A 288358-nucleotide genomic window follows, 5' to 3' on the forward strand; every position below is an offset into this window, starting at 1 on the left:
ACCAGTGTGTTCTCTTGACAAAACTCTGTTAGCCTTTGCCCTGCTTCATTTTGCACACCAAGGCTAAACTTGCTTGTTACTCCAGGTATCTCTTGACTTCCTACTTTTGCATTCCAATCCACTATGATGAAAAGGACATTTTTTAATGGTGTTAGTTCTAGAAGGTCTTGTAGGTCTTCATAAACCCGTTCTGCTTCAGTTTCTTGAATGTTAGCAGTTGGGGCATAGAGTTGAATTACTGTGATATTGAATGATTTGCCTTGTAAATGAACTGAGATCATTCTGTCCATTTTGAAATCGCACCCAAATTTTTGAAATTGCATTCTGGATTCTTTGTTGACTGTGAGAGATGCTCCAGTTCTTCCAAGTGATTCTTGTGCACAGTAGTAGATGTAAGGGTCATCTGAATTAAATTCTCCCAATCCTATCCATTTATTTCAAGATTCCTAAGACATTGGTGTTCACTCTTGCCATCTCCTGTTTGACCACATCCAATTCATGGACCTGACATTCCAGGTTCCTATGCAATATTGTTCTTTACAACATAGGATTTTACTTTCACCACCAGACACATTCACAGCTGAGCATTATTTCAGCTTTGGCTTATCTGCTTCATTCTTTCTGGAGCTATTAGTAATTGCCCTCTGCTGTTCCCAGTAACGTATCAGACACCTTCTGATCTGGGGGCTCATCTTCCAGTGTCATATCTTTTTGATTTTCCACATTGTTCATTGTGTTCTCATGGCAAGAATGCTGGAGTGATTTGCCATTGAAAATCCTGCAGTGGACCACTTTTTGTCAGAACTCTTCAGTATGACCCATCCATCTTGGGAGAACTGGCATGGCATGGCTCATAAATTCATTGAATTACACAAGCATGGACTATTCTGCAAGTCTTGTCTTCTGTTTGGGGAAATTATGTCTATTTCCTATTTATAACATTCTTATTAGAGATTATAAAAATACTATTTCTTGGTGCCCTAAGGAAGAACAGTTATATTTGGGTGGTGTTACTCTCTTAAAGTAGTCAGCAAATCATTTCTTCTGAGTTTGGGCTGTGGACAAAAGATTCTTTTCCATAGGCCCTCATAACACTGAAAGTCCCTTGGTCTGCAAGGAAATCAAACCAGTCAGTTTTATAGGAAATCAACCCTGAATACTCACTGGAAGGACTGATGCTGAAGCCAAAGCTCCAATACTGTGGCCACCTGAGGCAAAGAGTCGAATCACTGGAAAGAATCCTAATGCTGGGAAAGATTGAAGGCAAAAGGAGAAGGGGCAGCAAGGATGAGACGGTTAGATAGCATCCCTGACTTAAAGGATGTGAATTTGAGTTAACTCCAAGAGATAGTGAAACACAAAGGAGCATGGCGTGCTGAAGCCCAGCCGGTCGCAAAGGGTTGGACATGATTTATCTACTCTACAATGACAACATAATACTGATGATAAATCTTAACTTATTTTAGAACTTGAAACAACCAATCAAAAAAGCAGTAAAAGGCTAAGACCCGATATACATACTATCTAATTATTGTTGTTCAGTTGCTAAGTCCTGTATGACTCTTTGGGACCCCATGGACCATAGCCTACCAGGCTTCTCTGTCCATGGGATTCTCCCGGCATGAATATAGGAATGTGTTGCCATTTCCTTCTCCAGGGGATCTTCCTGACTCAGGGATTGAACCCGTGTCTCCTGCACTGGCAGGCAGATTCTTTACCACGGAGCCCCAGGGAGGCCTAAATTTAACTCTAAAATTAACTCACTAGATATTAATACCACCAAATTGTACACATAAATGGTAAATTTTATATTATGTACTATAATTTTAAAAGTTAAAAATATGGTTTGTTTAAAAAAGAAAAATCTTTTGATTGTTTATTCCTCCTAAAATTCTAAGTTTTTGGCTTTTCTGGTGGCTCAGTGGTAAAGAATCTGCCTGCCAATGTGGGAGACATGGGTTCAATCCCTAGTTGGGGAAGATCACACATGCCACAGAGCAACTAATAACTGTACACCACAGTTATTACTGTGTACAGTAATAATGTACAATTATTTAGCCTGTGCTCTCGAGCCTAGGAACTGCAACTCCTTAGCCCACGCACTGCATTTGCTGAAGTCTGAGCACTCTAGAGTCAGTGTTCTGCAAGAGAAGCCACAGCAATGAGAAGCCTATGCACCGTCAACTAGAGAATAGTCCCTTTCTCCACAACTAGAGAAAAGCCCGCACAGCAACAAAGACCCGGAACAGTCAAAAATTAATTGATTAATTAATAAAACAAATTCTGAGTTTTAGTTCTGAGCCAGTTGTTTGTGGAAATAATTACTTAATGAGGAGCTGAGTGAAGGAAGAGACATCTCTGATCCAAATTTTCTAAAACAAATGGGTTAGATGAGGTCAGAATAAGGCAGGCCTTGAGAATTGGTTAGTGTTATCTTAGGAATGTGTTTAAATAAAACAAGTTTGGTCCTCAAGCCATCTTATTTTTGAGGTCTTTATTACCGTTATGGAGAGAGATTAAACAAATGACCAAGTGAAAAGAGGAGACAGGTGATAATTAAGAGCGGAACAAAATTAATTTTTAAACATTCAGAAGCCTTGAGTATAGTGATTGCTTTGCTATGACTGAGTGTATGAGGACTATTAATTTGTTTAAAAAAGAGAAAGAAAAGTTGTTGGCACATCAAAGAATTAAGCAAAATAATCCCTGATGATATGTTCAAACTATGGTTAGGATAACTCTCAAATAAACTAAGATGTTCCTACCCCTGTAGAGAATGGTGTTTTTCAAGAGACCAGATAGCATCAGGATTGTATTCAATAAATTTTTTTTCTTTTCGATTAACCTTCTAATGCTGACCAAATTCAAGTATCCTTATACAGTGCAAGCTAACATGTTACATTTCTTTACCACAAAATGTATGCCATAGGGAATTAATTCAGTTAAATTCACACTTCAGTTCAGTTCAGTTCAGTTCAGTAGCTCAGTCGTGTCCGACTTTCCGCGACCCCATGAATCACAGCACACCAGGCCTCCCTGTCTATCACCAACTCCCGGAGTTTACTCAAACTCATGTCCAGAGTCGGTGATGCCATCCAGCCATCTCATTCTCGGTCGTCCCCTTCTCCTCCCGCCCCCAACCTTTCCCAGCATCAGAGTCTTTTCCAGTGAGTCAACTCGTCGCATGAGGTGGCCAAAATATTGCAGTTTCAGCTTTAGCATCAGTCCCTCCAGTGAACACCCAGGATTGATCTCCTTTAGAATGGACTGGTTGGATCTCCTTGCAGTCCAAGGGACTCTCAAGAGTCTTCTCCAACACCACAGTTCAAAAGCATCAATTCTTCGGTGATCAGCTTTCTTCACAGTCCAACTCTCACATCCATACATGACCACTGGAAAAACCATAGCCTTGACTAGACGGACCTTTGTTGGCAAAGTAATGTCTCTGCTTTTTATTATTTTTTTTTTGGTAATTAATTTATTTTTTATTGGAGGCAAATTATTTTACAATATTATATTGGTTGGTTTTGCCATACATTGACATGAATTCGCCCCGGGTTTACATAACTTCCCCCTCCTGAACCCCCCTCCCACATCCATCCTCCCTCTATCCTCCCTCTGGGTCATCCCCACATGCCAGCCCCGAGCATCCTATAACATGCATCGACCCTGAACTAGTGATTCGTTTCACATATGACAACATACGTGTTTCAATGCCATTCTCCCAAATCATCCCACCCTCACCCTCTCCCACAGAGTCCCAAAGACTGTTCTATACATCTGTGTCTCTTTTGCTGTCTCGTATATGCTTTTTAATATACTATCAAGGTTGGTCATAACTTTCCTTCCAAGGAGTAAGCGTCTTTTAATTTCATGGCTGCAATCAGCATCCGCAGTGATTTTGGAGCCCAAAAAAATGAAGTCTGACACTGTTTCCACTGTTTTTCCATCTATTTCCCATGAAGTGATGGGACCAGAAGCCATGATCCTTGTTTTCTGAATGTTGAGCTTCAAGCCAACCTTTTCACTCTCCTCTTTCACTTTCATCAAGAGGCTTTTGAGTTCCTCTTTACTTTCTGCCATAAGGGTAGTGTCATCAGCATATCTGAGGTTATTGATATTTCTCCCAGCAATCTTGATTCCAGCTTGTGCTTTTTCCAGCCCAGTATAAGTTAAATAAGCAAGGTGACAATATACAGCCTTGACGTACTCCTTTTCCTATTTGGAACCAGTCTGTTGTTCCATGTACAGTTCTGACTGTTGCTTCCTGACCTGCATGCAGGTTTCTCAAGAGGCAGGTCAGGTATTTAGGTACTATGTAATAGCCTGTGATACCTCTCTAAGTGGTTCTTCAATGCCAGTCTCATGCTCCTTCTTTCCATTCATTGCTCTGTGCCAGAAACAACCTTTTCCTCTTGCTTGGTCTCAGTGAAATACCAAGCAAGACATCATTGATTAAAAACTGAAAGTGATAAGAAACTACCAACTGTCAGATCATTGTAAAAGGAGCAGGTCTGTTTCCTTAGGGGGAAAAAAGGCAGAAAACAAGGCTCCACATCTAATAGAATTATTTATAGCAATATTTTCTTCCCCATTTTGTAGAAAATAAAAGATATGAAAAATCCACAAGGTTCTGCTTTTGTTTTGCATTTTAATAATGTACTGGCTGAAGATCTGAAGACAGAGATAAAAGGCTTTAAGGTTCTAGGTAATAAAGACTTCTTCTGGATTTCTTTCCACTTACTTTCCCTTCACAGAACTACCTTATGAGATTATCTTTGACAAAGGAGGCAAGAATATAAAATGGAGAAAAGACAGTCTCTTTAACAAGTGGTGCTGGGAAAACTGGTCAGCCACTTGTAAAAGAATAAAACTAGAACACTTCCTAACACCATACACAAAAATAAACTCAAAATGGATTAGAGAGCTAAACGTAAGACCAGAAACTATAAAACTCCTAGAGGAAAACATAGGCAAAACACTCTCTGACATAAATCACAGCAGGATCCTCCATGACCCACCTCCCAGAATATTGGAAATAAAAGCAAAAATAAACAAATGGGACCTAATTAAAATCAAAAGCTTCTGCACAGCAAAGGAAACTATAAGTAAGGTGAAAAGACAGCCTTCAGAATGGGAGAAAATAATAGCAAATGAAGCAAATGATAAAGGATTAATCTCCAAAATATACAAGCAGCTCCTGAAGCTCAATTCCAGAAAAATAAATGACCCAATCAAAAAATGGGCCAAAGAACTAAACAGACATTTCTCCAAAGAAGACATAAAGATGGCTAACAAACACATGAAAAAATGCTCAACATCCCTCATAATCAGAGAGATGCAAATCAAAACCACAATGAGATACCATTTCACACCAGTCAGAATGGCTGCTATCCAAAAGTCTACATGCAATAAATGCTGGAGAGGATGTGGAGAGAAAAAAACCCTCTTACACTGTTGGTGGGAATGCAAACTAGTACAGCCACTATGGAGAACAGTGTGGAGATTCCTCAAAAAACTGGAAATAGAACTGCCATATGATCCAGCAATCGCACTCCTGGGCATACACACCGAGGAAACCAGAACTGAAAGAGACACATGTACTCCAATGTTCATTGCAGCACTGTTTATAATAGCCAGGACATGGAAGCAACCTAGATGTCCATCTGCAGACGAATGGATAAGAAAGCTTTGGTACATATACACAATGGAGTATTATTCAGCCATTAAAAAGAATGCATTTGAATCAGTTCTAATGAGGTGGATGAAATTGGAGCCTATTATACAGAGTGAAGTAAGCCAGAAAGAAAAACACCAATACAGTATACTAACGCATATATATGGAATTTAGAAAGATGCAAATGATAACCTTGTATACGAGACAGCAAAAGAGTCACAGATGTATAGAACAGTCTTTGGGACTCTGTGGGAGAGGGTGAGGGTGGGATGATTTGGGAGAATGGCATTGAAACACGTATGTTGTCAAATGTGAAACGAATCACTAGTTCAGGGTCGATGCATGTTATAGGATGCTCGGGGCTGGCATGAGGGAATGACCCAGAGGGAGGATAAGGGAGGAGGGAGGTGGGAGGGGGGTTCAGGAGGGGGAAGTTATGTAAACCCAGGGCGAATTCATGTCAATGTATGGCAAAACCAACCAATATAATTTTGTAAAATAATTTGCCTCCAATAAAAAATAAATTAATTACCAAAAAAAAAAAAAAGAACTACCAGATGAGAGGTCTTGGCTATATGCATCAGCTCTAGCAAAGCTGCTCTTCAGGGGAAACTTCCCACTGGAGCTTCCACCTCTCCTTTCATCATCCCTCCTTTGTTGGTAGGGTATGTGTTGGCACAGCCTTTTGAAAATAGTCTTAAAATTTTAAATACACATACTTCTTGATCTTAACATTGCATGAATACTTCTGTAGGATTGATTTTTGAGACAGGGGAAAGCAGCCCCTGACATCCAGGAACTGACCTTATACAGGGAGGCCTTGATGGAGCTGATTGCTTACCTGGCACCCACACCTGGAAGGAGGTATTCTTCTGTTGGACATTTTTAAAATCTCAAAGAACACTAACACTGCCCAAAGTCACTTGGTGACTGTGATGGAGTGAGACTAAAGCAAAACAAAACAAAAAAGATAGCTTCCTAGAGTCTTACCCAAAATTGCCCAACCACAACCCAAATTCTATGTGTTCAAATACCCTCTTGGGTATTGCATCATGGAGAACCATGATGCATTATCTCCCTTATTGCAACAAGCAATAAACCCAAATTACTTTCTGTGGGTCTTCGGTGGAAGGGCAGAAACAGCTCTTTGAGAAAGAATATTGCTTACAGCAATATTTGTAATTGCAAAAATTGGATCCAACCTATTCAGAAATATGAAAATGATTCGACATGTTATAAATACATCCATTTTATGAAATAGGCCTTGAATAAGTTGGATGCATAGTTATTGGAATGGGGAAAAGAATGTCTTAAGCTGTGCTGTTATTTTGGAGGAAAAGGGGAAGCAAGTTAAATAAAATCACAAAAAAATAGGATACTGTTCTATGTTTAAGAAAAAATCTGTGTGTATGGTGTATATACAGAAAAAGTTCTGAAAGAATGCACATCAAACTCTTAACAGTACCTTGAGGAAGAGGTAAAAAGAAATTTTCATATTTCATGTTATGTACATCTATATTGTTTTAATTCTGACAAAGTTCTATAATTTTTAGAAAGGACTATAATCTTTATTTTTTTAGAAGTTAAATAAGCAGGGTGACAATATACAACCTTGACGTACTCCTTTTCCTATTTGGAGCCAGTCTGTTGTTCCATGTCCAGTTCTGACTGTTGCTTCCTGACCTGCATACAGGTTAGGTAAGTTTATTCCTAGGCATTTTATTATTTTTGATGTGATGGTAAATATGATTGCTTCCTTAATTCCTCTTTCAGATCTTTTGTTCAGTTCAGTTCAGTTCAGTCACTCAGTCGTGTCCGACTCTCTGTGACCCCAGGAATCACAGCACGCCAGGCCTCCCTGTCCATCACCAACTCCCAGAGTTCACTCAAACTTATGTCCACAGAGTTGGTGATGCCATCCAGCCATCTCATTCTCTGTCGTCCCCTTCTCCTCCCGCCCCCAACCTTTCCCAGCATCAGAATCTTTTCCAGTGAGTCAACTCGTCGCATGAGGTGGCCAAAGTATTGCAGTTTCAGCTTCATCATCAGTCCTTCCAATGAACACCCAGGATTGATCTCCTTTAGAATGGACTGGTTGGATCTCCTTGCAGTCCAAGGGACTCTCAAGAGTCTTCTCCAACACCACAGTTCAAAAGCATCGATTCTTCGGTGCTCAGCTTTCTTCACAGTCCAACTCTCACATCCATACATGACCACGGGAAAAACCATAGCCTTGACTAGATGGACCTTTGTTGGCAAAGTAATGTCTCTGAATGCAGCAGGTTTCTGTTTATTAATTTTGTATCCTGCAAGTTTACCAAATAAATTGATAATCTAATAGTTTTCCGGTAGCATCTTTAGGATTTTCTCTTTTGTGTGTGTGAGTTAAGTTTTATTTGGGGCAAAATGAGGACTGCAGCCCGGGAGGCAGCATCTCAGATATCTCTGAGATACTGCTCCAAAGTGGCAGTGGGGGAAAGACAATATATAAAGTTTTGGTTCAATACCATGAAGCATTCATTTTACAAAAGGCTTCTTGTTGATCGTGAAGATCTGATATCACCATGAAGGGATTTAGTGCTTCTCTAGATATGAGGAGATGCAAGGATTAAGATAATAAAATCTGTTCCTAAAAACATCCAACTATCTAAAGACCTGTCCCCCCAGATTCCCTGGAGCACAGAATGCCTCACTCCACCCTGGATTCCCTCCAGGGTTGTTGAAGGTCAACAGCTATAGCAGCATGGGGTTCAATCTCCGTAGAGCCAGATGGCAAACACCTTTGTTGTTCAGTTGTTTGTTCTTGGTAAGTGTCAATTTGCGGCCCCTTTGTGGTCATAAATCTGACCATACCTTGGGGGGCATTTCATGACCATTTTGTCCCGTGTTGCTGGGAAGGCGCGTTCCCAGTTCTAAAGAAGGTTTTTGTTGATAAGACACTCAATGTGCTATTAGTGGACTAGGTCTTAATAGTCAAAGATCTCTGGACACCTGTCTTCTAGTTATGGTCCAAGAAAGTATTCCCTCTCATTGCATCTTTTCATACCTAGAGCTACACTGTTACAATCATTGATCATATATCAAGCTATACATTTGATTAACTGCTTCAAGTCTAGTCATCATTTTCATTGGAGGCTCAGTCATACACTTGGTAATACAGGAAATAATGTGAAACAAGCAAAATACAAACGGTATGCTGCTGCTGCTGCTAAGTCGCTTCACTCGTGTCCGACTCTGTGCAACCCCATAGAAGACAGCCCACCAGGCTCCCCTGTCCCCAGGATTCTCCAGGCAAGAATACTGGAGCGGATTGCCATTTCCTTCTCCAATGTATGAAAGTGAAAAGTGAAAGTGAAGTCACTCAGTTGTGTCCAAATCTTAGCAACTCCATGGACTGCAGCCTACTGGGCTCCTCCATCCATGGGATTTTCCAGGCAAGAGTACTAGAGTGGGTTGCCATTGCCTTCTCCGACAAACGGTATAGTGGAATTAAAAGTAAATATTTTAGCCATGAGCCTCCCACACTAGTTTTTTTTAAAAGATCATCAAGACTAGGGAATGGGTCACTTTAAGCAGAAATCTGATTTTTCATGTGGTTCAAATGTGTGACATTAAAGGATTTCAGTTCAGTTCAGTTCAGTCGCTCAGTCGTGTCCGACTCTCCGCGACCCCATGAATCACAGCACGCCAGGCCTCCCTGTCCATCACCAACTCCCGGAGTACACTCAAACTCATGTCCACAGAGTCGGTGATGCCATCCAGCCATCTCATTCTCCGTCGTCCCCTTCTCCTCCCGCCCCCAACCTTTCCCAGCATCAGAGTCTTTTCCAGTGAGTCAACTCGTCGCATGAGGTGGCCAAAGTATTGCAGCTTCAGCTTTATCATCAGTCCCTCCAATGAACATCCAGGATTGATCTCCTCTAGAATGGACTGGTTGGATCTCCTTGCAGTATAAGGGACTCTCAAGAGTCTTCTCCAACACCACAGTTCAAAAGCATCGATTCTTCGGCGATCAGCTTTCTTCACAGTCCAACTCTCACATCCATACATGACCACGGGAAAAACCATAGCCTTGACTAGACGGACCTTGGTCGGCAAAGTAATGTCTCTGCTTTTTAATATACTATCAAGGTTGGTCATAACTTTCCTTCCAAGGAGCAAGCGTCTTTTAATTTCATGGCTGCAATCAGCATCTGCAGTGATTTTGGAGCCCAAAAAAATAAAGTCTGACACTGTTTCCACTGTTTTTCCATCTATTTCCCATGAAGTGATGGGACCAGATGCCATGATCTTTGTTTTCTGAATGTTGAGCTTCAAGCCAACCTTTTCACTCTCCTCTTTCACTTTCCTCAAGAGGCTTTTGAGTTCCTCTTCACTTTCTGCCATAAGGGTAGTGTCATCTGCATATCTGAGGTTATTGATATTTCTCCCGGCAATCTTGATTCCAGCTTGTGCTTCTTCCAGCCCAGCGTTCCTCATGATGTACTCTGCATATAAGTTAAATAAGCAAGGTGACAATATACAACCTTGACGTACACCTTTTCCTATTTGGAACCAGTTTGTTGTTCCATGTCCAGTTCTAACTGTTGCTTCCTGACCTGCATACAGGTTTCTCAAGAGGCAGGTCAGGTGGTCTGGGATTCCCATCTCTTTCAGAATTCTCCACAGTTTATTGTGATGCACACAGTCAAAGGCTTTGGCATAGTCAATGAAGCAGAAATAGATGTTTTTCTGAAACTCTCTTGCTTTCTCCATGATCCAGCGGATGTTGGCAATTTGATCTCTGGTGCCTCTGCCTTTTCTAAAACCTGCTTGAACATCTGGGAGTTCACGGTTTACATACTGCTGAAGCCTGGCTTGGAGAATTTTGAGCATGACTTTGCTAGCGTGTGAGATGAGTGCAATTGTGTGGTAGTTTGAGCATTCTTTGGCATTGCCTTTCTTTGGGATTGGAATGAAGACTGACCTTTTCCAGTCCTGTGGCCACTGCTGAGTTTTCCAAATCTGCTGGCATATTGAGTGCAGCACTTTCACAGCATCATCTTTCAAGACTTGAAATAGCTCAACTGGAATTCCATCACCACCACTAGCTTTGTTCGTAGTGATGCTTTCTAAGGCCCACTTGACTTCACATTCCAAGATGTCTGGCTCTAGGTCAGTGATCATGTTATCGTGACTATCTTGGTCATGAAGATCTTTTTTGTACAGTTCTTCTGTGTATTCCTGCCATCTCTTCTTAATATCTTCTGCTTCTGTTAGGTCCATACCATTTCTGTCCTCTATCGAGCCCATCTTTGCATGAAATGTTCCCTTGGAATCTCTAATTTTCTTGAAGAGGTCTCTTGTTTTTCCTATTCTGTTGTTTTCCTCTATTTCTTTGCATTGATCACTGACGAAGTCTTTCTTATCTCTCCTTGCTATTCTTTGGAACTCTGCGTTCAGATGCTTATATCTTTCCTTTCCTCCTTTGCTTTTCGCTTCTCTTCTTTTCACAGCTATTTGTAAGGCCTCCTCAGACAGCCATTTCGCTCTTTTGCATTTCTTTTCCATGGGGATGGTCTTGGTCCCTGTCTCCTGTACAATGTCACGAACCTCCGTCCAGAGTTCATCAGGCACTCTATCTATCAGATCTAGTCCCTTAAATCTATTTCTCACTTCCACTGTATAATCATAAGGGATTTGATTGAGGTCATATCTGAATGGTCTAGTGGTTTTCCCTACTTTCTTCAATTTCAGTCTGAATTTGGCAATAAGGAGTTCATGATCTGAGCCACAGTCAGCTCCTGGTCTTGTTTTCACTAACTGTATACAGCTTCTCCATCTTTGGTTGCAAAGAATATAGTCAATCTGATTTCGGTGTTGACCATCTGGTGATGTCCATGTGTAGAGTCTTCTCTTGTGTTGTTGGAAGAGGGTGTTTGCTATCACCAGTGCATTCTCTTGACAAAACTCTATTAGCCTTTGCCCTGCTTCATTCCGTGCTCCAAGGCCAAATTTGCCTGTTACTCCAGGTGTTTCTTGACTTCCTACTTTTGCATTCCAGTCCCCTATAATGAAAAGGACATCTTTTTTGCGTGTTAGTTCTAAAAGGTCTTGTAGGTCTTCATAGAACCGGTTAACTTCGGCTTCTTCAGCATTACTGGTTGGGGCATAGGCCTGGATTACTGTAATATTGAATGGTTTGCCTTGGAAATGAACAGAAATCATTCTGTCGTTTTTAAGACTGCATCCAAGTACTGCATTTTGGACTCTTTTGTTGACCATGATGGCTACTCCATTTCTTCTAAGGGACCCCTGCCCACAGTAGTAGATATAATGGTCATCCGAGTTAAATTCACCCATTCCAGTCCATTTTAATTCACTGATTCCTAGAATGTCGACGTTCACTCTTGCCATCTCCTGTTTGACCACTTCCAGTTTGCCTTGATTCATTCCAGGTTCCTATGCAATATTGCTCTTTACAGCACCGGACCTTGCTTCTATCACTGGTCACATCCACAACTGGGTATTGGTTTTGCTTTTGCTCCATCCCTTCATTCTTTCTGGAGTTATTTCTCCACTGATCTCCAGTAGCATACTGGGCACCTACCAACCTGGGGAATTCCTCATTCAGTATCCTATCATTTTGCCCTTTGTTACTGTTCATGGGGTTCTCAAGGCAAGTATACTGAAGTGGTTTGCCATTCCCTTCTCCAGTGGACCACATTCGGCTGTGGTCCATGTGATCAGATCGGCTAGTTTCCTGTGATTATGATTTCAGTGTGTCTGCCCTCTGGTGCCCCCTAGCAATACCTACCGTCTTATTTGGGTTTCTCTTACCTTGGGCGTGGAAAATCTCTTCACAGCCGCTCCAGCAAAGTGCAGCCGCTGTACCTTACCTTGGACGAGGGGTATCTCCTCAAGGTCGCCCCTCCTGACCTTGAACGCGGAGTAGCTCCTCTCGGCCCTCCTGCGCCGGCGCTGCCACCGCCTGTTGGACGTGGGGTAGCTCCTCTCGGCCGCCGGCCCTGGCCTCAGGCGTGGGGTAGCTCCTCACGGCCGCACCTCTTTGCGTGGTTCGTTGCGCCGGGGCCGGCGTCCTTCGCGTCGCGTCTGGGCCCAGATATGAAAATATAGCATTCAGTTTGAATTATTTTGCAGATATCTCCCTAAGATGATGTAAGGTGTCAAGGGCCTTGCAGTTGTGTAGCAATGCCTTTCTCTTCATAGAGATCTCAGAATTCAATAGGCTAATAACCCAATTACTATCATTTAAAGTTTATGAAAGTTGCTAAGGCTTAGATATGGTCAATTACATCCTCCAACCCCACTGAAGGCACATGCACACACACACTCACGAGCTGCTAAATGGTCATACCAGTAGAATGCAGATCTTTGACCCATTGGGATCATACCAATTGTAGATTGGTTAAGATTACCTCTAATTCATCAACATGTATGACCTTAAATTCATGGGAATCCCAGGCTACATCTTCATATCAACCCCTGTAGATGTGAAGGCCATAAATTAGTGCCACAAATCCACTGAGTTCCATACCAATCACTCTCTCTAAGGTTAATAATAGACATAGTTCATAAAGCACCCAGCCTCATCTCATAATTACCAGGTTGATCATTTTATGTTTAAAATCATTACATCTGCAAACAGTGACAGTTCTTCTTTTCTAGTTTGGACTCCTTCTATTTCTTTTTCTTCTCTGATTGTCATGGCTTCCAAAGCTATATTGAATATAACTGGCAAGAGAAAGGACTGTAATTTTTTTAAAATTGCCTTCTCAATAAACAAATGCCATATGATCATATATATGATATGTGTATGTGTATTATGTATGCTAAGAAGGTGATAGATATACTTTTGTCTGCATCTGCTATTTTATATACATCACAGAAAACATCCAGATCAACTGCTATAGGCCTTCCTCATTATTTATAATAGCTACATAACATTTCATAATAAAGATGCTCAGAATTTATTCATCCATTCTTATACTGATAGACATTTCTTTTATGTACTTTTTGGGTCACTATTATATATTTTATGTATATTTGAGCTGCTATGTATATCTCCTTGAATGGATAGTGAGTTTTCCCCTATGGCATAGGGAAGGGATTTAAGGGCTGAAGGGCCAGGGTTCTTCTCAATTTTGATATATATTGATAGAGTGTTCCTCAAAGTAATTTATATTTCTACTATCAGATAGAATATTTTTTCCCCTGAATCCCTGTCACCAGTAGATATCACCTCTCTGTAAATTATGCCAAATATATATATAATAATGACCTATTTTTACATTATTTTGAATTTCCTTTCATAAAAGTAGTTGGCCATTTGTTTATTAGAACATTTGAATTTACGTTTTGATGAACTGCCTCCAATAGCCTTTGTTTTTCCATTTTTAATTGTTTTGTTAATAACTTATGAGTTCTTTGTATATTGTAATTAAATCTTTAATTTGAAATTTTAAAGAATATTTTCTCTCCTATTTACTTTGGGTTTGATATTTTTCTATTTTAAGATATTTAAAATGGTTAAGTGTGTATTACTTTTCTCTAGAGGTTTATCTTGATTAAAATGTTACCTCTAATACCTCAGCATGTACTCTAAGTTTTCTTCGAAAATTTGTATTGTTCTCACATTCACGTTTTAATTCCACCTGGAATTATGTTCTGCTTTTTACAAAAGTTAAAGGATGATTCCATTTTCTTCCAAATACATAACCTATGCTGCCACTTATTTAAAATGTACTCTTCCCCCAACCAATTGATAAACCATCTTTGATATATTTGAGTGCCCCACATATACTGGTAAACAACCCTCCTGCCAATGTAGGAGACATAAGGGAAGCAGATTTGATCCCTGGGTTGGGAAGATTCCCTGGAGTAGGAAATAGCAATCCACTGCAATAGTCTTGCCTGGAGAACCCCATGGACACAGGAACCTGGCCGGCTACTGTAACCATAGGATTATAAAGAGTCCAGCTCGACTAAAGCAACTTAACACATGCATATATACTAGGATCTCTATTCTGACTCACTTTTCTGATTTACTGCATTCTCTACAACCCTGAAATCAAGCTGAATTACAATTGTGATGTGTATTATCACTAATGTTAATTTTTAGGTTCTCACCATTTAAAGTGGTATTTGTTATTTTGTACAATCTTTACTGTATTTAAGTACAATTCCTTCATTTTTATGATGAAAGAATATCCTTTGAGCCTTTTATACAGTTTTAATTTGTAGGAAGCTACAAATCACAATTTGGACCAGGAATCTTGCACAAAAAAAAAAAATCAAATAAACCTTTTGTTTATTCAGAAGCTTTGCTATAAATAGCCTTTCTCTAACCTGAAAAGGAAAATAGATAGTTACAAGTTTATGAACTTGGAAATAATGCATTGTCTGAGTAATCAGGCTAAAATCATGGTCCCAAATAAGACGAAATTTGATTATGCTGTGTTCACGATCATGAATTATAGATTTCTTGTGTTGTGTTTCCTGACACCAGGATCAATTACATAATTTGTGGGGCCAAGAGCAAAATGAAAATGTGGGATCCTTTACTCAAAATACAGGAAAAATGTACCATTAAGTGTAATAAATACTGAAAGTTTTCCTTTTTCTCACAGTCTCTTCTTTGACCTTTCATGCCCTCTGGGGATGGCTATACTTCTGAGCAAGTGTAGACTCTCAAATGCACCCAAGGACTGGGCTATGACTTGCCCCACAGGAAAATCCACCTGCAGCCAAGCTCCCTAGCCACTCTCAGAAATATATGTTGAAGAAATTTCCTCACATATGCCCAGAAATTCTATTGCAAAGGATATTTTTCTCTGAAACCTTTTTTCTCCAATTTTTGAAATTACGAATAGTAAGTTAATGTTCCTTCTCTCTCTCTCTCAACCTACAATATTTTATTGATCAACCAACCACATCAAACTATAAAAGACATATTTCTCATAACTCATATATTTCTTAGGAGCAATAAGCTTCAAATTATCTCAAATCATGCTTTCAAATACATGCTAAACCCTTAGCAGTTTCACCGTTTTGCTTACAGTAGTTTCAGAAGCCACTCATTTGTCACCACTCACCTAGCACAGTATTTCACCAGCTGAAGACAAATGAGTTAAGTGGAAATTTAGGAAGTTGCTACAAATAGTTGTATGTGCTTTCTTTGTACTTTGTTGATCTGTCTTAGAGTTTTAAATACTTATTCTTTTTCCTTAGGATGGTCATCTTTTGACCAAGAAGAGAAGTAAAACTATTCTGTAATTACACTAGTAACTCCTGACAAGAAATTGGTAGGAAATTTTGCTTATATAGTTATATGATGCTCAAATTAATCTGATTCTAAATTTTAAAATAAAAAAGACACTATCAGTTATAACAACTCTGTCATCACCTACATATACACTTAATAGCTTTAAAATATACTAGTTTTATTTCCTATTGAATTTCTTGCTGGCAGATCCTTAATATTTCTCTGTACATCTATTTACTGTTGCTCTTTGTTTATGACACTATGAGATTATATATTATGATTTTGGAAGTGCAACTATGGCTGAAAATTCCCATGTACTGCTAGGGACACATTTCAAAATGAACATGGTATAGCCTACTTCACAGAGTTAAGTCTCCACCCACAATTTCCCTGAATCGTGTATCAGCTAATCAGCACACATGAGCTTATAAATACATGAACAGTTTTATCTTCAATGACTTTAAACATTTAATTTAATGATAATTGTTTATTGTGGTAATTTTGGAAAATAAAGACAATTATAAAGAATTTACAATAGTCATCTGTAAGCCTACCGGTAACTTTACATTTCCATGTATATCTTCATAAATATATATGTACAGCCCACCAAAATCGAGATAATATTATACATCTGATTTTTGCAGACTACTTTCCATACTGAATATATCTTACAAAACTTTTAAATGTACTGGTGCTTTGCATATCTTTAAATTTGACTCCTACATAGGTATAATAGTACCTATATTAGCATCCCATGCCTAGAATAATGAATGTGTTTCTTAAAGATATAGAAATTGCTCCTTAAATTTTGCTTTCTATTTCCTCTTTTAAGTAACTGATAAGAATTAGTACACTAGTGGCTTAAACTTATAATAAATGTGGGTTTTAAAAGGTGAAAGTCTTCTTAGTTGCTTTTCAATAATTCAACTCTAATATTAACAAAGTTGAGTCCTTAAAGAAGCTGGCTTGAGCTACTGTATACAAAAGCTTGTTTTATTTTTCAAAGGCATATTTAGCTATGTAATTCTAAGTGCTGAAAAGTATTTAAGACCACCACAGTATGTAAAAGTTTAAAAAGTGCCATTCATAAATATCAATAGATACTATTTCTGTGTGTCTAATTTACTCAAATAATTCCATTTACAAAGGATATTTAGAAATTAACCCATAAACCCATTAAGGAGCTGAGTTACATGCTTCTTTTCAACCTCAGCCCCTAACACACAAAGTTTGTTTATTGCTACCACTGCTGCTTCTTGATAAAATTGATAGGAAAATTATATTGATTTCTGCTTCATTTTATTGCTCCTTAATAACTTGGGAAAGTTAATGTATATTCGAGTTATTATCTCCAAAATAGAGTTCAACAAATATTGAGTAATAGAACAAAATATCTAGGTCTTAGCCCTTGGTAGGATTGTTGGAAAGACTTTAAAAATTGAGCTGTACAGATTGAATTGAAATAAGCAATCTTGTGTGCCCAGGCCACAAAAATCTTACAATGGATGACTCACGTTCCCTTATTACCCTGACCTATATTTTCTTTCTTACATGCTAAATAATGTCCTCAGTCCTTTGCTCTTTACAGAGTAAAGTTGCTACTGGTCTTAATGAGAAAACATCCTGCATTCTCATTAACAACCTATATTCTTTATGATTGGACGCATCTGCTATAGAGTACCAATATATTCCTGATCTTAAAATTATTTATTAGTTTTGGTTAATAGGCAAAACACATATGACCTGAATAATATCCTTGGACCCTAGCTCCTGGGGTCCTTCAGCATTTAATTGTTGATTGGTGGAGTTATCAGAGGTCACCGTCTGTAAGTCTTCAGCAAATGGGGTTACTAAAGGTAATCAACTGCTATTGAAGTTCTTCCTTGCTGACTTCTTCCTCCCTTCTTGCTAATGATGAAAAGAAGGCTAAACAATGTAGCAAAGTGAAAATTCAATGGCAAAAGAGAATATATAAAGTTTTGTGAGACTTCTGAGAGCTCAGCATGATGCGCTACATCATATTTACCACAATTCCATTGTACAACATGAGGTCAGTAGGTTTCCTTGGCTTCTGTAAATCAGACTAGTTAGTCTTTACTAGTTTGTCACTGTGCTTTCATAAAGCCTAAGGCTATGTGAGTGGAGGGTCTCCAGCAGTAATATCATGGTGTTTCTTCTTCTCTTATCTTAAATTTCTACATTTTTGAATTAAGAATACATGAGCTTGTGACATTTCCTGCAGGCTAGTGTGTGGTCTGCCACAGCAGATTCAGACTGTGGAATCTGCACCAAGGTAGAGCTGGAGACAGAAGGAAAATACAGAGGGAGGAAAAGGAGAACCAAAAGAATGATCTGAACTCCGCAAATGTAAACTATCTCTGTATATTACTGCCTTGCGCATTTTAGATTCCAAATCAATGATTTACTGTGAAGTGTTTTCATTGACTAATTGAAATTTAGTTCTTTGTTTTTGGCAGTGAATTGTAAGCCTTGAAGATAGTTTGTGTCTAGTTTTCTCAGTTTTGGAAACTCTCTCAATATAACTGTTTTGTTCTCTTACCCCACTCTGGCTTCCATCAGCATCTCCTTGTATATGAAGCATCTGCAATATTCTATATTTTACTGTTCTAATAATTCTAAGATTACACATATTGTTAATTCACCATCTCTTTTCATTTTGCATGAATCCAGTTAAGCTCCTTAAAGATCTCAGATATGTGTAAATTAGAGTGGCCACCCTAAAAGTATCAGTAAAATCAGGCTGCTGCTACTCCAGCCCTCTCAGTCTACTTGAAATGCCCTAGGATGCACAAGGGTATTGAAAAATACCAACCCTAGAGAACAGGATTTATCACCCCTGTCAAGTAACACTCACACTGATGAATTCTGACATTCACCTCAATATAAGTCAGAGTCCACTTATTATTTAATTAGCCAATTCTATGTATCTTTTGCCATTCAGTTTGGCAACATAGGTAGCCTCCCTCTTTTCTTGTATTGTGGTGTAATCTAACATGAATTAAATAGGAATTTAAAATGGAGAGTTCAGTCTTCAAAGTCATATATTCTTTGACCTGGAGCTTGGTATCCTGTGGATGATATGAGTTTCTCTGAAGAACTAAACCTTGTTGTAACAGTGTAAAGTCTTGTGTGGCATTTTTTTAAATGCAAATTCTTGACATCAAATTGAGAATTCTTTCTAGAAATGGGTAGCTTAGGAGTATTTAATGGTTCATGTGTGTATCTGAAATATTATTGTTGCTATTTAAGTAGTTTTGGCTTGAGTATTTAAGAACTGAACCACTCATTCAGCCTCTGTGGGAATAATTTGGCCTCAGAAATTGAAAGTGCTTTGAACTCCACATCTTGCATAGTTGAGGAATTCATATATCCAAGTCTAGATGGAAAGTGTATAACCCTTAATATCACCAACTCCTTGCTCTGAAAACTTCCCTTATTTAAAAAAGGAGCCCCTGAAAATCTCAGTTTCTAGAAGTGCTTGTATGAGGTAGTAGATAGCAGCTGTCTTGTTAAACTATTAACCTGCCCTGCATTTGTCGTTGTTGCTCAGTTGCTAAGTCAAGTCCAGCTCTTTGCGACCTCTTGGACTATAGCACACCAGGCTTCTCTGTCCTTCACTATCTCCCAGGATTTGCTCAAATTCATGTCCATTGAGTCAGTGATGCTATCTAACCATTTCATCCTCTACCACTCTGCTTCATTTAACTTCAATATTTCCCATCATCAGGATCTTTTCCAATCAGTCAGCTCTTCACATCAGGTGGCCAAAGTATTGGAGCTTCAGCATTAGTCCATCCAATGACTCTTCAGAGTTCATTTCCTTTAGGATTGACTGGTTTGACCTCCTTGCAACCCAAGAGACTCTCAAGAGTCTTCTCCTGCACCACAGTTTGAAAGCATCAGTTCTTCAGTGCTCAGCCTTCTTTATGGTCCAACTTTTCATACTGTTCATGGGATTCTTGGAGCAAGAATACTGGCGTGGTTTGCCATTTGCTCCTCCAGTAGATGACATTTTGTCAGAATTCTTAACTATGACCTGTCTGTCTCAGATGGCCTGGCAGGGCATGGCCTGTTGCTTCATTGAGTTATGCAAACCCGTTCTCCTTGACAAGGCTGTGATCCATGAAAGGGGCCCACACTACATTATCCTAATAGAAATAGACCTTTCTTTGTGGAATTTTTCCTTCCCTAATCCCTCTTGGTTGTCCCAGAACACTGGCTTTGAGTGCCCTGCTTCATGCATCAAACTTGCACTTGTCGTCTGTGTTACATATGGTAATATACACGTTTCAATGCTATTCTCTCAAATCATCCCACCCTCACCTTCTCCCACAGAGTCCAAAAGTCTGTTCTTTACATCTGTGTCTCTTTTGCTGTCTTGCCTATGGAGTCATCATTACCATCTTTCTAAATTCCATGTATATGCGTTAATATACTGTATTGGTGGTTCTCTTGCTGACTTTCTTCACTCTGTGTAATAGGCTCTAGTTTCATCCACCTCATTAGAACTGACTCAAATGTGTTCTTTTTTTATAGCTGAGTAACATTCCATTGTGTATATGTACCACAACTTCCTTATGCATTCGTCCGCCAGTGGACATCTAGGTTGCTTCCATGTCCTAGCTATTGTAAACAGTGCTGCCATGAATGTTGGGGTATATGTGTCTCTTTCAATTCTGGTTTCCTGGGTGTGTTTGCCCAATAGTGGGATTTCTGGGTCATAATTCCAGCTTTTTAAGGAATCTCCACACTGTTCTCCATAGTGGCTGTCCTAGTTTACATTCCCATCAACAGTGGAAGAGGGTTCCCTTTTCTCCACACCCTCTCCAGCATTTATTGTTTTTAACCACTGGTCTACCAGGAAAGGCCTAGAATACTACTTTTTAGAAACCAGATGCAGGCTCTCACCAAACACAGAACCAGAAAATGCAGGCACCTTAACCTAAGACTTCCAGCCTCCAGAACTGTGAGAAATATATATCTGCTGTTTATAAGACTCCTCTGTCCATGCGATTTTCTAGGCAAGAGTACTGGAGTGGCTTGCCATTGCCTTCTAAGACACTCAGTCTGTGGTATTTTTTTTTTTTTTTTAGTGACCTGAATGAACCAATTCATTGAACTAATTGCCAACGTCTGCTGGATCATGGAGAAAGCAAGAGAGTTCCAGAAAAAATCTATTTCTGCTTCATTGACTATGCCAAAGCCTTTGACTGTGTGGATCACAATAAACTGTGGAACACTCTGAAAGAGATGGGAATCCCAGACCACCTGACCTGCCTCTTGAGAAACCTGTATTCAGGTCAGGAAGTAACAGTCAGAACTGTACATGGAACAACAGACTGGTTCCAGGTAGGAAAAGGAGTACATCAAGGTTGTATATTGTCACCCTGCTTATTTAACTTCTATGCGGAGTACATCATGAGGAACGCTGGGCTGGAAGAAGCACAAGCTGGAATCAAGATTGCTGGGAGAAATATCAATAACCTCGGATATGCAGATGACACCACCCTTATGGCAGAAAGTGAAGAGGAACTCAAAAGCCTTTTGAGGAAAGTGAAAGAGGAGAGAGAAAAGGTTGGCTTGAAGCTCAACATTCAGAAAACAAAGATCATGGCATCTGGTCCCATCACTTCATGGGAAACAGGTGGGAAAACAGTGGAAACAGTGTCAGACTTTATTTTGGGGGGCTCCAAAATCACTGCGGATGCTGATTGCAGCCATGAAATTAAAAGACGCTTACTCCTTGGAAGGAAAGCTATGACTAACCTAGATAGTATATTAAAAAGCAGAGACATTACTTTGCCAACCAAGGTCCATCTAGTCAAGGCTATGGTTTTTCCCGTGGTCATGTATGGATGTGAGAGTTGGACTGTGAAGAAACCTGATCGCCGAAGAATTGATGCTTTTGAATTGTGGTGCTGGAGAAGACTCTTGAGAGTCCCTTGGACTGCAAGGAGAGCCAACCAGTCCATTCTAAAGGAGATCAATCCTGCGTGTTCATTGGGAGGACTGATGCTAAAGCTGAAACTCCAATATTTTGGCCACCTCATGCAACGAGTTGACTCACTGGAAAAGACTCTGATGCTGGGAATGATTGGGGGTAGGAGAAGAAGGGGATGACAGAGAATGAGATGTTTGGATGGCATCACCGACTCTGTGGACATGAGTTTGAGTGAACTCCAGGAGTTGGTGATGGACAGGGAGGCCTGGCATGCTGTGATTCATGGAGTGGAAAAGAGTCGGACACGACTGAGTCACTGAACTGAACTGAACTGAATGAACTAGGAAACATTGTATCCCATTGGTTAGCATTGACCTATAGATTTAGTCCAATCAGAAACCCCTACCCCAGGCTTTTGTTAAAAATTGACAAGACTCATATAAAATTCATACTGAAATGCAAAGATAGCCAGAAGATATTTTTTAGAAGAACAATGTTTTTCAGAAGAACTTATACTATCTGGTTTCAAGACTTATTACAATGCAACAGTAATAAATACAATGTAATATTTCACGTAAGGATAGACAAATCAAGGGAACAAAATAGAGTACAAAAATTGACCCACATTATATAACCTCAGTTAATTTTCTACAAGGCATGAAAGGAATTCAAGGAGGAAAAGATCATCTTTTCAACGAATGATGTTGGAATGACTAGACAGCTATATAGAGAAAAATGAATTTTGATCCTCATCTCATGTGATACATAACAATAGTTTGAAATAGACCATAGTACTAAATATGAACTCTAAATAATGATGCAACTTATGAAAGAAAACATAGGGACAAAATCTTTGCAACTTTAATGTTGTTGAAAATTTCTTGGAAAATAAGTACAAACCAAAAGTATAAAAGTCCAAGAAAAGGTACATTGGACATTATCAACATTTAAACTTCTGCTCAGTGATAGACACCAGTGAAAAATAAAATACTAACCACAAACAAAGAGAAAAATATTTGTGATAAGTGTATCAGATTAAGGACTATATCCAGAATATAAGAAGAACTCTTAAATTCAAAAAAAAGAGCATAAGCAATCTAGTTAAATCTGGTTAAATTTGGCAAATATTTTAACAGAAATTTTATTTAAAAAATTAATAGCAAATGAGGAAATAGAAAGATGCTCTTGATCATTATTAAAATGTAAATTAAAACTATGGTGAGATATATAGCACAAGTCCATTAGAATAGGTAAAATAATTTTAAACTAATCATATCAATACTAAGTATCAGCAAGAATATGGAATAGGAATTCTTATACATTGTTGGTGGGAATGTACAATGGTATAATCACTGTAGGAAACACTTTGGGCAGTTTCTTATAAAGCTAAACATCCATTGACCATCTGACCCAGCAATTCCATCCTTAGGCATTCACCCATTTAAGCAAGTCCACACAAAGATTTGTTTATGACGTTTCATAGATTTATTCATGATAGCGTTGCCAAAACTTGGCCTCTATAATGTTCAGTTCAGTTCAGTGACTCAGTCGTGTCTGACTCTTTGCGACCTCATGAATCACAGCACGCCAGGCCTCCCTGTCCATCACCAACTCACGGAGTTCACTCAAACTCATGTCCATCGAGTCGGTGATGCCATCCAGCCATCTCATTCTCTGTTGTCCCCTTCTCCTCCTGCCCCCAAACCCTCCCAGCATCAGAGTCTTTTCCAGTGAGTCAGCTCTTCACCTGAGGTGGCCAAAGTATTGGAGCTTCAGCTTCAGCATCAGTCCTTCCAATGAACACCCAGGACTGATTTCCTTTAGCATGGACTGGTTGGATCTCCTTGCAGTCTGGCACCAAATTGAACCTTGGAGACAGTTTTTGATAAAGCAGAAAAGGACTAGATTTTATTGCTTTGCCAAGCAAAGGGGGCCACAGGAGGCTAATGCCCTCAAGACTGTGTGCCCATGTCGTGAAGCTGGTAGGACATGATAGTTTGATAATAATGGTCCAAGGAGCAGGGTGTGACCAGTTGTGGACATTGTTCTGATTGGTTGCTTGTAAAGTAATAATAATAATTGGGAATATTTCCAATAATAATTGGGAATCAGCATCATCAACCTCCTAGTTTCAACCAGTCTAGGGTCTATTACGTTCTTGAGATCAGCAGTTTTCATCTGGTGCTGTTCTTCTTCCTGTTAAAACAACAGGAATGTGTGTCAATTCTTTATATCTCTCAGGGAAGTGTGGGTTCCATGATTCTGCTGTGTGACAGATTTATATTCTAATTTATTCCCCAGCCCAATAGCTATTCTTTGTTTCTGCATATTCATATTTCCCAATTATTAACTCTTGAGTCAGCCTTTTCCTTCAAAGACAAGGCCACATAAGCTTGTACACAGTTTCCATAGCACCAGGTTAGAACAACCCACTGTCCATTTCCAGGTAAATGAATAAATACTGATATCCATACAACAGGATACTCTTTAGCAGTAACAAGGAGTGATGTCTGATATATTCAACAACTGAATAAATATCAAAAACATTATGCTGAATGAAAGACTTTAGATACAAAAGAATATAAACCTTTTGATTCATTTATATGAACCTAAAAAAATTTACTTTATCATGATAAAAAGATCACTGGTGGAGCTAGGTAGGAGGGGATGGACAAACTAGGGGAGAATACAAGGGAATTTTTGAGGGATATTGGAAATGTTCTGTATCTTACTGTGGTGCTTACATGGGTGCACATGTTTATCAAAACCCACTGAACTCTTCACTTAAAATGAATGCATTTATTGTATATAAATTACAGTTCAATGAAGTTCAGGACTTTTTGATCTCTATGTTTGTAAGCCTGAGTCTTCTTTGTTATATTTACTAGTTTGTTGTGTTTTTTTAGATTCTACATAAAAATCATGTAGTATTTGTCTTTCTTTCTCTGACTTATTTCACTTAGCATAATACCTTCCAAGTCCATTCCTGTTGCTGTAAATGACAAATTTTCATTCTTTTTAATGGCTGAGTTACATTCCATTCCATATTCTGTACCTACTTTGTTCATTCATCTATTAATGGACACTTAGATTTCTTCTGTATTTTCTAACTTTGGGTTTTATTTTTCTTTTTCTGGTTCCTTAAGGTATGAAGTTAGTTTCTTTGAGGTTTCTTTTGTTTCCTGAGGTAGGCTTGTATTGTTATAAACTTCCCTCTTGGAATTGCTTTTGCAGCTTCCATGGATTTTGGATCTTTATGCTCTTATTTTCATTTGTCCCCAAGAATTTTTAAATTTCTTTTTAGTCTCTTCAGTAATCCATTTGTTGTTTAGCACCATATTGTTTAGCTCTGTGTGTTTTTGTTTTTTGCATTGCTTTTTCTTGTAATTGACTTCAAGTCTCTTAGACTTGTCATCAGAAAAGATAGTCTCTGGCGATACCACCCTGAACGCCCCTGATATCATCTGATCTCAGAAGCTAAGCAGTGTTGGGCCTGGTTAGTACTTGGATGGGAGAAAAGATGATTTCAGTTTTCTTACATTTAGTGAGACTTGTTTTGTTGTCTAACATGTAATATATCCTGGAAAATATTCCATGTGCATGTGAGATGAATGTGTGCTGTACTTCTTTTTGACAGAATGGTCTATAAATGTGCATCAAACCTGTTTGGTCTAATGTGTTCTTTGAGGCCAGTGTTTCCTTGTTGGCTTTCTGTTCCGATGATTTGCCCATTGGTTTAGTGGGTGTTAAAGTCCCTCACTGTTGTTGCGTTGCTGTCAGCTTCTCCCTTTGTGTCTGTTAATACTGGCTTTATGTATTTAGGTGCTCTTATATTGCATGCATATATATTTACAGTTTTATGTTTTCTTCTTGTATTGATCATTGATTGTTAGGTAATATACTTCTTTATCTTTTATTACAGTCTTGGTGTTAAAGTTATTTTTTCTAACATAAGTATTGCTACCCTGGCTGTCTTTTCATTTCCATTTGGATGGAATACCTTTTCCATCCACCACTTTCAGTCCGTGTGTATTTTTAGATCTGAAGTGAGTCTCTAGTGGGCATCATATATATGGATCATATTTTTGTATTCATTCAGCCACTCTATGACTTCTTTTTCAATTTTAAAGCTATCTCTGCTTATTAACTCACCAGATTACAGAAATAATCATAATAGATATATTAGTTCATCCTTCTAATAAGCCTGTTGATCTGATCTTCCCTGTTGCCAGTATCTCTACCTTCTACAAAATGAGTGGTCTTTTTCTTCATTCCATTTCATGGAGAATACAATTCGAAGGTCCAGAGAAAGTTGTTTGCTTCTTTGAAATGTTTTCCAACAGTATAGATCTCATGAATCAGATCCTCCTTGTAGATAATGCCATATTTGCCACAGATTGAGCAATCAGCTTGTTATATGTCAGGGCAAATTGCTTCTTGCTGATTTTGCCCTAACCATGCTTGTAGATAAATTCATTTACTGACTTCAGGCTTGAGTACTCCTGTACAGTGTATAGTTCCACAATTCTCAGCATGTTAATTGAAGCCTTGTTGACCAACCAGTCCATCCTAAAGGAGATCAGTCCTGGGTGTTCATTGGAAGGACTGATGCTAAAGCTGAAACTCCAATACTTTGGCCACCTCATGTGAAGAGTTGATTCATTGGCAAAGACCCTTATACTGGGGGGGATTGGGGGCCAGAGGAGAAGGGGACGACAGAGGATGAGATGGCTGGATGGCATCACCAACTCAGTGCACGTGAGTTTGGGTGAACTCTGGGAGTTGGTGATGGACAGAGAGGCCTGGCGTGCTGTGATTCAAGGGGTTGCAAAGAGTCGGACATGACTGAGCGACTGAACTGAACTGAACTGACTTTGCAGAGGTGCCATTGAAGATCCTATGGAGGCAAAGAAGCTGCAACACTTTTTAAACCTTGGGCTCACACCATTGATACCTCTTATCCTGATGATTTTAAATGAAGATTTGGGTTCTGTGGGTACGTAAAAGTTGCTGCTTTTTCTTATCATCCTAGCCATTCAAATTTCAGTTCTATACATCTGCTTGTACTCCATGTGACAGGGCTTAGCTGTTTCATAGGTATGAGTCCTCCTTGCCTTTCAAAGCATCTTTTGGGCAAGCTTCTTTCTCAGGTGCTTAATCTCAAACTCTGTGAAATTCTTTCACTTTTTCTTAAGGGTTTCTGGCACAATAGGAACCTTCTTTTTCTTCTATTTTGCATCCTCCATGGTTCCAGCTGGGAAGAGTACCCAATGACTTTTCATTGGAGTGTCTAGTCCATTTACATTTGAAGTAATTATTAATAGGTGTGTACTTATTGCCAATTGATAATTGTTTGGGGGTTGTTTTATAGTTCCTTTTTGTTCCTTCTTTTGTTCTTTTCCTTTATGATTAGATTACTAGTTTATTTTTAGATTTTCTTCGTGTGTGTGTATGTGCGTGTGTGTATCTATTATAGATATGGGGTTTGTAGTTACCATAAGGTTTATATATATAGGAATCTTTCTATGTATACAAATGCATTTAAGTTGATTTTCTCTTAATTTCAAATGCATTTCAACAAGCCTGCATTCTTACTCCTCTCTCCCCATGATTGCTCCTTCTGACATCATATTTTATACATTTTTCTTTTGTAAATCCCACAACTACTTATTGTGGCTATGTACAATTTTACTAGTTTTGTCTTTTAACCTTCCTGCTAACTTTATATGTTGTTGATTTACTACATTTACTGTGTATTTGCCTTTATTAGTGAGCTTTTCCTTTTTGTAATTTTCACATTTCTAATTGTATCCTTCCCTTTTTCACTTATTTAAGTCCCTGTAATTTTTCTTGTAAAGCTGATTTCGTGGTGTTGAACTTTTAGATTTTGCTTGTCTGTAAAACTTTTTGATCTCTCCATCAGATCTGATGAAAGCCTTGCCTCGTAGAGTATTCTTGGTTATAGATTTTCCCCTTTCATTGCTTTAAATATATTGTGCCATCCACTGTACATGGAACAACAGACTGGTTCCAAATAGGAAAAGGAGTACGTCAAGGCTGTATATTGTCACCTTGCTTATTTAACTTATATGCAGAGTACATCATGAGGAACACTGGGCTGGAAGAAGCACAAGCTGGAATCAAGATTGCTGGGAGAAATATCAATCACCTCAGATATGCAGATGACACTACCCTTATGGCAGAAAGTGAAGAGGAACTCAAAAGCCTCTTGATGAAAGTGAAAGAGGAGAGTGAAAAGGTTGGCTTGAAGCTCAACATTCAGAAAACAAAGATCATGGCATCTGGTCCCATCACTTCCTGGGAAATAGATGGGAAAACGGTGGAAACAGTGTCAGACTTTATTTTTTTGGGCTCCAAAATCACAGCAGATGCTGATTGCAGCCATGAAATTAAAAGACGCTTACTCCTTGGAAGGAAAGTTATGACCAACCTAGACAGCATGTTAAAAAGCAGAGACATTACTTTTCCAACCAAGGTCCGTCTAGTCAAGGCTATGGTTTTTCCCGTGGTCATGTATGGATGTGAGAGTTGGACTGTGAAGAAAGCTGATCGCTGAAGAATTGATGCTTTTGAACTGTGGTGTTGGAGAAGACTCTTGAGAGTCCCTTGTACTGCAAGGAGATCCAACCAGTCCATTCTAAAGGAGATCAATCCTGGGTGTTATTGGAAGGACTGATGCTAAAGCTGAAACTCCAATACTTTGGCCACCTCATGCGATGAGTTGACTCACTGGAAAGGACTCTGATGTTGGGAAAGGTTGGGAGCGGGAGGAGAAGGGGACGACAGAGAATGAGATGGCTGGATGGCATCACCGACTCTGTGGACATGAGTTTGAGTGAACTCCGGGAGTTGGTGATGGACAGGGAGGCCTGGTGTGCTGTGATTCATGGGGTCGTGGAGAGTTGGACACGACTGAGCGACTGAACTGAACTTCTAGCCCACGAAGTTTCTGCTGAAAAGTCAGATTATAGCTTATGGGAATTCCCTTGTCTGTAATTCGTTGCTTTTCCCTTGCTGTTTTAATATCCTCTTTATATTCAACCTTTGCCACTTTAATTACAGTGTGTCTTGGCTTGACCCTCTTTGGGTTGATACTGTTTGGGACTCTGTGCTTCCTAGATCTGGATATCTGTTTTGTTCTCAAGTTAAGGAAGTTTTGAGCTATTATGTTCAAATGTATTCTCTGCTCCTTTCTCTCTTTTCTTTTTCTGGGATCCCTATATTGTGAATGTTAATATGTTTGATGTCTCAGAGATTTCTTAAACTGTCCTAATGTTTTTCTTATGTTCAACTTCAGTGATTTCTACTCCTCTGCCTTTTGGCTTATTGATCCATTCTCATTCCTCTGTATCTTCTAATATATGTTGATTCCTCCTAGTGTATTTTTTTCACTTCAATTTTGTATTCATCAGCTCTGTTTATTTCTTCTTTGTCTTCTAACTCTTGTTAAACTTCTTGTTGCATTCATCTATTCTTCTTTCAAGTCTCTGCTAATCTTTATGATCATTACCATCTCAACTTCATGTAGTTCTGAGGATTTGTCTTATTCCTTCCTTTGAAATATGTTCTTCTGTCATCTCTTTTTGCCTAATTTGCTGTATCTATTCCTTTGTATCTCATAGGTTGACTATATCCCCCAACTTGGAGAAGTGGCCTTTTTAGGAGACATCCTAAGCATCTTAGCAGGAGAAGGCAATGGCAAGCCACTCCAGTACTATTGCCTGGAAAATCCCATGGATGGAGGAGCCTGGTAGGCTGCAGTCCGTGGGGTTGCTATGGGTTGGACACAACTGAGCGACTTCACTTTCACTTTTCATTTTCACACATTGGAGAAGGAAATGGCAACCCACTCCAGTGTTCTTGCCTGGAGAATCCCAGGGACGGGGGAGCCTGGTAGGCTTCCGTCTATGGGGTCACACAGAGTCGGACACGACTGAAGTGACTTAGCAGCAGCAAGCATCTTAGCAGTGCATTCCCCTCTGGTCTTCTGAGCTATATTCTGTAGTGGTCTCCCCTATTTTGGACTCTGTGGTCCTTCTGTTGTGGCAGGTTGACTACTGTTGGCAGTCTAGTGGGGATGGCTGACCCCTGGTCCAGTTGGTTGCCAGGCTCTGCCTTGTGTGGAAACTACTGGCCAGTGGTTGACAGGGCTGTGTCATGAGATTACTGGATATGGGACCCTGGGGATCCCAGGGCTGGCTCTGGCCCACTGGTACGCATCAACAGATTCTGGGATGGGTAGTTGTAAGGTCAAGATTCCCAGTCAGTTCCTAGTGTCAGCCTGCTGATACATGGGTTCAATTGCTAATATGACTGGCTGCAGGTCCTAGGATGTCCCAAAGCTGGTACTGTCCCACTGGTGAGTAGGGCTGGATCCCAGGCAGTTGGTCAAAGGGTCCAAGGTATCTTGGAGCTGGTGTTGGCCTACTGTTTGGTGGGACCAAGACCCATAGCATCCTGGAGCTGCTACAAACTTGCTGGTGGGCTGGCTGGGTCCTGACAAGGCAGGTTGAAGAGCTGTGGTGGTCCTGGGGTTGATGTCTACCTGCTGATGGGTGGTGTCAGCGCCCACAAGATCCTAGAGCTGGTACCTGACCTTCAGTGGGTGAAGTCAAGTCCAGGTACTCTACCAGCCCCACAGCAGGCAGAGCTGGATCCTAGGGTCTCTGACTTTAGACCCTGAGGCTCCTCGAGCTGGTGTTGACTCTCTTGTGGGTGAGGTCTTTTCCTGACACAGCTGACTACAGGGTCCAGAGTGCCCAGAAGCTGGTGCCAGCCTGCTGGTGATTGAGGCTAAATCCTGGGATGGCTGACTGAGTGTCCAAGTTGTCTCAGAGTTGGTGTTGGCCTGATGGTGGGCAGGACTGGAGCCCAAGTGGTCCCAGGGTTGATGCCATCCTGCCCATGGATGGGCTGAGTCCTGTCATGGCAGGCTGTGGGATTGCAGTGGTCCCGGGGCTGGTATCTACCTGCTGGTTCATGGAGCTGGGGCCCAGGGCATTCCAGAGCTAATTCCTGCCCACTGGTGGGTGGGCTGATCCTGAGGCTAGTGCCAGCTCACTTGTGGGTACAGCAAGGGAGTGGAGAGTCCTAGGGGTGGTGACTGCCCACTGTGCACAAAGCTGGGTCCTAAGGTCTCTGGATGAAGTGCCCTGGGGTCCCTGGGGCTAGTGCCAGTGCCTGGGTATGTGCTGCTGGTCCTGCACCCCCTGGTGGACAGGGCCATTCCTAGGGCAGCTATGGGCTCAGAGGGGTTAAGTCAGAAGGCCTGCTGGTGAATGGGGCTGTGTTTTTGCCCAGCTAACTCCTTGGGTTGAGCATCCAAGTACTGCTGATGCCAACAAGCTGGTGGGCAGAGTTGGGTCCTAGTAGTAATACCCGCATCTCATACTGCTCCTGCATTGCAGGTGGGTTCTTTACCACTGGTACCACCCAGGAAGCCGGTAAGAAGCTAGAGGGAGGATTCCAAGATGTGACTTATCAGCACCAGTGTCCACATGCCAGAACAAGCTGCTGCCAGTTTCATGTCCCCACGTGCCTATAAAATGATTTGGCCTCACTTTGTGGTTTGAGTCCCCCTTTTGATATAGCAACAATGTTAAGATAGAGTCAAGTTTTAAGGATGCAAAACAAAAAAACTAAGAAACAACTTAAATGGTACTTCATAAACCTATGGCAAGCCACTCCAGTACTCTTGCCTGGAAAATCCCATGGATGGAGGAGCCTGGTGGGCTGCAGTCCGTGGGGTCGCTAAGGGTCGGACACGACTGAGCGACTTCACTTTCACTTTTCACTTTCACTCATTGGAGAAGGAAATGGCAACCCACTCCAGTGTTCTTGCCTGGAGAGTCCCAGGGATGGGGGAGCCTGGTGGGCTTCCATCTATGGGGTCACACAGAGTCGGACACGACTGAAGTGACTTAGCAACAACTACAACAAGAAGTTGATGGGTATTTGCAGAATAATTCTGTTTTAAAGAAAAAGGAAGAAGCTCTTTCCAGAGTTCAAGTCTGCTGATGCGTATTTATAAAAGAAAAGTTGCTTTTGTAGATAGTAGTCTGGGAAATAATTTCCTGGCAATCAAGTGCTATAACCCATGTACCAGACAGACTATCTTTGTCAAAGAATGAAAATTCTATCTATAAGACAAATTATTATAACTATTGTCTTTTTGTCCACAAGAGAAAATAAAGTTATAGAACTTCAAGTCATAAATACATGGATCATAGCTTATGGGCTTTGTAACATTTTATCAACTGTAAAAGAAATCTAGTGAAGCTAAACGTGTGCATTTTTTGGTTACTCTTTTATACTGTCCTCAAACTATTATTTGTCAGTAGCCAAACAAAACTATTCATGCTAACCAAAGGTGAGGAAGTTCAACTTGTTTATCAAGAGAGAAATATTTTATTGCTATGTTTTCCACGCTGAAGTCAACTGATAAGCTTTAAAAGAGGAAATCCACTCATGCTAAGAATATGATAGAAATTATCTTCAGGCTTACACTTCCTTCTTGGTAGAGGTATAGAGAAGAAAAATTTCAAAATGCATTTTTTTTTGCATTATGCTAGATTTTGCGTGTCTATAACAAATAAAGAAAAGCCAAAAACTGTTGATGGATTAAAACAAAAAGCATGTGTCCCTGTCATTTTTATTTAGCTATAGGTCTACTACCCTGACAAGTCTAATCTGAACTATAATCATAACTTTGCCCCAACCCACCATGTATCTTTGGGGGAGTCACTTCATATCTCTGTGGCTTACATGTATATCTGACAAGATGAAGGAAAAAAGTAGACAGTAAATAAAGGTCTTCTTAAAAGCAGATCTTTAAAGTTAAGTTCTGATGGTTTCTGATTCCACATTCATACTCATGAATATCCTGGACATTATAAATGGCTCCAACTTAGGATCCATCTAACTGTCTTCACCTTAATGGACGCCCATTTCCTATTTGATTTTTCCTTTCTACCCTCTCCCTTTCAGTATGGCATTGAAAGATGCTTATCTCGGCAGTAGAAATCACTCTTCCTTCTCTTTCATAGTCTCCACTATCTGTTAAACTAGCAAAAAGGCCAAATGGCTTCTGATTCCTGATCTACATTTATTCTTATGACTGCTTGTATACGTCCTCCTCTTTCTAAAGTTTCAGATTTAACAGGAATACTTGGTAGTAGGTACAAAAACTTAGTGGTGGCTTTATTCTAACAGTGATATAACAATTATTTACCCATGTAGAAGGAAAAGGCAGTTAAGTTTCTACCAATATCATAAGCAAAAGTCCAGTACTGAAGAAATAAAAATAAGTGTGAAGGGTAAACATTTTTAGAGAAAATATATTTATGACATCATAGAAAGGATTTCTTAATTAATCCATAATAAGATATATTCATTAAGCAAGAAGTTTGGGAGAAAAATATGACCTCATGATAGGGACGAATTTTTTAAGCAATGCACAAAAAATAATAATTATAAATTATAAGAAGAGACTGCTAACTGTAACTGCATTAAAATTAAGAGTTTCTGTTCCTAAAAATACGTATGAAGGAAACAAAAATATACTACACTGAAATATTTTCAGCAAAGAGACATTTTGTTTGAAAATGATTAGGAACTAGGTACCGAAAAACTCATAAATAAAAAGAAGACAAAAGAAGATTCAGTAGAAAACTAGGCTACAAAAAATAAAGCAGATATTTCATAGAGGAGAAAATATGCATAGCTTATAAACACAGCAAAAGAGTTTCATAACAATTATTAGTTGTTAGGAAAATGTAAATTACAAATAATTTGCTATCATTTAACATTATCATTAGCATAAATTTACAAATCTGACAGCATCATGTATTGGCCACAATACAAATCATCAAGGAATCTTAGACACTTGGTGTGAACATAAAAGTAATATAAGAAATCAGTAGGAAAATTCTAAATAATATAAGCAATTGCTAAGAAAATTGTCTGTAACTCTGCTATAGATAACATAAAAGCATAATATCAGCTATAAAATAATAATATAAAGCCAAAGTTTACTGGAAAACATTTTTTACTGATAATATCGAATTATAATTCATATTATTTAAACTAAGATTCTTTCCCATTTGCTGCAAATAAATTACTTTCCTTTTTTTCTAGCTAAACCTTAATGTGGTAAAACTTTTTCCATGCAGAACAAGATCTTTGAAAAATGTATAGACATATATCAGCAGTTCCAGATCAGATTTTTTCCTGTGTTCCTGCAAGAGTCTTGCCTTTGTTAGCATTTTCTCTACCTAAACACCTTCTTTTTCTTAAGACTCAATTCATTCCATTCATCAAGGCCCAGCTCAAATCTACTTAAATCTACTGCTGGAAAGTGGCTCTGCCTCCTTTCCTGACAATACCAGCTCCTACCCTTGAAGCTGATTTCCAGTCTTCAGTTCAGTTCAGTCACTTAGTCATGTCTGACTCTTTGAGACCCCGTTGACTGTGGCCCACCAGGCCTCCCTCTCCATCACCAACTCCCGGAGTTTACCCAAACTCATGTCCATTGAGTCTGTGATGCCATCCATCCATCTCATCCTCCATCGTCCCCTTCTCCTCCCACCTTCGATCTTTCCCAGCATCAGGGTCTTTTCAAATGAGTCAGTTCTTTGCATCAGGTGGCCAAAGTATTGGAGTTTCAGCTTCAACATCAGTCCTTCCAATTAACACTCAGGACTGATATCCTTTAGGATGGACTGGTTGGATCTCCTTGCAATCCAAGGGACTCTCAAGAGTCTTCTCCAACATCACAGTTCAAAAGCATCAATTGTTTGGCGCTCAGCTTTCTTCACAGTCCAACTCTCACATCCATACATGACTACTGGAAAAACCATAGCCCTGACTAGACGGACCTTTGTTGGCAAAGTAATGTCTCTGCTTTTTAATATGCTGTCTAGGTTTGTCAAAGCTTTTCTTCCAAGGAGAAAGCATCTTTTAATTTCAGGACTGCAGTCACCATCTGCAGTGATTTTGGAGCCCTCCCCAAAAATAAAGTCAGCCACGGTTTCCACTGTTTCCCCATCTATTTGCCATGAAGTGATGGGACTGGATGCCAAGATCTTAGTTTTCTGAACGTTGAGCTTTAAGCCAACTTTTTCACTCTCCTCTTTCACTTTCATCAAGAGGCTCTTTAAGTTCTTCTTCGCTTTCTGCCATAAGGGTGGTGTCATCTGCATATCTGAGGTTATTGATCTTTCTCCAGTCTTCAGAGCTCTCAAAATTCTTAGGTCTCCTCTATAATTATTTATGGTCTTTTTTCCACCCACTACATTATAAATCCTTAAATGTAGAATTCACATTTGATTTGTTTTTGAGTTCCTACTTCCTCTAAGAAAAGCAATTTGTTTATAGTGGGAGTTCTAAAAAATACTGATTGACTCAGTAAATGAAGCAAATGAGGTTATAAAGGTAACATACCACCAATTATTGCTGTTTGTTTTTGTATCTCACAAGACACTTTCACCCCTGTACATGTAGAAATCTAGTTCTTCTATTAGTCTGATCCATTTTATAATAGATAATTTTTCACTTGAATTCACAAATTGGTTATTATTAATCATTGACAATTTGGATTTGTTCAAGTAGTCTAATGAGAATAAGTTCTCAGAAATCGTGTTCAACCATTAATAGAATTAATAAATGGTAGATAGGGGAATTGCCAAATGAAACACTTGTCTCAAACTTTTTTGAAAATAGAAAGCTTATAAATGAGTTTGTGAGCTCACATAATAGTTCCTTATTTATTCCAGATATCTTTGTACTTATGATATCCTTGGAAATTATTAAAAATTTGCTTGTGATTCCTGCTAGCTGGTCTTTCTGAAAGTGATATCTAAATATTACAGCAAACAGGGAGAAAAAGGCATTTTCTTGACTCAGCCAGTTGGCAGAGCTAAACCATTCATACCCTTTCTTTCTCTGTTTTTTCTCTGTAATATCATTCAGAAAAAGCAAATATCTCTCTATAATTGAGGAGATTGGAATGAAACCTCCTCTAAAAAATCTTAATGGTTTCCTCAGTTTGGTCACTCAGTCCATAGTGTATATTTACATCCCCCAGATTTTGGTTATAAAGAAATTCAGCAAAAAGCTAGTTTCTGCAAGATATTCCCAATTCTGCTATTCTAACTCAACAACCTGACATACTAAATCTGCAAAGAATTTTTTTCCAAGAATATCTTATGGGATTAACAGAATTAGCTAAATTTACCACTGCTTTCTAGTCACTGAAATTATATTATCATCAACTTAATTAAGATCTCTGGGAAGAACCTTGGAAAAGTTCTTATGATTATTGATTTAAACACTTTTTCAGGAGTACCTATTAATGAATCCTGAAAACATTGCCAATTTATTAACTTTTCCAGATAGCTCAAGAAATACTTTTTTTTCCCACTTATTTTACTTAAATCTTACCTATAGGGTCAGCATTTTAACTTTTAAGAAACTTAAAGAAACTCAAATGCCTTTTGTGACATCTGATGTTCTAGACCTGTGCTGTCCCACATGGAAACCACCAGCCACATGTGGCTGTTAAACACTAGAAATATGGCTGGGCCAAACTGAGATGTACACAAATGTAAAATACAAGTCAGATGTTGAAGACTGAGTTTGAAAAATCCAGTGTAAGACCTCACTAGTAATTCTTATGTTAGTGACAAATGGAAATGATATTTTAGATATTTGCTTAAGATACTATTAACATTAATTTCATCTGTTCTTCCTTTTTATAAAAGCAGCTATTAGAAAATTTAAAAATTTCATCTGTAGCTTGTGTTTGTAACTCAGATTATATTTCTATTAGATAGCCTTGTCCTATCAGTTCAGTTCAGTCTCTCAGTCGTGTCCGACTCTCCGCGACCCCATGAATCACAGCACGCCAGGCCTCCCTGTCCATCACCAACTCCCGGAGTACACTCAAACTCATGTCCACAGAGTCGGTGATGCCATCCAGCCATCTCATTCTCCGTCGTCCCCTTCTCCTCCCGCCCCCAACCTTTCCCAGCATCAGAGTCTTTTCCAGTGAGTCAACTCGTCGCATGAGGTGGCCAAAGTATTGCAGTTTCAGCTTTAGCATCAGTTCCTCCAATGAACATCCAGGATTGATCTCCTTTAGAATGAACTGGTTGGATCTCCTTGCAGTGTAAGGGACTCTCAAGAGTCTTCTCCAACACCACAGTTCAAAAGCATCAATTCTTCGGTGATCAGCCTTCTTCACAGTCCAACTCTCACATCCATACATGACCACGGGAAAAACCATTGCCTTGACTAGATGGACCTTGGTTGGCAAAGTAATGTCTCTGCTTTTTAATATACTATCAAGGTTGGTCATAACTTTCCTTCCAAGGAGCAAGCGTCTTTTAATTTCATGGCTGCAATCAGCATCTGCAGTGATTTTGGAGCCCAAAAAAACAAAGTCTGACACTGTTTCCACTGTTTTTCCATCTATTTCCCATGAAGTGATGGGACCAGATGCCATGATCTTTGTTTTCTGAATGTTGAGCTTCAAGCCAACCTTTTCACTCTCCTCTTTCACTTTCATCAAGAGACTTTTGAGTTCCTCTTCACTTTCTGCCATAAGGGTAGTGTCATCTGCATATCTGAGGTTATTGATATTTCTCCCAGCAATCTTGATTCCAGCTTGTGCTTCTTCCAGCCCAGTGTTCCTCATGATGTACTCTGCATATAAGTTAAATAAGCAAGGTGACAATATACAACCTTGATGTACACCTTTTCCTATTTGGAACCAGTCTGTTGTTCCATGTCCAGTTCTAACTGTTGCTTCCTGACCTGCATACAGGTTTCTCAAGAGGCAGGTCAGGTGGTCTGGTATTCCCATCTCTTTCAGAATGTTCCACAGTTTATTGTGATCCACACAGTCAAAGGCTTTGGCATAGTCAATCAAGCAGAAATAGATGTTTTTCTGAAACCCTCTTGCTTTCTCCATGATCCAGCGGATGTTGGCAATTTGATCTCTGGTGCCTCTGCCTTTTCTAAAACCTGCTTGAACATCTGGGAGTTCACGGTTTACATATTGCTGAAGCCTGGCTTGTAAAGTAGCTAGTAAAGTCATGCTCAAAATTCTCCAAGCCTTGTCCTATACTTTTACCCAATTTAGCTCAATGAATTTTTGTTCAGGAATATATAACTATTCATTACTTTAGAGTTCATCAGTTTTAAGTCAGAAAAGAAAATAATGGGTAGTGACCTATTTTTCAAAGTTGGGTCAGTGTTTGAGAGATAGTATTTTAAAAAGTGGTCATTTCTTTCATCAATAGTTAGTTGTCTTCAGATACAATGACAGCTTTTTGACTTTAGGCTGTGTGTAATTGTCAGATATCAAAATTATACCTGGTTGTGTGGGATGAGATATATATGTGTGTGCATGTGTGTGAAGTGATCAGCAAATACAGAGAGCATTCTTTAATGCACCATTCTTCCCACTTAATAAATATTTAATCAGCAGTAACTAACAATCACATCAGAATGATAATACACTCACGTCAAACCATCAATAAAATAAGTGCAAAATTCAGAGAAGAGCAAAAACTTCTTAAAAAAGCACTATGAAGAACTAGAATGAAGTTATTAACTTAGAGTAACTTCTTTGCCTTTATTATCATTATATCACTTCATCTACAGATTGTTTTTGGCCACTGTGTAGGGAGGATAATTTTGAAATGTAAGAGATATAATGAGAGTTTTCTTATAATTTTTTAAAGATCTGGTCTTTTTGCAAATTCTTTGCTTGCATAATTATCTACTATATCTACAGCTTTTTTATAGCACCACTGACTTCAGAATTTGGTATACTTTTGAGGAGAAAACTATCTCAGCTTCATGTCATGAAAAGTACAAAAGCAACAATACACTTATAGGAAGGAGATACTTTTTACAAGGTGTCTATTAACATAGAAAAGTATATGGCACTCGTCAGACTTACAAATTCTTTTTAGAGTGTGTTGATTTGCTGCAATTCCATCCACTAGAAGTGATTCAGAATCAGATACTTAGCATTCAGATCCTCTGTGTTATTTAAACCAGAGGAAGAGACAGGAGTAATGGATAAGTATTGTGGCTCCCCTTGCATGGTTATTGTTGCTAGGGAAACCACTTCCTTCTGATTCTTGTGTTCAGCCTGTCCATCCCACTATCTGGCATCATTGTCTCTCAAGAAGGGCAACATCACAGCATGGCATAAGAACAGGAAACAAAAAAGACAAAAACCAGTACATTATCCTGTTACATACAAACGTTTCTCAGAAAATCTACATGATAGTGACTTCTGGGAAATGAAAAACAGAATCGGTCCTCTAAAACTGCTCTATGCACATGTGCTAGTTACTACAAGGTACCACATTCACACAAGTATGCAAAAACACCAATTTCCAAGCCACACTTGTGATTGCAGAAGAGAGTATCATGTGTCGAGCCCGGACAGGACAGGGCTTGGCAGATCAGAGGCCCAAGACCTGTGAGTCAAGATGGTGCCCTGTGATCTTTCTGAGAGGCAGAGTCCCTGGCAGGCAGTGTGATCAGTGAAAGGGCTTTTATGGGAGTAGATTTTGAAAACCAGTGCAAGAAAGACTGAGATTCTTTGGGTCCTGGGGTCAGGTTAAGTTATGAAACAAGCCAGCTAGCCAAACAGGAGCATCAGGAGTAAATAAAAAGAAAGCTGATATATGCCTGTAAAAGAACCATAAGTCACAAAGGTAACTGTTCTAACAAATCCGATATTGGCTTCCTCTTGGACTTCTTAGCAACACAGTCAAACTGGTTCTAGGAAACAAACATAAATCAAAACTGTAAATCGATAATACACAGTAACTGCTTTGAATGAACAGTTAAAAGCACAGTTACACTATTGCCTGTGTGATATAAGACATCAAACAATCAATTCCTCTACTGCATTTTGTTTTACTCTGGTTTTCTAGCATTTATTGCTGTGTTCTATAAACATCTGTTACATTGAATTGAATGTATAAAATTGAGTATGGTAGAGAGTAAGCAAAGTATACCAAATTCTGAAGTCAGTGGTGCTATAAAAAAGCTGTAGATATAGTAGATAATTATGCAAGTAACTCTACTACAAGATTACACCTCCTCCAAGAAAAAACTAATCTGAAAGAACCATAAAAGCCTAAAGTTGCTTATGGGGACCAGATGTAGTCATGGGTACATCTTGGAAAAAGACACTATTTAGAGTTCAGTCAGCTTCCTTTATTCTTTTATAAACCTGGAACTTCATCTCATATGCAGGTCCTGCCTTATAACATATATATAATTGTGTCTTCTTGAGTGGTAATAGAGGGTTGTCCTTGAACGTTGCTGCTATACAGAGGACCTTATAAGACCTCCACAGAGAACCATACTAACTTAAAAGGTTGATTTTCTTAGGCTCTCAAGAGTGACATTCTATGTAAACCGATACCCACAAAATGTAATAGTAACCTATCAAATATATGAAAACAGAAGCAAGTTGTCTCCAAATCTCTGTCAGCCCAATCAGAACAAAAATTAATCCATCAGCTTCTCAACTGCTCTTATAGGCAGTCTCACAAAATAGATGCCCTCAAATTTCCCCCTGTGCTGGTGCTGTGCTGCTGCTGCTGCTAAGTCACTTCAGTCGTGTCCGACTCTGTGCGACCCCATAAACAGCAGCCCACCAGGCTCCTCTGTCCACGGGATTCTCCAGGCAAGAACATAGGAGTGGGTTGCCATTTCCTTCTCCAATGCATGCATGGATGCTAAGTCACTTCAGTCGTGTCTGACTCTATGCAACCCCATGAACAGCAGTGCACCAGGCTCCTCTGTCCACAGGATTCTCCGGGCAAGAGTACTGGAGTGGGTTGCCATTTCCTTCTCCCCTCCCCCTGTAGACATCTCCAAATTGTCTGCTGGAACTCCCTTTTTACGTTTTTATCATCATCTTTGAAATTTTTAGATTTTTTTTCTATTTTTTTAAAATTTACTTTAATTGGAGGCTAATTACTTTACAATATTTTATTGGTTTTGCAATACATTGACATGAATCCGCCACAGATGTACATGTGTTCCCCATCTTGAAGCCCTCTCCCACCTCCCTCCTCATCCCATCCCTCTGGGTCATCCTAGTGCACCAGCCCCGAGCATCCTGTATCATGCATCGAACCTGGACTGGCGATTCGTTTCACATATGATAATATACATGTTTCAGTGCCATTCTCCCAAATCATCCCTCTCTCACAGAGTCCAAAAGACTGTTCTATACATCTGTGTATCTTTTGCTATCTCGGATACAAGGTTATCATTACCATCTTTCTAAATTCCATATATATGCATTATTATACTGTATTGGTGTTTTTCTTTCTGGCTTACTTCACTCTGTATAATAGGCTCCAGTTTCATCCAGATCATTAGAATTGATTCAAATGTATTATTTTTAATGGCTGAGTAATACTCCATTGTGTATATGTACCACAGCTTTCTTATCCATTCATCTGCTGATGGACATCTAGGTTGCTTCCATGTCCTGGCTATTATAAACAGTACTGCGATGAACACTGGATTTATCTCTGGGCTTTCTGTTTTGTTCCACTGATCTATATTTCTGTCTTTGTGCCAGTACCATACTGTCTTGATGACTGTGGCTTTGTAGTAGAGCCTGAACTCTGGCAGGTTGATTCCTCCAGTTCCATTCTTCTTTCTCAAGATTGCTTTGGCTATTTGAGGTTTTTTGTATTTCCATACAAATTATGAAATTATTTGTTCTAGCTCTGTGAAAAATACTGTTGGTAGCTTGCTAGGGATTGCATTGAATTTATGGATTGCTTTTAGTAGTATACTCATTTTCACTATATTGATTCTTCCGATCCATGAACATGGTATATTTCTCCATCTATTAGTGTCCTCTTTGATTGCTTTCACCAGTGTTTTATAGTTTTCTATATATAGGTCTTTTGTTTCTTTAGGTAGATATATTCCTAAGTATTTTATTCTTTTCATTGCAACGGTGAATGGAATTGTTTCCTTAATTTCTCTTTCTATTTTCTCATTATTAGTGTATAGGAATGCAAGGGATTTCTGTGTTGATTTTATATCCTGAAACTTTACTATATTCATTGATTAGCTCTAGTAATTTTCTGGTGGAGTCTTTAGGGTTTTCTATGTAGAGGGTCATGTCATCTGCAAACAGTGAGAGTTTTGCTTCTTCTTTTCCAATTTGGATTCCTTTTATTTCTTTTTCTTCTCTGATTGCTGTGGCCAAACCTTAAAAACTATGTTGAATAGTAGTGGTGAGAGTGGGCACCCTTGTCTTGTTCCTGACTTTAGGGGAAATGCTTTCAATTCTTCACCATTGAGGATAATGTTTGCTGTGGGTTTGTCATATAGCTTTTATTATGTTGAGGTATGTTCCTTCTATTCCTGCTTTCTGACGGGTTTTATCATAAATAGATGTTGAATTTTGTCAAAGGCTTTCTCTGCATCTATTGAGATAATCATATGGTTTTTATTTTTCAATTTGTTAATGTGGTGTATCACATTGATTGATTTGCAGATATTGAAGAATCCTTGAATCTCTGGGATAAAGCCCACTTTGTCATGATGTATGATCTTTTTAATGTGTTGTTGGATTCTGATTGCTAGAATTTTGTTAAGGATTTTTGCATCTATGTTCATCAGTGATATTGGCCTGTAGTTTTCTTTTTTTGTGGCATCTTTGTCAGGTTTTGGTATTAGGGTGATGCAGGCCTCATAGAATGAGTTTGGAAGTTTACCTTCCTCTGCAATTTTCTGGAAGAGTTTGAGTAGGATAGGTGTTAGCTCTTCTCTAAATTTTTGGTAGAATTCAGCTGTGAAGCCGTCCGAACCTGGGCTTTTGTTTGCTGGAAGATTTCTGATTACAGTTTCAATTTCCGTGCTTGTGATGGGTCTATTAAGATTTTCTATTTCTTCCTGGTTCAGTTTTGGAAAGTTGTACTTTTCTAAGAATTTGTCCATTTCTTCCAAGTTGTCCATTTTATTGGCATATAATTGCTGATAGTAGTCTCTTGTGATATTTTGTATTTCTGTGTTGTCTGTTGTGATCTCTCGATTTTCATTTCTAATTTTGTTGATTTGATTTTTCTCCCTTTGTTTCTTGATGAGTCGGCTAGTAGTTTGTCAGAACCAGCTTTTGGCTTTTTTGATTTTTGCTATGGTCTCTTTTGTTTCTTTTGCATTTATTTCTGCCCTAATTTTTAAGATTTCCTTCCTTCTACTAACTCTGGGGTTCTTCATTTCTTCCTTTTCTAGTTGCTTTAGGTGTAGAGTTAGGTTATTTATTTGACTTTTTTCTTGTTTCTTGAGGTATGCCTGTATTGCTATGAACCTTCCCCTTAACACTGCTTTTACAGTGTCCCAGAGGTTTTGGGTTGTGTTTTCATTTTCATTCGTTTCTATGCATATTTTTATTTCCTTTTTTATTTATTCTATGATTTTTTGGTTATTCAGCAGCGTGTTGTTCAGCCTCCATATGTTGGAATCTTTAATAGTTTTTCTTTTGTAATTGAGATCTAATCTTACTGCATTGTGGTCAGAAAAGATGCTTGCAATGATTTCAGTTTTTTTTTTTAAGTTACCAACACTAGATTTATGGCCTAGGATGTGATCTATCCTGGAGAAGCTTCCGTGTGCACTTGAGAAAAAGGTGAAATTCATTGTTTTGGGGTGAAATGTCCTATAGATATCAATAGGTCTAACTGGTCTATTGTATCATTAAACTTTGTGTTTCTTTGTTAATTTTCTTTTTAGTTGATCTATCCATAGGCATGAGTGGGGTATTAAAGTCTCCCACTTTTATTATGCTATTGTTAATTTCCCCTTTCATACTTGTTAGCATTTGTCTTACATATTGCAGTGCTCCTATGTTGGGTGCATATATATTTATAATTGTTATATCTTCTTCTTGGATTGATCCTTTGATCATTATGTAGTGTCCTTCTTTGTCTCTTTTCACAGCCTTTGTTTTAAAGTCTATTTTATCTGATATGAGTATTGTTACTCCTGCTTTCTTTTGGTCCTTATTTGAGTGGAATATCTTTTTCCAGCCCTTCACTTTCAGTCTGTATGTGTCCCTCATTTTGAGGAGGGTCTCTTGTAGACAACATATATGGGGGTCTTGTTTTTGTATCCATTCAGCCAGCCTTTGTCTTTTGGTTGGGGCATTCAGCCCATTTACATTTAAGGTAATTATTGATAAGTACGATCCCGTAGCCATTTTCTTTATTGTTTTGGGTTCGAGTTTATACACCCTTTCTGTGTTTGCTGTCTAGAGAAGATCCTTTAGCATTTGTTGGAGAGCTGGTTTGGTAATGCTGAATTCTCTCAGCTTTTGCTTGTCTGTAAAGCTTTTGATTTCTCCTTCATATTTGAATGAGATCCTTGCTGGGTACACTAATATGGGCTGTAGGTTACTTTCTTTCATCACTTTAAGTATGCCCTGCCATTCCCTCCTGGCCTGAAGAGTTTCTATTGAAAGTTAAGCTGCTATCCTTATGGGAATCCCCTTGTGTGTTATTTATTGTTTTCTCTTGCTGCTTTTAATATTTTTTCTTTGTGTTTGATCTTTGTTAATTTGATTAATATGTGTCTTGGAGTATTTCGCCTTGGGTTTATCCTGTTTGGGACTCTCTGGGTTTCTTGGACTTGGGTGATTATTTCCTTCCCCATTTTAGGGAAGTTTTCAACTATTATCTCCTCAAGTATCTTCTCATGGTCTTTCTTTTTGTCTTCTTCTTTTGGGACTCCTGTGATTCATATGTTGGGGTGTTTAACATTGTCCCAGAGGTCTCTAAGATTGTCCTAATTTCTTTTAATTCGTTTTTCTTTTTTCTCTCTGTTTCATTTATTTTTACCATTCTATCTTCTACCTCACTTATCTTATTTTCTGCCTCCATTATTCTACTGTTGGGTCCCTCCAGAGTGTTTTTGATCTCATTTATTCCACTATTCTGTCCTTTATCGATCCCATCTCTGCATGAAATGTTCCCTTGGACTCTCTAATTTTCTTGAAGAGATCTCTTGTTTTTCCTATTCTGTTGTTTTCTTCTATTTCTTTGCATTGATCGCTGAGGAAGGCTTTCTTATCTCTCCTTGCTATTCTATAGAACTCTGCATTCAGATGCTTATATCTTTCCTTTTCTCCTTTGTTTTTCGCATCTTTTCTTTTCACAGCTATTTGTAAGGCCTCCTCAGACAGCCATTTTGCTTTTTTGCATTTTTTTTCCATGGGGATGGTCTTGGTCCCTGTCTCCTGTACCTTGTCATGAACCTCCGTCCAGAGTTCATCAGGCACTCTATCTATCAGATCTAGTCCCTTAAATCTATTTCTCACTTCCACTGTATAATCATAAGGGATTGGATTTAGGTCATATCTGAGTGGTCTAGTGGTTTTCCCTACTTTCTTCAATTTCAGTCTGAATTTGGCAATAAGGAGTTCATGATCTGAGCCACAGTCAGCTCCTGGTCTTGTTTTTGCTAACTGTATACAGCTTCTCCATCTTTGGCTGCAAAGAATATAATCAGTCTGATTTCGGTGTTGACCATCTGGTGATGTCCATGTGTAGAGTCTTCTCTTGTGTTGTTGGAAGAGGGTGTTTGCTATGACCAGTGCGTTCTCTTGACAAAACTCTATTAGCCTTTGCCCTGCTTCATTCCGTGCTCCGAGGCCAAATTTGCCTGTTACTCCAGGTGTTTCGTGACTTCCTACTTTTGCATTCCAGTCCCCTATAATGAAAAAGACATCTTTTTTGGGTGTTATTTCTAAAAAGTCTTGTAGGTCTTCATAGAACCGGTTAACTTCGGCTTCTTCAGCATTACTAGTTGGAGCATAGGCTTGGATTACTGTAATATTGAATGGTTTGCCTTGGAAACGAACAGAAATCATTCTGTCGTGTTTAAGATTGCATCCAAGTACTGCATTTCGGATTCTTTTGTTGACCATGATGGCTACTCCATTTCTTCTAAGGGATTCCTGCCCACAGTAGTAGATATAATGGTCATCTGAGTTAAATTCACCCATTCCATTCCATTTTAGTTCACTGATTCCTAGAATGTCTACGTTCACTCTTGTCATCTCCTATTTGACCACTTTCAATTTGCCTTGATTCATAAGCACAAGCTGGAATCAAGATTGCCGGGAAAAATATCAATAACCTCAGATATGCAGATGACACTACCCTTATGGCAGAAAGTGAAGAGGAACTCAAAAGCCTCTTGAGGAAAGTGAAAGAGGAGAGTGAAAAGGTTGGCTTGAAGCTCAACATTCAGAAAACAAAGATCATGGAATCTGGTCCCATCACTTCATGGGAAATAGATGGAAAAACAGTGGAAACAGTGTCAGACTTTGTTTTTTTGGGCTCCAAAATCACTGCAGATGCTGATTGCAGCCATGAAATTAAAAGACGCTTACTCCTTGGAAGGAAAGTTATGACCAACCTAGATAATATATTAAAAAGCAGAGACATTACTTTGCCAACAAAGGTCCATCTAGTCAAGGCTATGGTTTTTCCCGTGGTCATGTATGGATGTGAGAGTTGGACTGTGAAGAAGGCTGATGGACAAAGAATTGATGCTTTTGAACTGTGGTGTTGGAGAAGACTCTTGAGAGTCCCTTGGACTGCAAGGAGACCCAACCAGTCCATTCGAAAGGAGATCAATCCTGGATGTTCATTGGGAGGACTGCTGCTAAAGCTGAAACTGCAATACTTTGGCCACCTCATGCGACGAGTTGACTCACTGGAAAAGACTCTGATGCTGGGAAGGATTGGGGGCGGGAGGAGACGGGGACGACAGAGAATGAGATGGCTGGATGGCATCACCGACTCGAGGGACATGAGTTTGAGTGAACTCCGGGAGTTGGTGATGAACAGGGAGGCCTGGCGTGCTGTGATTCATGGGGTCGCAAAAAGTCGGACACGATTGAGTGACTGAACTGAACTGAACTGAGTCCATTATTCATTTTATGTGGACTCTTTTTTATTTCTCCCAGGTCCTTGTTAAACCTTTCTTGCATCTTCTCAATCCTTGTCTCCAGACTATTTGTCTGTAACTCCATTTTGTTTTCAAGATTTTGGATCATTTTCACTATCATTATTCAGAATTCTTTGTCAGGTAGGTTCCCTATCTCTTCCTCTTTTGTTTGGGTTGGGGGCCTTTATCCTGTTCCTTTACCTGCTGGGTATTTCTCTGCCTCTTCATCTTGCTTATATTGCTGTGTTTGGGGTGGCCTTTCGTCTTCTGGCAGTTCGTGGAGTTCTCTTTACTGTGGAGTTTCCTCACTGTGGGTGGGGTTAGGTGGGTGACTTGTCAAGGTTTTCTGGTTAGGGAAGCTTGTGTTGGTGTTCTGGTGGGTGGAGCTGGATTTCTTCTTTCTGGAGTGCAATGAAGTGTCCAGTAATGAGTTATGAGATGTCAGTGGGTTTGGAGTGACTTTGGGCAGCCTGTATATTGAAGCTCAGGGCTATGTTCCTGTGTTGCTGGAGAATTTGTGTGGTATGTCTTGCTCTGGAACTTGTTGGCCCTTGGGTGGTGCTTGTTTTCCATGTAGGTGTGGAGGCGTTTGATGAGCTCCTTTCAATTAATGTTCCCTAAAGTCAGGAGTTCTCTGGTGTTCTCAGGATTTGGACTTAAGCCTCCTGCCTCTGGTTTTCAGTCTTATTCTTACAGTAGCCTCAAGACTTCTTCTGTCACTTCCAATGCCATTCCCTCTGTTTTAGCTTCTTCTGTTTGCTGGTCTCTTCAGTGTCTGATTTCTGCCCTGACACAAGGGGGCGGTGGTGGACACTTTTTTAGGCTCCCTTGTTCAATCGTGCTGTGGGGAGGGAGGAACACTGCAAACAAATATCACTGGCATGTGTGGGGAGTGTTTGCAGTGTCTAGGCCACACTGGGTTTGCCCCCGCTCATGGCCTGTGTGCTTTCCCAGTCTATACTGCTTAGGCTGTAGGTTGCTCTGCTGGGAACTGTCTGAGGTGGGCCCTGGGTTGTATGCACTTCCCAGGTCTAAGCCACTCAGGTTCAGGTTCTTGGGTACTCCACAAAGGCGCAGACTCGGTTGGGCCTGCATTTTGTGCCCTTCCCCAGTCTGAGCAGTTCAAGTCACCAGGTGTTTGGCGAGCATGGTCGCTGCAACTTATCACCTCCCCCGTCCCTGTTGCTCAGTTTTCTGGTTGTACAATGGACGCACCTTCTCAGGCGGATGTCGACCGTCCAGAATCCCAAGAAGTCTTGGTTAGCAATGAAGCCTGCTTGCAGTTTGGTAGATGATGCCTCTTTGGGGCCACAATTGCCCCCTTCTGGCTCTGGCTGCCCTCCCCAGTGGGGAATGGGCTGGTCCGCAGCTGGCTAGCTCTGCTCAGTCCTTTGTTCTGTGAGCAGGCCTGGTGGTGTCTTAGGTTAGGCCTCTTTGCCTTTTAACGGGGTAGCTATCCTATAGTCTGCTTTGCTATCTCAAGTTATCTCCCTCAGATTGCCCTCAGGGCATTCAGGCCCGGTCCTTACTCTAAGCAATGCCCCCGCTTGCTAGTGGCGGATGCAGGCATCTGTGCTGCTTCTCCGCTGGGAGTTATCGTTGGGCACGTAATCTGTGGGTTTTAATTATTTATCTTTCCTCCCAATTATGTTGCCCTCTGAGGTTCCAAGGCTCACCACAGACTCGCCAGTGAGAGGGTTTCCTGGTGTTTGGAAACTTCTCTCTTTTTTTAGGACTCCCTTCCTGGGACGGATCTCAGTCCCTTCCTCTTTTTGTCTCTCTTTTTATCTTATATATTTTTTCCTACCTCCTTTCAAAGACAATGGGCTGCTTTTCTGGGTGCCTGATGTCCTCTGTCAGCATTCAAAAGTTGTTTTGTGGAACTTACTCAGCGTTCAAATGTTCTTTTGATGAATTTGTGAGGGAGAAAGTGGTCTCCCCATCCTATTCCTCCACCATCTTAGGACCCGAGAATTTTAGATATACTTGAGGTCTTTGAGAGGGAAATTCAAATTTATTTTAAAAGATTTTGAACAAGAAAATAATAAATTGCTATTGACCATATTAATTTAATTCCATTTTTTTCTAGATAAAGATTGTCTTCCCAGTAACCTAATACTAAATACAGGAATCCTTTCCTGAAAATCTGAAAGTTCAACTCAGTTCAGTAGCTCAGTCATGTCCAACTCTTTGTAACCCCATGGACTGCAGCACACCAGGCCTCCCTGTCCATCACCAACTCCCGGAGTCTACCCAAACCCATTTCCATTGAGTCAGTGATGCCATCCAACCATCTCATCCTCTCTCGTCCCCTTCTCCTCCCACCTTCAATCTCTCCCAGCATCAGGGTCTTTTCAAATGAGTCAGCTCTTCACATCAGGTGGCCAAAATATTGGATTTTCAACTTCAACATCAGTCTTTCCAATGAATATTCAGGACTGATTTCCTTAGGATGGACTGGTTGGATCTCCTTGCAATCCAAGGACTCTCAAAAGTCTTCTCCAACACCACAGTTCAAAAGCATCATTTCTTCAGCGCTCAGCTTTCTTTATAGTCCAACTCTCACATTGATACGTGACTACTGGAAAAACCATAATCTTAACTAGACAGACCTGTTGGTAAAGTAATGTTTCTGCTTTTTAATATGCTATCTAGTTTGGTCATAACTGAAAAATTAATTGCAAATGTAATACATACCCAGTTCCCATGTAATGTAGGAGCTACTTAATCATGCATGCCAATAGAGAGAAAGAAAAAGAGGCAGGCAACATTCAGAACTGTCTGTCTAAATCTGACCAGCTCCCCAAAATGTAGCTTTAATCTTTTTAATAAACAGTCCAAAAGAGAGAGCCATATGCAATACAAGCTACAAAACTGTCTGCCTTTATTTTAATCCATAACCTGATGCAAGGGTACACATAATATTCTTAATATGAGTATAACCTTATCATTTTATTGTTAGTCACAAACCACAAATCAAATTAAGGGACTTAGTTCTGATAACCAACCATCATAAGGCATCAACTCTGTGCCTGACCAGTCAGGGCACTGACAGTTGCAAATGGTTGCATTACCTTTGTGGTTGATTTGATCGGTTCAAATGTCAGTTACCAAAGAATAGAAGCAGCAGAGCTAATCAGAGAGATTGCATTTTTGATTTGACAGTTTATATAACCTCCAATGGGACAGGAATTTATGTATGAAATTTGTACCCTTTCTTTCACCATCTCATGCTCCACCCAAGTCCCTAGTGAGAATCCATTGGGGCATATCCCATTTAACTTCTCTTGCTCCCTACTCTCTGAGCGAAACACATCTAAATCCACTCGGTCAACTCTCAAGGGAAACGGTAAAAGACAAACTACCTTTCACAGAAGGCTGACAATGGTGAGGAGGTGGTGAAATGTCTGGTGGTGAAATGCCTGCTCCACGTGGGAAAGCAGTAGGGTGGACAATAAATTCAGGGAGCATGAGAGGCTGGAGGACAGAAGGGATGTGTAAAAAGATTGGAATCCCCATTTAAGATGTTCTTAACATGCTTACACCAATGCAAGGCTAGACACTTTGCATCCCAGTTTTCCAAGCATTACACATAACCATAAATATCTAGGATATTCAGATCATAAATTTCTTTATATGAAATTTCTCAAACCCAGTGCTTCCTTTCGGGGGGAAAGGATAAAGAAAATCACACAATGGTTTCATAACTTAGAAGACACTGTACTAGCAGCATGTGTGACAGTCAAGTGTACCTCCTATCCTGGTAGACTAGAAGCCTGTGTATTGTGTCTAAAATTATCCTTGCTCATCCAAGTCACAGCCTGGGCAACAGCGGCAGATACCTGACATGAGAGTTCCCTCTAGCCTCTCCTTGCCTTTTACACTTTTCTTTCTCTCCAAGAAGCCCAGAGCCACATTTTAATAAGTGACCTTCAACTAGCTGAATAATTTCTTCAGTACATGGGCACATTCAAAAGCCTTGGAGGATTTAGTGGTAATAAGTAGTCCTAGCAAATATACAGTCTTATGAAGCCTTTGAAGTCTCTAAAAACTTCCCTTAAATAGCCTCAATAGAAGGTTCGGGCTAGATGATTTACACAGCCCCTTGCAAAGCAGAAATCCTACAATTTGGGATCGGCAGAACCAGCTGGATATTACAGCTTACTGCAGCTAATATGGCTTTTCCATCTTTAAGAATATTTTTGGATCCAAAACAGGCTGCCTGAGTTGTTCTGCTATTAACTATTAATTAATGTTCAGTCTGCATTGATCTAGTAACAAAACCAAAGGCAAAGATTTGTATTCTCATCCCTTTAGTTTAGAGAATGAGCTGATAAAAAATTTTCCATTAATTGCAATTAGGAAACATTGTACAAGTACCTTAAAGGCGAAGGTATTTTCTTGTGACTCTGGATTAACTGTCATTTAGAAGATTCAGGGTATTTTTCTTTCAACAAGCTCCTTTCCTTTACTTCTAACTCATACATTCCACATATATTTCTGTAACTTTATAAACAAGCATGAAAATAATATAACAAAATGGTCATAGTATTTTGTTTTTCAGTTAGGGATGAAAAATAGAGAAATCATCTCCAGTTGGTCGGTGAATCAGATTTCTAATCATATGTGCTCTGAATATCAGTTTTTGAAGTCTTAAGGACCTTTTATACTAATTTCTGCTTTTTAAAATAGTAATTGCATATTTAGTCATGTATGGTGTCTCTGGCATGATTTTTGGAGAAATAAAATTTTAAAGCACAGTCATAAACAATGGATACATAAATAGAGAATCATCATCAACAGAAAGCATAGGAATTAAAAGAAAATTAAACTATAAAAATTAATTCACTGAATAATTGATTTATGAATGGCAAAATTGACTGATCAAATGTACCAAAAACTTGTTTCAATAAATACTTTTAAAATATATTTAATGAAAACAAATACTGTATCAATCATTTTTCCTTTAACATTTATAGAGGAGTTACAATGTCAGACACTGTTTTAAATTCTTTGTATAAACTTATATACTATTCATACCAATCATATAAGTTATATTTTATTATTTTCACCATTTATTTTAGAGAAGAAAACAGAGGCACAATCCTGTTGAATAAGTTTCCCAAGGTTACACACCCAAAGCTGTAGAGTTTGACCCACTATGCCATTCTGGGTCATAAAATGACATTCACAGAAATTATATTGTGTTCATTTAAGAATGTATTCAACATATCAAAATATAGGAGATTAAAATCAGTTGTTTTTCTTTGATTTCAAAAGTCTGAACATTTTAAAATATACTACTAGGAAGCATGTACCCATTGACTAAAATTTAAAGGGAACACAATCATATTTACTGAATATATTTAAGAAGGATATTCCCTCAAAGAAATCGTCACTTGCACTGTACTGTATTCATTAGAAGGGAGACACTAAATAAGAAGAGGAATTAAGCTCCACCTCTTGAAGGCAGAATCATAGAATTTGTTGACATAATTTAAAACCACCACAGAAAAAAATTTAGTCAGTAGAAAATCTTAAATATAGATTATATCTTCTGAGGATTTCATGAGCTGGAGCAAAGAATACCATAGGTTAGATATCCTGTGAACATTTCATTGAGAGTAGGGGTTTTCTTTTTAAATATTTTCTTTTAAAAAAGAGGTAAATATTCAGTTCATTCCTTGCTGAAATATTTAGTTCATCTCCTTGTAGTCCAAGGGACTCTCAAGAGTCTCCTCCAACACCACAGTTCAAAAGCATCAATTCTTCAGCACTCAGCTTTCTTTATAGTCCAACTCTCACATCCATACATAACCACTGGAAAAACAATAGCTTTGACTAGATGGACCTTTGTTGGCAAAGTAATGTCTCTGCTTTTTAATATACTGTCTAGGTTGGTCATAGTTTTCTTCCAAGGGGCAAGCGGCCTTTAATTTCATGGCTGCGGTCATCATCTGCAGTGATTTTGGAGCCCCCCAAAGTAAAGTCTGCTACTGTTTCAACTGTTTCCCCATCTATTTGCCATGAAGTGATGGGACCAGATGCCATGATCCAGCGGCTGTGCAGCACTAGAGTGGCAGTGTGTGGTGCTGGAGTGACTGTCAGGAGATACCCTACGTCCAAAGGCAAAGAAGAAGCCCCAGCAAGACAGTAAGAGTGGCGAAATCACGTTTAGAATCAAACCCCATAACCTGCCAGAGACTCTCAGAAGGCTTAAACAAACCTTGTGTGCACAAGGACCCAGAGATCCCACAGAGACTGGGGCAAAGCTGTGTGTGAGTGTCTCCTGTGGGGTACGGATCAGCAGTGGCCTGCCGCAGGGGCAGGGGCTCTGGGTGCAGCAGGCTTGGGTATGGCATAAGCCCTCTTGGAGGAGGTGGCCATTAACCACACCAGAGAGCTGCCAGACCTTACACAGGACTGGGAAACAGACTCTTGGAGGGCACAAACAGAAGCTTGTGTGTACCAGGACCCAGAAGAAATGAGCAGTGATCCCACAGGAGACTGAGCCAGACTTGCCCGTGAGTGTCCAGGAGTCTCGGGCGGAGGCGTGGGTTGGTGGTGGCCTGCTGCAGGACTGGGGGCACTGAGTGCAGCAGTGCGTGCATGGGACCTTTGGAATGAGATCACCATTATCTACATGACCTCCACCGCAGTTTAAAGTGAGAGTGAATTCACTCAGTCCTGTCTGACTCTTTGTGATCGCATGGACTACAGCCCATCAGGCTTCTCCGTCCATGGGATTTTCCAGGCAAGAATACTGGAGTGGGTTTCCATTTCCTTTTCCAGGAGATCTTCCTGACCCAGGGATTGAACCCGAGTCTCCCGCATCATAGGCAGAAGCTTTACCATCTGAGCCACCAGGGAAGTCCACCATAGTTTGGCCCCACTTAAATAGGAAAAGGAGTACATCAAGGCTGTATATTGTCACCTTGCTTATTTAACTTATATGCAGAGTACATCATGAGGAACGCTGGGCTGGAAGAAGCACAAGCTGGAATCAAGATTGCTGGGAGAAATATCAATCACCTCAGATATGCAGATGACACTACCCTTATGGCAGAAAGTGAAGAGGAACTAAAAAGCCTCTCGATGAAAGTGAAAGAGGAGAGTGAAAAGGTTGTCTTGAAGCTCAACATTCAGAAAACAAAGATCATGGCATCTGGTCCCATCACTTCATGGGAAATAGATGGAAAAACACTGGAAACAGTGTCAGACTTTATTTTTGGGGGCTCCAAAATCACTGCAGATGCTGATTGCAGCCATGAAATTAAAAGACGCTTACTCCTTGGAAGGAAAGTTATGACCAACCTAGATAGCATATTAAAAAGCAGAGACATTACTTTGCCAACCAAGGTCCATCTAGTCAAGGCTATGGTTTTTCCAGTGGTCATGTATGGATGTGAGAGTTGGACTGTGAAGAAAGCTGAGCGCCGAAGAATTGATGTTTTTGAACTGTGGTGCTGGAGAAGACTCTTGAGAGTCCCTTGGACTGCAAGGAGATCCAACCAGTCCATTCTAAAGGAGATCAATCCTGGGTGTTCATTGGAAGTACTGATGCTAAAGCTGAAACTGCAATACTTTGACTCACTGGAAAAGACTCTGATGCTGGGAAAGGTTGGGGGCGGGAGGAGAAGGGGACGACAGAGAATGAGATGGCTGGATGGCATCACCGACTCTGTGGACATGAGTTTGAGTGTACTCCGGGAGTTGGTGATGGACAGGGAGGCCTGGCGTGCTGTGATTCATGGGGTCGCGGAGAGTCGGACACGACTGAGCGACTGAACTGAGCTGAACTGAATAGCAGGGAGGGAACATAGCCCCACCCATCAACAGAAACTTGGATTAAAGATTTACTGAGCATGGCCCAGCCAACAGAAGGAGACCCAATTTCCCCCTCAGTTAGTCTCTCCCATCAGGAAGCTTCCATAAGCCTCTTATCCTTCTCCATCAGAGGGCAGACAGACTGAGAACCACAATCACAGAAAACTAACCAATCTGATCACATGGACCACAGCCTTGTCAAACTCAGTGAAACTATGAGCAATGCCACGTAGGGACACCCAAGACAGGTGGGTCATGGTGGAGAGTTTGACAAAATGTGAACCACTGGTGAATGCAAGTTCAGTTGAGAACCCCATGAACAGTATGAAAAGGCAAAAAGATAGGACACTGAAAGATGAACTCCCCAGGTTGGTAGGTGCCCAATATACTACTGGAGAACAGTGGAGAAATAACTCCAGAAAGAATGAAGAAATGGAGCCAAAGCAAAAACAAAACCCAGTTATGGGTGTGACTGGTGATGGAAGTAAAGTCCGATGCTGTAAAGAGCAATATTGCATAGGAACCTGGAATGTTAGGTCCATGAATCTGCTTTCTTTATAGTCCAGCTCTCACATCCATACATGACTACTGGAAAAACCATAGCCTTGACTAGATGGACCTTTGTTGGCAAAGTAATGTCTCTGCTTTTTAATATGCTGTCTAGGTTGATCATAATTTTCCTTCCAAGGAGCAAGCATCTTTTAATTTCATGGCTGCAATCACCATCCACAGTGATTTTGGAGCCCAGAAAAATAAAGTCTGACACTGTTTCCACTGTTTCCCCATATATTCGCCTTGAACTGATCGGACAAGATGCCATGAACTTAGTTTTCTTAATGCTGAGCTTTAAGCCAACTTTTTCACTCACCTCTTTCACTTTCATCAAGAGGTTCTTTAGTTCTTCTTCACTTTCTGCCATAAGGGTGGTGTCATCTGCATATTTGAGGTTATTTATATTTCTCCCAGCAATCTTGATTCCAGCTTCTGCTTCCTCCAGCCCAGCATTTCTCATGATGTACTCTGCATATAAGTTAAATAAGCAGGGTGACAATAAAAAGCTTTGACATACTCCTTTTCCTATTTGGAACCAGTCTGTTGTTCCATGTCCAGTTCTAACTGTTGCTTCCTGACCTGTATACAGGTTTCTCAAGAGACAGGTCAGGTGGTCTGGTATTCCCATCTCTTTCTGAATTTTCCACAGTTTATTGTGATCGACACAGTCAAAGGCTTTGGCATAGTCAATAAAACAGGAATAGTTGTATTTCTGGAACTCTCTTGCTTTTTCAAAGATCCAGCAGATGTTGGCAATTTGATCTCTGGTTCCTCTGTATTTTCTATAGGTGTAGAAACAGACTTATTTGCTCTTGAGAATGATTTGAATAAAATACATAAATGTATCAGTCAAACCTCTTATTTGCCACTTTGACACTTCAGAACATGATTTTAATCTTCCACCTTTCACCAAAATGCAGTCATTCTTTAATAAATATTTCTCCATATATTGTCTCACATTTAGTTTTCTTGATAGGGTATCTTATCCACATGGATGTCTCCAGCCAGCACTAGACAACCAGGAATGTGTGACACTTAGATCTCCCTTGAAGAAACAGCCTCTCGTTTGGTAGGAGGGCTAGTAGGTGAGAGGGTCGAGCTGTAGATCTGTCAAAACTCAGCACAGTATTTGAGCTACGGCCATGCTTTTCATGGGAAGCACCCAGCATGTGACAAGGGCCTTCTGCCCTACGGAGGGACTTTTCTAATGTCAATCTTTGATCTCGGGCTCATCCTTGAGTTCAGGACTTTGTCATCCTAAAGCCATCACTATCCAATTCTGTCTCTATCCTGCCTGGTGTCACGTCAACATCATGATGTGAAAGCGTTCCATAGCCATTATTTTTTTTCACTCTTTTACCTTATCAACTCTCCTCAATCCTGATAAATCTTTTCCACTTGTAACTCCAAATCAGCATCTGATTCTCAAAGAAGCCAAAATAATATACCAGATAACTCACAAAGTTACAGTTCCTTGAATTTCCAAACCTATAAATGTATACAGTTACTAAGTCATCTCCCAGATGTCTCAAAGACACTTTAAATGGAACCTGAACTCATGATTTTCTCCTAAATTTTTTCTGTTCTGATGTTCTGTATCAGTGGGTAGTCCTAGCATCCATTTGGTCCTGCCAGCCAGAAACCTGGGCTCTGTCCTTGACATTTCGTCTTTCAGGTCCCAATTCATCATCAACTCGTGTTGGTCTTACTTCCTAAATATACTCTTCCTTCTATTTCTCTCTAGCTCCATCAGAGTAGTCTTGGTCTAGAATACCATCATCTCTTGATTTTATTCTACTAGTCTCCAAAAACTAGTAGACTAGAGTCACCAACCAATCCATCATTCTTCATACTACAGCCAAAATTATTTTCCAAACACAAATTTGATCATGTCTCCATCTAGCCTAAAATGCTTCTGTTGGTTCCCATTGCCCTTGTAATAAAGACAAAAGTCTTTAAGACAACAAGTCCCTGTGCTCAAGCTCCAGCCTCATTTCCTATTCCCTTTACCACACCATATTATAACTCCATGATGGCAAATACTGTGCCTATTTTCTTTATCATTTTATCTGAGTCTGCTTGAACACCTGACACATATCTGGTGCTCAATATATAATTATTTAATGCATAATTAAATGACTAAGTGAATATATGAATCAATCAAATGAATCTATTCATAATCCACTGGACACACTTTGTGGTTTTCTGTTGTGGAACTCTGTCTCAGAGTTGCCTATCTAAATCTTATCCAACTTGTAATTCTCAGATCAAATGTCAACTCAATCACACAGGCTTCCTTGACTTATCTAGGTGAAAATACTTGTCTTATTATAAAATCCTGTATTCTTTTTGTGTGTGCGGTGTGCTCAGTCACTCGGTTGTGTCCAGCTCTTTGTGATCCCATGGACTGTAGCCCCCAGGCTCCTCTATCCATGGAATTTCCAGGGAAGAATATTAGAGAGGGTTGTCATTTCCAGTGCTAGGGGATATTCCTGACGCAGGGATCAAACCCACATCTCCTGCATACCCCACATTGGCAGGCGGATTCTTGACCCTGAGCCACCTAGAAAGCCCATTCTTCTTCTATATTACAATTAATATGTAATCATCTGATTAAATATATTTAATATACTAATAGAACCAGTTAAACTGCACATTCTTTGAAGGAAAGTGTTGAGTTTATGCTCATAAGTATTCTGCACATCACCTAACATACACATATGTGTATAAGTGTATGGGCTTTACTTGATTGAATGATTTGATTGACTGATCTGGCAATATCTGGATGATTTTTCCTGCCACTCGAGCAACTGTTGTGATATTAGAAAGAGTGGATGAGGCTAATAAAAATGTGATGGCCCAGTAAAAATGTTGGTTAGGCAATATATCTCTTGAATCTATCTTTAAGTATCAAGAATAGAAGACTCATTTGGCCTATAAATTTTTGTTGGTTTTCTAAAGCTCAAATGTCATAAAAGTCTACTTCATAGCTACAAAATGTGCTGTGGCTGTATGTTTTTAAGAATTGCCTAGGCTTTATACTAAAGAAGGTTTCCAAAAGAATAATATGTGTACCATTGAGGACAGAAAAGTTGATTATAGCTGCTGTAGAGACAGGCTGTTTAAAAATCTTTAATTGTGGGAGTTCTCTGGCAGTTCAGTGATTAGGACTTGGCACTTTCACTGCTGTGGCCCAAGTACAATCCCTGGATGGGGAACTAGGGTGCCACAAGCCAGGTGATACAGTCAGAAAATAAATCTTTAATTGTTAATGAATATATTTGAATGTACATTAGAAAAAATAAACTATCACATCAAAATCATAATAGTCATAGTTAATATTGCTTCGGATAGGGCTGAAAAACAAGCATTTCCATTTTAAAAATTATAATTTAAAAATATTATAATGTGATATGTCCACAAACATGACTAAAGGTTCAGTTCAGTTCAGTTCAGTCACTCAGTCATGTCCGACTCTTTGCGACCCCATGAATTACAACACACCAGGCCTCCCTGTCCATCACCAACTCCCGGAGTTCACTCAAACTCATGTCCATCGAGTAGGTGATGCCACCCAGCCATCTCATTCTCTGTCGTCCCCGTCTCCTCCCACCCCCAATCCCTCCTAGCATCAGACTCTTTTCCAGTGAGTCAACTCATCGCATGAGGTGTCCAAAGTATTGCAGTTTCAGCTTTAGCATCAGTCCTTCCAATGAACACCCAGGATAAAGGTTAAGAGACCTTATTTCAGAGATTTAAAATGTATTGAACACTACCTAGGTTTTTACTACTTTTTTTTTTTACTATGTTTTACTCCTAGGTTTTTAATAATATGAGATTAATAACTGGCTTTGTGAGCTTTCATTCTTTTGTCAAATATTTATGAAGCATTATGTTTAAAGCTCTAGATTCAAAACTAGAGAAATAATGTAATTAACGTAATTAAAAAAGTTTCTTCCCTCAAAGAGCTCACAACCCCAAAGGGTAGGGACCATAGAAAAATATATAGAATCCCAGTGTAAATGCCCTAGTAGAAAGACATCTATTGAAGGGTCAATTGTAAAAGGGTACAAAGGTAGGTGTGATCAGCTCTGCTTAGTAAAGTGTGTGTTAAAAAGGGGGATAAATAGAAGAGCTACATTTGGGAGGCTGGGTAGAAGCTCACTGGTCAAAAAAAAATGAGATCAGGTCATTTCAGGTGAAAACAGCAGTCTGTCAAGTCAGAGGGACATCTTTGACTAGAATAATTCCAAACGATTGGAGCCTGGGGGGCAGCACAGTAGGGGCTGGAACTGAGACAAAAGAGGCAGGTAAAAGCCTAGTATCTCATGCTAAGGAGTTGCTTGTATACCTTACAGGGGACTGAGGGTCAATACATAGAATAGATCAGTGTTTTATTTAAAAAGAAATAACAGCAGAGGAATTTTACCTGTTTATGAATTTCAATGCAAGAAGTTTGAAAAATACTTTTCCTGAAAAGATTCTCTTAGGAGAAGAAGATTTCTCCAAAACACCCAAAAGTAAGATTTGAAGAAGAGATGCAAACTGAGTTGAGATAAAGGGGAACTTAAACTACCAGTCAGAGAAGGCAGTGGCAACCCACTCCAGTACTCTTGCCTGGAAACTCACATTGACAGAGGAACCTGGTAGGCTGCAGCCCATGGGGTCGCACGGAGTCGGACACGACTGAGCGACTTCACTTTCACTTTTCACTTTCATGCATTGGAGAAGGAAACGGCAACCCACTCCAGTGTTCTTGCCTGGAGAATCCCAGGGACGGGGGAGCCTGGTGGGCTGCCGTCTGTGGGGTCGCACAGAGTCGGACACAACTGAAGCGACTTAGCAGCAAACTACCAGGGGGGAATATATCATCCATCTCTATGGCTTCAATCTCCAGTCCTGAGATCTCATAGGAGTTCTTTCAATTTCTTTAGAATACCAACTTATAAAGGTAGAAGGCATAATAAGAATTTTTAAAATCATCATTTTTTTTACCAATATCATTGTAATAGTTGATTGAGGTGAGAATTGACAATGAGACCTAAAACCATCAGGCAAAAGGTTGTTTGGAAACAAGATGTTGGTCCAGTCTCAAAGTGTCACCCTGCTTATCAAGTTATCACAAAGTAAAAATGGTACATTTCATTGTAGAAATCCTCAATTAAGAGATCAAAGCTAGTATCACCAATAATAGAGCAAGCAACATAGCATGCTCTCAGATAGGGAAATAGTATTCCTGCCAAAAACATTTAATCTAATCTAATCATGAATATGACCATATAAATCCAAGTTGAAAGGTAAACCAAATTTCATGAACATCAGTGACAGGCTGGAGAACTGTTCTAGATTAAAGGAGGAAAAAGGAGGCAAGGCAAATTAATATGAGATCTGACTAGATCCTGGTTTGAAAAAAAAAAGGCTATAAAGGATTTATTTGAGATAAGTGGACAGTTTTGAATATGGACTATATATCAGAAAATGATGTATCATTGGTAAATTTCCTGAGTGTGATCATTGTGTTGTGCTTATATAGAAAAAAATGTCCTATTTTTCGAGCTACATGAGGAAACATTTGGAGGTAAAATTTCATAATTTGAGACTAAGTTATTCTCAAATGTTTCAAGAGTAAAAAAAAATATATATATTAATACTTATTTAGAGAGATAAAGCAAACCTCACAAGGGAATATGGATGTCAATTTACTATTCAAGTGAAAATTATATAGGCTTGACGTATTTTATTTCAAAATAAAGCGTTGGCAAAAAAAATTGATGACTGAGTCCCACCTCCAGAATTTTTTATTTAATTAGTTGGGGTGAAGCCTGAAGAATTTTGAAGATCACTAGATAATACTTAAGTTGAAAACCACCGCAATAGTTCAAAAATATTATTTTACAAATGTGGGGGGATGGGGATTACAATTCCTTGAGCCTAGCAGTTCTTGGGTTCTGACCACATACTACTTTTATAAGTATTTAACATATATTAACTGGCTACATTAATTAACAGCACAGAGAATAGGCATGAATAGATACTTGATTTGGGTGTGTTATTAATTTTTACAAGATATATCTGTGAGTGATTTACTTTGCACCAGAAACCCAAACCATTCTATCCCATAAATAAGATCAAACCATTTAAAAGAGGGTCTGCCCAGAATATGTAAGTATCCAAGACAAAGACTTAAAACTTACGTAAAAAACACTCAAAATTATATGCAGTCATGATATATTATCAGTAAAAGGGCAAGAGTTTTTCACACAACAATATATTAATGCAAGAGAAGAGATGATAAAATATGTACACAGTTATTCCAAACACTGAGAGAGTGACAGAAATATAAATCTCTGAAATCAGTAACTTTGTAAAAGAAAATCAACCTTTATGTCTGACCTTCACCCAGAGTAAAAGAGTTAAGGTGAGAATCTTAAGTTCAGTTATTACTTTCTGTTATGTTTTTAAAAGATTTAATAGATGATATCAAATGAATTTCATATCTCTCTGGCCAAGTATAAAATTTAGATTTCATTTGCCCCTGATTTCAGAAATTTGTGTTACTTGCTGTGAGAAAATTAGACATCATCTGGAGCTCTAATTGCATCTCTTTTTTTTTCCCCCTGACATTTGTCAGCTTGCTTGTCAATTCCTTGCTCTTTCCATGATTTTGCATGTCAAAAATTAAATTAAAAGCAATATTTCTATATAAGGGAAGTTCACATGAAAAATAGAAAATACTATTCAGTATAGCAGATTCAGTCTCTGAGTTTTTATAGTCTCAAATGACATTACTTCTTTATTGTTATTTTAGTAATTAAGTTTATCGTTTAAGAGAAGTTTATCCTTTACTAAAATGCAAATAATTGGTTCCACCTCTTTACTACCTTTATGTTGAGTTACATACCTAAATTTAGTATCAAGTTTAGTACTTACCTTCTACTGTTAAATATACAGAGTTTTTAGCTTCCAATATCCCTAAAAAGCAAAATTTTTTGGCTATTACTTCAAGCATTATCCCCATAAGTGCATTAGCCAAAGCACTTTAGTTCTACAGTTGTTAACTAGAAAAAAATGAAACCTCTTATCCTACTTCTTGCCTCTTTACTGCATCTATGCCCTGCCCCTGCCCAAAAGCAGAGAGAATTGGTGCATTATGTAAGAGCAATAATGTCTGTGTTTTGATTTTGTCATACACAGCTAAGGAAGCAGCCATAAAAAACATATGAATCAGTCATTTACTAATATCTAGTATCTTTAGGAGACACAATTTGGAAATGGGAGCCAAATGAAAATGAGTGGTAAATGAAAAGAATTAATGCCAAGGAAAATTTTGTATAATGGGGAAAATTATACAGAAGGAAATCAGTTCTCTCCTCTTATGAATTTAGCCTTTTATATCCATGAACATTAATATTTGTCTTTGGACAGGGGTATGTACATGTGTGAATGAGTGTGTGTTTGTGTGTGTGTGATTTGATAGCTACTCACTGTGCATGAAGATGCCCATCTACAATAACACTATTTAGGAGACTCTTAGAGACAAAGCTCAGACCTTTCCATGACATGTGGAGTGTAAATGCCAAATTGGAACTTCAGCTCCCATGGAATTATTCTAACTCATACTTAGAAGAATATACTTCTGGAAATGAAGGAAATAGATTCTGAAGTAAAACTAACCCTTGTAGATAATATATAGAGTTTCTAACAGTGATTGGAGAGATTGTCAAGGAAAAACTCTTAAAAACCTGGAGATAGAATAAGGTTGGGAATTGGGATACCTTCCTAAGAGGACCCTCAAGAAAGGTAGAAATTCATAGGTGCTTTCCCTTTGGACTAAGGGAACGCCATATCTAACTTATTCATTTACAATTCTTTCTCTATTACTTTTAGTTTTTGTTAACCATTTAATAAATTGAGATTGACTTAAGCACTTTGGTTGTGATGTAGAAGGAAGGAAAAAATAGGGTCATAAAGACAATTGACCTGCACTACTTTTCCCACAAACATCTTCTCCAGAGGACTTTGTCAAGTAGCATCATTTTCCTGAGGGGACCTAAGGTGCATTAACATGGTACAAAACAAGTCAAAGTCAAGTCTTGCATCTGTTTTTTCTAATGTACATCACTGCCTGCCATGCCTCTTCTTTTTATATACTACATTAGATATCAGGAAAAAATTTTTTAGTTTTTACTGGAGTATAGTTGATTTACAATATCACTAATTATTATAGTAGTGAAAAAACAAAATGTTTTAAAACTGAAATTTTATCATCAAAAAGAGAAAGGGAAAAAAAGAACTAGAAAAAAATAGTGTAGAATGTTGAACCTTTGTTCCCAGAACTTACTGACCTTACTTCTGTCCCAACCTTCTGCTGATTAACATGGGCTGTCCTAAAACCACAGAATCTTGGAGAGTTTGATATCAAAGAAGTCAAGGGATCGAGTCATTTCAAGAGAATGTGACATTGTTTTCATTGGGGAAGTTCTGTTGAAAAAAATACATGTTGATGTGAGTACAAACATATTTCAAACACATGACTTGACCATAACCCACAATTAGTAAATTAAGTAAGAGTCTGCTCAGTTTTATCAACTCCAGAATTCTTGCTGTATCCCATCATGCTGTACCACCCCCCAACTGTGTAAAGTTGGCCTGCACACCTAGGAGATCATCATGAACATGTCAGCTCCCTAGGGTCTTGTGCAGTGATGAGAAACAGTGCTGGAACCCTGAGCGCAGGTTGTGAGAGCATCACTTTTGAAAATGTAGAGTAGAGTTCTGCTTATCAATGACAAACCCTATACTGATACTAATACTCTGTGTGTGTGTGTAGAATTAAGAAAGGGACATGGGGACATGCACCAAGATCCTCCTACCTGCAACCCTGAGAAGCTGTGAGATTTAGGTAGTTAGTACACGACTGGCAGGAGGATCAACTGTGTTCATTGCGTTGACATACAGATCAGAATGTTAAGTAACAGTAAAATTCTTAATGCAGGGTATAGATTTCTTGTCATATATCATGTTTAATAGATGTATTTAATATTCACTATTGAATATTAAAACTGTATTCCCTTGAAGCAGTAGAGGCATCAAGAAACAAAGAAAAATGACATGTTATCTTCTTTGACGTAGTGAACATTGAAAAAGACTCAGAATAAATACTAACTTACTCATGACAGGTATACCTGGGGAAAGCAAGTGCTAGTTAGCAAAAGAGCATGAGCATCAAATGAGGAGTCCAGCAAGTCCAATTCTGTTCATGACTGTGACACCAAACATATAACCTTGGATAACCTTAAGTCACTTTCCTTAGTTTCCTCATCTGTCAAAAGTAGCTGTCATATGCCCTAGATTTATTGTGAGGAGCAAATAAAATAATAGATATAATCACAGCAAAGTGTTATAAAAATAGGTTAGTCTAATGGTCTAATGAAATAATACACCTCTAATAGCCAAATTCCACTCATTAACCACAAAATTAGTTTAATAATTAGCAACTACAAATCACTTGAATCCTCCATGTAAAATTTTAAAAAGCACAAATATTAAATATGAAAAAACATTGGATCTTCCTCAGTGGCTCAGGGGTAAAGAATCTGCATGCAATTCAGGAGATGTAGGAGATGCAGTTCGATGTTTGGATCGGGAAGATCCCCTGGAGGAGGAAATGGCAACACAGTCCAGTATTCTTGCCTGGGAAATCCCATGGACAGAGGAGCTTGGTGGGCTACATGGTGTCACGAAGAGTCGGACATGACTGAGCACCAGAGCAAAGGAAACACTGGAGCACTGACAGTGCTCTCTGAGCTCAAATCATGAACCACAGGGTTTCAGTACCCATTTCTCCACTTTGAGGAACACTCTAGCCCTCTTCCCAAGAGGTAAAGTCAACCAAATGCCCCGAGGACCTCTGGGACTCACACTGATGGAGTTGTTCTGCACCCCAAAGTTGGTCCCTGTTTTAGGAGGATGGACTGGCGAGGAATGACTCCCAGTGGTCAACATATTCATTTTCCAGGATTAAGTGAGATTGGGTTTCCAGAATGGCAGTTACAAACAGCAGATGTTGGTTGGGCTACCAAGGATCCCTGGCAAATCATGGACTTGAGCTATGTGTGTGGACTTGTGAATGAACTCCCACCCACCTCTGTTCTAACCACAGTGCCACCTCTGGTCTAGCATCCAAAGGTGTCCATTACCCTACGCACCTCTGGCCACTGGCCGCTAGTGAGTCACCTGTTCCCTCTGCAGCCTCCATGCTGAATGTCTGACACATCTCTGGGTGTGGCTACACACATATGTCCAAGGATTTAGTTGAATATCACTCTTGCCTTTGATCCATGTGGTCATGCCGTGCACTTCTTTTTTCTTATTTTTTTATTGGGGTGTAGTTGATTCTTGCCAACATCTGCTGGGTCATCAAGAAAGCAAGAGAGTTCCAGAAAAATATCAATTTCTGCTTTATTGACTATGCCAAAGCCTTTGACTGTGTGGATCACAACAAACTGGAAAATTCTTAAAGAGATGGGAATACCAGACCACCTGACCTGCCTCCTGAGAAATCTGTATGCAGGTCAGGAAGCAACAGTTAGAACTGGACATGGAACAACAGACTGGTTCCAAATAGGAAAAAGCTGTATATTGTCACTCTGCTTATTTAACTTATATGCAGAGTACATCATGAGAAATGCTGGGCTTGATGAAGCACAAACTGGAATCAAGATTGCCGGGAGAAATATCAATATCCTGAGATATGCAGATGACACCACCCTTATGGCAGAAAGTGAAGAAGTACTAAAGAACCTCTTGATGAAAGTCGAAGAGGAGAGTGAAAGTGTTGACTTGAAGCTCAACTTTCAGAAAACTAAGATCATGGCATCTGGTCCCATCACTTCATGGCAAATAGATAGGGAAATAGTGGGAACAGTGGCTGACTTTATTTTGGGGGGCTCCAAAATCACAGTGGATGGTGATTGCAGCCATGAAATTAAAAGATGCTTACTCCTTGGAAGGAAAGTTATGACCAATCTAGACAGCATATTAAAAAGCAAGAGACATTACTTTGCCAACAAAGGTCCATCTAGTCAAGGCTATGGCTATTCCAGTAGTCACGTATGGATGTGAGAGTTGAACTATAAAGAAAGCTGAGCTCCGAAGAATTGATGCTTTTGAAATGTGGTGTTGGAGTAGACTCGTGAGAGTCCCTTGGACTGCAAGGAGATCCAACCAGTCCATCCTAAAGGAGATCAGTCCTTAGTGTTCATTGGAAAGACTGATGTTGAAGCTGAAACTCCAATCCTTTGGCCACCAACAATTGACTCATTGGAAAAGACCCCGATGCTGGGAAAGATTGAAGGCGGGAGGACAAGGGGACGACAGAGGATGAGATGGTTGGATGGCATCACCAACTCGATGGACATGAGATTGGGTAAACTCCGGGAGTTGGTGATGGACAAGGAGGCCTGGCATGCTGCAGTCCATGGGGTCGCAAACAGTTGGACACGACTGAGCGACTGAACTGAATTGAATAGTTGATTTACAGTGTTGTTAGTTTCAGGTGTTTGGCAAAGTGAGTAAGCTAAAAATATGCATATACCCACTCTTTTTTAGATTCTTTTCCCATATAGGCCATTAGAGAGTTGAGTTAGTTTCTTTGCTATACAGTAGGTCCTTGCTAGTTAACTGTTTTCAATACAGTAGTGTATGTCAATGCCAATCTTCCAATTTATCCCTCCCCTACTTTACCGCCTGGTAACCACACCCTCTCCAGTATTTACTATTTGTAGATTTTTTTGATGATGGATGCCATATTCTTCTGAATTGAAGTTCCTTGCACAAATTAGCCTGCTCTTTTGCTTTCCCCTCTCCCCAAGTCCCTTACCTATTCTCTGATGGCTGTGTATGGAGGCAGTCATGAGTCATTGTGTAACCAGAATTTAAAAAATGGTATTAGAGAAGGCAGAGGCAAGATCTATATTTTTCAATATTAGCAGGTTTCAAAGAGCTATGACCCATGAGTAATAATAATATTAATATCTTTTTTCCCAATGAGAGATGTGAAATTAGCTATTAATGAAGCATTTGACAGTACAGAACTTGAAGAGATGGTCCTGAACCTGAACAGGAAGAAACAATGGCCCTGAGCAGTCCTTCATGTTGTTGTTCTATGTGCTAGATTGCAAGGCTTATCCAGCTCTTGATCCTGTTTCTGTAACTAGTAACATAGATATTAAGTAGTTTAAGGTAACTGCAGCAAGACTGGGGTTCGAGGGAAGGGCTGTATGATTTGCTGCTTGCTACAATGATTTGCAATTTGCTGAAAAAGTTCTGCACTCTTGGTCCTCGGGTCCTGTCCTCTAATGCAACCCACTGCCTCTGCAGGTGTTACCTGAGCCCGTTGCATCATTTGCGGGAACGTGGCAAAAACAGCTAGTGCAGATATTCCAAAGTGATCATGCTGTTTTCTATGCTGTGAACCAATAAGGCCTTTGTCTCTAACCCAGGAGTCCCCTGTCTTTTGCTAGCTTCCTTGAAATAGAAACAAATTAACTCATTAGATTGCAAGGAGGGTAAATCCTCAGCCTTCACAGGCTTTTGCAGATCAGTTCAGTTCAGTCCAGTTGAGTCGCTCAGTCGTGTCCGATTCTTTGCGACCCCATGAATCACAGCACGCCAGGCCTCCCTGTCCATCACCAACTCCCAGAGTTCACTCAAACTCATGTCCATCGAGTTGGTGATGCCATCCAGCCATCTCATTCTCTGTCGTCCCCGTCTCCTCCCACCCCCAATCCCTCCTAGCATCAGACTCTTTTCCAGTGAGTCAACTCGTCGCACGAGGTGTCCAAAGTATTGGAGTTTCAGCTTCAGCATCAGTCCTTCCAATGAACACCCAGGATTGATCTCCTTTAGAATGGACTGGTTGGATCTCCTTGCAGTCCAAGGGACTCTCAAGAGTCTTCTCCAGCACCACAGTTCAAAAGCATCAATTCTTTGGTGATCAGCTTTTGCAGATACTACAACAAATTTTCAGGTGCATGGACTGGTCAGTAAACAAATGCAAAAAAAACCCTCAAAACTCTGCTTATTATGCTAAATTTTTATCAGTGTGTCACTGCACTCACATGGGCCTGTGAATTTCATAATACATTTTAAAATTAAATGAGTCTTATAGAAGTCAACAGAAAAATATTTGCCCTGGACTCTGTATACCCTGGAGATAGGTAGGTTTCCATGATCTGAATGGCTACTTATGCTAATAAGTAGAAAATGTATCGAACTTGGCTTTTTGTCTGGTGGAAACCAAGAGTTCCAAAATAATATAATCATATTATGAATTATTATAGTTCTCAAAATGTGTTGTAGAAGTAACCAAGACAGATAATTTAAAAATAATAATATTGTTACTGAATTATCATATTCCAGACACTGATCAAATGTTTGATATATATTATTTTGCTTGATCCTAAAATTCCATTATCCTCAATTTTTTTCAACCAGTTAACAACATATTTAATGTTTCATCCTTAATATTTTGAAGTATTCTACCGAAATACATGGATAAATTTAGGGTTGTTTTTCATTGTTCAGTCATTCAGTTGTGTCTGACTCCCTCAGACCCCATGGACTACAGCGTGCTAGGCATTAAAAGGTAATCAGAAAAGGGGTGTACTTGAGGATGTATTTGGAGGACATTGGATTAACTCATCAATTGGAACTATGGACTGGGATCTACAAAATCAGGGTTTTCAAGGATACCAGGTATTAGAAGTAGAGATGTGACTGTTCTCCTCAAGACTCAGTTTCTTGCCTTCTTTTCTCTGGTTCCTTTTTGTCTTTTATTCTGTCTGCTCAAAGTATGCAGTCCATGCCAAATTACTACCACCTACAACTTCTGGACTCATACCCTCACAGCTTCACCACTTGAAATAAAAGTGCACATGCCTCTAACTTATTTAAAACTACTAAGGAGGAGTCTGATGGGCATAATATATATATATCAGGTGCCCGCTCATGTACTCTAATTAGCAACCTTTGCTGAATGGCAAGTTTAAGTCACAGAAGAGAAAGATGCTGGGCAAGCCAAGCAAAGAAATGTCCATAACAATAGATCAGGCAATTATGTATCTATTTTAAAATTTTGAACTAATCTTACCAATATTATTGGTTTAGTTTTGGCAAAGAAAGAAGATCAATTGTTATCAATATGTAACTTGAATACCATCTAGGAAGTCAGAACCCAAATAGCTAATAAGAGCCTCCCACTATTTTTGAGCATGATAGAGGAAGTTAAACATTAATAATGCTCTGTATAGCCAAGAGATGTATTCTAAACACATTGCAGTTATCAAGGATCATCAACCCTAAAATATTCCCATCATCAAAAAACGATTGCCTGGTAAGACCAATAAAGGCAGTAGAGTTTATTATTTATCTTTAATATAAAAACTATACTAAGTCTATCCAGTGTCACAGATACACTAGTTAATTGATTCAACAGCATGTTTGAACTTACATTAGTAAAGCACTTGTTTAGTATTGCACATAAGTAGCATCCATATTCTAAGCATGGATTTTGACATCAGAGGTGTTCAGCTAAACTTGAGCTCTTTGCAATGATGAACATGTTCAAAGACACTTATTTTCATAAACCTGAAAAATTTGGCAAACTTTTTCACTAGAAGCTATTTTCAGTTCAGTTCAGTTCAGTCTCTCAGTCGTGTCCGACTCTCCGCAACCCCATGAATCACAGCACGCCAGGCCTCCCTGTCCATTACCAACTCCCGGAGTTCACTCAAACTCATGTCCACAGAGTCGGTGATGCCATCCAGCCATCTCATTCTCGGTCATCCCCTTCTCCTCCCGCCCCCAACCTTTCCCAGCATCAGAGTCTTTTCCAGTGAGTCAACTCGTCGCATGAGGTGGCCAAAGTATTGCAGTTTCAGCTTTAGCAGCAGTCCTCCCAATGAACACCCAGGATTGATCTCCTTTATAATGGACTGGTTGGATCTCCTTGCAGTCCAAGGGACTCTCAAGAGTCTTCTCCAACACCACAGCTCAAAAGCATCAATTCTTCGGTGCTCAGCTTTCTTCACAGTCCAACTCTCACATCCATACATGACCACGGGAAAAACCATAGCCTTGACTAGATGGACCTTTGTTGGCAAAGTAATGTCTCTGCTTTTTAATATGTTATCTAGGTTGGTCATAACCTTCCTTCCAAGGAGTAAGTGTCTTTTAATTTCATGGCTGCAATCAGCATCTGCAGTGATTTTGGAGCCCAAAAAAATAAAGTCTGACACTGTTTCCAGTGTTTCCCCATCTATTTCCCATGAAGTGATGGGACCAGATGCCATGATCTTTGTTTTCTGAATGTTGAGCTTCAAGCCAACCTTTTCACTCTCCTCTTTCACTTTCATCAGGAGGTTTTTTAGTTCCTCTTCACTTTCTGCCATAAGGGTAGTGTCATCTGCATATCTGAGGTTATTGATATTTCTCCCAGCAATCTTGATTCCAGCTTGTGCTTCTTCCAGCCCAGCGTTCCTCATGATGTACTCTGCATATAAGTTAAATAAGCAAGGTGACAATATACAGCCTTGACGTACTCATTTTCCTATTTGGAACCGGTCTGTTGTTCCATGTACAGTTCTGACTGTTGTTTCCTGACCTGCATACAGAAGACTGCTTTTGAAGGGTCTGTACACAGGAGAGGACTGTGTTTTCTTATGCCTGCTCCTATTCCTATTAATAGTGTTGACACCTTTGTATCAGAGCAACATCAAGATGTGTCTGTTAAAAAAAAAAAAATGATTTTACATGCCAAATGACTCACTTTTATCCAAAAGAAAGGTATATGCCATAGTGAAAATGTAGGTTGAGGGAATCATTAGCGAGAACTTTTATATTTGTCTCACGTAATGAGTACCAGCAACTACCTCCATCTCTCCCCCCAAAAACTGAAATGTATTTGGATAGATATTGATGGCCTGAAAATAAAGACCAAGATACCCAGGTAACCATTATAAGCATTTATGTCACCTGGCAGGCATGAATGGGGAGATACTTAGGGCTGCAGACCCCTTTTCTAGTTGCCCTGAAATCAGGGCCATGTGACATTCCTGGACTCCAGGCACTTTTGCCTTCGTGGGCCCCTTTCTCCATAAAAAGTAATTACAAATAGTATTTTATCACTGTGCCAACATAACCATGAGTATATTACTGTCTCACATTGAAACATTTTCTTTGACCTGGAATTCTATTTTTAATTCTGACTTAAAAGACACTAAAACATACTCATGGACCCCTAAAAACATTGTGGTCACAAGGCACTGTTCTACTATGCCCAATAGATGAGGCAGTCTTCCCCCAAATCATACCTCTTCATGAACACCCAACCCTGAAACTCTAGTTCAGTCAGTTTCTTGGCATTTCTCTGGTGAGAACTGTTACAAGACCAAAGATTCTAAATGGCTAGCCAGTGAGTCCAAAAACCTGCTAATTTATAAAGAAAAACTGCAAAATACCATCACCCACAGGCAAGCAGTCCATTTCACTGTTGACTTAAACACAAATGTTCAGTTCAGTTCAGTTCAGTTCAGTTCCGTCCCTCAGTCGTGTCCGACTCTCCGCGACCCCATGAATCACAGCACACCAGGCCTCCCTGTCCATCACCAACCCCCGGAGTTCACCCAAACTCATGTCCGCAGAGAAGAGGAACACAAATGTTACCATTGAAAAATTCAGATGGGAAAGAGGTACAAGGTAGAAGCAGCTGTTCCTCGGGAACCATTCAGATGTTCCCTTTGGATCAAATAAATTGGCAGAACACAGTGTCTACTTTAGAATATGTTTAACATTTGTTGGTTCGCCTGATGCCACATTCTGCAGTCCCAGTCACCGCAAAAGAAGCAAACACTTGGGAGTTTTTTGACAGAAATAAACATTCCTGTCCTAAATAAGATGAAGCCGTTTTACATTATTCATTTGGTCATTCAATGAATATTCATTAGCGCCTACTGTATTAGTTGCCAGAGATATGAGCCCAAGCCTCAAGAAATGCAAGACCTGGGGATTTTAGCCTGCAAATGACTCATTTGAAAAGACCCTGATGATGGGAAAGATTGAGGGCGGGAGGAGAAGGGGACGACAGAGGATGAGATGGTTGGATGGCATCACAGACTCAATGGACATGAGTGTGGGTAGGCTCCGGTGATGGACAGGGAGGCCTGGCGTGCTGCGGTTCATGGGGTTCCAAAGAGTTGGACAAGACTGAGCGACTGAACTGAACTGAACTGAACTCTGCAGGCTGTGTCTTGGGAGTTGAAAGGTGGGAGATGGTGATGATGCTTAAAAAGGAAATGGTCAGTCTTTGAAGAGGCTTGTTTGCCTTGTTAAGGAAGTTGATTTTATCCTAAACTTGTTGAACCAACGAATGACCTAATTGAAGAATGATGTGATTAAATATATAATTTAGAAAGATAGTGGTAGTATGAAGGATTCTCCTTCAAGGATCAAAGACTTCTCATGGTGAAGAGGCTTGTGTAACTCAATAAAGCTATGAGCCATGCTGTGCAGGGCCACCCAAGACAGACAGGTCATAGTGAAGAGTTTTGAGAAAACGTGGTCCACTGGAGGAGGAAATGGCAACCTACTCCAGTATTCTTGCCTAAAGAATCCCATGAACAATATGAAAAGTCAAAAAGATATGATACCAGAAGATGAGCCCCCCAGGTCTGAAAGTGTCCAATAAGCTACTGCAGAAGCAGGGAGGGCAATTACTAATAGCTCCAGAAACAATGAAGCAGCTGGGCCATAGTAGAAAGAACACGCAGTTGTGGATATGGCTGGTAGTGAAGTAAAGTCCAATGCTATAAAGAACAATACTGCATAGGAACCTGGAATGTTAGATCTGTGTATTTGTTGTTCAATCGCTAAGTCACGTCTGACTCTTGTCTACCTCATGGACTGCAGCACGCCAGGCTACCCCTTCCTTCAATACCTTCTGAAGTTTGCTCAAACTCATGAGCACTGAGTGAGTGATGCTATTTAAACATCTCATCCTCTGCCACCCTCTTCTTCTTTTGCTTTCAGTCTTTCCCAGCATCAGGGTCTTTTCCATGAGTTGGCTTTTCGCATCAAGTGGCCAAGGTATTTGGCCACAAGGAGTTTCAGCATTGATCCTTCCAATGAATATTCAGGGCTGATTTCCTTTAGGATTGACCGGTTTAATCTTTTTTCAGTCAAGGGACTCTCAAGAGTCTTCTCCAGAACGATAATTCAAAAGCAACAGATCTTGGGCACTCAGCCTTCTTTATGTTCCAACTCTCAAATCTGAACATGACTACAAGAAAAAGGTACATGAATCAAGGTAAATTGGACATGGTCAAGAGGGAGATGGCAAGAGTGAATATCGACATCTTAGGAATCAGTGGACTAAAATAGACAGAAATGCACAAATTTAATTCAGATCACTATAATATCTACTACTGTGGGCAAGAATCCCTTAGAAGAATTGGAGTTTCCCTCATAGTCAACAAAAGAGTCAGAAGTGCAGCACTTGCCTGCAGTCTCAAAAAGGACAGAATGATCTCAGTTTGTTTCTAAGGCAAACCATTCAATATCACAGTAATCCAATTTGTGCCCCAACCACTGATGCCAAAGAATTTGAAGTTAAATGGTTTGATGAAGACCTACGAAACCTTCTAGAACACCAAAAAAAAAAAGTCCTTTTTATTTCATCATAGGGGATTGGAATGCAAAAGTAGGAAGTCAAGAAATACTTAGACTAATAAGCATGTTTGACCTCGGAGTAAATCAGATCAATTATATTCTTTGCAACTGAAGTTGGAGAAGCTCTATACAGTTAGCAAAACAAGACATGGAGCTGACTATGGCTCAGATCATGAGCTCCTTATTGCAAACTTCAGACTTAAATTGAAGAAAGTAGGGAAAACCATTAGGCCATTCAGGTATGACCTAAAACAAACCCCCCATGATTACACAGTGGAGATGATGAATAGGATAGATTCAAAAGATTAGATCTGGTAAACAGAGTGCCTGAAGAACTATGGACAGAGATTCTTAACATTGTGTAGGAGGCATTGACCAAAATTATCCCAAAGAAAAAGAAATGCAAGAAGGCAAAGTGGCTGTCTGAGGAGTCTCTACAAATAGCTGAGGAAAGAGGAGAAGTGAAAAGCAAGGGAGAAAGGGAAAGATAGCCCCACTGAAGGCAAAGTTCCAGAGAACAGCAAGGTGAGATAAGAAGCCCTTCTTAAATGAACAACGCAGAGAAGCAGAGGAAAACAACAGAATGGGAAAGATTAGAGATCTCTTCAAGAAAACTGGAGATATAAAGGGAACATTTCATGCAAGACTGGGCACGATAAAGAACAGAAATGGTAAAGACCTAACAGAAGCAAAAGAGATTAAGAAGAGGTGGCAAGAATAGATAGAAGAACTGTACGAAAAAGGTTTTAATGACCTGTATAACCATGATGGTGTGGTCATTCACCTAGAGCCAGACATCCTGGAATGTGAAGTCAAGTCAGCCTTAGGAAGCATTACTATGAACAAAGCTAGCAGAGGTGACAAAATTCCATCTGGGCTATTTAAACCAGTAAAAGATGATGCTGTTAAATTGCTGCACTCAATATGCCAGCCAATTTGGAAAACTCATCAGTGGCCAAAGTACTGGAAAAGGTCAGTTTTCATTCCAATCCTGAAGAAGCGCAATGCCAAAGAATGTTCAAACTATCATACAGTTGCACTCATTTCACATGCTAGCAAGGTTGAAAGTGAAAGTGAAAGTCGCTTTGTTGTGTCCAACTTTTTGCGAGCCCATGGACTATACAGTCCATGGAATTCTCTAGGCCAGAATACTGGAGTGGGTAGCCTTTCCCTTCTCCGGGGGATCTTCCCAACCCAGGGATTGAACCCAGGTCTCCCACATTGCAGGTGGATTCTTTACCAGCTGAGCCACAAGGGTAGCTAGCAAGGTTATATAAGTTCAAAATCCTTCAAGCTAGGCTTCAGCAAATATGTGAACAAAGAATTTCCAGATATACAAACTTGATTTAGAAAAGGCAGAGGAACCAGAGATCCAAATTGCCAACATTTGTTGATCAGTGAGAAAGCAAGAGAGTTCCAGGAAAACATCTACTTCTGTTTCACAGACCATTCTAAAGCTTCTAACTGTGTGGATCACAACAAATTTTGGAAAATTCTTGAGATAGGAGTCCCAGTTCACCTTACCTGTTTCCTGAGAAACCTGTATGAGGGTCAAGAAACAACAGTTAGAACCACACGTGGAACAAGTGACTGGTTCAGAATTGGGAAAAGAGTATGTCAGGGCTGTATACTGTCTTATTTATTTACCCTGCTTATTTAACTTATATACAGGGTACATCATACAAAATGCCAGGCTGGATGAATCACAAGCTGGAATCAAGATTGCTGGGAGAAATATCAACAATCTTAGGTATGCTGATGATACAATTCTAATGGCAGAAATTGAAGAGGAACTTAAGAGCCTCTTTATGAGGGTGAAAGAGGAGAGGGATAAAGCTGGTTTAAAACTCAATATTCAAAAGACTAAGATCATGGCATCCAGTCCCATCACTTCATGGCAAATAAAAAGGGAAGAAGTAGAAGCAGTGACAGATTTTATGTTCTTGGCCTCCAAAATCATTACAAATGGTGACAGCAGCCATGAAATTAAAAGACTCCTGCTGCATGGAAGGAAATCTATGACAAATCTAGGCAAGCGTTCTAAAAGCCAGAGACATCACTTTGCTGATGAAGGTCTGTATAATCAAAGCTATGGTTTTTCCAGTAGTCATGAATGGATATAAGAGTTGGACCATAAAGAGGGCTGAGTGCTGAAGAATTGATGATTTTGAATTTTGGTGTTGGAGAAGACTCTTGAAAGGCCCTTGGACTGCAAGGAGATCAAATCAGTCAATCCTAAAGGAAATCAACCCTGAATATTCACTGGAAAGACTGAAGCTGAAGTTCCAATACTTTGGCTACTTGATGCAAGGAGCCAACTCATTGGAAAAGACCCTATTGCTGGGAAAGACTGAAGGCAAAGGGACAAGAGGCAGCAGAGGATTAGATGGTGAGATAGCATCACCAATGCAGTGGACATGTACCTGAGCACACTCCAGGAGATAGTGGAGGACAGAGGAGCCCAGTGTGCTACAATCCATGAGGTCACAGAGTCACACAGGTATGAGACTGAACGACAACAATGGAGTATTGAGTGACAGTCTTGTTTTCAAGATTGAATCACCTGCAGAGCCTTGAAACTCACCAGGCCTCAAGCCTCACACTGCAAAGATTTATGTGTAATTAGCCTCAGCAATAACCTCAGATATGCAGATGACACCACCCTTATGGCAGAAAGTGAAGGAGAACTCAAAGGCCTCTTGATGAAAGTGAAAGAGGAGAGTGAAAAGGTTGGCTTGAAGCTCAACATTCAGAAAACGAAGATCATGGCATCTGGTCCCATCACTTCATGGGAAATAGATGGGGAAACAGTGGAAACAGTGTCAGACTTTATTTTTTTGGGCTCCAAAATCACTGCGGATGTTGATTGCAGCCATGAAATTAAAAGATGCTTACTCCTTGGAAGGAAAGTTATGACCAACCTAGATAGCATATTAAAAAGCAGAGACATTACTTTGCCAACAAAGGTCCGTCTAGTCAATTCAGTTCAGTCGCTCAGTCATGTCCGACTCTCCGTGACCCCATGAATCACAGCACTCCAGGCCTCCCTGTCCATCACCAACTCCCGGAGTTCACTCAAACTCATGTCCACAGAGTCGGTGATGCCATCCAGCCAGCTCATTCTCGGTCATCCCCTTCTTCTCCCGCCCCCAACCTTTCTCAGCATCAGAGTCTTTTCCAGTGAGTCAACTCGTCATACGAGGTGGCCAAAGTATTGCAGTTTCAGCTTTAGCATCAGTCCTTCCAATGAACACCCAGGATTGATCTCCTTAAGAATGGACTGGTTGGATATCCTTGCAGTACAAGGGACTCTCAAGAGTCTTCTCCAACACCACAGTTCAAAAGCATCAATTCTTCGGCAATCAGCTTTCTTCACAGTCCAACTCTCACATCCATACATGACCACAGGAAAAACCATAGCCTTGACTAGATGGACCTTTGTTAGCAAAGTAATGTCTCTGCTTTTTAATATACTATCTAGGTTGGTCATAACCTTCCTTCCAAGGAGTAAGCGTCTTTTAATTTCATGGCTGCAGTCAGCATCTGCAGTGATTTTGGAGCCCCAAAAAATAAAGTCTGACACTGTTTCCACTGTTTTCCCATCTATTTCCCATGAAGTGATGGGACCAGATGCCATGATCTTTGTTTTCTGAATGTTTAGCTTCAAGCCAACCTTTTCACTGTCCTCTTTCACTTTCATCAAGAGGCTTTTTAGTTCCTCTTCACTTTCTGCCATAAGGGTAGTGTCATCTGCATATCTGATGCAATCATCTCACACGCTAGTAAAGTCATGCTCAAAATTCTCCAAGCCAGGCTTCAGCACTATGTGAACCGTGAACTTCCAGATGTTCAAGCAGATTTTAGAAAAGGCAGAGGCACCAGAGATCAAATTGCCAACATCCGCTGGATCATGGAGAAAGCAAGAGAGTTCCAGAAAAATATCTATTTCTGCTTCATTGACTATGCCAAAGCCTTTGACTGTGTTGATCACAATAAACTGTGGAAAATTCTGAAAGAGATGGGAATACCAGACCACCTGACCTGCATCTTGAGAAACCTGTATGCAGGTCAGGAAGCAACAGTCAGAACTGTACATGGAACAACAGACTGGTTCCAAATAGAAAAAGGAGTACGTCAAGGCTGTATATTGTCACCCCGCTTATTTAACTTATATGCAGAGTACATCATGAGGAATGCTGGGCTGGAAGAAGCACAAGCTGGAATCAAGATTGCTGGGAGAAATATCAATAACCTCAGATATGCAGATGACACTACCGTCTAGTCAAGGCTATGGTTTTTCCCCTGGTCATGTATGGATGTGAGAGTTGGACTGTGAAGAAAGCTGATCGCCGAAGAATTGATGCTTTTGAACTGTGGTGCTGGAGAAGACTCTTGAGAGTCCCTTGTACTGCAAGGATATCCAACCAGTCCATTCTAAAGGAGATCAATCCTGGGTGTTATTGGAAGGACTGATGCTAAAGCTGAAACTGCAGTACTTTGGCCACCTCATGCGACGAGTTGACTCGCTGGAAAAGAGTCTGATGCTGGGAGGGATTGGGGGTGGGAGGAGACGGGGACAACAGAGAATGAGCTGGCTGGATGGCATCACCGACTCTGTGGACATGAGTTTGAGTGAACTCCGGGAGTTGGTGATGGACAGGGAGGCCTGGAGTGCTGTGATTCATGGGGTCGCAAAGAGTTGGAAATGACTGAGCGACTGAACTGAACTGAACTGACTGAACTGAGTGCCTCAAATATGAAATTTTTAAAAACTGCCCAGGTGATTATAACGTGAAGCCAAGGCTGGAAAACCACTTGCTACCTAAGAGTGGAATATAACAAGACTGTCATGTGCTAAGTAAGAGATAAAAAGGAACTAAATTAATAGTACCAGAGAAAATTGTGTATAGGAACAAGAAATGTGGTTCTTTGGATTTAGCATGACTTATCTCAAAACGGAGAAGTGTAGAACTTGTGTCTCCAGGATCTAGCCACATGGCTCCACCATGTGGATAAACTGTGATGTATCAAGTCAGCTGATTGCTTTTTTCCTTCAGATCCTGCTTGCTGTAATGTGATAACATTAGTAGAAATAAGTTAAAAAGCCAAAAATAGTGCATCAATTAGAAGAAAAATATGTATTGGCACCTGAACAGATTTAGCACTCAAATACGTCTTTCAAATCTGATATAATGCTTTACATATGAAACTGCTATAGAACTTTTACTTGGGCACATATATTACGAAAATGTGTTCCTATTTATTAAATCTAAAAGTCTATTGTATAGTGAAAGTACCACATTTGTTTGGGGGTAAAAGATTTGTAAATAATGTTGCTTTGATGAATCAAAATGCTGAACATTTATAATTACTTTTTATCACTATAGAATTCCTTCAAAGTAGCTTCATAATCGTAACACTCTTATTCTTAGGATAAACTGAAATAATTCAGGTAGAACTTTTAAGGTGATTAGAAAAAGAGAAAAATAAATTGATTAATTTTTATGACTGTAGAAGTTTCTCATCTTATTTAACTACTCACATAATTCTCTTTAAAAGCTTGAAATGTGTGATTCTTAATGGCAAAATAAAACATCTTCATAGTCTGTAAACTTTCATACATGATTGACTGTTATAATTTATCAATATCTCTTCAAGCAAATTCTGAAAATGAGATTATTAAACTAGTGAAATTAACATTGCATTTCTAATTCTCCAGCCTCCAGTGCAGTTTGCTCAACAAGCACTTTTCAGTTCCTAATTGTACTTTTCACCTCAAGGTTTGAACCAAATTTGAGTTTTATAATCTGACTTAATATATCAATTCATAGACATCTCTTTTACTACAAAACGTCTTTGTTTTAGAAGAAACATGATCCTCACCACTGAAATATATCAAAATCTATTAAAGAAAAAATAGTTTTGAAAATGTGAATGGATAAAAGTATTGCCTTATTTACTGTAATGATGTCCTGGTGACAAAAAATGTCCTTTCTAATGTTAGTAATTAAGTGAAAGTGAAAGTCGCTCAGCCGTGTCTGACTTCTTGCGACCCCATGGACTATACAGTCCATGGAATTCTCTAGGCCAGAATACTGGAGTGGGTAGCCTTTCCCTTCTCCAGGGGATCTTCCCAACCCAGGAATTGAACCCAGGTCTCCTGCATTGCAGGTGGATTCTTTACCAGCTGAGCTACAAGGGAAGCCCAAGACAGTAATTAAGTTAATAAATATTTTTAGAATATCTTCCAGATATAAGGTACTATATGAGCATCACAGGTGATAGATGTCTAAAAACAAGATCCTTACTTCAAGAGACTTTAAGTCTTTAGGAGGTAAGTTTGAGAGTCACACATCTAAGAGTAAAACAGGTAACATTAAACACTAAAAGAAGCCAAGTTAAGTGCCGTGAGGAAGGAGAGATCACAGTCAGGTAGAATAGTTAGAAGTCATAGAAGTAACAGGGTTTAAGTTAGATGGACCTAAAAGAAATCTGTATAGACAAGAAGGAGTTTGGGGCATTATGGTCAGGTACTAGGTCAAGGGCTAAAACTAAGAACTAGGATATAGTTTGCAGGGCAGCAGCAGCAGCCTCAACCAGGATCATCTTAGAAATGGGGAATCTTGGTCTTGGCTTCCCAAATCCCAGTTTGCATTTTAATAAGAATGCTTGGTGATTGGTACTGATATTAAACATTTTAAAGCACTCTCAGAATATTGGCAGTAGATTCTCTTCTGTAAAAGCTCAGATAACAAACATTTTTGGCTTCACAGGCTACTCTGTTGCTTAGCATGAAAGCAGCAAAGATGACAGCATGAAAATGAAAAAGCCTGGATGGGTTCCAATAAAACTTTTTTACTGTGACCATTAATTTCATGTATCACCTTGACTAGGACAGGGGGTCCCCGGGTATTTGGTTGAACATTGTTCTGGTTGTGTCTGTGAGAATGTTTCTGGATAACATTTGAATTTGTACACTAAGTGAAGCAGATTGCCCTCCTCAATGTGAGTGGGCCTTTTCCATCTGGTGGCGGCCTGAATGGAACAAAAGGAGGCCTAAAAGTGAATTTGTTCTTTGCCTGACTGTTTTAGAGCTTCCCTGGTAGCTCAGCGGGTAAAGAATCTGCCTGCAATGCAGGAGACCCCAGTTTAATTCCTGGGTTTAATTCCTTCCTCCAGGAAGATCCCCTGGAGAAGGGAGTGGCAACCCACTCCAGTGTTCTTGGGTTTCCCTGGTGGTTGAGTTGGTAAAGAATCTGCCTGCAATGCGGGAGACCTGTGTTTGATCCCTGGGTCGGGAAGATCTGCTGAAGAAGGGAATGGCTACCCACTCCAGTATTCTGGCCTGGAGAATTCCATAGACTGTATATGTATAGTCATGGGGTCACAAAGAGTTGGACGTGAATGAGCAACTTTCACTTTCAGTTTGGAGCTGGGGTGTTGATAGATCCCTGGGTTGGGAAGATCCCCTAAAGAAGGAAATGGCAAACCACTCCAGTTTGCTTGCCTGGGAAATTCCATAGACAGAGGAGCCTGGCAGGCTGCAGTCCATGGGGTTGCAAAGAGTTGAACACATCTTAGTGACTAAACAACAACAACAAAAGATATATATACATATACAAGAGGTCAGTCTTCATTCCAATCCCAAAGAAAGGCAATGCCAAAGAATGCTCAAACTACCGGACAATTGCCCTCATCTCACACGCTAGTAAAGTCATGCTCAAAATTCTCCAAGCCAGGGTTCAGCAGTATGTAAACCGTGAACTCCCAGATGTTCAAGCAGGTTTTAGAAAAGGCAGAGGCACCAGAGATCAAATTGCCAACATCCGCTGGATCATGGAGAAAGCAAGAGAGTTTCAGAAAAACATCTATTTCTGCTTGATTGACTATGCCAAAGCCTTTGACTGTGTCGATCACAATAAACTGTGGAACATTTTGAAAGAGATGGGAATCCGAGACCACCTGACCTGCCTCTTGAGAAACCTGTATGCAGGTCAGGAAGCAACAGTTAGAACTGGACATGGAACAACAGACTGGTTCCAAATAGGAAAAGGTGTACGTCAAGGTTGTATATTGTCACCTTGCTTATTTAACTTATATGCAGAGTACATCATGAGGAGCGCTGGGCTGGAAGAAGCACAAGCTGGAATCAAGATTGCTGGGAGAAATATCAATAACCTCAGATATGCAGATGACACTACCCTTATGGCAGAAAGTGAAGAGGAACTCAAAAGCCTCTTGATGAAAGTGAAAGAGGAGAGTGAAAAGGTTGGCTTGAAGCTCAACATTCAGAAAACAAAGATCATTGCATCTGGTCCCATCACTTCATGGGAAATAGATGGAAAAACAGTGGAAACAGTGTCAGACTTTGTTTTTTTGGGCTCCAAAATCACTGCAGATGCTGATTGCAGCCATGAAATTAAAAGATGCTTGCTCCTTGGAAGGAAAGTTATGACCACCCTTGATAGTATGTTAAAAAGCAGAGACATTACTTTGCCAACCAAGGTCCGTCTAGTCAAGGCAATGGTTTTTCCCGTGGTCATGTATGGATGTGAGAGTTGGACTGTGAAGAAGGCTGATCGCCGAAGAATCGATGCTTTTGAACTGTGGTGTTGGAGAAGACTCTTGAGAGTCCCTTATACTGCAAGGAGATCCAACCAGTCCATTCTAAAGGAGATCAATCCTGGATGTTCATTGGAAGGACTGATGCTAAAGCTGAAACTGCAATACTTTGGCCACCTCATGCGACGAGTTGACTCACTGGAAAAGACTCTGATGCTGGGAAAGGTTGGGGGCGGGAGGACAAGGGGACGACGGAGAATGAGATGGCTGGATGGCATATCCGACTCTGTGGACATGAGTTTGAGTGTACTCCGGGAGTTGGTGATGGACAGGGAGGCCTGGCGTGCTGTGATTCATGGGGTCGCGGAGAGTCGGACACGACTGAGCGACTGAACTGAACTGAACTGATATATATATACATATATATATACACACACACATTTATACGTATGTGTGTGTATATATTTGCGTGGGTGTATGTGTGTGTGTATACATATATGCATGGAGAACGTCGGGTGCCCAGTTGTGTCCAACTATTTATGGACCCTATGAACTTTAGCCTGCCGGCTCCTCCATCCATGGGATTTTTCAGGCAAGAACACTGGAGTGGCTTGCTATTTCCTTCTCCAGGGGATTTTCCCCACCTAGGGATTGAACCCACATCTCCTGAGTCTCCTACATTGGCAGGAGGATTTTTTTCTCCTTTTTAATCACTGAACCACCGAGGAACCCACATACATATATTCATTCTATTAGTTCTACTTCTCTGGAGAAGAACCCTGATTAATATAGCTATGGACCCCAAGTTTGAGTTTCATATAATTTTCACGTGTCATGAAATACTGTTCTTTTTTTTTTCAACCATTTAAAAATTTAAAAACCATTCTGAGCTTACAGGGCATACAAAAACAGACACTGGCTGGATTTGGTCTGTGAGCCATAGTTTGCCAACTATGTCTTAGAATACTGAACATCAGTAGAATTGAAAACAAGTTAGCCCTTCAATTATTTTTATCTAAATTCTAGATTTTATAACAATAGAATAATAACTATAGAGATATTTATACTCTATAGCCAAAGGATAATTTTTATTATTCCATAGCTAAGGATATCTAATCCAATCATAGGAGAATAATATTTTTCTTCACCATTTTTTAGCTAGTGGGAGTGTGGTTATTAGTATTTTTTCAAGTGGATATTAAATTTCACCGTGATCATGGTACATGTGTATAAATATAAGGCACACAAATGATTAAAGCATCTTCCATTATTTTCTTTCACAAAAGCAACCTGGAAAAATAGTAAATTTCCTTCAATCAACCCAACAGAAAAGGTAAAGACTCTCCATGATAATGTCACTGTCATTCTTCCCCTCACTTGTGCTTTAAAAATCAATCACATTGAAGCAACTGGAATGAAAGTTCTCTAGGTGTGATCCCAGTTCTCAGCATTTCCTGGGAACTAGTTAGACTTGCTGATTCTTGCAGCTGCCCAAGAAGGGGGTGGGGGGATGGAGGGCGGGGGGCAGTGTGGAGCGAGAGGGAGGAGGACTGGGCCTAGCAATCTATGTTTTTAAAAGTTCTCCAAGTGGGTATGATGAATGTTAAAATTTGAAAACTGCCAAACTCAATATAACTCTTGTTAAGAATCCATCCAGATTCCTGGAATTCTCTTGCAGACCCATTGAGTGGGAATCTCTGGTTTGCATTTTAACAGGCTCCTAGATGACTGTTATGCTTGTTCATATTTGAAAGTCACTACTTTAGAGTTGGTGCTTCTCTTTCATCCCACCACACCATCCAGCCTATAAGACCTTTGCCAAATAATATAAACTTTACATTTGCAAAAATTTCCAAACCTAATGCTAATTATCAGAAAAACCTAAGATTTTTATAAAATTCCCAGGCCCTGCTCCAGAATTACACAGAAAAATGTATTATATAACTGAAAACATATGTTATATGATACATATGATATATATATATATATGATATACTATCTGTCCATCTAGGAACATGGTGAGGAATTTACTCTTATATTCTTAAATTTGATGTAGCTACCCACGAGTAGACATTTGGGCCTCACTATTAGAATTTATTCCCTTGTTCTATTTTAATATACTTTAATTTGGACTTTATAAAGTCCTCATTATGAAAACAATCATAAATAATATCCAAATTAAAGTTATGCAACTCCGATCATTTTATTCTCCCACTCAAAATTTTTGACTGTATTACATATAAATTACTCAGCTTGACATTCAAGACCCTCTGCTAATCATTTTACTAATTCATATCTCAGTTAATTTCGCTCCTTCTCCAACCAACCAAGCTATGCTTTTTTTCTGGTCTCTGGATACATCTCGTACTTTGTACCCTACTTTGACCAATCACATCCCATCTACCTATAGCATGCCTTCACTCAATATAAAAAACAAATAAAAATGTACATAAATGTTACATTCTATGTGTCAGTTAAGTAATAACTAACATTTATGGAACAATTTGTAGAAGCTAGTCACACTGCTGTAATCTTCACATGCAGTAATCCTTTAAAACCACCTCGTGAGTTAGCTACACTGATTTTCCTCACTGTTCAGAGGATGAAACTCAGGGTAAAATAGATTGAAGTAACTCTCAAAGAATATTCAGTAGCAAGTAGTAAGACTGGGATTGTGAGCTTTGAAATATTAGGTCTACTGAATCACAAATGAGAGCTTTCCATCTTATTCAATTCAGTACAGTTGCTCAGTCATCTCTGACTCTTTCCAACCCCATGGACTGCAGCACACCAGGCTGTCCACCACCAACTCCCAGAGCTTACTCAAACTCATGTGCATTGAGTCGGTGATGCCACCCAACCATCTCATCCTCTGCCATCCCCTTCTCCTCCCACCTTCAATCTTTCCCAGCATCAGGGTCTTTTACAATGAGTCAGTTCTTCACATCAGGTGGCTAAAGTATTGGAGTTTCCGTTTCAGCATCAGCCCTTTCAGTGAATATTCAGGACTAATTTCCGTTAGGATTGACTGGTTTGATCTCCTTGCTGTCAAAAAGACTCTCAAGAGTCTTCTCCAACACCACAGTTCAAAAGCATCAATTCTTCGGTGCTCAGCTTTCTTTGCAGTCCAACTCTCACATCATACATGATAACGGGCAAAACCATAGCTTTGACTAGATGAACTTTTGTTGGTGAAGTAATGTCTCTGCTTTTTAATAGGCTGTCTAGGTTGGTCATAGCTTTTCTTCCAAGGAGCAAGTGTCTTTTAATTTCATGGCTGAAGTTACCATCTGCAGTGCTTTTGGAGCCCTCCAAAAATAAAGTCTCTACTGTTTCCACTATTTCCCCATCTGTTTGACATGAAGTGATGGGACTGGATGCCACGATCTTAGTTTTCTGAATGTTGAGTTTTAAGCCAACTTTTTCACTCTCCTCTTTTACTTTCATCAACAGGCTCTTTAGTTCTTCTTCACTTTCTGCCATAAGGGTGGTGTCATCTGCATATATGAGGTTATTGATATTTCTCCCAGAAATCTTGATTCTACCTTGTGCTTCATCTAGCCTGGCATTTTGCATGATGTACTCTGCACAGAAGTTAAATTAGCAGGGTGACAGTATACAGCCTTGACATACTCCTTTCCTGATTTAGAACCAGTCTGTTGTTCCATGTCTAGTTCTCACTGTTGCTTCTTGACCTGCATACAGATTTCTTAGGAAACAGGTAAGGTGGTCTAGTATTCCATCTTATTAAACTGCTGTAAAATTGTGTTGGAAATGACCATGTGATACTTTATATAATAGTTCTATTCACTCTTGATTAATTAGTGTAATAAAAGGATAAGGTGGTGACAGATTACTCCCAGTCATAATTGTAACAGAGGCCAACTCTTTGTTAATTTGTTTTGGGAAGAACTAACAGTGATTTTTAAAAAAGCCACAGGAATTACCTTTATGTTGATGACATACCCCTAGTTAGCAAAAAAAATGCTAAGTCTTTTGGACTGAACGGTCCCTAGTTGGGGCTGAATGAACTATGGGTCTTCCATTGGTTTCAAGTCACTAAAGGGTAGCACCTACACTAGTATCAGGTATCAGCACTCAGGGATAAGAAAGCTTATTACCTAGTTCCCTACTGCACCCTACTCAAGGTTATTATCATTGAGAAGGACTGTATTTGTCCACATCATAATCATTCTACTATACTCTAAGGACCCTAGGTAGGACTATGAAATAGCCATTTTTGTGTCCCCACTGCCATCATCACCACCACCTAACAATTAGTATCAAACCTTCAGTACAGTGATGTAATATATTTTGAATTGAACATGGATTTTTAGAATTTGCTCCTAATATATTGTCTTTACATCTTAATTTTCAATATTCCTAAAATATAAAACAAAAAGTGTTTGAATTTTAGGGGAGTTAAATTTAGATTGAAGATATTTTTTAAATGCTATTTCTTCTTTTAGTAGTACTCTGTTTTAGAGAAACTAGGTATTTACTGCAGGAAGAGTAAGACAGGGACACATTAAGGTCAGAACAGGAAAGAGCAATACCTATGTACTGCTTCTAGTTTTCCAACCATGTTCCTGTCTCTCTGAGGCCAAGAATTTGGTACCGTTCTTTCTTAAAAGAACCAGGAACGCTTCCGCTTTACGATCTTGGCTGTTCAATCTGATCTGCCCCCAATGTTATCCCCATGTAATTGCTAGCCACCCAACTCTTTCAAGACTTTGCTCAAAATGTCACCTTTTTACTGAGGCCTCCTTTGGACCATCCTATTTAAAAGTTGATACCCTCCCAAGTCCTTTCTCACTTATGATTGTCCCACGTTAAATTGTTCAGGTTAGCCTCCACAAGCCCTAAATTTATTGATAATTCCCTTTCGAACAGCCCTCCTCGTCGCTTCTCCTTTAAATCTTGTCGGGAAGGGGCGGAGCTAGGGCCCAGGCTCTCGGAAAGGAGGAGCGGCTTCTGTGGGCCACGCCCACTGGAGTCGCGGCGCCGTCCGGAGATGCCGGGAACCATTCTCCTTAATCCGCTCCGGAAACGCGACTGGGGACGGAATTACCACGTGATGTTGACGTCATCGCCCCCGCGCCGGGTTGTCCTGACTTGGCTTCCGCGGGATCCTGGCTTAGGTGCTTTACGTCAGGTTTTGTACAGTTCTCGTTCTTCTCTCCACAGACTCCCTGGGCCTCGCTTCCGATTTCCCGATGTACCACAACAGTAGCCAGAAGAGGCACTGGACTTTCGCCAGCGAGGAGCAGCTGGCGCGGTTGCGGGCCGACGCCAACCGCAAATTCAAATGCAAGGCGGTGGCGAACGGGAAGGTGAGGGCTCGGGCTGCCGCCCTTCGGCCTCGGGCTCTGTAAACTCTTGCCTGTCCCCCTCTCCCCCAGGACTTACCCCACACCGCCCTCCCGCCTCCTCGGCGCAGAGTGCGTTTATCCATCTAAGCAGCAGCGAGCACCTTGCCAGGTACACTCGGTAAGGAGACGGACAAGGCCGTCCATCCCCTCAGTCAAGCGGCGGACTGTATAGTCAGTAACGGGGCGAAGAAGACACTTTGTAGGATGCTAATGTACCGGAGGGAGGTTTCTCTTAGTGGCTGGTGTGGAGAAGATGGGGAAAGGACTTTCCCGGCGGACAGAGCCACAGGTGCAAAGGAGGAGTTCAGAAATCGCAGAGCTGGTCTCTGGAACGCTATTGATCGTGTGTGGCGGAAGCAAAGTGTTTGAAAGGCTGGAGAACACAGGCAGGGAACTTGTAAGCGGAAGTAAGTAGTTTGAACTCTGTGATGGAGAGATGGGAAACCTTAGAAAATTTTTAAATGGGAAATTAATCTTGTCAGATTCTGTTCTAGAAAGAGCTTTCTGGGAAGGAATGGATTGATTGGATGGGGCAGGGCAGAGGAAGGGGAATGAGACACCGTTAGCACAAACCAATTGACCACAGAAGGTTTGGACTATAAGTCTGTCAGCCACGCCCTTCCAGTTTTACTTTTACCTGTAACTCTCGTTTACTTCATATCATTTTATTTTTGTGCTGTACAGAGTAGTACTTCCTTTGCTAAATTTTCAATATTTGGCAACTGTTAGCTCATATAATCCTCACAACTACCCCATGAGGTAGATATTGTTATTATCCTTGCATTACATCTGAGGACACTGAAGTACAGAGAGCTTGAATGACTTCTCAGTCTATATTGCTAGTAAGTGGCAGAGCCAGGATTTGAACCCGTGGACTCTTGTTTCAGCTGTCCTTCTGTGAATCTAAGTGCCATGCTGTCTCTATAAAATTAGCCCCACCTGTGTTAGTTTCCTAGGCCCGCCACAATACCATTCACAAGGTGACTTAACACAGCAGAGATTTATTGTTTGAGTTCTGGAGGTTAGAAGTGTGAGACCAAGGTGTCTGTGGAGTAGTGCTCTCTACAACTTCTAGACCCTTTCCTCTTCAGCTTCTGGTGAGTGAAAGTCGCTCAGTCATGGCTGACCCTCTGGGACCCCATGGACTATACAATCCATGGAATTCTCCAGGCCAGAATACTGGAGTGGGTAGCCTTTCCCTTCTCCAGGGGATCTTCCCAACCCAGAGATCGAACCCAAGTCTCCCACATTGCAAGCAGATTCTTTACCAGCTGAGCCACCAGCTTCTGGTAACCCCAGGTGTTTTTCCGCTTGAGGCAGCCAACTCCATCCAGCCTCTAGCTCCTTCTTTCCAGAGTGTTCTCCCTGTGTCTCTCTTTTTATGTTCTTACAAAGCTACCAGTCATATTGGATTAGAAGCCTCTTCTACTTCAGTAGGACCTCATCTTAACTAATTGTATCTGCAAAGACCTTATTTTCTCACATTCAGAGGTACTGGGGTCAGGACTCAACATACCTTTTTTGGCCGTTGTAATTAAACTAGTAGTGGCACCAAATAGATATTTTTGTTGTAAAATTGTAGTATTTATTAACCCTGCAGTGTATTTTGTAGAAATTTTGTAGAGATGCAAAAGAGGTGATATGTTAAGGGTCCGAATTATCCTTGAGACGCTTGATTTTTACTTCAACCTCTGTGCCTCAGTAACCAACTGAGAAAGGGCTACTGAAAGTTTTCCAGCCACTGAGGCTTCTCCCTTTGATCTGTAAAAGTGACATCAAGCCTGTGAATGTATGCACACGCTCCTCACGATTGCTTGTACCTTAGTGAAACAAACATTCAGCTGACATTCTGAGAAGTTATGCAATTGTGGCACAGTTTTAGTTTATTGAATATTTTTTAAAACTTATTTTGGTGTAATATTAGCAGTTCTATAAAGAGAAAATGAGGTACATTTCCCTTTGGTTAGAGATAAAAACTTAATTAAATCTGCACAGAGAAATATTAAGATGATCTAATTTATTAAACTTTTGTTCTAACTTTTGATCTAAAGGTTCTTCCAAATGACCCAGTCTTTCTTGAGCCTCATGAAGAAATAACACTCTGCAAATATTACGAGAAAAGATTATTGGAATTCTGTTCAGTGTTTAAGCCAGCAATGCCAAGATCTGTTGTGGTAAGTTTTAGTGGTAATGAAGTATAAAGTCCTGTAGCTAACTTACAAGAGCTTATAAAGATTACTCTTATAAGCTAACTTATTATCTCTTATAAATATTTAACTCAATTCTCTATCCACTTTACTCAAAAATGCACCTTAGTTATATATGTAATTTATGCATCGATATTTGTTTTGTCACATATTTTTCAATAAATGCCTTAAATCATGAATTCTTACATTGTATCTTACACAGTGTTTCAAAAATCATTTCATATCAGAAGAATTTTGGGGTCTGCTGGATTTGTCATGACATTCTCATTTTATGGGGAAAAAAAAATTACTTTCCCTCTGGGTTCTTATGTCTTTGTTTCGGATGTTTGTGTATGTGCTTGTGTGCTTCAGTTTGTTTGTACTGTGATAGGGTATTGTTGAAAAATAGGTAGTTAAAACTTTTGGGCTATATGGATTTATATATGCTGTCTCTGTAACTGTTTCTATCCTCTCTTTTTTTTAATTGGAGTATATTTGATTACAATTACAATATTTGTTACATTTCAGCAAAGTGATTTAGTTATACATATATCTCGGAGAAGGCAATGGCACCCCACTCCTGTACTCTTGCCTGGAAAATCCCATGGACAGAAGAGCCTGGTGGGCTGCAGTCCATGGGGTCACTAAGAGTCGGACACGACTGAGGGACTTCACTTTCACTTTTCACTTTCATGCATTGGAGAAGGAAATGGCAACCCACTCCAGTGTTCTTGCCTGGAGAATCCCAGGCACGGGGGAGCCTGGTGGGCTGCCGTAAATGGGGTCACACAGAGTCGGACATGACTGAAGCGACTTAGCAGCAGCAGCAGCAGACATATATCTATTCTTTTCCACTTTCTTTTCCCATATAGGTTATCACAGAGTATTAACTAGAGTTTCCTGTGTTATACAGTGGGTCCTTGTTTATCTACATACAGTAGTAGGTATACTTTAATCCTAACTTAATTTATCCCTCGTCCCCCACCTTTCCCCTCTGTTAATCAAAAGTTTGTTTTCTAAGTTTGTGAGTCTGTTTCTGTTTTGTAAGTAAGTTCATTTGTGTAATTTTTTAGATTCCACGTAGAACTGATATCATATGATATTTGTCTTTCTCTGACTTCACTTAATATGTTAATCTTTAGGTCCATTCATGTTGCTTCAAATGGAATATTTGTTTTTTGTTTAGTTGCTAAGTCATGTGCAACTCTTTTGTGACCACATGGACTGTAGCCCACCAGGCTCCTCTGTCCATGGGATTTTCCAGGCAAGAACACTGGAGTGGGTTGCTGTTTTCTTCTCCAGGGGCTCTTCCTGAGGAATTGAACCCACCTCTCTCATATCACTTGTGTCTCTTATGTCTCCTGCATTGTCAGGCCAGTTCTTTACCATCGAGCCACCTGGCTATGGCTGAGTAATATTCCATTGTATATGTGTACCACATCTTCTTTCTAAATTCCTCTGTTGATGGACATTTGGATTGCTCCCATGTCTTAACTGTTGTAAATAGTGCTGCAGTGAGCACTGGGGTGTATGTGTCTTTGAAGTATGGTTTTCTCCAGATACATGCCCAGGAGTGGGATTGTTTATTGTATGATAGCTCTGGTTTTAGTTTTTTAAGAGCCGTCCATACTGTTCTCCATTTAGTCTGTACCATTTTACATTCTCAGCTGCGAGGGTTCCCTTTTCTCCACACCCTCTCTAGCATGGATTGTTTGTAAAATTTTTGATGATGGCCATTCTGATGTGTGTGAAGTAATACCTCATTATAGTTTTGGTTTGCACTTTTCTAGTAATTAGCCTTGCAGAGCGTCTTTTCATGTGCTTTTTGGCCATCTGTATATGTTCTTAGGAGAAATGTCTATATCTTCTACACATTTTTAGATTGGGTTTCTTTTTTTTTTTAATATTGAGCTGCATGAGCTCTTTGTATATTTTAGAGATTAATCCCTTGTTGCTTGCTTAGTTTGCAGTGCTCCCATTTTGAGGGTTGTCTTTTTATTTTGTTTATAATTTCCTTTTCCGTGCAAAAAACTTTTAAGTTTAATTAAATCTCATTTATTTTTATTACCCTTGGAGGTGGATCCAAAAAGATATTGTGATTTATGTCAAAGAGTATTCTGCCTTTGTTTTCCTCTAAGAGTTTTGTGATGTCTGGTCTCACAGTTAGGTCTTTAATCCATTTTGAGTTTATTTGTGTGTGTGGTGTTAGTGAGTGTTCTAATTTCTTTTTTGTATATGTAGCTGTTCCGTTTTCCCAGCAGCACTTATTGAAGAATGTCTTTTCTTCATTATATATTCTTGCCTCCTTTGTTGAGATTAACCGTAAGTACATGGGTTTATTTCTCTGCTTTTGATCCTGTCCCATTGATCTGTGTGTCTGTTGGTTGGCCAGTGAAAGTTGCTCAGCTGTGTCTGACTCTTTGTGACCCCATGTACTTTACAGTCCATGGAGTTCTCAGGCCAGAATACTGGAGTTGGTAGCCTTCCCTTCTTCAGGGGATCTTCCCAACCCAGGGATTGAACCCAGGTCTCCCACATTGTGGAATTCTTTACCAGCTGAGCCAGGAGGGAAAATGGATTCTTTACGAGCTGAGCCAGGAGGGAAGCCCAAGAATACTGCAGTGGGATGCCTATCCGACCCAGGAGTCAAATCGGGGTCTCCTGCATTGCAGGCGGATTCTAATAGTTTGCCAGTACCATACTGTATTAATTACTGTATCTTAATAGTGTAGTCATGGAGAAGACTCTTGAGAGTCCCTTATACTGCAAGGAGATCCAACCAGTCCATTCTAAAGGAGATCAATCCTGGATGGTCATTGGAGGGACTGATGCTAAAGCTGAAACTGCAATACTTTGGCCACCTCATGCGACGAGTTGACTCACTGGAAAAGACTCTGATGCTGGGAAAGGTTGGGGGCGGGAGGAGAAGGGGACGACGGAGAATGAGATGGCTGGATGGCATCACCGACTCTGTGGACATGAGTTTGAGTGAACTCCGGGAGTTAGTGATGGACAGGGAGGCCTGGCGTGCTGTGATTCATGGGGTCGCGGAGAGTAGGACACGACTGAGCGACTGAACTGAACTGAAGTCAGGGAGCCTCATTCCTCCAGCTCTTTTTCTCGCTCAAGATTGGTATGGCTGTTTGGGGTCTTTTGTGTTTCCATACAAATTTTAAGATTTTTTTAGTTCTAGATTTACAAAAACTGCCATTGGTAATTTGATAGGGATTGCATTGAATCTGTAGATTACCTTGGGTAATACAGTTATTTTGACAGTGTTGATTGTTTCAATCAGGAATATGGTATATATTTCCCTCTGTTTTTGTCATCTTTGATTTCTTTCATCAGAGTGTTAAAGTTTTTAGAGTACAGGACTTCTGCCTCCTCAAGAGGGTTTATTCATAGGTATTTTATTCTTTTTGATGTGGTCAAAAATGGATTTGTTTCCTTAATATTTCTTTCTGATCTTCAGTGTATATGTAGAAACGCAAGAGGTTTCTGTGTATTAATTTTGTATCCTGCAACTGTACAGAATTCACTGATGAGCTCTGGTAGTTTTATGGTAACATCTTTAGGATTTTCAGTGTTTAGTATAATGTCATCTGCCAACAGTGGCATTTTTTTCCCCTAATTTGGATTCCTTTTGTTTCTTTTTCTTCTCTGATTGCTGTGGTTAGGACTTCCAAAACTGTGTTGAGTAAGACTGTTGAGAGTGGACATCCTTGTCTTGTTTCTGATGATAGAGGAAATGCTTTCAGCTTTTCACTATTGATGTTGCTGTGGGTTTGTCATATATGGCTTTTACTATGTTAAGGTAGGTTCTCTTTGTGCACTTTCTGGAGAGTATTAATCAAATCGGTGTTGGATTTTGTCAGGTTTTTCTGTGTCTATTGAGATGATCATATAGTTTTTATTCTTCACTTTGTTAATGTGGTATATCACTCTAATTGATTTGTAGATATTGAAAAATACCTGTAGCCTAAGAAAAATGCCACTTGCTCATGGTATAGGATCATTTGGCTGTGCTCAGTCTTCATTGCTGCACAGGCTTTTCTCTAGTTGCAAGTGCACGGACTTATCATTGTGGTGGCATCCCACGTTGCAGAGCACAGGCCTTAGGGCACGTGGGCTTCCGTAGTTGCAGCACATGGGCTCAGCGTTGTGGATCCTGGACTCCAGAGCACAGGCTCAATAGTTGTGGCACATGGGTTTAGTTGCTCCACAGCATGTGGGTCTTCTCGGACCAGGGATTGAGCCTGTGTCTCCTGCATTAGCAGATAGATTCTTTACCACTGAGCCACCAAGGAAGCCCTCGTGAATGATCTTTCTAATGTATTGTTCAATTCAGTTTGCTAGTATTTTGTGGAGGATTTTTGCATCTATGTTCATGAGTGATACTATCCTCTAATTGTATTTTGTGGTATCAGTCTTGTTTTGGTATCTGGTTGATGGTGGCTTCATAGAATGAGTTTGGGAGTGTTTCTCCCTCCGCAGTTTTTGGAAGGGTTTCAGAAGGATGGCTGTTAACTAGTCTCTAAAATATTCTCTTTATCAGTAGTCTCCAACCTTTTTGGCATCAGGGACTGTTTTTGTGGGAGACTTTTTAAGTGGACCTGGAGGGGTGGGGTGGGGATGGTTTCGGGGTGATTTCAAGCACATTACATTTACTGTGTACTTCATTTCTATTATCACTACAACAGCTCCACCTCAGATCATCAGGCACTGGATCCCAGAGGTTGGGGACCCCTGCTCTAAATGTTTGATTGCATTTACCCGTGAAACCATCTAGTCCTGGACATTTGTTTGAGAGATTCTTAATCATAGTTTCCATTTCAGTGCTTACAATTGGTCTGTCCATATTTTCCATTTCTTCCTGGTTCAGTTTTGGGAGATTTGCATTTCAAAGAATTTGTCCATTTCTTCTAGGTTGTTCATTTTATTGGCATATAGTTGCTTGTACAAGACTCTTGTGATCCTTGGTATTTCCGTGGTATCCATTGTAACTTCTCCTTTTTCATTATTGATTTGAGCCCTCTCCTGTTTTTCTTGATGGATTTGGCTAAAGGTAGGTTTGTCAATTTTGCTTATCTTTTCCAAGAACTAGCTTTTAGTTTCATTGATTTTTTTAAATTATTTTCTTCGTGTCTAATTTCATTTATTTCTGCCCTGATCTTTGTGATTTCTTTCTTTTTGCTAACTTTGGGTTTTATTTGTTCTTCTTTCTCTAGTTGCTTTAAGAGTAAGGTTAGGTTGTTTGAGATTTTTCTTATTTCCTGAGGTAAGACTGTATTTCTATAAACTTCCCTTGTATAACTGCTTTACTGCATCCTAAAGATTTTGGATTATCCTGCTTTGGTTTTCATTTGTTCCTAGGAATTTAATTTCCTCTTTGATTTCTTCAGCAATCCATTGGTTGTTTAATAGCGTATTATTTAGCCTCCAAGTGTTTGTGTTTTTTACAATTTTTTTTTTGTGGTTGATTTCTAATGTCATAGCATTGTGGTTGGAAAAGATGCTTAATGTGATTTCAGTTTTTTAAAGTTTATCAAGGCTTGCTTTATGGGTTACATGTGATCTGTCTGAGTGTACCCTGTACACTTGAATGTTTATTCTGCTGCTTTTAGATGAAATATTCAATAAATTTAAATTAAACCGATCTGGTTTAATGTGTCATTTAAAGCCTGAGTTTCCTTATTGATTTTCTGTCTGTATGATCTGTCTGTTGATGTAAGTAGGGTGTTTAGTTCAGTTCAGTCGCTCAGTCATGTACAACTCTTTGCAACCCCATGAACCACAGCACACCAAGCCTCCCTGTCCATCACCAACTCCCGGAGTTCACCCAAACTCATGTCCAGTGAGTCGGTGATGCCATCCAACCATCTCATCCTTTGTCATCCCTTTCTCCTCCTGCCCTCAATCTTTCCCAGCATCAGGGTCTTTTCAAATGAGTCAGCTCTTTGCATCACATGGCCATTATTGGAGTTTCAGCTTCAACATCAGCCCTTCCAATGAACACCCAGGATTGATCTCCTTTAGGATGGACTGGTTGGATCTCCTTGTAGTCCAAGGGACTCTCAAGAGTCTTCTCCAACACCTCAGTTCAAAAGCATCAATTCTTCAGCGCTCAGCTTTCTTTATAGTCCAACTCTCACATCCATACATGACTGCTGGAAAAACCATAGCCTTGACTAGACAAACCTTTGTTGACAAAGTAATGTCTCTGCTTTTTAATATGCTGTCTGGGGTGTTTAAGTCCCCCACTATTATTGTATTACTGTCCTTTTCTCCTTTTTTGGCTGTTAGCATTTGCCTTATATATTGAGGAGCTCCTATGCAGGATGCAAATGTATTTACAGTTGTTGTATCTTTGTGCATTGATCCTTTGATCATCATGTAGTGTCCTTTTTTAATCTATTGCAGCAGTCTTTGTCTGTTTTGTCTGATATGAGTCTCAATACTCTAGCTTTCTTTTGACTGCCATTTTCATGGACTCTTTTTTTCATTCCCTCACTTTCAGTTCGTATGTGTCCCTAGATCTGAAGTGGGTCTCTTGTAGACAGTACATATATGGGTCTTGTTTCAGTCGGTCTGTGTCTTTTGGTTGGGGCATGTAATCAATTTGTGTTTAAGGTAATTATCAATGTGCATGTTCTTATTGCCATTTTGTTCATTGTTATTTGTTTGGATTCCTTTTGTGTGTGTGTGCATTGTAGATTTTTGGTTTGCAGTTACCATGAGGATTTGATATATATACACACATATATATATGTATATATATACATAGTTGCTTTTGTCTCTAAGTCACATCCGACTCTTGTGACCCCATGGACTATATAGCCTGCCAGGCTCTTTTGCCCATGAGATTTCTCCTGGCAAGCATACTGGAGTGAGTTTCCATTTCCTTCCCTAAGGAATGTTTCTAGTTGTGGCCGTTTCTTTTCTACCTAGAGAAGATCCTTTGGCATTTGTTGTAAAACTGGTTTGGTGGTGCTAAATTCTCTTAGCTTTTGGTTATCTGCAAAGCTTTTGATTTCGCTGTTGAATCTGAATGAGAGCCTTGCTGGATAGAGTTCTAATGTATTTTTTATTTGAGTTAAGGTATTGGTCATCTCTGTTGGTCCTTTATATTTCCTCACTCTTTGTTAAACATTTCTTTTATCTTCTTAATCTGTGCCTCTTCTTTTTCTGAGTTCTTGGATCATCTATCTCTACCATCCTTAATCTGACTTCTTACAGGTAGATAGTGTGTCTCCACTTCACTTATACTACTGGGGTATTATTTTGTTTTACCATCTGGATATGTGTATTATTGTTGATAGAAGATAAATTGAAATTTAAAAGCTGAAAGATTAAAAATGGGATGCATATAAATTATTTTTTGCATATTATCTCACAGACTTGTTGTGAATATAAAATATGAAAGTCTTAAAAGTAGATTGTACATTTTAAAGTTAAACTGAATGAATAATCTATGACTCACAAAAGAATAAACTCCTAGTAAATAATCTCCATTTTTAAAATTGATAAATGAAGTATACTGAAAATATAGTCCAAAAGTATTCATAGTGTTTTCTTTTTTTAATCAGACTTTTATCTGAGATCAGATTTATGTAAAATTTTAGACGTGTTTCCTTTCTATCTCCAGATTTGGTCCTAGTCTTTTCTGGTAAGAAAATTATAACATGAGGCAGTAGGTTTAAGTGATCTTTCCAGGTGAAGAAACTGAATCCTTGAATAAACTTTTGTGGAATTTGCCTTTATAGAACTTATTTTTTGTAATTGATAGTTTTGATGTTTGTTTCATGTAAAGTGACCAAACTTAACTTCAGAAGTACTTGAAAAGAAATATATTTTTTCCATCCTAAAATATTTATTTCATTGGTTCTAGCCAAATGAAATAGTGGTTAAAAGTACAGGCAGACCTTGGTTGAAAACATCCCTGTTCCTTGTGTGTGACCTTGAGCAAGTCAGTTAACCTCATTGATACTCAGTTTCTTTCTGTGTAGAGATAGCAACACTTCGCCAAATTGTTATAAGAATTAAAATAAGGTGATAAGTTTTGTACTTGGCACAAAGTGTGGCACATGGGATGCAGTCAGTAAATGGTAGGTGCTGCTTCTACTGTTTGGTTTGGCAGCAGTGGTCACAGTTAGATCACAGATCTAGACTGGATTTAAAGAGAAGACTCTTTGCTCTAACAGTGTTCTTCTATCAATATTTTATAAGATTGACTGGTTAAGCTTTGATCATTTGTATAAATTATACAACTATATGTGTATACTTAGTCACTCAGTCATGTCCAACTCTTTGTGATTCCGTGGACTGTAGCCCGCCCAGGCTTCTCTGTCCACGGGGCTTCTCCAGGCAAGAGTACTGGAGAGAGTTGCCATGCCCTCCTCCAGGGGGTCTTCCCGACCCAGGGCTCAAACCCAGGTTTCCTGCATTGCAGGCAGATTCTTCACCATCTGAGCCTCCAGGGAAGCCCATGAATACTGGAGTGGGGAGCCTGCTGTTGTATAAAACCACCATACAGCTTTTAATTGAAGTCAGTGACCACAAGAAGGGACCCAAAGTAGGTGGGGACGGACAACAGAAGGTCTTTTGGCTGTGGTTTTTCTGTAGTAATTTATTGCAATTTATTTTGAGTTAAGAAAAAATAAGTTTTGGTATTTTTTACCAGTGACTTTTTAAAAGAAATACTTGCATAAATAAGTTTTTTTTTTTTAATACAGAACAACTTGTATGTGTGAATAGGTTCTGATAATATGTGTATTTTTAATCTTAGGGTACAGCTTGTATGTATTTCAAGCGCTTTTATCTTAATAACTCAGTAATGGAATATCACCCCCGGATAATAATGTAAGTATAATTTATTTTCACTTAAGAATACTTTTTTACTATGTGACCATGTATGTGTGTGAAAATGACTTCCTAATAAAGGGTAATTTATACTTGTATTCTGTTCTGAACTTAAGAGCGCTCCCTCTAATTCTGATGACATCTGTATTGGCACTTGTCCACATTCACGTTCTGTTTCTCTCAGATTAGCTACCCGAATATCTTTCTGTTACTGGAACCTTTCTTCACTCAGTTGCTCTGAGACTCACTTACGGTAACTTCTCTGTCTCTATAAATTTACAAGTCCTATAGTTCATATTCATTTCACTTGAACAAAGATCTGTTGTTTCTGGTCTCTGCTAAGCACTGTGCTTATCATTAAAAATAAAGATGAAGTTAGTATGAGACTTAGCAAAGAACTTGCTGTCAATCATACTGTTCCTGTATATTTCTTTTTTATTCCCCTTTCTACCAGTCTTGGTCAGGCCCTTGGTACATCCCATTTTGGTTTTTGTGGTAATCTTTCTCACTCTGAAATTTATGTAGCAGCCACGAGAGTTTAATAGGTTTGTTCTTGAGGTAATAACCCTCTGTTTAAATGCCCTTAGAGACTTCCACTGATGGCCTGTTATAATGTTTCTCTGACGTAACATTCTTCCCAGGCCCATATGTACTTATGTCTGTGCTTTTTTTTTCCCCCTCTTCCATTTGTTTTTCATGATGCTGAGTTCTCTTATTCCTATTATTTTGTTTTCTGACATATTGAGGCTGAACTGCCATTAAGTTAATCATTGAATGCTGTTGACACTATTATACAGTTCAACCTAGAACTTTAGTCACCTTTATGAATAAAAAGATTAAACAGGAAACTTTTTTTTAACCAATTTCCAAAGATGTCTAGTATAGTCATTTGTGAATATTAAGCAGTTTTGGAACATACTTTTAGAAGTATTTTGTTATTTTATACATATTCCTCCCCTTATTTTTTCCTCTAGGCTCACTTGTGCCTTTTTGGCTTGCAAAGTAGATGAATTCAATGTATCTAGTCCACAGTTTGTTGGAAATCTGCGGGAGAGCCCTTTCGGACAAGAGAAAGCACTGGAACAGATTCTGGAATATGAACTGCTTCTCATACAGCAACTTAATTTCCACCTTATTGTCCACAATCCTTATAGACCCTTTGAGGGCTTTCTCATTGATTTAAAGGTAATCTTGCTGATGTAAAGTAAATTGGTAGAGTGAACTCCTTTGCTATTGTTGAAAGAATCAAATTTTTGCTATCATTTATAATGATCCTAATGGGCTTAACTAAAATATGGGTTTGGCCTGAACTCCTAGGGCAATATTTCTCAAACTTCAGTGTGCTTTAGTGCTTCAGAATCACCTGGAGGGCTTATTAACTGAAATTGTCAGACTAGTTCCAGAGTTTCTGATTTAGTAGTTTGCAAATACCAGCCCAGGGACCATAATGAAGACCATTTTGTCTTTATAGTAACACTTTTAAGGACTTAACTCTTCTAACTCAAGTATACTGTCTTGGATACAAAAGGCTTACTTTTAAACTAGAAGATTGCTAAGTGACTTCTATTTTTAGGACCTTGTGAACTAAAACCAATATGTAAGCATCAAAAGTAACAGTAAATAAAATGTTTTGTGAGAACACTAACAATAGCAACTAAAGTTGTTTTGGTCCTAAAGAAGAGCTTGAATAGTGTGAGTTAAGTAAATAGAAGTCAGAAACTGGTTCATTCATCTTGAGTGGCAAAATTTGGTTGCTTTCTGTATGCCAAACATAGTGCTAAGGATAAGTCAAGAGCTAGACAGGAACAGCCTCAACTTTATAGGTCTTATAGTCTCACGAGAAAGACAGTATCATATATTCAATGTGCTAAGTGTTAACAGAAGGGAAAATACAGGGTGCTTTAGAAGGAGATGGCAGGTTGAGAGGAAGAGGAGACAGTTCTGAGAAAGTGTAACAAGGTGAAATGCAAAGCAAGAGTAGGGACTGGGTGGTGGAAGAGCATCCTGCTCAGAGACTTCTTTGGCCAAAGGCCCAGATTTTAAAAACCATGGTCCACTAACGAACCTAAACAGAACTGAGAGAGAGATGGGGATTTCTGCCTGAGTGGAAGGCAGTCTAGACTGTGGAAGTAACGATACAGATTTTGAATAGAGTGACAAGAAGCCAGTGAAGGGTTCAAGTCTGAAGAGTGGCATGATTAGGTTTTCAGCTTTAAAAAACATGTTGGCAAGCTCATGTATCAGTCTGCACCGGGTGTTTATTGCACATCTGTATTGTATGTCAAGCATAATGAGGAGAATGGATTCGAATGGATGAAGGGATCCCAGTAACAGTAGTTCAGACAGAAGATGGTTGGTTTGACTCACGTGGTGGCACAGGGTACAGAGAGAGCTTCTTGGGCGTGGGAGATAGGCAGAGTTGGTAGAGCTTGAAGAATGATTGCATATAGAGAGTGAAGACAGTGGGAGAATCCCCAGTTTTCTGGCCTGAGCATATAGGTAGATGGTGGTACAGTTATAATACAGGTAGATTGTGTCTGATACAGGTAGGTTGTTTGTGATTGATACAGGTTGATTGTTGGTAGATGTTTATGTCTAGAGGGATGGGTAGGCAGGAGGTATAGATTTGGGCATGATTGCCCCAGGAAGATTTCAAGTGGATTGGTCATAAAGACTCTTTAAAGGGTTCAGTTCAGTCGCTCAGTCGTGTCCGACTCTCCGTGACCCCATGAATCACAGCATGCCAGGCCTCCCTGTCCATCACCAACTCCCGGAGTACACTCAAACTCATGTCCACAGAGTCGGTGATGCCATCCAGCCATCTCATTCTCCGTCGTCCCCTTCTCCTCCCGCCCCCAACCTTTCCCAGCATCAGAGTCTTTTCCAGTGAGTCAACTCGTCGCATGAGGTGGCCAAAGTATTGCAGTTTCAGCTTTAGCATCAGTTCCTCCAATGAACATCCAGGATTGATCTCCTTTAGAATGGACTGGTTGGATCTCCTTGCAGTATAAGGGACTCTCAAGAGTCTTCTCCAACACCACAGTTCAAAAGCATCGATTCTTCGGCGATCAGCCTTCTTCACAGTCCAACTGTCACATCCATACAATGACCACGGGAAAAACCATTGCCTTGACTAGACGGACCTTGGTTGGCAAAGTAATGTCTCTGCTTTTTAATATACTATCAAGGTTGGTCATAACTTTCCTTCCAAGGAGCAAGCGTCTTTTAATTTCATGGCTGCAATCAGCATCTGCAGTGAAAGGGTAGCTAGAGAAAAATAAGTAAGAAGACCGAAGAATATCCAGAGAGGTAGGACTTTTGGAGAAGTAGAATGCTTTTATAATATGATCAGGGACAGCTCTCCAAACCTGCTCAGAATTCAGGCAAAGTAAAAGTTGACATTTGCTGGAGTTAGTGCCAAAGGTGATTGTGATCTTGGTAAAATTAGTCTTTGTGGAGTGTGGAAGAAGGAAGCAGATTGGAGCTGGTTGGGGAATAAATCGAAGGTGAGAAAATACATCCATATCTTGGATTAAATCACTTGTCTTTGAAGTGGAAAAAGAAGGTGGGATGATTGAGAAGATGGAGTAGGGGGCACTGCTAGAAGAAAGGAGCAGGTTTTTGTTGTGTTTTGTGTAAGAAACTGATGCAGAGAGCTAGTAAAACTTAACCGAACATATGTGGCTTGAGCTTTCCTTTGGAGTGTGGTGAAAGGGCCCGAGACGGGATTTTGAAGCAAGGTAGAAGAATTGGCTGTTTCTCTTAATGGAGGAAAACATAGGGAAGGATAACGTTATGCCTGGGGATCTGACTGTAGCAGGAAATAGTATCTTTGTTATCAGCAAAGTTCATTTTCTGAGAGCAGTGAAGTTACTGAGAATTATCAAAGACTTTGAGTCAGGTGGAAAGTGTTTAATCACCAAAAAAGGGGAGAACACATTTTCAATGGAATATTATCATCATAGCTAGACAGTGTTGAGAGCCGTTTTTAGGTCAGTGAACTTGAATTTATCTGAATATTTCCGGACCTCTTGGTTGTATTGTTTTCTTTAGCAGCACCCAGAAATCTGGGTACAGTTGGAAAGAAGGTTGGTTGAGTTTGACTGCTGTTGACGTTTTGCTGGAAATATGTTGGCAGTGTACTGGGGCAGGGAATTAAAGAGGAAAATCAGAACCAGTGGACATTGGTGAGGAGGAGCAAGTATAGGGATAAGGAACCAGAGAGTCTGAGGAGGAAATCAGAGAGCAGCTGTGAAGTGTTGGGTCCTGGGAAAGGCAGCGCTGTGGTCAGAGTAGAATGTTGGGTTTCTAATATCAGGGCCAGCACATGGGGATAATGACAAGACCTGGGTCTGACTGCACAACTGACTCTGGCTGCTTTGTTTCAGAGTATAAGATTTCTAACTGCTTTGGGTCTTGAATGTGGATATCTGAAATATATCTGAGGGTTTAAGATATAGGGTTCATTAGGTAGAAATTATTAGAAAATAGGGGATCATCATGTGGCTCAGTGGTAAAGAATCTGCCTGCCAGTGCAGGAGAGGCAGGAGACGCAGGTTTGATCCCTGGGTCGGGGAGATCCCCTCAAGGAGGAAATGGCAACCCATTGCAGTGTTCTTGCCTGGGACATTCCACGGACAGAGTAGCCTGGCGGGCTGCAGTTCATGGCGTGGCAAGAGAGTTGGACATGACTAAACACTAACAAGGGATGGTTCTTATATCATAGGCATATACTAAAAATAATTCTGTAATCAAACCAAGATTCATTTCCATTTACTTCCGAAAAGAAAACTTCTGGTAGAAAGAATTTCAAATCAAAATGAAGTGGTGCTTTGGTTTCTCAATGTGGCTTACAGGAGCTACACATATAAAAGTGTTCTGTGTTAAGCACTTTCTGGTTTATATAAATATTTTTGTCTTGTTATTACTCCATTAAACCTTCAGAAGTGATAACATTTGCAAACTCTCTTTCTAGACTCGCTATCCCCTGTTGGAGAATCCAGAGATTTTGAGGAAAACAGCTGATGACTTTCTTAATAGAGTTGCATTGACGGATGCTCACCTTTTATACACACCTTCCCAGATTGCTCTGACAGCCATTTTGTCTAGTGCGTCCAGAGCAGGAATTACTATGGAAAGGTATTGTTTTGTGTTCTTAGATCAGACTCAGCCCCTCAGTTTATTCCTTTCTGGAGTCCCAAGTTTTGAAATAAGGTTCGCTTTGTGACTGCAGTCTTTCATGTTCTTACGCTTGAGCATTGGTGAGGACAACTGAGGGAAGACTTGGAATCACCTTTTAAGGAAATATTTAAAAATTGAGTAAGACATTTTTGAGCTAAAATGAGCCATTTCTGATCAAAGTAGAATTAAATCTACTGTTATCAAAAGATTGATAACAGCTATCAATATATGGCAAATTTAGAAGTTTTGTGAACTGGTAAGCAGTGTGAGTGCAACAAATACATCTGCCTTGTTTTATCATTAATCTCCATGTATGGCACATGGAATTCAGTAAAGACTTGTTGAGTGAGTGATGCTTTAGAGAATGTCCGAATGAGTTTCAGTGAGCTGTAGACTGTAGTAGCTGATACACAAGTGCACACTGAGAACTGTGTTCTGTGATAAGCACTTTACACGAATTAAATTCACGTGATTCTTACAGTTAATATCTTGTGCAGAGGTTAATTAGATATTTATTATATTCATTTATAATTAACTCACGCCTAGGCAAGTAGTAAGTTACACTTTTTAAACTTTCACATTTCTTTATACCTTTGAACTTCTGCTTGATTCATTCCTAAAATAGCTGAGGAAGAAAGATGATAAAACTTTCTAAATTTAAACTTTTCTACATGTTTGTAATCCCTTGTCTGTAATTTCAAAATCCATTGATATGGTGGCAAGAAACATGACCAGATGTGATTTAGTCTTTATTCAACTGAATGGGACTATTTATAAGTTTCCTTGCACAGCTATTAATATAACTGATTACAGGATACAGCCCCAGAGACACTGGGGCAGTGTATGTATACTATGAAATAGTTCACATTTCATGGTATATACACCATGTTAGCTTTCTAAGACATGAATAATTCTGAATTTCAAAACAAATCGAAGATAAGGGATTGTGGTTTTATACTTTGTTTAATTTATGGTATGCCTCTTCTCTATAAACAGAAGTCATCGATTGCATATTAATATATACATTTAATCCCAAAGTGATCTATACCTTCATTTATTTACTAAGCAAATCTTTGTGGAAGTTTTTCCTCCCCCCACATTGCCTTCTGTATATCATGCACTCTACTATACTGTAGAAATTTAAGACTGAACAAGCTATACTTGCTCTAGTTAGGAAGGACAGCCATACAAATTGATACTATGGATTTTTCAGGTGTGGAGCTTCCATCGTGTAAGGGAAGAAAGTCGTTTCCACAATTCAGATAACCAGTTGTTTGCTTGTTTAAACATTGTATCTTATGCAGTTTATATACTAATTTTTCAGTGGTAAGATTTTTCTTATATCAATAGAGAAGGATGAAGGATCCTAAGGTCTAAATTAGAGTATTTCATCTTAGAAGTTTAATTATAATTTCAGATAGGCAGGTGAAGGTGAAATTATAATACCTTGAAAGTTGAAAGTGTTAGTTGCTCAGTCTTGTCCAACTCTTTGGAACCCTTTGGACTATAGCCAACCAGGCTCCTCTGTCCATGGAATTCTCCAGGCAAGAATACTAGAGTGGGTAGCCATTCCCTTCTCCAGGAGATCTTCCCAATCCAGGGATCGAACCCCAGTCTACTGCACTGCAGGCAGATTCTTTACCATCTGAGCCACCAAGGAAGCCCCATAGTACCTTGGGCTCACTACAAATTATATACACTTTCGTTGCATTACCAGAGACTATAGACATTTGGGCATTTTTACCTTTGAGAAAATGCTTTCAAATAATTTTTAACTTCTAACTTCCTTTCCAACTTTTACATGGAAATTTCTTTTATGTTGATTACTGATTTCAAAAGGGGGAAGCCTTTGTGGGGTTGCTATATTCTGAATGATGTTTTAAGAAAATTTAGTTCAGTTCAGTTGCTCAGTCGTGTCCGACTATGGAATATTCTGTTGTTGGTTTGGGGTTTCTTCTTTTTCATTGGGTTTAGAGCTTTGCTTCACATCTCCTAGTTTGACTTTGTAGGTAATGAAGAGAAACAGAAAAAGACGGCAGAAATGTGAAAGGAAAAGGAAAAAACTGTTATTTTGAATTACTGAAAACTAGAAATGTATTAGCGGTTAAGGGAGTTACTGATTTCCATATTTAAAATGAATTTCCCACACTGGATGAAGACAATATAATAGCAAAAGTAGTTATCAAAATTTTGTAATATAATTTAAATAATTTTGATAGTTTAAAAGATATATAGCAACAAAATTTCTTTAAAAATTGTCCTAAATTTTGTACCTTTATTTCACCTAAGAGAAAAATTGACAGTTTTTATTACATTCATGTTTGAAAGATTATTCTCAAAGGTTACTTTGAGAATCTGTTCACTTGGGCTGTTATTAATTACAGATCAAGTTCAAGTATATAAAACCTCAGAGTGGCTAAAAATATAAATATAGAAATACTATCATTGGTTCCAGGAAAACAATTAACTGAACTTTATGTCCATTTAAGAAATACTACTGGGTTGGCCAAAAGGTTCTTTCGGGTTTTTCGTAAGATGTCCCAAACAAACCTTTTGGCCAACCCAGTATTAACACCTTTGATTTGGACTTGATGCAGAAAAGATGTAATAGATTTGTAAAGCATGGGGTGATACTCTTACTGGTTATCAGGAATACCTGTTCGTCTCAAAAAGAGCAATTATAGTTAGCATGGACTTGATAATAAGAGGCGAGAGAATCCTTACTAGAGCCACGTTCCAGTTCTGCTACTCCGACTTCATTCATGACTTGTCTGTCCCTGTGACTCAGATTCCTCACCTGTAAAGTGAGGTTAGACTGATAGGGTTTAAATATTAAACACAACATCAAAAGTATTAATTGAGTATTGTTACTAATATTTTCATATCATTTTCCCTCTGAACATATTATGGAAGTTAAATAAATTAACTTGAACATTTAGCATTTTTAACCTAGTACAAGTTGTTGTAGATTCTTAAGACTGTAAGAGATAGAGATTATAGTTTTAGTAAAGTTCAAAGTATTGTTATTTTTCAAGTAAATTTATTTAAAAATTCACCTTAATGAAGAAAAGAACATGAAGAAAAATAATTTATGATGTCATATTTTCTCAAGATGTGTGCAGTAGGTTAAAACATTTTTTCCCTCTCTTTTCCAGTTATTTATCAGAAAGTCTGATGCTCAAGGAGAACAGAACTTCCTTGTCACAATTACTAGATATAATGAAAAGTAAGTAAAACAGAATGCTTTATAAAATGTTCTATCACAGAGCTACTTTGTAAATAAATAACTTAGGTATTTTAACCTGAGATTACAAGTTATTATTTAGATTTACTTACTAATTGTATCATGAAGGTGAAGAACAAATAGAAGGTACATGAAGTAGTTTTTACACAAAACTTTTTAGGAAAGTGAAAAATATTAATGAGATTCACAAAGGGTGGAGATTCAAAACAAGGTCCTTTTAAAGTGTACACAAATATGATGAGCACTAAAAAAGGTCTTAGGGAACTAAAGCCTAATTAAATTTGAAACTTCTATTTTGTAGATAAATTAGCTTTAATTAGTTAATGTGTGTCATTTGCTAGTCACTTCCTTTCGTGTTATTACAAAAGCCATGATTCTTAATGGGGTAAATTTTCTTTTTTTCCCATCTATGAACATTCTTGGTTGTTACAACTTTGGGGGTGGGGGTGTTTGTGGCTGCTACCATCATCTAGTATGTGGAGGTAAGGGTGCTGCTGTACATTTTATAACTCACAGTACAGCCCCTTGGTAGGCTGAAAAATGGCTCCCCAAAGATAGCCATGTCATAATCCCTGCATACTGATTGCTGTTGCTTTATATGGCAAAAAAAAAAGAAAAAAATGCTTGCAGATGTGATCAAGGACATTATCTTGGATTATCCAAATAGAGCCTAAATGTAATCACAAGTCTCCCCATTAGAGGAAGGCAGAGGAGGTATGACAGAGAAGGCAATGTAAAGACAGAATAGAGAGATTTGAAGATGCCCTAAACATCGGAGTAATGTAGCCACAAGCTGAGGAATGCTGCCAGCCACCAGAGGAACAGACGCCCCCAGAGAAACCCCCGTGCCACTGTCTGTGTTTTGGCCCAGTGAAACTGATTTCAGACTCTTGGGCTTCAGAACTGTTGGGGAATCCATCCTGTGATTTTAATAAGCCTAACCAAGTTTGTGGTAATTTTTAATGGCAGCCTTAGGATACTAACACAGCACTTCATGACAAAGAATCATCTAGCCCAAACTGCTGTCGATACCATCGATGCTAAGAAACACTGTTTTGAGGGTTTGGGCTGTTTTTTTTTTTCCTTTCACTTTTTAAAAATACAGTTGTGTTAGTTTCAGGTGTATGCCAAAGTGATTCAGTTATATATGTGTGTGTATTTGTTCTTTTTCAGATTCTTTTCCATTATAGGTTATTACAAGATACTGAATATAGTTCCCTTAGCTGTACGTTAGGTTGAGTTAGAACTTCACCTAACTTACTGGCGAGGTTAGCCAGTCTCTCCGTTTTCATCCTTGCCCGTGTCGCACTGCATGCTCAGGGCTGCTGGGCTGGTCTTTAGGGTTAAAAATCAGTGTTTCTCCAAACCATTTGTGCCAGTTGTCCTTGTTAATAAAATCTGTAATTTAAATACTGAAATATGAGATTGCAGATCTTGATCTTGGATAACGGAGTACTTATATCTTTTATGTTTTCAAAAGTCAAGATGCTTCAGACTATGTAAGTTCTTTGCTGGAAATGTTCTTGAGGGCTTCCCTCTTTAAGAAAAACAAATTTGTGATTTAAGAATCATAAAACTGTAGGTTTTCAGTTTTACCACTAGAGGGTTCACTTCCAAAGCTAATTGTGATTTGACTGTAGACACTAGGATCAGGGGATTGAGTAGGTAGAAGAGATCTTAAAGGTAACTCACTGTGCTGTGTGTACACATGACAGTTTTGTTAGTGATTCTCTCAGTAGCTTTATTTTACTCCACTTGTTTTACTATAATAGCTCTTGTTAACACAAGTCAATCTTTTGGAGCACATGGCTGATTAACAATAAGCCCTGGATCTCTGATTCTCCTAATGAATCTTGTGATTTATGGTCTTTGGTTTATTGTAGTTGAATTAAATATAGACTAGGTAGAGGATATTTCTGCAATTTTAAAGTCACTGAATTTTTTAGCTTAATCAGGACATTTTTGTTTTCTTGGTGATACTTCATTATGTAAGTTTTGCATTTTGTTAAAGAAAAGAACGGCTGACATGTTTTTACTAAGCATCCTACCTTCATTACCAATTATGTAATAACAGCTTTCTTTGTAAATAAGTATACTCTCAGCCCTTCATCTGTAGGATAGAATGTTATGAATATGGTTGGTGGTAGGGGACAAAGCATGTCTTTACTAAATCATGTAGAGCTTTTTTAACAGCCTGTAAAACTTGAGCAAAAAGTAACCATGGTTAAGATTGGAAAAAAAAATACTAGTAAAGCAAGTTTATCTTTTTGCTGTACATGATATGGGCTAAGCAGCAGATGGCTATAATAACTTGAAGTATGGTGACCACTGGATTTTAATGTGGAAAAATGTTAATACTGAGAATAATCACATTTCAGGAGTATTTTTGGTTCCCAAAACTAGATGGGAAATTATTTAATTACCTTATGAGAACAGGGCTTTTTATTATCTGGTTTAAATCCTTTTGTTAATCTCCACATAGGCATGAGGAACTTGGTAAAAAAATACGAACCACCCAGACCTGAAGAAGTTGCTGCTCTGAAACAGAAGCTAGAGAGGTGTCACTCTGCTGAGCTTGCACTTAATGTAGTTACGTAAGTAGATGTGAGACTGCCATTAAAGAATAGAGTTGTTACTGTGTCCAGCTAGTCTTTAAAGTAAAGTATTTAACTGGTAAGTTTTGTTCATGTTGGGAAAACTGACCTTACCCCCAAATCTGATTTTCCTTTTTTTTTTGAGTGGAGATTTCTAATAGGATTAAACACAACATAATAAATTATTATGAGTTTGGGTTTTAATAGTATATTCTGCTTCTGCTCTGACTAACGTGTCCTTCACCTTGCAGGCCCTGTCCTGTTATTCCTTGTGGGATCCACGGGGCTGTCTTCCTAGGGAATTCCTGAACCTCTTCTTGCCCTTTAAATCTTTGGGTTCTTTGTGGTCTGGTTATCTCCTCTGAAGAATAAGTACAGTATTCTAGACTTAACATCTATTAGCTAGGGAAACTTGGCATATTTTCTCTGTGGTAATTTTATGCTGAAGACAGACCCAATAGGCAAATGTGCTGTTCACTGTCTTCTTGCAGCCATAAGGGACACTATAATGCTGCTTTTTGGCTGAATGTGGAAATCACTGTATTTGGGCTCTTTATGCTTTGCAATTTGAAATATGTACTTAAACCTTTTAGGTGTTTGAACAGTTGAAGATCTGGGTAGGGTAATAGGAATGGTGAAACTTCTGTTCCGTGGACTGCAGTCTGTAAAGTTTACTGGGAATTAGCTCTGGCATCTTATCAGTCAAGATGCATTTGAAATGTTTTTGATCTCTATATAATCTCTACACTATCGGATAATATGTAAGCCAGCACAGCATTAAGGCCTTCAGATCAGGCACACATGACTCAAATTCTTTAACTAAAGTTATAGTGTGTAAAATACGAGACTCTTTTATTATATTTGTAGTTGTAACTGCAAAACATGGCTTAGCACAGAACTTAAAATTGGTAAATTTCATTCCTGGGTTTCTGCGGTGACTAGAAGGAATGGTTACAGAGAAGTCATAAAAATGTTGACTAATGAAAAAGCATTTGCAGCACTGATTGATAATCTTTTCACGTTGACTCTGACATGGGCTTCGACCAGGGCTTGCCAAACTATAGCCCATACGCCAAATCTGGGCCAGTACCTGTTTATAGGAAGTTTTCTTGGGGCATAGGTACACCCACTAGTTTGCATTATTGTCTATGGCTATTTTCACACAGTAACAGAAGAGTCGGGTAGTTGTGATGGAAACTGCATGGCCTACATGCCTAAAATACTTACAGTCTGGCCTTTTTAAAGAAAATTTTGTCAACCTCTGAATTAGACCATTGAACTGTTAATGTTAACTCTCATAGCTACGTAACAGACTGTAATCGAAAATTCTTAATTGCTAGAATTTACATCTTATTCCGGGTGACCATCTGCTTTGTAATGTGTCAGTCAAATCTTGCGTGAATACTTAAGTGGTGCTTCTCAAACTGTCTGGAAGGGACTGTTGGTTTTATTTCTAGCCCATTACAGATGTTTATACTTTGTAAAATGTTACTGATTACTGAAAAAAGAAAAAAACACATAAAAATAAGCTTAGATTTTATTAGATTTAACAGTCATAAATTATTCTATCAAATTGCTATAAAGTTTCTAAACATACACTCAGTTTCTGTACTTATTGCACACTGGAAATTGTTCGTGGACCAGCAACATCGGTCCATGGACCCACAGTTACAAGCATTGCTTTGGGATAAAATATTTTTCCTTGGTCTTTAAGATTCTTTTATCTTTTTTCAGTATACAAGTAATATATTATCATTATTAAAGCCAGTTAATACAGGTAAACCAAAGTTCTTTTTGAACAAACTCCAGTCCCAGTTGTGACCTGAGAGGCATTTACCTCTGCCAAGCTTTTCTCTATGTATGTGTCGAAGAAATAATTTTCATATAAATTGTACAACATTTAATACTGTCAATCTTTAACTGTTGCCAGTCTGGGTAAAAAAGAAAATAGTATCATCTTTTAGTTTTCATTTCCCCTATGACCTTGAGGCATTGATATTTCTATGTTTAAGAATCATTTGCGTGTCTTCTGCATTGTATAATTATAAGTCCTACTCAATTTCCTGGTGTCCTTTTCTTGTAGTTTTTATATGTATCATACAACTATTTTCTTCCGTTGTTCCTTTCACTTTGTGATGTAGGCAACATGTCTTTTGCTTTACATTCTTAACATCTAAACACCTTTTCTTACCCTAAATTATTATTTTGCCTTTTGTTCAGCTGTAAAAACCATTTACAATTATTTGTGCCTGGTCTGAGGTAGCAATCTCATAATATTAAAATTTTTGTTCAAATAAGTAACCCATTGTACCAGCCATTTAAAAATCTCTTGATTTTCTCTTAAATACTCATTACAGATTAAATCCCTGTCTATACTTGTTTTTGGCCTGCTGCTCTGATCGTTGATCTCTGTGATTCTTTGCTGATACAGTCAGCCCTCTGGATGCAGAGCACCGCTGTACCATTGCCATTTTATGTAAGGGACAATTGTGCCACACTTTTAATTACCATAGTTTACAAATATAGGTGTATATTTTGATGTTGAGAAGGACAGGGTCCCCCTTGCCTTTTTTTTTTTTCAGATTCTTTTGCTAATCTTTCCCAGGTTAGAGTTTGACTTGATAAGCTCCATGAAAAGTATTGTTTTTGGATTGTAACTAGAATTGCATTGAATTCGAAGAGTAATTTGAAAGAATTTTCCTATCCAAATTTTTCACCTCTTTCCATTTATCCAGGCTTTGGTCTTCAGTAAATATAGCTTATAGCCTTACTAACTTATTCTGTTGCCCATATTAGATTGCTTATTGATGGCTGCTTAATTGTAGGAAGAAGAGAAAAGGTTATGAAGATGATGATTATGTTTCAAAGAAATCCAAACATGAGGAGGTATGTTCTCCAAAGGTAAAACGTACTGTTGTATATTCTGGTACAACCATAATGTTAAGGTTTTATTGTTCCAGAGTACAAGCATTATAGAGAGAGGTATTGGAAAGCTTTCTTTTGTTTCCTTTATTAACCTTGTCCATTACTGGAGGAATTTTTCTCATTTCTGTCTTGGCCTGTTCTGAAGTAGTATAATAGTTACTTGATGAAAAATCCTTCCTAAGGTTATAGAAGGTAGTAGATATACTTCTTGATCTTCAAGGAGTCTTCTCCTACCCTTGTTTTAAGAAGATTATACATGTCGAGTCAGATAATGAATAATCAGACCCAGAAGGTCACAGCTGTAACGTGTATTCCTGTCACTAGGCTAACCTGGTAAGACCACACCATAAGATTAACCTGCTACACATTTTCCTGATTTATTTACCTTATAATCAACATAGCAAAAGAATATTTCCCTAAAGGGAGGCAAGAAGGTAAACTACTGGTTATGCTTCAGTATACTGTTATCCTTATGACATTTTCTTTCCTTCTTAGGACGAATGGACTGACGATGACCTGGTAGATTCTCTCTAGCCATTTGAAATTGATTTGTCAATGCTAACTAATCATCAGACGAATGAAGCATGTCTGGCATTTAACTTTATTTGTGAAAGCATCAAAATATATTAAACTTTTCTATTTATGTTATTTAAAATTTTTTCCTTTCAGGGTAGCTTTATGTGAAATAAAACATCTTCAAAGGAGCCAGAGTAACACCAGGTTTGGGTAACCTTACCCCATCACAACTGATATCAAATTAAAGCTATAATTTGCCAATGAAGTGTCATAATCTAGGTTGTTACAGCATTTAATTATTTAACTGTGATCTTTAGAGTTGGAACCAAATTATGACAGTCAGTCAGTTTTTTTTGGCTAGAAAATGGGGTTAAAGAAATTCTTAGAAACTCAATTGTCCTAAATCTCAATTTTCCAGATACACACCTCTCCTCAGTGTCAGTACATCTCAGCATACACTTTTCCATAAAGTATAGGTACCACTTAATTACATTTCAGATTTTGAAAGTAAAATTTACTATATGCATATTCTTTAATAATTCTTTGTATTTTAGGCTTGAGCTTTTTGGTTTTAGTTTCCTCCTCATTGAGACATGAGAGGAATAAAATTCACAAAGTATGATCTTATAAAAGTGAAGGGGGAGAAGCCAAAACTGACGATCCTCCAGTACAGTCCAGATGAAGTAGCAGTGCTGCCAGGCTCTAGACAGGAAGGCAAACTGTCCACAGTTAAGTAGCTTGTTTCTCTTTTAGTTCACTAAAGTTTGGCATCAGAGCAAGGTCCGCACATATCTCTGAAGATTTTCCTACCAAGCCCCTTAAAAAAAAAAAACGTTTAGAGGTTTTATTTCATCATTGATCAGCTAAGTGACTCTAAGTCCTACAAAGGTAAATAACAAGATTTTATTCCAGTTTTAAGAGATAAGCATGTCGGTTTTTTCTTTTTCTTAAATGGCAGGAGGAAGAGAAGTAGCTGAGATCAGGAAAGGGCAGGTAGGTTAGTATGGTTAAAACTGAGGTGTGAGTACAGGGAGAGAACCAAATTGCCAAGCACTCAAATCTGGACCTTTTTATTTTCAAAATGTTTTCAGAGATATCACTAGCCTGTATCCCTTCTAGTTTATCCTATAACACCAAAGGAAGCCAAATGGCATACCACTGTCTAGCTGAAAAGAAAGGAACACCAGATATGCTGAGTATTTTGGTATCACTGTTCAACTTGTAAAATTGCAGCTACTTTAGGGCTAGCTGCTGCTGCTACTAAGTCGCTTCAGTCATGTCCGATTCTGTGCAACCCCATAGACGGCAGCCCACCAGGCTCCGCTGTCCCTGGGATTCTCCAGGCAAGAACACTGGAGCGGGTTGCCATTTCCTTCTCCAATGCATGAAAGTGAAAAGTGAAAGGGAAGTCACTCAGTCATTGTCCGACTCTTAGCGACCCCATGACTGCAGCCCACCAGGCTCCTCCATCCATGGGATTTTCCAGGCAAGAGTACTGGAGTCAGGTGCCATTGCCTTCTCCGTTAGAGCTAGCTACCTCCATACAAATAACAGCATTTAATACTTAAAATTATACTGTGTAGAAATTTTGTGAACCCTCAGTTTTAACACTTTATTCTCTCTCTCTAATGCTTAAAATACAGGAAGAAATAGTGTTGCTGTTAGAACGTAGGCCTTTAGAAAAGTTTTCTTTATTGTGGGAAATGCTTTTCTCAATATGTACTTGTTTAGAACCACCTTGTATGCCTTGTCTCCCCTGGACAATTATGGGAGGGAAAGAATTGTTAACAAATACATAATGAATTAATAGAATCCTTCAAAAGAGACCATTAGCCAGAAAAAAAAAGCTCAACTTTCATCTTCTCCCTGGGCCTTGCTCTGGTACTAAATTTTGAACTGCCCCTAAAGGAGGAAGAAAATAATGAAATTAAATGTTTAGCTGTATTTAGACAGAAGTAATCAATTTTAAGATATCCCTTGGTTTTATTTTAACTTAACCCTGTGAATAATTCACAAAAATACACATACAGAAGCAAATAAAACTATACAGTCAAACTAAATATCCAGCAGATACAACAAGTAGTCAGAAGGTCAAAGATGAATAGTTGTTCAGTGGCTGATGAAATTGTTCGCATGATTTAAAAAATCAACTTGGAATGAATGAATATGTTCAACGAAAGTATTCTAGGTTTTTTTTTTTAACATACAAAAGAAATTGGTCATTTATAAAATGGTTGAATGGGTAACATGCATTGATCAGTACACAATGACCAATATTTATTGAATTCAAACTATTTACCGTTGTAAACATTAAACAAAAGCATTATGAGTTCTAAATACAGTCTTTGACAATTCCAACAAAATAAGTGGTACGTTTAAAAAATAAAGCTGATGAGCAATAGATCCACTCTATATATTTTCTTTCAACAATTCCAACAGAGATAGCACAGTTATTTTAAAAAAGTATACAGCAAGGATTGTTCCTATTGTAATGTCAAATTCTGGAAACTGTAAATACAAATAAAGTCATTGAACAGTCAGACGGTCATATTCCTAATTCAGGAAGAAGTAAGAACAGTCTGCAATCCAGTTATACTCAATTGTCAACAGAGAATGCTTTTTCATAGTTCTTTTCTCAAGAAACAGCAAAACTTTGGCAATTGAATGTATTGAAAATATATTTTCAAAGTTGAAGATACAGTCATAACATTGTGTGAAAGGTGATCTGTACACCAAGGCTCAGAGGTTGGTAAAGATAGCTTACAAAGCTGCTGGAGCAGTTACCAGCAGAATCTTGAGTTCTATTTGCATAGCTCACACATCACTGGAATGTGGAAAGGTGTGCTATTTTTTTGGCAAGAGCAAAGACATTATACTGATGTGATTTACCATTTTGGGCGTGCTGAATCCATGCAGAACACTGCGGCGAAGGCTGCTACCTGACATCGTTAGTTTTTGTATACTGGTTTTGTTTTTGCTGAAGCAGTTCTGTTATTGCCAGAAGCTTTTTCAGTACATGCTAGACAAGGAAAAATAATATGAAAATAATTAGTAAATGAATGAAAGCTCTGTCAAATCTCAGGGATGGGAAACCTGGATTTGAAAAATACCATATGAACTCAAAGGGATTCATAAAATAATATTACCATTCTACTCAAAAAAAGCATACAATTTTAAGTATGTATTACTCAGTCCTTGATTGAATATTTCTGGTCATGTTATTTTGATTGAGATATAATTTTTTACTCAACAAACTCATTTCTGTTGGGCATTCTCATATCTACTTAGGCCTGAACAATCTCTAGGATAGAACATCTTACCAGATGACAGATTTATCATAAATGACACACCTCAAGCCCTGTAAGAGCATGTAAGGGCAATCAGGCTACAGTCTAATGAATGCTGCAATCATGAAAAGAATGACAACACTGGGCCTAAAATTAAATCTTTCAGCGCCTTTATCTTTCTTAGAAAGTCTTAATTGGGCCAAATTCTCCCCCAAAATAATAAAAAAAAAAAAAGTATTTAAGGCAAGCCATATAATAAACCCAGCTCCAGTGTAGCAGGAAGGCAATTTACATGCCAAGGGCATATAAGTAGGTCTATGGCACATATTCTGCCTAAGTTTCTAAAGTGATTGGAACCTAAGTGAATCGTGCTATTATCTAAACTGGGAAGAAACGAGAATTGTAGAATCTCAGATTGAGGAGAACTCAGAATCACTGAACTCAATGTGTTAACCTCTCCTGTAACGTCCCTGCCAAATGTCAGCCACTGGTGACAGTGCTTAGTTTTTAAGGCCATATTCCAGAATCTCTGGATCATGAAATGTTTTTATCAATCTTATGACACATGCATAATTCTCATGTGTTTGACAGTTTGCAAAGTTACCTGGCCATGCACCGTGTGTGTGTGAGAAAAGCAGACAGAAAAACACTACATCACTACTGACTGACTGTTAGCTCACTTACCACTTCCATACATGCCACAAAGGGTATAAACACCTCTGTTTTTTTCAGTAGAGTTCACATTAACTTAGAAGCAAGGTTTGACATTTTGTGGTATCAAAAATATGTAATCTTAATCTGGGCTCATCCTTCCTGTTTGCTGAGATCTTTGTGGATTTTGACTCAAGAGTCTTAAAATTTTAATATGATTAATAAAGTAAGACTAATTATAATTCAGCTATTTATCAGCTCTCAAAGAATCTTATGCTGATATTGTGCTTACATGTAAAGAAATAACATTGTTAACAAAGGCTGACAAAAACCTACCTGTTGTGCACCACGCTCATTACTGAGTGTCCGCAGTTCATCTGAATGGGCCACACAAATCTCATGCAGTGCTGCTAAATCACGGGAAAGGTCAGTTCTAGAATGCTCTGTAGTGTCCGGAAGTTCAGGTACATTCTTTAAGGGAATCATAAAACTGCGTTTAGAAATACAACTATTATCTCTTCTGAAAAGATCCTAACTGGTACAGTAGATAAAATTTAATACATAATAATCTCTTAAAATTCAACTTGATAGATTTTATGACCTCAATATTCACACAAAAATCAGGTTTCGTTTTCTTCAATCACAGGACAAAATATCATGTAGTATTACTGCTATTCTAAGCAAATGGTTTTTCTAATTCTTTTTTTAATCTATGAAGAGTTGTGTTTTGTTTTAAGAAAAAAAAAAAAAAATCTGGAGGGCAAATAATGGAAGCATTAACTCTTTAATGTGGATTAAAGGCAACCCAAACTTAAAATTCCTACGCTCTTTCAGACTGACTTTCATGATTAAACTGGTATTTGTCCAAACTCATCAGCACATATAAAAGCTACATTACAAGTGTTGAGAAACGTTCAGGTCTATAATTATCTGTGGACTAGGCCATAAACACATAACTAACATTTAGAAATCAGTGTTAATTTTATCTTCAGATAAGTTTCATAAAGTAACTTAGTGTCAATACAGTACTACCAGCCTGAATACTAATTTTACTTTGTTTCAAGTCCCACTACTTTGTTAAAGCAGCAACAGAGTGGCATAGTGGTGAGGTGGGCAGCTAAGAAGATAATGAAAGACAAGACAGAAAATGAAAAATGACACATGAAATCCAAAAGCCACAATACTGTATTCTTGGTGAAAACTAAAATCATAAGAATAAATGATTATAGACCAAATGAAATAATTTGTTTAGGAAGGTAGACAAAAATATGCAGCTTTTGAATTTTTTTTTCAGTTCTGGATAGAAAAGATTTTAGGTGTCAAAATACTTAAAAAATTATATACATACCCCTAGTTCATCTAAAAACATGATCATGCGATGTTTATTACTTTTGATGAATGGATTGACACCTTCCATGTAAGGCTCCTAAAAATATAAAAATAAAAGTCTTACTATATGGATGAAAAGTATCTGATTTGTAACAAAAACCATACATAGAGTAAAAATTCTTATAAAACATTATCAGTAACAGAACATATTTGTAAGAATTTAATCATAAAATGACTATTTTCCTCCTAATATAAGCAAGCAGCTATTCTAAGGAATAGGGCTATATTTTTAATGAGAAAATTCTGGATGAAAAAAAATTAGCATATATAGCCTAGCAAACTGTTTATATGTAGGTCATTTGAAAATAATTACTGAGAACCTACTTGCCAAGTACCTAGAGGTTATTAGAATCTAGAAGAGAATATAATGAATTAAAATACAGTAATGATAAGGACTGCAATAAAAAATTAGTACTCATAACCTGCCTCAGAATTCAGATACATTCATAAGCTAAGTCAGACTACAAACTGCTTCTTTCTAAAGTCTTAAACCTATTCTAAAACATGTTATGTTACAATAGGAAAAGTTTAGTATTAACACAAACTCTTTTAAACTCAGTAAGGTGAGATAAGGACCTAGACATGAAAAGTCCTATAGTCTAAAAGTGATGAAAATACAAAGTAGTATGCCTATCAGATTATCAAAAATAAAAGAGTAATAATAGCTGAGTTTTGGCAAGGCTAAGAGAAGCAAAAGTCTTCGTACTTAGTAATTCTGCTCCGAAATTCATTTAAAGAAATAACTGGACAGGTTTGAAAGGAAGTGTGTGTGTGTATATATATATAAGGATATAAGGCACAGTGACAAACTGGAAGTCATCTAAGTATCCAGTAGAAGACTACTTAACATTTACGTGATGGCATTAAATAAGGGTTAAGAAAAACAATTACATATTTCCAGATACAACAAGAAGTTTAATAATGACAGAAGCAGGTGACATATTAATAGTCAATTGTCCTTAGTAGGATCACATATGGGTGCTTTAAAAACTCATCTAAATTTTAATATTACAAAGAATGTTTAGTATGTAATACATAACAAATCAACTGGGGTATATTTTAAAATATGCTAAGTGATTTTTATATTTAAAAATGGAAGACTTTGATTATACTGGAAATTATACTGAAAAAACATTTTTTATACTAGCTAAAACTGGTTTTTAAAATTCCATTATGAAAATTAAAATCTAAAAACATTAAATATGTGAACATACCAACAAAATCATAAATTATCTTTATGAAATATCCACTGTTGACTTATATTTTATGGTTTTATCATGTTGAGGTTTCACTCAAAAATGACATTTTAAAGTATCAAAATGTTTTTACCTTAGCTCCAAATTCCACAAGATTTGCTAAGTTCTGCACAGACTTAGCCACTAATATCAGTGTTCTTGCAGCAATAGGAGATGGGGAATCTATAAGAGAAGTGGGCACAGCTAATGACACCAACTCGAAAGGTACTTCCAAAGTAAACCATCATAAATTTAGCACTTTAATATTTCTTTACAGTTAAAAATACTAACATTCTTCCATTCAGAATATAATTCTTTTTTGGCAAGTGTATGACCTGTATGAATCAAAAGAGCTTGATTTAAAGGGGGGAAACCAAACACACTTATTAGCGCTTCTAGTTTGTGAAAAGGGTACTACAAGGCTCAGCAATTCCCAACTGGTTGATAGTTATTACAAAATACCTCAAAACTTTATCACTAAAAAGACTGTCACTCCACATACCCTTTGGTGACAGTTCACAAATTGTGAATTTCAACCCACCCAGGTTGTCAATTTGCAATATGAACAGTTTCCTGTTCCCAGCCTCCAACAAGTCAAGTAATTCACTTTAAAGCTCGATAACAAAATTAAAGTCTGGAATCTCTGCTTTATTTTGAGGAGAAAAACATATAATTTATTAATTTTAAAAAGTGTTTTTAAAGGTTAATCAGGAAATACTGCCCTATATTGACAGTAGGATGTAAATGAAAAGTATCTATTAATTTTAAGCTCTGAAACATGATTATTTTCTAGTAAAAGCCTACAGATAGTCTATCTGGCTGCCCGATTTTAGATTTATTCTTTTTATCTTAAGCTGCTAAACAATAAGTAATAATATTGCCTAGTGGTTCAGAGTCCAACATTCAGATAAACACATCTCTCCAAAAGAATTCTAAACCCTTAATTCTTAATAGACCCAAAGATTTAACCATTTTAGTAGCAACAGAAAGTATTAACAGAGATATAATGGCTATAAAGGTAAAATTTAAGATATTCCAAAAATGTTTAATACAGTTTTAAGATTCAAATTAGTAAGACAAAAATGCTTCAGATTCCTTCTGCTAATAATGGCTTATGATTACATTTATAGTCACAAATATCATTCTTATCCTTTATTTGAAAAGTCTACTACAACATCAATATCAGAAAGTCAGTCCATAATGGGTGTATGAGTAATATGCAAAACCGAATCTGGTTTGTTGGGAGTTTAAAATGCCAATTATTATGTAGTTCGTGACAAGAAATCTCTACTGGGAAATCTCAAAGGGCTTCTTCATAAGTATTTGCAGAGTACAACTACAATTGCAGCTATAATTTTAAAATCCAACTTGCAATGGTAGTAACGAGAGTCTAGCATGAGCTAAAAGCACACAGAAAGCTCTTCTTCCCAACCTGACAAAGCCAATACTGCAGACTGGAAAAAGTCCTAAGAGTTTGAGACACGGGTACGGACAGGCCAAAAAAACGGTATGTGTCTACTTATGCCATCTCAGGCTTTAGATAGTAGTGGAAACAAAGGGAAAAAAGCAAAATGGAAAGAAAAGGTAAAACAGCAAAAACAAGTCAGGTGCTTTTTTATACCAAGTCTTAGAAGTAAATAATTAAAACATCAGATTTAAAAGAGAAAATAAATAACCTCACTAAAGAGTATGAAACTTTTTTTTAATTTCAAAATTTATTACCTGAGATGATATTAAACATCCGTGGATTCAGGATGGCAGGACAGATAAGTCGAAGAAAAACAAAACCACTGAATGGGAGGGAAATTTTGTTATTTTAGAAAACTACTATAATGTGTTACATTAAAATAAAAATTTTAATACCTGTAGAGGCATGAACCTTCAACTAATGTAGGGCTGACTGAATATACAACTTTATGAAAATAATAAGCTATTTTAAGAACATATATATATATATTCTGCTTCTTAAACATATGTACTTATTTAGAATTTTAGGTTTCCTTTGGTAAAATTTAAATTATATCTGTAAAATTCACTGTTTATTTCAGGCCAACAGTGTATTTTATACTTACTTTGAGGAAGGAGTGTCCTTAGGAACAGTAGGAATTTCTAAAATATTATAGGAGTACAAGTAAGCCTTTTTAATAGATATATAGTTCTGTAAAGGTCTTAAAATTGACATTCTCTCACTTCTCTTTCCTCTTTCTTAGAACAGTCTGTTGTAAATCAAGTTTGTTATACTGACTTTGTTCACTTATTATTATGTAAAAATTAAGAATCCCTTGTACTAGGGGAAAAGTGACTTCTTAATAAATGACAAAGTATACAAACATAATGTTGAAAAGCCATTTAAGGCAATGGAGGAAAAGACAGTATGCTTTCTAAAGTTAAAAAAAATTCTCAGATTACAAACTATTAGTAGCAAAACAAAACTGAGTATAAACGTACTTTTAACAACAGTTGTCATGTGATTTTACCTGCGAATCTTACTTACTCTGGGAACAAAGTACAAAGTACATCTACAAGTGTATATAGCTACTGCTAGTGTGCCCCCTTCAGTTACTGGTATAGTGCTCATTTAGATAATATTTCTCTAATTTACTCTTAAAGAGGGATCCACACTCATAACTGATCTCTCACCTGCCCTTGGAAAGACAAGCATTATTTCCAAGTTGATAAAATTCTTTTTAGAAATCAAAATAATTGACACAGTCTCTTTTCTCTATTAGAGTGAATAACCCAACTTCTCAGCATTCACCTCCCAACAATGTTGTTTGCTAATTTTGGGAAATCTTAGAAAAGGAATAGTTGCTTCTCAGCACATTAAATCTTTAGATGTCTTTTAATTTATGAAGAAATTTGCATAAGTTTTACTTGAAAACATTTTGATACCTTTGCCTTTGAATCTGAAATATAACCTAACCACACTGAATTATAAAAGAATTTCAGTGTGCAAATCTACTTTCTGTGGGTTCTTAGAGGTAACTTTAAATATAAGAGGGATACTAGGTATCTTCAGGTATATTTAAAAGCTTAACTAGGGGTAAAAGTCACCACCTAGGCCATAAATGCCCCTTAAAATACCCTGTCATATCAAACCGCATAGCAGAATTTCCAGCTGTTTGCTTAACAAACATACTTGTTGGAAACTTACAGACCAGTTTTCATTTGTATCACACACAACTGTGCTGAAACATTTGCTTGTAATTCTTTTCTATTCCTCTCAATCTCTACTAAAGCCAAAAAATGTAAAATTGACAATTCTTAGATATTTGTCATATCATTAGTAACCAGGAGATTTTATCTGTAAAATGAGGTATCTCTACAAATGTAGGTTGGTGACAGGATTAACACACATTTTCAAAACTAATTCTGTGATGCTGGTGTCTTCAGTAGTTTGCCAGTTGTTTTTTTTAATGGTCTGTAACATGATGGGCAGCATATATTCTATATGATAAATTTTATTATCATTAGACTGCTGAATTCTCTGTTGCTTTTGCGGTTATTTTCCTACTGTCTTGAATAGGTTGTGGTGTTAATAAAGCCTTTCAGATGTTCAGGATATTAGATTGGGTCTTAGACGTTTTGCCTTTAGTTCTGCTTTAGCCACTAACTATCTATATATATAACCTTAAGCAAATTCAGCATCTACAGATCTCTTTCCTCGTTGCAAAAGTTAAAATAATACCAAAGTCTTCCAATATAAACTACAAAATGCTATGACTTGATAGAGCAATTCCTTCTAATTATTGCACAACTAACAGACTGAGACAGCCTCAGAACTATAGACTCTGGCAGGAGACGAGCACCAAGACACAGACTGTTACAAACCAATTACTCAATATCTGTATGGTTCAATTATTGCTTTTCCTCGAGACACATCAACTGATCTTCGTCTCCCCCCGCCTCTTCTTCTGCCTCTGCTTCTCTCTCCTTTTCTATGTATGTATACACGTATATAGGCTTCCCTGGTGGCTCTGCAGTAAAGACTCTGCCTGCCAATGCAGGAGACTCAGGTTAGACCCTGGGCCAAGGAAGATCCCCTGGAGAAGGAAATGGCAACCCACTCCAGTATTCTTGCCTGGAAAATCCCATGGAGAGGAGCCTGGAAGGCTACAGTCCACGGGTTTGCAAAAAAGTTGGACATGACTCAGTGACTAACAACAACAATACACATATATGCATGAATGTATATGTGTGTGTATGAAGAGTACTGTATGACGTTAGCTACATATTTTTGTTGGTTATATAACTTAACCTCATTTTGTATGGTTTTAAAACAAACAAAAGACCTTCCCAAATAGTTAATTGACTATCAGTGAATGTTCAGGTTTTTAGAAAATGCAAAATGGTACTATTTCATAGTAACTTCAAAAAAAAAAAACACACAGTAAGTTTTAAGGTTAGGAACTATCTGAATTTAGAAAATATTCAACAGGGCCTGACATAAAATTCAAAGAAAAAAGGTCTTTAATTGTATACTATGTAACTGTTAGTCTTCACATTTCCACACTTATCCACTTGACTGTTGGTGCAGGCTATTAAAATGATATAACAAATCAATTAACAAGCCTTACCTAACAACTCTTGTTCTCATGGTGGTATTTGTAGGCCACTTGTGCTGAACAGATTTCTGTAAACACCCATAAATATACCTCAGTGTCCTGCCAAAATAACACAATCATCTCAATACAGAAAGCAAATGAAAATACTAATCTCATTGCAGTCTAAAGCTTATGACATTTTTAAATGCAACTAGCCTTTTTCCCAAAAAAAGTACTGTGCTACAAGTAATGATAGATATTTAGGCAAAGGAAAAGGGAAACTTAGGTTTTCGTCGTTTAGCCAACTGTGGAGGAAACCCTACCATTTTCAGATTACTTCTATATTAATGAAAAGAATGAAAAGATACTAGAACGGGGGCAGATTTTAATGTAAGTTAACTTCTGCCTGAGTAAGTGAATTCACTAACACTGGAAGCCACTAAGCAGATACCAAGTAATTATCTTGTGTACATACTGAGGAAGAAATTCAACTGTAGATGGAATAGGTACATATGTTTCATGATCTCAAATCTGAGACTATAAGCTTCTATTCATTCCCCAAGTTACTAAATAAACCAGACATAGTGGCCTGTGTAAAAACATGGTTTATTTTAATGCAAATATTTCACTTTGGTTTCTTCAAGTCCCTTTTTCCTTAAATACAATCCATTGTGTAAAGATTAAAAACTCTACTTTTTCAAAGTATAACATCAGGATAGTGGAAAAACTTACACATGTTTTTATAAATACAGATTTTAAAAAGGCAATATACAATTTCTTGTCAAATTAAAATTTCACCACTTACGGTGGAAGTATTTCTGAAGCCATGAATATTTTCTCCACAAGCTCTGAAAGTATGTTCAATAGGTGTGCTAAATTAGTGTTCACATCTTCATTTTTTTCTAACTTTGATGGACTTAACTAAGAGAAAGAATAAATCAGTATAAATGCATCTCGGCAATAATATGCAGATGAATCAAGGTAATCAAACAGCTGTTTGCAAAGTTGTCTCTCTTTCCATTTTTCAATCCGTACTAGTCTTTTGGTGGTGGTGGTGGTGGTGGTGGTGGGGCTAAACGGGAATTTTAGGTAGTTTACTCTATGGAACTCCTAATGGGCTTATTACTGTTAAGAGCAAGCAATGATTATTCAACAATTTTCAGTTGCCTTGGGGTTAATACTAGGAGAAGGCAATGGCAAGCCACTCCAGTACTCTTGCCTAGAAAATCCCATGGATGGAGGAGCCTGGTGGGCTGCAGTCCGTGGGGTCGCTAAGGGTCGGACATGACTGAGCAACTTCACTTTCACTTTTCACTGTCTACTTTCTCACATTGGAGAAGGAAATGGCAACCCACTCCAGTGTTCTTGCCTGGAGAATCCCAGGGACAGGGGAGCCTGGTGGGCTTCCGTCTATGGGGTCACACAGAGTCGGACACGACTGAAGTGACTTAGCAGTGGGGTTAATACTAATCAATAAAATTTTCTTTTATTCATTTACCACATTTTACCATAGACCTTACAGGCACACAGAACTGTATTAGACTTTATTTTAAACAATATTCCCAACTATAACACAAAAACCCCGTTTAAGTGGCCACATATTTATAGATATATTGGAGTATTTAATTGGGAAGAAATATAGATATTATTATATTAGTATATTATTATAAAACCTATCTTAATTCTAAATTTATGTGAGGAAAAAACACTAGAAAAGTTTTTATGAATAAGACTTTTTAAATGACTGATAAAATACCAGATGCCTCAGTGGCAGCATCATGAACTTTCCAGTAACTTTTGATATGTAAGAATTCTTGTCTAGAATCAATGGAATAGATGTATCTATGGGAATCTAAATACCTTAGCCTGGATTAAACATCCAGAGACTTTCTGCAGACTTGCTGCATTTCTGTATCCTTTATACTTAGGCTAACTATGGTGTTAATCCAGGTCTGCAATACTATATTATCAATTTGTTCTGTTTGAGTTAATAAGTAAAAAGTGACAACTCAGTGCAGAATTAACATCTTGACTGTTAATTAATGTACTGTGTACATTATCAAAAGCAATTCCGTTATTCTGTATCAGATCTAAAAAAGATTATCCTTCTGTTGTTGCTCTACCATCAAAATAAAATGATAAAATAGTCACATAAATGAGATTCTACTCTTTTTCTCAATAGTTTGTTATGAATTTACATTCCCAACCCTGGGATCAAACCCAGGTCTCCTGCATTTCAGGCAGATTCTTTACCATCTGAGCCACCAGAGAAGCCTGAAGTCTTTAATAATTAATCCTAACAGGATGTTTTTCATTTGCTTTTAAGGGGATACCTCTGCCGTTCCTACTACCCACCTCCCCACCACCAAAAAAAAAAAAAAACCCTAAGGACAAACCTAGATATTACTTAGAACTTACACAAGAGAAATCTCTTAACAAAAACTTCAATTTACGTTATGCATACTTTCTGAAAGTAGTATATACATTATGATAAAAGTACTTTCATGTATTTCTGGCACAATTTGAGGTTTTTAATCCCCAAATAAAGTACATCTTTTTGGAGTCTGTTTTGCGTAACACTTTTCTAATTGTATTACAAAAGGTATAACTGCTCTGATGAACAGTTTTAGACAGCTAATACATTTTCCTTAAAGTTAGCTATAAAGTCTTACCTATTAAAATATGCTCTTTGATAAAATACAACATTACTCACCTCACAAGACTGCTTGCTTTCCATTATCTTTAAGATAGAGTCTTTTAAAGCGTGATGAACAAATTGTGTAGCAGTGGCTTTCATATACTGCTCCATCAAGGTGCTCGCAAGTGTTGTGGCTCGAAATAGGGTAGTAGCTTCATCTACATAAATATTTAATATTAAAAAATTATTTGTAAAGGATTGTACTATTGTGAATCAAATTGGAAAATGTTTTCCTTAACCAATTATAGCCATTTAAGCATATTTATCTGCATGCAGCATTACTGAATATGATGTCCTGTATTTCTATAAACTTAACTCTTCAAAAGACTTCTGTTACTTCATAAGATCATAAACAGAAGGGATTCACACTGCCATGTTCATATGAACACACAAAGGCTTCAGACAGTTATATGACTTGTCAGTAAGACTAAAGAGCCAAATAGTGACAAAACTAGGATCAGAATCCAGCCTTGCTTCCCACTGAGCCCACACTGGAAAATATGAGTTGATTTCCAAACAAGCATACAACATAAAATCCCAGTATAGATTAACTTAGTAGTCTAACATATAGCCATTAACAACTTTTAATAAAATTCTAAAAAACACAAATATTGAAAGAATCTCAGAATAAAATATGTACCACCACTTTATATTTTTGTATTTTCTATGAGTAGGAGAAAATAGTTCTAGATTCTAGTTTATTAATACCTGGGGAACCTAGAAGCAAGTATTGTGTGAGTCAAAGTGCTGGCTGGAAATGGGTTATTCTGACGTTTTTACAGGTGGTTACAAAGTACAATGTGCCCAGCTGCCTAGAAATACCTGTCTATACAGACACTAGAAATAAAATGCAGCTGACACCCAACTTTTGTGCAGTGAATTTATAAGCAAAAAAATAAACGAGAACATGGTAAGCATACCAAACTATTCTTAATAATTAGACGCACTATGAACCAATGATCTCGACATGGAAGTCACTTTCTTATTGCTTCTAATACTAATTTGCATGACAAAAACCTGTATTAAATATAAGTAACCCCTGCTTTCCTATATTAACCAGAGTAAGAATCAGAACTGACACTCCAACTAATTTTTAATGAAGGAAAAACTGAGTAACTTCCTTTGTAAGATGATTTAATTATTTAATGTTTTAAGATAAAGTCCATATATACTTGATTATAAAAGAAAGCTGAGCGCCGAAGAATTGATGTTTTTGAATTGTGGTGTTGGAGAAGACTCTTGAGAATCCCTTGGACAACAAGGAGATCCAACCAGTCCATCCTAAAGAAAATCAGTCCTGAATATTCATGGAAAGGACTGATGCTGAAGCTAAAGTTCCAATACTTTGGCCACTTTTGTGAAGAACTAACTCATTGGAAAAGACCCTGATGCTGGAAAGATTGAAGACAGCAAGAGAAGGGGATGACAGAGGATCAGATGGCTGGATGGCATCACCAACTCAATGGACATGAGTTTGAGTGAACTCCGGGAGTTGGCGATGGACAGGGAGGCCTGGCAGGCTGCAGTCCATGGGGTCGCAAGGAGTTGGACACGACTGAGTGACTGAACTGTATCATTAACCCAGTTTTTAAAAGTATCACACTGACACATCCATACTATACCTTCCATGCTTATTTCTCTGTCATTTAGTGTACATAACAACAATGATTCAAGCTTTTCATGAAGAAAAATCCTCAGTAGAATGCTAGCCAGTAGTGTTCGGTCCTGTCCACACACATGTGATAAAGCGTAGACTACATGAAGTTCCTTTTGCAGTATAAGCTAAAAAAGACATCGAGAAAGGTTGTTAAAGTATACAACATTGAGCATTCTCAGATCAACAGAAAATATGTTCTTCCATGGGCTTCCCAGGTGGCACCAGTAGTAAAGAACCCACCTGCCAATGCAGGAGACATGAGAGAGATGGGCTCGATACATTCTCAATTTAGGAATATGTTCTATTGAATACATGTATTAAAAACAGAATAAGGTTGTAGCCTTTATATCCATAGACTTAATAACAATGTCATACTGCTGCAAAGCTTTTCAATCTTCTCTGCCTGTCACTGTGCCACTATACTGTGAAATTATTATATTTAACTCAACGGACATTTCATTAAGTTAACTATTTCTCTTAATGCTTTCAAAAATAAATAGTTTGGCATATAACTTAAATACCTCTTTAAATTCGCTGTACTCTTCTTCTGGCATGATCTTTTCCATAGAATATCGTGCTCGGACACGCAGGGAACCTGGTTCAATACCTTTCAATGGTATATGGGAGCTGAGCAAAAACCATTCATCTGTGGCATGTCCCTTCTGTAACCGGCTCAACTGGCAGCGCATAAATACTTTGACAGAAAAACATCAAATGATTACTGTCTCAAAAGATGACACTGTAATTAGTCCCACAAATTTTCCTAATGTTATGTCTTCTCTATAGCGTTAAACACTTCTCATTAAAGGACTTTTAAGTAATACCACAAATTTTAACACTTAATGCTTACTTCATTCACTTACTGAATGCCTACTGTGTGCCAGCCTCTCTGGTAGGCAAGGATGTGGAATACAGACGTGATTAAGACATGCTCTCTGACATGCATGGAGGTCACCGTGTAGCCAAGGAGGCAGGAAATCAATTATGGTACCCTGCGATAAGTGCTATAAAGTTGTTAACGCTAATGAAGTACAGAGAAACAATTTGTAATTCAGCCCGTGAAGTTTTAAACATCCATTCCAAACAGAAAGCCATTAAGTCGACTTGTAACAGGATCTGGAGGTGTAACTAAGCAGAAAGGTAGAGGAAAAAAGGCAGTGCACACAGTCTGAATACAAGGCATGATGGATGGTTTTAAAATCCATGGATAATTTAAGAGCTATAATAAGGCTGGTGTAGCTGGAGAGAAGGCTGTACAGAACATTAAGAATGAGAAGGAGCAGGTCAGGAAAGGGTTCTGTATCATTACTAGGGGGTTAGATTTTATCTTAAAAATAATGGGAACCACTAAAAAATGTTAACCATTTAAAAGAGTACAGAAATTACAGAATATAGCAAAAAAAATTCAGGCTTTGATTCTGTTAACATGTATCACTTTTTTTTCTTCCTATTTAAGTTATTTAAGGATTAACCTAATTCACTCTGGTGTGAACTGCTAAATCCCACTGTCACCTGTTTCAAAAACAGGCTGGGAAAAGTATGCTGCTGAGAACAAGGACAGACTACTAGAAGTGAACAGTGTTTTAAAGAAAAAAATTTAATAGAGTGCTTTTTTCCATGTCCATGCAAAGGATAGGAGAGTAGAAGAAACCTAAAAAGTGGGGTAAGGAAGCATCACAGAAAGATGACCACTGTCACTATTTTCTTTTTCTTGTTATTCATTGGGTGAGGAGGGTGAACAGATACTACTTTAATCTTGAGGGCTTAAGATTACAGTATATACAGTTTAGCCATTTTGGTCTTTATTTTGTCTTTTTTGGACACATTCTTTCTCAACAACTAATACTTTCTTATGTACAAAAAGCAATCTCAGTACACTACTTACATACAGTTATAATTTCCATTTTAGACTCTACTAAATTATGAATTTCCAAAGTACATAAAACACACTTGTTTACTTTAGAAAGAAATTTCTGTATTAACTTACAGATATCAGGATCTTTGCTTTTCTTCGTTTTATTACTAAGAGTTATTTCAAATCTGTTGATGTCAGGAGGAAGATCACTAAAGAAGCACGTGGGGAGAAAAAGAATTAAGAAAATGTCCTGGCATCAAACTATCTAATTCCTTTGTCTCTAGTATCGAATAAGCTCCCTATTTATTTCTGCTACTAACCCAGTTCAAAGTGGTAGATATAAAACTAGATTTAAAAGAGGTTTATCATTTGGTACACAAGAATACAGACAAATTACACTTTGCCTACCATCTTTAATTTCCCCCAGTAAATTGTGGAAACCCTCATAAATATTTTGTATGTGTATGTTAGTAAATGCTTTTGGATTTGTCACTGAATAACTAGGTGAAAAACCACAGACATAGCACTTTACTAACAAAAGTGAACGGATAAGATAGAAAACAAATATAGGTACTATTAAAATGCCTGAGCCTGGCACCTTGTTCTGACTGGTTTAGATACAGAGTTAAAGGGGAAAAAAAAGAGAAAGAAAATGCATTATGGGAAAAGAAAATCATCTAATGTAATGAGAAAATAAGACTTACTCAAAGACAAACTCTTCTGACCATACAGGGTTTTGCCCTTCCCTTGCATGAGTTTTTGCTACCTGGACGCTATTCAGGTAGATGTTACAATATGGATTAGTAAAATGTTTTACTGGGAGTTTATGGGCTTCTTCAATATGTAAAACAAGACTGCTGACCTAAAGAAAACACAAAAAGTATTACCCCAGATTTCAAGGATTACGCATTAGGTTTCAAAGGCAATTATAAAAACCCAAAATAGGGACTTATCCCCCTCTTTTTCAGGAAACATGACTTTCAGTTATGTTTTCCTTTTTAAGTGACATAGAATATAACATTCAAGCATTCAGCAAATTCTCACTTAAAAAAATAAATGTAATTGTATTTTACAAGTTATTATTCCAATTACAATCCTACAAAAATAATGAAATACACCTTTTTTACTATAAAACCATGATTCAGAGGAGATAAAGTTGAGAAGAGAATTCTTTATTAACTAAATAACTGTCACCACCCAAAGCAAAATCTAACACACTATATAATGCTCTTCTGGAAGATTTTATTTCTGTGTAGAGTTCCACAGCCAGAAAATACTTTAAAAATACTGATTCTACCTTCTCGTTTTACATAAAAGTATACAGATCCAAAGAAGCTGTTTTTCAGTTTTGATGCCAAATTTAGATTCTGATTCCAAAGTTCTAGTATCAGGTTCTCTTTCCCTCCTGCCACCTACTATTTGTATGGCCTTGCACAAGTCAATTTCTATGAGCCTCTGCTTCCTCAGATGTAAACTTAGGATAAAGTCTACACTGCAAGTTGTTGTAAAGATTAGAAATGATATGTATAAAAGCACAAGTGGAAAAGCTGGCACATATATGTCCCTGGGGAGATTATCAGACTTCTGGCTACAGGGAACATAATTTAGAGTCACCTAAAAATAACCATTCATCCACTTCTTGGTTAAATTCACCTAGCTTACTGGAAATTCCCATAAGTATTAATAAAACAAGAGTTACTTTAGTCAATAAATACTGTACTGTGCTTTCCTCAAAACTCCAAGAATGTTAAATTTACTTAACTTTTTTTCAATTATCTGGGGATAACTAGAAGAAAAAAACAAAGAAATGGAGGGTATACGGTTGACTTTACATACCTAGAAAAAAAAAAGAGAAAGCCTAGCTTTACTCTCCATAAATGAACATGCAGGACATGTTAAGGTTTCAGAAAGGATAGGATACTACCTGTAAGTTACATAATAGGTTTCAAAAGCAATTACTATAAAAAACACTAAAGTTACCAGGATTAGTACTTTCAGTCAGATGATTTTTTCAATGAACATTTTTAGTTCTTTTTTGACACAGGCCAAAATAATTTTTTGAAGAAAAGAATAATAGTGCCAAACAGAATAGTTTCTGTTGTCATTGACTTAGTATTGGAACTTTAAGTAGAAGAAAAAAGTCCTTGGTATGTATTCAACAGATGGCATTAGGGACTAAGTACCCTATACAAGGCAGTGAAGAATCTGCCTGCAATGAAGATGCGGTTCAATCCCTGGGTCAGGAAGATCTCCTTGAGAAGAAAATGGCAACCACTCCAATATTCCTGCCTGGGAAATCTCATGGACAGAGAAGCCTGGTGGGCTACAGTCCATGGGATCATAAGAGTCAGACACAACTTAGCAACTAAACAACAACCCAGCAAGCATATAAGAATATTCTTCTTCATAAAGAAATAACTATTTCTCTTCCTGCTGAAGCCAAGTGGGAGCATGGCTTTAAAATGCCTGAAAAAGATTAACCTCTCTTAAGAAATCTAAAGTATTTGAAATGTTGCCCAAAATAGTTCAGAGAAATAAAGAGCAAAGTGATAAAACACAATCACAAATCAAAGAAAAAATTTCACCTGACGCAGGCGTTTATTAGATGTCCCTGGACTACTTTTCCTTAAGTTGCAAAATGCCTGCAGACCTTTCATCCAATCCTACGAAGAAGAATAACAGCATTTCAAAGAAATATACTATATAATAGTTTATGCAGTTTCCAGTCATCAGTTTGGGTTCTTCCTCAAAATTCAATAGTTCTTTCCTTCTCTACACTCAAGAGTATCCTGCACTTTAAATATATCTGTAGTGCAACAAAGTAAAAGAGTGACCAAATAGTTATAATAATTTTGGCAAAATATTGATTGTATTTCTGCAGAATCTCTAAACTAATCCTAAGTGTCAATGAGTGATTGTTTATTAGCCAAAAAATAAATATACATGTAGTTAAGCAGTTAAACTTGAGGCACCCTAAAGCAGAATTTAACTTGATACATTTTTTGAAAGGAATGCTGACTGCAAAACCAACTGATAATGTGATGACTGATTTGATGGCTAGTTTTCTAATCTTTACCTTAGACCATGAAACATATAAGGGGATCTGGGTGATTTATAAGCCTTTCAAATATTAATGTTAGATATAAAATACTGCAACCTAATATTAAAACTAAGTTGCAGATATATTCTCAAATGTTTAATACCCTACTACACTGGAGAAAGGAGAGACTACTTTTACGTTTATAAATTATAAACATGTTTGGCATACATGTTTCTAGTAAGCTCTGTACTATTGCTTCACTCAATTATGTCTTCAGTGTGTTGGCTACTTCAGTGAATCTGAATTCTGTCAGCATTTACATCTTTTAATGGGCAAATTTAAGACTAAATCAATTACCATAGCTTTTATAAAGAGAAGACAATAACCAGAGATCCTACAGGTCACCAAAGTAACAACAATTTGGAATACCAGTGGCATTTTTGGACTTTAAGAGGTATATGAAAACACGAAATACAAAAAGAGTATAGATAAATAAGAAAATGTTCTATTTATACATTATGTGAGACACCCAAAACATACTGAAATGTCATCAAGGTGTGTAACACATCCTCACAAAGAGAGAACATGATAAAATAACTGAAAGGTAGGATACTCAAGTTTAAGTTTCTTTCACAACTCAATTTCTAACAATTAAAAAAAATGTCAAAGTTACCGAAATATTATGAGCCCTATTTTTGCAAATTAGGGATAAATACCCATGTTCAAACAGTAAAGAATCTGCCTGCGGCGCAGGAGACCCGGGCTGATCCCTGGATTGGGAAGATCCCCTGGAGAAGGTAATTTGTACTCACCCCAGTATTGTTCCTGGAGAATCCCATGGACAGAGGGGCTTGGTGGGCTACAGTCCATGGGGTCACAAAGAGTCAGACTAATACTTCACGTTTTTCACCCATTAAACAAGGTGTTATGTGTATTAAAAGCTAATAATGAGTATTCAATTGTGATATTTTTTCCATGACATGAAAAATGATATGAAATTATGAGTCATAAAATACAATGGCTCATTCCTCAAGTTTATTCAACAGCTAAACATATCTTCATAATTTATGAATCAGGAGCCCAAGCCAGGATCCAGAGTTTTAAGAGCATCTGTCTCATATCCAGAATTGGCAAATTATCTTTTTTTTTTTTTTCAATAAAGTCACATTCTTTCACCTCTAAACTACTTTCAGGTTTCTTCCACAGAGTATCAGCAAAAGAAAATACAGCCATATATCTACAAAATACCACTGAACACCCCAGAAATATTGTGGTTCAGAGAAATCAATGTATTTTTAAAAGGAGATCTTTAAAAACATTTCTTCACATTAAAATTTAATAAAAGTTTTAATAAAAGCACTGTACCTGGATCAATGGCTAATACTGAAAGAAAACATTATATCTAGACGTAGAAGAAAAATCGAAAAATTCCTCAAATTTTTCCTTGTGATGACTGAATTTCTATTTTTAGATACAGAGTTCAACCAGTGAAGAATAAGACAACGCTTATTAGCAAAACTAACTGACTTACCTTTTTGAGTATACTGAGAATATCTACAACCTTTCTTCAGAGATTTTAAATGAGCACTCTCAGTTGAGCCGAACATCATAAGAGTATTTTAAGGTCAATTTAGAATGGAATTTTCCCAATAACCCTTCACTGTGTTCTTTCTGCATTTCTTTCAAAAATTTTTTTACACATGAAAGTTCTTATTGCTTAAAATAAAAGATGATTAGATTCCAGGCATCTTTTTTATCACTTTAAGTGCAATAGTTACCTATTCTAGTTAAGAAAGTATGGACTAAATAAAGGTTTATAGTTGAAAAAACATTTAACTTACCTCTGCCTGTTCTGGAGTTTCTCCTGCAAAGTAGAAGATGTAATGTTCTTCACTAAAGTGCTGAACCACTATCTGGAAACAGTTTGGCCTTTAAAATACAAACAAAAAGTTAATAGGAAGTTCAACAAAATGTACTGATTACAGCACTTATACCAACTTTAGAAAAAAATCAATTACGTAATTTATATAAAATTAACAATTCATTTAGAGAAATAATCCATTGTACTAGATTACTAAAAAAATATGTCAGCTGCATATATTTTAGAAAGCTTTCTGTATTACTGAAATCTATCAAAGTTTAAAAACATTTCAAAGTACTATGTAAATTACTTTAAAATAGAAAAGTTACAAGAAAATTGAAAAGTTAAAGTTGAAGCAGAAGTGCTAGAATTGCATATAGGTAATCTAAAGGCTTTAAAACAAATAAAATGTTATTAAACTTGCAGCTTAAGGATGATATATAATATACATTTTTATGTACTGAGAAAAGACTAGACATTTTGGGTTCTTTAGACCCAAAATTTTCTTAATGGCTATCTCTCAGGAGATTATGGGTGATTTTAATTTTCTTCTTTATAACTTTATTAAAAATTTTTTTTTAACAACTGGCCATTTTTCATCTGTTAAAATGGAAACATCAACAAGCTTATTTTGAGGAACAAGTGACCTAATAGTAGTGTACAATAAATATTAGTTCTGTTCTTCCTATAAGTATGTACTGTACTACATATAATTCACTTGACAAGTAAATACAATATTAGTAGTTCACATATTTTTTGAAGATGTGTTGTTTTTCAATGAGATTTGAAAGTTTAAAAGGGCCTTCAAACTTTTGAAATAAGTGTTACTTGTATTTCTTGCTTTAACCAAAGAAATATCTTAGACTTTGGTGTTAGAAGATCATAGCAAAATACCCACAGTACAAGCTTAACATATGGATTAAAGATTAAAAAAAACATATCTTCAGTGCTTTAAGAATACCATAAAACAGTGGAATATGTCAATTGAAAACTTCTGATTCTGAAAGTGGTTTGTACCAGACTAACCCTCCTGGATGGATAAAATATAAACCAAACAAAACACAACTGTATGAAGTCAATGGAGAACAATGAGGTGGCTAAGACTTGAGGGACCAAGATATAATGAGGTGAGACATTCTCCACAACTGCTCTTTTCAAGGTGTTTGCCAATTCCTAAACTGTTTAGGGCAGGAAGCTGAGGCGATAAGCAGAAAGCATCTAAGAAGCTAAAAAGCTAACCAAGCACATTCAGAGTTTCACAGTGTTGGGAGAGACAAATGAGTTCAGGGCCTTTAGATGAGGAGGCTTTCTGTTGAGACCCCTGAAGGGCTATGCCTTCAGAATTAAGAGGAAAATCAGAGATAAAATAGCCTTCACCAATACTTCCAGTTGATTCCTAAGCAGATCAATATGAACTACCCCTACTCTAAATTATCTGGCAGAAGAACAGGCCTCTGTGGAGGCAGTAACATTATGTATAGCTTCTACAGTTTGTCACATACTATGTCAAACATAAGTTGACATTACAGGAATCAGGATCAAATGACTGAAAAGCTGAAAGAAAAACAAATGAGAAAGACCTACACATAACACAGATGTTGAGGACAGGTACAACTTTCAAATATTTTAATAGTAATTAAAATTCTTTAAAAAAGAGAATTTTGCTAGATAACTAGAAACATAAAAGACAACTCAAGTGGAAATTATAAAGTGGCAAATTAATAAATAAAATTAAGACCTCAACAAATGCATTTAACCACAGAAGAATAGAACTGAAAGACAAATCAGAAGAAAATATACAACCTGAGGCACAGAAAGGAAAAAAATTACGAAAAACAGAGAGGAAACTGTTTAACAGACACATGGGACATAGTGAAAGGTATATAACATGTAACATGAATGCCAGAAGATTAAAGTGAATGTGGTAGTAGGACTGTTTAAAAAAGATACTAACAAAGAATTTTTCAAAACTGACAAGAGATATCAGGTCTTAGGAATAAAGAAGCTTTACAAACACGATAAATTTTTAAAAAATTTTTTACAGTCTAAGATAAGGGAGTTGGTGATGGACAGGGAGGCCTGGCGTGCTGTGATTCATGGGGTCGCAAAGAGTCAGACACGACTGAGCGACTGAACTGAACTGAAGATAAGGGAAGATCTCAAAGCTTCCAGAGAAAGATAAAATAAGTATACACCTTGAAGGAAAAAAAAAAAAATCCATAATCTCTAAAAGAGAAACAATTAGAATGACAAAATGTTGGAAAGTAGAGACTCTTTACTAGGCTGAAAGAAAATAATCACCAAACCTAAAATGTAATATCCATCAAAAACATCCTTCTTAAATAGATAAAACAATAAACACTGCCACAGTAAAAGATCCAGTCTAAGAAAAGATAAAAGTGTAAAACTCCCATGTAAATATTCAGTACAGCAGTAACTCTCTCTATGACTGAAATGTCTTTCAACTTGTGCTTCTGAAACAGTTAATATTTAAAGTAAAGCAGTATTAAAAGTCAGAAGTTTAATATAAAGAAACAATATTAAAGACATCTCAATAATACTGAAAAAACCTGGAAAAACTGCACAGCTACACAACTAAAGCACTGGAGAAAACAGCTGAATGGCAGTGCTGACCAGCATTGCTATACCGCAGGCTGGGTGTGCATAGCAGTCATCTAGACTGCTGTGGGCTGCCATGGACTTTCACATTAGACTCCACCCAAATGCTCAAGGTAAGTCAGTATATTGGGCTCTATGCTTACACAAAGCAAGAAATATTCAATGACTTTATCTATTTGATAACACAACAAATAGTGTGTTCTCAGGATTTTCAGTAGTTACTGGAGGAAATGTTCACTTCTTTCTCTGGTACTGTTTGCCACCTTTGCTCTCATGAAGGAAGTGGCTCTGTGAGAAAAACCCAGTATACACAAAGTAAGGCAGAGTAGCAAGACCGAGAGGAAGCCAGAGGTCTGATCCTACTACATCTGAAGGCCAAGTTTCCCATATTGTTAAGTGAGGGGAAAAATATCTTAACTCCTATCTTACCCAGATTTGTCTTTTTTTAGACAGCTGTTTTCAAGAGATATTAAGAAGTGTTTGGGACTGGGTATCAAGCAAGATTATCAAGGTTAAATGAATTAATGAAATATTTCATAGTATTTTATGATGATTCACATAGTATTTCATGATGATTCATAGTATTTCATGTTGATTCACTCTTGATGATTCACAATACAAACACGGGCAACAACTTCAAAATGTTCCGCTGTATGGAAAATTATTTGTTCAATTTATCATCTTCCAAACACATAGGACCACTTAAAAGATGCACTGTTAAATTTCAGATAATACTAATGTGATCTCCTAAACACAATTTGGAAAAAATGACAAGTTGTATGCTCTACAGGTATTTCTCTTGAAGCTTTCCCAACTTAAATAGGAAAAACTGAAGTTGCCTAGTAGAAATGCCATCCTGCAGCAGAAAATAGATTGTTAAAAATTTGTTGTAATTATCTGTGTTTTCTTCATCATGCCTCTGTGCCTTACTCAGATGCCCAGTCATGTCCAACTGTTTGACATCCCCATGGATTGTTCACCCACCAGGCTCCCCTGTCCATGGGATTTTCAGGCAAGAATACTAGAGTAGATTGCCATTTCCTTCTCCAGGGGATCTTTCTGACCTAGGAAGCAAACCAGCATCTCTTGTGTCTCCTGCATTGAGGCAGATTCTTTACCACTGGCACCACCAGGGAAGCCCCCATAGCAATACGTAATAAAACTGCTTGCTAAGTATACCCAAAAACACTCTAGAATGGATTCATAACAGATAATCCATCAGTCCATCTTTTAAGTGGTCAAATAGGTTTATTAATAATACTGATGGTGAAAGATAAAGAAAGGCCCTTGTACAAAAATCTAGATGGAATTAAGTGCTGAATTTGCCTTGTGATGTTCAGGATTTACTTCTATTTATTTTCTTAAAAACTGTGACATTAATGTAAGAAAAAAAGTTTTAATTTCAAGTCTGAAATAGTCTCTCCTCTTTTCTATTGAAATAATTGTTTTTATACTACAGTTGTCTCTCAACGTCAGCTTTCTTAGGAATCAAGTTAACAGTACAACTGAGTGATCTAGTACTATCAGATGCATTGAGTTAACCAAAAATGATAAAATAGGAGAAAAGTGACAAGAATCAAAGTCATTCAAAAGATTGGCAATAAGCACCGGGAAACACACTGCATATCTTTATATAAGAGATCCACAGATTTCTATGTGATATAGTGGAAGTAGAATTTCATGCATAAGTTAGTCTAAAAGAGAAAAACAAAAATTATCCTAGAAAGTAAATATGACATTTTCAGGTGATTTTCAGGCTCTCAAAATTGGTTTGCTATGATTTGAAATGATCTGAACATACTATTTTATTATTAAAACAATTCCAAAAAGATATAGGAAACCAATTTCTTACCTGCCAAAGAGACTATCATGAACAACATAGACAGAACACACGCTGAGATCTATTAATCCTTTTGGTTTTGTAGCTCGTTTTTCACTTTCAAAATAAATAAGTTGGGCATCACTGCCCTCTAAGATAAAATATAGATTTTTCCACCTTTTTCCCTTTCCTGTTAAAAAAAACAAATTGTTTTCCCTTAGCCAAATAATGAACTATAAAATCACCGATAGTAAAATCATAAAAATGATCATTGCTTAAAAAAAGTCAAATATATTTCATATTTCAATTTTTATTCCCAAAGCTTCAATACCAATCCTTACAAAATGAGAAAATGCCTGTAATCTATCTGTAGAAAAATATTTTGTTATATTCCTTGTTTTAATGAATCACAAGGTAAGTGACAAGGGTACCTTAACAGTGTATTTCGAGATTTCATTACAATAAATCATTAAAATTCTCACTTAGCATTAATTCTTTCCTGGTCATAAGGGGAAAAAATTTCTTCTAGTCATGCACCCCTCATCCCCCACATTTCTTAACGCCAAACTGAGGCAAATATATAAAATAGAAACCACAAAACCATGAATGTGATAAATGTCAGTAAGAATTTTCACTTAAAAAAAGTTATGGATAGACAGGTGACCAGGGGACCAAGAATCAGATGCCAACTTGTTAAATTCATATCTCAAGGATAAGATTTATGCCCAGTACTTACATTCTATTAAATGTTAACAGAAAAATACTGAACCTGAATCTTTAGTCTTAAAAGTTTATACTTACCTTTTTTTAGAAGATAACCTTTTTTAACAATATTTTTATAAAAGGCATCCTTTGTTTTACGACGAATTGTATTATAAATTTCCTTGCCATCTACTGCATCATTGAGTACTTGTTCTTGATCCTGAATTTTCAAAAATATTAAAATTATGTCATGAATTCTTGATGGAAAGGAAGTAAAATCTACTAAACTACCAACTTAAAAACCAGACTGTGCCTATCTAGACATTAAAAAAATTAACACCAAAATCTAAAAGTAACATATATATTAAGAGATTCTGCTTTCCAAAGAAATTTTCAAAAAGGTGCCCTTACCATTTCTCAAGAACTATTTTTTAAAATACAGTTTTTTGTGTGCTTTATAGCAACACTGTTTTGAAAACATGCATTTGTCCCAGCATAACTGATAGATTTGGACCAATTTGAGCATAAAGCAAATTCATATTTGCTTATGCACAATTACATCTCGAGAAACTCTAAGTGAATGCAGAAAGCTGCACCCAGCTGAAATGAGATGCCTAGGAATATGCAAAATACAACCCAAAAGCCTAATGGCCTCCCCAGGTTCACTGAGTGTTATAAGCCATAACCATTCAGCCACATCTGGCGTCCTAATTTGTCTGATTTCAGATAGTCCTCCTTTTACCACTTCCCACTATTTACAACCCTTCTGATGGCCTCATCCACAAGAAAACTTCAGGCCTTTTTCAAGGTAAAGTGCCTTATTTATTGTACTACTTGATGTGAAAGTAATTGCTGTTTTTGCATTGTTGAACTCTGCCATCTGATTTTGGAACACATTCTTAAATAAATGTGGTTATGTTATACATCATTTTAATGCATATTTCCCGCTTTATGCTTTTTTGCTAATGACTTATTACTTGCTGTTTAGTTTTTACACTGTGGAAATGATGTTAAGACAAAAAGCAAATTTGAGCGATTTTTTTTATCCGAGTTCAAATGCATCGTAAAGCAGCAGAGACAACTCGCAACATAAACAACACATTTGGCCCAGAAACATGAACATATAGTGCAGTGGTGGTTCAAGAGGTTTTGCAGAGTAGGCCTTGAAGATGAAGTGCATAGTGGCTGGCCATCATAAATTGACAACGACCAACTGAGAGCAATCATCAAAGCTGATCCTCTCACAACTACACGAGAAGTTGCTTAAGAACTCGTGTCAATCTTTCTACGGTATTCAGCATTTAAAGCAAATTGGGAAAGGTGAAAAATCTCCATTAAGTGGGTGCCTCATAAGCTGACCAAAACTCAAAAAATATCATTTTGAAGTGTCATCTTCTCTTCTGCACGACAATTAATCATTTCTCTATCAGACTGTGATGTTCAACGAAAAGTGGATTTTATACAGACAGTCAACTCAGTGGCTGGAGTGAGAAGAAGTTCCAAAACACTTCCCAAGTCAAACTTGCACCAAAATGAGGTCATGGTCAGTGTTTGGTTGTCTGCTGCTGGTCTGACCCACTACAGCTTTCTGTATCCTGGCAAAAACATTACTTCTGAGAAGTATGTTCAGCAATTTGATGAGCTGCACCAAAAACTGCAATGCCTACAGCTGGCTTTGGTCAACAGAAAGGGCCCAATTCTTCTCCACGAGAATGCCCAACTGCATGTTTTAGAACCAACACTTCAACAGTTGAACAAACTGGGCTATGAAGTTTTGCCTCATCCGCCATATTCACCTGACCTCTCGCCAAATGACTACCACTTCTTCAAGCATCTCTGACAACTTTTTGCAGGGAAAACACTTCCACAACCAGTAGGATGTAGAAAATGCTTTCCAAGAGTTTGCTGAAATCCCAAGTATGGTTTTAATGCTACAGGAATAAACAAACTTATTTCTCAGTGGCAAAAATGTGTTGACTATAATGGTTCCTACTTTGATTAATAAAGATGTATTTGAGCCTAGCTATGTTCATTGGAAGGACTGATGCTAAAGCTGAAACTCCGATACTTGGGCCACCTCATGCGAAGAGTTGACTCACTGGAAAAGAGTCTGATGCTAGGAGGAATTGGGGGTGGGAGGAGACAGGGACGACAGAGAATGAGATGGCTGGATGGCATCACCGACTCGATGGACATGAGTTTGAGTGAACTCCGGGAGTTGGTGACGGACAGGGAGGCCTGGCGTGCTGTGATTCATGGGGTCGCAGAGAGTCGGACACGACTGAGCGACTGAACTGAAACTGAACTGACTGAATGGCATAAAAATACCTAAGAATAAATATAAATGAAGCTTTGTAAAACCTTTTTAGATAAAACTACAAAATATTATTGAGAGAAACTAAGAAGACGTGAGTAAATGAAATGTTCAGGATTGTAGATTGAAATACTCAATAAGGAAAGGTATCACTCTTTTGATATACAGAGACTTTGCTGATACCTTTAATGCATAGAAACACATGAGGTGAAAGGGAATACTTTATGACACTGAACTATAGGAAGGCATGTATCTTAACTGCTATATCCCCACAACCCCCTATAATAAAAGAATTAGGATGTCAGCAAGAATATAAAGATAAAAGTACCTTTATAATGATCTTCCCCAAAGAAGTCAAGCTTCAATATTATCATCTAGTCCAGTGGACCCAATTTTAGTTTTTAGTTTCTTGTTTGAGCAGCTCTTATTACTAGCAAGAATTAATATTTTATTACTTTTTCTTAGAGATTCATGGATCCGGCTGATCATTTTATATCTAAGATATGTTATAGAATTTTCATGAATCCTATTTTTTCCTACATCTTGAAACACTCTGCTATTTTATCATCCTAGGAACCATTTCATCATGACTCAACAATTACATTCAAGTATGCTGAAGAGAATGGCAAACCACGGCACACAGACCAAATCTAGCCCACTGTCTGTTTTTGGATGTAGAGTTTTACTGGAACACAGCCATGGTCATTCTTTTACATACTGTGTGTTGTTGCTTCACTACAAAGGCAAAGTTTAAGTAACTGAGACAGAGACTGAATGGCCCACAAAATATAAAATATTTATTATCTGGTCCTTTACAGAAAAGTCTGCCAAACTTTGGCCTAGAGGGTGATGCAAAAGTGAAATAAATCAACTCTATTGCATCACCTTTGGCACTTTTTACTGTGTTGCCATCTATTGCAGCATCTTTCAAAAAATATAAAAAGCCATCTTTGTTATCTGTTTATTAGTTTTCACTGAGTGCAGATAAAAATTCAGAATTCTTAATTTTCTGCCCATATTAGCAAAAAGAAAAAAGTGAAAAAGATGTTTGACAATTATAAAAGGAATCAGATGATGAACACAAAGCAACATCAATACTCTGTGATCTACTGTGATGATAAAATTGATTTTGATAAGCAAAGTCTCAGACTATAATTCTTGATTTGGTAATATCCTTGATGAATTTTCTCAAACTCAAGAATGTGCTGAGTAAATGTTGTATTTCTAGGGAAATAAAGGAAATATGGTGCACTCATCTAGTTAGTGATTCAATAGGAAGGAAATCATGCAATAATTTGTGACAAGAAATCTAGATAAACCTGCTTCCTAACAGAAAATGAGGATTCTTAAAACTTTTATGATTTGCATCAAGATTTACTCGATATGGCTTATAAATGGACAAAGGTATTTTGTATTTAAAGGTTACTGGAAGGAAACATATAATGTAGAAATTTAAAAATTCACCATATTGATCATTCTAACTGATGTTTATAAACCTAAACATAAAAATATATTACACTTAGAGTAAAGAAGACTGTACTATCCAACAAAATTATGAAACAAAGTTTTCCAAAGTATCACAGCTGATGTTGCAAGAACAAAAAAGAATCAAACTAGAAGACAGCTGAAATATATTTAAAATCTAGAATCAGTACTGCATTTTGACAGTAAAAATGTGAAAAGAACCAGAGGAATTATAAGCAAGAACTATTATAAAAGCTGTTTCTGAAATTAGGGTTTACAAGATGGATATGATTCAGGTCCATACGTGACAGTAGATAACAGTTAGCTGCCTTCTATTTCAAGAACAAGCCTTTATAACCAAGGAAATACAGAACAGAAATTGGGGTTTGCTACATTTGAATTCTTACTAAATTTCTAATAAAGTTTTTTTTTTGTACTAAACCTTCATTCTTACTCCTACAAATTATTCAGAAAATGACCAAGAAAATAAAAAATTTTAAAAGATACACTGCACCCAGATGATAAAGAGTGATGACTATGTCCCTAGTTGTATAGATTTGTACTTATCAGTCTTTATCACAGTAGTGATACTTACTCTTCAGTACAGAATGCGGCATATTTGTAGTCTACCTGGTGGCTCAGTCAGTCAAGACTACACGCAATGCAGGAGACCCAGGTTCGATCCCTGGGTCAGGTAGATCCCCTGAAGAAGGAAATGGCAACCCACTCCAGTATTTTTGCCTAGAGAAACCTAGCAGGCTACAGTCCTTGGGGTCACAAAGAGTCGGACACGACTGAGCGACTTTCACTCACTCATTTAAGACATTACAACACTGACATTTGGATTTAAATACTTGATTTCAGGATTATATAAATCTTTCCTATTTAACATAAAGGCTGGTCAACTGATCTACAACACCTACATTAGAAGACACTACAGGTTGGGCTGGAAGAAGCACAAGCTGGAATCAAGATTGCTGGGAGAAATATCAATAACCTCAGATATGCAGATGACACCACCCTTTTGGCAGAAAGTGAAGAGGAACTCAAAAGACTCTTGATGAAAGTGAAAGAGGACAGTGAAAAGTTTGGCTGGAAGCTCAACATTCAGAAAACAAAGATAATGGCATCTGGTCCCATCACTTCATGGCAAATAGATGGGGAAACAGTGGAAACAGTGTCAGACTATATTTGGGGGCTCCAAAATCACTGCGGATGCTGATTGCAGCGATGAAATTAAGACGTTTACTCCTTGGAAGGAAAGTTATGACCAACCTAGAGAGCATATTAAAAAGCAGAGACATTACTTTGCCAACAAAGGTCCGTCTAGTCAAGGCTATGGCTTTTCCAGTGGTCATGTATGGATGTGAGTGTTGGACTGTGAAGAAAGCTGGTTGCTGAAGAATTGATGCTTTTGAACTGTGGTGCTGGAGAAGACTCTTGAGAGTCCCTTGGACTGCAAGGAGATCCAACCAGTTCATTCTAAAGGAGATCAATCCTGGGTGTTCATTGGAAGGACTGATGCTAAAGCTGAAACTCCAATACTTTGGCCACCTCATGCTAAGTGTTGACTCACTGGAAAAGACTCTGATGCCAGGAGGGATTGGGGGTGGGAGGAGATGGGGACGACAGAGAATGAGATGGCTGGATGGCATCACCGACTCGATGGACATGAGTTTGAGTGAACTCCGGGAGTTGGTGATGGACAGGGAGGCCTGGCGTGTTGTGATTCATGGGGTCGCAAAGAGTCGGACACGACTAAGCGACTGAACTGAACTGAACAAGCAGGGACACAACTTCACATTTCAAGTTTTGGTAAGTTACTAGGTAACAGGAGGGAAGGCTTCTCAGCCTACTCTTTCTACAAAGTTCTGGAGAAGGAAGTCTTATACATTCCTCCCAAAGGGAAGCAGATTATCTGATTGGTGAGAGTCTAACCACTGAATCAAGTTTTTGCACAGAGGTTAGGTGTTCAGGCTCCTACTTCAGTTGTAAACCCTGCCTTTCTCAGGTAATGGCTAAGAAAACTCATTTGATAAATGAATTCAATCAAAGTTCTTTGAGTGCCAGTGTTGTAGTTCTTGAGATACATCAGTGAATAAATCAAAGATCCTTACCCTCAAGGAACTTACATTCCAAAGATGTAAAGAGATAATAAACATAATGAATAAGCAAATTGTATGTTAACAGGTGGTAAGTGCTCTACAGGGTAGGGCAAGTAGCAGCAATAAATAATATGTACGAGTAGGTCTCAATTATAAAGCTAATATTTAAGCAAAATTTGAAAGAAGTAAAAAAATGAGGCGAATGGATATTTGAGGGAAAGTCATTTTGGACAGACTGAACAGCTGTAGCAAAAATCCTAATACAGCAAAGATCCTGACATATTTTTTTAAATAGCAGAGAAGCCAGTGTGAGTGGAGATGAGTGAAAGAGAAGGATGGTAAGAAGAGTTCAGAGTCCCACAGGACACTGCACTAGGGTCCTGCATGCTACTGCAGGGACTCTGGTTTTTACTCTGGATGAAATGGACCACCTCTTAGTATTAAACAGAGGCGTGAAATGGTCTGACTCACATTTCAAATGGATCCCTCTCACTGTGGTACAGTTTTAAAGGGGAGTTGGGGCCAGAAGGCAGAAACAAAGAGATGACATTCTCTAATAGTTAGAATCCTGCTGGGAAAGATAGCTAAGTGTTGCATTTCTCAAACTTCTATTGGAACATACTTTTACTCCAGGCCCAAAATATTTCTGGTGATGGTTAAATTCTGTATATATTTTGAAGGCAGAGACGGCAGTTTGGATACTGAGTGTAAGAGACAAAAAGAAGAGTCAAGGATGACTTGATGCCTTAAGTAATTTACTTACCTTTTCTGGTCCCAGTTTTCCTATCTGTAAAATGGGCATAATTACAGAATCAACCTCATCAAATTGTTTAAAAAGTTAAATAAATTAATACATGTAAGACATGATGTCTAAAATAGTGTTCAAAAGGCTCCTCCTTTCTTCTAGTATCTGTCTCAAGAAGTGTTAGTTCCACCACATAAAAGACCACTGTGCTTTCTCTTTCAGCATCTTACCCTGAGTAGGGGCATGCAGGGTAACCTTAGGGGGAATGAGCTGATTCTGTTAGCTAATCACTTTTACAATAATAAAAGGACATTACTAGCCTTTGGGTTCTCTTAACAGTTAAGTCCTTCTGGGAAGGACAGGTAAGTGTTATGATTCTCAAATTTTTCTGTAAACTACTTTTACTACAGGCCCAAAATAATTGACTTCAAATAGCATTTAATGGTTTCTATGAAGTAATCAAATTGCTCTGTAATCAGCATCAGTTATTTCTAAGTACTGAAAGCGTTATGGGCACTTTTGCAAATGATAATACTTGGAGGTTTGCTCAGTTATGAAACAGTAACACAAGAATAAGGCACAATGTATATCTGAAGTTAAGTTTAAGTTTTAAAACTATCTTATAATTTTAGTATAAAAGTTTACTAAATGTCAAATGCTACTTATTTTTCTAACTATAAAAAATTTAGTTAGAAAATTCTAATAAGACAAATTTAGGACGGGAAAAATGCGTGCATGACTTGTGAGCAAATAAAATTTATTACTCAAACAGCCAATTTGAATTAGAATGAACATAGCAACAGAAGTGAGTGGCAGGATCTATCATTTGTAGGTAAAGGCACCTCTGATCCAATAAAAAGATCCTAAGCAGTGGTTTCTAGAAAGCACATACCATACTACATAGAAAAACGTTAGGCAAAGTCTGCCAGAACTGCCAACAAAAGGGGTGGGTGGGTGTGTGGGTGTGTGTGTGGGTGTCACTTAGTCATATCTGATTCTTTGCAATCCCATGGACTGTAGCCTCTATCCATGGGATTCTCCAGGCAAGGATACTGGAGTGGGTTGCCATGCCCTCCTCCAGGGATCTTTCCAACCCAGGGATCAAACCTGGTTCTCCTACATTGCAGGTAGATTCTTTATCATCTGAGCCACCAGAGAAGCCCCAACAAAAGTGGTACGTAATTGCTAACTACAGATATTCAAGGAAGTGAAATTGAGATGTAAACTTGAAAGGCAAAGAGGAAGAAACTGACGTGGAGATGGCAACAAAGCACTGGACATGCAACACGAAACTGCCCTCATGAACTGTCCATCTACCAGGAAAGCATGAGGAAATGAAGCAAGATTATATTAAAATGTGACAAGATGATTCTTAAATTTATATTAAGCATCAGAATAATGTTTCTCTCTTAATCGGCAATTAATAGTCGGCTATAACCATCAGAAACTAATTTGTTAGGAGGAAATAATGAGACTCTCAAGACACTACAAATCACCGTGGAAGTTCAGCGGGCACCCAAATCCCTCACAATCCTTCTTTACATCCCAGGAAATTCACTACCCCCATTTTCCACATAGGAAAATTCTTAATCACTCTTCTTTTGAAGTACATTTTACTTACCCTGCTACAACCCTTTACCCACCACACTTTAGCGTCTGTATCTTACCCATACTTCCTAATCAATCACCTAGGCATTAAGCAACTAGCATTCAGCAGGAGCTCTTGTTCAAGGCCAGTCCTTCTGATGTTCTGGATTTCAGTCACTCTTGCCTTTTCTAGGACCTTGTACATGGGGTATTGCCACTACCCCATCCCTCACCCACCACTCACTTTCCTCAAGTACACACGTGCTCAAAACTCTCTCACCATAAAACTACGGGCAAATAAAGAACTTACAAGTTTAAACCCCTTTTTGTCCTACATCATCTTTGAGCTACTGCTTTATATTTTCTTTACTTCCCAAGCTCACCTAGATAAACCTGGCTGTGATTTATCCTTGCTGTCTCCACTTTTGCCTCCAACAAACACTCCTTGACCCAGTGCAACTTGGCTTCTGTCCCCACCACTCCTTCTACTCCCAAAAAGCCACCAAGGACTTCCTAATTATCTAGAACCAACATAAAAACTAAGAGATTCTCTTAAAAATATTCACTTTCTGAAAGAATCTGAATAATCAGCAGTTTTAAATTTTATCTGATATCAAATGCATGGATGTGTGCGTAACCGTATCACCAAAAAAAGCATTTTAAATTAAAAAGTTGATTACTGCAAAAAGAAAAACAACACTGACCTGCATGGGTACAGGTTCCTTAAGATAATACCCTTCAACAATTTGTTCTTTTCGATAGTGATCTATGACGTCCCCAATGCTGTTAAAATAAAAATTACTAACACTGACATAATTTGTCTCATAAAAATTGCAAATCTTAAAAATACACACAAACCTTGTTAGCAAGGATTATCTGTTTGCAAGTTTTTTCCCAAAGTATATAGCCAAAATATATTAATAGAATATATGATCATTATAGTCACAATACTTTAGAAAATCAAGAATGTTCCTAATATTGATTTACAGGTCAGAAATACTTGACTCAGAGATTTCAATGTTCCACACACATACTTCAAGTATCATCATATGTGAGGAAAGGATTAAAAGTCTACATTTTTTTTCTTTTTTTTTTTTTAAGACAAAAATATGAGATATTGAGCAAGAAATGACAGACAAATCACATTTATTTAGCAAGTAGTGAGTTCAGGGTAAACTTAATAATTTTTAGCATCCAAATGATAAATTATCATTGATAATTTATCAAAAGTTATCATTTACATATTTTGCTTTTATAACAAGATGGAGTCATAAGACAAATAACAGGTGAAAGCAGAAACAAAAAAAGGGAGGGAGGGAGGGAGGGAGGGTGGGAGGAAGGAAGACCAGGAGCTAATCTTATACGTATGACTACAGCTACAGCAATACGTGGGATTATTGATGATTTTGATAAAAATACTATAAAATATTAATATTTGTAAAATATTACAAGTAAAAAACTGAAAGTAAAATGACATTATATAATGTATTTTAACACAGACTTAACATGACTTTTTCTAAGTATAAAAATGTTTATCTATAATCCGTTTGCCATTTTACTGTCCTAAATATGTAAAAACTAGAATTTTAAACTTTCTTTTAATACACTAAAGGATATGTTAGTGACAGCTAGGCAACATTTCTCAAAATATCTTGTTAATGTATCACTTGATTTTTTCATATTTTTCCTGCTGATCCAGTAACTGTTTTATACACACATAGGTGTATATTTATATATAACTGGATATATATTCATCACTTTTTTTCATAGTTCTTCCTACTGGAAGAATAGTTGAAATATAAATATCTTTTATCTTTGGAGATACACATGTATATATATATACACACACATATATATTTATCCCTGATGATAAAATATCTTTGCTACACTACAAAATTATTTCAAATATAAAGTATAATGTTAAAAAGTAAAACAGAAGACTTGAAAAGATTAATAAAAAAAAGTACAAATGAATATGAACTAAATACCGGAGACAGCATTTAACATGATAGGGTGAGGGGAATGAGACAAGCAAAGAATTTTAAAGGTGAAAAGTAGGAACCAACAATTACAAATAAATACCAGCTTGGGAACAACCTAATATTGTTGGGTAACATTAGTAAGTCTTATGTCATTCTTTAACTTTTTTTCCTATTAAAATGTCTCACTGACAGAAGACTAATTCATTTTCTTTAGATCAGATGTTCTGTTGTCCTACAAATAATGTATGAACTTACTAACAAATTTGCTGCAAATAACCTGTGCATTAATAATCAAAAAATTATATACATTATTTTGGAAGAAATAAATTATTAATTTATATTCATGTTTAACAATGTCTAAAAAATCCTTGGACATGACTAAATTACATTAAATGTCTTATAATTTCATATATTACAGAGTCAGAAACTTTTATATAATTTTGATTCTGATAAACTATTATTTATGATATTTCAACTCTTCTCACCAAAAGATAACTATAAACTTCTCCCAACTTACCTGTTATAATATCGGCCTCCCATCATAAACTGATTGTTTGGTGTTGGACATATTTTAAATCGCTGAATATTTTCACTGGTACGAAAATAAAGTGAATAGTCCCCAGGAGTATTATCTGATGGCCTCACAAGAAAACTGCAGACTTGACCAACTGTAAAAATTAATCTGTTAGTTTTATTCCCTAATTATCAAATTAAAAAAGAAAAAGAGTTAAGTAGTATAATTACAAATTACATTCAAAAGCATATACAAATTTTCACCAGGTACTTATTTTATAATAAAAAATCTTAAGGCAATTATTTTTTGTATTTTCTGGTTTATGAGTCACAACCACCCATGATGTTACTTGTCTTTATTACATAAAAATACAGGGCAGAAGTTTGCAGCAATGACATCTGGTTAATAATATATATATCTGTCATAACTTGGAAAGAATAGTCAGTACCCCCTACCTGTGGTTACAGTATTCTTTCCAAGTTATGACAGATATATATATTAAATAAAACCAATAATTTAAGAAAATTAAGTTTAGTTCTTTTTAAATTTACATGCCTAAAACAACGAGTGCCTCAGTATTCAGTGCAAATTCAAAAAATATAAACTATATTCAAAATTCAGTAAATTCATTAAAATAAATATTTTGGTGCCACTTTGAAAGCAGATAGGATGTCATTTTAGTTTAGCATTTCATCTATTACTACCATATGGCATTACCAAGTTCTTTATTTCTAACCTAATCCTCACAATATAATTACATAGTTAATAAAACTGCCTCAAATGTTTCAGAAGAACAAAGTATTAATTAAATGTAATGCCTCATGGCTTGAATAGTAACTCAGATAACAATTTTAAATAATCAGTGGTTTATTCACTATATACAGAAACTACTGAACTCTGGTCTTTTTTTTTTTTTTTTAAAGAACTAAGACTTATAAATTACAGATTATTACTTAAACTTGTCTGAAGTCCTTCTAATGTATGGCTTACTGAAGACATATTTGGTAATTGAATTTAGTCTTAAGTTTTAGTTAGGATGAATGATGGAATACTTTTTCTTTTAAATAATAAGTCCACAATACATTCAATTTTTATTTTGTCTATCTCTGTAACAAGAGTTTTATGAAATATTAAAACCACTATATTTTCAATAAGGCCCAAGTGTATAATTCTACAAGTGTATAAAGATAAATTTTCAGTGTATAATTCTACAAGTGTATAAAGATAAATTCAAGAACATTTGCTGCACCTAAACAACAAGAAATGAAAACATAATATTGCTCTATAGGAGACTGATAATAAGTTATGGTATTTATACAATGGAAAGTTTATGGTCATTAAAAAGAATGAAATTTTAAATATGCAGATATGGAATAATCTCCCAAATATATATTAAAATGAAAAAAGTGTGTTGCATGCTCCTGTGAGAATGTGTGAGGAGGTACGTATAAAGGTGTACGTCGCAGTAAGAAAGGCAGGCACACACAGACAGAAAACTTCTAGAAATACAGGAAAAAACTCATCTGGTACTGCTTCTAAGGAAGACTGTAGGGGCCTGGTCCAGAAAGAAAACACACTGTGCACTGAATTTTATACTGCATCTATGTTTTCAACTAAAAAACACCAAAAATACCAATTTATCTGTGCTGGGCAAGAAATTACAGTATGCATAAAAATCAAAAGAATGCTAAAGGCAAAACACATGATAAGTGTTTTATTCTTTTAAAATAGCATTAAAAAAGTAAAGTGAATATACAAGTACCTGTCATTAGTAAATTATAAGCTTCTTGTTTGGAAATTTTCCCATGGAACCATCTTAAAAAGAGAATAAAATATGTAAATCAAAAAAGTCTTCTTTGCTGTTAACTAAATCAAAACTAAAAAACACAATACAGTTAAGTTTAATTCAAGCTGACATAATGAAATAAATGTAATGCAACTGATCAAATGACCTCATTCCTTTGACATTTATTACTACACTTTGTAAACATCTGTAAGTTCAACAAAATATACAGTGGGCTGTCCAGTATGAACTACAATTTCCATATTAATTACCAATACAAAAAATAGGATTTATTTTAATTCTGATAATGACAAATTATTATCATAGCTAGTATTCTTTTTTTTTCTTTTTATTAGGAGTGGGGAGTGGTACAGGTAGAGCCCACGAAAATTGCCAAAAAAAGATTAGTCAATTAATTTTCTCCTACTTCTCTCAAAGTGAATTTCCCTGAAATTTCTCCCTTTTCAGTCAACGTGGTGAACTGCTCCTTTACAGAAAGCCAGAAAATAAGATCGAGTGATGAGAAAGAGTAGATATCTGTTTGAGCTAATGGCCTATCATATCAGATTGCCAGAATATTTTATATTCTGATACTTAAGACTTTAGAAAATGTTATAGACGGCACTACAGCCAAAATCTACTGCATATAATAACTGAAATATTTAAATAATTTATCTCAAAATAAAATGATACAGCTGGATTTAAAAAATTAATTACCAGTAATTAAATTACTGAAAATCTCTGATGTACCTAAAGGACTATTATCTATCTTGCCAATTAACATATGTATGTTAATACCAAGCTGACAATATATTCTCAGGGTCTAGTATAGTATTTTACTTTCCAACCTGTTCTTTTCAGTCATGATTAAAAATAATACTATAAAATTAAGACATATAATTGCCCTAAAATCCAATGTTACAAGTTTAGAGGCTGTTCACCACTGTTTTAAATTATCCACATACATTATTATTGGTCAGAGTATAAAATAAAACTGGATTTTTATCTTTTCACATGAATAAAATGTTAAACATTTAAATTCTCTTTTTAATTTTATTCTAACAATTAACTCACTAATTCAGATTCCCTGAGGCTCCCAATGCTAATTATGAATAATGTAAAACAAGAATACAATATCTGGAATAGTCCAGGTTGCCCTAAAAGGCAGTAAAGTTCCATACTGCATTCAAGTATGGCCAAAATGACCATTTATTACAATGCCAGAACAAGATTTCTGTATTCCAGGGGAGAGCTGATTAGATGACCTTGAAGGCCTATCCTATACTTCTATAGCTAGAATAAAAGAGAAACGGGGAATATAAAGGCGGGGGTGGGGTGGGGTGTTGGGCAATAAATGGCGTTTATACAGCAAATCAGCAATACCGCTTTCTGAAAGGATTAGATCAGAGTTTCCTCACTCAGGGATTTACTACCTATATGTAAAATGAATCTATTTCAAGCACATGGTTTGTACCAATAATAGAAAAATGGGTCTGTGACCTTAGGGAAGACCTCATTTTAGTAAGAAAAAGGAACATAAATATTATATAACTATAAAAAGAATGTAGAAAATATAATAAAGCACTGTGATAGGTACATGCTGAGGGCATTTTGGAATAACAGAGCAGCAATTCTGTAGGGTGTATAAGGGAGAAGATAACAGAAGACTTGCTGGCAAGAGTGATAAATGACTTAAGAATAGGCATTAACCAAGACAACAGAGGGGGATTCTGGCCTAGGAAGTAGCTTGCGCAAAGGAGAAAAAAGTGATACACATTCCAAGATCTACAAGCTGGAGAGGAGGATATAAAACTAAAAATGACAAGAGATGGGACTTGTAAGGAAACAAGGGCTGGATCAGGAGAACTTTTCAGGCTCTGCTAAGGTAGAAAATCAGACAAGAATTTTAAGTGAAAAGTAATACAGTCAGATGCACGTTTCAGGTGTTCTAGCAATGGCAAGCCACTCCAGTACTCTTGCCTAGAAAATCCCATGGATGGAGGAGCCTGGTGGGCTGCAGTCCGTGGGGTCGCTAAGAGTCGGACACGACTGAGCGACTTCACTTTCACTTTCACACATTGGAGAAGGAAATGGCAACCCACTCCAGTGTTCTTGCCTGGAGAATCCCAGGGATGGGGGAGCCTGGTGGGCTTCCGTCTATGGGGTCACACAGAGTCGGACACGACTGAAGTGACTTAGCAGCAGCAGCAGCAGCTGTTACAAGAAAGGATTTGAGGAAACTGAAGTGTCAAGCAAAACCAACTGGGAGGTGATCATTACATCAAAGGAATACAGCTAGTTATACCTTCTGTTTAGTCTCAAAGAGCACTCCGGGATGTTAATGAGGATGCTCTACTGCCAGTCAACACCTTAAGAAGTTACATGTAGCTGACAAATACAGAAAATAAACCAACAATGCAAATTTATCTTATGCTAAATACCAAATGAGTAGAAAATTATGAAGTTCAGAAAATGGAAAAAATCACAATGATATTAAATTATATAAAAAAAAAGATTTCCCAATGCCAGTGGGAGTTACAGTTTACACTTAAAAAACTGGACATAGCTTTAGATATTTACTGGTATTTGACCTTTTTCCTCTTTTTAAAAAGAATCCATGGCATTATTTTAATAGAGATAATTGACGTTTCTCGCTTCTCTTGGAAATCAGGAGGCTTTCGTTAACACTAGACTCCTAAACTTTGACACATCAATTAGTGCATGCACCTCACTGCAGGCAAACATTTGCTAGTTTTGACTTCCTGTGTGTGTTGCTCAATCGCTTCAGTCGTGTCTGACTCTTCGCAACCCTATGGACTATAGCCCACTGGGCTCCTCTGTCCATGGGATTCTCCAGGCAAGAATACTGGAGTGGGTTGCTGTTTCCTCCACCAGGGGATCTTCCCGACCCAGGGAATAAACCCACATCTTCTGCATTGCAGGCAGATTCTTTATCCACTGAGTCACCTGGGAAGCCATTGACTTCCTAGCCTTCCCTAATACAAAGAATGAATGTTAGTTTACATTTATCACATTTGCAGTATATAAAAATCAGAGTAGGGAAATACTATAATAGAAATTACAGTAGGGAAATAGTTCCATGTACCTTAATTTCTATCAAAAGGGAAAATAAGAAAGATTAAGATTTCTGTAATTTGAGAAAAATGGGAATACATACACCTGACTCAGTTCATTTGCTTTCATTATCTGTATGCATCCTCCAACAATAATTAGAATTTGTAACTCCTCACATAGGTAGTGAGAAGACCTCAAACTAGTACAATCAACAAAGTACAATCTCACTGATGGAGCCTACCTTAGCAGCTGCACAGAACAATAAGGAAAATGAACTCAGAAAATATCTCATGCTTCACTTAAAGAAGAGTGTACACTAAATTAGATAACTGAAAGCACAGTATTTGGCTTAATGTTTTCATGTTCTAATGGTTAGAACAGAATAAACAAACACTTGAGAAGCAAGTCTTCAATGCCACCCATAATTGCCGACAGGAAGGTAAAGAAAAAGTATTCCACTGAAAACATTAGAAGATTAACAGTCAGTTAAAATAATATGAGTAAAACAGAAATGGGATTAAGAGGTAAGATCTTTAAAAGAAAACATATATACAAATAAATAGCAAATGGAATGAGAAGGACACTTAAAAAGATCTTCAAGGACACTAATAAATTAGAGCACCGCTGAAACCCCATGAGGAATGATGACCTGTAAGAGCAACTAATACGGGAAGAATGAGGCAAGCAGTAAGTATACCTGGCCTTTGAATTAGCCCTTATAAGATACTTAAAATCTGCCTTAAAGAAATTATAAAAACAAAGTCCTTGAAGAATCTTATTAATACGGTAAAGAATCGTAATTCAGGGGAAAGTTCTCTGACTAAAAAAAAACAAAACAAAAACTGAACTATAAAGTACATGAAAGTGTAGGTATAAGCCACCTTCACTATCACTAGGTCCTTAAAACAGAAATCAATTCTTGAGTCAAATAAAAATAAATTTTTAAATCAGCTCAAAAACTATCTCTTTTCTTCTAAAACATTTTTAGATCAAAATTTTCCAAAGTAATTGTACAGTATATTTTTTCCTTTTAATAATTAACACAAACTTACATTTTGCCTTCATGTGGATCTTCTTCCCGGCCCTAAAGGGGAAGACATTAAGACAGTATTTTATGTAACTATTAATATATTTTTGATAAAATTAATAAAATTGTATCTTCAAATATATCTACACCCTGACCTTCAATATTTATTTATGTATATACAGGAAAAGGTGTTTCTGTTTATGGAAAGTCTTTTCAAAACTTTTCCCCTGAGTCCTTTTCTCTCTCTCTGTGATTATTCTAATCCAGGCACTTTTCCTTCCTTTTCTTAAACTATTAACAGTAGCCCAACTAGTATAACTACCTCTGTGCCCCACACCACTCCAAAATGGATTCATCAGTTTCAACTTCAACTCCGCCCTGCATTAAGAAACACCAAACAAAACAAAAATAAACAAATTTTAAAAACAAGACCTTTAACACTTCTCTACTCCCTACCACCAGAATCCTTTATCATATGACTCAAGTCGATGTTTCCTATCTCATTTCTCTTTAGGTATATACCGTAACCATGGTAGAGGCACATAAACTGCCTCTTTGCTAATCTACATTCTCCCACCACTGTAGTTTATTCTTTATTACTTAGAATGCCCTTTCCACTCACTACTTTCCTAGCTATTAGTTAAAAACTAAACTGTGTAAGCAGGATCTCTCAAACACAGTGCCTACTCTATAACACTGCATCCCTAAAACATAAATATGAACTTTTACTCTGGAAAGACATCTTTTGTCAGCTCTTGAACTTTACCTTATTCTATTAGATACTGCTATAATATAGTGGGTGATATTAATTTCATTATCGTGGCTATAAGCATCTTAAGACCTTAGTCATTCTCTGTTAACACCAACTACCACCAAACCACTAGCACAAAGCTGGGCATATAATTTTCACTGAATATCTGTTGAATTGTAGTCCTAATACCCAGCCAGTATACTGTGGCATCAAGTTTCCATTGAATAATAAAGGTAAGAATAGAAAAATGGACTAAGTATATGTAGATTTAATACTTCCTCACTCAAATATCTAACTAAAGTAAAATCAAACACTTGCTAAATGCCTTCTATACTACAAAACACTAAAAAAAAAAAAAATGACATAAAAACAAAATGCGTTATTTTCTTACCCAGAGGGAGTTAATCTCTATATGAGATTTTTACAGAATAAATTTATTGTACAATGTAACGGGATACAAAGTTAACAAGGTGCTATGGAAACACACGAGGAAACAATTTAGTCTCAGAAAGCATAAAATCTCTCTGAAAGAAAAGGTAACATCTGAGCTGAACTGAGAGACAATCAGATTTCACAAATCAGTCCAGCAGGGTAGGACTGTCAAGGAAGACAGAAAAGAACAGGCATAGAGACAGCCATTCATTCAGCAAATACTGACTGCCTGCCTCTACTGCAAGGCATTATTCTGGGCAATGGCAGCATATCACTGAATCAGAGACAAAATTCTAAGAGAGCTTACATTCTAGAATTAAGACATAACAGAACAAATGTGTTTGGAGAATGGTAATTAAAATTAGAATGTCATAGTGGAAAATCTCTCAAATCTAACCACCAACCGCATGTCTCAAATCTAGATAATTACCAAATGGCTCTGTAACCTTCAAGGATTAACTATGTCCCACATTCTAAATACTGGAGAAAAACTGTAATTTTAATTTGGGATTATTCCACTACTAATTTAAAGTATGACCATATTCATTTTTAACAGCCACATCACATCATTAACTCATATTGGGCTGTTAACTTGTTCTTTTTTTCTTTCCTTTTATGTTAGGTCATGTCTCCTTATCTCAAACTGGATTTTTTTTTTTTGTATTCATCAGATAATTTTCACTTATCCTTATTAAAATTTGTCTTATTAAATTTGACCCAGAGTCCCAAGAGCTTGAAAGAAAAGCTTAACTATACTTCAATTCCTTTAATTAATCAGCATAATGAGGGTAGGTGTGTTACAGCAGGAAGCAAATTCAACATACTATGAAGAAACTTTTTAGTAAAACTAACCTAGATAGTAAGATTCTTCAGTCTGAACACGCCTTGCCCATAGAGAATAAATACCTCTTCTGCTGTAGAATACAGAATTCTAATCTAGGCCTTAGTTCTAATCCCAACTCTTCTACCTATGTAACGATGTGACTATGAGAATGGAACGTATCATACCATTTCCTCAACTCTTCCCACTTTTCCTCAGTATGTTTTACTTCTACATATTAAGATCTGGCTGCCAGAATAGGCAGACAAGAGAATTAATAGCAAAGAAAAATATTCTCCACTGCCATCCTCCTGGAACAATAATCAGAGCACAGGTTTCAGCATATTACCAGGTTCAAGGCATAATTTAAAAACAATCACTCTGAAGGCTGTGGAAAGAATAACAGAAAACCATTCCATCCTGCTGGACAAATCCAAATGAGTGAATTCCTAAACTATAACGTTTAATATGCTTTGGTGATGCTGAATACTGTATTTGAAGTGAAAATGCTGCTTGAATGCTGATCTGTATCTAAAAATGCATATGTAGAATTATTTATACTGTGTCTAAGACTGCTGATAATGTACTTGTGATGACACTAAAAACAAGCCAGATATTCAAAATATAAAACCATGTGATAATATTTGTGTAATGTAACTAAATTTCTCCAAGGTTACTAGAAAATTATACATATATTTGGGAGATAAAGAATTTGAGAGCAAACACGTACAACCATTTGAGATTCCATGGTCAGTCTGACATAACATCATTTATGAGGAAGACCAAGAAGACTTTCAAAAAGGGATACAAACAAGCACAAACGTTAAAATATTTTTAATTCTTAGAAACTCATGAAAACTTTCTGAAAATTGGCAGCTACAGAATGATGTGGTTAACTTGGATGTGCTCGTTACAAATAAACAGCATGGAAAGGGCAACCCACTCCAGTGTTCTTGCCTGGAGAATCCCAGGGATGGGGGAGCCTGGTCGGCTTCCATCTATGGGGTCACACAGAGTCGGACACGACTGAAGTGACTTAGCAGTAGCAGTAGCATCAACAGTAAATGCATTTTAATGAAAAATTACTTGCACTTATGAATTAAGGTTTTTCATAAAAGAAATATATCTATAGCTGATTTCCCTGATCATGGGCGAGTTTCAAATTTAACAAGTATTTAAAGTTTAAGAAGGAGAAGAAAAATATAAAACTTACCACCTCTTCTACTAAGTCTTCAACAATAAGACCTTGTTCATCTGTTCTTAGATTTGTAACCCACATCCATCCATCTTCTAATTCGTTATGAACAATGAACATATCTCCTTTTAAGAAACTGAAAATAGTAATTATGAAGTTACCAAAATTAAATGAAATTTTCAAACATGGAAATTTATGTGATCATATACCACATCACAGAGATAATACTATAAAAATGCAAGGGGTTAAAGTCAAATACCCTAGATTTTTGTTCTGTTTCTGTCATCATTTACATGTAAAACTTTGAAGATACTTATAAATCTGAATCTTAATTTCATCATGTGAAAAATGGGTTTAAAAATGGTAACTTTACTATCTGTATCACTGGATTATTATTAGACTCAAACTTAAATTTATGTGGACCATAATTAAACATATATTACAGCTTTGGGGGTGTGACTACAAGAAAACTGAACTTTAAAATTTAAGTTTCAATGTTATTACCCTTTCAAAATTATAAACAAACATTAACTCATTCCACATACACAGGTTACTTTATAAAAAGTTTATTTTAAATAAGCATAATTAGCCTTATCACACAGATGCTTATGAAACTAACATTTCTCTCATAAAAAAAAAAAAATAGGGTTTATTTAATTCACTCAGCTACCCACGGTCCAACAAGTACAGCACTCTTTCTCCAAAAGTAGAACCAAGGGGTATGAAAACACATGCATGTTTTTTCTGTCATCAATATCCAAGTGGAGGGATACATATATATACACACACACACATATACACACACACACACACACACACACACAATACAGTTTATTTTCATTGTCGTCTAGATGTTTTCAAGTTTTACCCAATCACAGAACTAAAAAATTGTTAATGTATTTCATCAATACAAAACCCACTAATAATTCCTTGGACTTTTCCTTTTAGGCTTGTACAAATGCTTTTGAGTGGCTAAGATTTTAAGAATGACTGGATGCTACCACTAACCCTGTATCTATATCCTTATCAGTCACATGTATGTATTTAATCAATTTTCCTTTCAGTCTTAATATTCAAACCAAATATTCAAACTTAACATACAAACCAAAGTTGTAGTAAGTAAATCTGTTCTCATGTCTTTGAAAACTTTGTTTTTCTCTAGACTATCAGAAGCTTGTTACTTGGAGTAGTTCAAGAATAAAAACTGTACATCATGCTTGAAATACACTCTTTTTGAATAAGCACAGAATACTGCATTCTACCTTGATTCTAAAGGTCTTAACAGTGACCAATATTTTACTAGCTGAAAGGTGGCAGACACAACCACTTAGCCAAATAAATTGTTCTTTTCCAAAAAAAAATAGATACATTAAGAAAATAATCATGAGTAAGTAAAAAGAGAGTGTGTATGGACAAGAAGTCAAAGAGAAATGAGAAATGTCATGTTTCATTTTTGGTCAAATGCAGTCGTAAGAGGTTTTTTTTTTTTAAGTTGTTTACTTCTTTTATTGTTGTTATACTACCAACTTTTTATGATGCAAAAAAAACACAATGAAAATAAAAAGCCTACTAGCACCTAATAAGATAACAAACATAATCCTAAGATTATGTATTATTTTGCATTTTTCTTCAAAACACATTAAAGTGCTTTATTAAATTTTATTAATTTTCAGATGTTTTTCCTTAAAAAAAAAAAAAAAAGAAAACTTCTCAGTTACGTGTATGTGTTAGTTGCTCAGTCATGTCCGACTAAGTGCAACCCTATGGACTGTAGCCCACCAGGCTCCTCTGCTAATGGGATTTTTCAGGCAAGAATATTGGAGTGGGTTGCCATTTCCTTCTCTAGAGGATCTTGCCAATGAAAGGATCAAACACAGATCTCCACACTGCAGGCAGACTCTTTACTGTCAGAGCCACCAAGGAAGCCCTCTCAGGTATATACAAACTTAAAAAGACTCACAACTTCATACATATTTATGTCATTCTAATTCGTGTTTAAATTTTCACCTTCCTAGATCAGAAGTATTCAACTTTTGGAAGGTCTCTCAGGACCCAACTATACTTTTAAAAATTGATACCCTAACAGGTTTTCTCATTTATTCATTTACATGAATTATATATCTATTGATGTTTACCATATTAGAGTTTAAAATGTAAATATTTAAAAATATTTATTAACTCCTTTAAAATATTAACATACCCCATTATCATGATAATACAAAAAATAATTATAATTTTTACAAGTTCAGTAATATTATTGTCTTGCATTTTTGTACATGTCTGGCTTAACTGAAAACTACTGGATTCTCCTGTTTCTGTATTCAATCTGTTGCTATATAGTGTTTTTGCTTAAAGTATATGAGGAAAATCTGGCTTTATACAAATATGTAGCCGTGAAAGGGATGAGTATATTAATAGCCTTTCAGATAACTATAGATATTCTATGACATTAAACCTAAAACTTGACAGTTGTACTTTTTTGGAGGTTGGTTATAATGTGGAATATAAACTACGCATCTGTGAACTTTCTGTACCACTCCAATAACACCTATTGGTCTGTTTTACCCTTTGAGTAGGTCTTTTGCCCAGCCATAATTTGGTAACAACATGCATTGATCACTTAGAAAATACTGTTTCACTGAGCTATGCAGATCCATCCAGATATAAATATGTTACACAGTATCAAAACATCACATTCTTCAATATCACCACCAATCTTGTCAGAAAAGTCATGAAGTATCTAGGAAGCTGTCAAACTCCTGATGGCAAATATAGGGTATCCAAAATTCTAATTTTTCCCTGAAAGCTCAAATTGTCATTGGCAACAAATACTGTCAGTTATTCCTCTTTTAAAAAGGTTAGATACTCAAGTCTGAATAACCATAATTTGCCTGTCAGTTATTCTCTCAAGTGAAAATGGTGTGCACAAAAAAAGTAGCTAGTTCAGCTCTCAATGTACCTCTTTTCCTCAAAACACTGAACTTTGGTACACAGTAGAGGTGCTTTGTGAATATGTTCCATCTCATCACAAAGATAATAAAAAGACAGTAGCCATAGGTTGAGATTTAGAAAATAAATATGCTTTCGTATCTCACCAAGAACAGTCATGTGAAACCAGCGATTTTATTTAACTGCAAGCAAGGGGCAGTGAAAAATACTATATATTTGTTACATTGTCTTGATTCGTGCTAAGGCACCAACAGTTTTACTGTCTTTGGCTTTTCAGTTCATTTTAGTACCTTCTAACAAAAGTTATCACTACATTTTAAATGCTGTTGTTGATTTCCATGAGAAGCTTTAACTCAGAGCCAGTAATTATTCAAAGCAGCCTTAACATTTTACAAGTAAGAAACAAATCAAATCAGAAAGCTGGTAGCTTACAGAGATACAGATAATTTGATAATTGATTATCAACTTATATAGTAAATTTGATAATCATCAACTTATATAATAAATTCTACAGACATAATAAAAACAAACTGTATAAATTATATACTAAAAAAATTTACTATGTTCTATAGTTTTATACCATTAATAACAAAATTATTCACTCATAATGTAAAATAAAAATTAAATCATCACTTGAGTAATGTTTACAGATGAGGCATAAATGTCATATAATAAAAATTAAAATAGAGTACTGAATATAATAGAACTCTTACTTTGTAAGATAGTCTAATAAAAGCTAAGTTATTTCTCTTGTCATCTTCACTGTGGCTTCTCTGATCCAAATCCACAGTCTGAACAGATAAGCCAACACAGGGAGACAGGAACAATGGACATAACATTAAAGACATGCTTTGCTGGATGCTATTTCCTCAATTTCCAAAACCTTCCTAGTCCAAGAGCTACAAATTTTCAAAGTCTGTTTCAAATGCCTATAAATGAAAATATATTATAAAATACCTTATTTCATCAGTGTCTGGTACTTTTGTGTAAGGGAGAATGGCTCGGACACGCCTTCTATCTTCTACTGGCTAGAAACCATAAAAAAATTGATTTACAGAAGAAAACTTTTCTATGTCAAAGTCAAATTGGGTATGTCCACATAAAAAGTCAATGAAAATCCACATTATAGAATCCTAGGATCAAACTATTTTTTACTGGGGGGCTCTAAAAATCCAAATCCTAGAAATGCTCTTCTTGTTGTGTTTTTGTTTTTATAAAAATTCTTTTAACAGTATATTAAATATGTTTTTAATCAGGTATTATGAGATATCACTTAATTTTAAATAAACTGCAGAACATACAAAGTAACCTTTCTCCAATGACGCACAAGACATTTCAAAATCTTAGAGCAACTTCAGCATTAGTACTATGATATCAGTAATTACTCCTCATTTACTAAGAAATATTTGTTAGGGTATCATCATACAGTATGATAAAAAATCTAGTAAACACAAAGTAAAATCACTCTTTTTTAAAAGAAGTTGCCAATTTTGCTCTGACACTACAACCAGAATTAAATCTTGAATTATAACAAACATCACGAGAAACTGAACAAGAGCTAATCCTATTAGTAAAGTGAAATAAAGTTTTCAAAGACATTTTAACTTGCCTCTGGCGGTGCAACTGGATAAAGCAGTTTTTCTCCTTTAAGCAAACAGGAAACATGACTGTAATAACCTATTAGGTCTGACAGAGAAGAAAAACGTCTTCCACCAATGTAGTAATCTCCACACATAGCAATAATCCTATTTGTACAGGAAAAAAATACAATATAAGAAAAACCTTTATAGTCAATTTTTAAGACCAAGTTCCATAGAAATGAGAAATCTGTAATTCTCATACTTTTCCTTTACCTGCATCCCTGTATTAAAATACCACTTATTAATACCTTCATCATATGCAAGTTACTTGAGGCTATTTCTTTTTGAAAAGATATAGCATACATTTGAAATGATATACATATCTGACTTATAAACCTCAATTACTTAATTCATTAAAATAGTTATAAATCCATCCTCAGACACCTCTCCTTACTTTCCATATTTAAGACAAAAGAGCAATTTTAATAATTTTCTTAGGCTTTTAAAAAAGTAGCTTACAGAGCTCTTGAAATATTTAGAGTATAATAATTTCACATTCCACATGTGTGATGATAGTACTTTTAAAGCCTATTTTTAAAATCTAAAAATTAAGGGTATACAAACACTTTATCATTTAACTTTACAGGCACTAGATGATTTTTTTCAACATCTCCCATAAAAATGAAATCAAAGACAATACTATATGTAAATATATTGATACAGGCTTTTATAGCTGTACTTGAAAACCCAGATACCTGTTTTAACTGAATGAATAGAGTCTAGAAAGAATTTCAGAACAGAGAAGGTAAAATGAAGTAAAGGCCACTTTTAAAATACAGTTCCTGCATTTTCTATTACTCAGTGATCTGAAAGTATACATTTCTTTTTTGCTAAAGTTTCTTTGTAATTCTTTGTACTTTAAAAGCAGTAACTATATTTATAATCAGCAAAAGAAGTCCAGTAATACTGTTTTTAAACAAAAATATAAGCATTAATAATATCTATTCTAAAACACTTATTAAATCATTTAATTGAAAACATTTCTTTATCCATTATTTAAATGTCACTAAAGCGGGTATACTTATGAATACTACAAGCAAAACAGCTATAGGATGTAGCCTCATAATAGGAATAAAGACTTACCTAAAATGGTTGACAACGTTCGTCTGGCTAAGAAAGGAAAGTACAAAGGACCCTGGCCTCCGATCACTCTCTCTTATAAGGTAACTGCCGGACTTCCCTGCTTGCCTGAGGCGTTCTTCTGCTATAGTTCTATCAAGTTTTCCATGATACCACCTAAGAAAGAAAGTTGAAACATTAGAATAAAAACAGAAACCATAAATTACTATTGGTAGTTAAAAAACATACTATGACATACTTTGCATACCTACATGTAACAAACATTTACATTTTACTCTGAAACATTCATTCCAATTTTAACTCAATTATTTTTAATTTCATACCCTCTCAAAAATAATGAACTCATTTACTCATTTTTTAATCTGTTCTATAAAGCTCAGGCTTAACTAAACACCTCACATATTCACCTCTTCTACTTCTGCCCATCTCTTGAACCCCCAGGACTGTCTCTCTGTTCAAGACACAAACACTTCTTACAATCAAAGGCCTAATTTGAAAAATAAGAGTAAGATGGACAAATGGAAATAATACTGTCTAAAGGCTACTATTCTCATTTTCCATTTCAATATGAAGCTGGTTATTTCCTTTTGTCTTAAGATGATCCACTCCATAACCACACATTTGAACTCTTCAAATATAACAAACAGGTGAGAAATAAATAATAACTTTGTCTCTTCTATTTTTCCTCCTCTCAAATTAACTATCTTCTACCTACCATACTACTAGATGATCTGCTTAAATGACTGGCTACAACCCTAGCATCATCCACACTACCAATCTATACCTATAAAAGCCACATGGATTGATATAAACAAACTGGAATTTTCATATGGCCATAGTAACAAATCTACAAAGTAATTGTTATAAAATATTTTCACACTTTCACTATATTAGTCATCCAAATTTATCCTTGGTACTTACAGTCTAACTTGAAACACTGAGAGGAAAACAATAAACATTTACATTAACAATACATTGACATACATATTCAGTTCAGTTCAGTCGCTCAGTTGTGTCCGACTCTCTGCGACCCCATGAGTCACAGCACGCCAGGCCTCCCTGTCCATCACCAACTCCCAGAGTTCACATACATATTATCTAGCCATAAATTGACAGTCAAAACTATTATAGTACTATGACTGTTTCTGTAAGCTTGATGTAGTGAAAGTTTACTATTCTTGACTTCTTAGTTTTTAAAAAAAATACTTAAAACTTCTCACAAATATTTTTAATTTTCTTCTAAAACCCAACCTATTTATTTGAAAATTTGTGTATAAGACAAATAAAATAATGAAAAAACAGTCATGGAACTTCACTGTAACTTAATAGGAAAAAAACAATTGTAAACCATTAGTATTAGAGGAAGAAGCAGAACAACAAATAAACACTGTGTTCCTCTAAAATCCTAGTCTTCACTTCAACCATTCTTTGAGGCTACTGACAAGTAAATTTAACTATTAAGATCTGTGTTCTTTAAAATTCAATAGGAAAAGCTTGGACCAATGATCATTTAAAGCTTTCTGAAAAGCTAAATTTCAATTACAGATGATCAGAACAAAATTTTGAAATTCCAGTCTCGAAGTTTATTTAGCAGTGAAAATACATGGTTCAACTTTGGAATGTCAAACAGGTACATTCCTTATTACCTAAAGTAGTGGAGTTAACACAGAGAGCAGATTTACACATTCAAGAAAGACAAAATTAAGGACAGTTTTAAAACTATTTTTGTGTACTTGATATTTGTTAAATTTCTGTTGTGTTTTAAGGAAAACATCAAAATTAAAAGATTTTTTTAATCTCATTTTATGAACTCACTGTAAGATGATACATGGAGGTTCATGAGGCATTACACAATCCTATGTTATAATAAACCCCTAACTAAAGACTTATATCTGTGATTTTCAGTTTTTACATCTGTGTACTTTCTGTAAGATTCTGGTATTCTAACGGGTATTCAGTTCAAAACAGAGACTTAAAACTAAATAAACAACTTTTGTTTCCTGATTATTAGTAAGTCCCTTTATGCAAAAGCCCTTAAGTTTTGAACACATTAAGTAAAACATGTCAATTCTTGATTATGACTATAACAAAATTATAGGCATATGAGCATATATGGAGTTAAATTTCATTCTCAAAAGTGTTCAAACATTCCACTGCTACAAGTCTCTGTTCAAGGAAAAAAACTGAATGGTCTTACTCAGAAAACTTAGAATTTCTTGATCTATGTTCACTTCAAATTAACAAGATGAATCATACTAGCAAGAATATTTTAACTGCATCTGCACAGATAAGATGCTTGCAATGGCACCTCCTAAATGTCTTCAAAAGAGGTTAAATGGACTGGTGAGACTAGGACTTACCAGAAACCTCCATAATCACGGTCAAGTCTCTAACTCTTGTACCTCATTACCATCACTTGTAAAAAGCGGGGAAATGGTCTTCATCTCAGCCTTAAAATATATTAAATATTTGTCCTAAACTCCTTCAAAGAAATACGTAAAAATGAAAAAGCACTACCACAGGCTGTATAGGTACATAATAACTAACTTCACAGAAGGTTGCATAGTATTATTATAAATAAATACATACAAATTTGATACATATAGATTATAAACAATACACACAGACTGCTGCTGCTGCTAAGTCACTGCAGTCGTGTCCGACTCTGTGCGACCCCATAGACGGCAGCCCACCGGGCTCCCCCGTCCCTGGGATTCTCCAGGCAAGAACTCTGGAGTGGGTAGCCACTTCCTTCTCCAATGCATGAAAGTGAACAGTGAAAGTGAAGTCGCTCAGTCGTGTCTGACTTAGCGACCCCATGGACTGCAGCCTGCTAGGCTCCTCCGTCCATGGGATTTTCCAGGCAAGAGTACTGGAGTGGGTTGCCATTTCCTTCTCCGATACACAGAGTACAGGACTAAATCAATGTCATCAATGAAAATCTCAAATTTTATACTACGGCGTAACTGACTGCTTAATTTGTGGATCACCTAAGCCTCAGTTATCTTCCTATTTTCCAGTCCTGTTTACTTTCCATCTAATTTTGGGAAGAGGACAGGAAATATCAATCTTCATTTCTACTAAAATACTGATTTTAAGAGGAAATTTCTTTTCCCAAAACATCTCTTTGAACTTTACAGATCACACATATTAACTGACACTGGAATACTCCCATTCCTCCTGGCAATTCTAGACTTCTAGGAGCCCTCAAACAGCCTTATTCCGCCCCAATGTGGATATATTTTTTGGAGGGATAGCAAGGACAATATGCATTTCAGATACTGTGACTTAAAGTTGCCTAATACTTTAATGGTAAAATATCTAACGTTCTCCTATTTAAAAGTAAATTTTCCCTCTCTCATGTTCTGTCTTTTAAGGAAGATTTGAAAAAGAAACGGCAGGAAATTGAGAAGTAAATATATTTTTCTCAGCTAGTTTTGCCATTTTTTGTTAAGAAATCTTACAAGCAGACATAGTAGACACTACACAATCACTGTATCTAAGATAAAACATCTCTAATTTTATTGATTTGGTTCTTCTCCCTTTGTTTCTTGATGAGTCTGGCTAGTGGTTTGTCAATTTTATTCACCTTCTCAAAGAACCAGCTTTTGGCTTTGTTGATTTTTGCTATGGTCTCTTTTGTTTCTTTTGCATTTATCTCTGCCCTAATTTTTATGATTTCTTTCCTTCTACTGACCCTGGGGTCAGTGTGAGAGATCACAACTGACAACACAGAAATACAAAGGATTATTAGAGAATACTATCAGCAATTATATGGCAATAAAATGAATAACCTGGAAGAAATGGACAAATTCCTAGAAAAGTACAACTTTCCAAAACTGAACCAGGAAGAAATAGAAAATCTGAACAAACCCATCACAAGCACGGAAATTGAAACTGTAATCAAAAATCTCCCAGCAAACAAAAGCCCAGGTCCAGACGGCTTCACAGCTGAATTCTACCAAAAATTTAGAGAAGAGCTAACACCTATTCTACTCAAACTCTTCCAGAAAATAGCTGAGGAAGGGAAACTTCCAAACTCATTCTATGAGGCCACCATCACCCTAATCCCAAAACCTGGTAAAGACCCCACAAAAAAAGAAAACTATAGGCCAATATCACTGATGAACATAGATGCAAAAATCCTTAAAAAATTCTAGCAATCAGAATCCAACAACACATTAAGAAGATCATACATCATGACCAAGTGGGCTTTATCCCAGGAATGCAAGGATTCTTCAATATACGCAAATCAATCAACGTAATACACCACATTAACAAACTGAAAAATAAAAATCATATGATTATCTCAATAGATGCAGAGAAAGCCTTCGACAAAATTCAACATCCATTTTTGATAAAAACTCTCCAGAAAGTGGGAATTGAAGGGACATACCTCAACATAATAAAAGCTATATATGACAAACCCACAGCAAACATTATCCTCAATGGTGAAAAACTGAAAGCATTTCCCCTAAAGTCAGGAACAAGACAAGGGTGCCCACTCTCACCACTACTATTCAACATAGCTCTGGAAGTTTTGGCCACAGCAATCAGAGCAGAAAAAGACATAAAAGGAATACAAATTGGAAAAGAAGAAGTAAAGCTTTCACTGTTCGCTGATGACATGATCCTCTATACAGAAAACCCTAAAGACTCTACCAGAAAACTACTAGAGCTAATCAATGATTACAGCAAAGTTGCAGGATATAAAATCAACACACAGAAATCCCTTGCATTCCTATACACTAATAATGAGAAAATAGAAAGAGAAATTAAGGAAACTATTCCATTCACTGTTGCAATGAAAACAATTAAATACTTAGGAATATATCTACCTAAGGAAACAAAAGACTTGTACATAGAAAACTATAAAACACTAGTGAAAGTAATCAAAGAGGACATGAATAGATGGAGAAATATACCGTGTTCGTGGATTGGAAGAATAAATATTGTAAAAATGAGTATACTACCCAAAGTAATTTATACATTCAATGCAATCCCTATCAAGCTACCAACAATATTTTTCACAGAACTAGAACAAATAATCTCACAATTTGTATGGAAATACAAAAAATACAAAAAACCTCGAATAGCCAAAGCAATCTTGAGGAAGAAGAATGGAACTGGGGGAATTAACCTGCCGGACTTCAGGCTCTATTACAAAGCCACAGTCATCAAGACAGTATGGTACTGGCATAAAGACAGAAATATAGATCAATGGAACAAAATAGAAAGCCCAGAGATAAACCCACGCTCCTATGGACACCTTATCTTCGACAAAGGAGGCAAGAATATAAAATGGAGAAAAGACAGTCTCTTTAACAAGTGGTGCTGGGAAAACTGGTCAGCCACTTGTAAAAGAATGAAACTAGAACACTTCCTAACACCGTACACCAAAATAAACTCAAAATGGATTAAAGATCTAAATGTAAGACCAGAAACTATAAAACTCCTAGAGGAGAACGTAGGCAAAACACTCTCCGACATAAATCACAGCAGGATCCTCCAAGACCCACCTCCCAGAATATTGGAAATAAAAGCAAAAATAAACAAATGGGACCTAATTAAAATCAAAAGCTTCTGCACAGCAAAGGAAACTCTAAGCAAGGTGAGAAGACAGCCTTCAGAATGGGAGACAATAATAGCAAATGAAGCAACTGATAAAGGATTAATCTCCAAATTATACAAGCAGCTCCTGCAGCTTAATTCCAGAAAACTAAGTGACCCAATCAAAAAATGGGCCAAAGAACTAAACAGACATTTCTCCAAAGAAGACATAAAGATGGCTAATAAACACATGAAAAAATGCTCAACATCCCTCATCATCAGAGAAATGCAAATCAAAACCACAATGAGATACCATTTCACACCAGTCAGAATGGCTGCTATCCAAAAGTCTACATGCAATAAGTGCTGGAGAGGGTGTGGAGAGAAGGGAACCCTCTTACACTGTTGGTGGGAATGCAAACTAGTACAGCCACTATGGAGAACAGTGTGGAGATTCCTCAGAAAACTGGAAATAGAACTGCCATATGATCCAGCGATCGCACTCCTGGGCATACACACCGAGGAAACCAGAATTGAAAGAGACACATGTACTCCAATGTTCATTGCAGCACTGTTTATAATAGCCAGGACGTGGAAGCAACCTAGATGTCCATCTGCAGATGAATGGATAAGAAAGCTTTGGTACATATACACAATGGAGTATTTCTCAGCCATCAAAAAGAATGCATTTGAATCAGTTTTAATGAGGTGGATGAAATTGGAGCCAATTATACAGAGTGAAGTAAGCCAGAAAGAAGAACATCAATACCGTATATTAACGCATATATATGGAATTTAGAAAAATGGTAACCTGAACCCTGTATAAGAGACTGCAAAAGAGACATAGGCATTTAGAACAGTCTTTGGGACTCTGTGGGAGAGGGTGAAGGTGGAATGATTGGAGAGAATGGAATTGTAGCATGTATATTATCATAAGTGACCAGTCCAGGTTCGACGCATAAATTTTCCTCTGTTCATTTCTTTGCATTTGTGCTTTTTTAATAAAATTCTTTTTTAGATATAAAAAAAAAAAAAAAAAGACACCACCGGAATGAGAAGCCCACCAGCACAACAAAGAGTGACCCCCACTTGCCACAACTAGAGAAAAGCCCATGGAACGACGAAGACCCAGCACAGCCAGAAATAAATACAGAAATACAACTTTTTTAAAAAATAAAAAGTATAAATTCTAAAAAAAAAAAATAAGATAAAACATCCAAGATAAAACATATTAAATAAGTTAACTAGAAAAAACAAGTTGGGCAAGCTATAGGACCATCTTATTTCTAAATCTAGAATCACATAAATGTTTTTATAAATGCATGTTTTACACTGGTGCAGTATGTTTAAGGGACTTTGGAAAGGCTAATCAGGTAGAATAATAAAGAGATCTATACAATAACAATAACAATAAAAAACAACCTGGTGTGAATATAGACAGACACTTAACTCGAACTATTTAACTAACCTGACAATACTAAATGGAAACTGTCTACTACAGTAGAAACAATTAAAATAGCACTATCAACAAACATCCTTTGTCTAAAAAGGAAACTAAATTGAAGTTCCTAGCAGATAACTTTTACTTTCCACTATGCTATTCCTCCTAGCTGACAGGCACCAAAATTCTGAGAGAGAAACATATGCAGAAATCTAACTGCCAAAGTTTCTTGTCACCTGAATCACCTGGAACTCTGTGTGCCTGATCATATCACGAACTAAAGTTTTTCTGTAACTCTCAAAGACGTGTTAATCATTTTCTCACACATGCTGTCCTTTCTGAAATTAAATTGGTTACTTCAGACTAGTAAGACATAAACTAAAAACATATGCTAAAACTACTATAAACCTCCTGCAATTTCCATTTCCTCTTAACGAAACACATTATACAGTGTAAGCTCGTGGTTAACAAAAATAAATGGACTTTTTAAAGAGGAAAGTAAAGATACCTTACAGTAAACGATTTTATTTAGTCCTTTTTTTCTGCAATATCACTATGCAGACAGACTAAAATCTGGTCACTAGTAATTCACCTGAACAATCACTAGACTAAGTCTAAGATGTGCAGTATCCTTAGACCAACTACAGCAAAATTAATATTCATGTGTATGTTCGACCTCTTGAGTATACTTGTATGTTCAGGCAAGTAAGCAGTATGTGTGTGTGTGTGTCTATGCATCTAGTTGTATATCTCAGATTAAATTAGCTCATGAAAAGAGTAGAAATTCTATTTCCTTTTGCCACAGGTGACATTTGGACCTAGAGGTTTAAGTTCTGGAGGAGTATTTTTAAGGAAACAGCACTATTATATATCCACAAATTCAGTTTAATGACAGACTGATCCTACTAAAGGTAGGATCAAATAACATGATGCTTATGCAATCAAAAAATTACAGTGAAGTGCACTCAACCAAGATAGTCTCGTTCTCACTAACCTAACTCCTATCACCTCAAAAAACATAATGAAAGGTAGAGAGACCCACACTATTTCCAAAAATGCTGTACACTAATCAAACACATTAAAGAAATTTTTTGAAAGAATCAAAAAAAAAAAAAAAAGGAAAAGCATAATACTTACTAGCAGGAGACTAACAGTTCCTACCTCACATCTTCCAGCTATTATATCTGTGGAATTTCATTTATCAAAAAACTACCATTTTTTACAGTTTAGTTTTTCTTAGAACTTCAACAATTATAGTTCATGCCAGTAACTAAGAACATGAAAAGGGGGCAACAAAATGAGACTCGTGACTATCTGGTCCAATGAATGCATTACTGTAACACAGTTGTAAACTATCTTGAAGGGCAGTTTTTCTCCTTAAAAATACTTAAAAAAAAAAAATTTCACAATGTTCGAAATCTTTGGAGGGTATGGTGATTCAGTGGCTACCTACTGTAATTACAACATTTCTTAACCTGTATTTTAAGATATTTCTTTAAAATACTGAGTCTGAAGTTTAAAAGCAAACTTTAGTCTGGCATGGGCTTCAGTCCATGGCCAATAAACTATGCGTCAAGCACTGTGCTGCACGGTAGAAAAACAAATTACCACCACAGAACACCACTACATGTAAGTTTATGGTTTCTGATCTCGAGGAGAATACAGACAAAACAGGCAATGGTAATCTGGTACAGCAAGTACCAGAATGTGGGGGCAAATGGAAAACTTCAGTCTTAGCATTTTAGTGTGCACCTTCTGAAAAAAACTGATGGCTAAAGAGAAACCTACGAGGTAAGAAGCAACTAACTCAGAGAGAGCAAAGGACTGAGAATGGGAGAAAGATGTCACAGGCAGAGGGAAATGTAAAGGCAAGCAAAGGCCAAAAAAAGCTTATATACAGATATGGGAACATGAAAATATTTTAAACTTTCAAAATACACTTTGCAAGTCTAACTCTTAACAGATAATATGGAAAGAATATAACCTGAATTAGACTAGACTTAAGACCTCACTTGAACTTTCTCGGTACCTCAAACAGGATCTCAGAGAACATTTTAAAAGTTCAAAATATTCTCAGATCTATCTACTCATCTGCTCTCAGCAATAATCTCCTGGGCTGGCAGATATCAGAATATGTCACTCAAAGTTCTCCACTGTGAGTCCATTCAGTTCAGTTCAGTTCAGTCGCTCAGTTGTGTCCGACTCTCCGCGACCCCCATGAATCACAGCACACCAGGCCTCCCTGTCCATCACCAACTCCCGGAGTTCACTCAAACTCATGTCCACAGAGTCGGTGATGCCATCCAGCCATCTCATTCTCTGTCGTCCCCTTCTCCTCCTGCCCCCAATCCTTCCCAGCATCAGAGTCTTTTCCAGTGAGTCAACTCATCGCATGAGGTGGCCAAAGTATTGGAGTATCAGCTTCAGCATCAGTCCTTCCAATGAACACCCAGGATTGATCTCCTTTAGAATGGACTGGTTGGATCTCCTTGCAGTCCAAGGGACTCTCAAGAGTCTTCTCCAGCACCACAGTTCAAAAGCATCAATACTTCGGCGATCAGCTTTCTTCACAGTCCAACTCTCACTTCCATACATGACCACGGGAAAAACCATATACTCTCTCCTATATAGGGCTTCCCTGGTAGCTCAGCTGGTAAAGAATCCCCCTGCAGTGCAGGAGACCCTGGTTGGATTCCTGGGTCAGGAACATCCCCTAGAGAAGGGATAGGCTACCCACTCCAGTATTCTTGGGCTTGCCTGGTGGCTCAGAATGTAAAGAATCTGCCTGCAATGCGAGAGACCTGGGTTCGATCCCTGGGTTAGGAAGATCCCCTGGAGGAGGGCAGGGAAACCCACTTCAGTATTCCTGCCTGGGGTATCCCCATGGACAGAGGAGCCTGGAGGGCTACAGTCCACAGGGTCACAAAGAGTCAGACATGACCGAGCAACTAAGCACAGCACATACGTCCCTTATATCCCAAACAAATTACCTTTATTCATTCAACAAATATTTAAGCACCTACCATGTTTAGGAACTGTTTTAGACAGTTTTCCTCCCTATGCTTTTTCAAAATGTGTTTCCTATTTAACATTTTTTAAAGGAGATGAAAAGATAATGCAACTTAGCCAAAGATCATCCTACATTTTTATTTTATATGGGTTTTTTGGTTTTTATTTCCTCAGAAATTTCTATTTCTCTATTCTCACTCATGAAAATATCTGTATCTCTTCAGCTCAAAGTATAACTTTTGTGAGGATGATTCCCAAATTCTTAGATGGCTGACTTTCCTCCCAAGCTTCTAAGTTACCAAGTACCTTCTAAGAAGTTTCAGCTTAAGGTGACTGCGTGTCTGTGTGCACGTGCACGCACTCAATCATGTTTGACTCTTTGCAACCCCCTTGACTATAGCCCGCCAGGCTCCTCTGTCCATGGAATTTTCCAGACAAGAATACTAGAGTGTGTTGCCATTTCCTTCTCCAGGGGATCTTCCTGACCCAAGGATCAAACTCGTGTCTCTTGTGTCTCCTGCACTGGCAGATGGATTTTTTACCATTGCATCACCTGGGAAGCCCTAAGGTGACTATAGGTCAGCAGCTATCCTTAAGCAAACACATATATCCACACACCCCTTCTGCTTTACTCCTCTATACTGTTAATGGCAACAGCACCTTTCTGAGCGTTTAGACTCAAAACTTCAAAAGTAAAACTGATTCCTTCCTATTTCTCTAGCCGTAACACTTCTGCCAGCTTGCAAACTGCATCTCCAACATCACTGGAGCTGCAACATGCAAATTATTCTCTAGTTTTCCATTTCCTCTATTTCCTACTTTGATAGATTTGAACATCTGTCTTGCATGTTTTCTAAAATTTAATAAAATTATAAACAGATTGTGTAACAAATTACCGAAGTCACAGAAAAATTTGATTAAATTTTTGAACTTCCACTAATAGAAATCAAAGGATCAGCCTGTATATTCACTTTTTTAATTATTTTTACCTGATATATTCAATTTTATTTTTACCTGAAGTATATTCAATTTCATATCAACGTTGATTCTTAAGCAAGACAAATAACCATAATTGCTAGGAAGTATTTAATTTGCTTGATTACTTTTAGATAAAAACAATAGAAAAAAAGACTGTTGTTCTGAAACTGCTCCTTCTTGTTTAAGTACATAAAACATAACACCAACAGCTGTTTAACCCTCTCTCAAATCAGCATTCAAACAGGAGAAAAACTGTACTCTGTAATAAATTTCAGATTGAGACATTCTCTGAAGATCCTAGAAGATAGCTACTTCTTTAAAAACACAACATTTATTAAAAAGAAAGCTTTTGCCCCTTAGATTAATAAGAGCTGCAAAATAATTCTGTACTTATTTATAAACACAGTGACAATGAAAATTAAAACATCCCTTTTTTAACAATATTATTGATTTTAATATTAATATAAAACTCTATATTTTAAATAGTTTCATTCTGCCTAATTCCCAGGTTGAAAGATCCAGCAGTTGGAAATGCAGGTTGTCAGTTATGGTTGGCTGTAGAGTTAGGAATGATTTATGTTGAAAAATACTGTATAACACTAGGTGAACCTGATGGTTATGTGCCCTAGATCATATATACTCATATTTTGGAGATGCTAAAGAAAATCCTTTGGACTATTATACCCGTTGTTGAGTGCATTATTCAACTGATAAGTCAAATTCAACACATCAAAAAATGACCTCACTATAATACTTCCCCACATCCTTTCTCTTCCTTCTCCCCTGCTTCTCATCTTGACTTATGTTACACATCAATCCACTCTCCCAAATTATTAACTAAAACTATATATTGCTGTATTTTTAAGGTTAAAAAAAAATTACACATTGTTCTACTTAGTGGAAACTTCTCATCAGTACCTCTTAGTCCCCTGTTTATCTCATATCCAATTGGTCAAAAAGCCTGGGCAATTCCAAATTCCTTTTATTTATCTAATCTTTTCCTTTCCCACTGTCAATATCCTTCCTTATCATGTCCTGTAGTAATTCCTGCTCTTCTATTTCCTTTATCTGTAGTAACACTTCCCCAAACAGCTATGCCTGAACTGCATCTCAAAAACTGAAATGGCCCCGTTGCTTATAGAATAAAATCCAAACTACTGACATGACATTCAGTAAAGAATTCAATCCTTTCAGTAAAGAATTGAATTCTTTTCCACTCTTCACAAGACCATTTGTCACTTCCTAAACACATCAAATGCATACTTTCAAGCCTCTATCCCTTTGATCATGCTCTTCCTTTCACTTGAAATGTCCTTACTGTCTTCAGAAATTCATGCCATTCATCATACGCCTATCACAAGTGCCATCTCCTTGAATCCCTGGTCATAATTAATCTTCTATCATGCTCCAGCTTATTTCTTATACGATTTTTTTGATATTTTGTCTTATTATAATATAGTTACACACGATAGTGTGTGAGCCAGACATCACAGAGCGTGAAGTCAAGTGGGCCTTAGACCACAGACAAAGCTAGTGGAGGTGATGGAATTCCAGCTGAACTATTTAAAAATCCTAAAAGATGTTTCTGCTAAAGTGCTGCACTCAATATGTCAGCAAATTTGGAAAATTCAGCAATGACCACAGGACTAGAAAAGGTCAGTTTTCATTCCAATCCCAAGAAGGCAAATGGCAAAGAAAGTTTAAACTACCATATGACTGTACTCATTTCATATGCTAGCAAGGTTAACGCCAAAAATCCTTCAATCTAGGGTTCAACAGTACATGAACCAAGAACTTCCAGATATGTACAAACTGGATTTAGAAAACGCAGAGGAACCAGAGATCAAATTGTCAACATTCGTTAGATCACAGAGATAGCAAAGGAATTCTAAAAAAACACGTACTTCTGCTTCACTGACTAAGCTAAAGCCTTTGACTGGGTGGATCACAACAAACTGTGGAAAATTCCTCAAGAGATGGGAATACCAGACCATCTTACCTGCCTCCTGATCAATCTGTATGCAGGTCAAGAAGCGTCAGTTAGAACCAGATATGGAAAAATGGACTGATTCCAAATTGGGAAAGGAGTACATCAAGGCTGTTTATTGTCACCCAGCTTATTTAACTTCTATGCAGAATACATCACGCAAAATGCTGGGCTACATATGAAGCACAAGCTGGAATCAAGATTGTCAAGAGAAATATCAACAACCTCAGATATGAAGATGATACCACCCTAATGGCAGAAAGTGAAGAGGCACTAAAGGTCTCTTGATAAGAGTCAGAGGAGCGTGAAAAAGCTGGCTTGAAACTTAAGGTTACAAAAACGAAGGTCACAGCATCTGGTCCAATCACTTTATGGCAATTAGAGAAACAATGGAAACAGTGACAGACTTTCTTTTCTTGGACTTCAAAATCACTGTGGATGGTGACTGCAGTCATGAAATTTAAAAGATGCTTGCTCTTTAGAAGAAAGGCTATGACAAACCTCGACAGTGAATTAAAAATCAGAGACTTCGCTTTGCCAACAAAGGTCAGGCTTCCCTGGTATTTCAGCTGGTAAAGAATCCGCCTACAATGCAGAAGATCCTGGTTTGATTCCTGGGTCAGGAAGTTCCCCTGGAGAAGGGATAGACTACTCACTCCAGTATTCTTAGGTTTCCCTGGTGGCTCAAATGATAAAGAATCCACCTTCAGTGTGGGAGACCTGGATTCAATCCCTGGGTTGGGAAGATCCCGAGGAGGGCATGGCAACCAACTCCAGTATTCTTGCCTGGAGAATCCCCATGGACAGAGGAGCCTGGTGGGCTACAGTTCATGGGGTCGCTGAGTCAGAGATGGTATATTAAACATCAAAGACATCACTTTGCCGACAAAGGTCTGTATAGTCAAAGCTATACTTTTTCAGGTAGTCATGTACAGATGTGAGAGTGAACTATAAAGAAAGCTAAGCAATTAAGAATTGATGCTTTCAAATTGTGGTGCTAGAGAAAACTCCTGGGAGTCCCCTGGAGAGCAAGGAGACCAAACTATTCAATCATAAAGGAAATCAATACTGAATATTCAACCAAAGGACTGATGCTGAAGCTCCAATACTTTGGCCACCTGATGAGAAGAGCTAACTCATTGGAAAAGACCCTGATGCTGGGAAAGACTTGAGGGCAAGAGGAGAAGGGGAAAACAGAGGATGAGATGGTTGGTTGGATGGTATCACCAACTCAATGAACATGAGCTTGAGCAAAACACTGGAGAGAGGGAAAGACAGGGAAGCCTGGCATGCTGCAGTCCATGGGGTTGCAGAGAGTTGGACACAACGCAGCTACTGAACAACAACAATATAGTCAGTCATTTTCATATCTATTTTCTCCATTAGATTTGGAAAGTACTTGAGGATACTGGGACATTTAAGTAATCGTCACAGTTCTCTACTCTAGCACTTGGCACAATAGTAGGCACTGACAGGTGGAAGGCTAAGAAAAACAAATTTGTCAAAAATTCCTGCCTACACTGAAATTTTCAAGTTATAATCCCTGACTGGAATTCACATGGTGAATGCCTTGCATTCTCCCATTCAAGCTATTTCCTCAACCTGCACTGTCCTCCCACCTCCATTCTAGAGATCTTTTATCACTCTTCCCTCCAGGGAACACCATGCCTCCTGGCAGAGCCCAAATTCCACCTCCTCAATGGCATCTCCTAAAGACCACTCTGCCCCATGTGATGGTTTGATCTAAAAATCATCTAGTATGTGATGCCTTGTGGTTACATCCGTTTTCCTAGCAGAGAAACTGAGAAGAGATATTACTTTCCTCATCTAAATACCCCAACCTCTTCTGCTCTGAACTCCCACAATACTGGCAATCTATACAAATTGCTGACACTCAAAGATGCTGATACTCGGCACACATCCCATTCAGGAAAATCACTCAACACTCACACCACCCTCTGGCTACTCTTTCTCCCCCACTTCCAACAACACAGCTCCTGAGGAAGCTTTCATTTTCTTTGAAGAATGTAGCCCAGTCAATCCTGGTCATGCCATGGTACAGGGTACAAGCAGGGTTTTTCACACTGAAAGTGAGAATCAGTCATCTTCTGAAGGTAAAAGCTATCAGATGCAAGAAAGAATCTTTGTTCATTATGCTTGCCAGGTTTTCCACTACTTCTTAGAGCCAGTCTGTAATAAGAATGAAGGTGACAGGATGGAACTGAAGATTCATGAGAACATTTAAATTCCTACTGCAGTTATCTGAGATCCCAGTTACAAGCCTACTCTTCCCTTAATTTAGCTAATCATCTCGCCCTTCTATCACCTCTAGACCAGTTTTTTGGTCTCCAGGTCTTCTGACCTATTTTAAAAATTACTTGACCCCCCAAAAATGTGTTTATGTAAGTTGTTTCTATAAATATTAACAGAAATTGAAACTGAGAAAATTTTAAATAGTTACTATTATCAATATAAAAAACATATTCCTTATGTAAGACAATTTCCAAAAGAATATTTAGTGAAAAAAGTAGCCTCATTTTACATTTGCATATACTCTTTAATAGCTAACTTAAGAGAGCTGGATTCTCATATCTGTTTCTGAATTCAATCAGTTGTTGATTGTTTTGGTTCATAAGTTATGAAAATGGCTATTCAATGTAGCAACTTAAAAGTTAAAATGTAGAACCTAACCACACCCAGAATGTTCCATACACTGCTATTAAAATCCACTGGTATACCATTTATTCATGTACATTTTGTAGCATCATGAACTAGCCACTTGGCAATACTGGTTCACTGAGTTATGAAGATCTTCCAAATGTTAACATGCTTTATTTTATATCAAAATATCACGTTCTTTGTGTGACAACTACACAGCTGGCCTGGGTTGTTTGAACTGCCTATCTCCCCTTTGCCTCACTCCTAGGAGATAACCTCAAAGCACTTGAAAATCCTGTCCAGTTAAGACTGTTTTTGTTTATTGAGAACCTTGGACCATGCCAGATCATTTACACTAATATTATTTGCAGTGGAGGGCTTCGTTCACCTCTGAAGTCAAACTGATGGTGTAAAAAAAGGTCAGCCACAAGGGGGCATAAGGCCTACATGACTAAACCTCAATAAAAATTTTAAACACCAAGGCTCAGGTGAGCTTTCCTGATCAGCAATACTTCATACATATTGCCCCACACTGTTACCAGGAGAATTAAGAACTGTCTGTCTGACTCCACTGTGCAAGGACAACCAAAAGGATGCAATTAGTCTCTCCTGGATTCTGACCTATGCACTTTCTTTCTTAGCTGATTGTAATCTGTGTCCTTTTGCTATACAAAACTGTTACAGTGAGTGCAACAGCTTTGCCAAGTTCGGTTGATCCCCCTAGAAAATCACTGCATCTGAGGATGGTTTTAGGAACCTTCAACAACCACCATCAATATAACAAGGGTGTCATAAATCCTTTCAGGTAATAAGTGTAACTATGAAGGAAAAGTGGAACTGCTTTCAAAAAACTGACCTGACTCTGGGTTTGGTAGGTTTTCTTCAAGAAATACAAAGCAACGCATGTGCATATTATACATGTTTTCTTGCTGACCACAGTTATGCTCTAGAGTTCAGCATAAAGGTTTTAATTTTTGTTTTGTTTTAGTAAGATGTCATGTTCGTTGCTAATTCTAGCTATTATAATTGCATATGTGAAGAATATATTGTAGTTTATGGGTTGGATAGCATTTCAAATAAATGGTTTATTTAAACATTGACCTGAAATTTTTGGAGATGCCTGTCAACTGACATTTTTTTCTTAGCCCAAGAAAGGAGTCTAAATTATTAACATTCAGTTGAGTCGCTCAGTCGTGTCCGACTCTTTGTGACCCCATGAATCACAGCACGCCAGGCCTCCTCCCTGTCCATCACCAACTCCCAGAGTTCACTCAAACTCATGTCCATCGAGTCGGTGATGCCATCCAGCCATCTCATTCTCTGTCGTCCCCGTCTCCTCCCGCCCCCAATCCCTCCCAGCATCAGAGTCTTTTCCAGTGAGTCAACTCTTCGCATGAGGTAGCCAAAGTATTGGAGTTTCAGCTTCAGCATCAGTCCTTCCAATGAACACCCAGGATTGATCTCCTTTAGAATGGACTGGTTGGATCTCCTTGCCGTCCAAGGGACTCTCAAGAGTCTTCTCCAACACCACAGTTCAAAAGCATCAATTCTTCGGTGATCAGTCTTCTTCACAGTCCAACTCTCACATCCATACATGACCACTGGAAAAAACCATAGCCTTGACTAGACAGACCTTTGTTGGCAAAGTAATGTCTCTGCTTTTCAATATGCTATCTAGGTTGGTCATAACTTTCCTTCCAAGGAGTAAGCGTCTTTTAATTCCATGGCTGCAATCAGCATCTGCAGTGATTTTGGAGCCCCAAAAAATAAAGTCTGACACTGTTTCCACTGTTTCCCCATCTATTTCCCATGAAGTGATGGCACCAGATGCCATGATCTTTGTTTTCTGAATGTTGAGCTTCAAGCCAACCTTTTCACTCTCCTCTTTCACTTTCATCAAGAGGCTTTTGAGTTCCTCTTCACTTTCTGCCATAAGGGTGGTATCATCTGCATATCTGAGGTGACTGATATATCTCCCGGCAATCTTGATTCCAGTTTGTGCTTCTTCCAGCCCAGCGTTCCTCATGATGTACTCTGCATATTTAGATGTATTATTTTAAATATATTAGGAATTTAAATATAAGCATGCCACTTTATCTTGGAGCACAAATTCTTCACAAATGATTTTTTTTCTTTGGAAACAAGCTGCAAAAATATCTTAAACTATACACAGTCTGTAAGTGAGTATAGCATATAAAGGTATATGAAGCTTACAGTATGTAATGTTTCATCCAAATATTTGTTTTATTTTGAAAAAATGCTAAATGGTTTAATAGTGCCATAGAAATCTCTGCCCAGAAAAAAATAGTCATCAGAAAAGGAATTTAAGTATTTAGAAAGCTCTCAAACTTATAGTGCAGATAACAAGGTTTCCAAAATTCTAATGTTTACTTGAATGCTCAAATTCTGCTTGAAAGCACCACTGTCAGTTGCTAAGGGGCTCACTTTGTTCTTTCCCCCAGAAAAATTTCTATCAAATACTCAAGGTTGACCAACCACAGTTTGTCTGTCAGTCATTCTTTATAGTAAGACAGTGTGCCATGAAAGCAGCGGCCAGTTCAGCTCCAACTCAATCACACAACTGCTTTTCAAGACAGTGTACTTAGGGATACAGCATTATTAGTTTTCCATTTTATCACACTAAATATTGAAAAGACATACGCTTGAACTTCCTTGGTGGTCCAGTGGTTAAGAATCCTGCCAATGCAGGCGACACAAGTTCCATCCCTGTTTGGAAAGATCCCACAGGACCTTAGTTGCTGCGGGGCACCTAAGTCCCTGCACCACAACTACTGAAGCCCCGCATGCCCCAACTACTGAAGCCCAGGCTCCTAAAGCCCTGTGCACTGCAACAAAAGCTCTACTGCAATGAGAAGTCCATGCACCACAACTTGCCAGCAGCCCCTGCTCACCACAACTAGAGAAAGCCCACACACAGCAAAGAAAAATCAGTGCTGCAAAAAATAAAAATAAAAGACATGCACTCAAGGATTGCAAATTAATAAAACATGCACTCAAGGATTGCAAATTAATAAAACTAATAATTTTCAGTGCCCCAAAGACATTCTTAATTGAAACTTTTTTTTCTTTTCTTTTTTCTTTACAACTATATGGTAGTGGTGAAATCTAGTACCGTTTGGTGACACTACGTTTATTTATACTGAAGTTACAGAAATACTGCTTTGCACCATCAGTGCAAATGTCAACAAAGTAAAAATGGCAAATAATAGCTTAGCATTATGAAAACCTTTACAGAACTCCAAAAGGTCTCAAAGAACCACAAGATTTGAAGTCAATATCCTAGTCAAAGCAGACTACAAGAGTCTATTCTAGGGAAGCTATTCTAACCTAAACCATCTGAGCTAAGCCTGCCTGTCATCTTTTATATGGAAGACAAGGCCACTGTCAATATTATAACCAAAAATTTAATTCTTCCCTCTCTTTTACGCTAGGCTCACCCAGCCTCTATTAGTTATGAAGTTGGGGTTGTCCTTGTTTCTATATAAGATCAACTCTGTTACAAAGCACCCTATTTCCAAATATTTTATTAATTCAAACATAAATTTTATTAATATGTTTCAGAATTTTTTAACTTTCAAGCTTTGAAATCTTTCTTCTACTTATTAATATTTTAATGATCAATTCCATTCTCTTTAGATTACTAATTTTTCTTCAGTTGATTCACAGGTTTGAAATCATTTAAAATTCCCTAGTTTCTCCTTGATGTGTGCTACATTCTTTACCTTTGAAATAGTTTCAGCAATTATTTAGGGTTGTTTTACAGATGACTCTAAATTATGCACAAAGAAATGAACTTCTAATCAGCCAATCATTAACTGACCTTCAAAATCAATAAGCTCATTGACAGGACTTGCTACCGTGAGTAATCCAAGATTTTACTCCAGTCAAAACATTACATATACGCCCTTTCTCTTCCCCCTAAAGACTTCCTTCCAAATCACATGACCAACAGAGTATCTTTCAACCACTTCCTGCACATCAATTCTAGCAAAGGACCCTATGACATATAAAAACTGAATATACAATGAAAGACATACTACAGAAAGCATTCATTAACAGTCCTACAACAATCAATTAGCCTTTAGAAAGTAATCAAGCAATGATTCCCAAACAAAATATACAAAACAAGTGCCAGAGAAATTAAATACTTATTTTTAAATCAAACTTAGGTTTACATATAAATCTTAGTACATGGTAATCCAGGCTTGAAAAGCCGAAAAAGAAAAAAAAAAAAATACAAAGATTGAGATTTAACAGCACAAAAACTTCATATGTCAAGATAAAAAGCAAACTTTTAAATGCACACGTGTGCTCATATAACACACTCAAGGACCATTATTATAGCTGTCTACAATACCAAAAGGCTAGATAAAAAACTTATTTAATAACTAGAGATCTAATTAAATAAATTATGTACATCCAACAGAAAACCATTCAACTACTTAAAAAAAATAATCCAAATATACACAAGTACAAAATCTCCTCTTTTGTGAGTCCTATTTTGACCACCTTAATTAAAATTTGCACACTCCCTTCTGGCACTATCAATACCCCTTAATCCTGTCCAATTTTGTCTCCTTTTTTTAAATCATGGCACTTATCTCCTCTATATTTTATATAATTTACATTTATGTCTTTCCCCCAGGAAAATATAACCTCCAAAAAACAAAGTATCTTCATCTATCCATTCATCTTAAGCATCTAAAACAGTGCCTGGTATAAGACAGGTTCTAAAAAGTTTATCTGTTAAATAAATATCCAAAAAAACTGATACAGTTGATCTTAGAAAGTTTAACTAGAGAACTGAAAGTCAATGATGGAAGGGATTTTTTTTTTTGTAACTAAAGAGCAATTTTTTTATACATACTGCAAAATAAAATAAAGATGCACTATAAAACTGCAGGGGAAAAAAAAGTTGGCTCTTGGAGAGACTAATAACTTGGAGAAATTCTGAAAACATTGTTACAAACTATCAATCTCAGATGCACAGGTTAATAAATTTGAAATTAAAAAATAGAGACTAAAAATCTAAGAAAATATGTGAAAATAAAAAAGCTGGCATTTCGTCATAAAATTGGAATGATTAAAAGTAACTGAATTTACAGAATTAAGAACTAAATATATAAGAGTAACAGCAGACTAGATATATTTTTAAAAACCTAATAACAGGCAACTGCCATAGAAAGCATCTTTACTGAAGCATTAAGAAAAAAAGGATAGAATATAGAGAAAAGAGCATTTAAAATAATGGAATATTTTTTTCAAATGTGGTGTTGGAGAAGACTCTTGAGAGTCCCTTGAGAGTCCCTTGGACTGCAAGATCAAACCAGTCAATCCTAAAGGAAATCAACCCTGAGTATTCATTGGAAGGACTGATGCTGAAGCTGAAACTCCAATATTCTGGCCACCTGATGCAAAGAGCTGACTCTCTGGGAAAGACCCTGATGCTGGGAAAGATTGAAGGCAGGAGGAGAAGGGGACAACGCCAAAGGATGGGATGGTTGCATCGCATCACCAACTCAATGGACATGAGTTTGAGCAAGCTCCAGGAGGCGGTGAAGGACAAGGAAGCCTGGCATATTGCAGTCCATGGGGTCGCAAAGAGTCAGACATGACAGAGCGACTGAACAACAACAAAAGTGGCAGCTGAGGAAGAGAATGGAGCAAAGGGAAAATCTGAAAAGAAAACGGACAAGAATTTCCCAAATCTAATGAAAGGCATCAACCCCAAGATGAGAGACAAAGGAAGGGAACGTGGAAGAGACAGAAAAAGAGAAAGAAAGAAACACAGAAAGACTGTCCGCCTCACCTAGGTATTATACATTACAGTAGAGATGCTAAAAACCAAAGGCAAGGCTACATTTTAATAGCTAACAAAACAAAAAGGCAGTATCTTCAAAGAAATAATAAAAATCCTTGCTGACTTTGCAACAGAAATACTGGAAACCAGAGAGAATGGAGTATCTTCACATTTTTGAAGGACAGTAACTGCAAACCTAGAATTTTATGCCCCAAAACAATATCCTTCAAAAACCAAAATGAACATGTTCTCAGATAAACTGAAAGCAAATTTGCTGACAGTTAATATTTAGGAAAAGAAATACTCAGAGTTCTATAGGAAAACAAAAGGCGGCTCCCACAGAAAAACATACAAATGCAGTATAAAAACAGTAAATAAGTAAATATACAGATATATCTAAACAAATGCCAACCATATAAAGCAATACTATTTAATGAGTACTGAAGCATAAATGAAAATTAAAGACAATAATGTATAAAACAGCAGCAGTATAATATAAGTAGAGTTAGTGTTCAAAGTTCTTAGCATTGTTAAGGAAGTGGTAAAAGTAAGTATTTTGTGTAGATTGCAATAAGTCAATGATAAGGATTGTAATCTCTAGGGCAACCACTAAAAGATCAAGATTGTCAGAAAGGATAAAAAATAAAACACTTACAAGAGATACATCTTAAAAGAAAGAACAGAGGAAAGTTGATTGTGAAAGGACGGAAAATGTTATACCATGCTAGCACCAATCAAACAAAAAATTATGCCAGACAAGCTAGATTTTCAGTATTACTACAGATACTAAGGGGCATTTCATAATAATTAAAGGATCAATTCACCAGGAATTTAAGCTAAGCTGATGGGGCATATAACCAATAACATAACATCAAAATATAAACCACAGCAGGTTGGGAAACTTTAACCATCCTTCTCTTAATAGTTGATAAAAACAGCAAACAAAAGAAAACAAAACATTAAACATAAAAAGATATGATCAAGATTCATAATGTAAGGACCTACACAGAAATAACATCCAATAATGAAGGAATAAATATTATATTCAAGTGAACATGCAACATGTGTCAAAACTGCTATATGCTAATGAAAAAGGAAGACCCATTTCAAAGGACTGAAACCATTCAGAACAATATTCTCAGGACTGATATTAAGAAATCACTAGACCAAAAAAAAAAACAAACAATTAAAAAAAAAACCCAGCACTATTTGGGAATTGAGCAACATTTAACTATTAATCAAAGGAGAAATCACAATGGAAAACAAAGTATTTAAGTGAATGATAATGAAGATAAAACATATAAAAAGCTGTGACATACAGCCAAAGCTATACTTAAGAATTAAATCTGTAGCCCTAAATGCTTAAATGCTTATATCAAAAAAGAAGAATGACAATAATTATTTAAGTATTTACCTCGAGAAATTAGTGAAAGAACAAAAAGTTAAATATCAAAAAGGCAAAAAATAGAAATGAACAGAATTAATGAAATCAAGAACAAAGGTATAAGAAAACCAGAAAACAAATCAAAAGCTGGTTTCAGGAAAGATTAACAAAACTGTTAATTCTAGCAAAACTAATCAAAAGAAGTCATAAATTGTCATTTTCAGTCATGAAAAGGGAATCATAGGTTCTGCTACACTCTAATTTATCAATACTTACTGCAAAAAGAGACAAGTAAACCAAAAGGAGCAGAACTGAGATGTAAGTAATAGGCTCAGACACAGACTGCCATTAATTTATGACAATAATAAACATGAAGAATATGGTGTTCAGTTAATGTTGTTGGATTGATGGACATCAATATTTTTAAAAGGATGAGGGGGAATGGCATTTCAGGAAAGGAGGAAGGAGGAAGAGGAACAGGGAGAAGGATAAAGCAAAATACAAAATTGAGATCTATAAGATGTATACCCAACAAAAGACTCATAGTCAGGAAAAAGAACAACTCAAAATTAGGAAAGAGAAAGAAAAGCCAACAGAAAAAGTGGCAGAGGACTTGAACAGCCAATTTATGGAGGTTATCCAAACAAGTCAATCAATATGAAAAGATACACACCATTATTATTCATTATATCTGGAAAATTCCGATTAAAACCACAAGGATTATTTCATCACACGCCCACCAAAATACTTTGTTACTGAGAATGTAAATTGGGATAAGCACTTTGCAAAACTATTTATCAAATGAACATCCTATGACTAGTAAAACTAATCCTAACTGCATAAATATACTAACAAAAAATACAATAAAAATTCATAGCAGTACTATTTGTAATAGACAAAACTGGATACACCCTGTCATGCCTATCTGTAGCAGAAAAGATAATACACAGGTTAGTCAGTGTTAACAAATACAAGCAAAGAAAGAGTGAAATATTATACAAGCAACAACATGGATATATTTCACAAACATAACAAAGGTAATGCAGTAACACAAAAGAATGCATATTATATGACTCAATTTATAGAAAATTTTAAAACCCCAAAATAATCTACAGTGTAAGAAGTTAGTCTTGCATTTATCTTGTGGACAAGTGGGCTTCCCCGGTAGCTCAGCTGGTAAAGAATCCACCTGCAATGCAGGAGACCCTGGCTCAATTCCTGGGTCCAGAAAATTCGCTGAAGAAAGGATAGGCTACCCTGTGTAGTATTTTGGGGCTTCCCTGGTGGCTCAGATAGTTATGAATCCACCTGCAATGTGGGAGACCCTGGCTCGATTCCTGGGCTGGGAAGATCTCCTGGAGAAGGGAACAGCTACCCACTCCAGTATCCTGGCCTGGAGAAGTCCACGGACTGTATAGTCCTCAGGGTCGCAAAGAATCAGACACGACTGAGTGACTTTCACTTTGGACAAGTGATATGGGTATTAGACTGGGACACAAAAGGACTTCTAGGATGCTGGTAACAGATATTATTAGCAAATAATTAATAGCAAAAAATAATATGCATTAATACATATCGTGCATATATAATACCTACTAATAACTGGCGTGCTGTGATTCATGGGGTCGCAGAGAGTCGGACACGACTGAGCAACTGAACTGAACTGAACTGAATGCTAAAATTCATTGAGATGAAAACTTACAATGCTATACTATATGTGCATTATACTTCAATAAAAAGCATACTCTAAAAAAGTAATCTGAAACAGAAAAACTTCACACTAAAACTTTAATTTTAATATTAAAGGGGCACATGCTTAAATACACATATATACACAAACAATATTATGTAGTCAAAGTTAAATGTACATTATATACTCCATACCAGTATACTGTACAACTGTCCAGTATACTGCTGCCCGCCCCCTCATCTATTAAATTATCTTGGACTTAAACTCCTTTAACCCTGAGTACCACCAAATGTTTGCACATGTCAAGACTGTGGTAAGTTTTGCAAATTTACATTAGGTTCTGCTCAATAGTCAGTCCTAGCAGCTGAGTCAATGGATGACAGAGCCAAGCTCTAGCCCTGTATCACCTGTTGTCTTCCTGTGACTAACAGCTTATGACAACTAAGGTCAGAGGTTTGATGGGAATACCTGTTTCTGCCTCTTTGGCATGTGTATTTTTATACCTCTCAAGATTTTGTTACTATTTTTCACTTTATCTATTAAGTAATTATGTAAACTTCAATTGTATCTATCACTCTTACGTTTTTTCAATAATAAAAATGTGAATACTTTACACTCTTCATTTAGAAAGCTCTTCTAAATGAAATTACTGTAGGCATTATTCTAAAACTCAGTTTTAACTTTCTTAGAAAAAAAGCAAGTAGAAGTATAGATGTCATCTCAAAAATAACTGCATGATTTTACCTCAAGTGTTCTATCTTGTTTATATTATATTTGCATCATTAATAATTAGGATAAACTTTCCTGTTAAGGAAACTTCCTCTTAACTCTGTAAATCTTAATGAGTAACACTAAAGTATATATTTACTCTTGCTTCACCGTTATCTTATCCTGGCCACATATTGTAGTATATACAAAAGGAAAAAATTACATGAAAACCTGCTGCTTTGACTTAACATTAACAAGCCATTCACTTACATACTTAATTCATTTCCTATTTCAGTATTTAAATAGGTTTCTGGTTTCTATGACAATTCACATCAGTGTCACCAGCTCCCAAAACAGAGATATCAAATGTTTACCTTCTGTAAGAACCACATACAAACCTTATGTATAAATATTTTACTAAAGCTTTTTTTTTAATAATTGTAAAACATCAACATCACTGTGAATTAAATTGAAAAGAAGAAAAGTTACTGTATTTTACAAAAGGAAAATTAAAGCATGAGGAAATTAAACAAATTTTCCAATACAGGGATTCACTAAAAGCAAACAGAAACTCAAGTTTTCCAAAGACTAAACTATGGGTTCTTCCTCTATACCACTGTACCTCCCACGTAAGCACCAGGTGGATAGAAACCTAGTTACTTGCTATTGCTATGTTTCTCAAAGCATGCTCTACAAAGAATATTCATTAAGCATGTCCTTAAGTTTAGGAAAAGCAGAGTTAAAAAGGTTTGCTTAGTATATTAAAGACTAAGGAATCTTGTATTATGTGCATTCTATAATTCCAAGAACACAGACTCAAATTATTTAATTGTTAAAAATAAAGTCACAGACTATCAATTCCTATAACTGAACAATGTAGTGTGCAATTTACAAAATACTATGGGACACTTAAACAGTAGATTCCTGTTGACTGGTTAGTAATTACCTCCATTTTTTCAAGCTAGTTTCTTTCAATGACAAAGTCTCTACCTTAATTCTTTCAGTTCAGTCGCTCAGTCGTGTCCAACTCTGCGACCCCATGAATCACAGCACACCAGGCTTCCCTGTCCATCACCAACTCCCGGAGTTCACTCAAACTCACGTCCATGGAGTCAGTGATGCCATCCAGCCATCTCATCTCTGTCGTTCCCTCCTCCTCCTGCCCCCAATCCCTCCCAGCATCTTTAGGTCTGAGTAAACGTATTAACATAGACTGAAAAGAAAGCACAAGTTGCTTTGGATTATATTTGAACAAAAACAAAAAATTCAACCTAAGTGTTTCAAAAGACATCTAAATATTTATTATTAGGAATAAAAATATTCTCAGAAGAACTTTGACAAATTTGTTCCCGTTATTTTTTTTTATCACCTCGGGCTACCATTCTCTTGAAGAATTTATTCACCAAATTCCCATAAACCAAACTCTTTGACCTCATTAAAACTTTTAACCTAAAACCTCTTTAAGCCACTTCCAGTTTTCAATCAGGCATATGAGGAACTTAGAAGTTTTTACTTGTTCTTAGGACACAGTAGCAACTGAACAAACTAAAAAATCAACAATCTGTCTTAGATCCATCAGAGAACTGAAGCCGTAAGGCAAACCACTGCCTTCAATACTGAGACTGACAGGCAAACGAACGGAATCATATCTTACCTGAGCAGAAATCTTCCCAGGCAACCAGAACTAGAGTAGGGAAACCTGAACTACTGAAGGCTCACTGTGGACAACTCAGAGTTTTAACTCCATTTGAAGGCAGGCCCAAGACTTTCAGAAGCTCTACCAGGTCCTCATTTGAATATCTGAGAAAAACCACCTCATGCTTTTAGAAGCAGAAGGGAAAGAAACCATTCTGAAATACACCAGAGCATTCTGTTTTTCTTAACAAGGTCTGTCCTCAAGAGAAATTAATTTACCAGAGCTTAACATTCTAGGGTTTTATCAGGAGTCCCAATGCACCTAAAAGAAGGGAAATACCCAAGTCCAGTGCTCTATAAACATCCTGTTCAACCTAATAGGGTAAAACAAAAACAATTAAAAACAACCGAGGCATTGAAGTTCACAATCCAAAGTCACAAGATCCACCAAAAGACTAAGACTTAGTCGCAGCACTACAGAACACTTCCTCCCCCACCTCCCAGACCTTCAGTTCAGTTCAGTTCAGTCGCTCAGTCGTGTCCGACTCTTTGCGACCCCATGAATCACAGCACGCCAGGCCTCCCTGTCCATCACCAACTCCCGGAGCTCACTCAAACAGATGTCCATTGAGTTGGTGATCCCAGACCTTAGCACTGTATTATTAAAGGTACCACAGTTACCTTTTCCCAGTACATCATGTCCACTTTTCAACAAAAGAAATACAAAGCATGCTAAAAAGCAAAAAAGCCAGTTTGAAGAGACAGAAGAACAATTTCCCCAAAACAGAGTCAGATATGGCAGGAATGTTAGGATTATCAGATCAGAAATCTTTTTTAGAAAACTCTAACTGGGGACTTCCCTGGTGGTCTAGTGGTTAAGAATCCACCTTCCAACCCAAAGGGCTCAGGTTCGATCTTTGATCAGGGAACTAAACTAAGCCCATGAGCCACAGCTACTGAGCTCATATGCTACAACTACAGAGAAGGCTGTGCTTTACCAAATAGGCCACATGTCACAACTAAGACCCAAAGCAGCCAAAAATAAATTTTTTTAAAAAACTAAGAGTTTCAATGGAAAAAGTAAACAATATGCAAAAACAGAATAACATAAGCAAAGAATGTAAATTATACAAAATAAACAATAAGAAATGTTAGAGATCAATAACACTAACAGATCTTCAATAGGCTCACTAGTAGACTGGAAACAACTGAGGAAACTCTGAACTTGAAGGTATGACAACAGAAACTTCCAAAACTGAAAAGCAAAGAGGAGAAAAAAAAAAAAAAAAACTGGAAAAAAATATTCAAGAAATTTAGTTGTGAATTTAGCATTTTTAATTTTCCTTTCAGCTTTTCTGAAGGATATACATCACATCTCATGGAAAATAAAGTACATTCTATGTGTTTATAAGCCATTCACTTTGTCTAAGTATACACAAGCACAAAGTAAAATAAAATCATAAAATAATGAACTTCATCAATATAAAATTTGCTACCTACAACATTCCAATTCCTGAATATATTTATAAATTTACATTTTCAGTTTATAAAAAGACTTTTGAGAGCTCAAATTTTTAGATTTAGCTGTGAGACAACTACAAAAAATATAACATACATGAAATGGGAATATTATAAGGAGAAACAAAAGAAAAATGAAAAGTAACATTCAAACTTCTCCAAACCTGGATAAGGACTGAGAACTTCCCCCAAATTAATGTCAGATGTCAAACCACAGATCCAGGCAATTCAGAACACCAAGCAAGACAAATGCCAAAAGAATTACACCTGAGCACAGCATAGTCAAATTTCACAAAAGTCAAAGACAAACCTAGAGAGTAGCAAAGACTAAACGTAAGTCCAACTTCTAAGAAACAATGCAAGCAAGAAGAATATAGAGTGAAATATTTAAAGTGCAGAGAGAAACAGCCAGCCCAGAATTCTGTACCCTGTGAAAATATCCTTCAAAAGTGCAGGAGAAAAACTTTCTCAGACAAAAATTGAGGAAATTTGTTCACAATCTGTTCTGCAAGAAATGTTAAAAAACTCTTCGGAGAAAGGAAAAATGATATAGGTCCAAAGTTCAGATCTACATAAAGAAAGGAGAAGTATCAGTGAGGGTATAACTAAAAGTTGTATTTTTCTTATTCTTAATTAATCTACCAAAGTCTGTATATATAACAGCAACAATATATTTGATTAGGTATGCTTATGCATAGATCACAAGTGAATGACAGCAATGAAACAAGTGACAGGGGGAGGAAATATTAATATTTTTAAGGGGGAGGAATTATTAATATTTTGTTATGGGAAAGTACTTGCACTATCTGTGAAGCAAGAAAGTATTACTTGAAAGTGGACTTGAAATAGGCATAAATGTGTACTGCAACCTCAAGAGCAAAAACTAAAAAGAGTAAAATGAGAAACATAACAGATATGCTAAGAAGAGAGTGAAAACAATCGTATAAATGCTCAATTAAAACCACAAAAGGTAGAAAAAAATGTGTTGGACAAAAACAGAAATAAAAACAAGGGCAACAAAGAAAACAGCAACAAATATGGCAGATAAATCCAATTATATCAATAATTATCTTTTTATTCTATTTTTTTTTCAAGACATTTTATTTATTTTTTTTTTCTAAAAAAGAATTTTATTAAAAAAGCACAAATGCAAAGAAATGAACAGAGGAAAATTTATGCGTCGAACCTGGACTGGTCACTTATGATAATATACATGCTACAATTCCATTCTCTCCAATCATTCCACCTTCACCCTCTCCCACAGAGTCCCAAAGACTGTTCTAAATGCCTATGTCTCTTTTGCAGTCTCTTATACAGGGTTCAGGTTACCATTTTTCTAAATTCCATATATATGCGTTAATATACGGTATTGATGTTCTTCTTTCTGGCTTACTTCACTCTGTATAATTGGCTCCAATTTCATCCACCTCATTAAAACTGATTCAAATGCATTCTTTTTGATGGCTGAGAAATACTCCATTGTGTATATGTACCAAAGCTTTCTTATCCATTCATCTGCAGATGGACATCTAGGTTGCTTCCACGTCCTGGCTATTATAAACAGTGCTGCAATGAACATTGGAGTACATGTGTCTCTTTCAATTCTGGTTTCCTCGGTGTGTATGCCCAGGAGTGCGATCGCTGGATCATATGGCAGTTCTATTTCCAGTTTTCTGAGGAATCTCCACACTGTTCTCCATAGTGGCTGTACTAGTTTGCATTCCCACCAACAGTGTAAGAGGGTTCCCTTCTCTCCACACCCTCTCCAGCACTTATTGCATGTAGACTTTTGGATAGCAGCCATTCTGACTGGTGAGAAATGGTATCTCATTGTGGTTTTGATTTGCATTTCTCTGATGATGAGGGATGTTGAGCATTTTTTCATGTGTTTATTAGCCATCTTTATGTCTTCTTTGGAGAAATGTCTGTTTAGTTCTTTGGCCCATTTTTTGATTGGGTCACTTAGTTTTCTGGAATTAAGCTGCAGGAGCTGCTTGTATAATTTGGAGATTAATCCTTTATCAGTTGCTTCATTTGCTATTATTGTCTCCCATTCTGAAGGCTGTCTTCTCACCTTGCTTAGAGTTTCCTTTGCTGTGCAGAAGCTTTTGATTTTAATTAGGTCCCATTTGTTTATTTTTGCTTTTATTTCCAATATTCTGGGAGGTGGGTCTTGGAGGATCCTGCTGTGATTTATGTCGGAGAGTGTTTTGCCTACGTTCTCCTCTAGGAGTTTTATAGTTTCTGGTCTTACATTTAGATCTTTAATCCATTTTGAGTTTATTTTGGTGTACGGTGTTAGGAAGTGTTCTAGTTTCATTCTTTTACAAGTGGCTGACCAGTTTTCCCAGCACCACTTGTTAAAGAGACTGTCTTTTCTCCATTTTATATTCTTGCCTCCTTTGTCGAAGATAAGGTGTCCATAGGAGCGTGGGTTTATCTCTGGGCTTTCTATTTTGTTCCATTGATCTATATTTCTGTCTTTATGCCAGTACCATACTGTCTTGATGACTGTGGCTTTGTAATAGAGCCTGAAGTCCGGCAGGTTAATTCCCCCAGTTCCATTCTTCTTCCTCAAGATTGCTTTGGCTATTCGAGGTTTTTTGTATTTTTTGTATTTCCATACAAATTGTGAGATTATTTGTTCTAGTTCTGTGAAAAATATTGTTGGTAGCTTGATAGGGATTGCATTGAATGTATAAATTACTTTGGGTAGTATACTCATTTTTACAATATTTATTCTTCCAATCCACGAACACGGTATATTTCTCCATCTATTCATGTCCTCTTTGATTACTTTCACTAGTGTTTTATAGTTTTCTATGTACAAGTCTTTTGTTTCCTTAGGTAGATATATTCCTAAGTATTTAATTGTTTTCATTGCAACAGTGAATGGAATAGTTTCCTTAATTTCTCTATTTTCTCATTATTAGTGTATAGTTCTAATTTTTTTAACACCAAAAACATTTTGTATTGGGGTTTCCCCAGTGGCTCAGACGGTAAAGCGTCTGGTTGCAATGCAGAAGACCCAGGTTCAATCCCTGGGTCAGGAAGATTCCCTGGAGAAGGAAATGGCAAGCCACTCCAGTACTCTTGCCTGGAAAATCCCATGGACAAAGGAGCCTGGTGGGCTACATTCCCTGGGGTCGCAAAGAGTTGGAAACGACTGAGCAACTTCACATAACTGATTAACAATGTTATGGTAATTTCAGGTGAACAGCGAAGGGACTCAGCCATACAATATCAATAATTACTTTAAATGTCAACAGTTTAATATGCCAGTTAAAAGACGAACTGTCAAAGTAAATCAAAGAACAAGTCTCAACTGTTGCCTACAAGAAAGCAACTTTAAATATAAAGGCACAAAAAGAGATTGAGGGGCTTCCCAGAGCCGGCCTGCAATGCGGGAGACCCAGGTTCAATTCCTGGATCAGAAAGATCCCCTGGAGAAGGAAATGGCAACCCACTCCAGTATTCTTGCCTGGAAAATTCCACAGAGGAGCCTGGTGGGCTACATACAGTCCACGGGGTCACAGTCGGACACAACTTTGTGACTGACTAACACACATACACACAAAGAAATGGAGAACTTAAACTTTATTACCAAAAAAAAGTAGGTAAATAGTGTGTTTAAGAAAAGAGAAAGACATATTTTGTTAACACTTATCAAAAAAAAAAAAAAACCAAACTGGAGTAATTACATAAATTTCAGACACATCAAATGTTAGAGCAAGGAAAATTATTGAGGACAGAGAGACATTACATAATGATACAGGGATCAACATTCCAAGAAGACGAAGCAATCTTTAGTGTTTACATGCCTAACAAAGAGCATCAAAATACTGAGGGGTAAAAATAACTAATGGAACAGCAATATGAAACACAGGAATTCAGTTATATTTGAAGACTTCAATGATCCTCTATCAGAAATGGACAGACCCAGCAAGCAGAAAATCCTCAAGGTCACAGTTGCACTCAAGACCATCAATGTAACTGACATCTATAGACTATTTCACTGAACAGCAGTTAACAGATTCCTCCCAAAGCCCACATGGAACATTCACCAAGATAAACCATCAGTTAAGCTCAGTCACTCAGTTGTGTCCGACTCTTTGCGACCCCGTGGACTGCAGCATGCCAGGCCTCCCTGTCCATCACCAACTCCCGGAGTTCACCCAAACTCATGTCCATGGAGTCTGTGATGCCGTCCAACCATCTCATCCTGTGTCATCCCCTTCTCCTCCCGCCTTCAATCTTTCCCAGCATCAGGGTCTTTTCAAATGAGTCAGCTCTTAACATCATGTGGCCAAAGTATTAGAACTTCAGCTTGAACATCAGTCCTTCCAATGAACACTCAGGACTGATCTCCTTTAGGATGGACTGATTGGATCTCTGTGCAGTCCATGGGACTCTCAAGAATCTTCTCCAACACCACAGTTCAAAAGCATCCATTCTTCGGCACTCAGCTTTCTTTATAGTCCAACTCTAGCATGGGCCATAAAAGCATCTTAACAAGTTTAAAATTAGAGATTATACAACAATGGGATAAAAAAGGAATTAACAGAAACAGCTCAAAAATTCCAAAATGCTTGGAGATTAAACAACACACTTCTGAATAACAAATGCATCAAAGAAGAAATCTCAAGAAATTTAAAAATATTTTTAACTAAATGAAAATGAGACATTAAATTTGCAGGATGTAGCATAAGCAGTTCTTAGAAGGATATTTACAACATTAACTAAATAAATTAGAAAAGATATGAAATCAGTAGTCTAAGCTTCCATGTTAGGAAACTAGGAAAAAAGCAAATAAACGGAAAGTAAGAAGAAAATAAACATCAATTAGAGCAAAACTCAGTTTTTTAAAATTGAAAATAGGAAATCAATAGACAAAAATCAATGAATCCAAAAGCTGATTCTCTGAAAAGACCAATAAAGCTAATATAAACCTCTAACTTGGCTAAGAAAATAGGAAAGAAGACAAATTAATAATATCACAAATTAAGGACAGAACATCAAGACTGATTCTTTGGACATTAAAAGAATAATAAATGAACACAATGAAAAGTTCTACACTCAATTTAATAACCCAGATCAAATGGATCAATTGTGAAAAACACAATTTGCCAAAATTCACACAAGATCAAACAGATGATATAAATAGGCTTTCAGTTCAGTTGCTCAGTCGTGTCCGACTCTCTGCGACCCCATGAATCACAGCACGCCAGGCCTTCCTGTCCATCACCAACTCCCGGAGTTCACTCAAACTCATGTCCACAGAATCGGTGATGCCATTCAGCCATCTCATTCTCCGTCGTCCCCTTCTCCTCCCGCCCCCAACCTTTCCCAGCATCAGTCTTTTCCAGTGAGTCAACTCATCGCATGAGGTGGCCAAAGTATTGCAGTTTCAGCTTCAGCATCAGTAGAATGGCCAAAATCTGGAACACTGACAACACAAATGCTTGCCTGAATGGTGAGCAACAGGAATTTCCATTCATTAATGGTGGGAATGCAAAATGGTACGGTAACTTTAGACAGCACTTTTAGGGTTTCCTAAAAACTAAACAATAGCCCACCTGGCTCCTTTTTCCATAGGATTCTCCAGGCAAGAATACTGGATGGAGTGGACTGCCATGCCCTCCTCCAGGGGACCTTCCAGACCCAAGAATCAAACCGGCATCTCTATGTCTCCTGCATTGGCAGGCAGGTTCTTTACAACTAGCGCCACTGGGAAGCCCCAAAACTAAACACACTCTTTACCATAAAACTGAACAATTATGCTCCTTGGTATTTTCCCAAAGGAACTGAAAACCTATCCATACAAAAACCTGTATATGGATGTTTACAGCAGCTTTGTTAAGCCTTAAGTTAGCCTACATGCTCATGCATGCTTAATCACTAAGTTATGTCTGACTCTTTGCAACCCTATGGACTGTAGCCCGCCAGGCTCCTCTGCCCACAGAATTTTCCAGGCACAAATACTAGAGTGGGTTGCCATTTCCTTCTCCAGGAGATCTTCCAGAACCAGGGACTGAACCTGCATCTCCTGCATTAACAGGCGGATTCTCTACCGCTGAGCCACGAGCAAACCCAGAAGCTGTATTGGTAAGTGCCAAAATATGGAAGCAAACCAGAGGTCCTTCAGTAGGTAAAGGGATAAACAAACTGAAGAACATCCAGACAATAGAAAAATATTCAGCACTAGAAAGAGATGAGCTACCAAGCAATGAAGATACATATAGGAACCTTAAAATACATATTATTAAGTATAAGAAACCAAACTGAATAGGCTATGTACTGTAAGATTCCAACCATGTAAGATTCTGGAAAAGGTTTAAGGTAAAACCATAGAGATAGTAAAAAAAAAAAAAAAGCTGCCAAGGGTTGCAAGTGGCGGGATGGGGAGGGAAGAATAGAACAAGCAGTGAAACTATTCCCTGTGGTACTACAGTGGTGGACACATGTCATTTACATTTGTCAAAACACATAAAATGTAAAACATCAAGGGTGAATTGTAATATAAACCATGAACTTTGATAAGGACGTGTTAAAGAAGATTCATCAGTTGCAACAAATGTGCCACTGCAGTGTAGGATGTCGATAGCAGGGGATGATGTACATGTGTCGGGACAGGGTATATAAAATACTCTGTATTTTTTGTTCAATTTTTCCTTGAACTTTAAATTGCTGAAAAAATTAAGTTTATTACCTTAAAAAAAAAGTGAGTTGGAAAAAAACAATACCACCCCTTAAGCTCATCTACAAGCATTTACCATTTTATTCAAATAGCATTCCTGTTAATTATCCATCATCTTCAACATTAAACACAACACCTTTTCTGAAATGCATCCTCCTAGCCCTTATTATTTTGAAAAGGTCACTGTTAAAACAGTGAAACAAAGGGGTAAGGTGCTAGACAGAATTAACTTGCTGGCTGCTAACAGACTTTACAAAATAGCAATACCCAAAGTGACTTCCCCAGGATCTGTACTCAAATTCAAACTAGTCAAGTTTCAAGAGTGGCCTGGATTCCAGGTTGTTGATCCATCCTCACAAAGCTCACAAATGACTAAGAAATCAAAACAAATTTTCCATTAACAAAATAAATGCCTTCATACATCTCTTCCCAGCTTACTCCCCCCAGCAAGCCTGTTAAATGGGAAACCAAATTATAATCACAAGATTGTATACCAAAGAATGTTAATAAGTTTCAAAGCAATGATAAATAGAAAAAAAAACACTAATCACCATTTTACAGTACCAGTACAATAGAGTAATAACTGATTCAGGTAAAAATCATCAATGATGATTAAAAACCCATGGGTATGCATTATTTAATAATTACCTTTAATAGCAAAACATGGTGAATCTATCTAAACCAAGTTTGAACTTATATAAGTCATCAATAAGATAACTGACATCACATGTCCTGGACATGATGTACCAATAATTCATGACCAGTAGAGTATTCCTGCCAAGAATGTTTAACCTGAATATAATTATGAGGAAACAATCAGACAAATATAAACTGAGATATGTTCTGCAAAACAGCTGTCCAAGACTCTTAAAAGAGGTCAGTATCATGGAAGAAAAGTTGGGAGAACAGTTCTAGATTAAAGCAAACTAAGATCGCCGAAGAGTCGATGCTTTTGAACTGTGGTGTTGGAGAAGACTCTTGAGAGTCCCTTATACTGCAAGGAGATCCAACCAGTCCATTCTAAAGGAGATCAATCCTGGATGTTCATTGGAGGGACTGATGCTAAAGCTGAAACTGCAATACTTTGGCCACCTCATGCGACGAGTTGACTCACTGGAAAAGACTCTGATGCTAGGAAAGGTTGGGGGTGGGAGGAGAAGGGGACGACGGAGAATGAGATGGCTGGATGGCATCACCGACTCTGTGGACATGAGTTTGAGTGTACTCCGGGAGTTGGTGATGGACAGGGAGGCCTGGCGTGCTGTGATTCATGGGGTCGCGGAGAGTCGGACACGACTGAGCGACTGAACTGAACTGAACTGAACTGAAGATATAACAATTAAAAAGAATTAAACAGATATAAAGGACATAGGAATAATTGAGGATATCTGAGTATCATGTGAGCTATTGCCTTTATTCTTAGGATATATGAGTATTTAGGAGGAAAATGACATGATCTCTGCAAGTAACGCACAGGTTAGTAAAAATAATATACAATATGTGAAAGTGAAAGTGAAGTCACTCAGTTGTGTCCGACTCTTTGTGACCCCATGGACAGTAGCCTACCAGGCTCCACCGTCTATGGGATTTTCCAGGCAAGAATATTGAAGTGTGTTGCCATTTCCTTCTCCAGGGTATATTCCCAATCCAGGGATCGAACCTGGGTCTCCTGCATTGCAGACAGACACTGTACCTATACAATATGTGGATGTATACAAAAAGATAGAAAAATAAGTGCACCAGAAAGAAAGAGGTTTCATCCCTGGGCTCTGATTCCCTTGAACTTAGATGATCACTGACACAAGCACCCTTAATAAATCTCCATTTCCTATCTATGTCACCAGCTACAACTTCCTCTTTAAACATGTCAATACCACCAGCTGGTAACTCTCACGTCTTCCTAAACAGAAAGCATCTTTAATTCATCACATGTTAATTCAACTGATATACTGCGTTTTGCTTTTCTAAGAAAACACTTCTTGCCAAGTTTGTGTGACGAGATCATTGTCATTCCTTGAAAAGAAAATTTCTGTCATTGTGCACGACCTTCAGTAACATCTCAGCTATGTTCAGAAAAATGAATGAAGTTCGTCACAGAGTCAAGGAAGAGAGAGGGCACTCCACACTGAATAAACAGCAAATGCAGAGACAGAAATCAGCACAGCAAATTGAAGGAATAAACAGTATAGTACTAACAAAAGTAAATACTTGAGAATAGTGTAAAACGCCGTATGTCAGACTAAAGCTTTAGTTTTCCCAACTAATGCCACTGGGTCAAGAAATCAGTAGGTCTCCATCAGTTTTTTGCTGTTACTGTTGTTGTTTTTACATAAAGTGAAATAGAACAGAACAGTAAACAGTGCTTACCCTTACTACCTGCGATGCACTCTGTTTCGTTAAACTTTTGTTCATGTTGCATATGTTTGGTTACATGAGTGTGCTGGGTCACAAATGTAAAATCTACTTCTTTTGGTGAGTCATGGTCAAAATCAGATTTGAAAGCCACTATTCCGTTAGACAACAGAGACTTACAAAAAGGTTTCAAAGAGAGTGTACAGTAAAATCTGTATTTACAAAATCATGCGGGCAGTAATATAAAGCAGTTTTTCTAACTGCTGGGAGCCTCAAATTCAATATTTAGCTACTCTCCACCAGTTTTGTTGTCTTTTTTTTTTTTTGAAGTGGAAAAGAACAGTTAAAAAGAAAGCAAAATGTATCAGAAGCAACAATTAAAATTTTGGGTTTGTCTTTTTTTTGTTGCATTTACACACACACAAGTTCTGTCACAATGTACAATAAATTTCTTAATTTTTACTTAAATGAAATTAGAAAATTTTCAAAGCTGTTAAAGGAGTTATTAGTTGGCAGAGAAACAGACAGGGGACTGGGAAAAAATTAATGATTACGCCAACAGAACGAAAGAGAAAATGAGGGTTTGAAGCCATAGGAGATTAAAAAAAAAGAATGTTAGATTCTAAAGCAATTTAGAAAATAGAAAAGAACCGTCACAGGAGATGATTACACTGGAGTGGAGAAAGTAGAAAAAGGCAAATTAACTGAAATCTTTTTTTTAAGTTTTAAAAAGTAGAAAAAGACAGCATTCTATAATTCCACACATCTACAAGAGAATGCTCAGGCTCCTTACCATTGCATTTACAACATATGTCTGCTAGCTTTTATATTTCAGTTTTTCTTCCACTGTACTCACAGACCCTGTGCCCTAAGCAAATAATACCATTTCCATGAGAGTTAATACTAATTTAATAAAATGTACTATTTCTCCTCAGGACTCTAAGACTTTGTATGATTTCTGACTACAATGTTAAATGTTATATCATCAAATTACATAGAATAGGTCCCTAAAAAACAGTAGCAAAATGAAATGATTAAATATTGTAAATACTATTCACTTTTATAATTATTTCAAAAAAGGATTCATGACGAAAATATTCTGAGGATAATATTCATGTATTCCAGTACTAACTAAAGGATACAGTCCCCTGTAAGTGTTCTTTATTCCTGAATAGTTAATTTATGTAATGACTAAAAAAGCAAACATAAACCACACCATTAAGGAGCCTTTAATTGCAGGCAGTGACAAATGTAGAGAATTCTATGGGATTCCAAAGAACTAATGAAGATTTAAATTTAATTTCTCTTACCATCACCTTACCATTGCTGTGAAAAACTAAGTAAAAATACATACAGTAACAATTGCACTGTAGATACCTGGATTAGTTTTCTTAGGTAGAAACTAAAAGGTAGTGAATTATTCCTAAACTCTCATACAATCACTGTTTAACATAGTAATTAGGAATTTCCCCTAAATCCATGCTTAGGCAGTTACCCTAAAGCTCACTGTTATGAGTAAACAACCAAGCTCACTACATATATGATGACTGTATCATCATATATGATGATACATATACATATATGATGATACATATACAGCAATGGTGACTGTATTATCACTTAAGTGAGATAATGTGTGAAATAATTTCTACACAATTTGGCCAATAAATGAGTAAGGAAACTAACAATGATTTACTTTAAAAAACAAAAACAAAAATCAACCACCTCCTTTTCAAAGAAGATGAAACTTTACAAAAAGAAAAAAAAAGCCTATTATTGCTTCCCATTTAAATATAAAGAGGTATTTATTTAAATATCCCCAAGTGAGTGCCTAAAACAGAGGTATCAAAACTCGTTTAAGATAATCTTCCAAAATACATAAATATACACATGTATGCACCTAGACATATTCAAATATCTACAGACATATAATCTCAACTACTTAAACACTATTCACCATGTCTTTTAGAGGGCTGTTGGTCTATTGATTATCCCTCCCAAAATAAGTTCAGTTTTCAGTTGAAACAATTTTTCTGAAGTCTTAAGGAAAAGCAAAAAACAGAACAAGACAGATGGTACTACAGTGGTTAAAAGTATAGACCTGAAGATTAAAAGCTTACATCTGAGTCATTTGGTAGTTTTGTGACCTGAGAAAGTTACCTAAAACTCTCCTTACCTCAATTTCCTCATATGTGAAACTGTTAGCTACACTTATGTTTGGGAGGATGAAAATATACACAGGAATATCTTATTGTACTGTTCGTTACTTTGTTGTCCTTTGCAAATAATTGTGCTTTTGTACATATTGAAGGTTTGTGGTAACCCTCCAAGGAGCAAATCTATCAGCACCATCTTTCCAACAGCATTTGCTCAATTTATGTCTCTGCATCACGTTTGGTAATTCTTACAATATTTCAACTTTTTCATTATTATTTTATTTGTTATGGTGAAACCTGATCAGTGATCTTTGATGTTACTACTTTGCCTCACTGAAGGTTCAGTAACATTTAATTTCTTTTTAGCAATAAAATTTTTTAGCAACAAAATATTTAACCAAAAATATCTTTAATTTAAAAAGTGTGTACTTTTTTTAGACATAATGCTATTGTACACTTAACAGACATGACAGTACACTGCAACTATAATTTTAACATGAATATACTGAAATTAACAGAATTTTTAAAATTCACATGATTTGCTTTATTGCTGTATTCACTTTGTTGTGGTGGTCTGGAATGGAACTCACAGTATCATATTTCCAAGCTATACCTGTACATATTCCCTTTCATATACATGTTACGTATTTATATAAAAATTTAATAGGAACTACCTTTGGCAATTTAAAAAAGTGACATTTTTTCTTTGTATTTTCCAACAGTTCCATTTTCTACAGTAAGTATATATTAATCATACTAAGGGACAAGGGTTTTCTTGGTGGATCAGACGGTAAAGAACCTGTCTGCAATACGGGAGACCCACGTTCAATCCCTGGGTTGGGAAGATCCCCGGAGAAGAAAATGGCAACCCACTCCAGTATTCTTGCCTGGGGAATCTCATGGACAGAGGAATCTGGCAGACTGTTGTCTATGGGTTGCAAAGAGTCGGACACAACGAGTCGGACACAACTGAGTGACTAACAGCAGCAACAAAAAAGGGGACAAAGTGATTTTAAGAAACTGCATGGAAAACACATGTCCAAAATACAATCAAAAGTCACCCACCACAGAAATCACTACTTGAATGATTTCAAAGACCATCAACAGAGCCAATACTGATATGAATTAGATGTCAGAATTATCCAACAAAGATTGTAAAGCAGCTAGCATAAAAATTCTCCATCAATTACAAATTCTCTTAAAACAGACAAAATCCAAGCCAAGAAATAGAAATGATTTTAAAAAATGAACCAAATGGCAATTACAGAATTGAAAACTACAATAAGAAAACAAAAAACTCTTTAGATGGACTCAACAGTGGGAATTACAGGAGACAGAATTGGTGAATTTGAGGACAGATCAACAGAATTTACCCAATCTGAACGACAAAAAAACAAAAAAGAAAAATCATTGAAAACAACAAGGTCTCATAGATGGATGGGACAATAATGAAAAGACCTAGATCCACATCATTAGAGTCCCATGAAGAGAAGAGAAAGAGTAGAGAGAAGAATATTCAACAAATAGCTGAAAACTTCCAAGTCTGGAGAAAGGTGTAAATCTACATATTAAACTGAGCAAACCACAGACAGGTAAACCCACAGATATTACAACTTGACACACGTATCTGAAAGCAAAGGAAAATCTTGAAAGCAACGACATAGAAAGGATGTAGGGCATACAAACTCAAATGATAGTTTTCTCATCTGAAACCACATAGGCCGAAGAAAGTAACAAAACAATTTTCAAGCACTGAAAAAAGAATTCTCAATCATGAATTTTGTATCTGACAAAATTATCTTTCAGGAATTAAGGGAAAACAAAGACATAGCAGGCAAAAACTAAAAGAATCTGTCATTTGCAGACATATCCTTCAAGAGTGGCTAAAAAGAGTTCTTCAACTGATAAAACAGGACTCTTGGCACATAAAGAAGAAAGGACAATGGGGAAAGCAAAAATATGGGTAAATAGACTCAACAGACTACCATTCTTCTCAAGACGTTTTAAAATCATAATAAATGGATGAAATAACTATATAGGCATAAAATACTGGAGTTCATAAAAAACTAGAATTCAAAGTTAACAACCTTTGTTTACTAAAAGATATTATCAACAAAGTAAAAAAGCAAACTCTCAGAACAAAGGAAAATATTTGCAAACCAGTTATCCAAAAAGGGACCGATAATCAGAATATATAAAGAATTCCCAAAACTCAACTGAAAAAACCTAATTAAAAAATGGGCAAAGGACTTGGATATTTCTCCAAAGAAAATATACAAATGGACAGTAAGTACATGAAAAGATGCTCCATATCACTATTCAGTAGAAAAATGCAAATCAAAACACAATGAGAAACCATTTCACACCAATCAGAATAGCTATTATACAAAAAGAAAAATCAAAAACAGAAATAAAAGTGATGGTGAGAATATGGCTCAATTAGAACCCTCAAGGCATGGCTACTATTAAAAACGGCCTAGCTACTACTGAAAGTGAAAGTTGCTCAGTCATGTCCAACTCTTTGTGACCCCATGAACTATACAGTCCATGGAATTCTCCAGGCCAGAATACTGGGGTGGGTAGCCATTCCCTTTCTCCAGGGATCTCCCCAACCCAGGAATTGAACTGGGGTCTCCTGTGTAGCAGGCGGATTATTTACCAACTGAGCTATCAGGGATGGTATGGAAATGCCTCAAGACAACATATCAAAAGATACAGAATATGCAAGGCCAAAAAGGTGTTAAGAGGGAAAGCGACAGCATTAAATGCTTACTTTGGGAAACAGGAAAAGTCTCAAATCAGTAATCGTAAATTCCTCCTCAAAAAAACTAAAAAAAAAAAAAAACACCCAAAGCACATATTGCCAAAATAAAATAAACATAACTTATATAACCATTTAAAAATGAATTCATAATTTTAAATCTCCAAAAGAATAATAAATCCCAGGCTGAAATGTTTTCACTGAAGAATTCTACCAAATATTAACACCAATAACGTCAAAAACTCTTCCAAAGAGCAGAAGAGGAGGGAACATGTCCTTACCCCAATTCTATGAAATCAGTATTACTCAAATAAAGCAGCAAGACAAAGATATCACAAGAAAACTAGAGAAGATTATTTCTCTCATTAAAACAAAAATTCTCAACATACCAACAACCTGAGTTCAGCAATGCTTAGCATACACCATACCATAATGAGATTTATTCCAGGTACGCAAGGCTGGTTCAACATTTAAAAAAAAAAAATCAGTATAATCCACCACATCAACATGCTAACGAAAAAAATCATATGATTACATAAATTGACTCAGAAAAAAGAATATGAAAATATCCAACACCAACTCATGGTTAAAAACTCACAGAAAACTAGGAAGAGAGGCAATCTACCTCAATTTGATAATGAGTGTCTATCCACTCTTCTCAAAAATGCCTAGTACACTTAACATCATCAGTTCAGTTCAGTCGCTCAGTCGTGTCCGACTCTTTGCGACCCCATGAATCACAGCACGCCAGACCTCCCTGTCCATCACCAACTCCCGGAGTTCACTCAAATTCATGTCCATCGAGTCGGTGATGCCATCCAGCCATCTCATTCTCTGTCGTCCCCTTCTCCTCCTGCCCCCAATCCTTCCCAGCATCAGAGTCTTTTCCATTTGATGGTAAAAAACATTTACATGCTTTCCACCTAAGATAAAGGACAAAGCAAGGATGTCTGCTCTTACCACTCTCATTCAACAGTATAGAATTTCTAGTCACTGTATATGACAAGAAATAGCATAAATATCCGAAAGAAAAAACTCCCTACTTGTAGTTGACATGATTGTCTATGTAGAAAATCCTACGGAATCTGTAAAAAGTCTCTTAGAACTAAAAGATAAGTTTAGCAAGATCAAAGGTGCAAGACCAACATACATAAATCAATCCACATTTCTATATACTAACAATAAACATGTGAAAACTTAACACAGTAATATTAACAGAATTGCTTCAAAGAAAACAAAAAAATTAAGTATAAATTAAACAGGTATAATATAGGATTGCATGCATGCTAAGTTGCTTCAGTCATATTCTACTATGTACAAACCTATGGACTGTAGCCTGCCAGGCTTCTCTGTCCATGGGACTCTCCAGGCAAGAGTACTGGAGTGGGATGTTATGCCCTCCTCCAGGGGATCTTCCTGAACCAGGGATCAAACCCATGTCTCTTATATCTGCTGCATTGACAGGTGGGTTCTTTACCACTAGTTCCACCTGAGAAGCCTATTAATACAGGATTGATATACTATTAATTACAAAATGCTGATTAAAGGAAAAAGAACTAAATAAATGGAGACATACCATGTCAATACAGTAAAGATGTCAACTCTTCTAAAACTGATCTAAAGGTTTAATGCAATTTCTATGAAAGTTTCAATGAAGTTTTGGTAGACATGAACAAGCTTGTTCTAAAATTTATATGTAAACACACGAGTCTTAGAATAGCTAAAACCAAATTGAAAGGTGAGAGGAATCACTTTACCCAATATTAAGGCCAGTGATCAAAAAAGCAGGAGTTCCGGAAAAACATCTACTTCTGCTTTATTGACTACACCAAATCTTTTGTGTGGATCACAACAAACTATGGAAAAGTTCTTAAAGAGATGGGAATACCAGACCACCTTACCTACCTCTTGAGTATCTGTATGCAAGTCAAGAAGCAACAGTTAGAACAGGACATGGAACAATGGACTGGTTTTTAATTGGGAAAGGAGTATGTCAAGGCTGTATACTGTCACCTCGCTTTTTAATTTATATGCAGAGTCCATCATGAGGAACGCTGGGTTGGAAGAAGCACAAGCTGGAATCAAGATTGCTGGGAGAAATATCAATAACCTCAGATATGCAGATGACACCCAAAAGTGAAGAGGAACTAAAAAGCCTCTTGACGAAAGTGAAAGAGTGAAAACGCTGGCTTAAAACTCAACATTCAAAAAACTAAGATCATGGCATCTGGTCCCATCACTTCATGGCAAACAGATGGGGAAACAATGGAAACAGTGACAGAATTTATTTTCTTGGGCTCCAAAATCACTGCAGATAGTGACTGCAGCCATGAAATTAAAAGATGCTTGCTCCTAATCTTCAGAAAGAAGAATGGAACTGGAGGAATCAAGCTGCCTGACTTCAGACTACACTATAAAGCTACAGTCATCAAGACAGTATGGTACTGGCACAAAGACAGAAATATAGATCAATGGAACAAAATAGAAAGCCCAGAGATAAATCCATGCACCTATCGACACCTTATCTTTGACAAAGGAGGCAAGAATATACAATGGAGAAAAGACAATCTCTTTAACAACTGGTGCTGGGAAAACTGGTCAACCACCCGTAAAAGAATGAAACTAGAACACTTTCTAACACCATACATAAAAATAAACTCAAAATGGGTTAAAGATCTAAATGTAAGACCAGAAACTATAAAACTCCTAGAGGAGAACATAGGCAGAACACTCTCTGACATAAATCACAGCAGGATCCTCTATGACCCATCTCCTGCTGCTGCTGCTGCGTCACTTCAGTCATGTCCGACTCTGTGTGACCCCATAGACGGAAGCCCACCAGGCTCCCCTGTCCCTGGGATTCTCCAGGCAAGAACACTGGAGTGGGTTTCCATTTCCTTCTCCAATGTGTGAAAGTGAAAAGTGAAAGTGAAGTCACTCAGTCGTGTCTGTGTCCGACCCATAGTGACCCCACGGACTGCAGCCCACCAGGCTCCTCCATCCATGGGATCCTCTAGGCAAGAGTACTGGAGTGGTAATGGAAATAAAAAGCAAAAATAAACAGCTGGGACCTAATTAAACTTAAAAGCTTTTGCACAACAAAGGAAACTATAAGCAACATGAAAAGACAGCCTTCAGAATGGGAGACATTAATAGCAAATGAAGCAACTGACAAAGAATTAATCTCAAAAATATATGAGCAGCTCATGCAGCTCAATACTAGAAAAATAAACGACCCAATCAAAAAATAGGCCAAAGAACTAAACAGACATTTCTCCAAATAAGATATACAGATGGTTAACAAGCACATGAAAAGATTCTCAACATCACTCATAATCAGAGAAATGCAAATCAAAAACACAATGAGGTACCATCTCACACCAGTCAGAATGGCTGCTATCCAAAAGTCTACAAACAATAAATGCTGGAAAGGGTGTGGAGAAAAGGAAACACTGCTACACTGCTGGTGAGAATGCAAACTAGTACAGCCACTATGGAGAACAGTATGGAGATTCCTTAAAAAACTGGAAATAGAAATGCCATATGACCCAGCAATTCCACTGCTGGACACACACATCAAGGAAACCAGAATTGAAAGATACACGTGTACCCCAATGTTCACTGCAGCACTGTTTATAATAGCCAGGACACGGAAGCAACCTAGACGTCCATCAGCAGATGAATGGATAAGAAAGCTGTGGTACATATACACAATGGAACATTACTCAGCTATCAAAAAGAAAGCATTTGAATCAATTCTAATGAGATGGATGAAACTGGAGCCTATTATACAGAGTGAAGTAAGTCAGAAAGACAAACACCAATACAGTATATTAACACATATATATATATGGAATTTAGAAAGAAGGTAACAATGACCCTATATGTGAGACAGCAAAAGAGACAAAGATATAAAGAACAGACTTTTGGACTCTGCGGGAGAAGGCAAGGGTGGGATGATTTGAGAGAATAGCATTGAAACATGTGTATTACCATATGGGAAAGAGATCACCAGTCCAAGTTCAATGCATGAAACAGGGCACTCAAAGTCAGTGTACTGGGACAACCCTGAGAGATGGGATGGGGACAGATGTGGGAGGGGGGTTCAGGGTGGGGCAAACATGTACACCCATTGCTGATTCATGTCAATGTACGGCAAAAACCACTATTGTAAAGCAATTAGCCTCCAAATAAAATAAACAAATTAAAGAAAAAAAAAACATGCTTGCTCCTTGGAAGAAAAGCTATGACAAAACAAAACAGCATATTAAAAAGCAGAAACATAACTTCGCCCACAAAGGTCTGTCTAGTCAAGGATATGGTTTTTCCAGTAGTCATGTATGGATGTGAGTGAGATATGGACCATAAAGAAAGCTGAGCACCAAAAAACTAATGCTTTTGATCCATTTGTTGGAGAAGACTCTTGAAAGTCCCTTGACTGCAAGGAGATCCAACCAGTCCATCCTAAAGGAGATCAGTCCTGAATATTCACTGGAAGGACTGATGCTGAAGCTGAAGCTCCATACTTCAGCCACCTGATGCGAAGAACTGACGTGCTGGAAAAGACCCTGATGCTGGGAAAGACTGAGGGCAGGAGAAGGGACGACAGAGGATGAGATGGTTGGATGGCATCAGCGACGCAACGAACATGAGCTGAGCAAGCTCCGGGAGTTGGTGATGGCCAGGGAAGCCTGGCATGCTGCAATCCGTGGGATCACAAAAATCAGACACAACTGAGCGACTGAACTGAACTGAAGCAAAAATATGAACATCAATTTAAACCATATCTTTCATGAAAAAAAAAAAAAAGAAATCAAAATGGATCATTGACTTAACTATAAAACATAAAACAATAAAACGTTTGGAAACAATCAAAGGAGAAAATTTATGAGGCCCAGGCTAGGAGTTCTTAGACTTGCCTCTGAAAGTGCAACCTTAAAGAAAAATATTAATAAATTAAGTTTCATTAAAATTAAAAACATTTGCTGTCTGAAAGACCTTGTCAAAAAGAGAAAAAGACAAACTACAGAATAAGAGAAAATATTCCCAAACCACATATCAGATAAAGGACTAATATTTAGAATACATAAAAACTGAAAACTCCATAACAAACAATCCTATTGGAAAAGGGGCAAAAGATTAACAGACATTCCACCCAGGAAGATAAACAGATGACGAATTAGCACATAAAAAGATTTTCAGCATCAATCACTAGGGAAAATGCATTATCAAAACCACAATGAGATATCACTAGGCATCTATGTGAACACCTTAAATTAAAAACTGTGAGTAGTGAGGATATAGGGAATCAACATCACTCATGTATCGCTGGTGAGAATTAACATGACACACCTACTCTAGAAAACAGACTGGCAGTTTCTTATAAAAGTCAATATGCAATTACCACACAATCCAGTAGTTGCACTCTTGGACATTATTCTAAAAAAAACTGAAAACTTATGTTCACACAAAAACAAACACAAACGTTTAGAGCAGCTTTTTTTCTCATAACAGTCAAAACCAGAAATACCCAAATGTTTGCGATGAGTTAATGATTTAAAAACTGTAGTACATTCATGTCACAGAATACTACTCAGCAACAAAAAGGAACTAAGTATTGATACAAGCAACAACTTGGATAAATTTTGAGGAAATTGTGTTCAGTGGTAAGTGCTATCCCATTACATACTATACAATTTCATTAATATAATTTTTTAGAAATGACAAAATGAAGAATACATTAATAGTTGCCAGGAGTTAGAAATGAAGAAAGATGGATTTGGTTATAAAAGGACAACACGAGGGGTCCTGGTGGTAACGAAACTGTTCTGAATCTTTACTCTGGTGATGAGTTCCAGAAAAACACCTATTTCTGCTTTATTGACTATGCCAGAGCCTTTGACTGTGTGGATCACAATAAATTGTGGAACATTCCGAAAGAGATGGGAATACCAGACCACCTGACCTGCCTCTTGAGAAACCTGTATGCAGGTCAGGAAGCAACAGTTAGAACTGGACATGGAACAACAGACTGGTTCCAAATAGGAAAAGGAGTACGTCAAGGCTGTGTATTATCACCCTGCTTATTTAACTTATACACAGAGTACATCATGAGAAATGCTGGGCTGGAAGAAGCACAAGCTGGAATCAAGATTGCTGGGAGAAAAATCAACAACCACAGATATGCAGATGACACCACCCTTATGGCAGAAAGTGAAGAAGAACTAAAGAGTCTCTTGATAAAAGTGAAAGAGGAGAGTGAAAAAGTTGGCTTAAAGCTCAACATTCAGAAAACAAAGATCATGGCATCCAGTCCCATCACTTCATGGCACATAGATGGGGAAACAGTGGAAAACTTTATTTTTTGGGCTCCAAAATCACTGCAGATGGTGACTGCAGCCATGAAATTAAAAGATGCTTACTCCTAGGAAAGAAAGTTACGACCAACCTAGACATCATATTAAAAAGCAGAGACATTACTATGTCAACAAAGGTCCGTCTAGTCGAGACTATGGTTTTCCCAGTGGTCATGTATGATATGAGAGTTGGACTGTGAAGAAAGCTGAGAGCCGAAGAATTGATGCTTTTGAACTGTGGTGCTGGAGAAGACTCTTGAGAGTCCCTTGGACTGCAAGGAGATCCAACCAGTCCATCCTAAAGGAGATCAGTCCTGGGTGTTCACTGGAAGGACTGAGGCTGAAGCTGAAACTTCAATACTTTGGCCACCTGATGCAAAGAACTGACTCGTGTGAAAAGATCCTGATGCTGGGAAAGACTGAGGGCAGGAGGAGAAGGAGATGACAGAGGATGAGATGGTTGGATGGCCATCACCAACTCAATGGACATGAGTTTGGGTAAACTCCGGGAATTCGTGCTGGAGAGGGAGGCCTGGTGTGCTGTGGTTCAAGGGGTCACAAAGAGTCGGACACGACGGAGCAACTGAACCGAACACATGCAATGAAACTGTACAGATTCAAATGCATACCACAGACACACACTGCACACAGAACTGGCGAAATCTGAGTAAGATAAGTGAACTCCATCAATTGAAACTGACTCCTAGTTGCAATATCACCAGCTGCTGCCATTGAGGGAAAATGGGTGAAGGAAACATTTCTGCATTATTTCTTACAGCTAAATATGAATCTACAATTACCTCAAAATAAGTTTACTTTGAAAAATCTGAGAGATAAGTCAATATTTAGGTAAACAGACATGGATGAAAGAGAAATATGGCACTATTATACATGTATCTTAACTGTGAACAGTTACTACCTACAAAGACTTTATGAAGAATTGAGAGATCTCGAGGTCTTTCCCTTAGCCAGAGACAGATAAAATAGAAAGGAATGTGACAAATAACAATGTTACAATGTTCACAGAATGAATACAGAAAATCTATTGGAATAACATTCCACTCACAACATTCAGAAAACTAAGATCATGGCATCTGGTCCCATCACTTCATGGGAAATAGATGGGGAAACAGTGGAAACAGTGTCAGACTTTATTTTGGCAGGGAGGGGGCTCCAAAATCACTGCGGATGCTGATTCCAGCCATGAAATTAAAAGACACTTACTCCTTGGAAGGAAAGTTATGACCAAACTAGACAGCATATTAAAAAGCAGAGACATTATTTTGCCAACAAAGATCCGTCTAGTCAAGGCTATGGTTTTCCAGTGGTCACGTATGGATGTGAGAGTTGGACTGTGAAGAAAGCTGAGCGCCAAAGAATTGATGGTTTTGAACTGTGGTGCTGGAGAAGACTGAGAGTCCCTTGGACTGCAAGGAGATACAACTAGTCCATTCTAAAGGAGATCAGTCCTGGGTGTTCATTGGAAGGACTGATGCTGAAGCTGAAACTCCAATACTTTGGCCACCTCATGCGATGAGTTGATTCACTGGAAAAGACTCTGATGCTGGGAGGGACTAGGGGCAGGAGGAGAAGGGGACGACAGAGAATGAGATGGCTGGATGGCATCACCCACTAGATAGACATGAGTTTGAGTGAACTCCAGGAGTTGGTGATGGACAGGGAGGCCTGGCGTGCTGTGATTCATGGGGTCACAAAGAGTCGGACACGACTGAGCGACTGAACTGAACTGAGCAGATATTCTACAGCTACCACCCATGGTCAAACATATGATCTTTTTGCACTATAATAATCAGACATGCATTTAAATGTTTCCCATCTTTCAATACAACTATAGCCAAAAGAGGAAATATAAGTCACTAACTCATAAAGAAGCTAGTTTTTCCTTCCTACAGTGAAAAGAAAGGACAATAAAAGAATGAAGGCCATTTCTCAAGCAGTAAATGTGCATTTAATCTGCTGCAAAATTATCCAAAGCCATTTTTAAAGACGCAGGATTACCCAGTGTATCAGTCAGTTCAAGATACTAGGCGGCTTAAACAACACAGTTGTTTTACTTTTTCACAGTTCTGGAGGCTGAATCCAAGATTAAGGCGTCAACAGTTCCCTGATGGCTCAGTGGGGAAAGAATCTGCCTGCAATGCAGGAGACACAAGAGGCATGAATTTGGTTCCCCAGTCAGGAAGATCCCCTGGGGAAGGAAATGGCATCCCATTCCAGTATTCTTGCCCGGGAAACCCCATGGACAGAGGAGCCTGGCAGGCTACAGTCCATGGATTTGCAAAGAGTTGGACACAAGTGAGAGACTACAAACACACACAACAGACAGAGATAGCTTCTCGTGAGGTCTCTCTCCTTGACTCATAGATAGCCACTTTCTCACTGTAAATGCAAATGGCCTTTTTTCTGCGCATGTGCACTCCTTGTCTCCTCTTCTAAGAACACCAGTCCTAGTGAATTATGGACCCACCTTATGATCTCATTTAACCTCAATTATCACCTTAAATATCCTAAGTCTACAGTCACACTGGGGGTTCGGGCTTCAATTTATGAATTTTGAAGAGCTATAATTCAGTCCATTATACCCAGTGATTAGTCAGTTCTGGAATATATTAAGTTTTGTGTGGGTACACTTCTATCTGTGTATATTATATGTACTGGAATGGGTAAGACAAAGGAACAAGCGTAGCATCTGCATTGGAAATCCAGTTCTATTAGTTTTCTCAAGAATAAAAATGTGGATAATATCTATTCCCTCTATATAATTATGAAAATTAAATGAGAAAGCCTATGTAAAGTACCTAGAATATAGTACATGATTACTCAATAATGGGCCTCTACCTTTCCACTTCCTTCCCCACACACAAAAAAATTTTAACATTTTATTACTCAAATATAGGGCTTCCCTGGTGGCTCAGAGGTTAAAGCATCTGCCTCCAATGTGGGAGACCCGGGTTCGATCCCTGGGTCGGGAAGATCCCCTGGAGAAGGAAACGGTAACCCACTCCAGTATTCTTGCCTGGAGAATCCCATGGACGGAGAAGCCTGGTAGGCTACAGTCCACGGGGTCGCAAAGAGTCGGACACGACTGAGCGACGGAACGGAACGAACAGAACTCAAATATAAACATATTTGAAAAATCATGGGAGATGGATTCCCAACCACTACCTAGATATGTGACTTCCAGTCACTCTACCAGAGTCTGTTTTTACACCGGGCAATGACAGTTTCCTCTATCACTAAAATGCTATTTATCTATGTATATCACTCTCCTGATTACACAGTACTCTCTTACCCTCAGGGGATACATTCCAAGACTCGCAGGCATGCCTGAAACCTTGGATTAGTATCCAATCCCTTACACGCTCTGCCTTTCCCATATACAGATGGCCATGATAAAATTTAATTTATACATTAGGCAGAGTAAGAGGTTAACAGTAATTAATAGAACTATAACAATATACTGTAATAAAGTCATGTGAATGTAGTAGTCTCTCTCACAATGTCTTATTGTACAATGCCTTTTTGCATTTCAACTAAGCCCTATCACACACTGCTGGTATATTTTGCAGTTAAGGTGCAACAGCAAAACTATCATGAATTTCTTTTTCCTTCACAGTTTCACAGACAGAAGATTCACTCCTACCACAGATCTTCATAATCGCAGCATGTGATTTCTTTAGTTCCCTATTAAGAAGAAAACCTTCAGCTTCTTTGGACATATCCCAATTGCCAAAATCACTACTCTTGCCCTTTGGGGGCATTATTAAGTTAAATAAGGCTTACTTGACACAAAACTGTGATACTGAAAGAGTTTTGATCTGAACACCAAGAGAGAACTACTAAGTGAAGGCAGAATTCACTGGATATGATTACAAAGGCATGCTTCACGTCTGGGCAGGATGGAGTAAGATTTCATCACACTGCTCTGAAAAGTGTCAGTTCAGTTCAGTTGCTCAGTCACATCCAACTCTTTGCAACCCCATGTACTGCAGCACTCCAGGCCTTCCTGTCCATCACCAACTCCGAGTTTACTAAAACTCATGTCCATTGAGTCAGTGATGCCATCCAAGCATCTCATCCTCTGTCGTCCCCTCCTATTCCTGCCTTCAATATTTCCCAGCATCAGGGTCTTTTCCAATGAGTCAGCTCTTCGAATCAGGTGGCCAAAGTATTGGAGTTTCAGCTTAACATTAGTCCTTCCAATGAATATTCAGGACTGATTTCCTTTAGGATGGACTGATTGGAACTCCTTGCAGTCCAAGGGACTCTCAAGAGTCTTCTCCAACTCCACAATTCAAAAGCATCAATTCTTCAGTGATCAGCTTTCTTCACAGTCCAACTCTCACATCCATACGTGACCACTGGAAAAACCATAGCCTTGACTAGATGGACCTTTGTTGACATAATAATGTCTCTGCTTTAATATGCTGTCTAGGTTGGTCACAACTTTCCTTCCAAAGAGTAAGCGTCTTTTAATTTCATGGCTGAAGTCACCATCTGAAGTGATTTTGGAGCCCAGGAAAATTAAGTCTGCCACTGTTTCCACTGTTCCCCGATTATTTGCCATGAAGTCATGGGACCGGATGCCATGATCTTAGTTTCCTGAATGTTGAGCTTTAAGCCAACTTTTTCACTCTTCTCTTTCACTTTCATCAAGAGGCTCTTTAGTTCTTCTCCGCTTTATGCCATAAGGGTGGTGTCATCTGCATATCTGAGGTTATTGATATTTCTCCTGGCAATCTTGATTCCAGCCTGTGCTTCCTCCAGCCCAGTATTTCTCATGATGTACCCTGCATATAAGTTAAATAAGCAGGGTGACAATATACAGCCTTGACGTACTCCTTTTACTATTTGAAACCAGTCTGTTGTACCATGTCCAGTTCTAACTGTTGCTTCCTGATCCACATACAGGTTTCTCAAGAGGGAGGTCAGGTGGTCTGGTTTTCCCATCTCTTTCAGAATTCTCCACAGTTTGTTGTGATCCACAGTCAAAGGCTTTGGCATAGTCAATAAAAAAGAAATAGATGTTTTCCCGGTTGCTTTTTCGATGATCCAGCAGATGTTGGCAATTTGATCTCTGGTTCCTCTACCTTTTCTAAAACCAGCTTGAACATCTGGAAGTTCACGGTTCACATATTGCTGAAGCCTGGCTTGGAGAATTTTGAGCATGACTTTACTAGCATGTGAGATGAGTGCAATTGTGCAGTAGTTTGAGCATTCTTTGGCATTGCCTTTCTTTGGGATGGGAATGAAAACTGACCTTTTCCAGGCCTGTGGCCACTGCTGAGTTTTTCAAATTTGCTGGCATATTGAGTGCACCACTTTCATAGCATCATCTTTCAGGATTTGAAATAGCACAGCTTCTATCACCTCCACTAGCTTTGTTCACAGTGATGCTTCCTAAGCCCCACTTGACTTCACATTCCAGGATGTCTGGCTCTGGGTGAGTGATCACACATTGTAGTTATCTGGGTCATGAAGATCTTTTTTGTACAGTTCTTCTGTGTATTCTTGCCACCTCTTCTCAAAATCTGCTTCTGTTAGGCCCATACCATTTCTGTCCTTTATTGTGCCCATCTTTGAATGAAATGTTCCCTTGGTATCTCTAATTTTCTTGAAGAGATCTCTAGTCTTTCCCATTCTATCGTTTTCCTCTATTTCTTTGCATTGATCACTGAGGAAGGCTTTCTTATCTCTCTGTGCTATTCTTTGGAACTCTGCATTCAAATGGGTATATATCTTTCCTTTCCTCCTTTGCTTTTTGCTTCTCTTCTTTTCACAGCTATTTGTAAGGCCTCCTCAGATGGCCTTTTTGCTTTTTTGCATTTCTTTTTTGCGGGGATGGTCTTGCTCCCTGTCTCCTGTACAATGAAAAGTGTACACTTCTTCAAACTATGCCTTGCCTATATTGGACATTTTCATTTAGTATTTTGGGACTATGATCAACCAAGAGTAACTGAGATGGTGGAAAATGAAGCTGTGGATAAGGAGAGGCTAGTTTAACATCATAGGTTGTTGTTGTTTAGTCACTAAGACGTGTCTGACTCTTTGCAACTCCATGGACTGTAGCCCACCAGGCTCCTCTATCTGTTCATGGATTTCTCAGGCAAGAATACTGGAGTGGGATGTCATTTCCTTCTCCAGGAAATCTTCGTGACCCAGGGATCAAATCAGTATCTCCTGCATTGGCAAGCAGATTCTTTACCACTGAGCCACCAAGCAAGTCCCATAACATCATATACTGATGCTACAAAAGCTAATCAAATTTTCTATAAAACTTTAGTAAAAGAGAATTAGTATAAAATTTCAAAATCACTCTTTAATTCTTCCAAAACTATCCTCTAATTTGAAAAATATATTTGTACAATGTGTCAATAGGTTAATTTTATCATCCTGTTTCTATATCATTAATGCCTTATTGTCCAGCTAGACTGTACATTCTTTTTATTTCTTTCTGTCCCCCATAATGTTCACTGTTTCACTCACAAAATCATGTAATCACTGAAATACCTAAAAGCCTTATCCGAATCCCACTGATGTGGTTAGACATAGGGAAAAGTTATTTGTAAATTTTACCTCATAACTATTTTTTATTTAGCCCACAACAGAAATATACTCCAGGTAATTTCAAGATAACACACCTACCATACATATATTTGCATATTCAAGCAATGAGCCATAACCAACATCCATATTCAGCATTTGTGGTTTAAAATTAAGATCATGGTGGTCAGACGCAATATATACTGTTGGGCTAATTGGACCATTTGATGAAAGACAATTTACCATGTAGACCCTAAGGAAAAACCTTAAAAGTACTTGCCCTTTCTCGTATGCCTCCCCTAATTACTAGCACTCTAATATTATCTAATATTTACTTGTAGATCAAACACATGCAGTAGGAAGTTACTCTGATGTCCCCAAGAAACCAACCAAGAGTAACTGAGATGGTGGAAAATCAAGCCATGGATAAGAAGGGACGAACTGAACATCATAGATTGTTGATGCTACTGGTGCCCTTGTATTGCCCACTCCCACACTAAATGTAGACAGTCGCATGATTAGCATCGGCCATTGGAACACCAGCAAACATGAAGAACACAGAGCATTGGCATGGTACATCTTGTCCTCTTGGAACACTCCCTATGGAACCCATCTGCCATGCCATGAAGAAGTTCAAGCTAATGGAATGAAGAATATGGGCAGTGAGTGTGGTATTGGGACATGAACAGACACACATATGTCCAGCTGAAGTACCAGATCTATAAGTTAAAAAGCTACCGTGGACATTATAGCCAACAGGTGACACATGGAGCAGTCCCCATCGAGCCTTGCCCAAATTTTAGAATTAAGAGCAAATAAATGTTTTAGCAACCAAGTTCTGGAGCAAAGCAATACACAATTACAACACCAGTAAATCAATTAGGGCAGTTCCTATTAGGTAGTCGGCAACCAAGAAATGTCAGCAGTAATAGTGGTTACTGTCAATAACACTTTATGTTCCATCTACCTGCCCCCACTAAGGTAATTCTTTGGAGTATCTGAGCTGCTCTTAAAGGCAATCTTTCATTTCCGTAACAGCTAGTAAACAGGGAACAAAGCAACTGAAAGACCTCTTCATTTTCCCCTTCTTCCTAATTTACCCCTGTTGGATTTTTGTTGTTGTTTTGTCTCTGTCAATAATGTTTGCCTGGTTTCCCGAAAGTGACTAATCTATGATCCAGACTAATTCAAGCCTTTAGCAGTGTTTTGTATTATCAGTTACTATAGGCACCCTTTCAACCTACTCCACACCACAGGTAAATAATTAAGAGTTCTTGGAAGAAAAGCTATGACCAACCTAGACAGCATATTAAAAAGCCAAGACATTACTTTACCAACAAAGGTCCTCTAGTCAAAGCTATGGTTTTTCCAATAGTCATGTATGGATGTGAGAGTTGAACTATAAAGAAAGCTGAGCCCCGAAGAACTGATGCTTTTGAACAGAGTTGGAGAATACTCTTGAGAGTCCCTTCGACTGCAAGGAGATCCAACCTGTCCATCCTAAAGGAAATCAGTCCTGAATATTCATTGGAAGGACTGATGCTAAAGCTGAAACTCCAATACTTTGGCCACCTGATGCGAAGAGCTGACTCACTGAAAAAGACCCTGATGCTGGGAAAGATTGAAGTTAGGAGAAGGGGACAACTGAGGATGAGACAGTTGGATAGCATCACCGACCCGATGGACATGAGTTTGAACAAGCTCCGGGAGCTGATGATGGACAGGGAAGCCTCGCATACTGCAGTCCATGGGGTCAGTCGCAAAGAGGTGGACGTGACTGAGCGACTGAACTGAGGACAGACACTTTACTAAAGGACAAAAATTATACTCATTAATTTGTAATTCTTTTTACCTGAAAGAATCATTAGGCAAAGGTCACAGGAACCAATTATCTCTTGTTCAGAATAAATTAAGCAGCACTGAAAACATACCTGCTATTTTTCCTCTAAAACCGTACTGATCCTAATTATATAAATATTATTTTAACCCCCATGACCATATGCTCATACTTTACTCATGATATTTATCTTCAGCTACTTCAGTTACTTAATTTTCTGAAAGCGAAAGTTGCTCAATAGTGTCCGACTCTTTGTGACCCCATGGCATATACAGTCCATGGAATTCTCCAGGCCAGAACACTGGAGTGGGTAGCCTTTCCCTTCTCCAGTGGATCTTCCCAACCCAGGAATCCAACCGGGGTCTCCTGCTTTGCAGGCAAATTCTTTACCAACTGAGCTATGAGGGAAGCCCACTTAACTTTCTACTAGATCAAAAACTCTTGAAGACAGACTCATGAAGAAAAGGAATATCTTATTCATTGCTGTATCTCTTAAATTAAGCCCCTACTACACTGCTCTCCTACTCATACAAATATCTGGTCATGTTCAGGTTCTACGGTCACTATGTCCATACCTAATCTCTGCAATTTTCACTGCCACTTTTATTAAGAAATAATGACTCACCCAGAGTCATGCAATCAGTGACAAAGTTAATAAACACTACATGTCTTAGTACTAACATTTAACAATTATGTGACTTAAGAATGATTTATATTTTTGTAGAAACAGTACGATGATTTTTAAGGAAACAAAAGATATTATTTACATTCCCTATTTCTTTTTTCTTCAAACTTCAGGTTTGAGAAAACTTGCATCTTAGGTCCAGGGTAAGATCTAGTTAGCCAGACGCCACACAAATAATATCAAAGGTGAAGCAGGCCTGGTGGAGACCACAGTTAACTGTAGAGCTCAGAACTTAAGTGGGGCAATCACTACTCAGCTATAGAAAACTGTTCTCAAGCACTAACAGCAACCAGGTAAAGCCAAGTCCTGTATTTCTCAAGTGATGCTAGAAATCAAGACTTCTTAAACATGAAGTTTTCCTACTTTTAAAAGTGGCAACTAATCACTCAATGCTCCAAATACAATAAGAGCAAGCAGTATGTATCTGTCAACTGGATTCAGCCCAAGAAGCTCCTGCTACTGCAGGCCCATAGTTTAAAATCTCTACACATAATAGAAGGTGGACTAAAAGAACTATATTACTTTACTGTCACCCCTCACCTCTGAGGAAGAAAGTAAGAAAAGAGGATCACCATGAAAAATAGCTCCATTATAGTAAACGAAGTATCAGTGAAAAACTCCTTTAACTGCTCTCTCGGGGGGAAAAAAAAATTATTAGCTGTTTCAGATACAGGACATTTTCTACATAAAAAATGTATGCAGAGAATATTTTTCTTTTAAAATTTTTTTCCTAAATTTTGCACATACAAAAAAAGAGTATTCAAATAAATGTAATAGTTACAATCATACAAACTTAAACTTCTGGTCTTAACCAAATGCATGAAAATGCTCAGTAATAAACCTGAGACTAATGATTCACCATGCACACAGAGAAACAGGATACAAAATAATAATAGTGTTATTATATTTGCACTGGTGTATCTACATATTGTCACTTGATTCTTTTGTGACCAACAGCACTGAACAACCTGGACACATGGTTGAAACTCTGTGACTAGGGAACCCTAGTCTAACAAACCACTGTGAACTTGAACCTCCTTAATATCATGTAATCAGTAACTAAAGTGACCAGTCACTGGTAATCATACATTAATTTAGCCACAAAAATTTCTTCAATACTTTTATGAAAGCTTTGACATTATTTAACCAAGTCTTTAAGGCTTTTCCCTTTATTTAAAATTAGAAATTTAAACACTTGAATTCCAACTCTAAACATGCTTCACCTGCTGAAAACCTTTATAAAGTTAAAATAAAAATTTTGATATAATTAATCATGGTAGACAGGCCCTTGGAATTCAAAACATTCTCTCAAATAGCTATTAGCATGGGAGTTCCTATAGAATTGGTAAGCAATTTAATGATAAAATTATAAATTATTTGAGCTCATTTATTGAACACTTACTACGTATCAGGTACTGTGCCGAATACATTCAGGGATTTCTCATTAACCTTAGAAAGTATTATATGAGGGAGATACCATTATTATCCTATTTTACAGATGGGGAAACTGACCTTTGCAAGATCACACAGCTAGTAAGTAGCAGAGTCAGGATTCCAACCCAAATTTTGCCTAACTTAAGAATTTGCACACTTAACCCCTACACTGCATTGCCTCCCTGGGTTGATATATAAGATAAAGAAAAGAGGGAAATTCGTACTTCTCAGTGGCAAATTTTAAAAAATATACTGAAATGCAGGATACTTTTTAGAACATGAGCAATTCTCAGATATACAGTCACACAAATAATATTTTTATTCCCAAATACAAATGATAAAAATCTTACAATGGACTTCTCACAAGTATAATTTTTTTTAGGTTCTCATTTATATTTATTAAAAAATTGGAACACTGTTTTCTGCTCATTTCTGCAGTGAACCTAAACTGCTCTACCAAATAAATTCTATTTTTAAAAAACCTTAGAACTGCAACACACTAAATGTGCCTAATTCAATTTAGTTAAGAATTGGCATAAGACTATATTCTTTCATTACGAAAAGCTGAACTTTATCATAACCACAGGGCCCTTAATATGTAAGTAGTTTTGAAAAAAGGCTTGAAGATGTGTAAACGGTGCTGTAAATTTTGAATTTTTAATACTTTCAGAACACCTTCAGAGAAGTCTGCAATATGTAGATAAGAAATGATAAGCTGAAATTAAATTAGACAAAAAATTGAACTCATGATGAACAATATAAAAGGAATAAAATTCCCCTGTTCCATGGCTGACATAAACAAGATTAACTTTACTTTTCCATCAAAAGATGTATGTAGCCTTAAGTCAAAAATGTCCTAATTTGTTAAGTCCTTCCTAAATCTTCTAAAGAAGCTTATCCAAAAAGAAAAAAACACACACAGACACAAAAAACACCTTCAACTGTCTAGAGTGATTGTCAACACAGGACTCAAATCTTTCTTCCTCTGATACTTCACCAAGGTTGTCAGACATGAGGGATCTATAAAACAAGTTTTGCCTACTGCCCATCAACATGTTCCTCTCAAGGTCCAAACTTAAGTTCACTTCTGAAGAGAACAAGGGGGAAGGTACTATATATATAGAAGTCATTTGTCCTGTATATTCTGCAGATTGTTAAAATTAATTTTCAAATAGAATACTATATTTGCCACCAACAAAATATTAATTTTAGTTCGCTTCAATACTGTACTTACAAAATTTCAACTTACAGAAGAATTATACTAGTATATTAGTAAAAGGGAATTCTACTGCACATGTTAAATACTGTTGGAGTACAGGCCCTTAATCACACCAGTAATTAACATAACTTTCCTTTCTCGCTGACCCAATCCAAAGACTTTTCTGCATCGCAATGCTTTCAACAGCCAGAAGCTGGGAATTGCAGGGCAACAAAAACAAAGCAATCCGACCAAAACATGTTTCAAACAACACTAGCACGATACTCACTCAAATATTCAAAGCTTCTCACTAATCGTCTAGCTTCAACAGGGAACGCAACCAGGTTAATACAGACTACGACTGCCTCGGTAGCTGCAAGCTCAGCTGAATCCCAGGACGCCACCTCAATCTGCAAGGGACAGAACCATATCCGGTTCTCCCTGGATACACATTTTCCCATGCTTCCCATCTTGAAAACTTTACATCTTCCCAGAGGAGCAATAAATACACCAAGACGCCAGGGAGTGTGCCTGTAGGGAAGATGAGTGATCAAATTAAATCCGTACGCACGGAACCTTGAGCTTCAAAACTTTTTCTGAACGAGTCACAGCTGAAAGCACTACGAGTCACAGCTGAAAAGAACTAGACCTGTTTTTTCCTATTTCTCTCCGAGGAGCCAGCTTCCCCCAAAACGCCGGTCTTGACTTACTGGTTAGTCGGAGGAGCGGTCAGCGGGATGGCCACCTCTTCCTCCTCGTATTCTGGTCCATCCAGAGAGTCACCTTCGTCCACTGTTCCCAGGCCAGCGCCCAAAGCGGGCAACTGAGGCGGCGGAGGCGGCAGAGGAGGGAATCCGCCGCCGGCCCCGAAGGTCTCAGTGGGCAACGAAGTGGTCCCCTTGGCGACAGCCATCTCCCCGCCGGGCCCGGCGGCGGCGGCGGCGGCGGCCACACCAGCCACGCCGGCGGCAGCGCCTCCGGCTGACAGTCCGGCTGCCCCGGGGGCCCCCGCCACAGACCCGGGTCCCAGGAAGCCTGACCCCAGAGCGGCTCCGCCACCCAGGGTCGCGGCCACGCCGGCCTCCGCCAGCCCAGGAAAGGGGGCGGCGGCGGCCACGGGCAGGGCGGCGGGGATCTTCACCCGACACACCGCCGGGTAGGCACCAGAGGCCGCGGTCGCGCCGCCTCCCGCGGCCCCGGCGGTGACCGGGCCGCCCTCCTCACCGCCGGCCTCGGCCGCCATCATGTTGAAGCCCGCTCTACGCGGCCCTCCCCTGCCCGCCCGGGAGCCCCCAGGGGCCAGCAGGCCCGGGCTCCGAGCCGCCCCACCCAGGCGCGTCCCCTCTTCAGCTCCCCGGGCGGAGGAAACAACAACAAAAGGAGAGCGCCCGCCGCCGCCGCCGCGCCCCCTCTCCGGGCCACAGCCCAGGCTCGGGAGCTCCCCGCGTTACGGGAAGAGAAGTGGGCAAAAAAACCCCAGCGCCGGCACAAACGCCGCCCAAACCTTCACCTTCCACACCCACACTCGCGCGCGCGCACACTCACTCACACACACACACACACACACACATGCACAGAAGCGGAAAACTTCCTGGCTGCACTAAAGAGAAAGGGAAGCGAGGCGGGGGGGAAAGCGGCTTGGGGCGGCTGCTGCTCCCTCAGCCGCCGCCACCGCTTCTTCACCACCCCAGTTCCGGCCACAACCACCGCCGCTGCCGCTGCAGGGGCTGGGGCCGCTGCGGCCGCCTCATCCTCCACCGGGCTGAGGCGGGAGGGGTGGGGAGAAAAAGAGGAAGGGGGGCGGGGTAGCGGGGAAATCAGCCGAAAGCTCCCAACCTGGAGCGCTAAGTGACACCGGCGAGAGAAAGGAAGGCGGGGCACGGGAGGAGGGGCGGAGGGAAGGAGGGGCGAGAGGACGGCTTCTGCGCAGGCGCAGTCCCCGCGCGGAGGCGGTGGGTCGGGGTAGGGGTTGGCGCGCTGTGCCTGGAGTGGGGAAAGGAAGACTGGAGGGAAGGAAGCGGCGTGGACGCGCCGTGTGCGGCCGCGCCCGCCGTCCCGAGCCCAGGGCAGCGCGTGGCGGCGCGGCCGCCTCGCCGGTCGGTGTGGCTCGTGGCGCGTGCCTGCCTGACTGGGATTTGTCTGAGAGGCGGGTTAGACGGCGGCGGGGAGGAGTAGGTCCCCAGCACGCGGCCGCTCAGCGCGGTAAAAAACCGTGAGCGACGAGGAGGGGTTCTTCGAGAGGGAGGACGAGGGAGGGAAAGAGAAAGAAAGATGCGGCGAAGCCAGTTCCTCGCTTCCCGACCGGTAGAACGGACGCCGTGGCCGGCGGCGCAGAAACCCGACGGCCGAGGCCCGCGGGGGTGGCGGTTGGAGGGGTCCTGTTAGTGTTTCCGTTCTCTTTTCATTATATAAATGACTATATGACTAATTCAAGCTTAAAAAAAATAAAATGAAGGTTTTAAAACTAGAATCTAGGACTCATGCGAACAGTTGACTCATTGGAAAAGACCCTGATGCTGGGAGGAATTGGGGGCAGGAGGAGAAGGGGACGGCAGCGGATGAGATGGTTGGATGGCATCACCGGCTCGATGGACATGAGTTTGGGTGGACTTCGGAGTTGGTGATGGACAGGGAGGCCTGGCGTGCTGCGATTCATGGGGTCGCAAAGAATCGGACACGACTGAGCGACTGAACTGAAGACTCAGAAAGAAATAGATAACTGGGGAGACATGGGGAGGGCTAAGAATTTTAGTAGAAACAGTGGTTGTGAGTCGGATTTCTGTCACTGTACGCGTTTTGTTGTCTTCTCCAACTCTCCCTAGGAGAAGACAATGGCAACCCACTCCAGTACTCTTGCCTGGAAAATCCCACGGACAGAGGAGCCTGGTAGGCTGCAGTCCATGGGGTCTCGAAGAGTCGGACACGACTGAGCGACTTCACTTTCCTTTTCACTTTCATGCACTGGAGAAGGCAGTGGCAACCCACTCCAGGGTTCTTGCCTGGAGAATCCCAGGGACGGGGGAGCCTGGTGGGCTGCCATCTGTGGGGTCGCACCGAGTCGGACACGACTAAAGTGACAGCAGCAGCAGGATCCAACTCTCCCTGTATTCTTTTTTTCTTTCTTTTCCCTTTCTTTCACACCCACATACACTACCTTTGCCACTGCAAGTCTGTTGGGCATAATAAGGTGTGGAGTGGAGAGGTGCCCCAGAAAACGCTAATCAATGCACTTTTTTGCGCAAAACAGACAACACGGCAGGGCACACTCCACGGTACATGTGTGAATGTACAGAGCAGTTTCACCTGCAAATGGCAAGAAGGAGCCAAAGCGCCAGTTATAATTATGTATGCTCAAAAATAATAAACTGAAATTTCACCCTTTATATATCCAAAGACAATGGGTTTTTTTTTTTTATAGTGGAATATGTACAAAAGTGTGCTCCCCTGGTAGCTCAGCTGTAAAGAATCCGCTTGCAAATGACAGAGACGGGGGTTGGATATCTGGTTGGGGAAGATCCGGAGAAGAAAATTGCAACCTATTCCAGTGTTCTTGTCTGGGAGGAGGGAAGAACACATGGACTCACATGGACAGAAGAACCTGGCCGGGTAGAGTCCATGGGGTCGCAAAACAGTGGGACACAACTGAGCGACTCAACAACAAACGTATAAAGGTAGATGGAGGAATCATTTCCTTTTTTTTTTTTTTAAATTCCAGTATCTGTGCTTATACATTTTGGATTCATATATTTTATTTTACATTCTCCTGGGAGGAATCGCACATTCAGTTCAGTTCAGTCGCTCAGTCATGTCCGACTCTTAATCACAGCACGCCAGGCCTCCCTGTCCATCACCAACTCCCAGAGTTCACGCAAACTCATGTCCATGGAGTCGGTGATGCTATCCAGCCATCTCATTCTCTGTCGTCCACGCCTTCTCCCACCCCCAATCCCTCCTAGCATCAGTCTTTTCCAGTGAATCAACTCGTCGCATGAGGTTGCCAAAGTATTGGAGTTTCAGCTTTAGCATCAGTCCTTCCAATGAACACCCAGGGTTGATCTCCTTTAGAATGGACTGCAATGGATCTCCTTACAGTCCAAGGGACTCTCAAGAGTGTTCTCCAGCACCACAGTTCAAAAGCATCAATTCTTCGTTAAATACCATTAAATATTGATATTTGAGATTAATATTTTCTCTACTAAAGGTAATACTCAAACCCACAAGAAGCACATTGAGAATGGGAAGGGGCTGTGGAACAAGAGGCAAAGGGAAAAAGGAAAAGACAACTAAAGGAGGTGGCAAGGTGCACACAAGATGTTTTCCTTTAGAAATGTCTATTTCCATAAGCCTGGTTGCCAAATCAATGACGAGGTAATTAGTAGTTGTCCTAAGGACTCCTTCATTCTTCTTGCCTCTTAACGCAGTAGGGAGAGTGAAGGACTGACTTATCAAAATAATAATCTCAGACCAGCAATATCCCAGGAACTTGTTAGACATGCAAATTCTTAGACCCCCACCGCAGACCCTCTTGAATCAGCAGTACTCTTGTTTTAATGAATTCTCCAAATTTGCATGTTTATGTTTAAGAACCAATATAGTATGCTAAACAAGAAAAAGGTATGCAACACCATCATCAACCTCTGAACATAAGACATTGGACTGGCAGGTAATCACCAGCTCTGGGTTAACACACAGCATAGTTATTCTGCCTGAGATTCCAGGTCAGACTCACTAATTTGCAGAATTACATCCATTCCCTTTTCTGGAAATTCTTTAGCATCTAAAGGTCAATATTTAATGCAGTCCAACACCAATTACATACCGATGTATACTATTTTCTAGTTCCTACAATGCAGACACAACTTGTAGTCTAACCTACTGCCTAACCCAATTCTAGCCATCTTTGTCAATTGCTTTGAACAGGTCTCCATTCTTTTAAAAAACACTAAATTAGATCAGCTCACATCTTTAGACATCAGTTGCTCAACCAGTGGGAGAGATCTACTCTATGTATATATCAACCTAATACCAGTGTCTTACATTATATTCAGTCTTAGAGTACTGTTGTCTTTTCCATCTAAAGAGATTACCACACATTTCTGATGAGATATTTTCAAATTTTTTACACATTCTGTTTATTGGATGGATCTAGGCCTTGATCTTTATTGTTCTTTGAATACGCCCTTAAATTAGTCTTCTGTCTTCAGTGACTTATTTTTTTCCAAAAAAGGCTAAATGTTTTGCCTTCTTTATTTTTTCTATTGCCTTTTTTCTTTTTCTATTTACCTTGACCTCTCCGTCTTTCATTTATAGTCTCTACAGTCTAATTTTTTTCTGCTAATTTCTCCTTCAATTTCTACCTCTGTTTTTCCCTTTCCTTTTCTTCCAAGTCCCTGAATTTCCTGACATAGATAATGTACTCCTTGAAGTTTCATAAGTCAAAAACTGGAGAACATTTTTTAAAAAATGAAATATTTATTTGGTGAGAGGCATTACAGGGTTTCTGCAGGGACTGATGTTAGGTGTGGTGTTATGTAACATTAGTTAACAAAGGGAAGTAAACAGTCTGCTAATTAAATTCACAGATAATATTAAACAGGGAGGCACTGAAAAACCGAACAATATACAAAAAGAGAGGAAAATTCCAAATAGCTTTTACTCTTAGTAAAACAATCTTTGATGTCTGTGATTTGAGAAAAATTACTCCGGATATAGAATTAAACAACATTTAATGTAGAATAAATAATAGATGGCAAATAGATGGGGAGGAAATGGAAACAGTAACATTTTCTTGAGTTCCAAAATCACTGGAAATGGTGACTGCAGCCATGAAATTCAGAGACACTTGCTCCTTGGAAGAAAAGCTATGACAAACCTAGATAGAGTATTAAGCAGCACAGATAGCACTTTGCTGACAAAAGTCTGTCATGTATGGATGTGCGAGTTGGACCATAAAGAAGACTGAGCACTGAAAAATCTATGCTTTTGAACTGTGGCTGGAAAAGACTTGAGAGTCCCCGGACAGCAAGGAGATCCAAACAGTCAATCCTAAAGAAAATCAACCCTGAATACTCATTGGAAGGACTGATGCTGAAACTGAAGCTCCAATACTTTGGCCACTTAATGAGAAGAGCCGACTCATTGGAAAAGACCCTGATGTTCAGAAAGATTTGAGGGCAAGAGGAGAAGAGGGTGACAGAGGATGAGATAGCTGGATGGCATCACTGATTCAATGGACATGAGTTTGAGCAAGCTCCGGGAAATGGTGAAGGACAGGAAAGCCTGGCATGCTGCAGTTATAGGTTCCCAGAGTCATACATGAGTTAGCAACCGAGCAATAACAACAAATAATCAGAAATGTTGGGCAAAGATTTACGGGTAAAAAGAACACTTATTTCTAAAAAATGAATTTGACTCATTCTGATTTTACTGGAAACTCAAATATGAATATAATACACTCTAAAATATGTTACAGATTTGATACTTCAATATGTGAAAAGATAACTGACTCAGTAATACAATTTTAGAGAACATTTCTGAGGGGAATACTAAGCAAGAAGTGATAAAGAGCATAATTGTGTTTCATGCCCTAGTACACATTCAGCTAACTAAATAGGCTTCCTCAAAAGGTTTCATTGACCTCAAAATTTTGACTGATGCTAAAGCTGAAACTCCAATACTTTGGCCACCTCATGCGAAGAGTTGACTCACTGGAAAAGACTCTGATGCTGGGAGGGATTGGGGGCAGGAGGAGAAGGGGATGACAGAGAATGAGATGGCTGGATGGCATCACCGACTCGATGGACATGAGTTTGAGTGAACTCCGGGAGTTGGTGATGGACAGGGAGGCCTGGCGTGCTGTGATTCATGGGGTCGCAAAGAGTCGGACATGACTGAGCGACTGAACTGAACTGAATATCCTTAGTGCATTTGTTGACCTCATCTTAAAATTTTCAAGAGCATACATTTTCTTACTAGGAAGATGTGTTGAGCAAATAACATTGAGGAGATATAGGTTAATGGAAATTATTTTGATGAAAAAGTAAATAGCTCTTCAGATATTACAGTATGTGGTACAATAAATAAGCTTGAAGAAAATTATAAACACCATGGAAAAATGAAAGAATAGTACAAACTGAGGCTTTAAAACATAAATGAAAATTATTAGAGCTCTCTTAAAACATTTAAGCTTATATATGGTTAAAGGTGGAGCTTCCCCGGTAGCTCAGCTGGTAAAGAATCCGCCTGCAATGCAGGAGACCCCAGTTCAATTCCTGGGTCAGGAAGATCCCCTGGAGAAGGGATAGGCTAACCACTCTAGTATTCTGGCCGGGAGAATTCCGTGGACTATATAGTTATAGTTCATGGGGTCGCAAAGAGTCAGACAGGACTGAGCGACTTTCACTTTCACTTTTCATGGTTAAAGGTGCTTAGACGAATTGGATTGAGAATAAATATCCCTTTTCTTGAGAGAGTAGGAAAATGTGTTCTTTTTTATTGTTTGTTTTTTATGTTTTGGTCTTTATTTTGTTAATTTTTTCATTATTCTATATCAGAAATTTTTCCCCTTCATCATTTCTAGCTTGTTTTTCTTTATCTGTTAGATTCCTCTGTTTCCTTTCTGCACCTGGGTTCCTTTACATGATAATGCGCCATGCTAGAAATAAAGGAGAAAAGGAAGCGGAATGGTTTTAGGGCAAGGGAAATGGGGGACTCCAGGTGGTGTGAGACTCCAGTTTCCATTTTCCTCATAATTAACTCCTATCCTTTGCCTCTGTGGCAACAATTTAAATACTCCCTGAAACACCGGAAACAGTTTAACTCCCACCTGAAACAGAGTCACAGAATCCAACTAACCTTTGGCCTCTTCACCTTAGGAATTTTGCAGAGTCTCTTAATTCTGGTTGCTTTCTTGGATTTCCTGGAGAAGCTCCCAGTAACCCAATCCCCTCTAAATTTAGTTAGTACATCAAATACATAAGCCCCTTTAATAGACTTTAAAATAACTATACAAGGAAAGGGTTAAATAGCACCTTGAGATAATTATAGATAAAATAAAGTGAGAGTTTTAAGTACATCAGAAGTTGTGGGTGATGAAACTTAACCTAACTAAAACTATCTAAGATATTTCTAACTATATTTCTTAATACATGTTTTTGAAGAACTCAATTTCATTTGTTATCTTAACAAACTTTTTAATATTTTAACTTTCTCTTCTTTCTTTATCTAATTGTGCAAATAATGAAATATGACACATAGTATATATAGCAGCAGTAACTTCTAGTTTTCTAGATTTTACAGAATACTAAAGCATCAACAAAAACTACTGAATTATGAATTTTGTGAAGTGGGGAATATTTTGTTACTGTTAACGACAATTTTCTACAACTCTGTTTCATAAAAAGAAAAGACATTTCAGGTCAGAAATGGTTAAAAGGGAGATCAGGGAGTAGGGGACAGGCAGAGAGGAAGGAAGGGAGAGAGGGAAAAAACAGAAGAATCACTGTCAGGGGAAAAATATCTTTTGAATCACATAAATTTAGCTTCATGAGATGTGCAGGGTATATACCATGTCCTTCTTTTCCATTTTTCCATGGATTTTTAAAAATTGGCATTGGTTTATAGACCAGGTATCCTGATTTGGGTTTCCCCAGAAGCAGACACTGAAACTAGGACCTGAGTGTTCAAGTGTTTATTTGGGAGGGCAGCCTGGGAAATTTCAATAGGAGAGGAGGGAAGGGAAGGAAATTAATACAGAATGTGTTAATGAGCTGATTACTGCTAAAAGCAACTGGGGCTCAGTTCTACCATGGAGGTCTGGGCAATTGCACAGAGACCCTGGGAGGAGGCACACCTGAGGGACACAGAAACTGGTTTTTATTCTTCAGCTTCCGCTTGTCCTTGGCTGAGGGCAGCTTCTGAAAATATCTCCTCACAAACACCTCCAAACTGCCCAATGTACAGTCTGAGCATCTCCCCTGGCCAGAGAAAGCCCTCAGTCAGAGGGTAACTAGCATTAGCAGTGACAGGCCACTGCTTGCGTAGAATAGGTAGATGCCAAGAGAGTAGGGGTTTGACACTGGCAGTTCTACTACAGCAGGGTTTGAGAACCCCTGTCATGAAGAATGTATTTCTGTTAAATATAGGGATGTTATTTGTTACACTTGAACCACATTATATTTAATTTATCCTATCCTATACTTTGGCCACCTCATGCGATGAGCTGACTCACTGGAAAAGACTCTGATGCTGGGAAAGGTTGGGGGCGGGAGGAGAAGGGGACGACGGAGAATGAGATGGCTGGATGGCATCACCGACTCTGTGGACATGAGTTTGAGTGAACTCCGGGAGTTGGTGATGGACAGGGAGGCCTGGCGTGCTGTGATTCATGGGGTCGCGGAGAGTCGGACACGACTGAGCGACTGAACTGAACTGAACTGAACTGATGACCTAACTAAGGCTGTTGAGCACAAATGGCTAAGAAGCTTAATCAGTGTTAATCATGGTGTGACTGGGATGAGAACTCATCATTTCCCAGTCATGTGTATTATCAGTGGAGCATTTCTGCCGAGAGGGAGTGATTTTTTTTAGAACTATTTATTGCTTGAGTTCCAAATATATTTTCTGTCATTTTTTTAAACATTTATTTTCAGCTAAATGATAGAAGCAGAAGTGATTATGCATTGGACATAAAATAGATTAGTGTAAGTGAAAGTGTGACCTAAATCAAATCCCTTATGATTATACTGTGGAAGTTACAAATAGATTCAAGGAGTTAGATCTGATAGAGTGCCAGAAGAACTATGGACAGAGGTTTGTAGCATTGTACAGGAGGTGGTGATCAAAACCATTCCCAAAGAAAAGAAATGCAAGAAGGCAAAATGGCTGTCTGAGGAGACCTTAGTAACAGCTGAGAAAAGAAGAGAAATGAAAGGCAAAGAAGAAAAGGAAAGATATACCCATCTGAATGCAGAGTTCCAAAGAATAGCAAGGAGAAATAAGAAAGCCTTCCTACATGAAAAATGCAAAGAAATAGAGGAAAACAATAGAATGGGAAAGACTAGAGATCTCTAAAAGGAAATTAGAGATCCAAGGGAACATTTCATGCAAAGATGGGCACAATTAAAGTACAGAAATGGTATGGACCTAACAGAAGCAGAAGATATTAAGAAGACGGTGGCAACAATACACAGAAGAACTATACAAAAAAAAGTCTTAATGACCTGGATAGCCACTATGGTGAAATCACTCACCTAGAACCAGAAATTCTGGAGTGTGAAGTGAAGTGGGCCTTAGGAAGCACTGGGACAAACGAAGCTAGTGGAGGTGATGGAATTCCAGCTGAACTATTTCAAGTCCTGAAAGATGATGCTGTGAAAGTGCTGCACTCAATATGCCAGCAAATTTGGAAAACTCAGCAGTGGCCACAGGACTGGAAAACATCAGTTTTCATTCAAACCCCAAAGAAGGGCAATGCCAAAGAATGTTCAAGCCACTGCACAATTACATTCATTTCACATGCTAGCAAAACCCTTCAAGTTGGCTGCAACAGTACATGAACCAAGAAATTCCAGATGTACAAGCTGGATTTAGAAAAGGCAGAGGAACCAGAGATTAAATAGCCAACATCCATTGGATCATCAAAAAAGCAAGAAAATTCCAGAAAAACATCTACTTCTGCTTCATTGACTACACTAAAGCCTTTGACTGTGTGGATCACAACAAACTGTGGAAACTTCTGAAAGAGATGGGAATACCAGACCACCTTACCTGCCTCCTGAGAAACTTGTATGCAGGTCAAGAACCAACAGTTAGAACCGGACATGGAACAACAGAAGAGTTCCAAATTGAGAAAGGAGTACGTCAAGGCTGTGTATTGTCACACTGTTTAATTAACTTGTATGCAGAGTACACCATGTGTTATGCTGGTTTGGATGAAGCACAAGCTAGAATCAAGATTGCTGGGAGAAATATCAATAACCTCAGATATGCTGATGATACCACCCTAATGGCAGAAAGTGAGGAGGAACTGAAGAGTCTCTTCATGAGGATGTAACAGGAGAGTGAAAAGCTGGCTTAAAACTCAACATTCAAAAACAGAAGATCATGCCATCTGGTCCCATCACTTCATGGCAAATAGATGAGGAAAAAATGAACACAGTGACAGACTTCATTTTCTTGGGCTCCAAAATCATTGAAGATGGTGACTGCAGCCATGAAATTCAAAGACATTTGCTCCTTGGAAGAAAAGCTATGACAAACCTAGACAGGTTATTAAAAAGCAGAGACATCACTTTGTTGACAAAGGTGCATACAGTCAAAGCTATGTTTTTTCCAGTAGTCATGTATGAATGTGAGTGATGGACCATAAGGAAGACTGAGCACTGAAGAATTGATGCTTTCGAACTGTGGTGCTGGAGAAGACTCTTGAGAGTCCCTTGGACCCAAGGAGATCAAACTTGTCAATCCTAAAAGAAATCAACCCTGAATAATCACTGGAAGGACTGATGCTAAAGCTGAAGCTCCAATATTTTGGCCACCTGATGTGAAAGCCTACTCATTGGAAAAGACCCTGATGCTGGGAAAGATTGAGGGCAGGAAGAGAAGAACAACAGAGGATGAAACGGTTGAGTGGCGTTACCAGTTCAATGGACGTGAGTCTGAGCAAACTCCAGGAGATAGTGAAGGACAGGGAAGCCTGGGGTGCTGCAGTCCACGGGGTTGCAAAGGGTCAGACACGACTGAGCCACTGAACAACAAGTGAAAGTGTTAGTCACTCAGTCGTGTCTGACTCTTTGCAATCCCATGGACTATAGACCACCAGGCTCCTTATTCACAACCAAATGGGAAAAATTCATATAGAGCTATCATGAGTATTACAGTAGCATTTGTGAAGAAATAATGTGATAATATGTTTTGCTTTATTAAAAGTGGTCCAAAATTCATGCCTTGTATTTGTATAAAAATGTTAAATTGTCAAAGTGACTTCACGTACACTCTTTCACAACTCTGAAAAAGTATGACAATATTACTGTCTTCAGTTAACAAATCTGTAAGCATTTGAGTTCCAAAGGTGGGTTGACTTGCCTTAAGTGGTGAGGTTTATTATACAGATTCCTGGAGAATAAGGGAAAATAAGAAAACTGTCCCCCAGTAAAATGACTAGTCTCATAGGGAACTGTAATATTTTTTATTGTTCAGAATCCACAAGCAGCTCTTGGGAACTAACAGGCATGCTTGTGGTTATGTCTGAAGAATGGGGACCATGTTATTATCTCCTTTAGTGGAGACACCATTCCCATGACTCAAGAACCCTGTCACGACTTCATTCTATTTCTCTACTCAACACAATCACTCATCTTGACTCTGCCCCCAGTACCAAACGCCCCCAATCACCCCTCTCTCCCCAGCTCTCTACCTCGTGATTCCTGCTTACTTACTTGTGGCTTCTATTACATCTTATCTTCCACTTAAAATATTTATTAAGTGCCAGGGAAACAATAGTAAGCCAAAATAGGTACAGTCCTTGCTCTCATAGATCATATAATTTAGAGAGAGAGGTAAACATTTAATCATCTAGCCACACAAATAATGCAGCATTTAACACGGTGATAAATGATATTAGGGAAAGAAAAGCTAAACTGACTTGAAATCTTTATGGTTTTTACAGTCACTTGACTAGATTCTTTGTCGAGTGTTCACAGAGCATTACAGTATGATAATACAGACAGTAAATCAGCTCCAAACCTGAGTTGCTGGGACAGAAAGACTGTATTTAAATCCTTCCTCCGCCTCTGTTAGCTCTAGAACTTTGGTCAAGTTATTTAACCTCTCTGAATCTCAGTTTTGTCATCTGTTATGTGTGTGGATAGCAATAGCTGTTGCTAAGTTAGCTTCCCCCAGAATCAGACTCCAAGACTCATATTGAATTATAAGTTATCTGGGAGGTGATCCCAAGAAGCTCTATTACAGAGGGAAGTGAGACAGGGAAGGGAAGGAAGCAAATAAAGGGTGTGTCATCAAATAGGTAATCACTGTGGGCAAGGGGTAGGGGCTCGATCCCATGGGGGAACTATGAGAAACTATGTTAAACTCACCTCAGAGTTATCCTCCATGAGGAGTGAGGAGTTGAGTGTACTTTTGTCTGCAACTCCCTTCCACCTTTGGTGAAGGCTGCTCCTAGATTCTTTAACTCACTGCACTTCTTAGATGTCCCGTGTTCACAGGGGAGAGAAAGCAAAACTTCAGATTCCATGGCCATGCGCTAGAAGTAAGTGACAAGGGAGAAGGGGTGAGGTGATGACAGCTTCTTCAGCTACCTTGAGGAGGTTTTTATGAGGATTTGAGATAACGGAACAAAGTAGGAGCTCAATGAACTATATCTATTACAATGAATAAAATTCTGGTTGAGAGGATCAGATATGCACTTATGAAATGGTAACATAATTACAATGTAAAATTCAATATATGATTGTTAACATGAGTTATTTGGCGGGGGGGCAGGGCTCCAAAATCACGGCAGATGGTGACTAGAGCCATGAAATTAAAAGATGCTTACTCCTTGGAAGAAAAGTTATGACCAACCTAGATGGCATATTTGCCATCAAACAAAAGCTTTGCCAAGAAAGGTCCATCTAGTCAAGGCTATGGCTTTTCCAGTGGTCATGTATGGATGTCAGAATTGGACTAGAAAGAAAGCTGAGCTCCGAAGAATTGATGCTTTTGAACTGTGGTGTTGAAGACTCTTGAGAGTCCCTTGGACTGCAAAGAGATCCAACCAGTCCATCCTAAGGGAGATCAGTCCTGGGTGTTCATTGGAAGGACTGATGTTGAAGCTGAAACTCCAATAATTTGGCCACCTGATGTGAAGAACTGACTCATTGGAAAAAACCCTGATGCTGGGAAAGATTGAGGGCAGGAGGAGAAGGGGACGACAGAGGATGAGATGGTTGGATGGCATCACCGACTCACTGGACATGAGTCTGAGTAAATTCCAGGAGTTGGTGATGGATAGGGAGGCCTGGAGTGCTGCAGTCCATGGGGTCGCAAAGAGTCGGACATGACTTATTGACTGAACTGAACATGAGTTATATTGCCACAGTGGCAGTTCAGAAGAGTCAGATAGATGGCATCCTAAAGAAAAAGGACAAAGCTTTTCCTTGAGTTTCTATCTCCTTTAACTGTGAAAGAAGAAGGACTGGATCTCCCAGGCCAGGAGATAAGAAAAGATGAGAAGGTAAGAAGAACATTATTCTGTGGTAGAGAAGGAAGAAACAGCCTTACTAGAGCAGAGGATTCACAAAGGAAGATGAACTTACAAATTAGGGCAAAGTTAAGAAGAAGTTTTAAAAAGCTAATCAGAGGCTTTAGGATTTTCTCTTGAGGCGAACAGGCAGCGTCTGAAGATTGTTGAATAAGGAAGACCATCAGGAAAAAAAATTGAAGGATGAATATTGAGTCTTAAATCTTGAAAAGACATTAGAATTTGTGTTAAGTACTACCTAGTACAAAAGGCCTTTCTGGAAAGTCTGTGACTTCGTGAAAATATGAACATTTTCAGTGATTCCATGTTCATAAGACATGGCATGAGCTGTAAGTGATAAAAAATGGTTCCCTTTATTGAACAGAAATGTGCTCCTGGTGAGTTGTGCACTTTAGTCCTGGTTCATGCTTCTAAATTTGTATTGAAAATCAGTTCAGTTCAGTTCAGTCGCTCAGTCATGTCTGACTCTCCGCGACCCCATGAATCACAGCACGCCAGGCCTCCCTGTCCATCACCAACTCCCGGAGTTCACTCAAACTCATGTCCATCGAGTCAGTGATGCCATCCAGCCATCTCATTCTCTGTCGTCCCCTTCTCCTCCCACCCGCAAAACTTTCCTAGCATCAGAGTCTTTTCCAGTGAGTCAACTCGTCGTATGAGGTGGCCAAAGTATTGGAGTTTCAGCTTCAGCATCAGTCCTTCCAATGAACACACAGGATTGATCTCCTTTAGAATGGACTGGTTGGATCTCCTTGCAGTCCAAGGGACTCTCAAGAGTCTTCTCCAACACCACAGTTCAAAAGCATCAATTCTTCGGTGATCAGCTTTCTTCACAGTCCAACTCTCACATCCATACATGACCACGGGAAAAACCATAGCCTTGACTAGACAGACCTTTGTTGGCAAAGTAATGTCTCTGCTTTTTAATATACTATCAAGGTTGGTCATAACTTTCCTTCCAAGGAGTAAGCGTCTTTTAATTTCATGGCTGCAATCAGCATCTGCAGTGATTTTGGAGCCCCCAAAAATAAAGTCTGACACTGTTTCCACTGTTTTTCAATCTATTTCCCATGAAGTGATGGGACCAGATGCCATGATCTTTGTTTTCTGAATGTTGAGCTTCAAGCTAACCTTTTCACTCTCCTCTTTCACTTTCATCAAGAGGCTTTTGAGTTCCTCTTCACTTTCTGCCATAAGGGTGGTGTCATCTGCATATCTGAGGTTATTGATATTTCTCCCAGCAATCTTGATTCCAGCTGGTGCTTCTTCCAGCCCAGCGTTCCTCATGATGTACTCTGCATATAAGTTAAATAAGCAGGGTGACAATATACAGCCTTGACGTACTCCTTTTCCTATTTGGAACTAGTCTGTTGTTCCATGTACAGTTCTGACTGTTGCTTCCTGACCTGCATACAGGTTTCTCAAGAGGCAGGTCAGGTTGTCTGGTATTCCCATCTCTTTCAGAATGTTCCACAGTTTATTGTGATCCACACAGTCAAAGGCTTTGGCATAGTCAATGAAGCAGAAATAGATGTTTTTCTGGAACTCTCTTGCTTTCTCCATGATCCAGTGGATGTTGGCTATTTGATCTCTGGTGCCTCTGCCTTTCCTAAAACCTGCTTGAACATCTGGGAGTTCATGGTTCATGTACTGCTGAAGCCTGGCTTGGAGAATTTTGAACATGACTTTACTAGCATGTGAGATGAGTGCAATTGTGCGGTAGTTTGAGCATTCTTTGGCATTGCCTTTCTTTGGGATTGGAATGAAGACTGACCTTTTCCAGTCCTGTGGCCACTGCTGAGTTTTCCAAATTTGCTGGCATATTGAGTGCAGCACTTTCACAGCATCATCTTTCAGGACTTGAAATAGCTCCACTGGAATTCCATCACCTCCACTAGCTTTGTTCGTAGTGATGCTCTCTAAGGCCCACTTGACTTCACATTCCAAGATGTCTGGCTCTAGGTCAGTGATCACATTATCGTGACTATCTTGGTCATGAAGATCTTTTTTGTACAGTTCTTCTGTGTATTCTTGTCACCTCTTCTTAATATCTTCTGCTTCTGTTAGGTCCGTACCATTTCTGTCCTTTATCGAGCCATCTTTGCATGAAATGTTCCCTTGGAATCTCTAATTTTCTTGAAGAGATCTCTTGTTTTTCCTATTCTGTTGTTTTCCTCTATTTCCTTGCATTGATCACTGAGAAAGGCTTTCTTATCTCTCCTTGCTATTCTTTGGAACTCTGCATTCAGATGCTTATATCTTTCCTTTTCTCCTTTACTTTTCGCTTAATAGAGACTTTTTAATACTTGAGGTTACCAGTGAGTCCTCCAAAACAGCTTTTATAAGTTCTAAATGTTGGGAGTACGCTTAGTTTGTTTACTGTCTACTATTTCTAAATAATTTTATCCAGATCCATGATTTTAGATACCAAATACAGTATATGCAAATAGCTCCCAAATTAATATCTCTAACCCCAGCATCTCCTCTTAGCTCAACTGTCCCTTGGCAACTTCACTCAAATACCTCAAGTTCAAAGTAAAACTCTTGAATTTCCTACTCATAAAAGCTCCTCTCTCAGAATATTACTGTAGCAAGCGGTATCACTGCTCCCTTAATGGCCAAAAACTTAAATAACATCAGTGATACCTCTCTTTTTCTCACATCCCACATTTAATTCATTCGTTCATCTTGTCAGTTCTACCTTCACAATATATCCTGTATTTAACTACATTTCAGTGTTAATTGCTACCACCCCAGTCTAAGCCAGCATCTCTTACCTAGACTTTTACAATAGAATCTTCTAACAATCTTCCTGTTTCTACTTTTACTCCTCTTGCCTATTCTACACACATTAGCCAGAATGACCTTTTAAAAATGTAAATCGAATCACTTCACAATCCTTTTTAAGATCCTCCCATCACACATAATAGAATGAGAACTTCTTCCCATGATCTGTAAGGTCCTCCGGGGCAAGACCTTTCCGTCTCAGAAACCTGAGGCCCACCACACACCTCTACCCCTCCACTACAATCCTGTCACAATGAATGTCTTGCTGAATACACCAACAGTCCTACTGTCTCAGAGTCCTTACATTTACTTCACCCTCTGCATGAATTACTCTTCAACAGAATTTACCCTGGCTTACTTCCTCCCTTCACTGAACTCTGCTCAAATGTCATATCCTCATAAGCATTATGAGGTCCCTCACTGACTGCTTTAACCACAAAAAGCCTCCACTTACACTGTTGGACTTTCCATCTTAGTGCTTTTCAGTGCCTGAAGTGATGGCATGTTTTTTATTTATTTGCTTAATGTCTGCTTCCACGGATAAATTATATGCTTTGTTAGTGCAGGATTTCTGCCTGTATTAACTGCTGTGTTCTGTTTGCCTAGGTTAGTGCCTGCCATGTAGTAAGTTCCTAACAAATCTCTGTGGAAGGAAAGAAGAATAGAAAAAAGAAGAAAGGAGGAAGGAAGAATGAAAGGAATGAATAGAATTCTTGGCAATTCACACCTGCTGTTGAAAAATGTTGAGTTTAGAACCGTTACTATTGAAACATTTTCCCTATGAACATTCAACCAAGTGAAGTCTCCCCGATGCTGTGTTTATGTAATTCATAGCATTTAATCTGGTGCATTCTTTTAGTTTAATATTTTAAGCTTTCAAGATATTTTTTAAAATCCACATTATATAATAAAATATATTGAATATTCTGCTTTTTTTCATATCCATAATGGCTAATTTTGTGTGTCAAGCCTAAGCTTTGGCTAGGCTATATTATTTAGTTATTTAATTAAATACTATCTAGGTGTTACTCTGAAGGCAGTTTGAAGATGAGGTCAACAGTTGACTATACATAAAGGAGATCAACCTAATGTGACTTGGCTTCATCAGTTTAAGACCTGAAGAGCAAAAACAGATTTCCTGGAGAAGATCTGCTTTAAGACTATAGTGTCAGCTCCTATCAAGTTTCCAGTTTGCTGACCTGCCCTGCAGATTTTTAGCTTGCCTCCCCCACAATTATGTAAGCAAATTCCTAAAAATAAATTCTTAATCTCTCTCTCTCTGAGATACATGTACCACACACACACACACACACACACACATGACATAGAGATGGAGACAGATACAAGTATGTAGAGAGATCTCCTTAGCGAGAGAAATATCTATAGACAGACTATAGATAGGTAGGTCTATCTATCTGTCTATCATGTATTTATCTATTTCCTATCAGTTCTGTTCCTCTGCAGAACACTGGCAGATTCAGAGTCCAACATGAAAAGCAAATTATATATACTACCACTCAAGGTCAAATCAATAATATGATGAACAACTGTTATGCCCTGAGTCCGGTCCCCCCATACTGGTAGAATAAGACACTCGCAGCAATGCAAAAGCAAGAATGGGGTTTATTTCTAGCTTGAGCTAGGGCTCATGCCTCCTCCAGCGCAGTGGAGTGGGACAAGAGCCCCGAGCCCAGCTTACAGCGGTTTTTATAGTCTCAGGTTACATAAGCACCTATTTCTGTTCAAAAGATCAAGCTGGCAGAAGCTCATTGGCCAATTCATGCGCGCGCGGAAGCTCATTGGCCAGTTTATACGCGCGCGGGGTTTTTCTGGGGGATTTCCCTTTGTACTCTGATTGGCCCGACTTTTGGCGCCGGCGGGACTTTTCTAGGGAGGAGTTTCTTAATTTTGGCGCCGGCGGGATCTTCTTAGGGAGGAGTTTCTGTGGACTTAGCCTCCACCCTCTCTCCAGGAAATCAAAACTTAGGCCTAAGAAAGGTCTCAGGCCTATCCTGGCTACTCAGATATTAGGGCTCCTAACACAACTACAAAGCAGAAACCTCTCAATGTGAACATGAATCCATTTTCAAATATTATTTAGGTGCATTTGTTCAGTTCAGTTTGGTCACTCAGTCATGTCTGACTCTTTGTGACCCCATGGACTGCAGCACTCCAGGCCTCCCTGTCCATCGCCAACTCCCAGAGTCCACTTAAACTCATGTCCATTGAGATGGTGATGTCATTCAACCATCTCATCTTCTGTCATCCCCCTTTCCTCCCGCCTTCAATCTTACTCAGCATCAGGGTCTTTTCAAATCAGTCAGCTCTTCGCATCAGGTGGCCAATGTATTGGAGTTTCAGCTTCAGCATCAGTGCATCCAACAAACACTCAGGACTGATTTCCTTTAATGGACTGGTTGGATTTTCTTGCAGTCCAAGGGACTCTCAAGAGTCTGCTCCAACACCACAGTTCAAAAGCATCAATTCTTCAGCAATCAGCTTTCTTCACAGTCCAACTCTCACATCCATACATGACTACCAGAAAAACCATAGCCTTGACTAGACGGGCCTTTGTTGGTAAAGTAATGTCTCTGCTTTTTAATATGCTCTCTAGGTTGGTCATAGCCTTCCTTCCAAGGAGTAAGGGTCTTTTAATTTCATGGCTGCAATCACCATCTGCAGTGAATTTGGAGCCCCAAAAAATAAAGTCAGCCACTGTTTCCACTGTTTCACCATCTATTTGCCATGAAGTGATGGGACCGGATGCCATGATTTTAGTTTGTTCAACAAGCAATAAATCCTCTTAACCCACCTTTATCTTATTTCTATGTGTATTATAAGTGATTTTGAATAAATCTTGCTAATTTCAAAAAGAATCTTTATAGCATTTTTCCACCTATCATATTAATAAACTTAAAAAACAAAACAAAATGAAGGAGAGTTTGATATGTCTTGTTGTGAATTTCTTCTTGTTGAACATAACTAGTCATTGTTTTCATTCTAAACTCTAGGCAGTTGGCTGATAATGTTTCCGAAAGTTTTGTTAGACACAATACATTTATTATATATTTCTGAAAACTTTTCTTAATAGAAGAAAGAGCTAATATTTTAAAATTCTACTCTGTGTTATATCTTACCTCATTTAATCCTGTCAGTAGCCTTATAGAAATGGTATTACTAGTCCCATTTAGTAAATGGGAAAGCCAAAGTCCCCAAGTATAAACTACTTGCCAAAGTCACCCTATAATACAGTACTCTTCTAATCAGAACATGTATCCAACATCTATCTTCTGGTTTCTGTTATAATCATTTTAACAACTCATCCAATTTATCAGGGAGTCTATAATCACATCTGTAAATTCTTTCAGTAGATTAAGATGCAATTTTTGTGAAACTATTTGTTGGAGTCCATTCATAGCAACCATGTTGCCATTAGTATTATCTAACTTGTCTTCAGTTCAGTTCAGTTCAGTTCAGTCGCTCAGTCGTGTCCGACTCTCCGCGACCCCATGAATCACAGCACGCCAGGCCTCCCTGTCCATCACCAACTCCCGGAGTACACTCAAACTCATGTCCACAGAGTCGGTGATGCCATCCAGCCATCTCATTCTCCGTCGTCCCCTTCTCCTCCCGCCCCCAACCTTTCCCAGCATCAGAGTCTTTTCCAGTGAATCAACTCGTCGCATGAGGTGGCCAAAGTATTGCAGTTTCAGCTTTAGCATCAGTCCTTCCAATGAACATCCAGGATTGATCTCCTTTAGAATGGACTGGTTGGATCTCCTTGCAGTATAAGGTACTCTCAGAGTCTTCTCCAACACCACAGTTCAAAAGCATCAATTCTTCGGCGATCAGCTTTCTTCACAGTCCAACTCTCACATCCATACATGACCAAGGGAAAAACCATTGCCTTGACTAGATGGACCTTGGTTGGCAAAGTAATATCTCTGCTTTTTAATATACTATCAAGGTTGGTCATAACTTTCCTTCCAAGGAGCAAGCGTCTTTTAATTTCATGGCTGCAATCAGCATCTGCAGTGATTTTGGAGCCCAAAAAAATAAAGTCTGACACTGTTTCCACTGTTTTTCCATCTATTTCCCTGTAGATTCTTGTTAGGTTGATCTTCAAATCAAGTAGTACTCCAGAGAAAGAATTGGAGGGAGTTTGGAACTGGCTGGAAGTGAGAAGCAGAAACGACAAAGGCTTTTGTAAAATGATGCCAATATATTAAGCCCCCAAAAATAGGACTGATAGATTGTATTTCTCCTGAGTTGCTCCCTGCTTATCTGTAAGATGGTTATGTGCCCCAACCCATTGCCATGGGACTTGCAGTGCCTCTTGTCCAGTGGAGTATACTCTCCTAACACTTTGTCAGGTTTGGGCATGTGATTTGGTTTGGCCAATGATGTCCATTGAATATTTCTACCAACAGTCTTGGTCTTTCTCATTGTTAATAAGGATAGAATGTTCTGCATAGAGACTGTTTCCAGTCAGGGTCCCAGAAAATGAAAATATGCACGGAGTAAAACTGTAGGCAAACTTGTTGTCGATATGTAATGTGAGCAAGGAATAAGTTAAATGATTTCTAGGCTCATTTGTTCCTGAAGCAAAATTGACTGATAAAAGTGATGGGCCTATAACAAATAGAGTCAAATATAGTGAAAAATAATGGTGATTTAGGATTTTGTTAATGAATTGAGAACGCTACAAGTTTATATAGCTTAAAATCAGAATTATAAATAAGCTTTTTTACCTTGTGGAATAACCAAAACATCATAAAATTAAGAAGATTACTGAAGAATGAAAGGTTTTAAAATCTGAATTAGCTACATAACTGTCTACATAGCCATAGGTCAAAATGCATTGTTATTTATAGAATTTGAGAAATCATAATAGATAGCATGGATAATTATGTTTTTGTTTGGAATGGAAATTCTTTTTTCTTTTGGACTGAGGTATTAGAACTAAAATTTATTGACAAGGAAGTATATTCATGCTATAACAGGGAATGAATAAAGTAGGTTATAAAAAATGTAGAGTATGATCCAATTTTTTTAGAACTAGTTTTATATTTTCAAATTTGCCATCTGTCCATTTGCTTTCTTTATTAACGAATTATAAAGGTTATGAGGGTTTCTGAATTTGTACATTGGTATACTTTTTTTTTTGTTATTCGGTACAAATACTTTTTAAGTCTTAGCTAATAAAAAGGATATCCATTAAATTTCAATAATTTTTGAGATGCTTGAACCAACTAGAAAAGCTGGTCAAGAATTTTTTGCTGAAAAATCAAAACAGTAGGTTGAAAAATATAGTGCCATGTTATTTTCCTGCTGCTGCTGCTGCTGCTAAGTCGCTTCAGTCGTGTCCGACTCTGTGCGACCCCATAGACAGCAGCCGACCAGGCTCCCCCGTCCCTGGGATTCTCCAGAAAATTTATGACTATGTATGTAGCCTGATTTGTTTAAAATTGTGCAATCCTCGATGTTACTGACGAACCCATCTGCAGGGCATAATGGAGATGCAGACGTAAAGAACAGACTTGTGGACATAGGTGGGGAAGGAGAGGGTGGGACGACTTGAGAGAGTAGCATTCAAAAAGGTACACGACTGGGTGTAAAATTGGATAGCCAGTCGAAATTTGCTGTGTGACACAGGGAGCTCAAACCACGTGCCCCGTGACAACCTAGAGGGGTGGGATGGAGTGGGAAGTTGGGGGGAGTTTCAAGAAGGAGGGGACATATGTATACCTATGGCTGATTCATGTTGATACATGGCAGAAACCAGCACAATATTATAAAGCAATTATCCTCCAATTAAAAATAAGTACAATTTTTAAAAATTTTGCTTTTCTCAAGTTAAGAAATCAGACTTAATATTTACATTAATGATTTTGGCCTTATGTTTTTTAAATTATTATTTAAATTTTTTAAATATTTTAAATTATTATTAGTATTATGTATTGATGATCTTATTTCCTGAGCTTTCTGACTGAAGTCATGGGTAATATGCTGCTTATATAAAATTGGTCTTAGGTTATATACCTTTATTTAGCTTTTTAATTATTGGAAGATGATATGGTTACATTTATTTTTCCCTTTCTATATTTTGCAGCTATAAATGTTTCACATTATATTGCTCATCTGATGTGAAGAAAAGTTCTGAAATTTATTAAAGGAATAAAAATCCGTGATTTATTTTCATCTAAAACAATTTGCTGTTTTATAGTCTTTTAATTTATTATATTGTTCCATGTTATAACAATAATATTATCTAAAATAAACTTTTATGCTAGTCTCATGTTCTGTCTTCGCAAATATTTTATGTTATATATTTTATTCATTTTTGAAATGGCATCTTTTTTTTACTTTTATTTTAATTAAAATATTGTGCTCAGTCATGTCCATCTCTTTGCAACCCTATGGACTATATAGCCCAGCAGGGTCCTTCTGTCCATGGGATTTCTCAGGCAGGAATACTGGAGTGGGTTGCCTTTTCCTCCCCCAGGGGATCCAGAGGCTGAACCTGCATCTCCAGCATCTCTTGCATTGCAGGCAGATTCTTTACTTCTTAGTCATTGAGTTATTAAAATTTGAAGTGAAGTGAAGTGAAGTCGCTCAGTTGTGTCCAACTCTTTGCGACCCCACAGACCGTAGCTTACCAGGTTCCTCCATCCATGGGATTTTCCAGGCAAGAATACTGGAGTGGGTTGCCATTTCCTTCTCCACGAGATCTTCCCGACCCAGGGACTGAACCCGGGTCTCTCACATTGTAGGTAGACGCTTAACCGTCTGAGCCACCAGGGAAGCTCATTAAAATATTAGAAGATAAAATCAGGCAATGTTGTGACAAAGCTGAAGGATTCTGCAGAGAACAGACACAGTGCTTATGGCAAATCTTGTTAGTTGTTTATCCGTAAACTTACACCTCCTTTCCTGTGAACTGAATCATGACTTCAGAAGAGCATTATATCCTGCTTGAATGAATACTAACTGCTCCAAGCTAGTCTTTAACAACCCTGTTCCCATTTGGCAGAAAATGAATTCCCATCCACCTGATAGCTAAATAGGGCCTTGTGATCTAGTTGGGTTCTTTTATGGCTTTTGGATTTTTGTTGTTGTTAAAAAAACTTTCTCCATTATAATACTATTTTTAGAAACTCTCCCAAGTTATCTTCTGGTACTTTAATGGTTTCATTTTCTATGTTGTTTAAATCTTTAATGCATCTGGAATTTGTTTTGGAATAAGGAGTGAAGTAGTCATCCACCGTCTTCCTCTCTCTCTCTCTCTAAATGTAACTTCCTCCTTTCATACACATATTATTGTCTTTGCTTTTCCTCCCCTTACACATTCACTGTGCATTTAAAAAATCTTCGACTTTCAGAATGAGCTATTATTAAAAGTAGGAAATAACTTGTAAATCAACTATACTCCAATAAAATTTTTTAAAAAGGAGGAAGTACCATTAAGATTATAATATTTAAATTATTTTAGTCCTTCAGGGAAAGCTTCTATCATATTTAAAAGTTTGGATAATGGGAGATCAAGATCAACCTTCTTGAAATGCCATTTGCTTTTGCTACCTCATACAGACACCCACACTGGAGTGAAAATGCCAAGGAGGATAAGACTAACTTCCATAAATATATGGAAAGCATGAGGACTCACACAAAATTTTGCTAAAAATTTGTGTGTGTCAAAAAAAAGATTTCTGGCACCACACTTTTTGAAAATTAAAGAGGTCTTTGGTAGTAAAACACTATTTTTGAACAAAAGAAGGAATCACTTCTTGTTTTCTGTAGAGGAGATAAGCTTCATGCATTCCGTTTCCTCTGAGTGGATCGTGATTCCCTTTACAGATAGTATACATTCACAGTTACAATCTAGGTTACTCACACAGACTACAGGAGAAGCTCCTTTAAATTATAATCTAGGTTAGCCTCATAAACTACAGGAGGATCGCCTTTAAATTAATGTGAATCCTTTTAATAGATTTTAGAAAATATAAAAAACTTCAATACTTGTTGAAGCTGGTTGATGACAGTACTTGGAGGTTTATTATCCTATTCATTCTACTTTAATGTATACCTGAAAAGTTCCATAATGAAAAGAAAAGTGTAACATTTTAAACTTTGATTAGTGATTTATACCTCACTTTGTATAAAGATCCTTAGAAGAGTGGGAGAAGAGTTTCCAGCAAGAGGTGAGAAGGGCTCACCTCAGAAAGCAACAACTAGCAATGAAAAGTTACCATGTCCCAAGCTTTCAGAAATAACCCTTGACAAGCCAAGATGAAGGAAAAGTCTGAAAGGAGGATAGTATGGATAGAATGGATCTGAAAACATCTTAAAACATTCTTAAAAACACAATGTCTTTTCGTTAGACTGAAGTTGCATTGCAGCACTCCATTAGTGTGGTTGACTAGTTGTTATGAGTCAATATCACACCCCAACGTTGAGGACATGATGTCATAGTTTTGTAGCTATTTATTATTTCTTTTGTTAACAAATGGTCTTTCTCTTCACTATTATTCAAGCTGTTAAGGCAAATTTAGAATATAAAATAAAAACACCAAGGCATTTAAATTAGAGAGGACCAAAATACATAAACTAATTAACATATCCATATATATCCTCTAACATCTATTTCAATTCTAAGATTAGAATATCCTTTGATTTGAAATGAACTAAGACAAACAGCTTGAGGTACATTTAAAGCTACATTTGTACTGAATTCTCACTCAATTTTTTCTAATCATATAGCTTCATTTTTTATCAGGATTCACTTCCGCGAAAATGTTAGTTTAAAGAACAGGGGGAAAGGGCTAGTGGTATGGTTAGTTGCCAAGCCAGATCCCTCTTGTTGGTAATCCAAGCCAGAAGTTAAGTAATATTTATTTTCATGTCTATTTCAGAAAAAAAGAAAGCTATACAGTGAGGTGGAAGGACCAAGAAAAGTAAAAAATAAAAGTTGTTTTCAAGTGTGTCACAAAGATGTAAATGAGAGGAACAGAATAAGATTTAATATAATAGAGACATGGCATCATAAAGAAGGAATAAGGAAAAAAGCAATATGGGGGCAGGGAGGAGAGCTGTGTTTGTTCTTGTTTGGCTCATTTTATTAGGCAGAGAAAGGATTTTGAGGGAAAGCGAGCCATGTAAAAAAGGTTTTAACGAAATTTTGAAGGGTGATTGGAATGTGCATAATTTTATTTTAGAATTATATCTATATTTATTTTGGATGTATTGACATGGTCTGAAGCTGAAATAGAGTAGGTCCAGTTTTATTCAAGTTTCAGTTCAATAAAATGAGCTAAGCTCACTTTAGCCTAAAGCATGTGTGTCAGTGCTTCTTTTTAAGGTCACGATTATAAAGATGCTAAATTAATTTCATTATCAATGACTCAAACATTAGTTAATATAAAGTCAAAAGACTGGAGGAGACATTATAGAAAGCCCTCTTTGCTTATTCATTTTCCCACTAAATTCAGAAGACAGTATAACGAAAAGATTACGGGCATTGTTTTTACAAATCCACCACACACAAGTAGAGTGATCTTGGGCAAATTAAACTAAACAAACTTCCACTTCTATATACATGTAACTTCAATGAGTATATTTTTAGTTCTAGAAGTTTAATTTGATATATTTCAAAGTTGCTTCATACTATTTGTGTACTCAATTGCTCTGTCGTGTCTGACTGTTTGTGACTTGCCAGGCTCCTCTGTCTGTGGGATTTTCCAGGCAAGAATAGTGGAGTGGGTTGCCATTTCCTCCTCCAGTATACTATTTGAGACTGTCACTTTTTCCAGTTTTTTTTTAAAAAATCGTGAGTTACTTGAAAAATATTATAGTCAATATCTAACAATTTTACTTTCTAAAGTTCTTGGATCTAAGCCTGCTATCTCTTGTTTGTGTTGACCAACTCACGATGGATTATTTCCTCATGTGTTTTATAATTTTTGATTGTGAGTACATTGAAATGGGAGCTTTATTTGTGGTAATCCTGTATTGGGTGTCCTTCTAGAATAGTTTGTATTTTCACCTGTAGGTAAAATGAAGTAACAGAGACTGTATTTATCCTCCTGCCCGAAACAACTAAATTTCTGGACAAAATAATGAAGCAACAGTTTTAAAAGACAAACAACATTAAGCAACAAAGACAATGAATCCTTAGAGATGGGAAATGAGTAAGGTGAGCTCCAGGAAAAGGGCACACAAGAGGAGATTGGCAATTTTATTTTATTTTATTTTTTTTGAGGTAAAGAGGTGGAACCAGAAATGTGGAAAGGCCAAAGGAGGCTGGAGTTTACACTGCACAGTATCAAGAAGGGGAGAACTGTGTAGGGAAAGAGTTCTAGAGACCTGTAGAGTGTCTCCTCAACTCTAAACATCCTAATGAAAAGTCAGAGATTGATAGATTGGATAAAAAGCAAGATCTAACCCTAAGGTCTCAAAGAGTCAGAGGCAACTGAAGTGACTGAATACACATAGGCTCACAGCTATTCACTATCTCCAAGAAGCCCACTTTAAATAACAAGATAGCTTTAAGGGAAAAGGATAGAAAAAATATACAATGCCAACACTAACCAAAGGAAATCAAGTTGGAGTGGCTATAGAAATACCCAAATAAAATCAATTTCAAATCAAAAAATATTGCCAAGGATCTACTGATTTGGTATTTTCTTCTGCAAACTCCCTGTGTATATTATTAGCTTTGATATTAATGGACACATAGGGAGAAGAGAGCAGGCCTTAGACAAATAAGAGGCAGGGAGTGGGCACTGAGGCTGGGAATTTCTTGGCTCAAAAGTTTCCAGGCCCTGCAGAGAGTGAAACATCTGATCTCAAATCTGAGAGCTGCTCTGAGGTAAATTCTGGGGAGACTGTTTTCTCATCCAGAATGCAGTCGCCTAGTACACTGGGTTTATTTCTTTTACGTCGCCCTCTCCCTGAGTGGCAGTGAGTCTGTTTTTGCAGAGGGTTTCATTCTAACCACCCCCACCCTACCTGACCCAAGTCGTGCCCCCTTCATATCTATGCTTAAAGCAAGTGAGGATCCCTCCTGTGCCCTCCCTCAGACAACCCACCATCATCTCACACCTGAAGCTCTAGTTTTTAATTTCCTCTTCACATTTGACCTCTAGGTCAATTTCCTCTACTTTCTTGTAAGCTCAGTTGTGTCTTCAAAAGGAGATTTCTTATACTTTATCAAGCATTTTTAGGTGTGTTCTTTGGGAGGATTTTTCAGACATAGATTGCCGTGGTGCTAGAAATGGAAGGCTATCTTTATGTGAACTGGGGAATAGTGGCTACCTTAGGACAGGGGTAAGGTTTGAAGACAATATTTATAAAATGCTCAGCATAATGCCTAGAGCATAGTTAGTGCTCAATATAGATATTATAGAATGAGTGACTAGGATGTCAAAGTGTATGAAAATAGATTGGATACGGAAGTCTTGTTACTTTTATAGACTTTCTACGGGAAGTTATCATGACTTTTTTTCCCACAACCTTCTTACTTTTGTATTAGTGATTACAATACAAAATTAATTTTTACAATTTTTTTTTACATAAAGTACCCTTCCATTTTTTTCTGAGGAAAAATTATGTATAAATGATTTAATTATCTGACAACAACTGCTGTCTAAAGGGACTATGTATTGAATAGGGGATTAATTCTGAAAGAGAGAATAGTTCATTTCTAGTTTCATTAAAATTAGTATTGAAGATACTGAGACACAAAAGAAACAGTTTCACCCTCAAGGAGCAGGGGGACCTGGTAGAAATGTGAGACATATATATCCTTCGCAAAAAAGCAGCTAACGATAATACCAGAAAACACGAGCTTTGATACTATGGGTAGGTCAGAGAGGGAGAACATCTTGGGTTGAATCAGTCAGTGAATGAGAGAATGCTTAGATAGAGGCAGGTAGCAGGAAGAAGGAAGCCAGAAGGGAGAGAAGAAAGATAGGCACGGGCATGCAAGCTGTAAAATGAAGAACTGAAAAGGAGAAGGAGATGGCAACCCACTCCAGTGTTCTTGCCTGGAGAATCCCACGGATGGGGGAGCCTGGTGGGCTTCCGTCTATGGGGTCACACAGAGTCGGACACGACTGAAGTGACTTAGCAGCAGCAGCAGCCTCACTAAAGGGATGATTTGTTTAAAAAAAAAAAGCAGTGAAAAGGAGAAAAAAGCACATTGAGGAAGGCCCAAAAGTTAAGGACCGATGTTTTTTAAGCATTAAATGCGATGAAGATTGAGATGGAGTGACACAGTGAAGGAGGCTCTACAGAATAATTGTGGCTCCTTGATACTGTCCGATACACTCTTCTACATACGTATCTTCCTACTTGAGCTAGTGTCTAGCGAGGCAGCTCCCTGAAAGCAGAGACTTTGGCCGTCTTGTTTGCTGCTGTAGTTTTAGCACGTAGACAAGTGTCTAACAGAATTGCCACTGAATGAGTGAATTATTCATCTGGCAGCAGTATGCAGGACAAAGCAAGCATAAGGAGAATTTAGAGGCAACTATTTAGGAGGCTTTCGACATAAAGCAAGTGCAGTGACAATGGAAGTTAAAGAAAACATTGAAAAGCCACTATACTGGGCCCTGTGGTCCTTCCCAGAAGCAGGAGCTATGATTTACTCATTGTGACAGTTTTGGTGCCTGGCATGGTGCCTAAAGACAGTCAGTCCTTGCTAAATGTTTATTTAATGAATAAGGGGAATAATATAACTTAGTGACACTATTTGTTATGTGAATAAGTTAGGGAAGGGCATGTAAGATGAGTTGAAGTTTCTATTATTAGTGACTAGGGGGATGGTGATGCCATGAATGGAAATAGACCAATCTGGAAAGAACAGGAATTTCAGGGAATAAAATTTTATTTTAGAAATGCTGAATAAAATTTAAGCTCTAGGATATGTGTAAATGCTTGTGGATATATATAAAATGCTTGAAGTTATTAAACAAATTCAATGACAGTTTGTTTCACAGATGTGTTAGCTACAAAATATTCTTCCTGTCTTTTTGCAAATGATCTCTAGAGCAACACTTTTTGTAGATTAGAAAAATTCAATAACATCCTTGCATGAGTTGTTTCTCTTAAAATGAGCTATTTTAGGATAGAAAGTATAAATATTGGTAACCCAAATGTTTTCTTTCCACTTTAAAATTGTATATTGTACTTTAGGATTATAGTGTTAAATTTCTATTATTTTACATTTATATTGTTTTGCCTATGTATTTTTAACATTCAGTTCAGTTCAGTTACTCAGTCGTGTCTGACTCTTTGCAACCCCATGAACTGCAACATGCCAGGCTTCCCTGTCCATCACTAACTCCCAGAGTTTACCCAAACTCATGTCCATTGAGTCGATGATGCCATCCAACCATCTCATCCTCTGTCATCCCCTTCTCCTCCTGCCTTCAATCTTTCCCAGCATCAGGGTCTTTTCAAATGAGTCAGCTCTTTGCATCAGGTGGCCAAAGTATTGGAGTTTGAGCTTCAACATCAGTCCTTCCAATGAACACTTAGGACTGATCTCCTTTACGATGGACTGGTTGGATCTCCTTGCTGTCCAAGAGACTCTCAAGAGTCTTCTCCAACACCACAGTTCAAAAGCATCAATTCTTTGGTGCTCAGCTTTCTTTATAGTCCAACTCTCACATCCGTACATGACTACTGGAAAAACCATAGCTTTGACTAGATGGACCTTTGTTGGCAAACCATCACAATTTCTCCTCCTCTTCCTCCTTCTTTAAATAAATCTCTCACATTCCTTTCTAATCTTCGCCTTGTAACAGAATGTTTTTTTAAATTCATTAAATGTGTTTCTTATGTTGGAAATTCATATATGATTAACATGCACCTGTGTAAGCAGAATTCTAAAATGACCCTTACACACTCCTTGGTCTACAGACGCTCCTTTTGAGTATGGACAGGACCTATGAATATGGCCGGATAGTCACTCCCTCGATTAGGTTACATTATATATGACTCCCCCGAAGCTGACTGAAGGGACAAATTCTCCTTTTGACCTTGAAGAATTGCCATATCATGGAGACAGCCAAGTGGCAGGAAATGGTGGAGAGCCACCAGAAGCTGAGAACAGACCCCAGCTGACAGCCAGCGAAAAAGCAGGGAACTTGGTCCAGCAAAGGCGAGAAGATGAGTTCTGCCAATAGCAGTGAGCTTGGAAGAGGACTCCAGAGCTTCAGATGTGATCAGAGCTCCAGCTGACCCTGTGATTTCAGCCTGGTGAAAGCCAGAGTTGAGGACGCAGTTAACTCCTACCTGGAATCCTGACCAATGGAAACCATGACAAGTCAGTCTGTGCCTTTTTTAAGCTGCAAAATTTGTGACAATTCCTTATCCAACAATAGAAAACTAACATGGCACCTATAACTTTATTGTAATTCACATGCTGCTTCATCTTGCACATTAAATATTGATGTCACACCCTATTTTTTGAAATTTTTAGACACAAATGGCCCTAGTTTATGTACTTCTTTGTTCTTAATTATTCAAACCTTAGACTTGAAGGGTCTCTGGCGTAAATTAGTAGTCGAATGACTTCTGGACTACCATCATTTTAATGTTTTAGAACATCCAATTAGAAGATTAATCATCACTGACAAACCAAACTTCCTCCTCATCAATCCTTGTTAATCACATAATTTGATAATATTCTTAGTCACATGTTTAAAGTATAAATTAATGTCCAGATACTGATTAATTATAAATAATTACCTTTGGTACTACAAAAGAAGAAACTGTGTGCATCTGTGTGCATTATCTATATATTACTAGCATGTTTTTTATTCAAATGAATATGTAGTACTTATATAGTTTTATCTAAAGTTTTAGCAATAGACTTAACAATCTTTTTAAAAATTTTTCTAATAGTTCTTTACCAAGTATATTTTATTTTTATTTTTTTATTGAAGTATATAGTTGATATACAACACTATGTAAGCTATAGATATACAATATAGTGTTACACAATTTTTAAAGGTTATACCCCATTATAGTTATTATACAATGTTGGCTATATTCCCTGTTTTGTACAATAAGCCCTTGTATCTTATTTTATACCTAATAGTTTGTATAATACCTCTTAATACCTTACCACTATATTTTTCTTCTCTACTTTCAGCTCCTCATTGACAACTACTAGTTCATTCTCTATATTAGTGAGTTTGTTTATTTTTTATTATATTCACTCTTGCATGCTCAGTTGCTCAGTTGTGTCTGACTCTTTGTGACCCCTTGGATGGTAGCCCTCCAGGCTCCTCTGTCCATAGGATTATCCTGGCAAGAATACTGGAATGGGTTGTCATTTCCTCCTCCAGGGGATATTCCTAACTCAGGGATTGAACCTGTATCTCCTGTGGCTCCTCCATTGGCAGGCGGATTTTTATATTTACTAATTTTAGATTCCATGTATAAGTAATATCATACAGTATTTGTCTTTGCCTCGCTTGTTTCACATAGCATAATGCCTTCCAAGTCCGTCCATGGTGTTACAAATAGCAAAAGTTCATTCTTTTTAATGGCTGTGTAGGATTCCATTGTATACATGTACCACTTCTTCTTTATCCACTTCTCTGTTGACGGACACTTAGATTGCTTCTGTATCTTGGCAATTGTAAATAATGCTGCTATGAACATTGGAGTGATATATCTTTTTAAATTAGTGGGAGATTTTTGGTTTGATTTTAGGGGATAAATACTTAGGAGTGGAATTGTTGGTTTACACAGTAATTCTGTTTTTAGTTTTCTGAGAGACCTCCATAGTATTTTCCACAGTGGCTGCATCAATTTATATTCCTCCCACCAATAGTGTATGAAGGTTCCCTTTTCTCCACAACTTCACCAACATTTGTTCTTTGGGTTCTTTTTCATGATAGCCATTCTAGTGATATTGTGGTTTTGATTTACATTTCCCAGCTTAACAATCTTTGAAGTGTAAGTTTTCAGTTATTCTATGTTTTCAGATACGTAGAGACAGGTAAGTAAAGTGCTATTCTGTTAAGGTTTTTTTGGTGGTGAGATGGACAATGTTTTAATTTTGCTTTTTAACAAGATATTACTGACTTATATACATGAAAGTATACAAATAACTGGGGCTTCCCTGGTGGCTCAGGGGTAAAGATTTCAACTGCAATGCAGGAGCCGCAAGAGATGTAGGTTCGATTCCTGGGTTGGGAAGATCCCTTGGAGAAGGGCATGGGAACCCACTCCAATATACTTGCCTGGAGAATCCCATAGAATGAGGAGCCTGGCGAGCTACAGTCTATGGAGTCACAAAAAGCTGGACATGACTAAAGTGACTTAGCATGCATGCACTCATACAAATAACTACTACTTATTGACTTCACAGAATGAGCACTCCTGCTTAGTCAATGACAAGGTCAATAAACAGAACAATGACAGAATCTCAGAAATCTGTTTCCAGTTCCTACACTTCTTACCCAGCGGTAACCATTAACTTGAATCCAATACGACAGATTCATTTTGCCTGTTTGAAACTTGTATCAATAGACTCAGACAGTATATTCTCTTTAATGTCTGGATTCTTTTACTCAGCATTTTGTTTGTGATGTTCATTTATGTTGTTGTAGTTGTAGTTCATTTATTTTTATTGCCATTAGTGTTCCATGGTATAAACATACAATTATTTATTCCACTGTAGATGAACATTTGGCTTGTTTCCAACTTCTGGCTGTTATAATCAGTCTTCTTATAAGCATTATACCCATATTGAACATTTATTTACATTTCTGTTGAGTTTATAACAAGGGATGAAATTCCTAGAAAATACGGTATGCATATATTCAGCTTTAGTAAATGTTGCCAAACATTTCTAAAGCGGTTGATCCAGTTTACACTCTCAACAGCATAAATGTGATCCAGTTGTTCCACATCCTCACCAACACTTGCTTGATATTGTCTCTTTTTAATTTTAACAATGCTGGTAATATAGTGTTGTCACTTCATGGTTTTAATCTGCATTAGGTTGACAAATATTTAAGTTGTTTACCTTTTCATATTTTATTGCCTATTTGGAAATACTTTTGGTGAAGTGCCTTATTAAGTCTTTTGTTCAATTATCTATTGAACTATCAGTCATTTTCTTCTTTATTTGTAATTTATGTATTCTAGATATGAAATGTTTGTTAATTGTGCAAATACATTTTCCCACACTCTAGCTAGCCTTTTTACTTTCTTAATGGTATCTTTTGATAAATAAAATTTTTAAGCTTTAAAGGAGGCCAATGCATCTTTTATTTTTCTTTCAGTTTATCATCTTTCTGTCTCATTTAAGAAATCTTTGCCTACTCCAAAGACATGAAGATATTCTTCTATGTTTTCTTCTTGAAGCTTAATAATTTAGTTTTCACATTTAGCTCTACAATTCATCTTAGATTAATTTTGGTATGTCATCTTTGGATACTCCCTGTACACAATCACATCATCTGCAAACAGTGGCAGCCTACTACAATGAAGAGTAGCCCTCACTTGTTGCAACTAGAGCAAGCCTGCAAACAGCAACAGAGACCTAGCACAGTCAAAAAAATAATTTAAAAAGCAAAGAAAAGAAAATCCTCTGGTACTCAGTGGTGAAGATCGAGGGAAATATACCCCTATCAGAATGCTTTTTAAACAACTTTGTTTCTGCCTTGATGTATTATTAATTCATTGTACCATGCTGTCACTTTCATAACATGTTCTTTGACTTTTTCCCCTAACTATGACCTATAAACTTGTTCAAAATAGATTTGCCAAGACTGGAAGATCCTTTTTTCTTGATTAAAAAAAAAAAGATATCATGAGAGTGGCCAGATCAAAGGGAACTTGTAAGTTCTCTAGGTCAGAAGTCTAGGCACAATATTACTGGATTCTCAGCTCAGGGTTTCATCAAGCTGAAATCAAGGTGTTGCTTGAGTCTGCACTTCTTATCTGGGGTTCAGGTTTTCATCCAAGCCCATTTAGGTTGTTGGAAAAATTCAGTGTCTTGTGGTTGCAGGACTGAGGATCCTACTTTGCTGGCATTCAGCTGTGGACTGCTTTTAGCTGCTAGAGGCTGCCCTTTATCCCCTGCTGCATGGCCCTATTCACAACCTTTCACTGTCTTGTAGGCCAGTCTTACTCCTTGGAAGGAAAGTTATGACCAACCTAGATAGCATATTAAAAAGCAGAGACATTACTTTGCCAACAAAGGTCCGTCTAGTCAAGGCTATTGTTTTTCCCGTGGTCATGTATGGATGGATGTGAGAGTTGGACTGTGAAGAAAGCTGATTGCCGAAGATGATGCTTTTGAACTGTAGTATTGGAGAAGACTCTTGAGAGTCTCTTGGACTGCAAGGAGATCCAACCAGTCCATCCTAAAGGAGACCAGTCCTGGGTGTTCATTGGAAGGACTGATGCTAAAGCTGAAACTCCAATACTTTGGCCACCTCATGCGAAGAGTTGACTCATTGGAAAAGACCCTGATGCTGGGAGGGATTGGGGGCAGGAGGAGAAGGGGACGACAGAGGATGAGATGGTTAGATGGCATCACCGACTCGATGGACATGAGTTTGAGTGAACTCCGGGAGTTGGTGATGGACAGGGAGGCCTGGCGTGCTGCAATTCATGGGGTTGCAAGGAGTTGGACACGACTGAGCAACTGAACTGAACTGAACTGAGGCCAGTCCAAACGTATCTCTCTGACTTCCTCTTCTGTGATCAGCAGAGAAAAACTCTGTTATTAAAGACTCATATGATCAATTCAGGCCCACCAGAGTGCTTTCCCTATCTTAAAGTCAACTACTTATATCTGTAAAATCCCTACACACCAACACATAGTTTTTGACTGAATAAGTGGAAGAAGATATATTATGTCAGGGACTATCTTGGAAGTACATCATAGAATTCTAACTAACAGTCAGATATTTACATGTGGCCCATTACTTGGGACACATTCAGTTCAGTTCAGTTCAGTTGCTCAGTCATGTCCGACTCTTTAATATGAACATACCATACCATGTAAGATGTGGAGCATATGCTCTAGAAAGCTTAGGGGAAATATAGGTTGAATTGGGCTTCCTTGGTGGCTCAGTGGTAAAGAAGCCACCAGTGATGAAGGAGATATGCACTTGATCCTTGGGTTGGGAAGATCCCCTGGAGAAAGAAATAGCAACCTATTCTAGTATTCTTGCCTGGAAAATCCCACGGACAAAGGAGCCTGGTGGGCTACTGTCCATGGGGTTACGAAAGAGTCGTACACAACTTAGCAACTAAACAACAGTGCTATAACAGCTATTGGTGTGGGTAAAATAATGTTGTTGTTCTTGTTATCTCTTGAATGATTGTTCATTTAGGCATGAATCCTGACAGTGGTTGGAGATCTTCCATTGATCATAGGGTGATGAGTGTGAAGTTTGTAATAATGAGTATTTTGTTTCATTTGTGTATACACACATATATATGTAAGATTCTAGTATGTTACTGTTTCAGTTTTAGGAGATAGCCAGATATAAATAGTCTTAAGAACAAGAAAGTATTCCTGTTTTACTTGTTATTCTATGATAGTATTCAGTCAACTAATTTTAATAGATGATACTTTTAATGTGCTTCTCAGTATGCACATAATGAAAATCTGGGAGTTGTCATTTTACTATCTGAGCACTCCTTTTTTATTTCAGGTTCATGGAATATGAAAGAGGGACCTTAAAGATCAAACTATCCTTTGTTAGCATTTAAGGGTAAGATAGCTGAAAAGAGACTTTTCCTGTTTATAGTTAATAAAATATCAAGGTTCTATTTTGTCTTTTGAATATGTGTACTTCTTTTCAAATGATAACAGATGTGACCATCCTAATGAGTGCGTTTCTCGAAATAGAGCAGAAACTTAAATAGCGAGAATGGGCAGGATACCAAGGAAACAGACTAATCAAGCAGATGGTGACTGTTTCCTAGGGAAAGTCTGAGTAAACCAGTAACTTTGCAGCAGTGATCTGAAAATAAAGGAACATTTGTGTGCATGGAAAACTTACTGTTTTTTAAAATACTTTTCCATATTATAATAAATAATTAGATATATGTACATATTTTTATGGGTTATCACTGATCATATGAAATTTACTTGTTTCCTTTATTATAATGCTTTCTTTTCATATTAACCACTTTTGTCAAAATTTTTTTGTAATCAAGATATAGCAATGAATTTCCTTTTTTTCATGAAAATCTTTGGAGTATTTCTATTGGTCTTTTAAAATTAATCATTTTGAAATGAATTTATTTTTAAATTTAATAAAATGGATTTATAAATGACAGAGCTCTGGTGGTGTAAAAATAAAAACCATAATCAACTGAAATGCATTTGCTAAAGAATGAAATTTTGCATAAATACAGAAGTAAAAAAACATATCCTAGCAGGAAACCAGGAACGGAATAAAAACACAAAAAGGTATCTCTGGCACAATGCCCTGAAGGTCAACAACCATGGCCAAGAACATGAGGTAATGCCAGAAGTAAGAAAACGCCCTGGGTCAGATTCTTGTCACTCTGATCTTAAGACCATTGGTGATCATGCGAAAATGTAATCTGTAGAGTGATATAAAAGTTGTCATTTATTGTATTTCATTTCTACCTTGTGACATCCTGGAGAGGCACAGCAATTCTGGTTATCCCCATTTTACAGATGAATAAATTACAGAGAGAAAGCAGGTTGCCAAAATTCAAGTTACTGAGTGGCAGAATAGGAACTAGAACTGTCCTCTAATTCTAAATCCAATATACTTTTGGATCTAAAAATTGGAACAGTCAAAAGAGAGAGAGTAGCTATAGTTGCAGAAATGAATTTGTTTCCAGTTAGCATCTTAATGTATAGGCAGCCCACAGTTTGTCTGTATTCTTATGACAACGTGCTGTATTTAGTTTATAAAGATATGCTTTGGGGTTAATATTATTTAAAAACTTGTATTCATTTTCTCTCTAAAAGTTGTGAAGGCTTTGAATTGTTTCATGGAAATTCCTTGCATAAATTACTTTGGTTTGACTCTCTTATTATCAACTAAAAGAAATCAAAAGGAGCAGCCACAAAACAAAGAAAATCTGATGGATCTCACAAGGGATGATATCATGATTGATTTCATCATTCTTAAAATACTTTACACAAACTTTTATTAATTACAGAAGGATAGGAAGGATGGATTTTAAAAAGGTAGTGAAGAGGATCTAACTTTTGGAGGTTTGCAATCTGATGCAAGCACCAGTACTCGCTGGTGGTCTATTCTTCTCACAAGAGAGAATGATACTCTTAAGGCACACACATTTCATACTTTAAGTCTGACCTCCTCTCCATCTGTCATAAAGTAAAGCTTATACCTTAGGAATGGAGAAGGAAATGGCAACCCACTCCAATATTCTTGCCTGGGAAATCCCATGGACAGAGGAGCTTGGCGGTTTACGGTCCATGGGGTTGCTAGGAGTCAGACACGACTGAGCAACTCACACAAACACACAGACGCACACGCACATGCATACGCACACACACACGCATACCTTAGGAAGAGTAGGAGTAAGGTAGAGTGCTTCCAATATCCCAACATCTATAATCTCTGTAGTTTTCTACAGAACAAAGACTCTGATATGCACACATACATATATTTAAAAAATTCTCCTGAGCCTAGATAAAAATGCTAAAAATTTAATTGTCTACAAAGCATGCATATGTGGAAATCTTTGACACAGGCTAACCTCTGTTCATTACAACCTTTTCTTTTATTACTGAACAAACCACTAAATATTACCCAGCATTCCTTGCTCTTAGGTATGTCCATACCACTGAATTCTAGACAATGGAATCTAAAAGAAAGTGTGGTTTGTCATTTTTAGACCAGGTCCATGTGGTCCTACATAGTTCGTTCCCTTTCACTTCTAAAGGATGACCTTGGAAGGCATATGTGGAAGTTGGCAAAGTCTATAGTTTGAACCACTAAATGAATGGTGGGGCAAATAAATCTCAGTGCCAACTAAAAATTTTCAGCTTCCTTGGTCTGTTTATGCATGAGAGAAATAAAATATCCAAAACATACAAGCAGCTTATGCAGCTCAATATATTAAAAAAAAAAAAAAGCCAAACAACCAAATAGCCCAATAAAAAAATAGGCAGAAGATCTAAATACACCTTTCTCCAAAGAAGAGCTACAGATGGCCAACAGACATATGAGAAGATGCTTAACATCACTAATTATTAAAGAAAAGCATATCACAACTACAATGGGTATCTCCTCACACTGGTCAGAATGGCCATCATCAAAAAATCTGCAAACAATAAATGCCAGAGACAATATGGAGAAATAGAAACCCTCTTGCACTGTTGGTTGGAATGTAAATTGGAGAACAGCATGGAAGTTTTCTGATGGCTCAGACAATAAAGAATCTTCCTGCAATACAAGAGACCTAGGTTGGATTCCTGGGTTGGGAAGATCCCCTGGAGGAGGAAATGGCAACCCACTCCAATATTCTTGCCTGGAGAATTCCATGGAGAGATGAGCCTGGCAGACTACACTCCATGGGGTCTCAAAGAGCTTGACACAACTGAGCTATTAACACTTTCTTTCTTTGTGGAGGTTTCATAAAAAGCTAAAAAAGAGAGCTACTATATGACCTAGCAATACTACTACTAGGCATATACCCTGCGTGTGTGTATGCTGTTTCAAGTGTGTCTGATTTCTTTATGACCTTATGGACTGAAGCCTGCCACGTTCTTCTGTCCATAGGATTCTCCAGGCAAGAATACTGGAGTGGGTTGCCCTGTCCTCCTCCAGGGGATCTTCCTGACCCAGGGATTGAACCCATATCTCCTGTGGCTTCTGCACTGCAGGCAGATTCTTCACTGCTGAGCCACCAAGGAAGCCCTGGCATATACGCTGAGAAAACCATAATTCAAAAAGATTCATTCACCCCAATGTTCACTGTAGCACTATTTACAATAGCCAGGACATGAATGCAACCTAAATGTCCATCAACAGATGAATGGATAAGAAGATGTGATACATATATACAGTGGAATATTACTGAGCCATAAAAAGGAATGAAGTTTAGTCATTTATAGTGATGTGGATGGATGTAGAGTTTGTCATACAGAGTGAAGCAAGTCAGGAAGAGAAAAGCCAATATATAATATGAATGCATATATATGGAATTTAGAAAAAAGGTACAGATGAACCTATTTGTAGGACAGAAAAAAAGATACAGATATAGAGAATGAATATGTGGACACAGCAGGGGAAGGGGAGGGTGGGACAAATTGGGAGATTAGGATTGACATATATATATACTACCATGTGTAAAACAGATAACTAGTAGGAAGTTGCTCTATAGCCCTGGGAGTTAAGCTCAGTGCTCTGAGGTGATCTATATGGATTGGATGGGGGTGGGGTGGGAGGGAGGCTCAGGAGGGAATCCTGTAGCTGATTCACTTTGTTGTACAACAAAAACTAACACAACACTGTAAAGTGATTATACACCAATAACAAAATTAAAAAAACATGAATACACATCTATTATGTTTGAGTCATTATGCATTTGGGGTCAACTTATTATAGCTCTTAGTTTGGAATACCCTAACTAATTTAGTGACCTAGACAAAGTGCCCCATCAGAGAATACACCTATAATTTTCTTTTTAAAATGAGAACAGTTGCCAGCTCTTTTCCTTTAGCCCATCCTTTTCAGCTGAGAGTGTTCACTACAGCCTTTCCTCTAAGCCTGTATCATTTATACAGAAAATGATGTGTTCCATGTCATCTTGGTCTCAACAGCACTGGCCGTAATCTCAACTGATCCATTTCCTTTAATTCCAAGGACCCTGGTCTATTTCGACAAAAATTCTGTAAACTGAATGTAATCCTGGATTAGGATTAGTCAAAATTGCTGGAGACAATACCACCTTAGAACCTGACACATTTGAGAGCCCAGGTATCACTTACTTTCCATACTTCTACTCTGCTATCGCTAATGCTTGGAGGCAGACTGGACTTCCCTGTCTCTCCAGACACTAATGAGCCTGAGAGGAATGCTGGAAGCATACATGAGAGAGTGTGGAAACTTGAAAAGTTGTTAAAGTTGTGATCTGAATGCCTACTATTGCAGGACTGTGAAGTATTGAACCTTTATACTCTCAGGGAAACTTATTTGTTAGCTACACTCCAAAATGGGTTATTAAAAAGATTACACAGATGTAGCTAATCTAATGATAATTTAGATATTTGTTGTTATTGTTCAGTCACTAGTTGTGTCCAACTCTTTGTGACCTCATAAACTGCAGCATGCCAGGCTTCCCTGTCCTTCACTATCTCCTGGAGTGTGCTCAAAATCACGTCCATTGAGTAAATGATGCCATGCAACCATCTCATCCTCTATTGCCCACTTTTCCTCCTGCCCTCAGTCTTTCCCAGACTCAGGGTTTTTTCTAATGAGTTGGCTCTTTGTGTCAGGTGGCCAAAGTACTGGAGCTTCAGCTTCAGCATTAGTCCTTCCAATGAATATTCAGGGTTGATTTCCTTTAGGATGGATTGGTTTGATCTCCTTACTCTCCAAGGGACTCTCAAGAGTCTTCCCCAACACCACAGTCCAAAAGCATCAATTCTTTGGCGCTCAGCTTTTTTTACAGTCCAACTCTCACATCCGTACATGACTACTGGAAAAGCCATAGCTTTGACTATATGGACCTTTGTTGGCAAAGAGATGTCTCTGCTTTTCAGTATCCTGTCTAGGTTGGTCACAGCTTTTCTTCCAAGGAGCAAGCATCTTTTCTAATTTCATGGCTGCAGTCATCATCCCCAGTGATTTCAGAGCCCAAGAAAATAAAGTCTGTCACTGTTTTCATTGTTTCCCATCTATTTGCCATGAAGTGATGGGATTGGGTGCCATGATTTTAGTTTTTTGAATGTGGAGTTCTAGCCAGCTTTTTCACTCTCCTCTTTCACTTTCATCAAGAGCCTCTTTAGTTCCTCTTTGCTTTCTGCCATTAGAGTGGTGTCATCTGAATTTCTGAGGTTAGATATAGGATGAAAAATGAAGAGTAGTGGCACATGAGTGGTCTTTAGAATCCTTTTTATGTCAGACAACAGCTGTCTCTCTATGTGAAAGCATGATGGGAATTAATTTGTTATTCATTAGCAATTTTTAAAAATAAAAATATTTCAGGATTATAAAAGTTATTGGGACTTCCCAGTGGCTCAGTTGTAAAGAATCCACTTGCAGTGCAGGAGACTCAGGAGACGTGGGTTTGATCCCTGGGTTGGAAAGATTCCTGGAGGAGGAAATGGCAACCCACTCCAGTATTCTTGCCTGGAGAATCCCATGGACAGAGTAGCCTGGTGGGCTACAGTCCATGGGATCTCAAAGAGTCGTATACAACTGAGAGAGTAAGCATACATACACACATAAATGTTATTAAATATTACAAAGAATTTCTTTATTTACTTCACTTAGCTAGTTCAAATGTTAACATCTGATTACCAGCAACTATAGAGCAGGAAATTAATGTTGAGAAAACTGTTAACTAATTTATAGATATTATTCAAATGTCATTAATTGATCACCCATTGCATTTAGCCGTCATGTCTCCTTGGTTTCCTCCAATCTGAGAGTCCTCAATATTTCCTTGTCTTTAATAACCCTGGCATTTTTGAAGAGTAAAGGTCACATATTTTGAAAATTGTGACTCAGTTTGGGGTTTATCTGATGCCTTCTCAGGATTACACTCAGGTTCGGCATTTTTGGCAAGTTTGTCACAGAAGCGATGTTCCATTTTCTTTGCATCATAGCAGGAGGCAGATGATACGTCTCATACTAATGATGTTAACTTCAAGACACATCAGCACCATGTGCCTCCTGCTGTGCTGCAGTGAGAAAGGCCCAATGTGCTCATTTCTTTTGCACTGGATAGATGTTGATGCCCAGCATGACCTTGGAATTTATTTGTGAAAGATACAGAAAAACCTTCTGCCTGGGTCCTTGATTGACTGTATGAGGCCGAATCTCTTTCATCTCCACCTGAAGCTGTCTTGGTTTGTTAGAGTTTTATTGTGCTTGAGCCATTGTACAGTTTGAATTCTTCTTCTGAGCTGTTAGGCTACCTTGTTATATTACCTAGAATTACTTAGATTCTTGTCCTGCTAGAGAAAGTGCTTCATCCAAAAATACTTCTGATTTTCTTCTGTCTTTATTAGTATTGCCAAATCTATTCCTGTAGCCCACAGTTTCCACAACTATTTCTCTTTAGTTTCCTCCAAATTCAACGTTTGAAATATTTTAAGGTTGATATCCCACTCCTATATTTAGTTATACTGTATTTTAAATTTTTAAATGTTTTTAAGTACTCTAAAATTAGTCACTTTTTACAGTGTTTAATAAAATTTATCAACATGTTTACCTTTTTTTTTTTTTTTAAACATTAGCATTGCTTCTTGCATCTCACATACTTCAACATTTCTTTTAAGGAGGGTTTTCAAGTGATGATCTCTTTTTTTTTTTTTCTGAAAACTGTCTTTATTTTGTAATAAATTTTGAAAAATAGTTTTATTCTTTAAAGATATTTGTTCCTAGCACCAAACTTGTAAAAATGAAAATGGATTAACTTCACCTGAAAAATATAGAGATTCTCAGATTCAATTCAGTTCAGTTCAGTTGCTCAGTCGTCTCTGACTCTTTGTGACCCCATGAACCACAGTACGCAAGGCCTCCCTGTCCGTCACCAACTCCCGGAGTCCGCCCAAACCCATGTCCATTGTGTTGGTGATGCCATCCAACCATCTCATCCTCTGTTGTCCCCTTCTCCTCCTGCCTTCAACCTTTCCCAGCATCAGGGTCTTTCCCAATGAGTCAGCTCTCCGCATCAGATGGCCAAAGTATTGGAGTTTCAGCTTTAGCATCAGTCCCTCCAATGAACACCCAGGACTGGTCTCCTTTAGGATGGACTGGTTGGATCCCCTTGCAGTCCAACGGACTCTCAAGAGTGTTCTCCAACACTGCAGTTCAAAAGCATCAATTTTTCAGTGCTCAGCTTTCTTTCTAGTCCAACTCTCAACATCCATACATGACCACGGGAAAAACCATAGCCTTGACTAGACAGACCTTGGTTGGCAAAGTAATGTCTCTGCTTTTTAATATGCTGTCTAGGTTGGTCATAACTTTCCTTCCAAGGAGTAAGCGTCTTTTAATTTCATGGCTGCAATCACTATCTGCAGTGATTTTGGAGCCCAGAAAAATAAAGTCAGCCATGGTTTCCACTGTTTCCCCATCTATTTGCCATGAAGTGATGGGTCCAATGCCATGATCTTAGTTTTCTGAATGTTGAGGTTTAAGCCAACTTTTCCACTCTCCTCTTTCACTTTCATCAAGAGGCTCTTTAGTTCTTCTTCACTTTCTGCCATAAGGGTGGTGTCATCTGCATATCTGAGGTTATTGATATTTCTCCCTGAAATCTTGATTCCAGCTTGTGCTTCCTCCAGCCCAGCGTATAAGTTAAATAAGCAGGGTGACAATATACAGCCTTGACACACTCCTTTTCCTATTTGGAACCAGTATGTTGTCCTATGTCTAGTTCTGTTACTTCCTGACCTGTGTACAGGTTTCTCAAGAGGCAGGTTAGGTGATCTGGTATTCCCATCTCTTTCAGAATTTTCCACGGTTTATTGTGATCCTCAGATTAGATTTCATTAAATCTAAGCTTAAGCTATACTTTTTTTTTCAAGAAATACAGTTAAAGTATAATAATTTCAGCAAATTGAAAATAATGAGGTGATAATAATGGAGTGAAAAAGGTTACACAAAGAAACCAGCCAAAATAAATCTGGCAGAGTACTACTGATATTAGAAGAAAAAAAAGAACAAAAATGCTTTATAGCAGTATCACTATTAGGGTTAAAGAAGTTAATTACCTAATGATAAAAGGATGAATTCGTTGAGGTGAGAGACTGCTGGATTTCATAAATATTCATTTTCTCCTCTTCTTTTTTGGTGCATAGATAAACTCCTTCCATAGGCTTCTTATAATTTTATTGGAACAGTGTAGCTGATTTTTATCCAATGGAATATATCCAAGTGACATTTGCTACTTCTAGGTCTGGTATATTAACTCATTTGATGTGTGATCTTTCAGACTCTTCCATTGTGCAGTGATTTTTGAGATCTGTTGTTGAAGACAGGTGTGCATTAGGTCCTGCTACATGTCCTCCATTTTTCCCTTACCGATCAGATTTTTCTCATAATTATCTTAGTTGTGGTCCATTATTATATATTTTATTAGATGTGTGTTTGGGAGTGATGGTGAAGATAAGCTTGTCTTTCGTTTTTTAAAATAGCACTTTCTTTCTTTCTTTTGGTTGCCACGTGTGGGCTTTCTCTAGTTATGGCAAGTGGGGGCCACTCTTTGCTGTGGTGTGTGGGCTTCTGCTTGTGGTGGCTTCTTTTGTTGGATGCACAGGCTCTGGGTACGAGGGCTTCAGTGGTTGCAGCACTCAGGCTCAGTAGTTGCGGTGCATGGCCCAAGACTGCATGGACTTCAGTAGCTGTGGCACACAGGTTTAGTTGCTCCGTGGCATGTGAAACCTCCCTGGACCAGGGATTGAACCCACGTCCCCCGCATTGGCAGGTGGATTCCTATCCACTGCACCACCAGGAATGTCCCAAACTTATCTGTCATTCATAGGATCCCATTATAGGAGAAGTCAAATAGTCACAAGTTGGAGAAGACTGCACATTTCTTGGATATCTTGGACTTTGAATGCACTGACTCAAAGGGACTTCAGTTTGTCTTCCCTGGGGAGAAGATGAGTTTAGTCTTCATGTAGAAATAGAGTAAAATGGTCACAGAAGATTCCCTTTCCCTTTTTCTTCCAGGACAGCCGTTCAAATATATCTCTCAGATCTCTTACACTGGGTTGGGGTGATGTGGACAGAGTGATCCATGACACTTCTAATCCTGATACACAAAAATCATTTATGTGCCCTGTCTTCCCTTGGGGAAGCTGGTAAAGAGTCTGCTTGCAATGCGGGAGACCTGAGTTTGATCCCTGGGTTGGAGATCTCTAGGTATTCTGGCCTAGAGAATTCCGTGGACTATATTCCATGAACTGTATAGTCCATGGGGTTACAAAGAGTCAGACACGACTGAGAGACTTTCACTTTCACTCTTCCATTTTCTGTTCCCATTTTGGGGTGACCATGGAGACCACATGATGAGGATTGTATACCACAAGGAGAAAGATGATTAGGTCCTTGATTAAGTGCATTGATCAATAAACCAAAAGATGGATCCTCCAAAGAGTAATAAAAATAAAGAATCCTCAGAAAGATTGATCAATAATGTGGAGAAGATATTAATAAGTAATATTAACAGTAAAATAAAATAATTACAGATATAGTACAAATTAAAGTGCCCAAAATCTTAAGAAAATTATGTTAAATTTTATAAAATAAATTTTAAGACTAACTCAAATGAAAAAATTTCTATAAAAATTTAAATTACCTAAATTAACTCAAAAAGAGTAAGCTTGTATCTGAGAGGACAACTACCAGAGACAGTAAGCCTGCAGGAAAAATCTATCACAAATAAAGGCATCAAGTCCAGACAATTTTATGGACAGGCTTCAAAGGACAGAAAACTTCCTCTTTTGTGAAGAAAAAAAAAAAGTGAGGGAAATTCTAAAGCTGCCTTCATGGGATTAATGTATTTTAGATACCCAACCCAGAAAAGCAAATAAGAGGAAAAAAACGATAGGTTAACCTTTCTTATGAATGCACATGCAAATAACTTAAAGTGTTGACCAATTAAATCAAATGAGTATTTTTTAAAGTACATTATGGTTGAGGATGATTTATCCCAGGATAATGTTTGGGCATTATAACACTCCCTTTAGTAATAGGAACAGGCAAATAATATTTATTAGCTCCACCAGTAATCATCATTGCTCTGGAGTTTCTAGCCAATAAGAAAGAAATAGCAGTTGTATGAATTAGGAAGAATCAAATATTTATTATTTGAAGGTTATTTGAACAGAAATCCAATAATATCTGCAACTAAACAACTAGAATTAATGTTACAGTTAAGCAGAGTTTCTGACTAAAGAACAAGGTACTGAAATCAATAGAATATCTGTACACCAGCTGCTAATGAGGTTGATACAATGCCTTAACATTTCCCCATGCAATGAATAAATGTGTCACTGATATTTTCCTACTGAATATTGATATCTTAAAATTATATTAATAAAGCTGTGTTGTTGTTTCATGAATAAATTGATAGACCAATAAAACAAAAGCCAGAGATAGGAATAGACACACATATGTAAAAACTTGGCATGGAATTACAATTCAGAGCTTGAAAGAAAAAGCCATCTCAATAAAAGATGCTGGGACAACTATTATTCACATGGGAAGAAATAAAAATCTCTGCCTTACACTATTTCTGATAATATAATGCAGATGAATTAAATTTAAAGTAAAGAGCAAAACTCAAAAGAACAAAAGGAAAATATAGGAGAATTTATGACCTTAGGATAAGAAAGAATTTCATAACTCAGACACAAAAAGGAAAATATTGATAATTTGATAACATTAAATTAATAATCGATGATCCAACAAAGACATCAAAATAAAATTAAAAGACTAGTCAGTTCAGTTCAGTTGCTCAGTCATGTCCGAGTCACAGATGTTATATTTACAACATATACAACTTATAAAATACTTCATATCTAGACTACATAAAGAGCTCCTCAAACAGATGAAGAATAGCAAAACAGACATAAACACAGTTCACAGAAGAGACTCAGAGAGCTAATAAACATATGAAATAATGCTCAACTATTTCAGTGTTAGAAAAATGCATGCCAGTGTGAACAATTGAGTTTATATATAATACAGAACAGATATACAGAACTTGCTGCTGCTGCTGCTGCTAAGTTGCTTCAGTCGTGCCTGACTCTGTGTGACCCCATAGACGGCAGCCCACCAGGCTCCCCCATCCCTGGGATTCTCCAGGCAAGAATATTGGAGTGGGTTGCCATTTCCTCCTCCACTGCATGAAAGTGAAAAGTGAAAGTGAAGTCGCTCGGTCGTGTCCGACTCCTAGCGACCCCATGGACTGCAGCCTACCAGGCTCCTCTGTCCTTGGGACTCTCCAGGCAAGAGTACTGGAGTGGGTTCCCATTGTCTTTTCCATATAGAACTTGAATTAACTAGGAAAAAAAAAGCCTTAGAGTATGCTAAAAAAAAAAAGCTTTAAAGCATGTGAAAGACACATATACATGCCCCAAAATAAAACAAAAACAGAAAGTCTGCTAATAAGAGTGTAAACTTGAAAAACCACTGTAGCAGACATTGATTGTTACCTGCCTATCTACCTTCCTAAAGAATAAGGGCACAATATTGTGCAGTACAAAAAAAGATGAGGTCCAGATGATGATGCATGACTAGTCTGACCCAGTCATGACTTGTCTCCTTTCTCTCAGCCGTCCTTGCAGACAGCAGCTCCGTATGAAGCTTTTCTGGCCAATGAGACAAAGGATACATATTTTGGGACTATTTCTGTGAAAACTTTTGCTGTCTCTGTCCTAGCCACTCTACTTCCTTATTTGTATTCAAAACTCACGGCTGGAGCTGTAGCAACTATCCTGTCACCACACACAAATAAAAGACAAAGAGAATTGCTAACATATCAGTTGCTATAGTTAGATTCTTTTACACTTGCAGCCAAATGCCACTCTATAACTGAGCAGGTACGTATGGGACTTTCTCAGGACAGGACACCCCTCCCCATTTCCTCAGCCTATCTCTTGGTTGCATGAAAACTAGCCTACTTGGCCTTCTCCAAGTTCCAAAGAATAATTTAAATCAGAGAAATGAGAAAACGCAGAAAGAAAGGAAAATAGTCAAGCAAGACAAAATAATGATTGTTGAGCAATTAAAGTCAGGGATCTTTAGTTCCCCCTCAAGGGCTTTAGATATCCTGAGCTGTGTGCTTTGAACTGTTTGGCAGATACTGAAACCCCCACCAGGTGGAAGAATTTAACTGTATGCTGCCCACAAACATGTAGACCCCAGACTGGTTGGAACCAGAAGGTTGATGATGTTGACTCCAGATTAGCTCACCACCAACAAATCAGAATGGCCGTGAATTGATCCTGCATTCCACAACCCCTCTCCCTCACCTTGTGTTTAGAAACTTTTCTTAAAGTCACAGGAGAGTTTGAGCCCTTTAAGCACTAGCTGCCTGGACGCCTTGCTTGGTGTCTTGCAATAAATGCTACACTTTGCTTCACCACAACCTGGTGTCAGTAGATTGACTTTACTGCATGGGCAAGTTGACCTCAGTTTGGTTGGATAACAGTCCTATTTAGCAAACTACATTGGTGAACAATTTGTCAATATATAGTAAAGATGAACACATTCTTATCCTCAAGACTGGAAATTGGATATCTATTTTATACCCTATAGGAAATCTTGCACATATGCACAATGTCCACAATGCAACACTGACCATAAAATACTGGAAACAATCTGATTGCCCCTTAATGAACAAATAATACATTTTTGAATATTTCTACAGTATAATGATACAGATCAAGTTAAATAAGTGAACTAGACCTATAGGTTTACATAGAGATATTTTTCAAAAATGTATTTTTTTAACCAAAAGAACAAGTTACACAAGGATAATATATCAAATAATTTTATACATTTTAAAGAAACCCTAATTTTTATATTGTTTGTGTGCATACCTGCTAAGTCACTTTAGTTGTCTCTGACTCTTTGCGACCCTATGGACTGTAGCCTGCCAGGTTCCTCTGTCCATGGGATTCTTGAGGCAAGAATACTGGAGTGGGTTGCCATGCCCTTCTCTAGGGGATCTTCCTGACCCAGGGATTGAACCCGCATCTTTTATGTCTCCTGCATTGGCAGGTGGGCTCTTTATATTGTCCAGGTTCCCATAATTATCTAGATGCATAAAAATAAGGGCAAGAAGGAAAATCAACTTCAGACTACTAGGTACTTTAATAATGTTGTAAAGGAAATGGAATTCGGGACAACTACCAAAGGAGTATCAACTGTATTCAAGTATTTTATTTATTAAAAAAATTTTTTAAACAAGCAAGTACATTTATATTGTTTTTATCTGAATTCTGAGTATATGGTCATTATATTAATTTGACTATATTTAACTATATGTTTGAAATATTTATGATTTGTAAGTAAGAGAATGTGTACAATTCCTTATGAAGAAACTTATAAAACTTTTCTCCTTTATTTTTTAAATTGTGCTACAGTTTCTTTACAATGTTGTATTAGTTTCTGCTTTTTAAGAACATAAATAGAACTCTGAGTCACTGGTAAGATTTGCCTTATTTCTGAAGGGAAAAATATCATTTTTGGACAATACCAATCAATTTAAGACAATACCTATCATTTTAAGATTAATATACAAGGAAATGGCAACGCACTCCAGCGTTCTTGCCTGGAGAATCCCAGGGACAGGGGAGCCTGGTGGGCTTTCGTCTATGGGGTCACACAGAGTCGGACACGACTGAAGTGACTTAGCAGTAGCAGCATACAAGCTTAATGTAACAAAATTAAAAATTCTAATAGTGTTGCTTATGGAAATTCATAAGATAACTTTTAATTTGATTTGGAATATGAGAATAACCATGGAAAGTTTGTTAGAAGAAAATAATGAAAGAATTTCTACTACTGTATTGGTCAGGGCTCTCCAAAGAAACAGAATCAACAGGATATATACATAAAGAGAGAGAGAGAACTTTTAAATAAGTTGGCTCACCCAATTCTGGAGGTTTAGTTCCAAATCTGCAAGGTAGCCTGGCAGGCTGGAGACCCAGAGAAGAGTTGTGATTCAAATAAATCCAGCCAAACCAGACACAAAAAAATCACAATAAAATTCAGAAATGGGGAAATTGTGATAAAAGGACTCTGGTGAATGTTGAATGCATTTAAATCTAGAACCAATACTAAGCAATATGGATATTAGTCAGAGGACAGAGGGTAGATTTTATTCAATTTGATAAGTAAACACCAATAGGAATTGGGAGCTGATAAATTGGGAGCTAATAAAAGGGAGACAAAAGGAAGATTTTAAGCATGCTGGGTCCCTCTATTTATTATTAGGAAGTCAATCAACAATGGATAAATTAAAACAAGGAATTTTAAAAAACGCACGATGACTTCAAACTCAATGATTTTAATACCTTCTCAAGGTGGAGTGATTCAAAAAACCCTAATATATTTGGAGATCAAAAAAGAATTGTGCGATGTTAATTGTTTCAATTATTTTAGGACTTCTCACCTTTGGCAAATTTCAGTAAATTTAACTTTAATATTTTCATTTGAAACAGGGTGTGTCATCCCATTATAACATATTACTCTTTCTATCAAACTATTCTCTCATTTGTATAGAGTTATGTAAAGAGATGTCTGGGATTATTTTTATTCCAATGTCAAATATGATTTATGACCCTCTAGAATATGAGCACAATGAGGACAGGAAATTTTACTGGACATGTTCACTGCTATATCTTTAGTATCTAGTTGAATGCACAAAGGAAACATTCAAAAGAAAATTTGTCAACAGTGAGAATTGGGGTGATGTTTTTGTTTCAGTTCTCCTTATTGTTTAAACTTTTTATACTGACAATGTATCATTTTAATAATAAATCAGCCAAGTGCCCATCAACAAACAATTGGCTTAAGAAGATGTGGAAAAAAAAATATATATATATGTTTTGCTGTGCTTCACTGTGCTTAGCTGCTCAGTCATGCCCGACTCTCTGCAACCCCATGGACTGCAGCCCATTAGGCACCTCTGTCCATGTGGATTCTCTAGGCAAGAACACTGGAATGGATTTCCATGCCCTCCTCCAGGGGATCTTCCCAACCCAAGGATTGAACCCAGGTCTCCTACATTACAGGCGGATTCTTTTCTGACTGAGTCACCAGAGAAGCACAAGAATACTGGTGTAGGTATTCTCCAGGGGGTCTTCCCTACCCAGAAATCCAACCAGGGTCTCCTGCATTGCAGGCAGAGCCTTTATCAGCTGAGCAATCAGGGAAGCCCATATATATATATTTAAATATTACTCAACCATCATAAAGGGTTAAATATTGCCATTGCAGTAACATGGATGGACCTAGAGAATATTATGCATGGTAAAATCAGTCCAACAGAAAAAGACAAATACTATATGATATCATTTATATTCAGAGTCTAAAAAATAATATAAATAAATATATATACAAAACAGGAAGACCCAGAGACAAACTTATGGTTATCAAAGCAGAGAGGGAAGTATGGACTGACAAATTAAAAACATGGAACAAGCAGATACAAACTACTAAGCATAAATAGATAAATAACAAGGATTTACTGTATATCAGAGGGAATTATATTCAGTATCTTGTAATAACTGATAATGGAACATAATCTGCAAAAAAATATATGTTTATTTTACAAATGAGAAAACTGAGGAAAGCTGTACTCTTAAATAATACTGTGTTTAAAGATATGTGAATAAAAATATTCATTGAGAATTGTTTGCAATGGTGAAAAAATTAAAACTACACAAATACTCATTAAAAAGTTAGTTACATTCATTGCATGTATTAATACTATGTAATTCTATGAAACTATTTAAAAAGATTGGCATAGGACTTCCCTGGTGGTCCAGGGTTAAGAATCTGCCTGCCAATGCAGGAGACACAGGTTCAATCCCTGGTCTGGGAAGATTCTCCATGTAGCGGAGCAACAAAACCCATGCGCCACAGCACTGAGCCCAGGAGCCGCAACTACTGAGCCCAAGCGATGCAGCTACTGAAGCCTGTGTGCCTAGAGCTTGTGCTCTGCAATAAGAGAAGCCACCGCAGTGAGAAGCCCATGCATCTCAACTAAGGAGTAGCCCCCTATCATCGCAACTAGGAAAAAGCCCATGTAGCAAGGAAGACTCAGTGTAACCAATAAATAAATCAATATAAACAAATAAATAAATAATTAAAAAAGATTGGCATATTTTGAGGTATTCTAACATGGAAATATATGAAAGATGCAATTAAATGAAAAATGTAGTTCACAGAATATTTATATTTATCATCTTTATATGTATTTAATATATAATCTATGTATAATCTTACTTATTAAAAATAAAGTATATAATTTATAAACTATATATATATGTGTATATACATGTAGAGAAAATGACTTGGCAGAATCCTACACCAAACTATTATTTTGGACAAGGTTGAGGGTTTGGGACAAGTATGATTGAGAAATGAAGGTTGCTTTCTCACTTGTATCTATATTTTTCTCTATTTTTGAAATTTTACCATGAGATTGTATTAATATGTTTATTTAAGTAAATAATTTTAGAAAAATTTAGATATCCTTTGTATGAGTAATGAAACAAATATAATTTTGGATGGGGATTCAACTAAATAAAAGTAGTAATTTTGGTTGCATTTTTCTTGCTAAAATATTCCTTCTCTATGAGAGATCTGCGTTACTTTTTGAATTTTTGTTTAAGTGAGGGAAATTGATACACAGTTGGTGACTCCATAAGACAACTGTGATTCTCCCTCAGACGTTCTTGTCTTACCTCAGCCACCGCTGTTGTCAGGAACTCTTCTACAGCTGTGCTGTGCTGTGTCTGTGGAACCAATCTCTCAGGGCTACAGTGCAACAGCACTTTTCCTCAGGCCTGTGTCGTTTGCCTCTTACCTTCCACGCCAGGACTTCCCTGTTGTCTCTGAATCATAAGAGGCTCTAAGACTCAATCATAACCCATGCATGCCCAGCTTGGCGGAGCAACAGAGTAATTTCCTGTGCAGAGAACTTCCAGTGGGAAATAAGAACTGGCATGTGAATTCTTCTCCCTTCTTTTATGGAATGTCTGGAGAAGCAGTGATTTATATAGTCTCTTGGAAGACAGTCCTATGACAAGCAATCTGTTGTGCTTGATACCAAACAATGGTAACCGGGTAGTGCACTCTTTCTGTTGCACTCTGCCTTAGCCCCGTTTTTCTCACTCTTGCTTCCCTGGAACTAGGCTCTATAATAAAGTGACAGCCCATGTTTCCAGGCCATGCTTTCTGGCAAATCCACATTAAGAGAATGATCCAATTATGAGCCATCTTCCCAGAAGATGTAATCTGAAAAGTTTACTTGCTTTATAAATGTTATAGTAAATAGTGTATTACTTGTAAAGATGATACTATGACTGGCTATAGGGCAGTCATCTTAGATTAGAAAGATAGGAGTGAACAAATGAACATCTAAAAAAAGATATCCGTAATATTCCTGCAAATTGGAGATTATGATTAAAATGTCATCTGATATACAATTATTTAAGTTAGACATCAAAGCTTTTAATATACTTAATCACAATTGGTACTTAAATTATAACTTTAAACAGTATTTACTTAACCTTTGGCCAGTATGCAGCTGTTAGAATTTTGCCTATTTTATGAGGTAAACTTTCCCCAAATGTCTGCTGCAAAGCTTATTATGAACTAAATACATATTCTTAAAAAATGCAGAATAAACATATTACTTTTTATAGAACAGAAAATATCAGTTTAAGTGCTAAAGCATAAATGAGTTGGGCAGGAGCTGACTAATATCAGAGGAAATATAATTTAAATCAGTCCTTGATAACTATGAGTATAATGCCAAATATTTTCAAATGACGATCAGAATTAATAGCTATACTTAAAATATGAAATTAGTGGTAGATGATACATAAAACCTATGATAGAGCAATTTATCTCAACATGAATAATTATTTATATTTAGATACTGAGAAAGAAATTAACAAATACTGTTCAAGAAAATAATCCTCTGCTCTAAACAGCATTGCTTTGTATCATTTCAGGAAGTAATTAAAATTAATTTTTTATAATTTCTGAATATTATTTTCCCTACCTATTTGGTTATAATTCTTTGTGGGGCATAGATGACTAATGACTTCACTATACCATGGAGGGAATATTTGTGTAAAATCATATTACCACATAATGCAGATTATGTGTTTTTGGCTGAATCGATAAGGTGGATATACCTCCTATCAGTTCAGTTCAGTTAAGTCACTCAGTCATGTCCGACTATTTGCGACCCCATACATGACCAGTGGAAAAACCATAGCCTTGACTAGACGGACCTTGGTTGGCAAAGTAATGCCTCTGCTTTTTAATATGCTGTCTAGGTTGGTCATAACTTTCCTTCCAAGGAGTAGCGTCTTTTAATTCCATGGCTGCAATCAGCATCTGCAGTGATTTTGGAGCCCCAAAAAATTAAGTGACACTGTTTCCACTGTTTTCCCATCTATTTCCCATGAAGTGATGGGACCAGATGCGATAATCTTAGTTTTATGAGGTGTTACCATGAATATATTTTATATAATAAAAAGTTCATAACTTACCTCAGGGAAAAGTAATTATATTGGCTTATGTTCAAAGCCTGAAGGAAAGGTTTATGTGTTATAGTCTCATGTGACAGAAAAGGGGAGTGTGACAGGGACTGAGCAAGAGCCAAAACAAAGCTGTGTTATTGAGTTTGTCACCATTAGTATCTGGGCAGTGTCCAGGAAGAGGGCACCATTAGATTTGTGGAGGGTTTAAAAAGGACAAGAGGCAGACGAAATTTGAATTTACTCCCTGCTTTGAACAAGTGATTGAGATGAGACCTGAATCTTCTACTGCTCTTGGCACTCTTGGTTCTCAAAACTTCAGACTCAGACTGGAATCTTTACCAGCTCTAATGTTTTCAAAGTCTGTCACTGACTTTCCTTGGTTCTCAGCTTGCGGATGCCAGATTATGTGACTGGCTAGTCCCATCATCACATAAGTCAATATCTTATAATAAATCTCATTTTATATATGCATATGCCCTATTGATTCTGTTTCTTTGGAGGACCCTAACAAACACAAAGATTTAGCCCCCTGGGCTTTAATTTCCCCCACACTTCTGGCTTTTCTACAACTGCCAAGTAGTCTTATGGCATTTTATGTTTTAGCATCAAAAGAGAGTCCCAGGGCTGGAGGATAGGCACTGTTAGTTTGCATGTGTGTGAAGTTGGTTGAAGTCCAGAGACTGCTGGAGTAGTTTCTGCTGGAGTAAGTGAACAAAGATCCCAAGGACTAATGAGGCCAAAATGAGTATGCCATTTTTCATCACAAAAGACAATTGCTTCATTATGTATTTCACCCAGCAATGTTTTAAAAATGCTTACTTTAAATTTATTTCTTAAAGATAAAAATCGTATTTTAGCAGTTAGTGAGAGAATAACTTATTTTTGAGAGAAATGAATGTTACAGAGAAAGGATTTTAAATATAAATCTTTACAAAATTTTCCATGTTTATGGGACATCATGACTGAAAATGATTAAGTATAACATCTACAAAGGAATAAACCTGATCAAGGAGGTGAAAGAGTTATACACTGAGAACAATAAAACATTAATAAAGGAAGCTGAAGATGATTCAAAGAAATGGAAAGATATCTTATGCTCTTGGATGGGCAGACTTAATATTGTTTAAATGGCCATACTACCCAAAGCAATCTGCAGATTTAATGAGATCCTTATCAAATTATCTATGACATTTTTCATAAAATCAGAATGAATAATCTTAAAATTTGATATGGAACCTTGAAAGACCCAGAACTGCCAAAGCAATCTTAAAGAAAAAGTGGGAGGCATAATCCTACCAGATCTAAGATAATACTACAAAGCTACAGGAATCAAAACAGTGTGGTATTGGCACAAAAACAGACATATGGATCAATGGAATGGAATAGAGAGCCAGAAATAAACCCACACAACTGTGGTCAATTAACCTTCAACAAAGAAGGTAAAAATATACAATGGGAAAAAGACAATCTCTATAGCAAGTGGTGTTGGAAAAGTTGGATGGCCACATATAAATTGATGAAGCTAGAACACATCCTCTCACTATAGGCAAAAATAAACTTGAAATGGTTTAAAAGCTTAAATATAAGACATGACATCATAAAACTCCTAGAAGAGATCACAGGCAAAACATTCTGTCACATAAATTGTACCAATGTTTTCTGAGATTAATCTCCCAAGGCAATCGAAAATAAAAGCAAAAACAAATGGGACCTAATGAAGCTTACAAGCTTTTATTCAACAATGGAAACCATAAACAAAATGAGAAGGCAACCTATGGACTGGCAGAAAATGTTTACAAATGATGCGACCAACAAGGGCTTAATTTCAAAAATATACAAACAATTCACATAACTCAATAACAAAAAACCAAACAGTGCAATCAAAAAATGGAATACTACTCAGCCATAAAAAGCCATAAAAAAGAATGAAATAATGCCATTTGCAGCAATCCAGATGCAACTAGGGATTATAATACTAAGTGAAGTAACTCAGAAATAGAAAGACAAATATATGTGGAAATATACGTATTTATATATATAAATACATATATACAAATATATGTATTCACTTATATGTGGAATCTAAAATATGACACAACTTTACCTATCTATGAAACAGAAGCAGACTCTCATGGACACAGAGAACAGACTTGTTGCTAAGGCAGAGGGGGATTGGGGAAGGAGTAGAGTGGGAGGTTGGAGTTAGCAGGTATAAGTTATTAAATATATGGAATGGATAAACAACAGCATTTTAATATATAACACAGAGAACTAAATTCAGTATCCTATGATAATCCATAATGAAAAAGAATATGAAAAAAAAGAATGTGTGTATACATATATATATGTAAAACGAAATCACTTTGCTGTATAGCAGAAATTAACATTGTAAATCAACTATATTTCAATTAAAAAAATAAGAAATTTACCATATAAAATTATTAAAATATTTATATACTTGGTAGATGGGATTAAAAATGAGTACCAGAATTTGGTGTAAACAGAACCAACAATATATTTATTTCATTTGGATATAAATATTTCTGTGAAGTTTCTCTGTCAGTTAGGAAAGTCACTAAAAACATGGAATGATATAAACTCAACTTAGTACCATACCTTCAGATACCTCAGTTACAAAGCATAAAATAGAATGTAAAAAATAATTTCAATTATAAAATGATTAATGGTAGTTTTCTAGTGAGAGCAAAAAGGTTATGTAATGGTAATAATGAACTAGGTTTAAGTACAGTTTGAAAGTGAAAGTTGCTCAGTTGTGTCCAACTCTTTATGGACTATACCATCCATGGAATTTTCCAGGCCACGATACTGGAGTGGGTAGCTTTTCCCTTCTCCAGGGGATCTCCCCAACCCAGGGATCAAACCCAGGTCTCCTACATTGCAGGCGGATTGTTTACCAACTGAGCCACAAGGGAAGCCCAAGAATACTGGAGTGGGTAGCCTATCCCTTCTCCAGCAGATCTCCCCGACCCAGGAATCAAACTGGGATCCCCTGCATTGCAGGCGGATTCTTAACCAACTGAGCTATGAGGGAAGCCCTTAAGTATAGTTTATTTCATATAAATTTCATCCTTTAAAATGTATTTCATGATAAATATCTTTAGAGTATCATATATGTAATTTATAAATATATAAATATTATAGTATATAATAAAAATCTTTATTGATAGAAGTATGTGATTTATAAGAAAGTCACTCATTTTAGAAAGCATTATTAGTAATGTAGGAAATAGATAGGGAAACAGTGGAAACAGTGTCAGACTTTATTTTTTTGGGCTCCAAAATCACTGCGGATGCTGATTGCAGCCATGAAATTAAAAGACGCTTACTCCTTGGAAGGAAAGTTATGACCAACCTAGATACTACATTAAAAAGCAGAGACATTACTTTGCCAACCAAGGTCCGTCTAGTCAAAGCTATGGTTTTTCCAGTGGTCATGTATGGATGTGAGAGTTGGACTGTGAAGAAAGCTGACTGCCGAAGAATTGATGCTTTTGAACTGTGGTGCTGGAGAAGACTCTTGAGAGTCCCTTGGACAGCAAGGAGATCCAACCAGTCCATTCTAAAGGAGATCAGTCCTGAGTGTTCATTGGAAGGACTGATGCTAAAGCTGAAACTCTAATACTTTGGCCACCTCATGTGATGAGTTGACTCACTGGAAAAGACTCTGATGCTGGGAGGGATTGGGGGCGGGAGGAGAAGGGGACCACAGAGAATGAGATGGCTGGATGGCATCACCGACTTGATGGACATGAGTTTGAGTGAACTCCGGGAGTCGGTGATGGACAGGGAGGCCTGGCGTGCTGTGATTCATGGGGTTGCAAAGAGTCGGACACGACTGAGCGAATGAACTGAAGTGAATTGAACTGAATAGTATAATATATATAGTTTCCTTTATAGAGCCATGCTGCATTGTCTTCAGGACAATAGCCTTATAGACTTAGCTGAACAGGTATTCTGTGGGTGCCTATCTAGTTTTACTACCTATAACTTCTTGGTGATAATTCCTAGCTACCTTTCTAATCATTTCTCCTCATTCATTTAAGACTTCAACTACTGACTCACTGCCTTCCTGTATATCTTGATTCCTGCCATTGTTCCTAGTGACCGCAAGAACCATGTGCACGAAATACCCCAAATGTCAGCTCTCTGTTCTTTGGCCTCTCCTCACTCTCTTCTTCAACTCCGCATTTGCCACCTCCTCACATGAGTACTGGGATTCATCATCATCAGTAAATAAACCACCACCTAAATCTTTAAGGTATCCTACTTCATGTCCATCACCTCTGCTTTATTTCACTTGTTCTGCTCTACCATCACTGCAATTCTTTAACCCACTGTCATCCAATCTACAGACTTCAGTAGTTGAACATTGGGGCTCTCCTGGGGTGGCTCAGTGGTAAAGAATCCACCTGATAATGCAGGATATGCAGGTTCAATCCCTGGGTTGGGAAGATCCCCTGGAGGAGGAAATGGCAACCCACTCCAGTATTCTTGCCTGGAAAACCTTGTTGAGAAAGGGACTTGGAGAGCTACAGTCCATGGGACCACAAGAGTTGGACACAACTTAGCGACTAACCAATAGCAACAACGAAGCTGAACATTGGCAAAAAAAACAAGACTGACTGATCATGCTAGAAATTCATGACTAAAACTTCAAATGCTCATTCGGTACTGCCTAGTACTCTTGTGTGTTTTCCTAGTAAATTTGCTTTTCACTTTTTTAGATGACTGTTTTAAACCTTCTTTTTACCTTTAACATCCATTCCCTGAGGTTAACTGAGGAAATAAGATACATCAACGGCAGACTCCCTCATGTTCCCACTCTTAATCTAGCCAAACAGAACCTGTGCCTGTGGTTGCAGGGAAAGAAATATCCATTCCCTGGTGGCTCAGAGGTTAAAGCTTCTGCCTCCAATGCGGGACACCCGGGTTCGATCCCTGTGTTGGGAAGATCCCCCTGGAGAAGGAAACGGTAACCCACTCCAGTATTCTTGCCCGGAGAATCCCATGGATGGAGAAGCCTGGTAGGCTACAGTCCACGGGGTCGCATAGAGTCAGACACGACTGAACGATGGAACAGAACAGAACAGAATCAAGTGCAAACCCTTCTATTTTTCTCTAGAATTAATCCCCTCTTGCTTTCTGGTGAACTGAGATCTGCATCTGTCTCCTCAACCTTTCACTGTCTCCTGATCGCGCCAGTTAACACATTAACATGTCCCATGTTAAAAAAAAAAATAAAAAACCTTCTGTTGATCTCATGTTCTTTTGCAGATATTTCCCAATATCTCTGTATCTTTCTGTTAAACGTATGGAACATGTTATCATTGCTTACTATCATCTCTTGATGACTTCTAATTAATTCTTCACCCCATTCTAATCTAGCTTCCATTTCCACCTCTGCACTGAAAGTCCTTTTGTCAAGGTTTCTCACAGCCTCTGTGTTGCCAAACTTAGCTCCTCTGTCATCTCCCTAGATGTCTTAACTGTGTGACACAGCCAGACACACCCTCCTTGGAATCTTCTCTTCTCTTGGCTGTCTAATACCAAACTCCTAATTTTTTCTCTTGCCTCACTCTTATTTCTTCTCTTTAACAAGGCTCAGAACTAGTCCTCTTTTAAATTATTTCAGAACTTTCTTCTGAAGTGGTCTCATTCACTTTCATAGGTTTAAGTATTTTTACAGTTGTCCCTTGGTATCCAAGGGGGATTAGTTCCAGGAGTCCTCACAAACACCAAAATCTTCAGATGTTTGGGTCTCTTATATAAAATGGCATAGTATTTGCACAGTACACACATCCTCCTGAATACTCTATGTCATCTCTAGGTTACTACTTATAACGCTGATATGATATAAATGCTATGTAAATAGTTGCCGGAGAAGGCAATGGCAAGCCACTCCAGTACTCTTGCCTAGAAACTTCCATGGATGGAGGAGCCTGGTAGGCTGCAGTCTGTGGGGTCGCTAAGGGTCGGACACGAATGAGTAACCTCACTTTCACTTTCATACATTGGAGAAGGAAATGGCAACCCACTCCAGTGTTCTTGCCTGGAGAATCCCAGGGACGGGGGAGCCTGGTGGGCTTCCGTCTGTGGGGTCAC

At 37.9% G+C, this 288358-nt stretch overlaps 2 protein-coding genes and 1 pseudogene across 12 annotated transcripts; 1 reads left to right on the forward strand and 2 right to left on the reverse strand.

Annotated features, from left to right (window-relative positions):
* Nucleotides 1-26085: 26085 nt before the first annotated feature.
* Nucleotides 26086-28862, reverse strand: LOC129558711 (large ribosomal subunit protein uL30-like; annotated as a pseudogene).
* Nucleotides 28863-87626: 58764 nt separating this feature from the next.
* CCNH (cyclin H) lies at nt 87627-150226 on the forward strand. 9 transcript variants are annotated; one of them, XM_088838486.1, is made up of 10 exons: nt 87628-87938; nt 90029-90151; nt 98949-99022; nt 99997-100207; nt 103998-104161; nt 107359-107429; nt 109930-110041; nt 112867-112927; nt 141566-141647; nt 148595-150226. In XM_088838486.1, the coding sequence occupies exons 1-10, from the start codon at nt 87822-87824 to the stop codon at nt 148612-148614; spliced, it is 1035 nt and encodes a 344-aa protein (XP_088694612.1). In that variant the 5' UTR covers nt 87628-87821; the 3' UTR covers nt 148615-150226. The 9 variants fall into 9 exon arrangements, with proteins under 9 accessions (XP_088694615.1, XP_088694612.1, XP_088694613.1 ...); XM_088838487.1 differs by lacking the exon at nt 148595-150226 and adding an exon at nt 143727-148400; XM_088838489.1 differs by lacking the exon at nt 148595-150226 and having other exon boundaries at nt 87627-88095; nt 141566-148400.
* RASA1 (RAS p21 protein activator 1) lies at nt 111567-228580 on the reverse strand. Of its 3 annotated transcripts, none has more exons than XM_088838482.1 (26): nt 227432-228580; nt 166306-166458; nt 165192-165327; nt 164540-164610; nt 160652-160769; nt 157461-157492; nt 153313-153365; nt 151554-151704; nt 149759-149837; nt 140939-141059; nt 140171-140327; nt 135680-135767; nt 133384-133461; nt 131503-131660; nt 130931-131007; nt 129465-129637; nt 128909-129068; nt 127302-127444; nt 125394-125509; nt 124622-124708; nt 121767-121834; nt 120139-120227; nt 118769-118846; nt 117757-117891; nt 116372-116501; nt 111567-114299 (listed from the first exon to the last, which is right to left on the reverse strand). In XM_088838482.1, exons 1-25 carry the CDS (start codon nt 227965-227967, stop codon nt 116418-116420), a joined length of 3141 nt encoding a protein of 1046 aa, XP_088694608.1. In that variant the 5' UTR covers nt 227968-228580; the 3' UTR covers nt 111567-114299; nt 116372-116417. The 3 variants fall into 3 exon arrangements, with proteins under 3 accessions (XP_088694608.1, XP_088694609.1, XP_088694607.1); XM_088838483.1 differs by having other exon boundaries at nt 111567-115384; XM_088838481.1 differs by having other exon boundaries at nt 111567-116501.
* Between the last annotated feature and the right edge of the window lie 59778 nt (nt 228581-288358).

Source organism: Moschus berezovskii, chromosome 8 (assembly GCF_049115385.1).
Source record: "Moschus berezovskii isolate FMDL1 chromosome 8, NW_MosBer_1.0, whole genome shotgun sequence".
Classification (NCBI taxonomy): Eukaryota; Metazoa; Chordata; class Mammalia; order Artiodactyla; family Moschidae; genus Moschus; species Moschus berezovskii.

Coding starts and splice junctions, on each gene's coding strand:
- CCNH (XM_088838485.1), top strand. CDS start 87,822: ATGTACCACAACAGTAGCCAGAAGAGGCACTGGACTTTCGCCAGCGAG. Junction 87,939..90,028: donor AGGCGGTGGCGAACGGGAAG/GTGAGGGCTCGG, acceptor TTTGATCTAAAG/GTTCTTCCAAATGACCCAGT. Junction 99,023..99,996: donor TATCACCCCCGGATAATAAT/GTAAGTATAATT, acceptor TTTTTCCTCTAG/GCTCACTTGTGCCTTTTTGG.
- RASA1 (XM_088838482.1), bottom strand. CDS start 227,967: ATGATGGCGGCCGAGGCCGGCGGTGAGGAGGGCGGCCCGGTCACCGCC. Junction 153,366..157,460: donor GATCCACATGAAGGCAAAAT/GTAAGTTTGTGT, acceptor TCTCTTTTTAAG/ATGGTTCCATGGGAAAATTT. Junction 116,502..117,756: donor ATGAGCGTGGTGCACAACAG/GTAGGTTTTTGT, acceptor TTCCTTGTCTAG/CATGTACTGAAAAAGCTTCT.